Consider the following 236,717-nt stretch of genomic DNA (forward strand, 5'->3'; position numbering starts at 1 on the left):
ATTTTCAAGGATTGTGCTGGGTGTAATGGCAGTGGTTGGAAACCAGAATGTGTGTTTAAATTTCATGACTGCCCAGGAATACCTCTGTCTGACACTGTGAAGTACCTTTGAGCGAGACAGTGTCCAGTCTGCATGTGTATGAGCTGAAACCTTGTTTCCAGCTTTGATTTATAGCTTTAAAACTGGGACACACATTAAAAAGAAGAGTTAAATGACCTTACATGAAAGTAACTTAATTAGCAAACAATTCCTTGGTAATATATACACCCTCCATTTGAATTCAGTCAGTCACACAGACAAACACACGCTGCGCCCAGGTGTACACTCATGTGAGGTAAGCTCCTCTCCTCCACTCTTTATTAATACAGGATTACATTTATTCTCAATCCCAAACTCACACACACGGTCCACGGGCTCCTTAGAAAGGTCTACATCCCTGTCTGCCGAGGAACGTCAGAGGTAGCAAGGCAGTCAGGTAGGTGTGTGCTACCAGCTGGAGTCCCAGGAGTTTCGTCCTTTTTGAATGTCACAAGCCCAGGGAGGCCTGCTGCTCATCTGGCTGCTAACAGAGGCTTCACCAGACAACAGGTGGATTTCTTTCTGACAACAATACACTACTGCTTTGTAACCCCAGTTCCCTGGTGGTAAGACAATAACTAAACTTCTAGTAGCATTTAGAGCAAGAGATTAAAAAGTGATGATTTTGTTCTTAAGAAAACCTGGTTTGTATCATATTATGATGAGTCATGTTTTACTTGAACAGGCTATACTGATAAGCTGTATCTGGCATGAAGGTTATACAGTATATTTGAGGTTTGTGTCAGAGTATGGAGGCTGAAATTATCTAAATATTTACAGTATTATGATTAAATTCCTACATGTCATACCATTTGCATCCAAAATGTAAAGAGTTCCTCTATAGACTGATTGCTGTGGAGACATTAAATGGTGTCCAAATGTTTCTGTGACCCTTTGCTTTGTCTTTATTCTCCAATATATTTCTAAAATACTAAAACCCCGAATATCAAAGTGCTTAAAGTTAGGTACAGTGAATACAAAATCCATGTATAAGGAATTTATGTGACATGACTCCACCAACTCTGTCCTTTCCCAGATGTTTCCTTGGTCTGCTGTTTTATCCCTTGAGCCCAAAGTGCCCGGCCAACGCTCCACTGAGGAGTTGGTGACCAATACTCTGATGTTGGAGTTGGGGGCCATGGTGAAACGCACTGAGCGCATCCATCTGGAGCGGGCGACAGAGGGGCAACGCCGCCGTCGCAGCTCCTCTTCCACAGTTGACTACAGCTGGCTGGCCAACACCCCGCACCCACACCACTATGAGCTGACACCCAGTGATCTGCTGGAGCTGCAGGACCTCTGTGCCAAGATCCCTCCTGCACAGTGTGGCCCTTTGATCGTCAGGTGAGACAGACAGGGAGACAGACATACTGTAGGTACACACTGGCGGGAAGAGAGGGCTATAACTGTTACTGAGACAGAGACTGTGAAATTAAGAGCCAGATTGAAACTGAGGGTGAGATGTAGAGACAAGCAGAAAGACACAGGGAAAAGAGAGAAGAAGAGGCACTCATACATTATAAGAGACTAAAAGAGTGACAGGCAGGGTGATATAGATGAAGGCAGTAAGGGATAAAGAGCTTGAAATACATGCTGGGAGATAATACATAAAGAAGAAACAGAAGAAGAGAGAGCTGCAGGGCTTCAATCAAATTCCCCTAACACCCTTATCAGTGCTGGGGAAGCTACTTTAAAGGCATAGCTTTGCAAATTGCCAATGAATTCACACTGAAAGAAGTTCAACAAAGCTACCCTAGAGAGAAAGCTTTGTTAACTAAAGCTACTAAGAAAAAGTAGTTCAAACTACTTTTCTCAAAGAAAATATAAAAATAACCATGTAAATGTGACACAGAATTATAACAAAACTTAATAAAATGGCACACAATTGAGTTTATTGCCAAAAACATGTCCACTCATTCACTGGTCATACATACATACAACACATAAAATATCTTACTATTCATGGGGATGTGCAGGAATGTTAGTTTTGGTTTTATATACATTGTCCATCAGCAAATATGAATGTAGTACACCACCACCAAGGTACTGCAGAATGTTGTTAAATCTATTTGTTTACTCCCCATCACTGACCCCTAACTATAGCTTAGTACATAAGCTGCTAATCTCAGATTCCTATTCCTGTTCTAAGAGACAACATACAGGACATCTTAAAAATCCACGTCCATGATAGCCTAGCTAGAAATCTGAAACTGTGCTCCAACACCTGTTCTCTCCTTCTTGCAACTTGTTTCACCATTTTTGAATGACAAAGACCTGCAGCTGAAAGAATTGGTTGGTGAATCAATCAGTTCACTGTTTCACCTTCCAGCACCAGTGTAATCAGGGTTCATATCCTACCAGGGGTGTAGCCAGGTATTCTGCACTGTGGTGGCAGAGGCACCTCCCCCCTTATGGCTACATCTGCCTCCATTTTGTATGTCGGACCTTTCTTCTGTTTTGTCTTGATTGTAAAGTATTCTGCATGTATTTTGTACATTCTGTTCCTGATAATATGCTCCCCCTGCAGGTTCAGGAAGCTGGTGTCGCAGATGGAGCCTGAGGTTCATGAGGTTCCCCGGCTGTTTCGCTCAGTGCTGCGCGACTGCATGGACGAGATGAACGGACACGAAGACCTGCATACGCACGACCCCGTCTTTGAGAAGCAGCAGCGCAGCAAGAGTCTCTCTTTTGTTACTTTCCGCACCAAGTTCTGCACGGGTCACCTCTTCAAGGGCAGCGGCATGAAAGGCTCGAGGGGGAATCTGCAGCAGCAGGTGGATTGGTCGGACGAGGAGGATATAGAAGGGGAGGAGGAGGCCATCAAGGCCAGGGCGAGGAAGGGAAGGAGCAGGAGCATGCCGGAGATCGGCCCTATGGAGCAGAGCGCTCATGGGTGAGCGGAGGGAGGGAGAGTATGGTGGAGGGGAGAAGATGAGCACCTGTAGGGGAGAAAATTGAGGAGTAAGAGGAGGGAAAGTAAAGAGATGGATCAGCATACTGTAAATATGGGGAGGAGAGGAAAAATGGGGAATATTGAGGGAGGAGGGTGCATTCAGTGGAACAGAGTGGATTTGGGGAAAAAAGCCCACAAGTTTTCTTGTTCCTAGGGGGGAGGTAAAAAGTCTAATTGTTAATTAACTTTAAGTCTTTGGTTCATCATCTTTTGTTGTTTTGGTTTTACGATTCTGAAATGTGTGATTAGCATTTAGTCATGCTGTGAGTTACAAACTTGTCAAAACAAGAGTAAGTAGCAGCTCTGTGAGACTGTACTTAAAGACAGTGGTGATTTGAGACAAATGCTAACATGCTGATGTTTAGCTGGTATAATAATAATGGTATCATGTTCACCATCTTAAGTTTTGCACATGCCAACATTTGCGGATTAGCTAGCTGATTAGCTAAGGCTGATGGTAATGTCATTAGTTTTGCAGGGGCCATATTCACAAACATTCTGAGAACACTCTCAGAGAACTCCTAGCATAGCCTGCAAACTTTTAGTAAGGAGTCATAGCTTAGGAGGGATTAAGGAAAGTTCTCAGGTCAACTCTGAGCAAGGAAGGGATAGAAATGTTTACCTTAGTGAGGAGGTGTGGGCGACCCTGTTGCTAGGTGTGATGAATTCTACTAACAGATGTGATTGGTTGTCAGAGACACACCCTTTTATGAGTCTGCAAGGTGTGGGCACCCAGTGGAAATGAAATGAACTGCTGTCTGTGAAAGTGTTTTCACTGTTAGTGTGATCACTCTGCTGATGGAAGGTTGAGACGGACCAAAGTCATCACTGCTGCACTGTTGCATTTTTCCAGTTTTTCAGATATCTTAGTGTTGTGATCATTTTATTTCTGGTGTTAATAGCGTTAGGTGGGAAGTGTGTACCTATCCCTAATGAGATCCCTGCACGAATTTATCTGTAGCAGTTCATTAACTCATTGTCATCCAGTGTTTGGAGAATATTTCTCCGACCTCCTTCTGTTTCCGCCATTTTCTCCTCTGATTAAGAAACTCTAAAGCCTCTTACAAGTCCTCCTCCCTGCTCCTAACAGTTTTCACCTTAGGAGCTCTTTAAGGTCTAAGATGCTCTGTGAATAACTCTTATCTTTACCAGGACCTACTCTTAACTTGAGGAGAAATTCTGAGAAAATGTCACAGTTCTCTCTTTCTTACAATTTCGTCACCAGGAGCAACTCTTAGTGCTCGGAAGCTTTGTTAATATGGCCCCAGGTATTTGATCATAAACCAAGGTATAGGACAAATTAAATGTTTTACCTGATGAAGGCACAAGATGAAAAGAAAAATGGAAGGGATAGCAATTAATCCTGAGGGGAACATTAAATTTTATGAAAAGCGATACGATATTTATCAAGTCAACTGGCGGCACTGTAGAGCATGTGAAGGTATGTAATGTCATGTGGGATTGGGGTGCCATCTTGTGAGGTACGTGCTTTGTTACCGAAGTGTATGCACCAAAAGTGAGTTTACAATGTCTGGGTATGTGAGCGGAGGAAGTGCATTGAGGTCTGTAATCCAGCCATGTCATATGGATCTATGTTTTTTTATTCTGTTCTGTTGCTTGCCCACACAAGTAACAGCGCGATCCTCACAAGATGGCATTCCAGTCCAAAAAATTCAACACAGCGTGACGTCAACTTCACGGATCACTAACCTCAAAAGGATACAGTGTCTGGGGATCAGAAATGTCTGTACAAAATGTCCTGGAAATCCATTCAGTAGGTGTTGAGATATAGATTGACATAAAGCCACGTCACTAGCATGACTAAAAACTAAAATGTGTGTCATGGGGTTTCATCTGAGTAAAACTTTTTATGCTGCTAACCTTCACATGCTTCGGGGTATCTTAAAAACAATCAGTTGCTGCAAGTGCTCTCTGAGCAACACCTCCTGATGAATCATACACGTGTCGTGAACTCTCCCTTTAAAAACATGTTACGCAATAGACAGTACAGCTGTTTTCTGCAGTAGATTGCAGGGAGGTTCAGCAGAGGTCACTCATCTGTATATTCAGCAGTCACAGCAGTCACAGTTTGGCTCCAGATTGGTTAGCGGGTGCTCTCACAGTGTGTCATCAAGCAATTTCTTGTAACCAGAAATAACTAGTATCATCTGTAATCTTTTTTATTGTAAATATATGTATTTGGAGAAATAAATATGCAATGTTGTCATTACTTCTATGCTGCTAAAATAGTTTTTTTCATAAAGATGTTTGTGTTTGGTTTAAATATAGAAACAGCTGTGTAACATTTAAGACAAAATGTGACTACATGTGGATTTTTGCCCGTTTATATCTGTAAACTGTATATTTTTTAAGTCTAGTAGCCTTGATGCCTCTCTACAAATGAAAGATGCATGGACCTTTATCACTTGAGGCTGAAAAGGCTAAATATTTGTATGTAAATATGTCTGGGACCTGTAAATACACATTCACAATGTCAGTGTGATGTAAATATGTTGAATATGTCACACAAAGCTGCATGTGCTCAGCACTTCTGTTAGCTAGTCTTAGCCTCACAGCGTGGCTAATTATATCACTGCTGACTAATCCTCTTATGCCAATAAATTCTCAGCCACGAATGCCAGCACCCCATTATCATTTTATTAATATGCACTTTCTTATATCATTATCACTATTTGCACTTTTTACACTGAAGTCAAGGCATTTGGCTAAAAAAGAACAGACAGGGAAAAAAATATAAGAATGACTGTTTCCTTTCTTCTTAAAAAGCGTCCAATAGGTTAGATAGGTTAAGAGGGGAAGAAACTACAATAGTGACATGTAACCAGACACTTCCGGGGAATCTGGCTGATTGAGTCACTGCATCAGTGGAGCCTTCACAGCCAGTCTGACCCCTTCATCAGCACTGATATCACACCTGGATCCTGTTCAGATTCTCGATTCACATACTGAAGTCTCTCTGCACCACTGAATGTGCGAGTATACACTTTTTCAACCATTCAACCTGCCTAACGGCTGGCAACCAAACAGTTTCATTTTAAACAGAGTTGTTGCATCACTTCTCAACATTTCGTCACAGCTCGAGTCTGAATTCCACCAGCAAAAGTCTCTTCAACTGTCTGTAACTGTAACTCCTTATTCTCGCAGGACACGAAATGCTGGACCGCAGCGAGTGTCTTCTTATAGTGTCACAGTTCTGTATGAGTACCCATTTGGCAAATAAACTTTGAAAGCATAACAGAATATAGCAGAATAAAAAAATATATCGAGTGAAGAATTGTTGATAAACAGGGGACACAGTCATGCTCTTCAATGAAAAGTAAACTAAGAAGCAAAATTATCCGAGGATAAACTCTAGTTCTGCAGTTTGGCTTTGAAATAACGATAATAATAATAATGTATGACGTGGGGTAAACAAGAAAATTAAAAAAAAAAAAAAAAACAGTTTGCAGAATCAAACCATTAAATTATAGCCATTTTGATTAAATGTTTATGTATAATTGGTCAAAGAACAATACTGAGCAGTTTTTTGCTCGCTCTCTATACAAAGTCGGGATTTTAGATAATTTATTCTTTCATTTGGACAGAGTTTGACGTCTTCATTCTTCACTGGATCGTAGAATTAAGATCAAGAGTCTGTGGCTTGGGAAAAACCGGAAAGTCTGTATTAATGGTAAAGTCTTTATTAATCTGAGCGGCTCCCAAGCCTCCATCAAAGTGTCCCTTTGACAGAGAAATCCGTCCTTCAAATACGTCGTCTGGACATGTCGTCTCAGTCCAGCTCAAGCTTACTTTACTCCCCCTCATTCCATGTGCTTCTGCCCTCCTCGTCTCTTTAAGCGAAGAAGACTACGAAGATGATGAAGAAGACGATGAGGACGAGAAAGATCTTGATCATCAGCCAGCGGTTGGAGGAGACCGACTGGAAGTATTTGAGGATCTCTGTGTGGGCGGCCTCCACGTTGAGCTGAGTGTCCTCCACGTTAGCATCGATCCTGTGAGAGAAGCACAAGCTCAGTAATACAAGACTGATGCTATGTTGCCTATAATCAATCTTCTTACAAAACAGTCAGTTCAAAAGATTTACATGTGATTTTGTAGCCTCTGTACACTGCCTCGTCAACACAGGAATTCCACGCCGTTATGCCACCTCACTGTTCTATATATAAAGGTACAATAACAGAAAGGGGTGGGGGGGCAGAGTTGTCTTGCCTTTAAGCCGGCAGTGGAGATGGTAATAGCACCAAAATGGCGTCTGTGTAAAAGGGACAGCTGGCAGGACGGGACCACGGACAGCACAGGTGCAACGTTTTGACAATGTGTTATGTGTGCTACAGACCATGGGAGATTTATAAAGTAGCTGTTAGCAGTTAGCAGCTAACACAAAGAATAGAGCCGTAAATGTCTACATATTGGTAAAACAATGAGGATTGGGATCTCCTTACCCTCCAAGCAGAGGACGAGATCAGCCACCATGTAACAGGGACGGTAAATGATTGGTTATTGCCATGTTATGTCATTGTGATTGTTTAGAAAGCGCTGCCGACGCATATGTTTTATGTCATGCTACAGGTTGACACTGTTTTACATGCTATGCCTCTTTTGCTTCCGCGATGCCAGCATACTATCTAAAAATCACACACTGGAGCAGCATGATGCCATGATGGTTCTGTGAAAACATGAAACAGGAATGCAAAGAAGGGACTTGGTAGCAACTCTGTAAAAGGGCTAGTGTTTCCATACAAGATAGTCATGACTCAGATCCTAGCAGCAGTTTTTTTGCTCTGCATCTCTCTTCCTCACTTATTTCTTGTTGCTTGTTTATTAAGAATAGTTTGACATTTTGGGAAATATGCTAGTTTGCTTGCTTGCCAGGTCAATGCCACTGTCATGTTTGTATGGTAGATATGACGGTACAGCTGATGTATTTATCATACTAAACAATATGCAGTATGTCAATTAATGAGCTTTAAAAATGTTGAGAAGCATATTTCTTTTAGCCTCGAAACTACCCTGGCTGCAGCTTCATTTTTACCATACAGACTTTAAAGGGTGGTATTTGTATTCACATCCAACTCTCAGCAAACTAGCATATTCCCCCTAAATGTTCCTAATTAACATCTCATCTTTTCCTCTGCACTCCCTTAATTTCCTGCTCCATCTTACCTCTGGATGGTCTCCTCTTGCTCCTTGACCATGTGCGCCAGCTGCTGGAATATAGAGCCCAGTTCCACGATGGTGCTCTCAATGTTCTGCATGGTGTCTGCACGGCTCTGGATGTATGAGTCCTGTAACGACACAGATAGCAAGATTTCAAAATGTTAGAGCACATAAATAGATAGATTTTTCACTGGAGATTTCAATCCAATATTTTTACGACGTTTACGGAGGACACGTTTCTTACTTATAGTAGCAAAGAACTAACAACACTGTGCATCAACTAATTTAAAAATGAGCAATAACTGATTTTATCCACAATTTTTGATCTAACAAATAGGACACCCAAATTCCTCTCCACCTGCCTGACTTTAAAAAATATACACCAGCAGTCTACCTGCTCATCAATAAGCTGGAGTTGCAAAGGATTGGTCTGAGAGTCCATATCAATGGCTACATCCCCCATACTCCTGGACTCATCCTGCATCAGGACCGAGCTCTCTGAGGGGACACAACAAGCAAAACAAACACACATGTTCAGCGAACTCACACAGAGATGCTCAATGGTAGAGAACAGAAAGAACAGCGGGCACATACAGTAGCTAGTTATACCCGCTGGGAGAGTCAAACGTTCCAGGGAAATACCTTTTAAATTTGAGGTTGTATTGCCCTGGTAACCATTGCGCGGCTCGCGAGCTGCATGCGGCTCCTGGGCCCCTTTTTTTCGGCTCCCTAAAATATTTTTTAATTTTTGCATTATAGATGACCAAATACAGTAATAATCATTCACAAGGACTTCGAGCAGTTCGCTATCACAACAGCTGTTCGAGAAGTACACTGCCAGTCAAAATGTTTCTGTACATCTGCGACATCAGTGGCTAAATTTCAACCAATTTGCTCATTGTAAATAACCTAAAAATCAGGAATTTTAAACAGGTGTAACAACTTTTAAAACAACAGAACTGTTTCTGTTATCATTGTAAAACAAAATGGACCATATGATCTCAGCTTTTATTTTGTCATGAGCAAATTTAGCTCCAGGAGTGTTCCAAAGATGTAAAACTTTATATGTAATTACCTGTTTCTGGCAAGCGAGTAATACATTCTTAAAGGCAGATGCAATCGACAGGTCAACCACTTGATAGTCATACTCTACGTTGTTGTTTACAGGGGCCAAATTATAGTGATAATAACTGATTTTCAATTAGATATAGGTTGTTTCCAATTACATTTTCATTCACACATCAATTTGTTACCTATATTTTATTGTAGGATATCAACAGTGAGCACAATGTTTGAGGTTTTACCAAACAGGCTGAAATAATGTTGTTCATAAACATTTTACTGGCAGTGTAAATGCTCCCATAGGAAGCATCTGAGCTCTGTATCAATTAGAGGAAAACTTTCAGCCATTTGTTTAGCAATATGATAAACTGAGCAGGAGCCACACATGTCAATTATTGACTCAAAGCCAAAACAATTACACAATAAAAGGTGTGTTCACTCTAATACACTTTGTGAAACTGCCCGCACAATTTTATGTTGGATGAAAAAATGAAGAGCAGGAAATGTTTTAGGTGACAACTGAAACGTTGGAATTTTTAGAGGAACGCAAAAGACCAGGATACAATCTGTGCCACGTGATAAGGTTACACCAGTTAGTATGAAACCAAAATGTTGCATTAGGAAATTTACAGTCAACCTTTAACCCATGTCTTTGCTTTGACAACAGATTCTTTTTAGGTTGTGATTTGAATTTAAATACTGCTGCTTGTCAGTACTGACAAAGTCCAAACTGCGTGAAATGTTTAATCAGCACAAAATGTAGCTGAGGCAAAACTTTTCCCACAAACAATAACCAGTATAGAGTGAACACGCCCTCATGAAGCTACAACAGCATGCTGTGTTTACCTGTTGGTGCCATTACTTTAATGCGAGACCCTTGTAAAAAAATCACAGTGAGAGTGAAGCCAAGATGAGGATAAACTTACTGAAGTTGTTGGCCATCAAAGGAGAAGATGAGACAGGGGGCTGGGAGAACTGCTCTCTCCTGCTGCGCTGCTGCTTCAGGTTCTGTGGGGAAAGGGACAAATCAAGGACAGTGATGAACATGACTGAGAAGCAACCCCCTTCAAAACAATTTAGTATTTCCTGCATTTGAACGGTAAAATTAAACACCTCTCACCTCTGTTCTAACTTCTAGGACTGATTTGAAGTCATTGGACATTGAAGCCAGTTTGGACTGTGGACGACAAAAGATACAGCAGAGTTAAACAAAATTAATTCAGCTGCACACATTTCTCACAGCACTCTAATGTGTGAACAAAAATTCTGCAAACATTTTCTGATGCCCTTATGTATGAGATACAAATCTATTTCATAGGGGTAGGGGAAAAATTATTCTTTGATGCACTTGGATTCTCTCTTGAAAAATTCTTGATGCAGAAATTTCGATAATTAGAAATTTAAACTTTATGATTGCCTGGAACAATTTAAATTTACCAGGATATAAATGGTCCCATGCACTTGGACGTAATGCACATATATGATACAGTATGAATTAGACATTGTGGAATATACCTGTAGTGACACCACTATAGTGTTTGAGTGGGTTTGGATGTGTCGGCCACCCGGAGCTCCACGGGACCTCACCAAGTCCTGCAGCTGTGCTATCTGTTTGTTTAGACTGTTGATGTCCTGAAAATATAAACACAGCAGGGGTAGAAAACAGGGTTATCATTTTACAAGATAGTACAGAATCATAGATAGCTGCTCTTTTCATAAATAATGTACAGTATGTTTGCAAAACAACATTTTGTGGGATGTTAACAATTCAACTCACTTGTTTAATGATGTATGTTAGCTCTTCAATCTCCACCGCCTTGTCGTCAAATAAAGATTTTCTTTTTGCCACTATAATATAAAAACCAGTGTGCAAAATCAGCACTTTCAATGATATGACATATAAGCACAAGATTTTTAATTATGCTAAAATAACATTAAAAGGGCCACTTACAAATAGTGAGCTTTTCCAGTTTAGCGAATGTATTGCTCAAGTCTTTTCCAATTCTCCTGCAAGAAAGCAAACAAACAAAAATGTATCTTTCTTTGTCATGAACAATATGTACCCCAATATATTTCAAAATACAGTTGTTTCAATTGTTACCAGGAGTTAAGATTACATCTATTTATCTCTGTGCTCTGTGTCTCCCTGCTTACAGTCTTTGCACTGTGCTAAGCTAATCATGCCCTGGACTAATGTCTCCACTAAAAAAATCACACCAATATTTTCAGTTAACTTAAGTTAAAAGAATAAACAGGACTCCTATTTATAAGTATGCTACAGAGGAGTGTTTTACATGCAGTAAGGATGAGGAGGATAATAATGTGAAAACAAATAATGCAACACCTAAAATCAATATAAAAGATCAAGTACAGTCAGCAAATATTTAAGATCTCTTTAAACACATAAGAAAGCAGACTATGAGGAACTTACTTGGCCATAACTGTAAAGTCGCTGCGCTGCCTGAGGGCGTTGAGCGTTGGTTTACTGGGTTGGACCCCATTCTGCCACGAGAGGAAGAAAGTGAAAGGTATGAGATGGACAGATACATAAAAATAAGAGACAGAGGGGTGAAACTGTGAAAATGTGACTACAAAACTCCTTAAAATTGATTTAGAAGTAATCAGTTGGTCAAGAGCATGAAATGGTGGTGCATGTCAATGAATAGTTTTAGTGACTGTTCTCTGTGTATCTGCTCAGGGACTGCAAATGGAAATTAGCATGCTTGCACAAATCATTGCTTCTCATTTGAGATGAATGTTTGTTGTGTATGGTCCTGGTTTAATAAAGACTAATAATAATAATAATAATAATAATAATGATTTATTAGGCTTTTGTTTACCCACTATAATTGCAGTTAATTATTAAGTAAATAAACCAAATATCAGTTACTGGTTACATGCTTCCTTTCATTATTTTATTATTGGTTCAAAAATTATTACCACAGGCTCTGAGTCAAACTAAGTTAACATTTTTATAGCAACACTACGAGCACTGGTAACTTCTGATCATAGTCCATCTGATACACCTTTATTGATGCTGACACCAATAGTGATGTCTGAGGGTTTAAAAAAAAACAACAAACTGACCAATTTTGCCATTTTAAAACATAAAATAAACAAGCATTTTTGATATAAATCCCTTAAAATAGTCTTTTAAAGAACTATGACCACAACATGTACTGATCAGGACATTTTACAGTTGAAAACAAGGTTGTCGGTGTTCTCTGGTATATTAAACTTAATCTAAATTACCTTCAACATATCGCATTTCTGCCGGGCACTTGGTTTTATATCAGCCAACATATACACTGATATCAATATCTCAGTGAGAACTAATGTCAGCCATAGTGCCGAGGTATCTACAGCTATCAGATACTTAAATTATGATATTTTTATTCAAATATATGTGATTCTGCACAGAGTTAGGTGTTATATAGGAATATGTTTAGCTTGTGAGAATAGAGTGAGCTAGGTTAATCTACATTTTGCCAACAGGTAAGTGCAAATATGAAGTAAAATATCAGGTTTAGAGGTATGTTTGAAGAGCTATAACATCAGAAATGTGGACTTTGCCGCAGAACAGCTTAACTCACTTTGACACTAAGAAATTTAAAGATGGGATATGAAATTAGATAAAAATGTTTGTGGTAAGTAAGACCTCATAAATTCAAATTTAAGACTATGTAATGACTTTTAAGAGCAATACTTATTAAACTGAATTAAGGCATTTCCAGACGTTTTAAGGACCTGCTGACACCATGATTGCTGATTACCATTTTTGTTGCTGAGTGAAGACAACAAGGACACTAATTTGTGCTAACCTTGACCCAAACTGTACAAATAAGACAACTTAATCCAACCAGACAACTTCATTCCTCTGTGGAACCAAAACTAGACGCAGAAAGAAGCAAACAAGGAACCAAAACCAAAAGTATAAAACAAAATTCATCTGCGTAACAGAATAAAATGAAGTGAAAACACAGCAGTGTATTTTTACTGAACACGTCATGCACTTTTGGCAAATGAATAATTTTAAATACAGTGATTCCGTTATGATTGTACTGTGATGTGTCAACATACCTGTCTGCCCTGGAGAGATTTACAGGCTGACTGGAACTCGAGTGTCCGGTCACGGCACGTCATCCTGCCGCCGGTAAAGGGTCGCAAGCCCGCTGTAGACCACAAACCACCTGGGACTATCGGGTCCTGATCCTCAGGTCTGTGTGATCGGTAAATAGAGAGACCTCCCGGTGCGCGGACAAACTCACAGCCAAGGTGGGGTATCCGTCGTGGACATATGGACACACATGCCTACGGTAACGGGAAATAGACGTGTCAATACAAACCAACAGAAAACAGCTTTATATTTAACTGATTAACAAACACAACTGGTGGTTAGGTAACATTAACGTTAGTAAGCAGCCAGCCGGTACCGTTAGCTAACAGCCCGGCTCTCTGGCGCTAACAACACGACAAAAACGACAACAGCCACATGGTAAATAACAAACACCTGCCATAACTCACAAATAAACCCACGGGTGAGCTAAATAAATTGTTATCTGGACCAGCTCTATGTGTGCAGCTGAAGGCCGCCCATCACGACACACAGCTGATCACGGCCTGACCGGCTAACCACAGGCTAACGTTAGCTTCAGAAAGCTAACCGGGCTTTCTAAACGGTCTCTGTTGCGTTACCTCGGTATAATTCGACCTAAACTAATCATGTGAGCTTTAATCTGATTTAAAAGACACAAATCGATCGGTTCCAACTTACTTGAATCGATATTACAGCATATTTCGAAAGCCCTCGATGTTTCTGGCAGAAACTAATCAACCCAGGAGTTAAAGTTCCGATCCGGGTCGTTTCCGGCACTGACGTCACTGCCACGTCTACTTTACCGAGGCGGAAAATCCCTGGAGATACAACACGTGACCGCCAGGGGACGCCACACCTCCTGTTTATATCTTATCAGTACAGCAGGCTATATTATAGTGGTTATATCTACAGTACCCTAATATTTATACATTATTTATTTATTTGTATACATTATGAGGAGGACAGTACATAACAAACAACTACAAAATGTCACAATTTCTTCCATCGTGGATCTTGATGTAAAGAACACAGCAGTTCAGGTGACTATACCAACAAACCAATGAAATAAATGCTTTTATTTTGATTAATAAAATAATTCACTTCAAGTAAAACAGCCAAGGCATAGTTGTGTTGATGGCCTTTTTTTTATAGTGCAAACGTATCTTATTCTAAATCCTAGAATCCATCCCCAGATTAACCTGCGAGGGGTTCCCAGTATAAAATAATTAGCTAGGCATTTAGTAACCCTCATTATTCTCCTCTTTGTACATTAGAGAGAGGGTTCATATGCTGGGAAATTATATAATCTCAGGTGTGTGGTGATTTGATTACAACAAGATAATACATACCTCATGTGAGCGCAGTATACACTGAAATGATTAGACACAGGGTCTCAAGATCAGGTTATAACCCACCTGATGGCTGTTATCATGCCAGTTAAGTGTGCTTTGGATGGTGGTGGTGGTAGGGGTGAAATATCTTTCACATGATGAAGAATCAGAGCTTTATTTGCCACATATGATTCAGCATAGAATTTGACTCAGGTTTTCAGGTGTTCTCAGCATATTTATACACCTAGTTCACATAGTAACACACGCAGATTTACACTTTATTTTAGTATCCACATAAAAAATGACCACATCATTATGGTTGGGTCTCAAAAAATAGAAACACATAGATAAATAGTTATAAAAGGCTACATGAAAGTTATAAACTGCATTATTACTATCTAAAAATAAAGGCATGCATTACTCCCCAATGAAACTGATAATGTCTTTACTGATTGCAACAAGCTGAAAAGCATGCATTGCATAATTTTGGTCAATTGAGATTTACTTTAATTAAGTAAATAGGGGGTGCTGTAATGGATCCTCTACGTAGGAATGTCCCTACGTAATGAGATACTTTATGTAAAAATCCTTTATTATTACATCATCATGGTACAAAGGGCTTTTATACCCCAATGAATACTGTTCAAGTCGAAACATGTTTAAGGCTCTTATGCCCGAAAGTGTTTGTAGGGTATAAATGGCTTTTACTGTGTACCCTGATGAAAGCTGTTTAAGTCGAAATGGAGGAACAACTACGCAGGTTGATTTTAGCGCTGCTCATCGTGGACTATATTGCTGTCATTGTTCATTTTAGTCAAACCATACAGTTTGAAAACGAGGCGCGGCTCCAACTAGAAAACAATGTTTTGATGCATTGGATGTGCTGAATGTGCATATTAAGGCAGTACGGGAGGAGGTGCACATTAATAATCCTCCAGGACTGTAACATGCTCATGTTTAACCCAAACAATGTGTCATGTGACTGCAGTTGGTTCAGATCGAGGTCGGAACATGTTCTCATCACAAACGAACCGCACCAGAGTTCGTTTGTAACCGGACCAAGACTACCTCTTCAAGAAGGTCTTGGTCCGGTTGTTTTGGTGCGGACCTGAATGCGATGGCAGTGTTCACACCTGTCCAAAAGAACCACACTTTACAAATGACATAGTCCGCTCCTTCACTAAGAGAATGACCGCTTATGCTGTTGGAGCACCAATATACACATCTTTCACAGAGAGAGGGAAATTTGGGTTCCAAAAAAGAAAAGGAAGAGAAAAATGAAAGGGAAAGAAGCAAACTGACATTGTCAATAAAAATTCAAAAAGTGGGTGAGAGAGACGTGGATCAAGAGAGGAGTGGCACGGGGCCCACAGAGACTGCTTATGCATAAGGCCCAGAATTTGGTGCTATGCTGCTGTTTATACTTGAGAGTATAAACGTCTTTTGTAGGGTATAAAAGGCTTTAATTCCCCATCGAGGACTGTTTAAGTCAAATGTGTTTAAGGCTTTTGTCCCCAAGAGTATAAAAGGCTTTTATACCATGATAAAGACTGTTTAAGTTGAAAAGTGTTTAGCCCTTCGACCTGAGGGTATAAAAGGCTTATATAGGGTACAAACAGGATGAATACTGTTTAAGTCGAAACATGTTGGTCATAAAAAAAGGAGTTTTACCTACAATCAAAGTCACTGGGATGGATTTCAGACTGTAAACCAACAGCATGGACTTCTACGTTAAGGAAGCTGGACAGTCACTGTTTTTCACTCTTACAGGGTCTACTTTACTCCTATTTGAGCATCCTCCACTACAAGTGAAGTAGGAGCATGTTGGAGGCTGGAACACACATCAGAGTCACAGAGGAGAGAGGAACAGTGCGCAGGAATACTGCATGCTTTTAAACCTAAATTATTAACAGAGGAACACAGAAGTGCACTTTAGAATCATAAAAGGAACAAAAAGATCAATTGGTGAACCTGGACTGACGCCTGCTGCAAGCAAAACGAGATGTGTCATTAGTGATGTTACGCCCATGTAGGAGAAGTGAACCTTCGAGTTACTGGGAGCAGAGGAGGAATGAGTAGACAGGCAGAGGACGTGATTGGCTGCTGCCTCAGGTGATTCGACCCGCTGGTATGGTATGGACTGAGCGATAACATCCAGTAGGCTCTCTGATCTCCTCTCACTCCTACTGGTACCTGCATCCTCCGGCTGACAGGAACCAGCATGCCTAGACCACAAGTATGCCCCCATCTATTTACTTGCTAGACCCTCAACCACAAAAAAGCCCTCCACACTCCCCCTATGCCCTGCACCACCCCTCATCCACCTCATCTGTGCTCCCATTCTCCTTTTATACCTCACTATAATCCACTGAACTTATCTCTGCCTCTGAAACACTTCCCTTTATGCTTTCACACATTATTTTATGTCCATCTGTTTTGCTGAACATCAGTACAGAAGATAGATTCTCCCTCAAAATCATCCTTTTCTTCTTGATTTAATCTCCTCTCTTCTACACATTACATTCAGTTGTTCAACCACATCTCATGTTGTCATATATATTCTTATAATGTTTGTATTTTAAGTCAGGCTGGCAGCATGGGTTTGTGAATGACAGTGACAGTGTTGATGGTTGGACGGTCCACCACATGGATTACCGTGAATTTTGTTCAGACATTCATGTTCCCTACAGGATGAATCATACTTATTTTTGTGATCCCCTGACCTTTTCTCTCGCATCACCATGAGGTTGACATTTGCATTGTTGAGTGCTATGTCTCAACAACTCTTGGATGGCCTGCCATGAAATCTGGTACACACCAGAGACAGAGTAGGAGGGGTAGCTTCTGGGGCTCCGGCCATAAATGTTTCTGTTGGCCTATCATATTGTAGCATCCCTTCACAGTGAAGCTAAGAGGCATGAACTCGTTTCGTTGCTCTTTATTCTCAAACTCAATACAGGCTACTGTGGGCCGTAGCCAACGCCAAAAAAAACAAACCTGTCTGCTCGCAGTGTGCTCTTAACATTAGCGGCTCACTTCAACATCTCCCGCTCGTCCCCAACCAAACTACACACACCCTCCCAACTAGCAGAAACAACAACAACCCTCCCTCTTAGAGCCTCTGCCAATCACAAGTGGCTATCTCTCACAAATCACTGTCATAGGTAGCTGACATGACTGACAGGCTTCACAGCCTCTAAACACACACAACTTCACTGGCAATGACACGTGCAGTAACATCATGGAAAACTCAGTAACTGCAATCGCAGACCTTTTTAACTAGATGAACATAACATGTCTTACGGTGACAGCATAACGTAACATAACAGTTAACACCACGTCACCCAGTCCGTTACACTACCCCCCCTTCTCAAAGTCCCTCGTCCCCGAGGGGCAAATAAAGTCTCTCAGGTGAGCAGGGGGTCTGACATTCCTCCGGGGCCGTGCCCGTTCTGGGGGGGGGGGAGTGCTGGGGCGTGGCACGGGGCAGGGGCAGGGGCAAGGGCAGGGGCTGGGCAAAGGGAAAAAAGTTCAGTTTGTGAGGGGCAGGATGAGATATACAGGTCATTGGAGGGGGTCTGTTGGGGGCTCAGGGCCCTGTCTGGGGTCCCTTGTGTCCCACTCCTTGGTTCCAGTGGAGTGGCAGTGCCCCGGTAGGGGGCCAGCCTATCTCGATGTAGGACGACTTTCCGTCCTCTTGGTGGTAGCTGGACCCTGTACACAACCTCGCCCAGTCTCTCCAGGACCCCACAAGGCCCCACCCACTCACTGTCCAACTTAGGGCACCTGCCCTTCTTCCTCTGGGGGTTATGCACCCACACCAACTCTCCGACTTCGAAATGACGCCCTCTGGCACGCACATCATAGTTCCTCTTCTGTCTCGCTCCTGCGCCCAGCAGTTGACCTCTGGCGAACTCGTGGGCGGACTCGAGGCGGTCCTGGAGTTTCCTGGCATAGTCTGGTCCTGGAGGGTCCACAGGGGTGTCAGGGGGCTTGCCTACCATCATCTCTGCTGGGGTCCGGATCTCCCTGCCTAACATGAGGAGGGCAGGGGAGCAGGAAGTGGAGTCCTGAGCAGCAGAGCGGTACGCCATTAACACAAGGGGGACATGTGTGTCCCAGTCACGTTGGTGTTTAGCCGTCACTATGGCTAGTTGCTGTGCCAGTGTGCGGTTAAATCTCTCAACCAGGCCGTCACTCTGGGGGTGGAGGGGTGTGGTGCGGGTCTTGTGGGAGCCCAGTTTCTCACACATTGCTGCAAACACACGGGACTCAAAGTTTCTGCCCTGGTCAGTGTGAATGACTTCAGGCACCCCGAACCTGCTGAACATTCCCGCCACCAGCGCGTCCACAATAGTCTCCGCCTCCTGGTCTGGTAGGCTGTATGCCTCAGGCCACTTAGTGAAATAGTCCATGGCAGTGAGGATGTAGCGGTTACCTCTGTGTGAGGAAACGGACCAAGGACATCAATCCCCACCCTCTCCATGGGGCACCCTGCTGGAAACTGCTGGAGCTGGGCATGGGATCTGTCTGTGGGCCCTTTGCGTGCAATGCAGCTGTCGCAGTGGCGGCAATAGTCTTCCACATCCCGCCTATGCTGGCCCCAGTAGAACCCCTGTCGGAGGCGGCGGAGGGTCTTGGTGACCCCAAAGTGGCCAGATCCTGGCGCTCCGTGCACCGCCTGGAGCACCGTCTCCCGCAGGGCCTTTGGCACCACCACCTGCCACCATGTCTCTCCCGTAGCTGGCTCCTTCCACCCCCTCTGTAGCACCCCATCACGCAGGTGCAGGACTTCAAACATCGACCAAAGTCCCTTAGTGGCTCGAGAAAACATGGCGACATCTTTCCATGGGGGTCTGTGCTGTGTCGCCACCCATGCAAGCACTGGTCTGATGTCCACATCCTCCTCCTGTTTGAGCCCCCACTCCGCTGCATCCACAGCTGCTGGTCTATGGCTGGTTGTCGGCCCCTCTGCACCCATCGCTGCACATTTCACATCAGGTTGCAGCTGTGCTCCCTCCAGTGTCTCCTTTTTCTCACAGTAACTGCAGGCGTCGGCACTGCAGGGGCGGCGGGACAGTGCATCAGCGTTTCCATGTTGTGCCCCTGGTCTGTGGACCACAGTGAAGTCATACGCCTGCAACTCTTCGATCCAGCGCGCCAGCTGGCCTTCTGGCTCTCTGAAAGACATGAGCCACTGTAAAGCAGAGTGGTCAGTCCTGACTGTGAAGTGGAGGCCCCCGAGGTAGTATTTAAAATGCCGGATGGCGCTGACCATGGCGAGCAGCTCCCGTCTGGTGACACAGTAACGACGTTCTGCCTTGTTGAATGTTCTGCTGTGGTATGCCACCACTCTCTCCCCGTCAGGTGTCACCTGAGCCAGCACAGCACCTGAGCCAACATTGCTGGCGTCTGTGTCAAGAATGAAAGGCAGGGAGGGGTCCGGTGGGGACAGAACTGGGGCCTCCACAAGGGCTCTCTGCAGTGAGGTGAAGGCCGCATGACACTCCTCTGTCCACAAAAATGTCTCCCCCTTCTGCAGGAGACGGAATAGGGGTGCAGCTATGCAGGAGAACCCCCTCACAAACCTTCTGTAATAGGAGGCCAGGCCCAGGAAGCTCTTGAGGCCCTGCACAGAGTCGGGGGTGGGCCAATCCTTCACAGCTTGCACCTTCTCATCCATGGTGCCAACACCCCCCCCCTCCAAGCTTGTGGCCCAAGAAGGTGACCTCACGCCTCAGAAAGCAGCATTTCTGGGGGTGCAGTTTCAGTCCTGCTGCTGCCAATCTCTCCAGCACATGTCTGAGGGCCCTGAGAGCTGACTCAAAAGACTCACCATGGACAAGAATGTCGTCCAGGTACACAACACACTCTTGGCAGGAAACGTCATAAAGTACCTTGTCCATCAGTCTCTCAAACGTGGCAGGGGCATTGCAGAGACCGAATGGGAGGACTTTGAACTGCCACAAGCCCCCGCTTGTGATGAAGGCAGTTTTGGGTCTGGCCTCAGGGGTGAGGGGGACCTGCCAGTATCCACTGCGCAGGTCCAGAGAAGAAAACCAGGAAGACCCCGCCACTGTGTCGAGGGCCTCATCAATGCGCGGGAGGGGGTAGGGGTCCTTTTTGGTCACTTTGTTAAGGGGTCTGAAATCCACACAGAACCGCCAGTCATCTTTCAGCTTTTTAGGGACCATGACGACTGGGGAGGCCCAGGAGCTGGTGGAGGTCTCGATGAGTCCAGCCTGCTGCATCTCTCGGAGGGCTTTGTCTGCCGCCACCTGCTTGGCCAGAGGGAGGCGTCGCGGTCTTATCCTGATAGGCTGTGCATCTCCGGTGTCGATGTCGTGCTGGATGAGCTCCGTCCGGCCCACATCTTCCTCCGACAGTGAAAAACAGTCCTTGAACTCCAGCAGGAGCTGCCACAGTAGATCCTGTTCACTGGAATTCAGACCATCACAGTTTTTCCACCAAACCTCCCTCACAGCCAGGACTCTCTCTCTCCCGTCAGGTGGTGAGGGGGAAACTGGATGTGGAAGTGGGCCAGTGGCACCCACGTTTGTTGTCTCAGCCGCTAACACTGCAACAGTGTGAGTCACGGGGCAGCCTGGCTGGGATGTCTGCTTAGACATCTGGATAACATGTCCATCTGGGAAGGTGAGAGTTCCTCTCTTTGTGTTAATAACACAGTCTAATGCCCCAAGAACATCCAGCCCCAGGATACAGTCCTCCAAGGTCGCGACCCACACTGGGCAGCGAACCAACTGTTTCCCCAACCCCAGAGTCACTAATGCCTCCCCCACCATGGGGGCTCGTTATCCGGTGACTGTCTGAAGTTTCACTATGGTGGGAAAAATTGTTATTCCACCACCCACCACATCAGGTTTTACCAGGGTGGCTGAAGTGTCCACCTGCGTAGAGCAGTGTGTTCCTCCAACGGTCACTGGCACGTACCAGCAGTCTCCTATCCAGGTTCGGCCCAGTACCACGAGCCGTTCCAGTTGACCATCTATCTTGCCTGGTGGTTGCCATGCCCCTGCTTGGTTGGAGCGCTGTGCTGCTTCCCCGCTTGGAAGAGGTCGGGACTCAGCACCAGGGGTCCGCATCGTCCCGATTATGCGGTCCCCGTTCCGTTTCCCTGATTTGGAGATGTGCGAGGGCACTGTCGGACCAGGTGGCCAGGCTGTCCACATCCCCAGCAGAGTCTTGGACGTGGCTTTGGTCGCTGGTCCTCTCTTAGTGTGGCAGCCCGCACTAGTTGAGTCAACTCGCCCACCCAGGCTGGTTCTGTCGCATTCAAATCAGTCCCACTTGCAGCTCTAACCTGAGGCAAATCGTCATGTGTGCCTGCCAGAGAATCAGTACACAGTATTTCCCTCTCTGTAGCCATCTCCAAAGCCTGCTGGAGGGACCTGGGATGAGCCAGTAGTGTCTGGATACGCAGGTCGGGCGGCAGCAGGGCCTGGAGGAAATGGTCCCGGGCTAATTCACTCTGGATGGCGGGGGGCATGTGAGCATAGGTGCGGTGAACCAGTCCTTCAACATCATTGGCGAGATCTCTCAGCGGCTCTCCTGGTCGACACTGACGGCTGCACAGTTCAGAGCGTAGCAGGCTAGCCGCTGAGCATAGGCCAAACCGCCTCTTTAAAGCTCCCACTAATGCATCATAGTCACTCCTATCCTCAGGGCTCAGTAGTAGCAGGCTTGACAAAGCATCACCAGTAAGGCACATTGCTAGCTGGAGGGCTTTCTCTTCCATGGACCACCTGCCGGCTTGGGCTAACAGTTCAAACTGTGCGTGAAAAGCTTCCCAGTTAGCCTTGCCATCATACCTGGGGGTTTTCATAGTTGATGGAAGTAGACCCCCATGTGGCTCTACCTGTCTCTGCCTGTGCATGTCCGTACACTTGGCCGCCGCTGTTTTCCCGCGGTTGGCATTTCCCTCGCTGAAGCAGCGAGATGAGCCCAAGCCAGCCTCTGCAGCCATCCCTCTCACCCGCTCTCTGTGTCCTGCAGCACCCAAAGCCGTGTCCGTGCCATAACCCCTCTGCTCGTCGGATTCCTCCTCCCGCTTGATCTTGTAAGGGTCCAGCGGCAACATGTCTCGCCCGTAACACACTTGTAGTAGCCGGAGTCTGTTGTCAATGAGCTAGCGAGCGGTGCAGGAACCACGTCGGCAAAGTCCGTTCACTTCTGACACCAATTGTAGCATCCCTTCACAGTGAAGCTAAGAGGCATGAACTCTTTTCGTTGCTCTTTATTCTCAAACTCAATACAGGCTACTGTGGGCCGTAGCCAACGCCAAAAAAAACAAACCTGTCTGTTCGCAGTGTGCTCTTAACATTAGCGGCTCACTTCAACATCTCCCGCTCGTCCCCAACCAAACTACACACACCCTCCCAACTAGCAGAAACAACAACAACCCTCCCTCTTAGAGCCTCTGCCAATCACAAGTGGCTATCTCTCACAAATCACTGTCATAGGTAGTTGACATGACTGACAGGCTTCACAGCCTCTAAACACACACAACTTCACTGGCAATGACACGTGCAGTAACATCATGGAAAACTCAGTAACTGCAATCGCAGACCTTTTTAACTAGATGAACATAACATGTCTTACGGTGACAGCATAACGTAACATAACAGTTAACACCACGTCACCCAGTCCGTTACAATATTAATCCAGAGTACTGAAGACCACACTTACTTGGTTCTGCTGGGGATCCTTGACTTTTTCTTGATCCATCCATCCATCCATCCATCCATCCATCCATCCATCCATTTTCATCCACTTATCCGGGGTGCAGGTGGCAGCAGGCCAAGTAAAGCACCCCAGACATCCTTCTCCCAAGCAACACTTTCCAGGTTTTTCTGGGGGACCCCAAGACCTTCCCAGGCCAGATAAGATATGTAATCCATCCAGCGTGTTCTGGGTCTGCTCTGGGGCCTCCTACCAGTGGGACGTGCCAGAAACACCTCTAGCAGGAGGTGCCCAGGAGGTATCCTGATCAGATGCCCGAACCACCTCAAATGACCCCTTTTGACGCGAAGCAGCAGCGGCTCTACTCCGAGCTCCCTCTGGATGTCCGAGCTCCTCACCCTATCTCTAAGGCTGATCCCAGCCACCCCACGGAAGAAACTCATTTTGGCCACGTGTATCCGTGATCTCATTGTTGTGGTCAACACCCAGAGCTCATGACCATAGGTGACCATAGATGGACCAGTAAATCGAAAGCTTAACCTTCTGGCTCAGCTCGCTCTTCACCAGGACAGTCTGGTGCATTGCCCACATCATCGCGGACGCCGCACCAAACTGCCGATCGATCTCATGCTCCATTTAACCCTCACTTGTGAACAAGACCCCGAGATGCTTGAGCTCCCTTGAGGCAGCAACTCTCTCCCAACCTGGAGGGGGCATCCACTGGTGATGTTGTTGATGTTCATGACTATATAAGCTACCTGCAAAACTAAAAACATTCCCATCAGTCCCAGCTGTACCTTGTGTTTAGTGCCAATGAATTTAATACCAAATGTTAGCATGCTAACATGCTAATCTACTTGTATGTTTGTGAACATGGTGAACATTTTACCTGCTAAATTTCTGCGTTATGGCACTGTCATTACCCCCTTTCCCACTGCACAAAACCTACCAACACCCACTAAAATTAGTTTTTTTTTATGCAATGGAAAGGTTTTAATTGGCCTTCACACCTGGGTCAAATGACTGTGCAGCATTACAGGGTATTTATTGCCTCTGGCTCCCAATGGCATTGATGGGAACAGAACACCGAGGTGAATGCTCTTATTTTAGCTCCTTTACTGGCGAGATGCAATGATGAGTCACAACAAAATACCGTCCATCTCTTTTCAAGCAGCGCTAAAACATTGATCCAAATTAGTCAATAAAGTTTTCACAGGCCGCCATGCTCCTCTCTACTGTTTACCTGTTCTCCAGCCTGTCCGCGTTGTTGAATGTGATACAATGACAAAACCCTCGAGCTAGAGAGTGAATGAAGAGGGGAAGCAAGAGGGGAGTTAAAGATAACAAAGCAGTGATTCAAAGAATAAAATGTTATTTTCTGATTGTTTTACAGCAGTTATGTTCTAAATCAGTGGTTCCCAACCGGTCCAGCCACAGGGTCCAGATTTCTCCTCAGTCATTAGTTTAAGGTCCACACAGTTTAATGCATTCAGTGTCATTGCGTTTGGCCATGTCGTTGAGCTAGTTTGCTGTCTCTGTCAAGTGGCTCACTCTACAGCAAGAGACAGCACTTCAAAATAAATACTCTGTGCCAGAAGTTCACTGTACTCTAAAATAAAGTGTGTTATTTGCAAACTTGACACATTTGAGAGTCACCTGTAGTCCATTTAGAATGAACCCTAGACCCACTTTTGGACCATGGCCCACCAGTTGAGAACCATCGTTCTAAAGCAAAAATAAACACACCAACACCTCTGCACAGCCCTTCAGGAGGTGCTGCATCGTTCGATTTTGTGGAGATTCAACTGAAGCACACGCTTCATCCTGTCCGCTTAGCTCCTCTGCTCTGTGTGTGTTTGTGGTTTAACCTTGTTGTCGATCAAACAGACACACAGACCTGCAGCTCACATCCACAGAGCAGAGGAGAGAGAGACGGAAACAGCGGTGTAACCTGGTCACTATGTTTTGATAGCATCCTGACCTCACGCTGCTATACACCACTACCTGAAGGTTGACATCCAGAAACATCTTGAAAACCAAAGCAAAAAGAAAATAAGAAAATACAGGCAGAGGGATTTTTAGGAAAATCCTCCACCGTGTGCCTTTAATGATTAGCTTTAAACAATGTAGTATAGTGTGTGTTTGTGTATCCATGTAAAAGGATTTGTTATCTCAATTTTCACAGTCTGAATTATTACATTTATATTGTGAACACTGTAAAACAAGCTAAACTTTGGTCATGCCAATAGAGCAAAACATTTAAATTTGGATAGTTATTTAATTTAGTTATTTATTTTACAAATGAGGGACATTAAACGTCCTCATGAAGGCAGCTGTGTTCACACTAAATTCTCAACCCATTGACTTTACAGATATTGTTTCCCATGTAGTAACAAGAACAGTAAATCTTTTATCAAGGTTGATGTCCTTCAGTGGACTGAGACAGACGAGGCCTGTGGATCCATGTTTCTGGTACAGATAACACTGTTTGTTTGCTCTGTGAAATAAAATAAAAAGTTCTTTGTATTCACAAGAGATGTTAAAAAACACTCACTTTCCTGTGAGTTTAACAGAAACCAGCACAACACATGATTCTTCTGTATGCTGCACATATTGAGCTCAATCTCTCCCAGTCTTTTATCTCTGTCGCTCTCTCTCTCAAACACACACACATACACACACACATACACACATACAGGAGTGCTGATACCATCAAACAAAATACACTTGCAGGCCAGATAGCGTCCAGTACCTGCTTCAACACAGCTGCTGCTACAAAAGCAGGGAGGACACCGTGGCTGGAGTTATTAGAAAAACACGACTCTGAACGCAGAGAGAGCAAGGTGGAAAAATACAGGAAGTCCTGATACAAGTGCAAAGACTGAGAGGTGCAGAGGGAGATGATGGAGTGAGGGGGTGCAGAGGGACCGAGGGAGGCAGACGTGTGAGCTACTGGTTGAACATAGGGAGTCAAATTAATTTACAAAATGTACAGGAGCATACAGAGAAATAATCAATGAGCCACATGAATGCCTGAACAGTGTTTCTGCCTCTCCATTGATATTCACCAGTACGATGACATGTTTCTGGGGTTTCTGACGTGCACAGAGCTGTAAAAAGCAGATTTTGGAGTAAAGGCATCTTTTCTGTATTGTGATGGATGACTCACTGTGTCCTTTTCTCTTTCTCTCCCGCTCTGTCTCCCTAATCTTGCAGCTATATTTAGTACTGGCATAATGCCCTTCCAGACAGATAGGTTGGCAGCAGCATTTAGCTCATCTTTCCTCTCCTCTTCTCTTTCATTTTCTCCTCTCTTCTTCACGCTCTGCAAGGAGTAATGAGGGCCAAATTAAACTGCTGCTAATACACACGCCATCAGTCTTTATAATACCATAATACTGTCATGCAAGCTTATCAATTTATAACCCTTATCTGTGACACAAATGGGCGTAAGTCATTAACTAATCACTCCTCCTTTGGTCTAAAGTCTGTCCCGTAGTGTGTGAGATGGTAATTAGGGAACATGAGGGCTGAGCATCACGTTACCAGCAACCTTCGTCATCATCATCGTCATATTCATCATAATCCATACCAAATGGATAAAAGGCACAGTGTTCAGCAATACACAGACACTATCTTCCTTTCCATACTCCTGTCACTCAAAAACACAGACTACACTGTCACTTTTGTTAAGAAGCAGCTGCAATTGACAATTTGGGGTAACTGCTGAAAAGTGCAACAGTAGCACGAGATGAGACTGAATGACCTCACAGTAAGTGTGCATTTAAAGTTTGGTAACAGTACTGCCATGGGCTTGTCACACCAGCCTGAACAGGCTGCAGCAGCAAAACCTCTGAGAGTAATGAACGGAGCAAGGGTGCGTTTCGTGTCTGATGAGTCGACTCTTCATTTGTAAAAGAAAAAATTGGTTATTTTGTCCTTTTTAAATGAAGATATTCTCGCTTTAAGTAAAAGAAGTAACACCATCCATCCATCCATCCATTCATCCATCCATTTTCTAACCGCTTATCCTCTTGGGGGTCGCGGGGGGGTTGGAGCCTATCCCAGCTGACATTGGGTGAGAGGCAGGGTACACCCTGGACAGGTCGCCAGACTATTACCAGGCTGACACATAGAGACAGACAACCATTCACACTCACATTCACACCTACAGGCGATTTAGAGTCACCAGTTAACCTGCATGTCTTTGTACTGTGGGAGGAAGCCGGAGTACCCTGAGAAAACCCACGCTGACACAGGGAGAACATGCAAACTCCACACAGAAGGGCCCCAGCCAGCTGGCATGTTTGAACCCTGAACCCTCTTGCTGTGAGGTGACAGTGTTAAGACATTATTTACTATATAACTGTATTATCACTGTGACTGGTGCATTCATTTTCTATTTAATGTTGCAGCTGGTTGAGGTTGAATCTACAGAAAGGCATTATTGCCAACCCAGAAAATGTTGCGATGGCTGGCAATGTTTTCAGCCTGTGAGTCTGTGTGTGTGTGTGTCATTATGGCAAAACATGGTCCAGGTGTCACAAATTGTAGTAGCCGCTACCAAAAGAAGCAGTTTTGAGTATTTTGCCAGGTGTTTTTATGTCTGTCCATCTATGGAAAGATTCTGTCAATGTGATAGCATCACAATCATCAAGCAAGATACAGTCACAAAACCTTACAGCTGTGTACAATCAACGCTCTGTGTGCCTGTAAAATTATCACTTTGATCAGGTCCAGTACACACTTGTGTCAGTTACAGGCTTGGAGCAGGACCTTGGCACTGCCATCCCTGAACACAAAAAACAGTTACGGTATTTTGCTCCCATCAACCGCACGGCAAATGTCGACCTTCTTGTGACATCTGTGACACTCACCGGCCTGTAGATGTAATCAATGTCTACAGTGACACACAGATAAAGCTACTAATCAAACAGGATGACGACCTTGGTGTGACCTCATACGATGATATCTTTTGAGATGAGATAAATTAAAGAGATGAATTAAAAACAAAACATCTACAAGCCAAATTTAAATTTGTTACAAAGAGCAAAGATTAATGCAGTATAATGTGTAGTTAAGATCAAAATGAAGGTCAAGTTCAAATATGGGTGTGATCCAATCAGGGGCTGGAGGTGAGGGAGTCGGAAGTAGGGAAGGAGCCACCCCCCCCAACACACACACACACACACACACACACACACACACACACACACACACACACATTTTATGCCCCTGGCCCACATTTATTTTAAGTTGCAGATCGCTGTATTTCGTCTGGAGTGACGCCATCGAGAGATGGTCTCCAGTATTTTATTTATGAGTGATGATGGCTGGATGTTTTATCCATTGTTTTATACGATGTATTTTTGATGTGAGCTGGGTTTTAGCATTTGTTTTACAGAGATTTATTATATCTTTTTTATGTATTTTCTTTTAAGTATTGTATGTTCAAGCCTGTGTGTGCCTTCATTTCACCTGGCTGCAGGATAAATTTAAAGTTAAAGCTGATTTAGACACATGTTTTGTATGTAAAATCTCAGTTTGCAAAGTAAAAATGTAGCTGTTAAATTAATAAAAAGTACAATATTTGTCTCTGAATTTTTTTTGAGTAGAAGAATAACGTAACATAATCACTCACGTATCATAAACACATCATCACTGTACTTGCGTAAATGAGCTTAGTAATTTTCCTCCACACGTGTGGGGCTGCACACTTTTGTACCAGACCAGCTTCTGACTCAGCAGTACCAACGAGAGGAGGAGAGGGAACAATATTATGTCTCATAACAGCACTTCACATCACATCACATCACACACACACCTTCTCTGTACCCAACTCCCATGGTGTCACTGTAATCAAAAGTGTCTGTTTACCTTTCATTACCATCAAATGACACATTAAAACAAAGAGATGGGGGGCGTGGGGGGCGGGGGGGGGGGGGGGATGAGGTCATAGCAAAGGGACGTTACAGTGGATAAACAGCGACAGGAAGAAGACGAGAGGTCTATATGAAAAATAAGACATTTCCTTTAATAACATCTGTAACATCACGATAGTATCCTGGTATCATTTTCAATATATTTGACGATGCAGTATACACTTTTATGTGGACATTGAATCGATTAATTGGCATTTATATACTAATACAACATAAAACTGCATTGTTTTCTACAAAGACATCATAATAGGGCACAAATGGTGTAGCAGCAAAAAAAGAGTGTTTTCTTTATACATAGGCTACAGTAGTACAATGTATTTGCAGAGAAGAGATTCATTGCAAAGTATAGATAAAATGAAGTTACATACATCTCTAAAGTATGCACTACATCATACACAAGGTCATGGCATATTAGAGATTATAAAATGTTATATAGTTTAGTAAGGGGTCTCTACAGGCTAAGACACTGGAGGCTAGAGCAGGGCTACCTTTACAGTACAATGTGGACTGTGCAGATACAAAGCACACTGATGTTGATACTGACACATGATCAGAGTATTTGAGTAGGATATTAATATGTCATAGCTGTATATCACGAAGAGTTGTGATTTTAAAATGATGGAAGGCAACAGCAGATTCTAATGCTATCTGACGGAGTTCACTATTGGTGATTTTGTTGCTCAGAATTTGTACTTAGAAAATAAGATTTGGTCACAAGAAGTACAAACTGAAGGCCTTTATAAGCTGATGTCAGTTCTCAATCTAAATCTGTGTGCTCCATCAGTTGTTGTTTTTTTTTTTGCCCCCCGGGGGACTACTGTACAGTATGTGCTTTGCAATCTCCAACACAAGTGCAATCTGTACTCAGGTTCAGGGACTTTTAGGTTTCCCAAAACATTTGTCCACAAAAAGCAACATTATCAAGAAAGGAAGGCGGAAAAATTGGAAAAAATAAATAAATAAAATGAGCAGAAAAAAGCCAAAAGTGAGTGAGAAATATTTAAAGGAACAGTTAAAATTTTAGGGAATATGCGGAGAAGATGGAAACCACTCTCTGTGCAGTACACATATGGTTAGACCAGCAGTCAATAACTGAGCTTAGCATGTAGACTGGAGACATGGGGAAACATCTCACCTGGTTCCATCCAAAACTAACAAAATATGCCTACAAGCACCTCTAATGATCACTAATATGTTATATTTGTTGTTAAATCCCTATAAAATTTTTAAAAACTACAATTTGCTTTTTCACAGCTTGACTATACTTTGCCGGGAGTTGTGATTTGCTGGAGTCTCTGCTGGTTTCAAAAGTTCAAAGCCGTCAAACAGTTTGGCTCATAACTCCTCTTAAAACCATTATTTGTATCTGTAGGTGACAGGACAAGATTTTGGTATCAGAAGCAGTCTGGTTTCCATTTGTAGTCTGAGTAGTGTTAACCAATCATGATTCAACAGCTGGTAAACAGTCTGCGTGGACAGATGGAGACCATTGGCTAAAATGCAATCATGGAACCCATTGCCTATCATATAACAACAAGTTAGCTTTATATTAGCTCTTTTGAAATTTATCTGCATTCATATACAGATATCTGGTAATATAGATTAACTGAAATGACTGGCACAAAGAAGAATAAGCCCTTGGCTTGGATATCAGCTGGCTGCAACAAATCAACCGGAAATATTGGCTCTCGCCCCCTGAGGCTTACAGCAGTCAGACCAATAGCTGATGGGTTCAGAGGTTGGTAAAACCATAAGTTTTGGTTTTTATACAGGTTAAACAAAAGAGATTAGCGTGTTAACTGGTCAGTTTTAGAGCTGCTGTGACATGGACAAAGCTAGGCCAGCTGTTTTCCTCTGTTTCCAGTTTTTATGCTACGCTAAGCTAACTGACCACTGGCTCCATCTTTATATTTACTATACAGACACTACAGTGGTATCGATCTTCTCATCTAATGCTGTGTCTCAAATTTGTGTTCTTGCGTACTTAAACATGCTATTTTGAGTGCATTCACCCTAACACGTGTGGCAAAATGCAGTGCACTATGGGTACCTGGAAGGTGTGTTCATAACCAGGGTCTGACATTAGCACCTGCCACCCACTAAATGTGAGTCAATTGTTGGCAGTGGGAGTACCTGGCAAACATGAAAAATTCACAATATAAGACACTTTTAGTAAGGTTAGCGTACGATTGGATAAAACTATACACCCATCCGTTACTGTATTAACTTCACTAACTCATGCATCAATTTCATCTGAGGGAGTAGCTCAGCACAGTGTGTGGCAGTCGAGCAAGAAAGAGTGACGTTGGAAGCACTCAGAGCAGACAGGTGCTTCCCAACCACGACGAGTGATTAAAACATTACAGTGGTGGAAGTTTCTGTTTCCCAGCTGAATATTCTCTGTATGAATTGAAATGTAGTATACTTTTGCACATAGGTGGGCACATGCACGTAGACAGTACATTCCCACTCTCCATTTGCCAAAAACAAGGCTCCTCCGAAAGCCACGGTGTAATTTAAACACTGGAATGTGATGTTTTTTGTGTAAATATATATTGACCATTTAACAAGCTCATTCTTTACATTAAATTATGCGCTAAAAGATATCAAATTCTTTCATTCTTTTAGCGCATAAATTGCAAAAGTAGCAGATAAAAAATTTTGAGAGGCAGACATAAAAAATACCACAGTGACAGGCAGTGAAAAATGTTAATGTCAGACCCTGCTCATAATGGTCAAAAGGGTGGAATGCTGGACACTTTTCACCCCAATGGTCGCCATCTTGGCCACATAGTGGAAGGGGAGGAACCACTGCAGAAGAAGATGAAGCAGAAGAAGAAGAAGAAGAAGCAGAAGAAGAAGAAGAAGAAGAAGGAGAAGGAGAAGAAGAAGAAGCAGCAGCAGAAGAAGAAGAAGAAGAAGAAAATGTCAGATGCTGATATTTCCGGTAAGCACATAACAGGCGTGTTTGATTTGACACAATACTACACTGTTAAAATTCACGCACTCCACAAGTAAGTACAGTGATCACAGTAGACTACATTGAAGTTTACTGATGGAAGTATCCAAATTGAGACACAGCATAACCCACAGAAAAAAGGGAAGTTAGTGTATTTCCAAAATGTCAAATTATTCCTTTAAAGCCAAAGATCACAAATAGTTTGGGGCTACAAACGCTTTGGGAAACCATGTCCTGTTCCACTTTATCACACAGTGTCTGGTCTGTACTCAGAGGACCAGTTCAGTTCTCCTCATTTGAAAAACGCCTCCCCTCAGAGACCCTCACAAAAAAAAACTTCTTAAGGTTCCTCTAAACCAGTGATAATCACTAAAGGATCCGCTGCAGCTCCACATCTCTACACTGCTTATTGCTAAATGTAAATAAAAATATTACCATAGGAGGTCTGAAATAACACAGAGAAAGTAACAACAACGCTCTAATACTTGGTCATTAATATTTTGCGATATAGAGGTAGTGATTGAAGCATTGATTGACAATAATAGCAAACACTGAACAATGGACTCGAGCATGGAAAAAAATAATCTCATCTCAGGAGAGTATAAATACAGAGCTTATCACACAAGCCACTGAAACAAAGTTCTTGAGCTCAAGGCTGAGACACAAATAATTCAGACTCTGGACTGTTTCATTCAGCAGGATCATATGAATCCTGGGGAGAGTACGGACATGAATCATGGAGTTTCAAAGCTACTGTTTGTCATCTAGACGGGACGTCACTGGCAAAATGTTCTCAGTAAAATTTAGCGCAGGAGAGAAACTCTGAATGAGTGTCAAAAATAGGTTTAAACTCCATGACCCGCCATTATGGGTCCTCTGAGCTCTGGCTTTCGCCCGTCATGCTGACTGACAAGCTGCTCAAGACCTCGTCCTTTCTGAAACAGTCACAGTTCAAATCTCTGTTCCCACCCAGCGGCCAGGCAGTCATGAACTAACATGGAGCTAAACCGTGAGATTCGGTCAGAATATAAACAAGTTATGTTCCAAATGAATAATACGCTTTCCATCACAGCTCCAACATGCAACAAAAACAGCCATGTTTTCCTTTCACTGCACTGGGAACAGCTATTTGCTTGGTTTCTGTGTGCTGCGGACAACACTGCCCTGCTGATTGTTTGAATAACACATTATAATGTATATAGTCTCCCATTTGTGGCCAGTGTGAGCTGCGTCTGTTTAAATTCAATACATTTGCGTATCGGTTTAGATGCTCAGTGTATACACAGCCGGCCACCCAGCGTGACTCTTTATGCAGACGGATTAAAGATGAACAAACAAAACAAAGACACATTCTGCAATATAGAATATCTTTTCAATCAATGTGACAGAATTATAATAAAATATAAAACAGAGGCATATAATACAATATTAAATGAAGACTTTGCAGTAAATTGCAAATATAAACAACTGTCATATATCTGCACACTTGGTGTGGCACAAACAAATGCTTCTGGCTACCTGCATTCATTTCACATTGCGTGTAAATGTGTGTGTGTGTGTGTGTGTGTGTGTGTGTATAAATATGAATGTGTGCCTGCTATAGCACAGAGTGAGTGAGACTGTGTGTGTCTGCATTTGCAGTGTTGTCTGTGTTCCTGGTATTATAAGTGTGAATGTTCGTGTGTGAAGCAGTGGAGAGCCGCCAGGCCTCATTATTGTCATTCTCCTCACTGCCTAAAAGAGAGGCAAAGAGAGGCAAAGCGGCTGCTTTCAATCGAGGAGCCGAGGAAAGATGGAGACAAAAGGCCCAAATTAAACAAATGCCGGAAAACGGCTTGGAGAGCCAGCCCGTGGTCATGCGCTTTGAATGAGAGGGAACGGCTGCAGGGATATCCCATCTGGGGCTTTCAGTTGGGAGACCACACAGATACTCTCCATCCCAGCATTCAGCTCAACTATAGGTCCACGCACACTGGGGTGCCAGTTTATGTGCATGTCCTATGTCCTTCTGGTATGTCTAAGTGTGGACGTGTCCATCTATAATCTGTCGCTGTTGTTTTTCAAATCCTCTGCACAAAAACTGGCCTTGGCTTCAGCCTGGAATCTGTCTCCATGTGCAGTTTTCCTGCGAACAACAAATCACAACTTCCACTGAAGCGTCAACACATAGGACACCTGTGTAAGAACAGTCCACTTCATATTTATAATGTTCTTGTGTTCATGTGTTCGCACTATTCTCTTGTTTTTATAACATCAACTGCAGATTTAAAGCACCGCTAAACCACAGCAGAGCAGGAGCATGTGTGACTGTGTCCACCATGGAATGTTTTGTCTAAAATCCACCACTCTCTCAAAGTCGCCTTAAGCTGCCACGTCATCCCTCCACTCATGGGATGTGTTTTGTGACTCTACATGTCTGTACATGTGGACTGACAGAGGACTTGCCACAGAAGCAGAGGAGAGCAGATGTACACACGCACACACGTAGATCTATATTCAGGCTGTAATGCTGCACTTGTTGCTTAACTAAGAGCCCCACTACAGGATCTTTTGTATGCTTCGGCTAGTATTTCCTTCAGTCAGAGGGATGTCCAAGCGCCTGTATGCTCCATGGCACTGATGCTGAGAGTGGTAGATGAATCGACAAGGGTTGGTTGAAACAAGGAGGTGAAAAGGAAGTGAGGAGACACATCAAGTCCTCATGGCCTCACACCTGGAACATTAAACAACAAAGAGAGAAAGGAAATCAATTATGGATTCTACAATTGTGCACAATGTGAGTCTGGTGATAAAGTGAGCGTGTACGTTTACTTTGTCTTTACGTTCTTGTTCAAAACGACTTACATTTAAATCCAGCAAATGTGCCTACTCTGGAAGCAATTTGGGGTCCAGTGTCTTGTTCAAGGACACTTCGACATGTGGAATCGACCCTGTAACTAATAAGTCAACCTACTCTACCACTTGAGTTACAGTCCCTGCCAAAAAAGCTTTCTCATGCATCCAAAACTCAAGCAACTGAGTAACTGTCCAACTTGCAGAACCTCTGAAGAGATATACTTAAATCTGTATAGGAGATAGCTTGTGGATCGGCTCTAACAAGAAGCAATATGGAGATGCTCTAGAGTGAGACAACATACAGTTTAATTTTGTACTAGAAACACTCTGATGCAGCTCAAGCTTCTTCACTGATGCATTTTGCTATTCATTTTTGATAGGTTACTTTTTGGAACTCTGTTTTCAATACTCTAGACCACAATCTATGTGTTATTGTTTTTTAGTTATATATTGCTCGAAAATAAATAAACTGATTTGTGTTTTGGTTGCGTGTGGACTGACTTGCAGCGGCGAGGGTTGAGCCTCCGATCTTTCCGGCTGCACTTCTCAGGTTTAATGGTGCAGTGGCACTGACAAGACGTCACATCCAGTACCCACTTCCTCCCTCTGCAGGGGCGGCAACGTGGCCTCAGAGATGGCGACGGAGAGGGAGAGGGAGAGAGGCTGGTGGGTGGAGGTGTTGGAGGAGGTGATGGAGGAGGAGGAGGAGAGGATGGGGGAGGAAGAGATGGGGGTGCATGGGTCCTGGATGGAAGAGGGGAGCAAGAACAGCATTCAGAATTTATTAATTCATTGATTATGAGTCACAACAATGATTTGAGCTAAATGCAAATGTCAACATGCTAACATGCTCGCAATGACAATTGCCAACATGTTTAGCAGGTGTAATGTTTCACATGGTCACCATCTTAGTTTAGCATGCTAACATTTGCTGATTAGCTTAGATGTCAGTAGTTTACCAAATAGAGATAGATGAAAAGTTAAGGGGTAGGTTAAGGGTTTTTAATTCATCCTGAGGGAATCATGAATGTCTGCACCAGGTCCACAGGAAGTGTGCAGGGCTTTGAAGCCAATTTTCGTAGTAGCCAAACAGTGTAATTACAGCTTTGGAGCCAGTTATATGATGCCATTGGGCCCAAGAAGACTTTTCTCATAGACTTATATTTATATTGTAAAAGAGACATCTGTAAATCAGTGGATACATTTTTTGAGCATCACAGCCCCTGTAAAATGACTCATTTCACTATCAGGATTTGATCCATTTGGCATGGTAATATTTGGAAAGTCTGGAAGAGCTGCAAAATTAAATCAATTCATTCCCATTCAAGCTAGTGGAGCACCAAACCGGAAGCAGCCAGCTTGACTGGCAGAAGTCTCCAGTGTGCCTGCTCTGTCTGGCCACAGAGCAACTTCCATAGGAATGAACAGGGTCCTCCACCAACACTGTATCAAGTCTCTTTATACATCAATGATCTGAACCAAATTTCATGAAACTCCATCCAGTAATTATTGAAACAGTTGTTACGACTGCGGTCAACTTTCGTATCGCTGTTGTGTCTTTGAGGGAATGTGAATGTGTATTAGGTGTCTGAGTATGTAAGCCAAAAAAGTTTGACTTCCCAAGTATAAAATTACACAGATCTTCCACATCCATGAGCCCATAGAACGAGTGCACCAGGCTTTCCTTTATCCCTGCCTCTCAGGCTTGTTCACATGAATGACAGAATGAAAAGAACTCCAGATTTTAATGAATCTCACAGCTTCAAGACATGATGATTTGATTAAGGACTGTTTGAGTGTTTGTACTAGGAAGTTGATATACCTCAAAAATTATCTGCTGATTTACAGATGTCTCTTTCACAAAGTAAGTCTATGAGGAAGTCTTTTTGGGCCCTTTACCATCATGTGACAGACCTGGAAGGTGTGATTACATGGTTTGGCCACCATGTCAAATTAGCTTTAAAACCTTGCTTCATTCCTGAGGTCTTGCGAGGAGAAAGCACATCTTCCTCATCTTCCAACCAGCCATAATAGCATTCACACAAGTTGAATGTAGCATCTGCCATACTGATAGTTTTGTTCTGCTGGAGGTAGAAGGGGTGAACCATCTATTATGTAAACCTTATTTTCTCTTGTGTACTTAATTTAGGGAGGTTAGTGATTGTATTTTGGTTTCTTTGGGTTAGATTGATTGCTTCTTTATTTAAGAGGTATTTAAGTTTGTTTGACTTCTCAAGTCTGTGTGGCTGCTTGGGACTTTAGGAAGATGGGGGCTTGTTTCATGTTGTGTCTCCTTCTCCTCTAGATGAGGCATAACACACATATTTTAAAAACTACAAGGAGGCAGGAATGGGATCATCTAAGTCTGTAGGCTTCTTCCGAAGGGGATTACAAATGTCTGTAAAACACTTCATGATAATCCATCCAATAGTTGTTGAGATGTTTGGGGTCTGAATCAAAGCCGAAGCTAGAGCCACACTATGGGACCAATACACGGTCTACTTTTCTACTGATCCCACATCACGTTGCTGTCACGACTAAAAATGATATGCAAGGCTTGTTAAAATCAATCCCAGTCTGACACAAACCCACACAATACAGTGTGTGGGGGAGATGTGTGACTAATGTGGGATACTGTTTTCTTAGCTGCTGACAAACTTTCTGCTCTTCCTGCTGGTCTGTGTTTCTGTCCGTTACCATGGCTATAGTCACTTAGTTGCCTCTGAGACTTTCAGTTTCTCCTCTAGACGCTCAGTACTTTCTGTGAGTCTGAGAAATTTGCCTGCGTCAGTTGGTCCATTAACTGGAGCTGGTTCTGCCTCCGTCTTCCCAGGAGGCTGGCGGCTTTAATGAAGTTACTTAATGAGGCAGAGAGGGGCCATCTTTGTTCAGACCCTGATAACCACGCCTGCCGCTGGCATGGATAGAGGGGGTGGCATTTGGGAGCAAATTACACAGATTTCACCCCTGCCAGAGTCTGAATAAAGCCTGTTCTGAGTGATGAATGGGTGCTGAGGCACATCACACCCAAACCAAGTCACCTCTGCCCACCCCCAGAGCCCGGAAATGACTGACAGCAAAGGGAAGGGGAAGCAGATGGGGAAAAAAGAGTTAACTCTTATCCTTCACTGCTCGGGACTGAATCATGGGAATCATGTGGCAGAAAAACACACACATACACACACCTGTCCCTCTCAGATCACAGTGTAACAGGTTAATAATTTCAAAATGTCGTTATTGTCCTTGGATGTTTCTAACTGACCTTTGGAACAGCCTGAGTGTGGAATACATAACATGCCACATACCTCATCACAGTTAATATTAAATATGAATGAACAGTTGTAATATACAGTGTTGGTGTTGTTACGCTTGCTAGTCTTATGTGTTTAGTGCACAGAGGTCAGTCCCAGGCCTGTGTGTGTCTGTGTCTGTGTGTGTGTGTGTGTGTGTGTGTGTGTGTGTGCGCGCGTGTGTGTGTGAGACCTTGACTGCCATGGCTGTAAAACAAATTGTCCTTCAGTAATAATGTAGACCAGATAACCTACTTTTTGTTCTAATCCAAACATTCATACTGAGGCCGACAGTATCTGCAGAGCACAGACTAACAGAAGTGAAAACATCAACTTAAGGCTTGTAAGATAAGCAAAAAAAAGGAAAAAATTCAGTGTGTGTGCTGAATATCCAACGTACGCAGCTCTTATGGCTCCAATTGTTTTCTGTCTGGACTTTCCTCTCTCCTTTTTCTTGTCTGTTGTTGGCGGCTTCAGATAGGGCCTGAGAATATCAGACAAACACAATGTTTCACACATTAAACAGTCAGGGGTTGTATGTTTAACTTCTGTCATTATGTAAGCAACAACAAGATGACATTAGTCTCCCTGCACCTGCCAGATGAATATATTAAATATAATAGATAAATAAATTGTACTGCATGTCCCAGTTAAAGGGACAGTTCACCCCCAAATCAAAACTTGTTCCATTATATCTCTACAGCTGATAATCTCCAACACTCGGCAACTCAAACTAAAACAATCTAGACTGGTAAATAACCCGGGTAATATAATATTTTGATTTTGGGTAAACTGTCCTTTTACGTTGTTAATTAACATTTGAGAAGTTTGGGTTCTTTTTGTCCGACAACAAAACAACAAGTTTATATTTCTCGGTATCAAACAATGGTATTATTCTATTACTGTTACCAAAAGTCAGGTTCCTTATCTGCACTAAGTTATCAGGAAATGTCAAATAACATCCAGCCCCCATATATTTCATCTCCAAATGTTATTTTCACAAAATGGATAGCTTCTAAGTTATACCCTAATATAAATATTTAGGCCTTAAAAAAACACAATAAATCTCCTTTTCAAAACAGGAAGCTCACAGTAGAGACTTTCAAATGAGGTTCACATACTGTACATTCTCTTGTGTATAATTTATATCACCAATATATTTATTGAAATATTCCTAAAATATCGTTTGTTATCTGTATATTATTCTCTGTCCAACTTTGTATTACTTTTCATTTGTCATATCATACAGTAACAAAGGTCCTGCTGCAGCTACTCAACAGTGAGTTTTTAATATTTTTCTCATGTATACTTATTGAAATTACTTACAATCAGGGCGTAAAATTAGCACCCGCCAAGCGCCAATGGCGGGTAAAAAATGAGTTTGGCATGTAAAATAAAAACACACACCCGCTAGTGGCCGATGAAAAATTTTGAATTGCATGTGGGTTTTTTATGTGCTTCGACCATTATTGCCAGCTGTGTCAGACTATTTTGACTCTCGCGGCTTATTGTACGTGTGCCAGGAACGCATGACGTCAGCTACTGGAACCCCAGGCATTCTATGGTAACTTCTGAGCAAGATGTGGCAACACATTCCTGCCGTGAAGCCACCGCCAGAAAAGAGGAAAAACAAAGATGAACATGTTGGACTCGGACAAGAAGAACAGACAGTTCAATGGAGTACGAATGTTGCACGGCGTTTTATTGAAAAACGGAAACTAGACGAGGCTGGCCAGCCGCAATCATGGCTGACCTACGACCCCCACACCAACACGATGAGCTCCAGCCTTTGCCACAAGCACGCCAAAGAAACACAGAGTACAGGGTTGGATTTTCCTTAAGTTGGATTTTCATACTAAAAACGTAAGGGAATTATTTTTAGTCAAACAAGGCATGATTTTTTTATTTGACTGGTGAAAAATATGTTTGGCCGGTAAATTTTTGGAGATCACTAGACAATGGCAGATGAGGTAAAAAGTTAATTTTACGCCCTGCTTACAATAATTTAAAAGTGCATTATGCAGGGGTTTCTTAGATTCATACAAAAATAATCCCTCTCAATCATCACTATGACTCACTAAAAGTGTGTGGCTGTGTATTTATCTGCAAAGACTCTGCAAAAGTGAGGTCAACCATGAGCTGCACGCATCTAAGAGGAAGCTACGAAAACAGCTGACACAGAGCCAGAAGAAATGCAGATATAGTAAATGAGAGTAAATCTGGTGTCGGCTTTCACTTTCACTTTAACTGGTGATTCTGTTAACAAGCAGTAACAGACAATTACTGCATAGTATACCTTTATATAGGCTACATATATCCTTTAATTAACCAGGTAAAAGCCTCATTGAGGTTAAAAATCTCTTTTTCAAGAGTGGCCTGGCCAAGAGGGCAGCATAAAACATTGTTACACATAACAGCATAATTTTTAAAATTATTCAGGAACAGTCACATTGACTCAAAGAGCTAATTTCTCGATCCTTTAATATCGACTTGAAATTCCCCCACAGTGATCAACTCTGCCAGTTTCAGATCCTTCTGTAGATTATTCCAGGATGAAGGAGGAGCATACTTAAAAGCTTTTTTTGCCAAGTTCTGTTCTCATCCTTGGAACCAGCATTTGTAGAATATTTTAAGAGCTAAGGCATTATTGATTTTGGTTTCTACACATGTATGTAGACAGATAAGAGGGAGCCAGGCCAGGAATAGATTTATATATAAAAACCAACCGATGAGAGAGCCTGCGGACATACAAAGATGGCCATTTAGCAGTGTCATATAGAGGACAGTGGCGTATGCGATTTCCACAACCAGTAATAAGTACATTTAAAGGATCAAAGATGGAGACGAATTTTTTTTAAAAAAAGGATAACTGAATGCTTCTCAAAGCAGTAAGTATATTTTAAAGGTTTTAGGAAAAGTGGTAGAAAGTACATTTACTCAAGTACAGACTTTAGTACCATTCTAAGGTACTGATTATGTTCGTTTCATGCTGCTTTACTTCAACTCCACAACATTTAAGAGGGAAATATTGCACTTTTCACTTCACTACATCTATTTGTCAGCTTGAGTTGCAAGTAATTTTGCAGGAAAAGGTTTTCAAAGCCTGCAATGAACACGTAAAATGCCACTTCTTTTTCAAAATCAAGTCAAATCAAACCACCTAGCACTTTCTAAAATAGCTAGAAACAGCTCCACTCTGACCAACGAGAAACATTACAATGCTGCTTTCATGTTAATGAACCAGCACAAATTATCCAGTGGTATAATACATAATATATGACAATATAAGTCAAACAGGAGCCATCCTGCTGCAAAATGGCAATTAATTTTTTACTTTAAAGGGCTTTATGTACCTTCAAAAGGAGCCCAAAGCGTTGGTATTTGACAACCTGTGAAATGAGAGTCAACCATTTGTTATACAGTCTATGGACTCAACAATCCCAATATCTTTTTCAGAGTTACATGCAGCACATTAAAGTATATTTTGTTGATATTGCTTGTACTTTTATTTAAGCATAGTTTTGAAAGCCGACCTTTTACTTGTATTAGTATTTTCACAGACTGGCATTGCTACTTTTATTCATGTACAAGATGTGAATACTCGATACAGAGCACTGACCAGGAGGCTTCAATAAACCTTTTACTATTACTATGTTATCACATTCCGTGACATTAACATAAATCATTGACGAAGACAAAACAATGACGTAAACGTAGGTTGTCAGGAGGAGAGGAGAGACACTCCCCAACAGACATGGAGAAAATGTTTTGAAGACTTAAAATCATTACTGTATCTTTGTATTTTTGGGCCATGTCCTCATTGCCTGTAGTTCATCTCCCTATCCTCCTTTTATTTTGAGTGTCCAGCCTTTATTGAGCACAATCTGTTTTACTTTTATGTGTGCTGGTGCCCTAAATAGCAAACTGCATCTGCTCACAACTTTGGTTTTTGGCTTTTTGGTTTAACTTCCCTGCCTCAGCTGTAAATTATATTAAACATTATTTATGGGGACAGTGTTTTTTAGCTCTGGCAGTATTGACTGATTCTGCTGCTGCTGCTGCTGCTGTTGTCTTTGGAGCTCTAAATTACTATCATAGATGCGTGACTGCTTCGTCAGTCTGTGAGAGAGCACATGGCAAGGGAGATAAAATCATCGCTATGGTGACAACAGGATGCGGGCTGTCCCAGGGGATGCTGGGAGAGAGTCACACAGATGCTAACTCACCGTGGGGCACACACAAACACACAGAAACACAGAGAAACACACAGAAACAAATATTATCACACACTCACACACGGAAACTTTCACATACATTTAGACTAACCTATACAGAACATACACTTGTGCCAATGTATTCAGCAAACAGTCACATAGACACATGAAACCTAAACAGGGTAACAAAAATCATATACACACATATACATTGGAATCCTTTATTTATGTCCACATCCTAACAGGAAGCAGGAGCACATAAACATTAAAGATGCAATCATATGATTGTGTGGTTGGACCTGCCAGTGCGAGGTGCACAAACAAACATCAGGGATGCAACAGAAATGTTCCTTTCACTGTGTACAGCTGTCAGCCCCATCTGAACCTGAACAGTGTGTACCCCCTGAATAGAAGGGTTTCTTTACTTTCAGTATTATATCAGCCTAAAGCTATCAAACTTTAATGAACCATGTCAGTTTTCTATCATGTTTTAGTCCACTGACAACAATTCTGAAGCTCTAAATTCAACCTGCAGAAATACATATCTGCTTGCCTTCAGATACGTGAACCATCAGTCAACAGTTTGTCACCTTGAATCTCTTTGACAAAGTCTCATTATGATGAGTTATCCAAGTAGTCCAGCTCTTTAAAGCCCATATTACGTAAATAAATGTGCCTGGATCAATTTTATCTTCACATTATCTCTTCATGTTGCCTGCCATTTTCTTGCCACCATGTTATAAAGGCAAAAAAGTTCACAGAAGTTCAAAAGTTTGTTGTGGATGACAAGTGACTGTTTAGAAACTCTGTTCATGCTTCATTAAAGTGGAGACAGATTACTTTTCAAGTTTTCACCCCTTCAGCATTTCCAAGTGGTATCATTGTTGGCACCGCTGTCGCAAATAAAAGCGGACTGCTTTCCGTTTTCCCCAGAGCCTATCAACTACCACATTTTCCACAGTTACTTTGGCTGCTCCACTGTCTGCCTTTTCCTCTACTGGGCATAGTAACAGCAAAGAACTACATTGATTCATTTTAATAATTGGGTATAGCTACTCATAGCTACTGGGAAAAACAAAGATTGAGACTTCATTTTCCTGGGTGATCATACCCGCAGACAGACACTGATGATGTTAATTTGGTTATGTCTTACTTTTGTGAGGTGAGATATCACCCTGAGATACTGTAGAAACAATGTTGTGGACTCCGTGGAAGAGGACCCGCTCCCTGTATAGATATAAATGGCTCATTCTAAAGTAACGGAAACATAATGATTCTTATTTTCAGGTGTTTATACACTAATGACAACATAATTATATTATATCTCTGCTAATAAATGCCCCTTAATCCTACACAGTAGACCTTTAAGCCCCTTATGGCTACCAGTGCTTTATCAGAACAGTTTTTGACTGACACACTGGCTGCCTCCTCCTCATTATTAACATCAGCAGCAGCACTATCAGAGCATCATTAGTGGACATGTCAGGGTTTTATTAAGTCATCAGAGATGATAGAACATGACATTTAATAACAACAGCTCAGTCACATACAATTAAACAGGAAAGACAGAAGAAGGATAAAAAACTATAAAGAACAAAGAGTGTTACCTTATTGTAGGTGTTGGCTGGAATTGTTCTTTTAATCTGCACACAGATAAAACAGACAACATCAGTATAAAGGTGCAGTGAGGTCGAACAACAATGCACCTCTGAGCACACTGTGGTTTCTTACCTGCACTCGCACTGGCTGTGCTCGACAAATGGTAGCTCAATGAGCTCGTGTTTCATGAAGGAGGTTCTCATCAGCTGCACACAGATCAGAAAATATTCAAACCTCATCTCACTGTTTCCAACATTAATCATTTACACCGAGGGGTTTTAGTGTGTGTCTGTGTGTTTACCTCCATGGTGAGTGTGTGCGTGAGCGAGGGAACACACTCCAGGGCCTCATCAGCACAGCAGCCACCACATCGCCTCACTGACACGCAGGATGGGACGAAGAGATGGTGCGTCTCCCCTGGCAACTCCCGCCAAACCTCCACCAGAGTGTCCCGAGGCTCACAGCCGCTCCGGGAATAAACCTCCAACCACCTCCGCACTGGTGGAAATAAACCATCAATGTCACGATTTTATTTCTCTCTATCAGCTCCATGAATAAGTGCAGGATTCTAGTAGAAATAGGGAGCATACCTTCTCGACCTTCCCTTGATTTTGGGGAGTCTGCTGGCCGCCAGTGAGCAAGCTGGAGGGAGAAATAAAATTAATGAGCTCATGTGAAAAGCACTGTTACAATAGGTTTAGGGTTTCCTGGTCAGGTTGACCTGTTAGATAGCATTCAGCATTGCACTTTGGAGTCATGACAAGTGCTTTGAGTTTAGTCCAGAAAAAAAGATGTATAGTAGTCAGTCAAAAGTCATCGTCAAAGAAAAACAACATTTTTCTATACTTAACATACATGGAATACATATAATACATTAAATATAATATATCTGCTGCTACTGATAATCTGACTTTGTATTTATGAACTAACCATGATATATGGTTAATCTAACAACTGAGCTATTGCCTGCAACTTCCTGTTTTTGTTGTAGAAAGGCTGCTGATGCATATCAACCGATCAAAGTATTTCCTGTTAATGAACACCACAGTATTTCACACCTGGCATCTGAATATGACAGTCTCAATAATGCAGGGAGAAAGTGAAAACTCTGAACTTTGAAACACAAAAATAGGAGAGTAAGTGCAGGCTGACAGTAGTACGACAACTCAAACATGCCTCATTTTGGACTCCGTCATCAAATATTTCCTACAAGGATGGAGTCCACTGGTGCACTTGAGCACGTAACTGAAAATGTCTACACGCAAGATTAAAATCCAGCCATATTTCTAACAATATAAATGTCTGAGCCAGGGAGCTGGTGGATTTAGTTTTGAACGAACTGTACCTGCTACCTTTGCCCTGCTCAAGTCTATCACCTGATAATGGTGTTTGAAACACTTTCAGTAGCCCTGCAGTGGTAGATAGTGAGAGTTCCTGCCACTGGATTTCTCAGAAATGAACTGTTACAGTTGGTGTGTAGGGAGTTGACAAGCAAGACGCCTAATGCTATCTTATAAAATGAGCCAAAGGGAGACAACCTACTGCAGCTTGTATAGAACAGATGATTTGTTCTGACAGTAATATCAATACTAATATATACTTCTATTGACCATATTGTACTTTCATATTGCCAACATGTAGTTCACTCACATACAGTTTCCTCTAGTCACTTCTTGGAGGCAACATAACCATTCTTATTCTTCTACTCCACTACATTTCTGTGGCAAATGTTGTACTTTTTACTGCACAATGTTTACTTTACAGCTACTCATTACTTAGCAGATTAAGATTTTACATTCAAAAACAAATAATAACCTTAAAAAACCTGGTGTAATGAATCATTAAACCAGTGGTTCCCAACTTATTTGGCTTGTGTCCCTTTACAAAAACAAAAGCAGTTGGTAGGGCTGAGTATCATTTTAAAAAATGATGATACCAGCACCAACATTTGTACCCTTCAAACGGTAACCATACCAGTAGAGTACCTCATTTGATATCCATAATGTGAATGGAGTGGTGTGTAGTATAGCCATACTTTCAAACATTTTGTTGGCATCTCTGCATGCTGAGCTGCCAACTCTGTCACATACACTGTGCTTGACTTCACCACGTCACACAATGTGTGGGTTGTAGCTGCATCTACTGGATTGTGAGCTTCAGGCCGGGAACAGATGTGAGAGTCACTCAGCAGCACACACACAGTGAGTGACAGGGCTAACTGTTAGCATCACAGCTAACGCTACCTAACTCTTAACAGGTTGAACAACAGAGTCAAGCCATTCTGGTGTAAGTTCGAGTTTGTTGAGACTGTTAAATGGCTCGGTGTTGGATGTTAGCCGCTGCTGCTGTGTTAGCATGTGCTAACCGGGCAGACGTTGAACTGACTGTTCATTGGGAAGAGAGCAGCCCTGGGGATGACAGCAACAGAAAGTTTGCTATTCCAGGGGGAGTTGGGATGGTCCAGGATCAGACTCCTAGCGCAAAAAGGACTGAATGCAGGTATCGTTTGACTGGAGACATTTTAATACTTCCTTGTACTAGGTTATTAGCGGTACCGATATCCAGCCCTTGTAGTTGGGGCCTCTTGTCATGTTTCAGCTGTCTATGAGTTGTTAGCAGCTCCACTAAATAGGGATTTGGGATCTAAACTTCTCAGATGGTTTCTTTAAATAACTTTGAGGCCCAAATTCACAAATAACAACAATTTGAGAAAAATCCAAAAATGAAAACAGATTATTGTAGCAGAATGTATTTTTCCTTCTGTCCTCTTCCAACAATCATCTCATGACTCCTCAGATTATCTTGTGATTCCTTGTAGTGCTTTTCCATTGGTACTTTTGGCTGCGCCCAGCCAAACCATGCCTTATTGATTTCCGTTTCCATTACCAGTGTAAGTCGCACCCGAGAAATACCATCTCAGGAGTCATTTCAAAGCATGCCGGACCACCTCTGAGCAGGATGTGGTGAATTCAAATGGGCTTCGTCATCATTCAGGGAAGATTCTTGCAGTGTTGTCATCAAGACCTACTACATCAAGACCAAGTAATTACCAAGGCCAAGTCAGGGCGGGACAGAGTCAAGATCAGACCAGTGCGAGTCCACCATTGCATGACACACTTACAATGAAATGTGGAACATGCAAACCATAGACATTCCTCAAGTTGATCTGAAAGATTCAAATTCTCATAAAAACACCCACAGAAAACAAATGCAGATTCCTTGTCATTCACATGTTTTTAAATGCCATATACTGTATGTGTGAATGAATAAGTGTATCATGAAAATTGTCTTGAAAAAAATTATCAAAAGGCACTCAAAGGTGAATGCTATATGTTGGAAGTTTACTTTGTTATCTATGAGCAAACAAATTCAAACACTAAGGATCTGAAATCAACTTCATTCAGCACTTCGTTATTGCATAGGTAATTTAGTGATATCCCCACAGTGATGATCTCACCCAGTCTTGAAAAAAATACAAAGTCCTCTTTGTCCAGGACCAAGACAAGACAGAGTAAAAATGTGGTCGAGTCTGAGATGAGACCTTCAAAAAGTGGTCTTGAGACCAATCTAGAGACCAAGCCATAGTACTACAATACTGGAATGTTCATTTTCCAGATCCATTTCATCATCCTGTCTCTGATTGTCAAGCAATAAATGGCGAATGCCGAGCAAAACTGTGACAAAAGCCTGAAAATCCATGATGCTAGGTAGCTGGCTACCAACAACCATTGCAAAGTGCAATAGTAAACAACACTGAAGAGGGCACGGCTTTTAAACGTCATGACTTATGACAAGTGTGTCATCAGTTAAAGAGACACCTTCAAGAGGGTAACCCTTGGTGATGTAATCTCTGCCACACTGAAATGATGCACTAGGTAAAGCCAAGTCAAGCTGAGTCAAGCCAAGCCAGCAAAAGTGTATTGAAAAGGGCTATTGCATTGGCCCAACTCCTAGCTAAGGAACGACTGAACTACATAACTTTGTATAAAGTTCTTAAATTAAGCTCCATCTCGACCTACAATGACAGTTAAATGCTGCTTAAACATTGATCAGTATGAACAGTCTAACAATGTAATACAGTAATTAATAATATACCAGACAGAGTTGACATTTAACTGCAGAACAACTACTTTTATTTTGAAATTTTGGGTACTGATAGTACTTATGTACTTTTACGTGGGATTATAATACAGGGCATTGTTAAATTGTTAATTTTAGCTAACTAAATGATCTGAATCCTTCTTACACTACTGAAAAAACATAAAAAGAGAATTTGAATTTTACAGCTCTCTAAAACACAAACATAGCCAATAGTGGACCGATGTGTGTGTTAAGACCAAGGCCACTTCTAAGGGAATGTAGACTTTGTCCAGTTGCCCCTCTTTAACTGCTCCACCCCCTTCTACCCACCCACTTGCACGCACACACACACACACACACACACACACACACACACACACACACACACACACTTGTTTGGCCCACATTGATCCTGTGTTAAGCTGGGACTGAGGCCATTTTGTGACTGGTAGGATGTGAGCTTAAGTAAGTGTGTCTTTTCTGTATCAGTCTTTGAGACGGGGATAAGATTACCTCCTTTTGGCAGCCAAACATACACACACACACTCCCAAGTGCCAGCCCCGTGCCATCTGCACTGGTATTGTTGCCTGTCTATTGTCTAACAGGTCCAACTCCCAGCCACTCCCATAACAGTGTCCTACAGCTGTACACCATCTCCCCCACACTGAGCTTCATCACCACAGGAGGAAAATAATATGTCAGAAAAGCAGACAGCATGACAGTACAGAATCTCAGCTGAGAGACAGCGGCTGTGAGCAGGTGAAGAGTCATGCTGCTGTGTGTCATGTAGCGTCTAGGATGATGCATCGTTAAAACATACAGCAGCACATAGTCAGGGCTGGATCCCACACTGCTGCAGAGCACTGTCTGTTCCTGATACAAGTCCTCCAGACATAAATAAAGAAACAGCACATGCAGGTCTCCCCATGTGTGTGCACGCTGCTGTGCGAGCAAAATGTCAGCATTAACAGTTATTATCAGTGATAACTATCAGTAATAATAATAACTTTTTTTAAAATTGCACAAAGCTAATTTTCGACTCCATGAAGAACTATCTGTACCACTGTCTGATGAGGCACCCATTATATTTATAAGAGTTGATTCATGGCTTTAGAGCTAAAATAATTAGTTGATTAAGCAATCAGTCAACTGCCAGAACATAAATTGCCAACAAATTTGATTTTGGAATAATCACCAAAGTAATTTATCAAGCAAAAATATCAATCACTCTCTGGTTCCAGCTTTTCTAATGTGAAGATTTGCTTTTCTCTGTTTTATTTCACTGCTAACTGAATATCTTTGGATTTAAGACTCTTGGTCGGATACAAGTGCAATCTAAAGACTTCCTACTACTTTCCAGTTGTGGAAGAACTACTCAGATCTTTTACAAAGCAAAGGTAGCAATACTACGGTGTAAAAATACTCTATCACAAGTAAAAATCCTGTATTCAAAATCTTACTTAAGTACAAAAGTATCCGCATCCAAATGTACATTTTTGTACCTAAAGTTAAAGTACTTACTATGCAGAATAATCTATATTATTTTATGGAATTATGATTGTTGATCCATTAATGTTGCTTCACTTTAATGTTGCAGCTGGTAAACATAGGGGTAATTTTCATTATTTACCCATAATAATATATCATAACTTCTTGGTTTGTTTATATTTCATAGGCCTATTAATAATCTAAGTCTGCAAAGTAAGTATTGGTAAGTATTGGAGTAAAAAGTAAAATATTTCCCTCTGAAATGTAGTGGAATAATAGTATAAAGTGTCATAAAATAGCTTTAAGTACCTCAAAATTTTACTTAAGCACAGTACTTGAGTAAAGGTACTTTCCACCACCATTTTCGGATATTTTCCAGATGAATAAACAAATCTATTCATTGAAAGAATAATCCACAAATGAATCAATAATGAAAATAATGGTTAGTTAGAGCCCTAAATAGCTCTATTAGTGTACGTTATAGGTTCACAGTTACTTTGTCTTTTTAGCTAACAAACGGTAGCTCTTTATTTCACCAGGAGACCTATCAAATATACTGGTCATCAGTGTTAATAACTCATAATAATAGTTGACCTATTGATAAATACACTTTTTGGCTTTCTTACCCAGAGTTAGATGAAAACATCGACACCTCTCTCTTGATGCCAGTTCAGTGAATATGACGCATTAGCTAGCAGCTAGTTAGCTTAGCTTATCTTAGCACAAAGACTAGAAACTACTAGCCTTCCTCCGTCCCGCTGCTAAAAAGTCTAACTACAAACGCCGCTACAGACCACTTATTAACATATTATATTATATTTATTAATACATACCAAAAAAACGTTGTGTTAACAAAAATTCGCCGTTTTATGAACATCATTTTACCTGCCAGACAATTTCCTGTCCTGAACAGTTGCTAGGAAACCACCATAGATTCCAGGAAGTTACAGGTCCCAAGCAAACAAAAACCGTTTTACCACTGCCTATTTCTTGTACATATTTAAACAAGATAAAATATGTTAATAAGTGAGTTTAAGGGGAGCTGCTAGGCAGAGTTTGTTACTTTAGGACGGAGCAGGCTAGCTGTTTCCTCATGTTTCCAGTCTGGAGGCTAAACTATGCTAACCAGAGTGGTAGGCTATCCGCTCATTAAACTCCCGGCAAGAATGGCAATACACAGATTATATATCTATTAATTTATTTCTATTTCATTTCCATTCATTAACAGCATTATGTAAATTAACAGATTTAAGTCCAGGCCCTGCCTTCCTGATGCATTAAGATAGCTAAAAATGACAAAGTGCCATACTGGAGTGCGATTTTCCGCAATCTGATAACTCAGAAGTTGTTCTTAACTGATCTACAAGGCTTCATTAAATTTTTTTATTGCAGTGTATAAATCCTCTGTATAAAGTTGCTGCACTAGAAGGTGGTACTGAATTTATGATAGTGAGACAATAAATACCACAGTGTCACTAAATAAATCACAGCGTCCCACAGTAACACTACAGTGAATTTTCCTGTCATTGGGCCGGAGGTGACAGGTGTCATTGACCTGGGGGATAACTTCCACAAGGCTAAAAATTCCACATGCTCTCCACCAAACCAAATTACAAACAGGGTCTTACTTTTATACCGATCAAGTGATGATCAATAAATAACCTGGGAATAAGCCGCACAAGCTGACCACATCATCACACATGCACTAAGGGTCAAATATATACATACCTTGGCATGGGAAGTCGGTATTCTGGTGAGCAGCAGGAATTGAAACATTCCTAGAATAACTTGAAGCATAATCCCCATTGTGTAGGAGTCCAAGGGGCACGCAAAAAATATTTTGGACCGATCCAAAAAAAGGTGGCTTGTCCTCTGTCCTCTGTGTCCGATTAGAGACGCAGAAATATGTCTTTCATTCTCCAGTCTCCCTTCCCTGAAAGGACACCCAGGGTGGCATCCTCATTGCTGGAGGAATATTTTCAGCCTCGTCTGAAGTATAGCAGGAGTCAGTTCCCAACCTACACTCTGACAGTGACAGTTCGTAGGCTACTATTACTTTAATTAGTCAGACACTGGAGTAGGCTGATGTCTAAAATAACCATCCCACCACTAATTTTAACAGGCACTCTCAAGTAATTATTCAATATCTGATTGTGGCACCACTAACTTAAAATCCAGATTTATTCCAATGAGGCTTGTTTAAAGTTTCACAGATGCCTGCCTATATTTATTTTAGGTCAGGTCCTGAGCTCATTAAACCGGTGTGGGGGTCCGGTGTGACGTGACTGGAGGATCATCCAGATTCCCGCTGAAACGTGGTGCGATCATAAAATCCTCAATGTGGCTGTAAACAAATACCCATCACGTTTATCCACGTTTATCCGGTAAAGATCCGACGATTCAGCCCGACGTGCAGAGCTGGACAGTGCCGCATATTCCGCTCCCTGGCTCGGTCACAGTCTCTCCACAGTGTCGCTCCCTCTGAAAATGTGACGTTTCCCCCTCTAGGCGCATCTTCCCATTTTTTATCCTCTTGTGAATATGACTAGAATAACACCATCCACTGACACGGCAGCACAGCTAGAACAGAACCGGTGGAGAAGCAGGGTAGTCCGTGGACAGACACAGAGAGAGGAGAGGCAGGAGTCTTCATTAGTTTCCTCATTTCCTTTGCCCTTGAGACGCACGCAGCGTAACCATTGCGCTGCCAACTTTTTCCAAACGGGACAGGCGCACTGGATACAGGTGCAGCGTCTCAACTGGTCTCAGAGTGGGCGGTCAGGGGGCCTCCAGGGGCCCCCTGCAAGTGGGGAGCAGGGCTGTAGCTGAGGACGCTGAGGTCATGTCCTCTGGAGTAAATCTGGAAATTCTGGGGGTGTTACTTGAGCTATCTCTGAGGACTTACGTTCTATTATTCTGTAAACCTGAGATGCCTAGTTGATTAATCAATAAGTGCATTCACAGAAAATTTTGACTTGATCTGATTTGTAATCTTTAAAAAAAACAGGTTCTTGCTGCTCAAATGTAAATATTCACCATCCATCCATCCATTTCTATTATCTGCTTATCTGGAGCTGGGTCGCGGGGAGGCAGCAGGCCAAGCAAAGCACCCCAGACGTCCCTCTCCCAAGCAACACTTTCCAGCTCCTCCTGAGGGACTCCAAGGTGTTCCAAATCCAGATGAGAAATGTAATCCCTCCATTCACTGTTTTTGTTATTCATCTATGACAGTAATCCATTAAATTTGGACATAATAATCAACCTGAAGATGTCACCTTGAAAACCGTGGTGGGGATTTTCCCCTATATGGACATTTTATACACCAAGACGATTAATCTGGAAAATGTTTAGCAGGTTAATCAATAATGAAAAGAACTGCCCTGACACACCGTGGCAACACTTGGCTGTCGGTCAATGTCCGGCTGTCAGTGAGCGTCTGTCCCCCTAGTTTTTGCCGTGTGTCCCACATTGTTGGCACTGGTCAGCCCTTGTAGGCTTTTTTTTAGCTGATTCAACATGTTGAATTGGCGTCAGAGACGGCGGAGCCTGTTGAAGAATGACATCACAGTGATTGGCAGTTTAGCTCAGTCGCAAGAAGAGAAACGAAGTGAGGAAAGTAAACATATGGCTTCAGACAAGGGAGCGCAAGATCTAAGAAAAAAAACTTCTTGTATTGGGTAAATTAATCTTTTAACCATTGATCTCCTCAACAGAAATGGTTTGTAACTGTCAAATATTAATCCTTTCAACATTGTGTTGCGTTCTTAATGTGCTAACAGGCTAACAAGGGTCTTGAATCCTGTCATTCTTCTAGTTTCCCTTTTTGAATGACAATTACCGACTATTAATTATTTAATCTTCCGCTCCATATCACTGTCTATTATTCTCCAAATAATACATCAGAGGGAATGTCAGATACACAGCATTATTTCAGAGCATGATCTGACACACTTTTCCTCTGCAGCTTATTAAACTGAAGATAAGCTGCATTCAAAGCTGGTTTTCTTTTGTGTGTGTGTGTGTGTGTGTGTGAGTGTGTGGAGGCATGCCAACACCAGAATCTCAGTCATTATAGTGTGTTTGGGTTATGACAGGGCACTCACACGCCACATGAGGGTGAGGGTGTCTGTAAGCTATGCAGGGAAACCTTATCTCCAGTTGAAGTCTCCACACAGGGGCCACTGGTGACAAGAACACAAGAGAACGTAAAGAGCAATATCGCTTCTCTTCAGTTCACACAGTAGTTTTGGGATTTCATAAGTTCAGTAGTGCAAATATTCTTTAAGAAACAACCAGAAACAAAGCCTCTTTTCCATGATGTCACAAGTAAACAGATGTTGCATACCCAGGATGTGCAGATGAACTGTTTTATAACCAAAATGAAATAGAGCATTCATGTGAGTATAAATATGCAAATAAACATGCCGTGTACTGTATCTGTACAGTCAATTCTCAGTTAATCACATTACATCTACAGCTCTGAATGTGAGGTTAGAGGGTTAGGAGAGCAGTTAAAATTCACTTTCATTGAGATAATGGAAAATGAACTTCTGCCAGGGCAGATCAATAATTATCTAATTATCCAACAGTGCTGACTCTTCTGTGTGGTTGCTCATTAAAAGGCATCTGGACGTCTCAGCCAATGAGTAGAATTAAATTTAACTTTTGAAAGATTTCTCTGATGTGGTTCAATAACTTTTACTACACCGCCTGTGGCTCAGGAGGTAGTGCAGGTCATCCTGTGATCGGTAGATCGGCAACTCGATCCCCGGCTCCTCCACCCTGCATGTTGTTGAGCAAAATGCTGAATTGCAAATTGCACCCAATGGCTAAGTGTGAATGTTCAACTGAGCAGCAGGTGACACGTTGTATGGTAGCCTCGGCCACCAGTGTGTGAATGGATGAATGTGATATGTAGTGTTAAAGTGCTTTGAGTGTTCGCAAGTCTAGAGGGTGCTATACAAGTGCAAGTCCATCTACCATTGTCCAAAGTAATCTTAAATTCATTGGTTGGAAATAAGAAAAATCATGCAGTGTCTGTAGTCTGTTCTGTATTACAAATCCAGGACCAACACATACATGAATGAGAGACAAACAAAAAGGAAAAGTAATGATTGATGAGAAAACGTTGATCTTTTAATCATTTCCCTCTGACATCCCCTCAGGGAATAGGTAAGGCAGTCAAAAACAGAATGACATCAAAAATCTCTAAAATCTAAAAACTGAGAGGCAAAGTGGTAAATGTTGAAATAACCAGTGAACTTCTTTCCATTCATTCAATGTGAACATTTTCATAGTCTCATAGTTTAAATAAATTAGTGTCACTTTTTTCAAGCCATAATATTGATCTTCTTCTTCTCTGACTCTATTTATAACAAATGGAGGTCCATTTATTATGCATGGTGTTGCATTTTTACAGTAACACAGAAGGTCGACAGAGGGAACAATGAGGAGTTTGACAGTGATGTCCCAAGATCCATACCTGTGATTACTGAAGAGGCATAGTCGCATTTTTCAATCACTTTGTTTCGACCACTTATTGCCGAAACTTTCGACTTTGCACGGTCATACTTCACCCTCCTCAATCATCCCCCAACAGTCTCATCAAACCTAAGAGAACATTAGTGTTCAGCCCAAGATATGATTTTAATCAATCAGTTAGTCAGTCCTGTCTTGACCTGACTCAACTCATCTGGCATTGATTTGCTTTTATTTGTGAGCCCTGTATGCTGTGTACCACTAACAGCAATGAGTCAGGGGACAATAAATAACAGGTTCCTGTGAGTTCATCTGGATCAGGGCTGGGTATCGGTACCCTGGAACAAACCGTTACCAAGTAGTATCAAAACTTCTCTGATCAAACACTACCTGAATTTGATCCTTTATGTACATAGATCTAAAAAAAAGTGACTACTCGTATGGATTTCCTTGCAGCCAAACACCTCAAGCGTTGCTCATTTTAAGTACAGTTCAGTATGAAGTCGAGTGTGGTGTGTTTTACAGAGTTGGCAGTTCAGTGTGCTAAGGTGCCACCACAACATTCAAAAGTAGGGCTATACTACATGTCTGTCGCCTGATATCGGACAGAATTGTCAACTTGTAACAGTCTGTTTCCATCTTTAGTGTGACATTGCCACCTCTCTAATTAATTTCTGTGAGGGAGGAGAATTCAATTTTCCCTAACCAATCACTAGAGAGCAATGTGGCTGCCTGAATCTAACGTCACTTTAAGTCCACACACTGTTTTGCCGGGCTTTTAAGAGTGGAGCTAAGCAAAGTAACACAAACTACGACACTGGACAATGTTGAGAAGTTATGACGACTAAAAGCATCCTCAATAGCAGCATCTATCTTGTCTATAGCACTCACCATTGTTATTATTACTCCTCTTTGGTTCTGGCACATCGCTTGATAACACTTGACAATGGCGTTCGTACCACCCGTGGCGCTGACTGGCTAATTGATTCCCTCTGTGATACTCACTAGTAGGTTTTCATTTTAACAGAGAAGCTACTCTTTCATGTCGCAATGCCAGATGACCAGTCTGGACCCAGGCACACACACCTATGGCATCTGGTGACAGTTTTTTAAATAATACCCAGCCCTAATTAGAAGCAGCTCATACAGTTTTCTTTGTGGCTCAGAGAGGTTTGAGCTGAAGCTGGATCCTTTTGACCATCACATCACTTCAAATAATCCACACTAAGTATAAATGGTTTAACAGATCAGTCCAGTCTGATGTGCAGTTTAGCATGGTCATGAAGACACACATGTATGACCAGATGAAACCCAACATCACACCCACGTTCTGTGTCTTCAAGTCCTCAGGATCACAGCTGAGAACAAACACGGGTGCATCAATCTGTTTCGTTTAAATAAAAAAAAACTTTAAAATCCTAAAACGGGTACCACAATCAGTCTTGCGTCCACCTTCAACCTGCTGGCAGCTCAAACTCCATCATTACTGAGCACAGTTGGAGACTCTCCTACTTGTCCTCTCCATCGTTGCGGATTTTGAACTTCTCTACAAACTCAGCATGTTTCTGCCGCAGGATTTCTGTCTGCTTCTTAAAACCGTTGACCCTGAAAAACAGCAGAGAAGAAAATTTCGCACTCAGCTCTTTATTCAAGCATCACAGAACCCAAACAAAATAACTGCTACCACTCAAATGTGTCATCAAAAAGAAGTTTGTGCACTCACCTGGCTCTCTCTTTGGATTCATTGTAAATTTCTGTGATGATTCGATCTTTCTCATCCATGAAGTTATTGTGAACTTGTTCAAGTTTCCTAAAAGAGTCGAGAAACACTCGAGTTAAGCCGTTTGCAGAAAAACTTTGCTTAACCTAGAAAATGTGTCACTCAGCGGGCTCTCTGTATGCTCAGTTGCCTTTATGAGTTTGTACAGCTGTTATACAGCTCTACAGACCACAGAGAGGTGAATCTCCACAGACAGAAGTGACACACAATCAGTTTGTGAAAACAAATCCTGCAACAAGGTTGTGTCGACACACATGGCACGGTTGTGTCCACAAACAGTCCCATTCATCTGGATGTGAGTGGGCAGCAAAGAAAACTCAGCGCAGTGAGGGAAGTTATTTCTACTTTTGTAATATTCAACTTTTCAAAGTGTCTTCATCGTGTGCCTGTTTTGTACCTAAAGAAGACTAAGTGGGCTCCAATGCTGAGCACCATCGTGACGACGCAGTAGCAAACCAGGCGGAAGTTCCTCTTCTGTCTCTTCTGCCACTCCTCTGCCGGCATCTCCTGTGCTTGACGAAACTGCTCCCAATAACGAAAGTTGTTCTGGGCCTCCGTACTGGTGGTAAAGAAGTTGAAGAAGAAATACGACTGGTGACTTAAAAAACAGGAGATTGGACATCTGGTACAAATGATACAGTCTTAACTAAAGCGTTAATGGGGCGAGTCTAAGGGACTATTAAGTAGTACATTTTCAATCAATTTGTGAAGGACAAGACAGTAAACTCAGTGACTGTCTGTCTTTTCTTGGACTGTACCAAATAGTTTAAAAAGATTTAAAGCTTTATTCATAACATTGACATTTGCATTCTAAATCAATATTCGAATGCTGAGCTTTTTTGTATGTCTATTCATTCTGTTTAAACCTGATATTTCTGCACAGTTGCAGACAGAGCGAGACTTACTCGCAAGGACTCCATAATGTGAGCCAATAGCAGAAAGAAGACAGCCCTAGTCTTTTCTCAAAAAATAGGACAACACAATTTGCTGAAGACTGGCCTCTGGCCGAAACAATGTCAAAAGAACAGTTTCTAGACTTGTGCAAAACTTGAACAAACCTTGGAATATCAAACTATGCAGCACCTCCATCAAATAAATGAACATTTCTGATAAATAAGTGCAGGGTTAGTGTTCCTTCTATGGCAAAGTACAGAGCAACTGAGCTTTTAGTTGTTTAGTCTTTACAAGAACAGCATGACTAATGAGAGTGCTATAGCAAAACACTAACCCACAAGTCCATTGTTAAAGCTACATATCTTCTTGCCGCAGAAGAACATCAGCCAATGTCTGCCTATCCCACATTAGCAGTGTTAAAGAATGAGGAGGAAGGTCAAGTTATGTAACACTTAAACAAGTACAAACTTGACAGATTGTCTGTATCTTCACCTGGCTCTGTAGGTGGTGTGACTGGAGGTAGATCTGAAGGACTGGCCCCTGCTGTATGGAGGTCGGATTTTGAAGTCGTATTCCTTCCTGCTCAGCTCTTTGCTCAGCACTCGGTAGGCCTCGTTCAGCTCCACAAATTGGCTGTGCAGCGCTGGGTTGGATGGGTCACTGTCTGGGTGTAACTGCAGGATGAGTGAGTCAGTTTCAGTAATGAGGTCTACTGACCAAAACCAGCCTATGAATCAAAACATATTCTGGTGCAGGCATGTGCTAATCTGAGCATGTATACTAATGTGTGAACATGTGTGCTAATATAAACATGCATTACCACACAAAAATGTTCTTACTTTCTCTGTTTAACAAATGCACGAAAATGTGCGGTTTGCACTTGTGACTGTGCTTTTTCCTCTAAAAGGGGGGAGTTTTCTCATCCCTCAGTTATGCCAAAACCATAAGGTAAATACACATGCACATCCTTATTTATACTAGGAGTCACAACATGAAAACAAACAGTCAGGACGCTCACTGTGGGAACAGTTGAAAAGTGGAAACCATGCTGTGAAGGGCTGCCCTCCTGTGGCCGGATATTTTGTCTAAATGCACAACAATTAGGACTCTACCTTCTTAGATTTGTTGAAAAATGCATTTTTAATTTCGTCCAAGGATGCATCAGATTTGACTCCAAGGAGGTCGTAGTAGTTCACAGCTTTTCTGTGGTGAGAAAGCAAAGAAGTCAAAACTAAACACACATTAAGACCTGTATAAAGTATAAAGCATAATACCGAAACACAATCACTAAGTTGTTTTTAATCATTCTAAAACACACACACACACACACACACACACATATATATGCAGAGTCTACCTGTGTGCATAGCTCTGTGAGAGCAGACGCAGACCGCTCTTGCAGCACCAAAGACAACTCTGACATAAACGTAGCTGAGCCTCCAGTTGCATGATGGAAAGTTTTTGAGGTTCCACACAGACGACCTGTGCGAATAAAGCAGATGGTAACATTAACAGTGAGACAAAGAGTCTTACTGGGGAAGCAGGGAGATATTTAAAACCAAAATATAAACTACTAAGTAAACAGACCCCAGTCTGACAGCATTTTAAATATATTTATGTTGCACTTTGCATAAATGCATCTTATTAATGTTCTGTAGGAGGGACATAATCTGGTGTTTTATAACGCTGAAGTTTACATTCATACAAAGGAGTTGGAAGCAGTGTGCTTTAAACATGGCAGATGATTTTTTTTTTTTTAATTTTCTGTACTTGTTTAATTACATTGTACTGATAGGAGATTGGCAACAACTTATAAGGAATATTAGTTGATTGTTCTTTTGTTACATTATGGAAGGCTCATATCACATCATGAATGTCTGTTGTAACAATTTTGGCAGCTACAAACAAAATCATAACTTGAACAACTATGGAACATGATGTCCCCAACCATGGACAACTGGATTTCAGTTGTCAGTGATTTATTTTCCTACTTTCATAGACTATCTGACTTTAAATTTTAGGATAACCATTTGAGCAATGTGTGACATACTTGAAAGAAATTACCCTGACATGTAATGTACTGCATTAGTCATTGAAAGATCATAGTCCTGAGTAAGTGTTGTATTCTATGTCAATGCAAGCATTAAGCTTGAAAACATATTGATTAAATAGAGTGTAAAATAAAGATATTAAAATACTCTGTTGGTAGAAATAGTTATTAACTTGCTGTTAGACAGTTTTCCTGTCTTTACCTTTCAGTGTGTTTCCATTGAAAATAATGCTGACAGCAACTTTTCTCTTGTCTGTTTACACGTGATCTGACTAAGAACAACAACATGAGACAAGGTGAGGGATTTATCTTTAATTTAGGACTTTACCACTAAACAAACAACAGTTGCAGCTGTCTTATTATCAGCTGAAACAATAAACACAACGTGTCATTTACTTTGTCACCGTGCAGCTTTGTGCTTGGGGGTGTGTTGATCCAATAATGTTACAATAGAAGTTAGTTTTATTCTTTGAATTACAAATACCGACTTTGATTACTTTCATCAGCTGCAGACAGCAGCTGTGTGCACGTTTATCATTGTGAAATGAACTGTCAAATAACTAACATACAGTAACAATTAGTTTCCAGGGGGTACACTTTGTTCTGCTACCTGAACAACAGAGCTAACGCTAGCCGGGAGTAAGCTTCAAGTGCCTGGCAGCTATTCTGTGCTACTGTTAGCATGCTAATGATGAGCTAACTTAGCTAGCTGTGTTGTGTAATAAAAGAAGCACAAAAGTTAAACAGTGTTACAAACCTGGAGCGAGTGGAAAGGCAGACTTTAAACAAAGAAAAGTGACATACCAGCGGGACTCCGTTTCATAACAGTACCAGTACTGTGGGCCCGTTGCATAAACTCAACTGCATCATGCTAGCTACAATAAAACCGGAAGACTGGAGATTGGCCCTTCAAAATAAAGGCCCAGTTTTCTCTTTCTTTTCTTTTTTTGTTTGTTTTTTGTTGTTTTTTTCTTACCACTTCAAAGGGTTTTGGGCGACCATGTGTCATATAAAGAGTAAGGACATATTGTACTGTTTTTTTTTTTTTTTTTGTTAAATATAATATTCATTAGACCAGACAACAAAACAAATAATGAATGTTATTCTTCTACTTAATATTACTACAACAACGACTACCACTACTACTGCTACTACTAATAATAAATAATAATAATTTATTGATTTATTTATTGCTATGGCCTATAGAGTGTGCCAGGGCTGACGTCAAAACCCGGAAGTTTAGCATAGCGCTGGTTCCCGGAAGAGAAAGTGAATGTGATTTTTGCATTGCGTTTTGGATTATGTCAGAAAATAAGCTCCGTGGCTAACACAAGTTTATGATACTTACAGGTTTTGTTCAGCGAGATAATCTTCACATATGAACACCTTTCATACCGCATTTGAAGCTTAACTGCGATCGCCAGAAGTAAAAAGCTAACGTTAGGCTTTAACGGACTACATGACTACTCCACGGTCGCATGACTCTTGACGTCACCGCCACTAAGCTTTCAACTGATTTCGGCCGCTTTATTATAAAAACATTGTATAATGGGGAAATCAGACTGTTTAAGCTAAATAAGAAGCTGTAATGGCGGACTGCCAGCACTCTCGCCTGTTCGGGGGTGATGACGTTTACTGTCCCCGACAGGGTTTGTAGTCGTATTGAGCAACTTGTTAGCAACCGCCTTTTTTACGACACGTAAAAGCTTCAAAATTCACAAGTAGGGTATTTACTGACGTGTTTTATGTCGTAGAACAAAACCTGATACTCGCTTTTGTTAACCACAGACCTTATTTGAGGCATTTTACCAAAATCCCATTCAAAAAACGTATTGACTTTTAGACGAGAGAACCGGAAGTGCTAAAAGATTAACATAAATTCTATTCTAGTATTTATCTATGCGCATAAACAATAGCTGCACTTGTACTTTATTTGTATTACAGTCACCGTTGGGAAGGTTGCTTTTGAGAGGTAATGCATTACAGATTACTAGTTACCCTGTTACAATGTAATACGTTGTACTATTGTAATTACTTCATCAAAGTGTGTAACCTATGACATTTGATTACTTTTCGATTACTTCTCTGATAGATGTTTTAAACTGGGCAGTGAAACTAAAAATGTCAGATTTAGGCTATGCCAAAAGAACAGTGAAAAAGATGCAAAGCAAAAGAAGGAATGTCATATTCTACATATAACATTTTAAAACAAAGAATATATTTAGATATAACCCCTTTGTACACACCAACATTCTGATTATTAACTGTAATTCAATTAACTTTTTTCAGTAACTGTATCTGATGACTTTTACATTTATTTTGCAATTTAATTACTGTAACTAGTTACTACCCAACACTGATTACTGTTTGTAACTTGTAACAAAGTGCTCAGTATTTAAAGTTTGATTATGACCGGAAGTTACTGTTGATTCCCGGGATCTTGACACAACACAACCCCGCCCCCTGCACATGTTTGTTTTGCCGTGTTCACCTGCAGAGGTGAAATAAAGGATTTATCTATATTATCTATACATTTTGAATGCTACACAACGTATAATATCACATGTTTTAAATTAAAAAAACAACTACCAGCAGTCAGTAAAATATTTCTGATGATGTCACACATACATGTAGTTCCAACGCTTGGCCACTGGGTGGTGATAATGAACCCATTTCGCCGTCTGTTCAAAAACGAGGAAGAACCTACATTCTCCTCCTCTACATAAGCTTCCACCTCGGAAGGTAAGACTAATCAACTACAATGTTTTACTCAGTTTTAACACATGTTCAGGCCTCTGCACTAACCTTTACACGGTACTAAATACTGGCGGCGTTATGGTTTAACATGTGAGACTGACTGGCACTCAGTCTGTGGTCTCTCTGTGTGCTCTCAGCTGCAGGATGAAATGAAAGTAAGTTAGTTCATCTCTGAAGTCAGGTTTCAGTCGGAACATTTCACAACATCGAGTAAATCCAACGAAGAATAACATTAATGTAGCCACATATGTGATCCATAACAAACTGTACAATGCTGTGCAGACGGAAAAATATGATTTTTGTCTAATTTTTGGCTCCTTTCATAGCTCCAGCTCGCAGTTATCAGCTGTTTATCAATGCCTGGGCTAGTGTCCTGACACCTACACAGACACAGTTACTTTTAAAGGTATTTCCAATCACTCAGTTATTTCAGGAGTTATCCTGGGAGTTACATGCATATACAGATCACACTGATAAAGGTGTGAGTTGATGCATCATTGCAGATGATATGGTGACCTGCACAGATGATGACTTTATGATGATGATTTCATACCTAATATTTATTTATGATCTATGGATAGGCCTACATTGCTGCTTTTTTTTACTGTGGCTTGTAAAGTGTCCTTGAGTGCTTTGAAAGGCGTTATTAACATTATTATTTATTATTATAACAAGCAGGAGAGTGGAGGAGATGTCAGTAAAGTACAGCTAGTTCTGACGAGTCTAACAGATGACGTGGAAACACTTGTGTGGGTGGACTGTGAGTTTGTGGGGGAGTACTTTGTTATACACAAGAAGGCTCAAAATGTGACTGCACTTTAGCTTCTTCATATTTGCTTTTCTTAATCACTTGAGAAGAAAATATATTTATTCAACAAATGTTACACTATTAAACATTTCAGGAGTTATTTGATTTCACTGATAAAACTTACACCTGTAATTAAATTCAACGTTTAAATAACTGCAGGCTTGTTAGACATGAACCAAATGATCTGTGCTGCCCCTGACTGTGTGTTCATGGCGTGTTTGTTTGTGTATGAGGAGTGGACATACTTCCTGACCAGGACACAGTTATTTACTGCATTTAGATGGGTTGCCAGATTCAGCTCTTTACAATATGTTTACAGCCTCTTTTTTCTTTCATTTTGTTTCCTCAGTAGAAATATTAACAGTTAAAAACCCTCACAGAGCTGCAGCCGTGTGAGTGAAGAGACGTCAATGAGAATCCATAGTGAGAGATGATGGACTCTGAGGTGTCTCTGCTGCTGCACTGTGCAGCCTGGAGGGGGCTGCTGGAGTCTCAAGTACAAGTGGAGCTCTCTGAAAGGTAGGATCATTAATCAGGCCTCTGGAATGTGTAAATATCACATAAGACCTTTCTACTTTTCTACTAAACAATGGCACAAAACTTACATAGATATTGGGCTTTATTTTTAAAAACCCCTCAAGTGAAAATCAAGTTATTACCTTGTTAGCATGTCCATGTGGTGTTATATACGCTACACGTAGGGCTGGGCAATATATCCATATCATATCAATACCGTGATATGTCTTAGATTTTGGCATCTGAGTGTTGTCTTTTCCTGTTTTAAAGGCTGCATTACAGTAAAGTGATATTATTTTCTAAACTTACTTTGTGCAACGACAGTGACATGTATGCCTACCTCCACCACATGGCCCATACAGACACAACAGTTATTCAATATTACAATTACAGTCGAAGCCCTAAATACAGAGTACAATACATTTTGCTATAACAACTGAATGAGAGCGGCCAGCAGGTGATTGCTGGTATTTTTCTTTCCTCTGTGGCATTGGTATCTCATCAAAGATTAGTGCCACAATAAACTTTGATCGCTCTAATGTATTCCAAAGTCTGCTCCCACCAGCAAACTTTTCCCCTACATTTAAGGGATATGCTCCTCCCTCGCAGCTCAGCATCACTTTTTGCCAGTTTGTGCAAAAGGAAAAGGAGCACACCCACTGATTCAGATTATGATCACTTGTGAGGTCACAAACCTAACGAACCAATCCCATCAGCTTGTGGAGTATCACATGAGAAGGAGGTGTGGCTACGTGTCAGCATTTTGCAGGTTGACTAACTTTCACTTCAGCTTGTCAGAGCTGGCGATCAGGGTTAAGGTTCATTTAACATTAACAACACACAATCAGCTGTTTGATCACGTTGGCAACCTGAAGGCTCATGTACAAGCAGATGTTTGTGTGTTTAATAAGCAGAGGTAAAGGTGAGCAGGTAGATGCACGCATACAAAATGGGACAAAGGTGTAGAGTTAGATCTCAGCCATGTTAAGGCATGACGGGAACAGAGATGAGTTTTTAGGGGTGAATGCCCACAGAGGAACTTTAAAGAATGACATGACATGGTAGGAAGAGATTTTTATGAGATTTGATGTTAAGAAAATATAGAATAACACCAGCCTTATCCTTTAATGCAGTAGTTTGACACTGTGCAAACTGAAACCGTAGTAATCTGAAGAGTTTGTTTGCTTCCTGTCCCTCCTCAGATTCAACAGGCAGACAGATCCGGCTCTAGAGCGTCTGATAGATGAGGTGTGGACAGAGCGGGTGTCCAAGGAGCCGTGGCTTTTCAATGGGTCCAAATTCAGACTGCACTCTTTCTGCTTGGCCTCGTCACCCTCTGTTTCTCCTAAACACCCTTCATGCTCTCAGCCAACCCTCATCTCCTTCTCAGACTGTGCAGAGGAGCAGGAGGGAGAGTTACAACACAGCAGACAAACAGTGAAGGAGAATCTGTGTATCACTGATGGTCTGCATGATGCTGCTCAGAGCAGTTTGGACAGAAACGGACCTGTGAAGACAGAAAGTGTAGACCGTGTCAGCGAGAGCATCACAGCTGAACCCTCTTCCAAAAACACAGATGATCAAGACACCACTCCGCTCCTCACTCTGAGACTAGGCCTCACATGCTATAAGGACTACCTGGGAACAAACTGGTCATGTCAAGTGGCAGAGCTTCGTCAGCGAGGGGAGGAGGAGTTCAGTGATCCCCTGGTGCTGCTGGCTCAGCCTCTGGGTGTAGGTGGCATCCTGTGTACGGACAACGGTCAGGTGGTGTTCATCAGGAGGAGCCAGAGGGTGGCGGAGGCAGGGGGGCTCCTGGACATCCCCGGAGGTCACCCAGAACCAAAGGTGAGGTCAATAAAGAAAATGAAGTGTCATTCAAATATGCGTCATGTTTTATTGAACTGTCGCTGCACCTCCTCAGGTGGTGTGTGAGCGTCTGGGCCATGCAGTGTGTGAGGAGCAGATCAGTGTGGACATGATGCAGCAGAGGCTCGTCGTCTCAGAGCTATTCTCATCTGTGTGCGCCGAGATCAGAGACGAGGTGAGAAAAGTGTCCACTGTAGACTTGTTATTTCATGTTGAGGTGACGTTCAATTACACAGTTACGTCATAGGTATGATTTAAGATTACTTACACTTGTGCCCAGAGGATCTATTTAGTATGAGGACTCACTGCCTTGTATGTGCAGTGGCTGGTTGTATGCAGCTGTTTCCAGGCACTCCTCAGGGCCTGCAGTATACGAGTCTGGGACAGGTCGACCAGGTTCATCCTGCTGATGATCCTGTGGTCATGTCCCTTGTCCTCTACAAACTCAGCGGGTCATAACGAGAGTAAAGATGGATTGAGATCTGGAGCTCCTGTCATTTACTCCTGATGCCGCTGCGGCTCTGCTTGTTGCCCAGCTTCAACCAATCCTGAATGTCACTGTGACATCACACCTTCTTCCCTCTGTTGGTCTGCAGGTGAATATTCCTCTGAGCTCCCTCGGAGAGCCGGTCCTGATGGGTGTCGCTCTGAATCACACCAGCGCCGGGAGACCAAGTGCTGAGTTCTACGTCAGGTACTCATTCAGTTTTGGTTTGATATGAAGGGAGTTTGTCTTGAATCACTTTTTATAAAGATATAATGTAGAGTAGAGCTGCAACAATTAGTCAGTTAATTAATTGGCACCTATTTTGATGATTTTTTTTTGCAATTAATAGTTTAATTTAACAATCAAAATGAAGTGGAGCAGAAGTAAAGAGTAGCATAAATGGAAATACTCAAGTAATACTCAGTTATACACTACTATAGTTCCCCCACTGGGAATGGGGAAAAAAAGGTTGTATAAGACTTAAATAAAATCTAAAATAACAGTGTACAGACTGTATACATGGTGAGATACACACTTCAATCATACATAAGCCAAAATGTAAACATAAGTACACACACACGCAATCATACAAATATATTTATACATCAGTCACAGCTGTCTACAGCCAGCCTACATTGTCATTTGCTCTAAGGAAGAATCAATTTTGAAACATCTTACAGTTTAGTGTTTTCATATCTGTCAGAAATGATTGCCATGTCCTGTAAAATGTACGTGTAGAGCCACCCAGCATGCACCCTTTTTTCTCCAAGTGTAGAAAACTCATAAGATCACCAGCCCACTGGACATGTGTGGGAGACACCTTCTGCTTCCACTTAGTAAGTATAAGGCATCGAGCAATTAAGGAGGCAAAGGCAACAGCATTTATGTAGCGTCTAGGAAGAGGTATGTTCTCTGCAACTACTCTGAAATTGCAATTAGTGGGGAAGGGGTAAATTTGACTCCAAAAACCACAGAAAATGAGAATGAATGAGGGATCATGTTACTGTTCTACACCTGTTGCATAAGGAATGTGACCCTGGATAAATCTTGGCTAACTTTTCTTTGGATAGATGAGGGCGGTGCAAGACCTTGAACTGTAGGAGGCCGTGTCTGGCACAAATTGAGGAGTGAATTCTTTGAAGAACAGGCTGCCAATTGAGATCTGTGATTTTAGGAGCCACATCATCCTCCCACTGGAATCTAATAGTGGAGAGAGAGGCAGAGTGTAGAGTTTATAATGTAGTATATATCACGTTTTAGTATTTTTTTTTAAGCAAAAAAGCCAAAACTTAACTGGTTTCATGCTTCTTAAATGTGAGAATTTGGTGCTTTTCTGTGTCACACATAAACGTTTCCCAAACTTCTCCTGGAGTATTTCTTGTCCTACATCAAATGATCAACTTGTTATGCACTCCTGAAGCTGCTTGATAATTAGCTGATAATTTAAATCATCTCTTTTGGAGCAGGGAGAGATCTAAGACATGCTGGACAAGAGTTACTCCAGGAGAGGTTTGAGAAACGCTGCTACACATGATAATAAACCAAATACCTTTGGATTTCTGGACTGTTGGTCGGAGGAAATGTACCATTTGAAGATGTAACCTTGAGCTCTCAGAAACTACACAGGGCATTTTTCACTATGTTGTGAAATCTAATTGAAAAATGATTTGGGAAAATAGTGGACCGCCCTAATGAAGAGTCTGTTTTCGGTGTGTCCTCAGTTGCTCGTTGACGTCTGATGAGGTCAGAAAGTTGTACTGGAAAGGAGGAGCAGAGGCCCATGAGTCCACAGATATCGTGTTCCTCAGCAGAACAGTGAGTAATCTAAAGTTACAGAAGGGCTGCACCAATATGGAGAAAATAAAAGATATTTTTGACCAAATACTTTGATATTGGTGCTTTTACTAAATATGTACATAATGAGATTTTAATTAATAATTATCAGTAATGTGGATATACTGACTAAATGGGTAAAGGGAATTAATACAAAATTTACAACAGTCTGTTAAGTTCAGAAATTTACATCACCTGTAATGCAGCCTTTAAAACCAGGAAAAAACAACACTTACAGTATCAATTTATTGCCCAGCCCTAAGCTACATATTGTCTGAATAGCAACTCATGAATGAGCTTCCTTGTTTTGGCAGTTGCATTAGAAAGAAAGCACAGTGATCATAACATGATGTTGATACACAAGTCTGCATTTTGTTGTCCATGACATTTGTAGGAGGTGTTGCAGCTGGACAGAAGCAGCCCTCTGTGGTCGGAGCTGTGTCCTTCAGCTAAAGGAGCCGTGCTGCTGTATCAGACAGTGAAGCCTGACGGAGAGCGAGGACACGACACTCAGCTAGTAGCATCAGGAAATGTGTCCAGATGATCAAAAATACACAAAGAAACCTTTTCATTTACTGTAATCACTACCTGACCAATACTGGTGTTAACACTGTGCAAAACACTGTATTGTATATTTGTACACTGTGCAGTAAAAACATGTTTAAAATTTAAAAATATTTTTTAGAATAAAAACCCTCAAAGTGACTTGGTTAAAATTATTAAATACTACAACTCTGATTTTCTTTGATTTGTCAAAGCAGCAAGTGCAACACATCCTGTGGTCTGTAATTCTCTGTCTCTAGTAGGGCTGGATGATTACGGCAAAAATGATTGATATTGAAATCACGATTAATAAACACGATTATAAGTTGGTGGTGTTGCCTTGGGGGGCAGACGCCACAGCATGACAAACATTGCCAACAATTTCTTTTTCCACGACGTCCGTCAACTTGAAGCCAAAATGTTTCCAGATGACTGAAGTTGTCCTACCTTTCTTCTCAATCAAAGGCTGCCTTTCTGCCATGTTCTCAATCGCTCGCTCCACATAGTATTGATCCACACACGTCACACGCTTACTGCTGCTGCACGTAACACAGGCGCATTCACGATGCTTTTCCAGCACAGGAACTTACATACACGCCGTGGGCGCATTAATCGTTTTTCTTCGATTATGTTTTTATGATCATGAGAAGCCAAAATTGAAATCATGATTAAAATTCGATTAATCGTCCAGCCCTAGTCTCTAGTCTATAATATCACTTGCTGATGTAATTATCTTTTTTTTAAGACATCATTAGAATGATTGTCCTTGTAAACAAACACAGTGCAGCGGCATCTCTTTCTTCTTCCTCCATGTTTCTTCAGCAGTAACCTTCGTATCCGCTGTAACCGACGTCTCTGTAGTAGTAGCCCTGGTCCTGATAAGGCACACTCCACTGAAATGTAAATGACACAAAAGGACGATGAGGTTTGGTTTACTCTGGAAGCTTAATGTGGCTGTAGCTGTGTTAATTATGATCTGTGAGCGGTTTAAAAAGCAGACAAGTGCTGAATGTGGATGTGACTGCTCTGTCGAAACAAGCTCAGGTTCATCCCAAACACAGTTGGTGTATAACGAAGAGGAAATGGTAATTAAGATTATTAGTGTGTTAGATTGAGACAGCAGTGAGAATTGGTCTGACAATACATCTATAATTTATTTTTCTTCTGACCTAATTATAGCCTCAGATGAGCGAGCAGTTTCTCTGCCAACATCATAAACTGATCTCATGTCCTCCCCACTGGTACATTGATTAAACCAGTGGTTCTCAAATGGTGCGCTGCAGCACACTGGTGTGCTGTGATGCCAATTCAGGTGTGCCGTGGGATTTTGTGACAATAAGCACACATTATTATTGCAGTATTCAACTGGGCCTGATAAAGAGGCAAACTAGCTAAAAAAAATGTAATTTTAATTAATTAACATTTACGGGGAACCTATTTGGCACCATTCAAGCATGGGAATTGTGTGTGACACATCAAAAGCCCTGACTGGCATACTTGTTCACTGTCACTCTCACTGGAGCACCTGAATAGAACAGTCATCATTAGCATTATTAGTAACACCTGTGCCTTCTCTGTGAGAGGCCTGTATGAGACTGAATGTGCTGTAATTGTTAGTGCAATCACTCTGCTGATGGAAGGTTGAGACAGACTCAAGTCATCACTGCTGCACTGTTGCATTTTTTCTAGTTACCAAATATCTTAGTGTTGTGATCGCTGTCATTTCCTGTGTCACAGTGTTAGTGTGATTGCATCTCTAATAAGATCGACCACAAACATCATCCCTGCACCATCGAATCTGAAGCATTTTATTTACTCACTGTCATCCAGCGTTTGGAGAATACTTGTCTTACCACCATTATTTCTCTGCTTAAGAACCTCTTCAGCCTCTTGAGAGTCCTCCTTCCCACTCCTAACAGTTTTTCACCTTGAGAGCTCTCTTCAGGGCTGAGATGCTTTGTGAGTAACTTATATCAACTTTACCAGGATCTAGTCTTAAAGGGATAGTCTGGATTTTTTGAAATGGGGCTGCAGGGTGTCTACAGGCGTCAAATACCTAAATTCCATGCTTTTTAAGACCTTTTCATAGTCTTTTTTAAAAATCAAATTTAAGACTGATTTTTGGACAAATCATCTTTTTCTTTTTCAAGCATTGAAGGTAAGTATAAAAATAAGAAAATATATTTGGTCCGGTGCAGAGGTAGCTTTAAGGTATATGGTTATTAGATGAGAGTTGTTAACAGGTAAATGCAAGTATAAAGTGCAAGTTTTTATACCATCAGTGATGTGTACTTTCAGAGAGGAGCTTGACTCATTTTGACCAAAAAATAAAAAAAAATAAAATAATATAAAAATATAATATAAAAATCCTTGAAATTAGATATTTTTTAGATATTTTTTGTGGCAATTAAGACCTAACAAATTCAAATTTAAGACTATTTAATGACATTTAAGATTTATAAAATTGAATTTAAGACATTTTAAGACCTTTTAGGGACCTGCAGACACCCTGGGTTGTACAGCGTACTCATCCACAGTCAGTCTTTTACTACAGTAGATGTCAGTCAACACAGCCCAGTTCGGAGAAGCAGGCTGAAGTACGACATGAGAGCTAGTCAATTTATTGCTGTGGAGGGGTCAGCAACAAAACATATTTTAGCCTCCTAAAAATACCTACCAGAGTTATAATTTTAGGAACTTTATAGAGAGTTGTCATTAAGAACAACTCTTCATACTAGGAGGCTTTATGAATACAGCCCCAGGCGATTTTGTTTAACACAAACCTTTTAACCTTAAAGTGCATTTAAGATAAGGACAAAGCTAAAGCCCTGATGATGTCACAATGAGGTTTGTTGTGTGAGATTTCACAGCCGCATAACACTCACATATCTTGGCTGCTGCCTCCATGGCTGCACGTTGAATCTTGTGTCGCTCCATCCTACAAAGACCAAAAAGAAATCAATTAACATCTTAAAACATCACGTCTTCCGACAGGCTGCCCATCAGTTCTCTTTCTGACCGTTATGTCCACTCCACTGGATCCTATGTGAGGGTGGAGGGCCGTAAGGGTAGGGTCTTTTCTTGTGTAGTCTGGGTTTCTTCTTCTCCTGTTTGGGGACCGGGGGCAGCAGTCTGCGAGCCTCATCTTTAAACTCCTGTAGGAGCATCTGTGCCTGTTCCTGAGGCAGCTCAACATACTGCAGCTCCTCCAGCACGTCGCTCTGCTGCTCTGGAAGAGTATAGCTCACTGGAGACAAGAAGGGAAGTTTAAGTTGTAGAAACATGAGGGAAATCAAATGCAAATGCCTCTGGGGCAATGAGGTATTAATCACCACATGTTATACTTCCTGTGAAATGTGTCAGACCTTGGAGCTTGAGTAGGGCAGTCTCAGGGATCTGCTCCCCATCACTGGTTTGGTGCTGGGACAGTCGTCTTTTCCACACGTCCGCTGAGGGGAAGACCACCACCACCTGGCGCCTGAAGCCTGTGAACAGCTTCAGCTTGTAACGCCGTGCAGAGAAGAGGATGTTGCACTGGAAACAGAGAAATGACAAAGAGGACATGGCAGAGAGGAGGTGGAATAAAACATCCAAGTGCTGTAACACCCCGGCATGTTTCAGCCTAAAGCCTAAAGCCTTTTAAGATGACACGCTATGATTCAAGCCTCTAGCTAACGTTAGCTACATAAACATAAACTTGAAGTAAGCTGTGAGCCTTAGGCTTTGCTAAACAGAAGGCTAAAATATTAGCTAAAAATTGATGTGTTACCTGGTCGAGGATATAATTGCCAGGACTCTGAGCAGCAATCTTAATCAAATCAGTGAGACACTGAGAGGCCTGCTGCACCCTGCTGTCCCTCTGTCCACCACTCTGCGCACACACACACAGGTTGAACATTTTGGATCAGTTGGTCAGAAAACTGAACATCATCTTTGAATGTGAAAATAAAACGTGAGAGTGGAGACTGGAGGTTTGACTGACAATCATACATGCGAGCAGCTCCTCTGTGCCCAGCAGCCTGTACTGTTTCTCAGGATGCTTCTTCATCTGAGTCCTGGCCCAGTGACTCTTCCCAGAACCAGGAAGACCAACCATCAACAACACCTGGAGGGAAAAACATACAGATTAAAATGTAACAGCTACTTTTATATTCAGTCTGAAAATAACCAAATTAGCATATTACCATTACCAGGCAAATTCAGCTTTTCCATCACACACATTCAAATACTCTGGAAGGAAACCCAGCTGCTGACTCTCACCTCACACTGTGCTCTGGAGGTAGGAGGCGATGTTGTGCGCACCCTCTGCCCCGCAGGAAGAGCTGTCAGCGGTGTAAACCCTGGAGGGCCGGGGTACCAGGGAGAATTGTGAGCTGTGGGGTCCAGGAGGATTCTGACTGAGCAGCTCTTACAGAGGACGTGAGGGAACAAAGCACAACCGGAGGAGCTCAGTGAAAAAGCTTCACCCATGAAACGACCATTCTTATAGAAAGAGAGCTGAACAGCACCGTCTGTGGAGAAAGACTGTAGATGTGCAAACACAAGCACACAGTTGGGATTATAAAAAGAAATGAAAAAGTTAAGATTCAACAGTTTCAATGACTGTGATAAGAGGAAGAATTGAAGATAACATATCACTCACAGCATAACAGCCGACGATATCCCCCTCTGAGAACGGTTCTCCAAACTCTTCCTCCTTCCCACCTGAGACTTTTTTACCGCGTCCATCATATGCAAAAGAAAATTCATCTTCACCTGGTATGAGACAGACAGAGAGCCAGAGGGAGAAAGACGACAATGAACGTAACAGGACTGAACACATCTCCAGAGAAGGTGCTTCTGTTCTGATCACTTCTCCTAAAATGAATCTAATCCTCACCCAGCAGCAGAGAGGCGTCGGCCACAGACCAGCCGACTCTCAGACCATGATGATCGTCTTGTCCCTCCAGCTGTGTAGTCAACAACGTCCTCTCCAGCCTCACTTCAAAGCCCACCCTGCCCTGCAGCACCCCGTGGGTGAGCCTGCAGCCTGACCACAGCAAGGGGAACCGAGCCCAGAACCGCGGCTGGCCACATGCACCATCAGGACCCACCTCAAAGTGGAGGTGACTGTCATCTGTGCAACAACAAGGAACGACAGGGATAAAAAAATGCTTCTGCACTGCTCTCATGACTTGTGACAGAATTAACCAATCATAGTTTAAAACACTGTAACTACATGAGGTTTGTTTCTACAGAGAGGTGATGCGTGTTGTCCAAAGACTTACATGGATTGAGTCTGACTTTATCTTCATCTTCCTGTTCTGCCTCCACTCTGTCCACTGGAGGTTCTGGTGATTTGGCTCTGGTTCAGAAGAGATAGAGACGCATGCTGCTTAATAAAACCCTCTCCATTAAAGAGCTTCCTCTTGTAGTCTCAGTCACCTGTTTTTCTTTTGTTCTAGACTATGTAAATTCTGTGATTATGTGATTTATGAACTTGACAAAAGGTCTGAGAACTGATATGAACATTTACCATAACAATATTTAGGGTCTCTTGATTTTTCATAATTTAATTCTTCACAGTCAGACATATTGGTTTTTATCTCTCTTTTAGCAAGCACTTCACTTCTATTGAAGTTTCCCGAGGCTTCATCTATTTTCCTGCGGCTTAGAGATGTTACAGCTTTTGTGAAGTTAGAAATGATAAGACTATGCTTAAAGGATTCTTATTTTTCTCTCTTTAACTTTTTACACTTTCAATTTTCATACACGTTACAATAACAACTAGTACAAATGATATTTTCTATACAGAGACAATGTTTTGTTGTACTTGTCTGGTGGGTAAGGTCCCCTGTAAGGCCATCTCAACATAAAAATGAGAGACTTATAATTTTATACTTATGCTTTTATTTAGTATTAATTTATTTAGTATTTCCAATAAAAACATTTATAAAATAGTACAGTACAAGTACCGCAACATTAGGGCTGCAGTTGGGGATTATTTTCATTGTTGAATAATCTGTATATTATTTTCTCGATAAATCAATACATTTTTTGGTCTATCAAATGTCAGAAAATGGTGAAAAACTTCAATCTGTGCTTATGCCAAAGTCTCAGATGACGTCCTAAAATGACTTGTTTTGACCATATCCAAAGATAATCAATTTAGTTGCATAGAGGAGTCGAGAAACCGGAAAATATGCACATTTAAGAAGCTGGCATCAAAGAATTTTGACTACCTATTGATCAATTATCAATTTAGTTGGTGATTAATTTAATGGTTGAAAACTAATCAATTAATCATTGCAGCTCTACTCCAAATTGTACTTTCTACTTCTGCCCCACATAAAACTGATGAAAACACTTGACTAACAGTCTACCACCTGTTATAAATGTTTATTTCTAACATATAGGCCTACTTTAAGTGTATTAGTACTCTTGAAGTGTACTTTAAAGGGGAACACCACTTAAAGTTAGAATTCCAATATGTTATCCAAATGGTCTAGGAAAGTTCAATCATATTTATGAACATGAGCGAACCTCTGTCTCAAAGCCAGAAACCAGAGAATTAAGTCTCAAATTTGTGATGTCATTGGGCACTGTACCTGAGAGCCAGGGCCAGCTCCTTCTCACATCATAAGTTTTTTTTAAATAAAGTCATAAAAATGAGACAAACAACTGTTTCAACTTTCAGTGAAATGTTTTCAACTCTCTACTGTTCTTCAGTTCAAGTTGGGGCCCATGCTGTTGAGTTTACACGTCTTTGCTGTGGCCATTTTTTCTCGCTGGCAGGAAATGTGCGCTGTAAGGTAACTGTTTGTGGTTTGCTTGTTAACCATCTGTTTATGATAACACATTAGTTCCCCCTGTGTAGTTCCTACTAAGCGAAATAATGTCTACAAAGTTTGTAGACATTATTTCACTTAGTAGGACCTCTGCAGGAGGAACTAAGTGGCAGCATTATCATACAGTCTGTAGTGCAAACTGTATGATAATGCTGCCACTGTAAGGTGAACAGAAATAAATTAAAAGTGATCTTGATTGACTGACCAATAGTGCATGGCAGGCCACATAAACATAGTATATTTTGAAATTATTATTATTATTTTTGGCATTTAAAATGAAAATGCACAGGCCACAATTGGCCCTCGAGCCAGACTTTGACATGCCTGTCGTAGGGTATAAAGTCTGTCATAGGGTATAAAGTCTTTAATTTAATTTAATCCAATTAATGGGAGACTGACTTTGTTTGTTTTCATTTTATACATAAATGAGCTTTACTATATTACACTTATCATACTGTTACACTTAAGAAAATCTCTATGGATGCTATCAGTAATTTATAACATCTTTTTCAATTAACTGTCCCTGGAGCAGCTCCAGAGTTTATTGTTTACTACACTTTTTGACTGTCTTAGACCACAGGAATAACATGTATGAGTTTTGAAAATGGGCGTTATTCCTCCTTTAAGTGTGAATGAATCTGAAGCTAAATGTCTCTTTGCAACACCACTAACTAAACTACTACCTCTTGTATCGTATCTCCTCTTTGAACTCGTAGAAAGCTCTTCCTCTGCCCATCTCCTCTGATGACACAGCCCTCCTGTCCTCTCCAGGATCCTCTGCACCTCCCTGCTGCACTATACCCTCTCCCTCCTCCTCTTGGTACACTGGTACAGTCTCTGAAACACACTCAGAAACCTGTTGTAGTGTTGAAACAAACTCAGAGCTGTGTTGTAGTGTTGTCAGACCGGGGTCAGTTTGTGTGGAGGTGTCTGTGTACTCTCGGGTACAGTCCGGTTTACATTGCTCAGTAACACCGTCTCGTGTTGGAGGTGAAGAGGGTGGAGCACAGACCTCCACTGTCTCCGTCGCTATTGAAGGTGTCAGTGAGCTGTCACTTTGTAGTTTCACCTCTTCATCATCACCGTCTTTCCCGTTTTGCTCAGCCTCTAACGCGGACCACAGCCTGCCCAGCAGCTCAGCCTTCAGACCCTTACTGTCCAACCCCAGTTCTTTCAGTCTGGACCGCAGCTCCGCTACTTTGAGCTTTTTAATGTCCGTTAGCTTCATTGTTACCGTGTGAGGACAGATTTAAGTGTCTTATTACTCGAGTTGTGACAAAAAGCAAACTTAAAGTAAACTGTGGAAGAAGAGCAGCGGTTGGGATCAAAACATCGGTTCAATATGGAGCCCTGTTTCTGATTGGCTGTTTTCTTCTTCGTCCTTCCAATATTCGGCAGATGCGACACTCAAATTTACTCTCTGCTGCCGCCACATGCTTAGAAACGGTACTACACTTGGTGGTCTAACATGGGTGATCCACATTGTTTATGCTTTATCCATCTTTTCTCTGCTATCCACAACAACCAATTACACTGTTCAACAGTGGTGGAAATATTTAGATCCCTTACTTAAGTAAAATTACTAATACCACTCCACTACAAGTAAAACACCACTTCAAAACCCTACTTAAGTAAGTACTGCTGTAGATGCTTTTATGTTGTTCTAATGTTGACTCCTTTATATACTGTTGGGTAATTTAATCTATAGCAATGCATCATATTCTTTTATATCATCGTATGTTTGTAGCATCACTGTCCTGTGAGAACCATGTATCTCTGAAACGTCAACTTTTCATCAAGTTGCCCTGTTTTCTGCTTCATGATGATGCATTTTCTAGCTAATTAGGAGAATGTTCTCAACACATAAGGGGACACTTCATCCTTCAGTGAATCACAAAGACTGAAAATCAACACATCTGGAGATAGATGGCTCTCACTGGACAGGAAAACTTTCACTCTGAAGAGTAACTAAAGATGTCAGACAAATGTGGTGCAGTAGACAATAGTTACCTCTGAGATGTAGTTGAGTAGAAGTATAAAGTTGCATAAAATGGAAATACTCAAGTAAAGTATAAGTACCCTGACTCTGTACTTAAGTACAGAACTTGAGTAATGTACTCATTTACACCCCACCATTGCTGTTCATCTTGCAGTGTTAAAGCCACTGTAATATGCTGTGAATAGATCAAGACTGATCATATAATAAAGCAATTGTTTTTGTCAGTCAGTGACAGCAGTGGGAGGAATACTTTAAGTCCTTTACTAAGTAACCATACAACATTTACAAAAGTACCCTTCCTGCAGAAAAACTGCACCATGTCTACCTGTGTAGTAAGAAAATTAAACTTCTGTGTTTCTATGAGGAGGTGGAGGTCTTATTAATGAAGTGTTAAGAAATTCCGTGAGCATTAACAAAGTAAACCTGCTCTTATTATGTATGAACTTTCATATCCCCCTGGTTGACCAAATCTGCTCCATTTATTTGATCCCTTTTGTATGTTCTAGTCATGTTCCTTTTTTTAAAAAAAGATGAGAGAAATAAAGTATGACACAGCCCGCCTTTAGTGGGATGAAATTCTCAACTTCAAAACAAACAAACGCATCAGTCAGTACTGGTGTACATATGGATGTACCTTGTTAGGATTTATCAGTTGACACAACAGTCTTTCAGAATGGGAAACTTTTTATTTGACAAACAAGACAAATGCAAAAAACATGAATGCAAATGAGCACAAACAGATATAAGAGGTAAAAAGGAAGAACATTGTCAATTATAGTACAAAAACATTTCATATGTTACAATTCAAGTGACATCACTGACTCATCTCTCTTTACTTCAGATTTCCTGCTCCGCTGTCTGTGTGTCATTACAACCACTTGGGTCTGTGATAACAGGAGAGAAGTTTAGTTCAACTTTGAATCATTTGTTTTAGAAACTCAGCAAAGTGAATAACTTCTTTCCTTTTCACTGACCCCTCTGGGCTCTGCACAAAATCTCTCTCAACATGAAAACTGTCACAGATCCTGTGTCTCTTCATTACTCTCTAAAGACTCTGTAAGTATCACTTGAGGAGATCTGACTGCTTCATTAACGCCCCGAAAGCGGCTGCGTCCAGACAGACAGCATCATGATAAAAATCGTCACAAGAAGAGAGACAGCCAGCGGTGATTTTTTTTCTCCGTTACACAACAGAGCATTTGGGTCATGCTCACACAGTGAGCCTGTTACTCAGTGGCTCGGTCACACTCTCACCACATGCTTCACAATAAAAGCGCCTCAGTGCTACATCTGAATATCTGAATATTATACTCAGAACAGTCCACAAAGTGTATTCTCCCTGACGAGGACACGACTGTGCAAAATGTCAGACTCCAGCAGAAATGTAAACAACCATGCATATTAAATATATACTCAAACAGACTGTAAGAAAAACACCATCAGTGATGAGCATAAATTATAATGCATTAATTCACAAAGTCACAGTCAAATGAGGAGGATCATTATTAGCTTCTAAATGACACAGTGGTCATTAGATCACTGAACACATCTGTTTTCAACTATTCTGATGAGTGTGTCTTTTTATTCTGTAAGATCCCTTTTTGTCCCAAGACAGTGGAGGTTAGTCCCAGTTTGTAGCTCTCGTGTATCACCATTACACTGAAGCTAAAAATCAACTAATTCCAGCACAGCTTTAAAAAACGCAGAAGCTAACAACACTTTGTGCTGTCGGAGGCATTTCCAGAATAATTTAACCATATAGATGAAAACATATTCAGTCTGCTGCTTGATAAAAAGAAGATGTTAAAAGTTAAAAAGACGACTGTTTGATTTGTTCTGTACATCTATAAAAAGTGTCATATGTGTAACTGTATGTTGAACCTGTGTGCAGCCGCCTGAGGATGCAAAATAAATTCCAGTGTAAGTTGTATCGTATCTTTAAGTATTTGGAGCAGCTTGTTAACAAGTAAGATACAAACACACTGTTGTCTGAAGTGAGCAGTTTTATCAATTTGGTTATGCATCATTGTGCTTTAAACGATAAGATCTTTTTTATCGTGCAGTGGACTGAATATGTTTTCACCCACATGGTTAGAAAAGACTTTGGGGATTTTAAATCAACTGGTATTTATCATCTAGAAAAACAGATGCCTAGTTCTGTGGCTCAAATGTAATTAATACATAAGAGGCAACAAACTGGAGCTAAGTTCTGGTGTCAGGGCAGACTGAACTGCCAGCGTCCTGTAATGTAAGTGATGCTATCCCTGCTCAAACATCATATCATTATGTAATACAGCCTGACTGATACTGGAAAGTATAAATAAACTTGTCAGTGCTCTCTGGAGGACAAACTCTATAATAGAAACACTGTTTCTTAATGAACTGAAACAAATCTGTCATTTCTATATGTATCAGCTGACACGTACGCCCATATGATTCATCATTCAGTCTCTATTCTAAAGATGATGAATTATGAATTATATTTAAATACAAACGTACACTTTCATGCCCATATTCTACATGCAGTAGCAAGAACTAAAGTGGACATTACCATTAGAGATAAGGAGAAAAAAAGATGAAGTGTATTATCTTTCGTCACTACCTCATACACTCTCAGTTAGACAAAGATGGTGGGTGTTGCTGGAGGATGTGGAGGTGTGGGCGAGCCGCTGTCAGACGGACTGTAACCCAGCAGCAGCTCCTTCTCTCGGGGACGACACGGCCCGCTGATGTGCTGGCTGTGAGAGTGGTAGAGCCGCAGGAAAGCCAGGATGGACTGGGCCAGCCACAGAGCCGTCACACCCCACAGAGACGCCTGAGGACACGGGGTGTGATTCATTAAGCTCACGGCCACACTTATATAATGAAAGCATCAAGGCTGTGGATGCTGGTGTGTTAGCTGTGTTTCTGTGTGGTTTGGAAAAACTACAGAGCTGAGCATTGCTTTGTAAAAGGGAGTAAAATAGGCATATTATCTTTGTTGCAATATTCAAGGTTCAAGAAAATCCACTATTATAGAGATAAGTTTTTTAGTAAAATAATTGCATGATGTTACCACTGAGTAATCATACTGAACAACAGCCATAGCAGCACCAGGTTATATGTTAAAACAAGAGCCGTTCATAACAGGAGATTTTTGTTCGACAAACAAGACAAATGCAAAATCAGTGACATAAATAAGCATACATTCTGTTGATAGTTGCTGTGCTGAATCATATTCACTATTTGCTGTATTTTACAGTTATTGAAAGCTTTCACAGTTTCACAAAAGCTTCCAGTAAAAACTTCAAAGGTCACTGCTGTCTTCAGCCTTTACTGGAAATGTGTTTAGTATAAATAGCATCTGCTGTTTCACACACAGTGAAGGCAGAACATCTGTTGAATGCTAACAAAATAACAGTCGACTCCTGTGCGGCTCAGAATATTCCAGAAACATGTCTCAGCAGTTTGAATCTAAATATAAAAGAAATCCTCTGTGGAAAAATACAAAGAGGCTATGCTGAAAACTGGGCTTGACTTTAGCTATCTATTGTACACTCTGTGTGTGTGTGTGTGTGTGTGTGTGTGTGTGTGAGTGTGTGTGTGTGTGTCCTACCTGTGCCAGACTGAGCTCTGTGTAGAAGGAAGAAGTGTTCACATCCAGGTACAGAGGAACAGACTGGGACTCTGCACAGCTAAACACAAACATGAAGGGATGAGAAATGATCCTCAACAACATTCACAGTCCACAACTATCAGCCCCCCACTGCTGACGTAGTTACATAAAAGACTACCACTCTGCTGTAATATTTTATCAACACTGCATTAAAGTTGTGATCACATACACACACGTGTCACATATTTAATGTTCCACCACCAGACAGCGTACCTGTACGGCCGTTTGTTGTGATCAGTCACAGTGTCACACCAGGAGGAGAATCCCAGAGACAGGATAACACTGGCCCCTCCGGACAGGAAGAGAACGCACACACTCAGCAGTACCGTCAGGAAGGACGAGAACAGGGTGCTGAACAGAAACACACATACACACAACCATCAGACATTTGGTACTATTGATATAGATTAAAGTGAATTAACATGGATATATAGGCAGACACATCCACTAGAGCTGAAATGATTAGTCAGGTAATCGATTAATAACTCGCCATGAAATCAACTGAATTTAATAATAATATATGCAAATTTTCTCTGGTTTCTGTTTCTCAGATGTGAGGATGTGTTGCTTTTCTTCACATATCTGACAGCTCGGTTGTTGGTTTTAGACTATTGGTCAGATAAAACAAGGAAGCTAAAGACAGTGAGTTTTGAGAAATAATGACATGCACTTTATCACAATTTATTCTCATTTCATAGAAAAACAATTAATCACACCCACTAAAGGTGTGATGAAGAAATGGCTAATGCGTATTGTCACCTTCTTTGCTTGCATGTCTACATACCGTTTTAAACTACTTTACATACTTAAGACTACTTTAGGCATGTCCACAAACATAATAATGGAAATGTTGCATATATAAATACATAGATAGATAGATAAAGATATGTACATGCTTACAAGTATTGTTATGACAGTAAAGAGAGAGAAGTTATTTCCTGTCTGCAAATATATATTTAAAATAGCACTTTATACCTAAACAATTATACTACTACTACTGCACTACTGCAAAGATACTCCTACTGTATTACCGGTGGTGGAAGAAGTACTCAGATTGACCTCTTACAGAGGTAACAGTTGCAATAATACAGTGTAAATACAAGCAACAGTCTTACATTCAAAATCCTACTCAAGTAACCGTACATGAGTATTAGCATTTAAATACTTAGAGTACCAAAAGTAAAAGTACTGATTATTGCAGAATCGTCCATTCCATCGTAATATATATTACTGGATTATAATTATTGATGCAGCGGGTGGGAGTGGTGCTGTCTTATTTATACTGCTGGGTAGATTAACCTATATTAATATAACATTAATGCATCAATCGATTAATATCTTGTGTTAATAATTTAAATGTGCAAAGTAACTAAGCTGTAAAATAAATATAATTGGAGTAAAAAAGTACAATATCTACTTCCAACATGTGGTGAAGAAATATAAGATTGTACTTGAGTAACTGTACTTAGTTACATTCCACCACTGTGCACTCCTATAAGTATTACTGCTGCAGTAGTGTAACCAGGTCAGCCCTGCGATTATCTGTCAGACTCACTCATCATGTCGTCCGTGCAGATAGAAGAGGCACCTCCAGCCCTGCGCTGCACCGTACAGCACCGTGAAGATACCCACAAATGTGGCGCACTGGCAGGCAGCCGGTGGGCCCCACTGCTGCACCACCAGGTGGGAGACGTCTCCGGGCTGCCCCGTCAGCTCCTCCCGGTCCTCTGTCCTCCAGTAGCCGGTGGAGAAGAGTGCGCAGCGGCCTTTGAACGCGGAGCCGTTGAGAGCCATGGGGACGACCACCAGCAGACCCGCCACGATGGACAGGGCGTGAGCCGTGCAGTGAGCCAGCAGCAGCCGCCGGTCCAGCTCCATGGTACCGCTCAGACAAAGACTAGACGTTGAAGGTGTTCACGTTGTTAAAGTATATCTCGATTAAAGTCAGCACATCCCTGGTTATTTCCCATGTAACGGTGCACCGTGGTGGAGGGTATTTAAAGAAACCAGGGCGGGGACCGACTCGTCCCGGAGCAGCACAGCCGTTACACAACGCCCCTCACAGAGAGGAGGAGGACACACAGAGGTCTCACTCCGTCACGACTTCCTGAAACCAGAGGAAAAACATCCATCGTTATAATCACTGACAAAATAGTAACAACTAATAGTTATAGCATACCTTATAAAATTTAGTACCACCAGGGATTTTGGAGAGTTTTGAATTGACAACTCCCCTTTTTTGTAGACTGAGGTCGCCTAAATATTGAGTGGAGTGATACATCTTTAACACTAACGATCTTCGATGCTTAAAATGCCTCCAGCTGTGACGTAGTTGAGGCGGTTTGACGTATGTTTTGACCAACTGGCCCCTTTTTACGAGCTCTAGCAAAAAAAGATTTAATCACTCTGCAGACAGACTTATTGATCATACACCAATAATCTTAGTGATGAAGGGCCTGATCAATTAATCAATGACACTAATCAGCTGACATCTCATGCTCTGTTCAGTGAGGGCTGGGGACTTGTTATTTTTCTCCTGATTATGAACTAAGTTATGAACTAATCATTTAGATTTATCTTTCCTTTAGCTCATGTCAATGTTATGTTTTATAATCCATATTACAAATAGATGATCAGCTGTTATAAGAGCGGTGTTTCCCCACAGAGTCATGGTGCTTTCATTACAAAAACCGGGGCCATTATATGAGTCAAATGTCCTGCAGTTAAAGCTGTTATAGAAAAGCACATTAAGAGGACCAGGGCTGATAACTAAGGCACTAGGGTGAATTTGGGACCACACTGCAGTTTAGATATGTGTTTTCAGTTGAATTCAGAGGGGTCTAAAGTGGATGGCACAGTTTGGTAGAGAGGAATGTGGGTGGAGTTGGGGTTAAATTCTTCTCTGTGTGACAGACAAAGGCATCCAGACTACTATCCCCCACCCTGCTGATAAACTATCATCCATCAGTGAAGCTGTGACACGTGTTTTCCTTAAATCAGGTTGAAATGTGCACTTACAAAAAACAGATATCACATGAAATGTGTCAACACCCATATGTGTACAATAAAGGTGGTGGACTAAAGGGTTTGCCAAACTAATAAATCCCAATGTACCACAACATTTGTATTGGGCAGGGATGATTCAAATAAGTGCAACATTATAAACAGGTTACAAATAAACAGCAACCAGAATTAACTGGTAAGAGGCCTGTTATCGGCTCTAATACAGAGCCTTGTTAACTTAATCACATTTAGTGTGAAAGTTATTGAACTCATGACCATGTCAGTAATGAAATGTGCAAAACAAGGATAAATCAACGTGCCATCGATTCAAAGGTCACCTTCAGGTTAATGAGCATTTAATTAAAATCATGACCATATCAATCATGAAATGTGCAAAAAGAGAACAAATCCATGAACCATCAATTCAAAGGACACCTTCAGGTTGATGAGCATTCAATGAAACACTTGCCGAAAGGCTCAATTTTCCAAATTGAATTACCACAGAATTGAATGAACATGATGCCTGTGACAAAAGTGGACCATTATGAGTCTCATCAGGTTGTTATATAGGTCAGGTCAGGCTGCCGTTCTAGAAACAAGGTCAATACACACACAGGTCAGCTGTATGAAAATCAGGAAATTGACTAAATTGATTTCATTACTTAATAATGGTTAATATTACATTATTTGTATAACAATAGCATTTATGTTTATAATTCATTTTTCATATTAGCATGAATATGTAAACACAAGTGGTATGCAACTGTAGCTTTGTTCAGCATATTTACTATTCTTAACTCGCATACAGTGACAAACAGTATGTGGTGTTACATAGCATTTTCATTATTCTGACCTGTGGGCTATATAATTCTGTATTTTATTCTCTAACGTTCTAACTCAATCTTTTATCTTTATTGTTTCACAGTGCCGTATCACCAAGTCAAACTCTTGTCTATGCGGTATATTTGACGGATAAAGAGATTTTGATGATATAACACAATAATGAGATGTGCTGTTTGTATGACGTCAAGAGGAGCACCAGCTTAAACTAGAGACTGGCACGCGCATGCATATGGTGTGTTCTTGCCCTGAGCTTAGACAGTGGTGGCTTGAAATTGAGAATATCCTTGGAAATGTATTGTTACCGGATATTTCTTTTACACCTGAGATCACAATGGGGGTCATCTTTGTCATAAATGTATAACTGCATAATTCTGAATAAGGAGATTTTTTTTTTTTCAAAACAAAAAAGGGGAGCATCAGCTGAATTATTCCCCATCACTCTTTTTTTTAACATTACAAGCTTCTTCTTGCTCCTATTATCACAATTTCTTAGATAGGATTGATAAAACCCTTAATGTAGTGGTAGCCTACAGGTTGCAGTCATGTTGCAGTACTGTTAATACTGAAGCCAGGATGTAATACAGGGATCAGAAGTCAAAGCAAGCCCTATTTCTGCTAGAGAATGTTTATTTTAATGTTTAATTAATTAAGCTGTCCAATTATGTCTTTGTAGTATTTATATTTTAAAAGACCTATATGTCTAAGAGTATGAAAATGGTGTGTTTATTCGCTTATATAGGCCTATTTTTTCATTTTTTATTGGCCCACCTGACTGTTGAGCCAATCAGAGGGAGAGTATGGCAGAATAGGGCGGGTCATGCCTTCCGATGAATTCGCTATCCATCCGGACAGAGCTACTTTGGAACAACGTGACCAACGCTCCAACCAACGTCCCTACTACTGATCTTGTTAGGATGGATCTTCACTAGGGAATGCCGAAATATATCTTCATAGCAAAATGCCGAAACCCGGGATCGAACCAGGGACCTTTAGATCTTCAGTCTAACGCTCTCCCAACTGAGCTATTTCGGCGGTAAGTACTGCTTATGGAACATGTCCAATTTACACGCAAACAAAAGGACATATACTGTCTTTTACATAACACAAACAAAGAAATACACATAAAGAAAACGTATACACATCTCAGCCGATTGTTAGGTTAACTTTGTGTCCCTACGGCTCTGGATTCATAGAACGTTCCACGCGGTGACGTCATTTAGACGCCCACATTAAGCGCAGAGGCTGCTGGGAGGAAAGGTCAAGAATCGACGACTGTGGACGCCACGGATTTACGTTACCATTGCAAGAAAGATTATCGCTTCGTTAAACTACTTAATGATACTGGAAAAACTATTTAACTGTTTGAAATGAGACACGTGAGCTCCGCTGCCTGTAAGACAGGAAACATTAAAAAAAGCTATTGTCCGTTTTTTTAAAGACTCCTTCGGGCTAGCTGCCGTTAGCAAGCTAGCAGCTGCATTGTTATTGTTTTCGCCTCATTAGGCGGCCATAAAAACACTGTTCCCCGAGGTACCCCAGCCGAGGCAGGGGTCCGGACTGCCTGAGTGATGTGTTTCTGTCCGTCCCGGGAAGATGGATGAGAAGTCCAGCAGCAGCAGCAGCCATCACCGGCTCCTGATCGTCCTGCTCATGGTGTTGCTCTTTGGCGTCATTATGGTCCAGTACGTGTGCCCGAGCAGGTCCGAGTGCCAGATGCTACACCAGCTGGGGTCCTGGTTTAAGGACGGCGGTGCAACTGGTTCCCGGAGCGGTGGCAACGAAATCCAAGACGGGCTGCAGAAAGATCCGTACATCGCAGAAGACGGCGCTCTTGTCCGCTTTGTCCCTCGCTTTAATTTCACCAAAGCAGATTTAAATCGTGTTGTAGACTTCAACATCAAAGGAGATGATGTTATAGTGTTTCTGCACATTCAGAAAACTGGTGGCACGACGTTTGGGCGCCACCTGGTGCGGAATATTCAGCTGGAGAGGCCCTGCGAGTGTCACGCAGGTCAGAAGAAATGTACCTGTTACCGGCCAGGTAAAAAGGAAACCTGGCTGTTCTCCCGGTTCTCCACCGGCTGGAGCTGCGGGCTTCATGCCGACTGGACTGAGCTGACCAGCTGCGTCCCGTCACGGATGGATTCTCGGGAGGCTCCTGATAATCTGCCCAGGTAGGTGTAAGAGGATGCTGGGGATGGGGATGTTAGGGTGTTACAAAACGTTTCGGCTGGACATAACTATGTACATACTGACAGGTGTTATTACAGTAAAGAAAATCAAGCTATCTCCTGTCTGTAAAATATACTTAAAACAGTACTTTATACTTTTACAGTTGGACTACTACTATTGCAGCAACTGCTTTGATACTACTACTATATTACCAGTGGTGGAAGAAGTACTCAGTTTGACCTTTTACTCAAGTAACAGTTGCAATAACGCAATGTAAAAGCAAAAGTCTTGTGTTCAAAGTCTTACTCAAGTGTGTATATGAGCATTAAAATGATTGACAGATTTACAGTTGATAAGGAATAAGACACATTATTTGCAGCACTAATTCAAATAGATAAATGCAGTGCCATGTTGAATCTATTTCTGTTGGACCTAATGTTTCTTTTTCCTCTCCAGTAGGAACTATTATTATATAACCATCCTAAGAGACCCCGTATCACGCTACCTGAGCGAGTGGCGTCACGTGCAACGTGGTGCTACATGGAGGGCCTCCTTACATGTGTGTGATGGACGTTCACCAACGCTGTCTGAGCTGCCAAGCTGTTACTCAGGAGATGACTGGTCAGGTTGCACCCTGCAGGAGTTCATGGACTGCCCCTACAACCTGGCGAACAACCGGCAGACCCGTATGCTTGCTGATCTCAGTCTGGTGGGTTGCTACAATGTCTCCACCATGAGTGAGGAAGAGCGCTGGGCAGTCCTTCTGGAGAGCGCAAAGCGCAACCTACGCGGCATGGCCTTCTTTGGGCTGACCGAGTACCAGCGCAAGACCCAGTATCTGTTTGAGCGTACCTTCAACCTGGAGTTCATCGCACCCTTCACACAGCTCAACGGCACACGCGCCTCCAGTGTTGAGGTCCCTCCTGAGACACAATACAGAATCCTGCAGCTGAACCGATGGGACGTAGAGCTGTACGAGTATGCCCGCGACCTTTTCCTGCAGCGTTTCCAGGTGGCGAGGCAGCAGGAGCGCAGGCAGGCCAGGGCAAGGCGGCAGCAGGAGAGGAGGCGGCTCCGTGGAAGGCTCACAACAAAGCAAGGGAGGCAGCTGAAGCCCACAGAAGCACCCCGTCAGCCTGTGAGCCACTCTGTAGTAACTGAGGAGCAGCTGAAGGGTAAAGCTGGTGGAGACAGTGTGGAGTCAGAGATGCTGCTCCCAGACTGGTGGGATATGGATGAGAACAGCACCATGGAGGATTACATGGACAATGTGGAGCAGTGGTAGTGACGGGAACGAGCAGTAGGGTGTCTTAATACTAAGTGTGCCAAGTTCTGCCTTGTCTGTTGTTACTCAAAGTTATTTTTAGTATATGCCTTCCACTAATTTTTTTCTCTCACCATGAACAAATGACACCATTTATTTATTTATTGATACTGATTGTATTTCTTTGTCACAGCTGACATTCATAATAAATAGATTTCCTTGATAGAAAAAAAAAGGCTAGTCTAGGTACCTGCAATCCTTTTACCTTCAGTGATCACACAAGCCTTCAAGACAGTTATCTTGGCTTTTAAACACATCTGAACTCCTGTGAAGTAACTTGGAATGAGGGGGTGTTTGTTTTTCCTTGTTAAAAAGAACAATGTAATAATTTGTTTCTATAAATAATATGCTACTGTTTGTGATTTACAATCTGTATGTTTGCCAAATTGTTGTCTTGTCTGAAATGTGTACATTTTAAAATGTACCTGTTTTTAAGTGTCTTTTAAGTAACAGAAAAGGACAGTTTTCATAGATACCTCATTGTGTAGCATTAACTGCTAATATTGTAAAATTACTGAATGTGTCCCATGTCTCGATTTTTATATAAAAATGATTTTACATTCACTGAACTACTGTTTTATTCTTGCCATACTTTGATATCTCCTTTACGTCTTTGTCTGACCATGTGCACAAAAGACTGCAAGCTTTTGTGTTGCACTTGCAAACCTCTGTTACACCAGCAGGGGGCGCTGAAATTACTTTAATGAAATCAGAGCTTCCTGGGTGGAGATATGAGGTGGTGGTTGACATCACGGCTTATTCTTAAATTTAGTAGGATAGGATTTTAAACCTTTTTTCAGTGTGATCCTCACAGGATTTAATAGAGGGATCAGCTGTGACAGCTGTTCGTAAATTTTGAAGAATTATTCAGCAGTTTACTGAAAATGGTTAAGACTATATGGAGGTCATAGGATTGTTAAAAAAGGGGGGGGGGGGGGATTTGTTTTTTTATCAGTACAGAGATAGCTGGGGGTAAGAACAATGTTATGCTGTTGATTGTTTATGAACAACACCTAAATATATAAACTCAGTGTTGGGGAGTAATTGACTACATGTAGTTCAATTACTGTTTTAACTACAATTTGCAGTAGTTGGGTCGCAGCTTTGCTACATTGAAATCTCAGTAGCTTTTTTTCTGTAGTTAACTACATTTTAGTTTATTTAGTTAATTACAAACTACATGTTTACTGTATTCTCATGAAGATTTATGCCATACAATATGGCACAATGCTACAGCTCACTGGCCACGGTTGTTATTAAATGACAGTCACCTGCTATTTGACTAAAATCACCTGTGGTTTCCATCCAAGATGTCTGTGTTTGAACATTACGAATTAGAAGTTTAGCATTTTCCTGAACACATCCTCAGACTGCTTAAGTGAGGATTGACCTGCTCTAGTCCCTATAAATCAGACACAGGTACACTTTATTCAGTGTCACTGCAGTACAGCATGAGATTTCAGCTTCAAATTGTGACCATTTCCTGTGATGTATTTTGGATGTAGCTGAACTACTTTTTTGACAAGCTAAAAATTCTGTGATTCGTTAAGATGTAAGTCAATTACTTTTCATTGTGAAGTAGCAAGTAGTTTGGTAAACTTGCGTGGATATTTAAATTTGGTTTAGACTATGAAATATCTGGATCCTGTCTTCAGTTTTTTGGCTCTGTCAGATTTAAAAGCTCATGCCAAAAAACTGAAAGCCAAAAAAATTACAGACAGACATATAAAACCATTATTACACTCAAGTATGTTATAATATAATGTTGCTCAGCTATCATAACTCAAAGGGGCACGCCACCTTAATAAAGAATTGCATTATGTTATTCTAATGAGGTAGTCTCTCTCAAAGCAAGAGAAGTAAGTCTCAAATTTGTATTGTCATTGAGTATAAAATCTGAGCTGCTCTATAGACCAGGCGTGTCAAACATACGGCCTGGGAGCCAGAAGCAGCCCACCAAAGGCTCCAATCTGGCCCACTAGATGACTTTGCTCATCTCATATTTCGCACCTGTGAAGACTAAGCAGTGTCAGGTTTAAACAGTGAGTAGATACTTGATGTAAAATGCTGCCTCAGAGACTTTTCACCCTGACCAAAATATAGCTCTCTGATGTAACAATGACTACTTCCTGTGGTCACATTTAAAGATATTGAACATTGTACATAATATGCATATATCAGCCAGCAGCTTCACTACAAAAGAATCTGTATCAGACTTCTATCTTAAAACAATATGAGTGGAACCCTGTTGATAAGGCACTGACAAAACTTCAGATTGTAAATGGTTTATAAGGCAGGAGATGACTTTACCTGCTTCCTCAATGGCCTCTACTTTAGGGGAAAATTATGAAAAAAAATGCACATGTAGTAAAAGTGAGTAGCAGATTGGCTCATAAAAAACAACAACCACACTTCCCTTCATTAACGATAATACAGTGGTATTAAAATAGACACAGAATAAAATAAGTTTAAGCAGATGCATAAATAGAAATGTAAAATTTAATTAAAATTGCCCATTCCACAGTCCAATCCAGTTGTGGCTAAGGTGATATATGTGTGTGTGTGTGTGTGTGTGTGTGTGTGTGTGTGTGTGTCGGTGGATGTTCTGGGTTTTATTGTGAAAACCACCGAATTTTGGGTATCACCTAAATGTACAAGCCAAACACATAATGTAACGTTTGTAATGTTATACGCAATAAATTAACACATAGAGTTAAATGTTAATTGTAAAATCTTAAATGAGTATGATACCCCTGGTCCAGGTTTTATTGTGAAAACCATTAGGCACATGCTGTTGCTAGCATTGTTGCTAGCATCAGGTCCAAGAAAACGGCTCTGCTAGCTTACTTACATATTTTGGCATATCACCTAAATGTACAAGGTAAACAATATAATGTAACTTTACTAATGTTATACGCAATAAATTAACACTTTAAGAATTAAATGTAATTAATATTTTACTGCTTTTAATTGTTTTAAAATGGCCGTTTATAATTTTCGACCGTTATGTTTAAATTTTGACCGTTGATGTTGCTATATTAGCCCAACTGCTAATTATATGCTAATACAGTTAGCCTTTAAATGATGCCAATAAAATAACGCTGTCGGGCTATATGGGTGTGTTTTTTTGGCTAATTAATTTGCCCAGGTTTACAGGGCCACATACCTTTGTAACTGTCATGTGTCATGTCGTTACCAGGGAAGTCTTTCCCCCGCCTTTTATGAGTGTAATCTTAAAACACACACATACCTGTCGAATTAGCCATTCCCACCTGCGCAGTGTTTATGGCAGCCTACCTTGATAAACTGCTTTCGTCGTGACTTTGATTCTCTCCCATGCTAATTACGTTATCTTATAAACGAAAGCACACACTCCCAACTCCTCCCTCTCCATTTCTGCCCTCCCTCTGATTTTTTTTTTTCAAATGTGTTATTCTGCTGTGTGTTCAGTCACTGTTGCAGCCGAGCAAATTTAGTTGCAGCAAACATTTCAGCTGCCAGCAGCCACCGCTTCTTTCTTTCCCTCACTCCGCGGCCGTAACACGTTTTTTTCTACTTGCTTCGGTTTTATTATTCCCAGCTAGCGACAACGCGCTTTTATTTCTTCCTCTGCTTTCACTTACAGCCTGTACTGATTGTATATCAGCGTCTGTGTGGAAAAATAACCATCAGATAAACATTTTAACCGACGTTAATTCAGGAGGAGAGGACATCTGAATCCGTCTGGACTACACACAGGTAAGAAGCTGAGCACGTCTGGCGCAGTAATAATATAATGCTGTTTAGTTTTATGTTTAATCCATGCTGCAGTCATTAAAAACGCCTCTGTCACTCTGCCTGTTGCGTGGAAGCTCAGAGCCCTTTGTCATTGTTAATTACGGGCGTAATTGCGGTGTTACACATAGGCACTACAGTAATAACATCTCCATTTGACATGCTTGTTGTAGGTCTGCTGAGGGCTATCCTCTGTGTAGATTATAACAATGCCTGTCATGTTTGAGTGCAGGATCTGCACATGAGGGTTTGGTTGAATGCAGCATGCAGGGATTTTATTGGGTGTATTAACAGTCACAGTGTTTCAAGTGCAAGTTGTCATGCCAGAGTGAAAGGCAAAAAAATCAATGTGAAATTACTTTCTGAGTCTCTGTTCACTGTATTATTATATTTAATTCAATTACAGTTGGCAGGAGTGAAGAGCACCTGCATTTCCTGGTTATCTATCTAGCTGTGTGTCTGCAGGATTCTGCATCCAGCCTCCATGCATGCACGCAGCACAGGGAGGTTGACTCCCTGTCCTTGTTTACCCTTAGGGGTCAGACATTCAAGCCACCGTAGCATACTGTGTTGTCACTACTTGCCTACAGTACATATAATACTGTACGCACTTCCAATAGGCGTATCGCCATCATCTTGGCTCATTATACAATACAGCCAGTCAAGACAAGTTCACGCTCCCTCCAGGCTGTGGACTCTGCACCAGTCTAGCTAGTTTTTCTTTACTTAATATAAACACTGATAAACTGACAGATACACATGGGCATGCAGCCACATTTCCCACATAACCTATTTTCATTTCCCCTGTCACAGAGACACATTAACTGCCTGGGAAGCTCCATCTTTTATGGTGCAAATAAAACCATTCACCAACCAATAACAAATCAAAGATGTTATGCTGACGATAGCTATAACATCTACAGTTTTTCCACACAGTTAACTTTCATGATCTCACTACAGGGATGTGAAACTCCCAGCCCCAAAACCAGCAGGGTAACATGAAAGCTCCAGGGCTTACACTTTATTCTCTATCGAGTTTTCTAGTTTAAAACTTTTTAAAAGTGCAACAGGCAAGTTAAGCTGCAAGTAGTTCGTGTTTTGTGCAGGCTATGTTGTCCTGTATGATGGGATAGGCTTGTCATATGTTTGCCTGAATGGGAACTGTGGTGCTTTAACAAGCTGAAAGGATTACTGATACTTAACCTAATTACTTTGCACCCTCCCTCCAGGCTGCTAGCTTTCACTCTCATTGTGATTTATGGATCTTCCACTTGCTTTTTAATCAATCACCTTGTCACTGATGAGATCCTGTTTTGCACTTGTCCTTGTCGTTGCTCTCAAAAGAGTTGATTGTCAAGTGAACTGTAACAATCATACTGGGGGATCAGAGTTTGTTTGTTGCACAACTACCTGTGCCTCTAAAAAAAAGAATTTACCAAACCTTTGGGAATGGGGAAGCTCCCGATTATTAAAAAAAACAAACAAAAAATCTCCCACAGGAAATTCACAGATTCTCGTGTGAAACTAAACTGACACACAGATATGGGCCAAATTTTTTTCCCCAGCATGTGTATACTAAAAATACTTACTGCACTAAACTATGTGATGTTTTTATTTCTCTGTCAACTTGCTGTATCAGCCTTAAAATGCTTTTGTTCCCATTTTACATGTTTAGCCAATGCCCTTTTTTTCCTTTAAAAAATTCAGCATATTCAAGGTTTTGGTCTAATTCTTTTGTCTCTGTCAACCTGCTGTTTGCTTCAACTGCATTCAGCCCTTTAGTTCTAACTTTCACTCCATTTAGTGTCTCAGCCATTTCAAATTTAGCTAAAGACACATTACATTCTTATTTTTCACATTTATCAAATGCTTTTAATCGAGCAATTCACAGTGAATCAGCAATCCTAAATTTCTACATGACTGTTGAACTCCTCTCAAGTTTATTTGAATCGTAAACTCTTCTCAGCACTTTCACTTCATCTGATAGCTCAACCAGCGCTCACACTTAAAGGGAAACTTCAGTATGTTTGAACCTGATTGTTATTTCCCAATATCTTTTTGTTCAAGTGACTCATGGCGACAATTTTTGAAATTTGTCTAAAATTAAGAGAGAACGCTGCAGCCAGCAGCAGCGAAACAGGCTGCAGTGTAATCCCTACGGCAACTGTGTGCCGTCAATTTACGTCCATTAGAAGCGCTTGTTTTTGCTACTGACAGGCTCAGATTGTTATTATAAATCTCTAAGAACATTATGGAAAGGATCTCTACAATAAAAAGCGTAACCTCTAGGGCTGAAAACTGAAGTAACACTGAAGTGTTACTGTGTGTAACCAAGTCTCACTCTTGTTCTGAAATCTCATAGAGTTAGTTAAATACTCAGCCATGACACTGATTTTTTTTTTTAGCTAACACTAAGCTATGCTTTCTGTACTCCAACACAACAAACTCTTCCCAGCACTCTTGTCTCTTGTCTCAACTCTCAGTAACATTTTCACTGTTGTTTTCCCCGCAATAAGTCACGTCTCGCTTGAGTGAGACTTTGTCACAATAACACACAGACCAGCAAAAGGTAAGGAACAAAGTTTCATTTCTCTGTAGGGTTTTTCCTGTAATGTTGTCAGACACTAAAATAACAATCTGAGCCTGTAAGTGGCAAAAACAAGCACTTCATGGATGCAGACTGACGGAGCAGATTTGACCGTAGTGATTACATTGCAGCTCTTTTTGCTGCTGCGGCTGCAGCACTCTCTCTTAATACTGGACCGCTTTCAAAAATTGTTCACCATTAGTCACGTAGACTCAAAAACATGGGAAAATAGGGTCCAGGTTGAAAGACACAGATGTTTCACTTTAAATGTACACTTGAACTACATTAAGTGTTTAACTTTTATCAAAAATTTCAACCTCATTCTTCTCTAGTTTTGAGTTGTGTCAACTTCTTTACAAGCAGTTATTGTATTTTGACAGTTTTATGATTATTTTGTTCTCTCAGTCAGCCTACTGTATTAATTCAATTTAATTTTATTTATGAAGCCCAATATCACAAATTACAATTTGCCTCAGAGGACTTTACATCCCTTTGTCCATGGACCCTCACAGTGGAGAAGGAAAAATCCCCCCAAAAATACCCTTTAATGGGGGGAAAAAAGTTAAAACCTTAGGAATTTAAGGAACACATAATACATTTATCACATTTACCCGATACTCTTAATTTAGAGGAAACAGTGGAGCAATGTTAAAATTTCTCCTGGCAAGCAATTAAAGTGACAGACACTTAAAATATCCTCCTGCCTGTACCATGATTGTGCAAAAGAAAAGAGCAAAGCAAAGAAATTAAGAGGAGAAATAAAAGGTGTTAATAAGTGTTAATATGTCACCCTATCTCTCACTGAATGTATGCCTAACACTTTACAGTGTTATTGATATAAGGCTATCTATTAGCGTGAGCAGATAAGGTGCAGCGCTGTCTGTCTGAGGTGGCACCCAGCCTACACACCAGCCATAATGCAGGCGTCAGAGCTCCAGTGAAGGTTACACTGCCGGTAGCCCTTTGGTGCACTGTGTTTGATGATGGACGCAGTGCGCCGGAGTCAACAGCAGCCACCCCCATCTGCCCTCCTTATACTTTCCCCCATCGCTTCCCACCTACATGCTGACCCCCACCTACTGACTGCTGGAGCCCCTTGTCTCACTGCAGACACCTGGAGGACCGGCAGCAGCATAATGACTGTTATAACTGGGGCGCTCTATATTTATTCTCCATGCCGCATCCCTGCAAACGACTGTTTATGCTGCATTGTAAAGGTCGAACAAGTTCAGTAGGCCAAGAGTGATTCGGTACAAAATGTACACTCTTTATCACAGTTGTCTTACAACAAAATTAATAGTTTTAATTTAATTATGTTTAAATGTTTAGTTCATGTGTTTATCAGAGCTGAAACTACCAGTCTATTTATAGATTAGTTGATTGACAGAAAATTAATCTGCAGCTATTTTGAGAACAGTTTCAGCTTCTCAAATGTGAGGTTTGCTGCATTTCTTTTTCGTCTATGATATAAAATATATTTAAAGATGTTTCCATCGGCACTGAAAAAATGTTATGTTATTTTTTTTACTATTTCTTGACACGGATAATCAAGAAAATAAAATGCATTTAAGTAGATAAAAAAACAATCATTAGTTGCACTCGAGAATAAATGGCACATTTTAGTCTATTTACATATAGATAAAGGCTATTGTCATGCTGTTTGTTTTTATTTAAGAGCTTTAACCCATTCATCAGTGTTGTAGGGACAACACTGAGACAGTTATGGTGTGTGGGCTGAAACTGCACGATAATTCAGCCTCCAGCATGCAGCATCAATCCTCTCTTTAACTGAGCTCTTTATCAGTGTTTAGCTATAAGATTACTTCTCACCTGTATCTTTTCGCTTCAGCTGCCTCTTAACTATTTGCTCCTTGGTCGTTTGTTGTTCTCCTATATTTTTTGGCCTCCTCATGATTTATCTCTGCCGTGGTAGGAACAGTACTGTGTTGTGCAATATTGCATCTTGGCAGTCAGTGTGTTTCTTTCCAAACTGAAGGATCTGTATTTCTAAGAGTGTTATCTCTCAAAAAAGACTGCTGATTAACTTATACATCTTTGTAAAGACAGCCAGCCCAGTCGCCAGAATAAATGTTCTGTACTGTATTTTTCTGGAAACCATGGATATGTTATCTTATATGTTTCATATATATCATATCAACGTAGTTCAGATTACATGTTTATGAGCTGAGTTTCTCATCGGGGGCAGATGGTGTGAGACCTATGCAAGTCGGCTGCCAAGAAGTAGACCACTGTTTGAGACCAACAAACAACACAAGTGGGTATTTTTAACAAGACGTCGGGACATTTCCAGCCGTGTCTGTGGCAGAAAAAAGACAGTGTTTTTAATGATACATCGGTACATTTCCAGCCAGGATCAGTCTGGGAACAAAATTTGGCCTTGGCAATTTCCCTCTGGCCCGGCAAGTGCAAGCCTGTTTCCAGCTGTGTTTGTGGCGACAAAAGCGGGCATTCTTAACAATGCATTGGAAAGTGAGACAGGTGCCAAACAAGCTGACAAGTAGTAGGCTATCGTTCAAGACCAACAAACAATGTGGGTAAGTGGGTATTTTTACAAGATGTAGGGACATTCCCAGCAGTGTTTGTGGTGACAGAACAGGTTTTTTTTTAACAAGACCTCAGGAAATTTCCAACTGTATTTTTTGGCAATAAAATCATGTACTTTTAACAATACACCAGGACATTAGACAGCTTCCAAGCAGGCTGCCAAGTAGTAGACCACTGTTTGAGACCAACAAATAAAAAAAGCAGATATTATTAATGACATGTTAGGACCTTTTCAGCCATGTTTCTGGCGACAGAAGCAGGCATTTTTAATGACATGCTGGGACATTGCCGGTGGGTTTTTTTTAGACGACACGTCGGGAAATTTCCATTTGTGTTTGTGGGGACAAAAGCAGGCATTTTTAATACCATGTTGGGACATTTCCAGCCATGTTTGTGGTGACAAAATCTGGTATTTTTTAATGATACTTCAGGATGTTTCAAGCTGTGTTTGTGGCAACAAAAGCGGGGATATTTGGTGGTTGTACCAGCCAGCTGTTTTTGGTAAATTATTCATTGACTGATGTGCAGATAAGTACAGTGGAGTCAATCAATCTGTTAGTGGGGTGACTTCTTTTTACCCATGCTAGAGGTGTGTCGTTGCAAAAGGTGGATGTATTGTTCTGTCAGTTCACTTAAGTCTAGACTTAAGTATCTCAACAACTGTTCAATGAATTGCCATTCATTTTTTAACAAACATTAATGGTGAGTCAGAGTGACTTTGACAAACTTTCACTTATCCTGTGACACATCCAGTTGATGGATTGACACACAGTTTTTTTACATTAATGGTTATTAGATATTGAATCCTCACGACTTTGGTGAACACCTGACTTTTCCTGCAGTGCTAACATGAGGTGGACATTTTGGATTTTTAGTCAAATACCTTATATTGGTTAGACTGTCATTAAATTTGATAGACACACCCATATATCCCCAACATTGAACTGTATATCTTTGGTGATACACTGAGATTTCCTCAAGAGTCATCATCATTTGTCCAATACTTTGATTAATGACCAAATACCTGCACAAACCAATGACAGCCCCATCAGCCCCAGCTTTACTTTGTGTTTAGTCGGGATGGCCATTTTAAGTGATAAATTCCTATTCAAGTACTCGCAATAAATTATTACAGAGTACTTGCCAAAAATTAAAAAATAAACATAAGAATAGGAACACCCAAGTGAATGGATGAGGTTAGGGTTAGCATATCTTTCTGTGCTGCACAGACTGAAGAGATTAGCCATGAATTTAACCTAACATAGCTTGCACAAAACATTCATTTTGTTTATTTTGCTGAAATGCTTGCAAACACCCCTCTTATGCTTGGTCACCATTTTGCCTGTAACATTAGATGATGTTTGACTGAAAACACTGAATGTTATTTGCAGCTGTGTAGATCTGTCATTTTTGCTTTATGGATCTGTGCAGATAACAGTTACATCACTGCATCCCATCCAAAGAAATATAAACTTATCTTAATATACAGGGTCAGTTTATGTATACGTATATGTTTAACGAATGTTATTACTCTAAAACTGACGTGCAAATTGAGTACCTGAGTACCCATGCCTATGCCTTGTGTTTAGTGCTAATTATTAAATGCTAGCATGCTAACACTTTAACTAAGATGCTGATCATGGTGAACAACATACCAGCTAATTATCAGCATGTTAGCATGCGGACATTAGTAGTTAGCCTGAAGCCCTAATGCTGCATAAGTACAGCCTCACAGAGCTGCTAGCACAGCTGCAGACGGCGTTTTGTTTGTGTTACACCCACTCCTGAGAAACTAACTCATAAAACATACTCACTATTTTTCTTGAATGTCAGATCTATTATCTTATTAATAGCTCTCGCGGGTCGTTCTGGCTGTTCACAAACATGTTGTTAACAAACACAACCCCCAAGCGAGCATGTCACACTTCACCAACACACACATTATGCATGATTTGGCATGATTTCTCTATTTTTATCTGCCTCTGTTGTCTTCCAGTAGCCATAAAGGCCTTGGTAGAGGCCAAAGGTAAAGCTAACAAGGAAAGGCTTGGTTAAACAGTTGGTGAAATTTTCCTCCTGGAAAGAGACCCACAAGCAGCATATATCAGCAAGTGAAAGGTCATTACTGTGTATATGCAAAGGTACAGGGTGCTGTATAAACTAGTCTGGCACTGGAGGACAGCCAGTGTTGCTGCGTAGCTTTCCAAGAATGGTCGTAATGGCAACTGTGCGCCATTTGGTGTCTGGCGTGGCGAGAGCGAGGCGAGGAAATGAGGAGTGTTGCTGAGGAGCATTTTGACGATGCGGGTTGCATATTGCTGAGCTGCGTTGTCAGGGTGTGCGTAAGCAAGGGCGCTTGACACTGATGTGGACCTGAATGCAGGACAGGCAAAGCTGCAGGAGGAGTGCTTGTTTTGTCCCCCTGAGAAAAGTTTCTATCGATCTGTAGGTAGGCTGGGAGGAGGAGGAGGCGCAGACAAGCATAATGGTTAAGCAAGCAAAGCAGTTGCTGTACCTGCTCATCTCTCATTCCCGTCTGTCTCTTTTTTTGGGCTGGGATGTGTCTTTGTTCTTGTGTTTGAAGGTGGGTGTATCAATTCAGCTCCCACCTCCCCCTTATATCCCTCCTTCTCCCTCTCCACTGCGGTGTTCTCCTTCTGGGCTGTCTATCTGCATGCACACACACACACACACACTCTTCGTTCCCTCACACTCTCCCCCCCGTCGGTTCCTCCGTCTGTGTCTGCCGCCATCAGACGCAGGGACTGATAATATCTGCTCCAGCCCCCCTCTCCTCCTCCTATTTTTTGTACTCCTCCTCTCCTGCATCTCGCCCATTGTTTATTCACTTTGTGCATTAATTTACTCCTGTGTCTCGTACAGGACAGCCTTCCTTTCTCCTCAGTTTTAACCAACTCTAAAATCCAGGTTGGACTTTGCCTCCTCCTGTGGAGCTAAATTGTAGTTTCTCCTCTGAGTGTATCTTTATTGAGCCACCTCACTGATTGTTATCTGTATTCAGTTAGTGTCCAGACACGTCACTCTGCTCCCTGCACAGCAGGCTGCATGCATCCTCCCTCCTTGCATCACATTGCAGTGTAGTCCACTGTCTGAATTAGACATGACCTCCTGAGAAGCTGTGTGGAGTCAGAGTTGTTGTACAGTTTGAATATTAGCATGTGGCTCAGCCATGACTGTGAAAAAATCCTGGGAGGAACAAGGACGGGCTCTGTGAAGGGAGGAGCTGCTGTGGAAACCGCCCTGTCATTGGTAGCCTGTGTGCTCTGCGTGCCTGCAAAAGTCTGTCTGATTGGCTGGAGCCTTGCATTGAGCACAGCAGCTGCAGTTGTGAAGCACTACCCTCCCTCTCTCCCTCTCTTTCTGCCCTGTCTCTCCTTTTTCCTACTTCTTCCCTTCACATTAATAACTGTCTGGGAATCATCAGTGTCGACCACACACGTGCCAGCCGGTGCGACTTCAAGGACACGGCTTTTCACAGTATATTGCAGCATGATTCATGTCAAGTTAGTCAATTACTTTCTGCTCCATGCAGCTCAGGGGAGCTGAAGTGACGTCTCTGTCCTGCCTGCAATCTCCCTCTATCCCCTCTCCCTCTTTCTCTCTCTCTCTCTTGTATCACTTAATCAAGACATAGCTTGCCCTTTCCTGTTCATTGCTGCTTCCCTCCCTCCCTGCTCTGCTCCCCTATTTGTTTGTCCTCGCTTGATTCTCTTTGGCTCTCTCCCTTCCACCCTCCTGCCTCGTGGTCCTCATCGCCCTCCGTTTAAACAAGCTCCGCACGAGGTTGTAGCTCCACATTAACAGCATTTTTCTCCTTCAACAGGCTGCTGTATTTTTGTCAATGCTTTGAATTAACGTTCTGTTTTTTTACGTCCACAGCGAGACAGCAAGCAAGGACATGCAGAAGAGAGGTCAGTGAGGAGGATGACAACAGAAGAATAGACGATGGTGAAGGAGGGATGAGAAAGAGACTGAAATAAGAGGAGGAAGTGGAACTCCAAAGTGCCTACTGCGAGGGGTCGTCTGCTGCTGTTTAGCTGCTGGATGAGAGCAGGACGGGGCTCAATGTGTGTTTGGCCTTGAATGGAGGCTATATTTTATCCTGACAGCCACAGAGTCATCCATCCCACGTTGCTGAGCTGCAGTCCCCACATACTGAGCTGAGCCTCCACCTCATCTCATCACTGCAAGAACGCCATTCCTATAAGGTTTTGAAATCTTCTCTCTCAGGCCGTTCAAACACAACTACAGCGACTGCCCCAGCCTCGGCCATGTTGACGTGAATGTAACCGTGACTTATGGTGGGCGTCAGACGATTCAGGTGAAGGCACAGACTCTCAGTGACACATGCCAGAGTGATGTCCTCAGAGTAGCTTCTGTTTTTTTCTTCTTTTTTTTTCTCTACGAGACAGAGCTGGCCTCTGCTCACAGTCTACTCCCTCTATCTCAAACTTCAGCTGCCACTTTTCCCAGGAAGAACTAATAAACAACCCCAAAAATACACCAACCAAAAGGACCTGCTGCCTATTAGGAAAAACTGAAAATATTTTTGCTTCTGTTTCTGTTTCGCTGGGGATTTTTTTTTTTTTTTTGCATCACTATTAGTCACCCTTGCTCTCACCGGACAGTTTTCCGTCCATCTGCCCTCGCCGCCGCTTAGTGCTTGTGAGCGACTCTGATGGCTGTCAGCATGACCATGGGACGGGACACCAAATGGCTGACCCTGGAAGTGTGTCGTGAGTTTCAGAGAGGCACCTGCTCGCGGTCTGATGCCGAGTGCAAGTTTGCTCACCCCTCCCGGAGCTGCCATGTGGAGAATGGCCGAGTCATCGCCTGCTTTGACTCGCTCAAGGTAACAGCGCAACTGACATTATACGTCTTGTTTGTTTAGACACACGCATTGTGATCCGTGTCAGGTTAGCTGATGCTTTTGGCCATGTTGACACACAACACACACAGATACACACAGACCAGGGTTTCCTGTTGTGGTTTATAGCAGTGTTTCAGGAGAAGTGGCCCATCTCTGCTATAAATATATTTAATGAGTGTGACTATCATTAAGGGTGTCATCTACAAACTCAATTGTCTGAGAGAGAAGATGCGTCAGGATGCGGGTGGCTCACCACCTCAGCTAAACAATTTCCTGGAAACATTGCAAACTATGTCAGTTGGTCAACTGATCCACCCTTTTAACCCACACTTAGATTTTCCCTTATTTTATCAATAATTCTGTGGTTTTTGATATTGTGAAATATGATGAACAAGTTTGTTGCCTTTATTAACAATTTAGAAAGTCACTCAGCAAATGATATTTTAATGAACTTGACTGTCATCATGTAGTCTTAAGTGATTTTAACTCAGGATATGGATATGGATTAAGTCTTATTTTGTGATAGCAGTATATTATGATACAGAACATTTAAGACTAATGCTGAAATATCTACATGTGACTTGTTTTGGTACTTTTTTTCCTCCAAAAGTGCAGTAAAGGATTATAATCCAATGCACTTTGTTAAAATCTGGGAATATCTACTCATAGTCCACTAGCTGTCCATTTATACACAGCCCTGGCTCTGCAAAGCTCCTTTCCCACTGGACAAAAACCCGCAGACACCCATGGAAAAGAAAATGATTACCATTCATTCCAGGTACAAATGACTCTGCAGTAGTCACAGGTATTTATCGGCTCCAGCTCTGATCGGCCCAGATCGGCAGTGATGGAAATGCATTCATTTTGGCCCATTTGACGACACTACGCAGTGCAACCCTACACACTGCCACAAAATATCGTCCATCTCTGTCCAGGCAGCCTCAAGCATTGTTCAGAATTAGTTGGCACGGAGTTTAAGAGAGACTGAATAAGCAAGAAAAATGAAAAAGATGTAACCACCGTAACATTTTCACTGGCGTCCATTTCATCTGGTAACTAACCTGTCCGTGACGTTGAATGTGACACACCAGAAAAAAAAAAAATAGAAGGCATACTTGTCTATCTACTGGCAATGGGAAAGCAGCCTATCGCCTACTTTTATGGGTTTTCTTGCATTTAAAACCTGAATACACGCAATAATTTTGGTGTTGAAAGAATATAAATGTGGAAAAAAAGAAAGTGGCTGGAACTGAGCTACACAAAGCTAATCCAGCCGGTCAGCAACAGAGGGCGTTGATGCACACAACAGGGTAAAGGCCATGGATATGGCTGTATAAAAAGAATGCCAGTGGGAGCGAGAGGGGCCGTTAAATGCTGTAAATGACTGGAGGGGTGTATTTGTTTAGGTGTTGAGTTCAAATATCAACAGTCTTTCTCCAAAATGGCCGACTCCACCTTTAAAGGTTATTTTTGCCTTTAGTAGACAGCGTATTTTTGAGAGACAGACAGAGAAGGGGGAGAGAAAAGGGGAGGAGAGGGGGAGTGCAGCCTTTAAGCAGTTTTACTCATTGATTTGCGACATTGTCTGCAATGATGTAATACATTCAGATATATTAAAGGAATAGTTACCACAGTATAAATGGTATTGAAAGGTCTCTGGTGGTGGACAAATTTTATCTCATGGTATATGTAAGGGATAACACCCGACAAGTTACATGTTCCATGACTGTCATGAATGTAGAATAGCTAATGTTATTTCAGAAGTTCTCACTTTCCTCCTAATGTGGACCTTCAGACCTTGCTTCTAATAAAAATCCTGCGTCACAGATGTCCAGTTATCATGTCAGGTCATTAAAAGTTAATTCACACCTTCAAGCCAATCAGAATTCAAGATTTTATTGTCATATTGCCCAACCCTAATTTTAAATAGGCAAGTTCTCTAAAAATAAACACATATACATACGTATAACACTGTCAGAGTCTGTCTTCTGGTTATCAAGATATTTATTGTTTCCATTTTGCCCGGGCGTGATGGAAATTTTCCGTAAAGCCACATTGCCGACAGTCTGTCCGTCCATCAGTGATGCGGGCTCGTCGATGGTGCTGCTTCAACATCACTTAAGCTGCTCTCCTGACTCTCGTCTCCTCCACAGAACCACAACACTAGCTCCACTCATACACAGTGGGAAAAAAAACTAATAGTCTGAGAAGTGACGATGCTTCACTGTATTTCAAAAGAGCTCCGTCTATTGATGGCCGATTGCGCTAAAATCGAGAATAGGCTGCTGCTGTTGTCGACGGCGTGTGTGTTTTTGCTCGACCAGCTTTCATGCAGAGAAAAAAGTGAGACCCAGACAAGGAGCTTTCTGTCTGAGTGCAGCTGCTGTCTCCTCGTTTATTGAGTTAGAATTTATTATTCAGCCATTTTTCTGTGTTATGTCCTCTAGAGCAGGAGGGAGATGGAGAGGGAGAGAGAGGGAGAGAATCAGAGAGGGGGGCCTAGCAACAGCACAGGAGTGCGTACCCATTGGATAGTTTGATCTTCCTGAGTGGCACGGCTGTTTTTAGCACAGAGCAACAGCCTGGCTCTGTACTGGTTGCATTGATGGGAGAAAGGGACGAGCAGCTTTGTACCAAAGGCAGTGAACAAGCATTAAAGGCCATGTTCGGTTGTTTGAAGCCCTGGGGTCATGTCGTTAGAGAAAGAACTGAAGTTGATGACAGTTGAAGGTCAAAGCGGCTTTCTTTATCAGGAGCTGCAGTGGGGCTTTAATACCAGTGCAGTATGTCAACAACCACCTCTTTACAGCAGCGTTTCTGTCCCCATTGTTGTTCAGGATTATTCTCAGCTGACAGCCGTTGTTTTTGGTCGACTGACTGGAAAAAACAAAGAAGCACCACGTTCGAGCCGCTCTAGAGCATCACTCCTTCCTCCCGCTCTCCGCCCACCCCTCCCTTCTTTGTTAATTTTATGGATTTATCTGCTAATGGCCTCCCTCCTCACCGTCCCTCCCATATCTGGCATCTCTGGCCTGGTCCGAGCAGCGATTGCTGTTGCTCGCTGTTAGCTCCGTCTAAACCTGCTCCAGGGGAGGGAGGGGAGGAGGTGGGGGGGGTTGGGGGGGGGGGGGGGGTGATGATCACCGCCTAGTTCTTTTTACCTTGTTAACTGGAGTGCTATTGTCATTTCAAATGATTAGTGTGGACATCACATCTGCCCCACGTACAGCAGATTCAACAGCAGTGTCACTTTTGGATGACATCATGGTAGAGCTGCAACTAACACTTATTTCATCGTTGATTAATCTGTAAAATACTTTGTCGATTAATAGATTAACACAGAAAATAGAGAAAAATGCGCAACACAAGTACTTATAGACAAAGACAATGACTTTAAAAAGCTGCTTTTGTCAAACAACAGACCCAAAGATGCTCAGATTACTATCACATGAAGGCTCAAAAACACCAAACTGACATCAAAGAAGTAGTGGCGATGAAGGCCGACTGTTGCATCATCTGTGTCTCGGCCAAAAAGTTGCACCCAACAAGACTACAGCTAACGGCCAGCTAGCACATATGTTGTGCACCTGCATGAGTGGAAATAACTCTCCACTCCAGCAGACAGTGGTAGTCTGTATTTATCGTTCAAAAAGGGAAACCAGTAGACCGACAGCATGAATTCATGACACTAGTTAGCCACTTAGCACATTAGCAACACAACCAGATGTTGAAAGAACAAATTATATTTACTGTGCGCTACCGAACAATAACAGAAATAGTTGCAAACAGTTTCTGCTGAAGAACTCAGTAGCTAAAAAAAATAATCTTGCCAGGGATGCTGAGTAACTCACCTGTTTCGCCATTTGTTTGCTTTCCTCATTGACGGGCTCTGCCAGGCCCAAAAAAGGCAGACAAGGGCCTAGTGGCACCAACGGTGTGGGACATACCGCAAATACTAAGGCGATAGATGCTCACGTACGGCATGACAGTGGCTGACGGCCAACCGTCGGCTTGCTGTTGGGCCCTAAGACAAAGAAAAACAGGAAATTTTTGCATTAAACCACAATATTTGTTTTGTTTTTTTTACACGAACAAGACCTAATGGCCGCCCACACCAAGAATAAAAAAATCATTCTGTCTCAAGTGGATGGCAGAGTTCACACTGACACTGGCAGATGATATCATTGGGATCACTTGAGTGATTTAATTAATGACAGAAACACTGACAGCCAATTAAAATCCATCTTAATTTACCAAGCATTGCGTTTAACAGGGAAGAGACTCGTCATTGGGTTTCAGTCGTTCATCAGTGTGAATCCTCACATTGTCATTGTTATAGTAATCGTTCTTGGTGTGAACAGCCCGTAAGAGTTGCTAGAATCTCTGTGAGGCTCTTCAAAAGGTCAGGGGATCACCAAAGTGATTATGAGTCATCGGCTGAGTACGGTAGATGATTGTACCAAATTTAATGGCAGCTCATCAAATTTTTATTGAGACATTTCACTAAAACCCTAACATGTCAGCTTTGTGGTGAAGCTAGATAAAAACTCACCAAAATCAGGAGGATTCATCTTCTGAAGACAACGAATGTTGGAACGAAAATACATCTAAATCCATCCAGTAGTAGTGACGAGATTAGGACATTCAGGACTGCTGCTTTTTAGAAGTCATCACCTACTCCTAAAAGTAGAGCGGAGCTGGAGAGACTGTTTGACTACGGTAGCAACACAACTGCTTTCTTGCCACTGCATTGTTACTGCACCATGCTAAAACCAGATGAACAATTTTTTGGATTGTTTTATTGTTTGGATATTTCAGATTGAAAGTGTTTGACAGATTGATGTTGCCATCTCTAAAATCAAACATTAATATCATAGCATTGCTTTCTGTTTTCTTCAGAGCGCACAAGCTACCAAATACAATGGACACCTTCTTTTTTTTATACTGTTACTTCGGTTGAACCACCATTATTTCATCTACTGAGGACAGTAACTGCAGAGAACTTTCACTGATACTTTTTGGTAACCGGGGCTAGCTACCAATAGCTGACGGAAAAAGCACAAACGCTCCCCTCTTCCTGTTTTGGCTGTGCAATGGTTAACTCACCTCCTTTGTACTGTTAATCAAGCCTTCATTTTCCCGGGAGATCTTATCCAGTGGCGGAAGGAATTGCATAGTGAAAACGAGGCTTATGGGAGCCAATCTAAACAATGATGGGGTCATTATGGTACAGCCATTACACTGTGCAATTAACATTTACTTCATAATAAGTTAAAGTAAAAATCTCTGTTTCTGCCTTAAGTTGTGAACTCTGCAGATTTGTTTGTTTATTGTTTGATTGATTAATATCTCCTCTATCTTTCTCTCTTCTGTCTGAATGCATCAACAACACACTACTGTACTAACAGGGACTTTCTCTGTGTTGCGTAGTGTGTTGCTATGGCAACCAAAGGGAGATTCCTGACCCACTACTCTCCTCAATGCCACGTTTTATTTGCCTCCTTCTCCACCACAGATTTCATAGCTTTTGAAAAGCTTTTGTGTCCGTGTCCATGTTTTCAGAGCACACAATGCATAAAGTGCACCATTGGACTCATTAATAGGTACTTCTGATTCCCTGTGAGTTTGAGCAGGCCTTGCTGGGCTCATGGGACTCGCTCCTCATTACAGACTCATCCCTAAACACACAGCCCGCTGACGCAAAGCTTGCTCACATCTCCAGTGTAGGCGAGAGTGTTTGTGTAAGCCTTGTGTGCCGTCCTGACCGTTTTTCAGGCTGCTGCATGTTTTGCTTGTACGCTTTTTGTTTGGTGTGTGAGGTCCTGTGAATCTCTGCTGGATGCTGGTATAGGAGACACTGCAGTTTGTCCTATATAGCTCTCCTGCTGCTTTTTTGTTGCGCCCTCATCTCAGCGCGACATCATCCATCACCGTCAGAGTCTCTGCACCATGACGTCAGTTTGTCTTTGGAGTTTTTTAGCCGTGCGGCACTCTCGCGATCACCTAATGAGAGCTGGTTTTGTGTGGGTGTGGTTTGATGATAGAGCATGAGGCTGACGCTCAGCGGAGGTAGTTTAGCGGGTTAACAGCTCATCTGCAGGGCCAGACAGCTGCTGTCGGCCCAGGGGTTTAATGGAGACTGCAGTTTTTTCCTCAGAGTGTGTGTGTTGACCTGCAGTGTAGCACCATCTTCACCTTCCCCACTGACTCCGGCAGGGAGGAAGGACACGACTTTAACGACGTTCTGGGGCAAAATGAATTGCTTTTAGATAAGTGCCTCAAAATCTGATTTAGGGTTTGACAAGAAGCCAAAAGTGACAAGTAGAAAAATGAGCATAAAGAATTGCTTCTGATCAAAAATGGTGTCTGCTGAATCGAGATGAGCCTCCACTGATGAAAATACAGAATTATAGCAACTTAAGTTAGTCGATCTTGTTTTTTATTCGTAGTTTCAAAACACATTCCATTGATCACAAGATTGATCTCTGATACTGACAATTTTTAGGGAGTTATGCCCTCATCAGAGGCACTACACCTGCAGCCACATGGTTTAACTTTTATCTAATATCCAGTTTAATTCATAATTCATAATTCTACTGAGCAATGTGACCTCTGGTAATATTGTTTTTATAACCATGTCTTGCTGTGTCATTCACTTTTATTATAAAGGGAATCTATTTTGCGCGACACTCTGGTTCCAGTCACACAAACTGTCTGCCGTCATTGTTGAAGCCTGCATGTAATGAATGAAGCTTTGCATACAAGACAAATAGAAATGCTTTGACTATGCACATAAGCCCAACAGCAGACGATGGCTGCTCCGCCAACATACCGCATTTGTTGATGAATAGTCATGAATAGTTCTCTGTGTTCATCAGATCAGCATGTTTAATTTTTTTAATTATTCATTGTTTTTAATGGGATACATTGTTACAGTAGAAAAGTACACTTGATAACAAGTACCTTCACTTGAGTTTAAACCTCGTGTTTAACCCGACCCTGTCCTGACCTTCTGAAGGTGAGGAGTAAAGATCATGAAGTAACCAATGATTAGAGATTAGCTCCTCAACTATACTTGATAAAATGGATTTACATATATAACGTCCAGTAGTGGAAGTACATATACTCAAATACTGTGGTACTTAATATTTTTGCTAGCTGCAGTGATAAACCACATTTATGGATCAAAAACTTGGGACAGAATCATTCCAATACAAATGCTGTATAAATAATTTGCTCATAGTAATCAAGTGCTTACAGTGTTAATATTAAGTCTTTTTATACATGACAACACATGGAAAAACATTTTAAAACTACAGCAATTCTTTTTTTAACTTAATTCTCCTGATACTTTGGCTGGTAGGACAGTAAAACATAATCTAATTGAGGCTTATGACAAACTGCCTAAAAGGACCAACGAGATGCAACAGTGAAACTTCCTCAGACTACCTCATGTGATGTACTGAAACAATGAGAAACGGTCACGGCTACTGATGGAGACATTAAATGAACGAGGAAGGGAAAAGCACCTACGGTTGAAGCTGTCCTCATCATGTGGATTGATAATGCCGGGTCACTTAATGCCTCCATGTGATGCCCCCCATAACTGTATATTCATGTAATAAATATATAAATGTCAGTTAGATGGTAATCTGCATGAGGATTAAAGAAAAAGAAAGCAAATGTAGTTATAATAATCATCTGCTTATAGTGGTCAACTGGACTTGGACAGATGTGATCAGTATAAAAGGTTTCTCCTCAGAGTTGCAAATTGTAAGCACTTCCCTTATTCCATGGTTACATTAACGATCAATTAATTAAAGCTCACAGCAAAATACTGCATATTCACTGATAGAATTTCATAGCCTATGAAACATAAAAAGTATGTACAGCCCTAGAAATATACAACACATTGAATATAACTTAATAATGCCTTGATGTGTCTGCTTTATTTTCCATTGTCACCGCAGCACTCTTCTTCCAGACCCCAAGATGGCCGCCTTGTCATAAAATAGTTACATTGCGGCCATTTTTTTGCTAATGCTAGTCATTGAAATGTACTTTCTAAACACACCATTCTTCTGATATAATAGGAGACTACACATTGTTTATAGTAAAAATCAGACCTCTATTTGAATGATTAAATTTCATCATGTTCAATCAAATCGTTAACAAACGATCAATTGATTGTCGCTTAATCGTTATCATCCCTGATTCCACTGTATTAGATATTTTACTTTATTATTATTTTACATATAAAACATAGGATGAGCTCATCTAATAATATAATATATAATTGTGTAAAAATGACAGGGACTATTTTTCTGCATCAAGTAATTTTACTTTTAATAAAGGGTCAGTTCACCCTAAAATTACTTGTAGTGCTATTTATCAGTCTAGATTGTTCTGGTGTGAGTTGCTGAGTGTTGGAGATATCAGCCGTAGAGATGTCTGCCTTCTCTTGAATATAATGGAACTAGATGGCACTCAGCTTGTGATGCTCAAAACGCCAAAAAGTACATTTAAAAAACTCAGTGTCTCTTTCCAGAAATCATGACCTGGTTACTCAAAGTAATCCACAGACCTTGTTGTGAGCAGATTTTGTAGAAACTATTTTCTTTCCACTTAACTACACCAACCGTCCCTGCTACCACTACCCCTAATAGTCAGACCTTTGAAAATGCTGCTGATTCCATTTTAGTTTGAACACTGCAGGGTTGCATTTTGGTCTGGACGGGTAGAAACGTACCCTTTTAAAAATGATGACACAGACATCCTCGTTTGATTCCTGATTCAGTCAGTCACAGCTTGTCAAGTCAAAACATTATTGCCAGGCCTACATACCTTTTGTGATATCATCCTCCTTGTGAGGGTACTCAAGTAATATTGCCTCAGCTTCCTCTGGTAATGGATAATGTGTCCTGCCAGCACCCCTCTAATAAGTCACTATATCTACTTTAGTTTCACTTCTTCCTCAGTCCAGCAGAGAGCTCTCTGGTCTTACTTTTCCCCATCTCTGTAGTATTTTCTATAATTAAGCAACAAAACCACAGAGTAGACAATCTGCTTTATGTTTACACCTCTGCATTCTAGGGTTGGGTACCGAAACTCGGTACTTTTTGTACTTGGTACCGATTTGTACTACTGAGTACCGATTCACTTAAAATTAATCGGTGCCAAATTTCGGTACCTGAGGTGGAGGCGGAGCAAGAGTGCATGACTCGCACCTCGGACTCAGCAACAATGGCGACAAAAAAAATGTGCAGACAAAAGTTAACGTGCAGCAGTGTTCGTAAATGTTCTCAATAAAATGTTGAAACTGAGAAGTTTACACTATGGGCCAGAACGACGCATAGTGCGTCCAAATTCACACGCGTTCTTCTCTGTGGATTTTCTCCAGGACCGTGCGTCATAGCGAGAAGCCACGCATATCAGCGGAAACAGCAGAACTGTAGCTTTCCACCAAGGCCAAGCACTTGTCCGTAATCTGAAAAAAATTGATAAAGTTACAATAAAATGATGTTTAACAGAGCTTTCATACAGCTCTGCACACACATTACTGTTGGATGGATTACTCACGAATGCAGGGTCGCACAGAAATGCCACGCATATCTCATGAAAGCACAGGACCACACACATCATTGTGCTGTCATCCCATCACGCTATAAATACAGATCAATTGTCTACCAAATAAAAACCTGACAAATTTCTTTACAATCCATGATACAGATCTTGTTATCAGTCACTTCATATAGTGAGGAATATTGTATCTTACCACGTCTCAGGCTTGCGTGTGTTTCTCCCTGTCTATCCACATTTGTAGTCCGGCTTTCAAGATGCAAATATCTCCATATTGTCCAGTTGACACTCCATCAAACTTTGTATGACAAGACCAGTGCACTTCACCTTTGCGCACACAGACAACTGAGGCCTAATTATGCATGCTGACAGGGCCGTAGTCACCATATACATTGAGGAGGACACGTGCCCCCCCACCAATACCCAAAATGTTTCCCCAATATAAAACTGAAACTGAAAAACAAATATTATCTTGGAGGACATCATTGCACTTGGTTGACTATTTTTCTGTTATCTTAGATGTAAATATTGCATGTTTCTTTCAGATAAAACACATTTTTGACTTGTGAATGAGTCAATGGAATTTCTTGCAATAATGAAAAAATACTGGCAATTATGTCCGCCTGGCACAAACCACATGTTTTGGACAGCTGGGAAGTGACAGAATGTCCCAGCATCATGGTTCTTATATTGCCAGATTCCAGAGAGTCTCCCCTCTTCATATATGGCAGAATATGTCATTTTCCAACTTGCTATGGTGAGATACATGCAAAAATGTGAGAATTTAGGCACACAGATTTGTTTTTTTCATTGATATAAAAATTAATGTAAAATACAGGCACATAGAAGGACATGGAATGATGGCAAATCTGGTTAGCCCAGATTGTCCTGAAAAAAACAAGATATAGCATGTGTATGTAGCCTTTATAATGACTGTGATATGAGCTTAAAAGTAAAGGCAGTAAAAATACCCCAAAAAGGCCTAGGGCCCATAGGGTTAAAAAGTACCGAAATAAGGTACCGTTTGGTACCGGTACCGAATTCCAGATACCGGTACCGTATCGGTTCAATTATGAACGGTACCCAACCCTAGTGCATGCCCAGTGTACGTAAATGGTCATGTGATATATGTTTTGAGACGTGTTAGTATGGATGGAGATTATTCTGAAACAATGCTAAAATGCTCATGTGTAGGGGATTGTATAAGGGTGGATGTGGCCTGAGCTAGCTAATGTTCCAGCTCAGCTAAGAGGAACACCATTTATGTCTACAGCTCACACTGTCATTAGCACTAGAGAGAAAATAGTTCCTACATGAAACTGCTCACAACAAGGTCTGTGGATTAGCTCTAGTAACCAGGTCATGATTTCTGGAAAGAAACATTACTGTTGAGTTTCTCAAATGAAGATTTTTGCTGCTCTGAGTACCACAAGCCAAGTGCCATCTAGTTCCATTATATTGGAGAGAAGGCAGACATCTCTAGGGCTGATATCTCCAACACTCTGCAACTCACACCAAATCAACCTAGACTGATTAAATGCACAACAGGTAAGAGGAAAAATATGTTTTATTGATTTGGGGTTGAACTGTCCCTTTAAGTACATTTTGCTGATAATTCTTGCGTACCTTTGCTTGTTACTTACAGTAAGTAAAGGATCTGAATACTTCCACCATCACTAACAGTATTTTGCACATTTTAAAATGAATGCAAGTAAAAAAAAAAGGTCTCTGTTCTCCATCTAATCCTATTTTAGCTCTCCCCTGAACAAAACAAATGCCTATGCTGCAGTCACAGTCACATACTTATTATATTACTTATTGTATATATGTGCATAAATATATATACACATATATTAGGGATGTTTTTTCTCTCTCTGTAAAGTATCTTATTTGTTGACTGATAACGACCAGGTGGGGATTCAGACGGATTGGAACAGGACGGTGAGAGTCGAGCATGTGTTTTCACTCTGCAGCTTTATCTCTTGTAATGTCAGCAAGGTTTATCTGACGTCTGCTGTGCCTCTGTGGAAAAATCCAAAGCTGGCTCAAACACTCCACCTGTCAGTTCACATTGCTGTAAAAAAAATGACTCGTTAATGCTATGAAATGAAAAATAAAGTCTCATTAATGACTCAAAGCAATTAGCTTGTAGAAAGGAGAAACACCTTTGAATGACGGCCAGTTAAATTTCTATATTTCTGTTTTGCTCGTGGATTCCAGTGTAACATGCTTTAATGATGAACATTTTTAGAAAGTGGTTGCACATCTCTCATGAATTATCCAGTACGCTGTCTTCCGGGACTTCATTAGTGCTTTAGTTCACCAGACTTTACCGTACATAGCTCTGCTCCGTAAACAAGCTTGATTCTTGATGTTTAGTTTTACAAATTGTACTTGATTATCTGGATGAGTGCAATGCAGCTTAGTTGTTGCAATAAGGTGAGCTTTCTACGTCAAGGCACACCCCTGATTGATGTATCGTTACATTGTTTTCAGAGTTGCCCCGTCTGTCTGCTCTCACACTCACCTTCCCTTCCTCCTCTCTCCTCCTCAGGGGCGCTGCACCCGTGAGAACTGTAAATACCTGCATCCACCGCCGCACCTGAAAACCCAGCTGGAGATTAACGGGAGGAACAACCTGATCCAGCAGAAGGCCGCCGCGGCCATGTTGGCTCAACAGATGCAGTTCATGCTGCCCGGAGCACAGTTGCAGCCCATAGTGAGCAGCCTACACTAAAACTACGACTCTTTAATCAATACATTGTGTTTGAAAATGTTAAAACACTAACTGCACTCTGTATACTGTGAGTGATGTTTTAACCTGCAGCAGAGTGGCAGTTATTTTATGATAATAGAATAATATTTGACTCTCTGTTGGAGCTGGCATCAAGTTGCAGTTAAATTTCTTCTATCTTCTGTCCTCTGAGTAGAGCTTGTCGATATGGAGAAAGTCAAATATCAATATTTAGTTATATATAGTTTCATATCACAGTGTCAGATTCAGATTCAGACAATTTTATCAATCCCACCAGGGGCAATTTGTTTCAACAGCTTGCCTTGCACTCATGCTATAGCATATGGTAAAATGTAGACACATAAATAGATGAGCAATAAATGAAAATAAAAAATATGCCAAGGAGTTCAGTGGAATAAAGAAATCTTTAATTAATTTAAAATCATTAATAGACTGATTATCAATAAAAGAGATTAAAAACAATTTTAAAAAATACAGAGAATTGTTGACCAGTCCTACCTTTAATAAAGATCAAAAGGGAAATAAAGAAGTCTATTTAAATATATTTAAACTCTCCCTGCCCATTTACGGTCAGAACTATGTGCAGAAATTACTGCCAAATATAACAAATTGGGTGAAGAATCACACTTTGGAGAATGAGGTAGTGGTGTGCTCGAGGACTGTCTTACCAAATGAGACCCAAGAAAAAACGGAGGTGCTCTTGAAGAAAAGGGTCAGTACATGGAGAGAAAAAATGAACTTCATGCACTCATGCGTGGAGCAGAAACAAATGCATTGGAATTCAGTTAAAAAATCCTTTATTCGGGGCGACATTGGCTTAGTGGATAGAGCAGGCGCCCCATGTACTGTACAAAGCTGTTGCCGCAGCAGCCCGGGTTCAACTCCAGCCTGTGGCCCTTTACTGCATGTCATCCCCTCTCTCTCCCCCCCCTTTCACACTTGTCTGTCCTATTGATTAAAGGCTAAAATGCCCCAAAAAATATCTTAAAAAAAAAACAAACAAAAAAAACCTTTATTCAAAAAATATGGCTGCTTGCATTAAAACAGATTGGTTTCGATCCTAAGGTCTTAATCAGGGTGCAAGACATTTCGTCCCGTAACTTATCAGGTGCTTTTAAATGATGTTAAATATTTCAGATGAATTTTTATTAAATGACACATTAGTGTCACGTTAGTTTTGATATATTATAATTTGTTTTGTCTTAAGTCAATGCATCCTCATACAAGGGTTTGTTTGATATCTTACATAAATGCACATGCAACAGTTTGTATGATATCTAATGAATTAGCAACCCACAAAATGACGTTACATACTTAACGTAAAGTTACGTAGGTTAGGTTCAGGAAAAGAAACATGTTGACAGTTTACTCTAAAATAACTTTAAGTTCAATTGGTTTCACACAGGGCACAGGCACCAGTCTTCTTGGGGACATTCCTGTGTTGTTTAATCCATCCACCGCCCCAGCCTGTGTCCTGAGGCAGACTTTCGCTTTTTATATTACTGCCTTCTTCACTCCTGTCAGCACATTGGTCATGTGATCGCAACCTTTCCAATGATGTGGCAAATATACTAACTACTGACTCATGATTACTTTTCATAGGTATACATACGAACAGTGCAAGAGAACAGCCTGCTTTGGTTAAAACTTTTACTTAAAATAGATTATGAAGCAGAGAAGTTTTGCAGTGAATAAAGATTTGTCTTATTCAACTTAATAAAAGGGAATGTGAAATTTGCTGAATCATAAGTGACAAAGTCCAAAATCTTACATATATTATTCATACAGAGGTTTTTTAATGTTGAAAGCAGTAGTGGCATAGCAGTGAAACCCACAGTACTGGTTATGTTACCTCCAAATCCGTTTCCTGATGCCAGAGAAAGCTCTGCCATAACTTGTTTTGCCTCTCTCGTCTCTGCCCTTCTCTCCCTGCCTCAGACAACATTCCCAGTGACGCCCTCCCTGGCAACGAGTCCCAGTATGGCGTTCAGTCCATATCTAAGCCACATGGGCCCAGGCATGGGCTTGATGCCTGAGCTGCTGCCCAGTACTCCCCTGCTGGTCCCTGGGAGTCCCACCGGCCTAGCAGCCATGGGCAACGGCACCTCCGCACAAAAACATGTGCGCACAGACAAGCTGGAGGTATGCAGCCTGCGCGCAGTTGTTGTGTTTCTATGTTTGGCCCAAGTATGATGAAAGGTAAATGTTGACCTGTGCCCCCGCTGGCCCTCCCAGGTCTGTCGAGAATTCCAGCGCGGTAACTGCACGCGGGGCGAGAGCGACTGCCGCTATGCTCACCCTCTGGAGGCCGGCATGGTGGACTGCAGCGAAAACTCCGTCATTGTGTGCATGGACTACATTAAGGGCCGCTGCAGCCGAGACAAGTGCAAGTACTTCCATCCCCCGGCTCACCTGCAGGCCAGGATCAAGGCTGCACAGCACCAAGCCAGTCACAACACAGCGTCCGCAGGCCTGGTGAGTCCAAACACTGAGAACTCTTTGTTCTTTTCACCAAAAATAAACACAGGATGCTTCTCTATGATACACACACAGGTGTAAGCCAATACTCCCCTCCTTAAAGTTATAAATCAACATTCACCATATCACCTCAACGCGGCAGAAAAACAGTAGAAGATTTTTTTGTTCTTTACTTGGATGTTGTTTACTGGTGCAATGAAGGATCAGGGTATCACAGTATCCCTCAGCCAGCTTGAAATTTGATAATGTAGTCTAGGGATTATGTTTTTTCATGAATGTCTGCTACTGTACATGTGTCTGAGTCTGTACTCTCAGCTACAGGGGCTAAAGTTAGCATTGAGAGCAGCTGTAACATAATCAGGTCAATCTGCAGTGCTGATGCAGAAAAACAAGAAAGGCAGTATCAGAAAAAGATGCAAAAATAGTATAATTAGAAACACAAGTATCCAAGTTTATACATCCTGGCATTCATTTAGTTTTTTTTTTTTGCTGTTTCTATTCATATATTTAATCTTAAATTAATCAGGAAAATTAAAAACATTCACTTTTGAAATGACAGCTTGGCACCACGTCCTAAAATGTTATATATAAGTGTGTTTTCATGTTATAATTGAATCTCCCTACTGTGAGTCAAAAGTTCTCGTGGTTATCATCCACTGCAGTTTGATGTTTTAGCACTGGCCCCATTAGTGAATGAAATCATACCAATCCCATTTTGCTCTTGGCCTGACCTCTGGGCTGTCCTACATCACTTCAGCTAATCTGAGATACTGCAGTGTCCTCTTGTGGCGGTAAACAGAAATATCCACGGCGACTGGATGTTGACTCTAAGGCTGAATCCAAATGTCCAGATTTCAATGCACTGGTAGACTCGCAGACTTTGCGGGCGTGTTCCCGTCAAGTCTGGGAGTACCACAATTCATCCAGTCCACAAGGGGCCTCAAGCAGACAATCTGCAGACTTCGAGGGTTAGAGTTCACGGTGCAATATTATGACAATGTTATGCATAGTACATCCTTTGTAAGGGCAGCTACAGTACGTACCAATAGCAAAAATAAAAAGTATGCGATTCAGAATACAGGGTTATACTGAGTTAATGCCAGATAGTAGATAACTTCTCTTCTCCTGGCCAGGCTCTGGGTCCTGGTGCCATGCAGCAGCTACCAAAGAGGCCAATCTTAGAGAAGAGCAACGGAGCAGCTGCCGCCGTCTTTAACCCCAGCATGTTCCACTACCAGCAAGCCCTGGCTAACATGCAGCTCCAGCAGCCAGCCTTCATCCCCACTGGTGAGTCTCCACACACACTGAATACACACAGGTATCACACATGTACACTGGAATCATGGCACTTGGTTCTGGGCAGACAGTGCACGGGTTATGACTTGAGGTGATGAGGTAATATTGCAGGATACAGAGAGTTACAGGTGTAGTTGCAACGGAATGCATGCTGTGTTACTGCTTGCTATTATTCCTTCGATCATGCTGCCTGTTGTGTTGCTTGCATTTGCTTCACTCTGGCTCGACGTGTGATGAGTTGTTGGAGCCATAACCAAAGTTACATTACAGTACGCAGTCCAAACAAACAAGTAATACACATGTCAGAGTCGAGCCATGTGGGACTGTTTGTCAGTGCTGTAATGTTAGTAAGAACATTTACTCAAGGACTATACTTGATACTATACTATACTGTACTTACGCATTTTCTGATGCCCACTACCGCAGACACAGAAAGTAAAGAGGTGTATCGAGAGAGACCTGCCCCTCTCTGTCTCACTCTTGCAAACGTAGACCAAACTCCAAACTGTAAAAGAAATATGAAGATTCAGTTACAGAGTTGCTTTTTGCTGCAAAGTGAGCACTTTTGACATTCACACTACTCTCGGGTACCAACAGCTGCGGACGTGACGTAGCAGCACAGAGGAGGAGGAGAAACTTTGCCCCGTAAGGCTCTAATATAACATAACCTTCTCTCTTCTTCTTGGACGTGGTGAATTTACAGCTTTCTTAATACAGCACTGTCTCTGGCTTTTGTTTGATATCTAGTGATGGCAAAAAATGTTGTTGCACATTTCTGGTCCGTCATTAGTGCCCTTAGCTTGTTTACTATAATACAAGAATGGATGTAGCAGACATCCCATGTGCAGGGGCAGTGCCCTTGTGGGTTCAGCTCTGTGTGTTGTCCTTTCTCTCTCATCCCATTTCCCTCTTAATCTGATCCATTAAATAAAGGCATAAAAGTAAAAAAAAAATCTTTATAGAAATACATATTTTTCTAAAGCCTAACATCACTAATCACAATTTGCCTTTAGAGGACTTAACAGCACACAACATCCCTCTGTCCTTGGACCCTCAAAGGTGATAAGGAAAAACTCCCCTAAAAATCCTTTATGGGGTAAAAAAAAAAAAAAAATGGATATCTGGTGGTTGTTACTGAAAGGGGAACTCTGGTATTTTTTGAAACTGGACCTGATTTTCCCATGTTTTTGTGTCTAAGTGACTCATAGGAAAAACAATGTTTGAAATTGGTCCAGCATTGAGCAAAACGGCTGCAGCAAAACAAACTACAATGGAACCACTTGAAGCATGTGCACCTCTTTAATGTACGTTCTCTTGAAGTGCTTGTTTTTACCACTGACAGGTTCAGGTCCTTATCCTGAGTGTCTAACAACATTATGGAAAGGACTCTACAGAGAACTGAAATATTTTTCTATACCTTTCATTTTTTATGGTCCGCTTTGTGTCTAAGTCTCATAACGAGAGGTCTCATCATGAAATTTCACAAGAGGTGACTTCCAGCAGTAAGAAAATGGTGGAGCCTCCAGTGTGAGTTGAAGAGAGGATTGCTGGTATTAGTTTGTTGTGGCAAAGTACTCTTCTAAGAGATTTTCAAGTCATGGCTGAATGTTAAGCTGATTTCGACAAAGTGAAAATGACTTCTCCTGAAGCGAGACTTGGTCACAAAACAGACCAGAACAAGGAAAAGGTATGGATTAACGTTTCATTTCTCTGTCAGACACTCCTAACAACTATCTCAGCCTGTCGGTGGCAGTAACAAGCACTTTTAGAGGACGTACACTGAAGGTGCACACTTCACCTGAGTGGTTACTTATTAGCCTGTTTCACCGCTGCTGGCTGCAGCGCTCTCGCTCAATACTGGAACAATTTAAAAAATTGTTGTTCCCATGAGTCACTCAGACACAAGATCATAGAAAAATAGGGTCCAGGTTAAAAAATACCGGAGTTTCCCTTTAACCATCAGCAGAGACTCGTCTACACAAACAAACATTACATCATAGTGTAAGACAAATACATGAAACTGATTAGTCATTTGATATAGAATTCATTTCCAACAATTATTAAATTCCCTTAATTATTAAACTTATTTATCGAACAAAAATACCAAATATTTGCTGGCTCTAGCCTCAAAAATGTGAAGATATGCTGCCTTTTCTGTTTTATATACTAATAAGTGTGATTGAAGAAAAGAGATATAAACAGACATGAGAATGCATTTTATTGACGTGTTTGGCACATAGTGATACCAGGGACGTCAGCAGGTATCAGCACTGAAGAGACATTTTTCATGTCATGTTAGCTGTGAAGAAACAGTGAGTCGTGAAATGCTCGAAGGCTGTCAGACATGAATAATTGATATACCACATTCCTAAATTATACAACATAGAGGCCAAAACACCCACATACTGTACTACCTGGTCTGTGCGCACTGAATAATACTTCTGCATTCATTTGTCATACACAGCTTCTATCTTGGATACATCTCTCCTACACCATACTGATACTGATCAAAGCCTCAGTGTCTGCTCATCAGCTGAAAGCAGTTTGCTTTTCACTGATCAGCTTGTTTGTGTGTCTTTGTGTGTTGGTTCACGTCTGTGCACTAACTGCGACACTGTCGACTGCGCTAACCTGAACCTGTCGACTTGGCTCAACCTGCTGTTGATGATTACCCCTTTTTCTTTACCTCAACTCGTTGTCTTTGTCTTTGACTCTTCGTCTGCTCTCATCCATCTCTTGTTTTGTGTCTTCACATAATGTGACAGGCTCTGTTGTGTACACGATGCTGCCCTCAGGAGACATTGGTAGGTCAACTGTATCATAGCTGGAGATCAGTAACTTCACTGTGTGTGGCAGTGGACAGGAGTCTGTAATACATGACTGAATGATTAACTGCAACATGACCGTACTCTTTAGCATGTTGTCAACCAGTGAAAGATATAATATGTGACTTCTCCTCATTAAAATATCAAAAAACGATTGGACCAATGTTTTTTTTTTTTTTTTTTTTTGAGTTGTGTTCTTACATCATCCCAAATGTTTCCAACAATGTTCAAACCCAGAGAAATCTTTCATTTTAAACAAGGATAAGGTCCTTGTTATTTGGTCACCGTCACCTGTCAATGGCGTCATTTTCTCTTTGCACATGAATCAGTGTTGTAGTTGTCTGCTTGGGGCTGTCATAAATGGCCTTTCAATTGAAACAATTTTGTAGATCTTAGTCGTCTTAGGGCTGCAAAGGTATGAGATTTTCACAATAGGATAACCATCATAACCGTCTCAGAAAATGCCATGGTTTCATGGTATCACGTTATTAAAGAATTTCTCTTCTCATCAGTCAGAATGACCCTTAAATGAATGAAAACGTAAGGCTTATTGATGGTTAAACAAACGTTTTATAACTGGGTATAAAGTCTCCCTTAGAAAATAACTGAAATAAAGGGGAGATTCAACGTCCAGTTGGGTTTTTTTTTTCTTTAATATCACAGATAAGTAAATGCACATGGTACAATAACTGTCAACTTATACATTATACCTTGAAATTGGTATATCGCTGCAAACCCTAGTTGTTTTTAACGATATGTTTTAACCAGATGAAGGATTTTAGTCATTTGATTAGTCGTCTGGATCTTAAGTTATCAGAGAAACAAGTTGAACAAACATTGTCAGCAGCTCGGATCCAGCCCTTGCTGTGCCAAACAGGTTCAGAAAAACACTGATTTTTAATGTGAAACTGCTTCATTCAGTGTTTTTACCAGTTTAAATTACCTGGTCCATTTTTTTTTTTTTTTGGAGAGGAGACCTCTGCAAATAACTCAGCTCCCAGTAAGAAACTCCTGAACAATGAACACTGAAGGAATCCTAAACTGACGGCATTGCTCTGTCTGTTGTCATTGTTTTGATTAAGAGACCCCTACAGGCTGTACATTTAAACACAAAGCATGCAGCATGTTTTACAGTGCTGCCAACAACCTCCCAAAGCCATATTAGATTATGATTTCAAAGCACTTTTTTAAATTCATACCTGTACAGTATAAATAACTTAAAGACGTTCTCTGTGGTAGGTAATGCAATTCAGTTATTCTTTAGTTTCCCTGTTTTGTTAAACAACAGTTGATTTTTTTTTTAGTATTTGTTTGAAATTCTAATCTTTTGTGAGAAAGTAGACAGAAAATATGCCTGGCCAAAGGTAAACAGGGGATGTTGCAATTACATGGACAGTGCCTTAAACTCCTTGATCACCAGGGCCCTGAAAAGAACAGATAATGTTTTAAAAACTCTCTTTTTTAGAACAGTAACGTCACTGTGATGGAGAGTAAAGGGGACTAAATGTTATTGTGATGGAGCTCTACTCTCCAACAAGCTCCAAGTTCCTATAGTTGGATTTTGACGTCATCCTGTACTGGACAGTAATCGGTAGAAGTTCAGCAGTAACGTTCAGTAAATTAAAATTGCAGTTAATGAGCTCAAACTGTGATGATCCCTCAAGGTTGTTATTATAGAGGCACGTACCGCACATTATTGTGTCAGCTACTGAAGACCATATGATAGGTCTCAGCCTGTCGTCTTTGTCATTGCATCATGTCTGTGTGTCATCATGTCTGCCTGTCTGCCTGTCTGCAGTCACATTAACGTCCTGTTTGAGTCATGCTTTGTGTAAGCAGTCATCCATCATTTTTTCTGTGCGAGCATGCCTGGTGTGTGTTCATGTCTGCATGCATGTGTGTATGCTGTATGAAAACCCTCAGTGCCTGAACCCAACCTGCACCAGCCCCCTTAAACCTCCCAGAAATTGAACTCTTATTTGAGCCAAGTATAGAGAAGTGTTTCCCAGTTTTATGGTGGCTGTGCAATGAAATTTTTCAGAAAACTGATACTGAAAATATCAGAATAAATTGTAGGTTAATCATAGAAAACAGAATGATCGTCACTGCAGCTACGTTTTTAACAATTTACTTAGGTTACATCTTTATTTCAGTTTATTCAGTACATGTAATACTGTATGTGTGGACTTGAACAGAATCCAGACCAGTGAGCTAGGCATCTCACCTGTGACAATCCAGTGCTGAGGTGTTAACAAGGATTACAAAAAAATACTATATCTTGCTGAAATATTAAAGATCCATCAGAATCACAACACACACACACACACACACACATACACACACAAAAGGGAGATGCACTATCATTTGTGGCGATGCTGATCTTAATCTCAGTCACGAATCTGGTAGATAGCATCATAAAAGGTTTCCCTAAAGACATGTTGTTGTGTGTGTGTGTGTGTGTGTGTGTGTGTGTGTGTATTTGTGTTCTCCATTCATATCCCATTACCACTGATGCTGTTTTAAAATCACGATGAAATTAAGTTTCCAGGATGTGTTGCTGTGCTGCAGTTGTAGTCCAGCTCTCTGATTTTTGTTCTATTTGATCCAGTTGGAAACTCTACAGAAGTTCTCTGGTTAGCATTGTACACTGAACACAAATTCAAACATAACACATTTGTTTTTGCTCCCATTATCCCCAGGGTTAAGTTAAAGATCTGAGGCTGTTTTAATGCACTCAGTAGATACATGTCTCTCACATTTTGGTCACCAATTAGCTAAAATCCTGAGTAAGCACTTCTCCTTTTCACAGCATCATTACTGCACAGGCGTGCCTTGGGATGGTCACAATAAAAGCTTATGTATAGCACAACACAATGCCACAGATGTCGCAATTTTTCAGGGGGTGTGCCACTGGCAAGCTGACTGCAGGAATGTCCACCAGAGCTGTTGCCTGTGAACTGAATGTTCATTCCACAACCATGAACTGTCTCCAATGTGGTTTCCCTAAATTTGGCAGTAAATCCAGCTGAGGTTGATTAAAATAAAGCTAGAAATACTGCCCCGTTGTTGTGTGCATCTGCAACTCTAATGAATAACATTGAATGTTCTTCAGCCCCGACAAACAATACCATCAGCAGTGTGAGTGAGATTTCTATCAAACACATTAGTACTCACCCACATATTCCTGACTGAGAACAGATTTAAATATGCAACATAAAAGAAAACACCTCTGTGGGTGCACAGGGGCTTTAAAAATATATGGGCTGTATCTGAAACCACCTACTACATACTACCAATAAATGCAGTATGTGCATTAGTAGTATGCAGTATGAAACTGTTAAATGGATTTGTTTCGCAGTACGCTCGGCCAGGCTTTGCCAATTTCCAGTTTTGGAAAGTAGAAGTTAACAATAGCACGGATAATAGCAACCCACCACTACTGTATAGTGGCAGTGGATATAGGCCTCTATGTTCTGCTCTGTCCCTAACAACAAAAATTATAACTGACCGTTAGATTTAAGGTCTGCATGTTGTGTTTTGTGTTTTTATTAACAGCTTGCTAAGGTTAATGTTTCTGTCTTTGGGATATCGAGTGTTAGCTTAGCAGGCTTAACTTAAATGTTACAGATATGTTTAGAATACAGTAGTTGGACAAATTTAGTTATACGTTTGTTACAGATGTAGCTTTGTTATAATTGCAAATGGTTCTCCTCACATGAGATTAAATGTTAGTTGTTAGTTGTTTCAGCCCTTTGCAATGTGGGATACATCAGGAGAGGTCAACTGGTTTAATGTGCAATGAAGATTTTTTGCTGAACCACTTCGACATCCGGGTATTTTGCTTTCTTTTGCATACTGCCTACTATATTTTGGGCTGTAATCAACCACAGAAAGTCTTGGTCAACCAAAACCCTACCTACTCTTCAACCAATCGATTAGTTGATGGGGAAACAATTCTGCACATTATCTCTAGATTAACTAAATCGACTGCAGTGCACTGAGGGTGAACTCAACAAAGCTTTTTTTTGTCTGTCATAGAGCTCAACATCAACACGTGCTTAGGGCAAGTAAATTCTGTGTTCGGGCAATTACAGTGCCTTAAGTGAAAAATAAATGGGATTTTCACTGTAATATTATATGAACATAAACTGAACACTGTATTATTGGAAGCGCCCAGCTGCATGCCCCCCTCGTGGCCCAATTGTTGAAAAACGCGCACTAAAGTGCCCTCCTGGGAGCCAAAACGCACACTGAAGTGCCCTCTTGGTAGCCAAAACGCGCACTAAAGTGCCCTCCTTGGAGCCAAAACGCGCGCTAAAGTGCCCTCTTGGCAGCCAAAATGCCCTCCTGGGAGCCAAAATGCATGCTAAAGTGCCCTCTTGGCAGCCAAAATGCCCTCCTGGGAGCCAAAATGCATGCTAAAGTGCCCTCTTGGGAGCCAAAATGCGCGCTAAAGTGCCCTCCTGGGAGCCAAACACGCGCTAAAGTGCCCTCTTAGCAGCCAAAATGTCCTCCTGGGAGCCAAAACGCGTGCTAAAGTGCCCTCTTGGCAGCCAAAGTGCCCTCCTGGGAGCCAAAACGCACGCTAAAATGCCCTCCTGGGAGCCAAAACGTGCACTAAAGTGCCCTCTCAGATGGACTGTATTCATAATAGATATGCCACAATAATATAAGTAACCAGCGCCAATTAGTTAGTCAATGAGAATGTGTATGTTTGAGGGGCATAAGCACATACAGCGAGCAGCAGCAGGGACCCACTGTCTGACACTGGCACACTGTTAGGACGGAAACAGAGGGCTTGGCAGGGACAAAGCACCTGCAGCAACAGGCGAACACACTGTCTGGTCATTTTGACTTGACCCGCTGACTTCACTACAAGCTGATTGGCTGTAGATAAAGGTGACGTGTTTTACGCTCTAAAACCAGCCCAGCTGATTTGACCAGCTGGGTTGCAGGTGACACCATCAGCCGGCTTGAGTCGAGCTCAGACGGCCAGTTCACAGCACTACAACTTTTGTCTGCAACGTTCTAAAACAGTTTCATCTCATTGTTAATCTTTGGTCTGAACTGGGTTTAAGCTGACATACCCTCTGCTGAATTCATCATGGGTTATTTTAACAGGCTTAACAAAACACCTCCAGACACAGGACTACTGTAGTTGAACTTCCTTTGACTTGTAATCTTAACTGTGTTTTCCTTTAAGTCAAATTATTTTGTTATCTCTTTTACCGACTTGAAAGAAAGCAGATCAAATGTGTGTGAAATCATTGAAACATCTTAATTTGTAGTTCATGTGTCAGTGCTGTGTTTGTCCAAAGCACCTTCATCACAAGACATCTAGATGTTGAAATTGATCTTGCGAAGACAGTCAGTCACTAAATTACAGATATATTATGATTATCAACTCACAGGACTCTTTCATCAGAAGATATAAACCACTGTCACATTAAAGCTGTGACATTATTGAAGGAGTTTTTTGTCTGTTATGGATCATTTGCTCGCTCCATACACATGCCTCGTCCATTTGAATACAATATATCAGATACTCCAGTCTGATCAGATTGTATGACTGTGTATTGTTTGTTTAACGACCATTTGTTGGTGAAACAGTGCATTTTCTTTTGTTTTGTAACTGGTTGGCTAATTAAATATGTGATTTCCTTTATCTCTTATTTCGTTTGCATGTGTCTTGATTGTTTATTCATCCTGGCAATATCACTTGACTTGTGCCATGACTTTTGATCCGACACATTTTGCCATGGTAACCATATCATTCCTGTCCCTCCCTCCCTCCCTCCTCCTCCTCCTCCTCCTCCTCCCCGCCCACATCCTCGTCCTCTGTGTTTCGTCTGACTCGCCTGAATAAAAGTTCCCATGATGCACGGTGCCACCACCTCCACTGTTTCGTCGGCTTCGACCCCAGTCACCAATGTTCCTTTCGCTGAATCTGCCGCCTCGAATCAGGTTTGCTCTTTCGTTTCAGTTCTTTTATTTTTAGCTGAGTAGGTCCTGAGTCCTGTTCGTAGTCCACTCTCATCAGGTGCCTGTAGTGTCACATGTGTTATGTTCACATTTCATCTGTCCTCACTCTCCAGTCTGTTGTGGTGTGAGCAAATGAAAACAGTTCAGATACCTAACTGTTTTCATCTGAATGTTGTAGTTTGGTGTGTCATGCCTCACTGTCTTGTCTCAGTGTTTTATGTAATCTGTGGACACACAGTATGTGGTCTGGCATCAGTAGCAAAACCGCTGTAATTTAAACGCTTCTGCTTTTCTCTTTCCTTTAACATCCAGTGTTAATTTGCCTTCTGTCGTACAGATGGGACAGATTTCATGGCAAAAATGTCCAAACAGCAAGGGGGGTTTAGTACCTGCCTGTGGCAGAGCAATATAGCAAATATACCTTTTTATATTATATTTTCCAATATACAGTGTGAGATGCTTATGTTATATGTATTTACTTTAAGGAGTTTTCACCACCAATCTTTAGTGCTGCTTTTTAGGGGAATACTTCACACACAGAATTATTTGTATATCTGTTTTTCACCCTGTGGTACGTTGAATTTGTTAAGAGAACTTTGTTTTTCGTGCCTCCATGGTGAACGAAGAATCCAAAAACTGAGAAAATTCTTGACGAATTGAAGTAAAGTGTTTAACAACAGCAAAACTCTATCAAAACGTGTTTACAGACTCTCAAACAACTTGTGCAGTATAATCCAAGTCTCATTCATCCAGTCTTGTGCTCAGTACTCCCCAAACACATGCATTTTCACTTAAACCTAACTATTTTAAACCTGCCATCTCATGTATGGACAAGTAGTGCACCAGGGAACGCATGTGTTTGACCTCTGCTCAAAGAAATGCAGGAGCTGAGTTCAAATGCACATTTGTGCACTTGGATTTTGCTGCATGAGTTGTCTGTGGTTAAACGTGGCCCCCTTTTACTCCAATTCATCAAAAATATTCTCTGTGTAACACGGGGTGAGTAACTGATGCACACAAGATCATGTTGTGGGTCAAGTATTCCAATTCTCCAATCCAACTTCTCCTTCATGGCCTGAATGTGCTCATGTATCTGAAATGAAGAACAAAATGTAGAAGGAAAAATATTAATACACACAGTTCAGCAGATTTTTAAACTATAATATGATGGCTGGTAGGCAGTTTCCTTTCCAACAATGATAGTAACAGTTATTCAGAAATACATGCTTTCATTGCACCTTGACCACTTGCTGTTAAAAACCAAATCCTGTCATGTTCTGGCTAAAGTCCTGGCTCTACATTATTAGTATAAACTTACTGAATCATGGCAGGCTGCTGTTTTTAACTGTGATTTCACTGCTCCTCCTCACACCCCTGCCTTTCTCTCTTCCAGTAGACCCGTCTGAGCTCCTGACCCCTGATCCAGTGGAGCTCCAGTGCGTTCCCATGGAAACCCATTTCTGTCCCGTCCCCAAACTGCTGGTGGCAGCTCCAGTGGCGCTAAACTCAGTAAGCCTTTCCCGAAACCCCAGTTAAAGTCCCTGACACCTGCGCACTACCAGGGTGGTCATCTTTTCTGAATGCAGCAAACATGTGCCTCGCCTACAGTGCACACTGACTGAGTGTGAAACCTCTTTTACGAGATATTACGAACGTTAACGAAGCTGCGATGACGCAATACAAGCCTGGACGTATTACTGTTGCTTTAAAGCAGCCATCCTGATGCATTCTGACTTGATCAGGCTGAGCAATAGAGCTCCCTCGTTCTTACAGCCATACATGCCCACACCTTAAAAGTGCAGCAGACATGTGCACACACACACACACACACACACACACACAAACACACATTTTAGACTACACGCCCTTTATGGGTTGGAGCCATCACATGAGGCGACCCAACACTTTTGACTGTTCCAAAGTCAGAAATTCTGGAAATTGAGACCATTTGAGTGGCGAACGGACCTGCTGCTGGTCTACAACCAGTACGTGTTGTCAAAACGAAAGAGTGTTTCATATCATGTCATGTTTACGTTTCAAAGATGGCTACAAATGTAACATTTGTGTTGTACCATGTGTACCATTAAGTTTGTTCTCATGGTCTCATCTTGCCTGATGAAACGCCAACGAGTCGTTGTTAATTTGTTTGTGCCTTTGATTTATCTGCTCAGCTGCAGAGGAGACTTAGTTTCCCGACGTAATTCAAAACACTTGACAGCATACACTGAGAGATGTTGTTATTTTTGCAATTAAAGGCAATACCTTTTGTCACATACATACTGTGTGTCAACCTGTCGAAGAAAATCTAGGATTAACAGTGATCGCCACTTAAAATTTATATCGTTTCATGAATGTTTAGTTAGATTTGAATCAGTTTTTTAGCCCCTGGTTTCACAGTCAGTATCTGGTACTTAAATAAAAGCAGCAAATGAGACTTTACTTTTTGTTTAGCGCAGCAACCTTAAAGAACTACAAATTGACAGTGTCATAAAATTAGGATACAATCAGTTCTATACTAAAGAGGCTGAGTTGAGAGATTTCTAAGAATGTGGCTCTTGATTTAAGAAACAAACTGCCTTAAAGCAGGTGAGATCGTGTCATTAAAACGGTTGAATATGAGTGATGCAGTATCTTTATCAGTGGTTGTTTCTTGGCTGTGATGGGTAAGGTTTGTTTGTCCTGTTTCCTCCATGATTTGATATCCAAATATGGTGTAAAAGAAAGACAATCTACAGGCGACGAGTCAGATGTCCCGTGTGAAATCGTAGTAAAGACAAAGCAATGATTCTGGGAGTCAGATCTAAGCTAACAGACTTATAATTGGCACCTCTTAAACTTCTACATCTGATGTCAGAGTTATTGCACAAGATGGGAGCTGGATTTGTTTCCTGATGTTGTGCCTAAAGTCTGTGTGTGCCAAGCAGTCGTTGGTATATGCAAGGAGTCCCCCCCCCCATTCGATGCAATACCTGAATAATTCCTCTAACGCAGAGTTGTCTTTTAAAAAGGCAGTTTGTGTAATTGTCTCCTTTTATGCGGCTTTTGGATTGAATACGTGGCACAAGATTTTTATGTTTTTTTTGGCTCTTCAGGGAGAAAGCTTAGAACTTGAAAATGTCCTGTCTGACTTTATAATGTGTCGTCTTTTCTACTGATGTGTCCTTTTTGTCAAAAGCAGTCAGACTCTGAATATTGCAGCCACAGCTGTTATAATCAGAATTGAGTTATGGCAAAGTCGGGAGATGGAGGAATAAATTACTCGTTTGATGTCTGATGGTTAAAAAAAAACGGCAAACCAATTGGGTTTTTGGTTTTCAAATGTCTGTAAAGAATTGCTTTGTAGGGGCGAAAAATTGAACGTAACGGCTCTGGAAAGCGAGCTGAAATCACTTTTATCCAAATTCAAATGTGCCTCTTTCAAGTCTCCTCAAACCACCACTGTCAATACACTGTAAGAACAGACCAGTGCTCAAAGATAGGTGTGTTATTTGGTACGTTATTATAACAGTAAATCACATCTGTACTAGTTTCTTCTCTGAGACAGCTGTGCTGTCTTATCGTTTATGTAAAGAAATAAATTAGTGACTTGTGTGCATACTTAAGTGTGTTGAAAAAGACAATGAATCACATATTTGGTTAGTTGTAAATGCTGCAGATATTACGGCATTTCCCACTGAACATTATTCATTTTAAATAATGTTATTGTGTCGTGAATGTATCTAATGCAAAAACTCTACACATGCCCTTCTAAAAGACCGGCATGTTGAAATGTAATGATTCACTATATATAGACTATTTCTGAGGTCACATAGGTACCATGCTGATACTGTGTTAAGACATATTAAAGTATGTGTATTGTTATATAGATTTATATTTAATGTCAATGGATGGTGTGACTACTTTTAGAAATATCTTTCACTCTCGGAAAAGGTAGAGCAGAATTGTACTCTTTGAAGTACAAATGTACACCGTACAGGTACATTGAAGTACCATTTCTTGCCAGTCAGTTGTTGTACCCCTCCCTTCAAAAGTACCCAAAGTGCCCAAAATGCACCTATAAACATGGTATAATCGCTGGGCAAAAGAAAATTAGCATTCAGACCTTTTTTTGGCATTTTATTTGAATAATGTGGATTGGTCAGTACTCCTTGTACTACAGTTCCTGGTTGTGTAGGTTCCCACTGGGGAGGCTGTACACAGAAGTAACAGTGTAGACAGGCCATCCAGTGGGAGTTGCTAGCGCTGTGACAGGAACGTAATCCCTCACTGGCTTCCCACCCATTAACACTGTCAACTGTGTTTAATGGAAACAGCTTGGGAGCACTGCTTCCTGGGACTGATCCTGGGTTTGGGTGGGTGAATGCTTTCCCCCCTTTACCACCTAAGCAACCTCATTAGTGACTGTTCATGTTGAATTGGTATAAATGTGTCCCTTAAAGGAACAGAGTGCTTTCTTTCCATGTTAAATGAGAGGATTATAACCACTCTCATGTTTGTGTGTTAAATATGAAGCTAGAACCTGCTGCCACTTAGTCTAGCATAAAGGCTGGAAACAGGGGAAAGTCGTGAACATACCATGGACAATATAGTGAATGATTTACACACTACACAGTCAATAGGAAGTGATTCGATCAATGAATGCATTTACATGAATAAGGAGGAATGAATAACCCATCCAATTCAACATCGTATTACATTAGGAGAAACCTGAACATGCTAGCTGCAGTACTCCAAAAGAAACTGGGATGAATTCAGGGAATATGAATAACTGGATTTCTCTGTGCTCATGTAAACATCATATCCCAAATGTGATCATAATCAAGATAACCCTGATTAACAGGTTATTCATGTTCATGTAATTGCGCTCAATGTCAGTGACATTCTAGAATATTCCCACTGCCACTACTTTAGCTAGGCTACTGTCTGCTGTCCCAACAAAAACAGAAAAGCAATTTTTTTGGGAACAGATGGATGGCGGACACTGTATGTTGCTGGTGAGTGTAGTGCTTTTATCACCACTGGCTTTGTTAGCTTGTTGTTGACTGTGTAGTCAACCCTCTGTTGATGTAGTGTTTTGTCAGCTACCTAGCTGTTGTTAGTGTCAAGATATTGTTGTCATAGAAACATACCCATGGGGAGCACATCATTTTAAAAAAGCGCTTTTATGAAGCGCTCCCTGGTGCCCTGCCACCGCTTTTCTGCTGAAGAAAAATGCTTTGTGGACACAGGCCCTTAGGAGTTTAAAACATTAGTTATTAGCAGACTAGTTTAATAGCAGAGAGGCTATTAATTTTTTCAGCATAAAATCTAACCATAAAAAGTCTTGATATGGATGGTTGTTGGTTTTTAAATTGACTATTCCAAGTCCCGCCCACTTAGTTACTGTTGCTAGGTCGGACAAGCTTGACAAAAGGAGACATGGCGATGCTGGTGCAGCTTAGCTAGGTGCAGCAGTGTGTATAGCAGGCAATTTAGTTTACAGAAACTAACAGCAAGTGCTACAGTATGCGATGGGACGATTTATTTATGATGATGTTGTGTCTATACAAAATAATAACCACAAAAGTTACTTAAGGGAGGAACATAGCCCCACAGAGATAATATTAACAAAGGAGCATTAGCCTTTATATTTTCTGGCTAACGACAATTCATGTCATTCTTAAAAATACGTCACCAGCCTTTTTCAAATCCTTAATATTACCACAGAAATCATGAGGAAGCAAACAAGGCTGATACTGGTGATCTGACATCAGGCTAAATCCTTTTAGCAATATGTTAGCTAGCTAGCTTGTGTTTTGCTAACATTAGCTAACTTAAGATGTGACTATATATATAATGTAATGTGTCTGTAAAGATTGTGACAGTCCCCAGCCACATCTTTTAACCATCTTCAGAACTTGGTTGTCTTTTCAACATTTATAATCTTAGCATGTAGCATAGCTAGCTAAGTATAGCAGAACAGAGGAAAGTCGACCGAGGTTCGGCCAAAGCTTGCTCAACTGTTATTGGAGCACAGAATGAAAAGGGGCGGGACTTAAGGCCCGAACATACTCGGGCCTTTACTCCGCGAGTAATGTCCGCAGTCATTCGGGCTTTCATAGTCGAGCGCACTTCCGCGTTGTAGTTTCCTGTAAAAATGTCCGTGAAAAATCCCCGCGATGTGAAAAATACATGCTGAGCAGTCACTGGTGCGCGAAGCGAAGTCCACGCGGTTGTAAAATCTGAGCTTTGCGTGCACAGGGCTTGCGGACGTCCGCTTTGAGTCCGCGCGGACCTCCGCAGAGTCCGTTCCGCGTACGTGCCGCCCAAGTATGTTCGGGCCTTTAGAAAGTACTGATGTGACATACCTTATCTTCTCAGTGCTATCTGGTGAACAAACTATGTACTATTGACACTATTTCAAAATTACCCCAAGCTTAATTTGGCATTTTGACTGCAGTTTCTAATACAACATATCTACAATAAGCTAATATTGGTTGATTTATTGGTCTCACTCTACTTTCTACAGCGCTAGGCTAACGTGTTCCCCCTGTTTCCAGTCTTTATGCTAAGCTAAGTTAACTGTCTCCTGGTTCAAGCTTCATATTTACGGCACAGATGTGAGTGTGATATCAATCTTCTGATCTAACCCCTTTAAAGAAAACAAATAGGCTAAACTAATTTCCCAAAATGCTGAAGTATATATTCAACCTATCATACATTTTTATCTACATGGTGGATCAAACATCTCCTAGCCTGCTATATACCAGTTATCGAACATCTTTTAAAGAAATGTACTTTGTGGTACAGAAACGTACTTTTCCTTTACCCCTGTTTTTGAGTGTGTTGAGCAGCTATGTTCTCTCGAGTCCTTGAAATATTTCTCTCCTATTTGATGAAATTGATGATTCGAATGTCAAGACAATTAAGTTTGTCTAAATCTTACAGCTTTTAAAGACTAGCTTTGTCCAGCCAAGAAAACCCCTCCCTCTAGCCTTCGTCTCCTCCTCCTTCACATCATTATGCCTTCACTAACTGCTGTCCAGCTGGAAAAAAAAACAGAATACTTGATTAATAAATTGTGCCTCTTGAGGGCATTTGAATTTTGAAGTACATATATTGACGTATGTATGCACAAGAGCGTGGTCTGGGAACTGCAGAGTGGCATGAGAAAAATTAGTTTTTACCTCTTTCCCTTTCTCATTCTCTTGTACTTGATTTCCTTTAGGCCTCACTGTATTTCTCCCATACAGTCATGAATCATTACTCTGGAATATGCAAAATGCTCTGATCATTGCGTCCAGTGACCAGATCCTTTAGCATGCGGACAGTCAACTCGGTCCTGAGCATACTTGTGTTGCCCGGGGCACAAACAAAGGGCCTTATTTCTTGATCACTGTATAAAGATGTGATAGCTGTGTATGAAAGTGACATGTATTAATGGTAAGTTAAGCTTTTTTTTTTAAACTGACATAAAAAACACAGCATGGAAATAAAAACTCATTTATACATAGTTAATAGTTTGTGTAGACCAAGAAAAAAATATATAATATGAAAATCATTTGTACACAATGATGGAGTCATTGTTAATGGTAATAGTTGCTGTTGCTGTGGCAACAAAATGACAACATGGCTACCTTTCTATTACCCTAATTGTGATTTTTTTCACATTAATTGAAATAACATACATCACCAACTTATTCAAAAAGGGAATGTCTAATTAGTTTGTCTTGTTATTGCGACGTGATTAAATATTTTGTATGGAAAACTTAAATCCTTGTAATATCCAAAGGTCCTTAGGGGAGATCAGGTGTTTATTTTGTTTTGTTTATTTGACCTTAATTGTTTTTTTTTTGTTCTTGTACATGGTGTTTTTGAGAAATAAGAATGGACTTTGGCTTTTAAAGCAAACACCTGTCTGTCAGGAAGGTTAAAGAGGCTTTTGGACTAATGGAAAGATCTTCATCCTTTTCTGTAAAATCAAACACTCCTCACTGTTCACTTCCTGCAGACTGACTGGCCCTCGCTCAGTTTCCTCTGCACGGAGCTTCATTAGTGGGTTCTGTTTTTAGTTTTTTGGCCAAGAAGGTGGTCCAGAAGTCTCTTTGTGCCCAGCTGTGCTGGGTGATGTCGATCCTTGCTGAGGTGTATACGAATGTGTGATGTTCACCTTGTTTGCACTTATGTACATAACTATGTCAAAATACTCAAAATTTATTTTGAATAAATATAGATAAAAGAGTTGATTAAAAATCAAATCAATGTATTGTTAATGATATGAGTATGTCTATCATTTTATTACAGTATCAAAAGATTGCTCTGAGGGATCTGTCCTTTTCTTTGTTTGTTTGTTTGCTAGAGCCCTGTTCTTTGCCAAGCATGACATTGCCTAGCTGTAAACCACAAATGGTTTGCTTTATAAAAGCTTTTTTTTGTTCATTTACAGGGATATTTTTGTTTCTATCATATCTGACCCTGACATCAAACACAAATGGTGGATTAGAAGATTATAGACAGTCTGAAATATATTTAATAAACCAGTACTAACCTCGTCCTTTAAAGGGGGACTACACCCATTTTCAAAATTCATACATGTTATTCCTGTGGTCTAAGACAGTCCAGAAATATAACAAGAACAACTCTCTCCCAAATCCCAAAATTAAAGTGCACAAACTCAAATTTGCGATGTCGTCAAGTATAAAGTCTGGAGCTGCTCTATAGGCAATGAACTGTGAAAGATGTCCAGATCAGTGGTTCCCAACCTGGGGCCAGGAGCATCACGGGGGGTCACAGGGTCCTCTTGGTTTTAAGGGGTGTAAAAAACATTATTCTTACAAATACACAGGCCTATATGTCAGCATTTAAATTATGTCTATTAAAAAAAAACTAAATAAAATTGTTAGTTGTATAATTTAGATTATTAAAGGTATAAACTTGTAATCTCCCAGGATCATGGCACGGTGAACACCTCAACGAAAGCTTCATTCATTTAGTCTTCACTCTCTGATAGAAAGCAACGCTCAGCAGTTAAAACAACCAAAGAGCTAAAAGAACAATTGCATAACACAGACAGAACTGTGTTAAAAGTTCATGAAATATCAGGAAAACTAAAATAAAATGGGTCACTTAGTCAGGGGTCGCCAGTTTACTCAATGATAGAAAAGTGGTTCCCTGAAGGGAAAAGGTTTGGAACCACTGGGGAATGATCTGACTATATGGGAACGTTTATGTTTCACTGCTAAGAAGACTACAACAGAATAAAGCTCATTTGGGTATAAAAAAAAAAACAAACAGTGTGGGTCCACAAAATAAGTCTCCTATTCATTGTCTTTAGAGCAGACTTTATACCTGATGACATCACAAGTTTGAGACTTACTTCTCTGGTTTGAGAGAGAGTAGCTCATGTTCACAAGTATTGATTGAACTTTCTCAGGCCATGGGATGAACATATTGGACATCTTCATTTAGGTGGTGTTCCCCTTTAAACGCAGGTGCATTCCTCTCTCAGTAATGCACCAAAATAAAGCACAGAGCAGCTCCACCTGCAGGCTGAAAAGCAGTCAGGAATAAAAGAGGAGCAGATACAAGAATCAGACTGTGGAGGGACGTGGATGTGAGATGTCTTCACAGGGTTTTAAACTCACTTTACTTTTGTCATTTTGTGAAATGGGTTCTTCTTTGCTCCCTTGGTGTCATTATCCAAAACAACAATAAATCTGAATTCTCCTCAGGATTTTAGTCAAAAATTGCAAACAACCTGGTTTTCCAATGTTATCCTTGCAGCAGCAGCAACATCCTTAGCAACTGTGTTCCTGCAGATTTGGACATGTGATGCTCCTCAATTGCTATTAAAGCCAACGATTTTGTTGCCATGGCACTTGTCCTAGCAGTGGATTGACTGAGTCATCCTGGTGAATCGGTTCACAGCCCTCTGACTCCACACATGGAGTGGACTTAACATACTGTGGGTTTCCAGTCACCAACAAGTGAATAAGACTGTGATTTTGTTTTGAAATTGATTTGTTGTTGTCATTATTTTAAAACAATTTAGTTGTAATCGTGCCTTTATCATGCAGGATGTAGTTGTCCTCTTTTACTTTCTACATTTAAATTGACTTAAAACAGCACATGTACCGAGTGTGTGTAAAATACATCCCTTTATTTAAACTCCTTCGTTGGTGAGTCGTTATTAAATTGGGTACAGTTGCAGACTGAATGGCAACCCGTGGAAGATGATGAGGGCCAAAGACTGTTCAGGACTAAGCCATATGAAAAACTCTCTCTGACACTCTAGGACAGACTTGAAAGTGACTGCTGTTTCTTAGTCATCTATCGTTTCACTCTGTTTTCTGCTTGTGGTGCTTGTATGTGCTGCTGTGCTACATGCCAATTTATTTTGCAGTGTAAAGCTATTAAGAGTAAGTTACTGTGCCTATGATGAGTTCTGCGATTTCTGTTTGACCTTTAATAAAACACATAATTGTGATCCTCTTGTGGTGTGTTTTGTTGATTGTCATCTTTTTGTGTCACCTTTAAAGGGACTGTTTATCTCATGGATTGTGAGGTTTTGTCCTGTGTATGACATGATGATATTTATATGAATAAAGGTTACATTTTCAGTTAAAGTCATGGATATCTCATGAACTTAGTCTTACAGTATATTGAAATATTAAAACTGCAATTCCACTGGGTTAAAGCTAGTATTTGATCAATACTTGGGGGAAAAAAGATGTAGGCCATTACCTCTGCCTTCAATGATCTTCCAGGCGACAATGTTTACTTAAGCTTAAGCGCTTTGCAAATGTACATATTAGACCATACTAAACAACTTGTTTTTTGACAAAATAATTGTAGTTTTGGAGGAACTTTTCCAAGAATCATGCAAAAAATAATTAAAAAAACCCATGAATAATACCAACTGTAGAATTTATATTTCATACATTTTGTGGAGTAACTTAATAACTGGTTGAAAATCAGTATTTCACTGGCCTCTCTGGTTCAAAGTTTTATGTCTGTTGCATCTGTAACCACATGGCACAATGATGTCACAGTGTACTCACACACCCTGGAGTACATTTAAACATCATCATAGCAAGGTGAGAGAAGGTGATCCATTGGAGGACAAAATTTACTCACTTCCTTTGACACATCTGCTGACTTAATTTACACCATTTAAGCTTTCATAAATGAAATATGGGTTGATTCATAATTATTGTTTTGCAACAGTAATACATTTGACATTTATCTTTCAGTTATATAATACTTTTTTTTAATTATCGCTGTGTCTTTATTTTTTAGTGATTGTAGAGGTACAGTAAGGAAACAGGGAGAGAAAAAGATGATTAATATTGCCATGGAAGAATTACTGAACAGACCCACTGGATGCAGGCTTAGGGGTCCAAAGTGTAAGGGTGGTCTCCCTCTCTGTCACCTGCAAAATGTCACTCAAATTAACACATAGTGACCCAGAAGAGATTAAAATGACCAGAGAGATGCAAAGGAACTGCAAAGAGACACAAAATACCTAAAAAATGTGCAAAAGAACCAGGAAGAGACACAAAATGACCAAAAAGGAGACATAATTACCCAAAGACACATAAAACAACACAAAAAGAGGTTCAACAACTATAAACCATGTGTGTTGTCCTCTTATGTAGGAGAGGTGGGGAGGCCTTTTGCATATCTGTGCCCAGGGGCCCATTGTTTGATAATCCGTCCATGGGTATGGCATACAGCAAACTTTCCTCAGCCAAAATCAAACCAGGGACACTGCAGTTACATAGAATGTGTTTTAACCACTAACCACATAAGATGCTGCTTACAGTTTCTGGCATTCTGAAGTAACTGATTAACTTTTGCAATGGGGTCAAATGGTTATTAGGATTCAATTGGAACTATGCCCATTCTGTGGGTCCACAAAATCAGTATCCCATTTACCATCTATGGAGCAGCTCCAGACTTTACACTTGACATCACAAGTTTGAGACTTACTTCTCTGGTATCTGGCTTTGAACGACAGTTTGTCAAATTATAGGCCGTTGAAATAATACATTTGAATTCTTAATTTAGGTGGTGGTCGCCTTTTATGTTTGCAGCAACTGTAAAGCTTTTTTCATTCCTGTAGAGGCTTTTATTGTGAAAACAGTCACACCGGACGTCTTGTCGTCGCTAACGGAAACCAGACTGTTAGCTTCAGGAAATCAGTTGGTGGAAAAAGCTTTCCTTTCTGTAATCAAACCTCTTCAGCGCAGAGTCAAACATACACTGGAGCAGCTACAAATTGTAGCCAATGGACCCTCGGATTACAATACTGAATCTGCAGTGTGTCCGTCGATAGCACGCCCGGGTGCCAAGGCGCCGGGCCGGGCCGGAACCAGAACCAGGCCCGGACGGACGGACATCTCCAGTGCTGCGTTTTGCGACACCGGCGGGCTGCTGTGTGTGTGTGCAGGAATTGGCATGCTGTGTTTAGGGGAAGTGTAGTGTGTATCAGCGTGACTTGCTGTCAGTAGCTAGACAGCAAGTTCGTGAATGAGTCCTCGGTACTTGTGATTTATCAGATCGGATGTGAAGGCTTGAGGCTCGAGCATGGGACAGCGTGAATTTAGCCAGAAGCGAGCTAGCTTAAATGCTAGCTAACACCAGAGTTAACGTTAACGGACGTCAACTTTTACTCGTTAATTAGCGAGGCAGCGCAAGAAAAACAACGAGCATGAGCGCTACACTCGGGTTTATGTGATCGAAGAAGAGTTATTATACATCGCCTAACATTTGTCAGTACGCTTGTTAGCTTTTTAAAAGCCCTGATAAATGTTTCTGGAGCGAGTATAGCAGTGTAGCTAAGTCGTTAGCTGCTAAGTTAGCCTGCCTCGACCGCCCCAATGAAAGAATACAAAGTGGTCGTGCTGGGCAGCGGCGGCGTCGGCAAGTCCGCGCTGACCGTCCAGTTTGTCACCGGCACCTTCATCGAGAAATACGACCCCACCATCGAGGACTTTTACCGAAAGGAGATCGAGGTGGACTCGTCTCCCTCCGTGCTGGAGATCCTCGACACGGCGGGGACGGAGCAGTTCGCCTCCATGAGAGATCTGTACATAAAGAACGGACAGGGGTTCATCCTGGTCTACAGCCTGGTCAACCAGCAGTCATTCCAGGTACCTGGTGTCACCTCACATACCTGAAACCACACACCTTAAACCCTGCATAGCAATGTAGTTAATCACAGCGTTTATGTGCTATATTTGGGTGTGATTCACACTTCTATTTCCATAGCTCTGCACTATCTACTTTATTATTAGAAAATGGAAATAAATTTGAAGCAAAAATTGAATCCAGTGCTTAAATGCAACCATTTTTAGCCAGTGGTGCTCTAGTCATGGTGAATTTGCATCATTAAATGGGCTATATAGATCTGTGGGTGTATTGCAAAACGATCATTGACTATGTGGCACAATGTATTTGTAATTGTGGAGCAAAATTGTAAAATAATCCCCAAAATCAGGAACTTATGCTACATTTATTCACTGCACAATTGTTCAGCTTTAAGCTATTATGTAGAAACACACGAGACCCTGGGTAAATAAGTGCATTGACACTTTTTAACAAAAAATGGAAGTGTGTCGTCATTCAAGTGTAAACTGAGTGTCAGCTTGAGTTACCAAGCGTGCAAAACAGGTTCATATTAAAATATATGCAGGAAAAGGAGGGTGCTTTTTCATGTCAGAGTAAAGAAAACCTTTGAATTAGGTCAAACTGTGTTTAACAGAAACAGCAAAGTAGTGAATGTCCACAAAAAGCTAAAAATAACCACACAAACATAACTTACAGGTTTAAAAAGGACTGTAGTACTTGTGTAATAATGAAGCTATACAGGGAATGTATTATGATTTACGCCGTGTCCCAGTTTCTGTACTTGTGCTAATTACAATCTGTAATATATTCTTCTTCTCATTGTATACTGTTTCACAGTTGGTGTGCAAAAAACTAGTGCACTGAAGTCTTTTATACAAACAGGAAATGATGCAATACCAACACTCAAATTGCAACTTTGGGAACCTGTTGCCAACTTTACAAAGAGAAAGGAAGATGTTTGATATTATTCTCTATTTGTTGTCTAAAATCTTTATGTAGCTGTTTCACCACCATGCTCAGTTATTGGCAGCTGTGTGTGTGTGTGTTTACATCAACAGGACACTCTAAAGTCAACAGTTTGAAGTATGTACACAGACATTTTAAAGTATGCCTTATTTTCTCTCTTTTCCATTGTGACCTGCATTTTGGAAATCTGATAAGAATACGTTTGTAGTTTGGAATTGGAAAACAACTTCACTGACATACTGATTATTTGTTCCAATGCTACACACAGTTTTCCAGAGAAACCACACACTCATGTCCTCTCCCTCTTCATCTTTCAGGATATCAGACCAATGCGAGACCAAATAGTGCGAGTGAAGCGCTTCGAGAAGGTGCCGTTGATCCTGGTCGGTAACAAAGTCGACCTGGAGTCTGAGCGCGAGGTGGCCGGGTCAGACGGACGAGCTCTGGCTCAAGAGTGGGGCTGCCCTTTTATCGAAACTTCTGCCAAGAGCAAGACCATGGTGGATGAGCTGTTCGCAGAGATCGTCCGACAGATGAATTATTCCACGCTGCCGGAGAAGCAGGAACAGTGCTGCACAGCCTGTGTGGTACAGTGAGGAAAAGGTATAAGCACCACCATTCCTGTCTTCCCTTGCATGGTTGCATTCATATTCGGGCTACCCCAAAGAGCTCATGAGCACAGCACAGTTGGCCACTCACTAATTTTACAAAACGTGATAAAATGTCCCTGCAGTGCCCGGTGTAAAATGGTTCACAAGCTGTCGGGAAATGTGACAAATGGATGACTGTGTGGCGTTTCAGTGCAGTGTGAGGGAGAGGAGAGGTTCGGCTGGAAGTGAGAAAGACGAGTGGGTGGTGCTGCTCTGTGCAAACCGTTGGTTTAGCTTGTTATCATAAGATTGCAGAAAGTATGTGGCATGAAGAACACAACTGTATGAGCAGCTCAGGGCCGTAATGAAGCAGACAGTCCTGTGAGCCGAGCCGGAGAAAGAGGAAAATGTGACATCCTGAAAAAGAAATTATGTTCCAAAACAGGAAGTTCACTTTAGATTCTGTGACAGATGTTGCCTGTTGTAACCACACAGATGCACAATGAGAATGCCAGTTTTAGCCCTTTAAACTTGTATTCATGAGCTGTTTTTTCCTCCTTTTATAGATGCATCATTTGTCTCGATCACCGCAAGGATTTTGATGAACCATGAACCCGGGGACAAACTGACAAAACCTTACCACAGCTGGTAAAGTTTCTGCTCAATGTGGTTTCTGACTGTCTCTCACAGAGCATCTGACAGGAAAGACGTCGGTCCTATTTTTGATATCATAACTGTTAGAAGACGTTTCTGCTGCAACCTTAATGGCCTTTGCGATGATGACCCAGGATAGAGTCAGACAGACGAACTTGTAATGAGTGAGAACGGCCATCTGTGAATTTCATTCTTTTTTTCTCTCTCTCTCTCTCTCCTTTTAGTCGGCAGTATCCCTGAAATAATAAGCAGGAGTGTTTGTGAGGTTGCAGCTTCTTTTTAAAGCTGCTTTAATCACTATTATATACTTTATTATTACTTGTATTATGTCTCAAGTTTGGAATTTGACAAAGTATTTCATAATATTGAAGCATTTTGACTTTTAAGCATGCATACTTCGACCAGTTTGCTGCCCAGGTATGCTGCTCGCTTTATTTTGAAAATCTTGTATAAAGTAGTTCTTCTAACTGACACAGACTACAGCGGCGAGTTTTTTAGCTTCAGGAAACGTAGACAGGATGTACGCCTTTGTGGATTAAACCTGTAACATCAAGGATTTACCTTTTTAGTATTGCAGTAGCCCGAAGCAGCTAAACTCATCTGAAAACATGCATGCTCAAAATTGAAAATGTTCTACTAAATCAACTTGAAGTGATAAGGAAGAGCCATTTTACTGTTTTTAGCCTGAATTCTGTCAAAGTCTCTACAAGGCATGAATTGTGTGGACGCAGGTCTTCCATTTTCAGTTTTCTCGTGGAGTCTCTGTGGGAGAATGATTTTGGAACGACCAAAGGAAGCTCACAGTGCATATTTGTGTTTTGACTACATGACGTGTGTTGCTTTAAATCCAGGAGACGCTGATTTCTTGTCATCAAATAACTCCCGCTGCAATGTGGTTTGATAAAAGTTCTGGCACAGTTAATCAGATTTAACTTTGTGTTTTTTTTCTTTTTCTTATAGTAACCTATTTATTAAAAACTAACGACCTGGGTAGCCAGTTTTAAACTTTTAATTTTATACTAGTTCTTGCTTTCTGTGTCTTTTCAGGATACATGGTACATTTTTTTGTTTTCAAAGCTGAGGATTTAACAGAGCCTTAAATAATTTCTGTTGCACCCTGGTCTCATGTTTCTTTTGTTTTTTTCTTCTCAAAGATATAAAAAGCTGTCGTCATTTGGTAATAAACATGCTGGCCTTTCTGCTTTTGTCACTGGGCACAGTTACAGTATCATCTTTGATCCAATACACAGCGATACATCGATAAACAATATTAGACTACGGGGGCTTTCAAATTAGGGACAGGGCCATGATGTGAGTACACTTGACCCTGAAGTCCAGTTTGTTTGATAAGTGTGAACACTGTCCATTTGAAAGGGTGGCTTTGAGTAGTGTTCATGTGTACACAGGTACGGTACGCATCAGGTGTGAACATCAACTGTACCAAAACACGAAAGTGGACTACTATTTAACACAACTATGACGCGTTTTTACCTGGTTATAAAAATGGTCTCAATGTAAAACTGATGTCTCATATCAGACAGCAGTGCAACCTGCAGCAGACAGACCCAGACCTGCCTTTGCTGCCACCTTTGACCTGCAGTCGGAGCTCCTGTGGGAGGCAGAGAGCTCCATGCGCAACAGCAGTGGCTTCTCCTCCGGCTAGGAGCAGAGCTTCACTTCGCTGCTCTGTCAATCTTTGCTGATAACAGTCTTGAGGGCAGCAGTGTCCATCTGTGGCGCCCTTTTTTAAACTGTAGCACAACAAAAATGTCATGTTAATAATGGCGCAAGTGTATTCGAACGTAGTACTTATTTGAAAGCTGAATGGCAGAGGAGAAGAGAGGAGAGACAATCGCACCTAATATGAAAATGCCCTGACATTTTTCACAGAAATACATCCACAAATAAATAGTGTTGCTCCTTAACTAGTAGGTTAAGTGGAAAATGACAACTTTTCAACCCCCCTACCCCACCCAGCCTTTTTCATTTGGTATGGTTGGCACTGCTGTCGCAAAGACAACTGGATTGCTTTCCATTCTCCTCAGACCAGGCAACGACTTTGGTTTTCACAGTTACTACGATGGTTTCACTGTCTGCCATTTCTGCTACTGCTGATAATAACTGCAGAGAACTTACACTGATACTCTTTGGTATCTGGGGTTAGCTACCATCACCTACCGGGTAAACAGAAGCGCTCTCCTCTTCCTGTTTTGGTTGCACAATGGTTGAAGCACTTCCTCTGTGCTGTAAATTAACCTTTCATTTTCCTGAGACATCGTACCAGGTGGCAGGCAGAATTGCATGCTGAAAGTGAGGCTTATAGGGAACCTGTCTGAACAGTGATGTTGTCACTGCTCTACAGCCATTACATTGTGCAGTCACGCTCACACATGTCCTTATGGGGCAAAAAACCCAACTACAGTTAAGTGCAGGAGAAGTGCACCTGTTTCCTCTTATTAACCCAATAGTTACACATGTTTATCAGAAGAGATTTTGATGACTGTGTTTGTTCCTCCTGACCACAAATAGATTAGTTCATAATGCCAGTCCAGTGATGAGTGATGAGTGACAGAAGAGAAAACAAGGAGTTAAAACTTAGTCTGAAGCTGCATCATCTAAAAATACCAACTCACAGAAACAGGCTACACTTTCCACTTCCCGTTGCAGACTGGCAGAGTGCAGCGGAGTTGGTGTGCGCTTTGCAAGTTTTTTTTCTTCTTCGTGCATTGTGTCACACATGGTGCTGCTGTAGTTTTCACATCGCACAGAGCACAAAGCTGGCTCTTCTTCTTCTCGCTCTGCGGTTGTCAGGTGGAGCTGCTGGGTGCTCGCTGAGCCTCTGCATCTCTCACCGAGCTGGCAGCTGCCGTGTGATGTCTCTGAAGCAGCGGGGTCACCACAGCTCCTCCAAGCTCCTTAAGAGGAGAAAAACTCATTTTGAGTGTCTTGTCCTGGTTCCTGCTGGGTTGATCTCTGGCCACACCACAAGGGAGTTGTAGGCAAAGAACGGTGTCGCTGTGTTGTCAGCTGCAACAAAACAAACTCACCTCAAACAGAAACACGACTAAAAATTAATTGTAGCTCAGGAGACTGGAGCCTTAAAGAGAGCAGCTCCAGCTTGTTCCTTCACTCTGTCCATGTTCAGGTTTCCACTACAAGTGTCATGGAAACATTTATAAAGCATGTCATTCATTTATATCTAGTTGGACAATGAAATAGTTACAATTATTACACAGTAATTTTGCCTGTTTATTGGCTGACTCATTGATTCAGTTGTAAAATATTTGATAAATGCCTCTTTTATGGTCTCTATAACTTTTCTATCACATCTATGGTTCTCCATAAGTAAGCAAGCCTTTGGTGAACTGCAGTCATTTAGCCTATTACATTAACAAAAAGGAAAACTGGCTGAGAGTAATCGCTTGGTGTCACACTGTAGGGACTCAGCTAATAGATGGGAAGATTAAGATGCCTAATTGATGGGTCCCTAGTGCTAAATTGATCCTGCAAACCAAGTGCACTGTTTCAAAGTCTCTCAAGATGTATCCCCAAGACTGGTCGCTCAAGTCATCTACAGTTCTGGTAGCCATCCATTCTTAAAGAATTGTCCTCTTTCTATCCTCCTTACGAACATGCCGACCATCAGGGTCCTCTGTTCAGTACGTGGCAATGTAAGAGAAGCTTCAGAACAGCCACACAGGCCAATTAATGATTAAATTCAAATTGAATATCAGAAATTTTATGCTACCAAGAGACGATGTCTGACCAAAAAGAGACGATCTTAGGACGAAACCATAACATATGACCTTGAGCATTTAAATGTACTTAAAGTATGGACAGTAAGAGCAGCAGAGTTAAACAACTACCCATAGTGTCGTATTATTACTGGTAATTGATGATTAGTGATTGTTATTATTGGTTTTATATTATTAGTGATAATTTGGAAGCAGAATTTCATGCAGCTGGTTGAGTTGGAGCTAATTGTGACTTATATACTTGGTCAGGTTGACAGACAGCAGCACATTTTATATTAAAGCTTTATCTGACAAGTAATAGGAAACTGCAGCTCCGTTCAGGTCTTTATTGTCCTACAAGAGGACAATGGCAGCAAGATGGTGTAAATCATAAACACAATAAGAACAATAAGACAGCTGCAACATTAAAAGTGCTGGTCTGGTACAATACATGCAGCACAGTGTAAAAAGTTAATGGGATAAAGACAAAGAGAACTGTGACAGTGACGAAAAAGTGTTAAGAAGCCATGGTTTATAAGTAAGGCTGTTTATTGCACGAGATAAATAATAACATGAACCTGTTTAAGAAAAGAGGATGGTCCAGATTTGCTGTGATGTGTGTGATGTTCTCACTGAAATCTCTGACAAAGAAGGATGTTCCTCACTGATTTTACAGCTTTTAAGTACACTTCATGGACTGTAAAGAAGTAAAATATCTCCCTTTGAAATCCAGAGGAATGTTGAGTACCAGAAAAGAGTATTTCTCAAGAAAAATGTATGTTTCTCAGAATAGTGCTGCTTCACATCAAAATTTAGATATTCAGATTCAGACAACTTAACTGATCCTACCAGGGGCCTACCAGAGCTTGCTTTGCACACATGATGTAAAATACAGCAACATGTAGACACATAAACAGATGAGTAATAAACAAAATGTATAAAATGAATAAATTAAAAACAAATGAAAACATGTTAAGGAATCCTGTGGAATAAAGAACAGAACAAAAATAAAATCAATTAAAAAAACATTTACAGGAAATTTAAAAGACAAATCACAGAGGGAATGAAGGATTATAGAGATGCAAGCAGGTAAAACATAACGATGCCCTGATGGCAGCAAAGAAAATTCATCTTTAAGAACATGTCCAGAGGAACTTAAGATTCTTGTCACTTTCTGGAGGATTTGTTGGTCGCAAAAACATGTCAAGTCCCTTTGTGTCACTCCTGTGATCTTAGAGCGGATTTAAACAGCGCTGTTTAGACTGTTTGTGACTTTCAGTGTGAGGCTGTGAAACCAGCAGATGAATGAAAAACACAGGTGGCTACACATAAGGTCCCCTAAACATGTAAAGAAAACTCACATGTAAACACATTTAGCCCAGTTGAACTCTAGTGACCTCTGTTGACCTACAGGTTCCCACGGGGACCATATGAGACAGCTCGTAACTCAGGTCATATGAAGTGAGCCTATCAGCCACAGTGATAATGCACGCAGCTGTCGGTGTCATGTACAAACATAAATGCCCTGATTCCTCTGTGCCGAGCTCCATCAGCAGGTTTGCTGGTGTACACCTGCATGTTCCACATACAGGAAGTCTGAAGTTTTCACATCATACACTGCCCAGATTTATATGCTCTGTTTTACAGGTGTGCTTACATGTCATAAACTGAAAGGACAGCAACTCTTTGAAGACTTGGACATGATATGAGACATCTGCAGCGAAATAAATATTTATATATTAATAAATATTTTTAGCTGTCACTGCTTTTGCTTTTTGCAGTTAAAGTTTCCCTTCTCCAACCTGAATCTCTTTCATATCAGGTGAATGATTCTCCTTAACTTCTGTATAATGTGGATGACCTTCAGTATGGTCCTGGACTTACCTTCTTATGTCGTTCAGCTTCTTGTCGGCTCTGTGTTGGGTGGTTTGTGGCTGTTTGATTAAAATACACGAGTGCAATATCACCTGGAATACACAAGTGTAGAATATAACACATGCTTTTGGAAGACTGCAGAACCCCTTTCATTTCTTACCATAGTTAAGAGGTCACAACTCTTGCAGCACTTGTACAGTTCAGGCCACAAGCCAAAATGTGTTGGTCTTTCTATAGAGATGTTCTATATACCACAAGTGTTTTGACCTCTTTAGACTTCTTTCCCTTCTTCATGCACCTTGGCAGTCGGTGAAGTTGTGCCAGAAACCTCCACTGTGTCTTATCTTACTGTTAAAAACCAGCCCTAAGTCTTACAGTAGGTATAACTCATAGTGTCATTGCAATGCTGCAGAAAGGCAGTACTTTGCTTACAAGTGTGGTGCAAACTGGGGACGAAACCACAAGAGGAGTTCTGCTGGTGTTTGTGGCCAACTGCTTCTATAATTTTATGCAGTGACATACTGTAATGTTCCCATAACATGGTGCAAAGTGTATTTGAAAATTTGACATTAACCAGTATGATCTCAGTTCTGTTGCATTCTGACCATGAATAAAAAAGTTTTTTGCAAAGATCTTAAAGGATTTATTTTAGTTTAGTTTATGTTTTTGCATTTTGATCCTTAAATGGTTTAACCACATTGCGTTCTTTTTTTTTGTACCTTGTGGCTCTATTGTTATGAGCACTAATGAGACAGTGGGCCTTTCCCTGGCTGATAATCCAACCTTACCTTCAGCTGAATGTCTCATGTATAAGTCACACTGTCATTATTATGCTGCAGATAGTCAGTACATTTTATACAAGTGTGGTGCGAACTGGGGGCGACACCACAAGAGGAGCTCTGCAGGTGTGTGTAACCAACTGTTACTATAACCTTCCTGCAGCGACATACTGATATGTTCCCATAACACAAAGTGTAATTAAAGATTTGACATTTTACAGTATGACCTGAGTTCTGTTTAATTTTTGACCATGACTAAAATAAATTCAGCTTATAAGGCCAGAACACAGTGGCAGAGAATCCATTAATCCATCAATCCAGGTGAATTAGGCTCATAAATTGTAGGATGTATGCATTTTTAACCTTACATTAAATCATATTGGGTTCTTTCTAATTCTTTGTACTGACAACCAATGCAGAAATCAAATCTCTTGAAACAAATGTGTGACATTTCATTTTTTCTATTATTATTTATTTACTTTACTGTCATATTTCATGTATGACTGTGCAGAAAATAAACCCAGAGGCGTTAAAACTGGGCTTTAAACTGGTATTTTTCCATAGTGCAGCCTGCCTGATTGAAGCAGTTACAGCTCCAGGCCTCGAGGTGGCAGCATCACAAGTGTTCTAGGGCTCTGACGTCACTGCGTAAGGCGGAAGTAGCTGTGAGCTGTGTAGCTGCAGGATAAAGATGAGCAGTAAGAGGAGTCTGAAAAGTGTTTAAAATACTGAGAAACCTTGAAAACTAACAGTTTTAGTTGAGCAGCCATGAAGACGGTGTTTGTGACTGTCGGCACCACGAGCTTTGACGAGCTCATTGAAACCGTCACGTGTCCAGAGGCCGTGCAGGTGAGTAACGATGGTTATTATTAAGCTAACAGAGGTGTAACGTCACTGCTACACTGCTACTCAGTGATCCAAGAAGTATTAAAATAACTTACGTAAGTAAAAGTACGCACTATGAAATACTTACTTACAAGTAACAGTCCTTCATTAAATATTTTACGTAAGTTAAAGTACTGAATCTTTAGCAACAAAATGTACACATTGTAGATTAAATATTATATTCAAACAAAAGATGATTAGCAAATATAAAAGTGAAGTATGAACACCAGAGTGTACATGACATGTGTTTTGGATTTTTGGGTAGACAACAGGCCTATAAGATGTGTATATACTTAGTTTTTTATAGGCTACTTTTCTTAATTGCTCTGTATGATTTAAAGGAAACTGATAAAAAAATGATCAGTGTTAAAAGGGTAGGTGTAATAAGCTAAGGCGTCAACCTACATCTTTTCAATCTTGTTTTTGTCTTTTTGTTTGTCTCTTGTTTTTAATACTAAAAAAAGCATTAACTCAGTGTTTTTTATTGTCTGTCTACCAGAGTATTTGAGTTTTAAAAGTTGGAAAATGACCAAAATAAACTAAACTAAACTAGGGCTGCAACTAACGATTATTTTCATTGTCGCATAATCTGTCGATTATTTCTTCAATTAGTCGACTAATCATTTTATCGAAAAATGTGTTAAAATGTTGAAGAATGTCGGTCTTTCTCTCCCAAACCAAAATTCTGTCATCTAATGTCTTGTGACGTACTCACACCAAAGGGTTTTAGTTCACCGTCCTGGGAGAGTGTGTAAAGCTGCCAATATTTGAATGGAAGAAGCTGATATAAGAGTATTTTGGGGTACTTTTATAGAACTTTTCTATGAAAAATGACTCAAACCGCTTAGTTGATTACTAAAATAGTCACCAATTATTTTAATAGTCGATTAGTCATCGATTAGTCGACTAATTGTGGCAGCCCTAAACTAAACTAAAGTTGTGTAAAGGTATACAGTAGCACAAGCATGGCCATACTGAAGTATCTAAAATTTGCACTTAAGCACAGCAATTGAGCAAATTTACTAAGTCAAAGGTGCCCAACTGGTCCAACCACGGGGTCCTGATTTCTCCTTCGTCACTGGTTCAAGGTCCACACAGTTTAATGTATTCAGCGTCATACTTGCATTAGCCATGCCCTTGAGCTAGTTTGCTGTCTCTGTTACGTAGCTGTCTGTTATTCACTAACTCTACAGCAGGAAATCGCACTTTAAAATAAAAGATCTGTGCCAGAAATTCACTCTACTTCAAAATAAAGGGTGGTTGTTGTTGTTGTTTTTTATAAACTTGACACATTTGTGAGTCACTTGAGGTCCATTCAGAATGGGACCGCGACCCACCAGTTGGGAACCACTGTACTAAGTTACTTTCCACCAATGTGTAAACTATGAACTTTATTTTGAGTACAGTCAGTGTAGGAAATGAGCACCAGCCACCAGCCAGATGCTGTAAAATGGCTGCTAGATTTGCCTCACTCACCACTCAGAAACAGTGGTAACCTAATTTCCATCCCTGGTGCAGTATGTAGGAAATTCATAACTATCAAATTAGAAGTACCCTTTTCACAGCAGATCTTATGTCATAGCACTTCCAACATCATAGGTGTAGATTTCAGCGGGGACGCAGGGGATGCATCTCCCCCTAATTAAACATGAAAGTAGCAGAGGACTTTTATTTTGATAAATTAAAGACATTAACATAGAAGAGACACAGACTGATGCATAAATACTCATCAGAATGCAGGAAATAAATGTTTGATGCTCAAAAATGTGTGGCAGAACACTCCCAAACCCCCTTGTTTCATAGATATCCATCCCATTGTTGAAATGAAATCTACGCCCTTGTGTCACATTAATAGTAGTTTGGCTTAGTTCTGGAACTGCAGCGCCTGAATGTAGCTTGGCCAGTTGTAATGTTATTAATAACAACAGCCACAAAATAAGAAACATGAAACCAAAATTGTGATGCTGCCATGCCATTGGGTCAGGTGCACCACTCCCTTCCCCTGGCTTATCACCCTTCAGGTGGGCAACAGAAGGTTTTGTTTATCTAGGTATTTTTGTAACTCCTCTGCTGCAAAGGATGTTTAAAGCAAATTTTCAGCCTCTTTTTAAACGCATCCACGATGACCTAGAGAGGTGGTCTTCCTTACCACTCTCGATGCTGAGAAGAATCTCTTTGATTAAGATGAATATTTTACCTCGACTGCTCTACAAATTTCAAATGATCCCAGTCCTACTAAATAATAATACTATCAAGACGGTGAATGGTTGGTTTAGGTCATTTATATGGAACTGCAAAAGACCACGACTTAAATTAGCCAAATTGCAATGGCCATTAGGTCAGGGAGGATTGGCAATTCCCAACATTAGACTGTATCAAGTGGCTTCTCAATTTCGATATATAGTAGATTGGGTACGGAATGATCCAGACTCTGTTTGGCTTGATATTGAAGCATACAACTTAGGTAAACCGTTACAATTAGCTAGTCTCCCATTTATCCTGAATCAGAATAAACTAGAGATTGCAGATGGTAATTTTATTGTGAAATCCACACTAAAGGCTTGGGACATGATTAAGAAATGGGAAAAAAGAACTGATGTTTTATCTCCAATTACTCCAATACAAAGAAATGCAGATTTTCTCCCAGGGATGACAGATAATGGGTTTGCACTGTGGGAAAGTGCTGGTATCACAACTTTGAAAGACTTATTTGAGGGGGACAGAATGATGTCATTTGACCAATTAAGACTGAAATACAAACTATCACACACATTTTTTTTAGATTCCTACAAGTCAGGAGCTTTATACAGAATCCAATTCAGCATAAATTTACTCTGGAAATGTCACCAACTGAACAACTACTGTACAAAATACATAGCAATAAGGCTATAGTAAGACGATGCTATGAGGCCTTTTATAAGTCCAATAAGGCTAACATTACAATTATGCAAACATGGGCTCAGGACCTTGGGGTGATAATAGACGAAGCTATGGAGGCGGACATATGGGAGCATGCTAACAACATATCCATATGTAATAGAGCAAAGGAATCACAATTTAAATTACTGCATTGCCTTCGGATATCACCTGAACTCAGACATAAGATGGACCCAAAGAAATCAGCTCTGTGTATGAAGTGTAATAAGGAAGTTGGTAGCTTTATGCATACTGTGTGGACCTGTGTGCATATCCAGGATTTCTGGGTAGAAGTGGCTTTGAAATTAGATTTGGTTTTTAATAAGGAGGTGGACCTGGACCCAGTATATTTGTTGTTGGGATTACCACACCCACGAATAAAAGGATCTCATTGTCAGAAACTGTGGAACGTTTTAACATATGCTGCACGTAAAACTATATTGCTGAAATGGATTTCAGATAAGCCACCTACAGTTTTAGATTGGCATAAGATAATATTTGACCTTTTACCCATGGAATATCTGACATACTGGTCCAGAGGGAAAATTGGTTTATTTTACCATATATGGACCCCATTTCTCGATTATGTAGGACCTAGAATATCTAACATATTTTGGAAGGTGCTTCCCAGACCAGGGAATAGCAGTTGAATGTTAAAGGAGAGGTGTTGCTGTCTGTTTTACTATTTTTATTTGTTAGTTTATTTTCTATATCATTTTTTAATTATTGTAATGTATACTTATTTCTCCATTTTATATTATTAATTTTTGTCGTTACTATTGCCATATGATATTCTACCATGCTTGTGACTGACTGACTGCTGTGCTGAATGTTCAACTTTGGAGGGGGGGGCGGGGGGGGGGGGTTTTCTCGAAGGGGCGGATAAATGTAAAAAAAAAAAATGTGTTTGTGTATATGAATAAGATGTGACACATAATTAATAATAAAGATATTCTTTAAAAAAAAAATGCGATGCTGCCAGGTGTCAGGTTTTGAAGCTCATTCTTAGGAAATTGAGAATCAATTCAGACCTGCTCTTTCTCATGGTTAGTGGGGGAACTTCAGAAAAGAAATCACCTGTTCAAGACTTAACAATGGATCCAAAATGTGAAATACATTTTCTAGTAACAGCAGAAACATACATTTGTGAATTTGTCAACTTGTGACCAGTGTTATAGTAACTTTTTTTTTTTCTCTTCACAGGCTTTAAAGGCTCGTGGCTATGAGCGTTTTGTTCTTCAGGTTGGAAGAGGATCTCTTCTTCCAGATGCCGACAGCTGTCCACACGTCAGACTGGAGGCTTATCGATTCAAAGACTCTATAGCTGAAGACATGAAGCAGGCTGACCTTGTCATCAGCCATGCAGGTGAGTTAAATATCGAAAACCTCCTGCTGCCTGACCACTCGCTCCCTCCGTTAATCCTGGTCACATTTTAAATCAACATTCTTCTTATTCCAACAAATCCTCCTAAAGCTGTTTCATAAACCAAACTACTGTTTGTTTTTTGTTGTTTTTTAAAAGCACATTTAAAGTTATTAAATGTAAATGTCAGCCAGATCAGATAGTTTTCATTTCCTGTGCAGAGGACATCAATGACTCTGCGGAATTCAAAGCAAAAACAAATATAGGTATGACCGCACTGTGCAAACATTGAACAGAAAACTGATGGTTGATACTGCAGAGTGTCGGCAGCGGACATATACGACATGAGGACATCGAGCAAACTACTTGAAACAGGATGATGCTGAGCAAATATTGAATATTGGATAAGATTGTGGTCGGAGCCTGTTTGCATTTGGGCAACTGTGCTGCTTCGCTCCTTTTTTTCTCAATTCCCAACAACTGTATTTGTTTGTTTATTAGGTAAGATCTTACCCAAAGAGAAGACTAGTGTGTACTAAAGGATCATAATTTTGTTTTTGCAATTTGATCCAGTTTATCACTAATTTGTTCACCACACATTATCGCTGCCAACCATTTTCAAAAGCATATTAAAGTTTTCACAACATGCTTGTGTCACACTGTCCCTGTTCATGTGTGCTATCGCTTGTCATTGTGATGTTGAGCGATAATATTACTACCAGTCTGTGATGGCTGGGAGAGAGTTGCTGCCCCAAGCAAAGGAGTTCAAGTATCTCAGGGTCTTGATCAGATGGATAGGTGGTTTGGTGTTGTATCAGGAGTGATGTGGGTGTTGCACAGGAAAGTCGTGGTGAAGAATGGGCTGAGCTGAAAGGCAGAGCTCTTGGTTTACTGGTCCATCTACTTTCTGACCCTCACCTATGATCATGAGCTGTGGGTAGTGACCGAAAGAATGAGACGGTGGAAACAAGCAGCTGAAATTAGTTTCCTCCGTGGGGTGGCTGGGCTCAGCCTTGGAGGTAGGGTAAGGAGCTCAGACATCTGGAGGGAGCTCGGAGTAGAACCGCTGCTCCTTCATGTTGAAAGGGGCCAGTTGAGGAGGGTGGGTATCTGATTAGTATGCCTCCAGTGAGAGGTGGTCAGGGCATGTCCAACTGTTTGGAAGCCTCGGGGCAGACCCAGAACACACTGGAGGGATTACATATCCCATCTGGCCTGGGAATGCCTTGGGATCCTTCAGGAGGAGCTGGAAAACATTCCTGGGGAGAGGGATGTCTGGAGTGCATTGCTCAGCCTGCTGCCCCTACGACCTGGCCTTGGATAAGCGGATGAAGATGGATGGATGGATGGATGGATGGATAGATGGATAAACTATTACTAACAAAAAAATGATGGTAATACTAATAAAAATGTTTTGTTTTGTCTCCACCATGTTCAGTACTTCTATATACAGACACTTCCGGTTCCCAAGCGAAGTCTCCTATGGACTGAGCTACTGCTGTAAATGAACCAACAGTTGGACAAACACAGACTGACTCTGAACATCAGTAATGAACTTGATCTTGTTTTTGTCCTCAGGAGCAGGAAGTTGTTTGGAGGCGCTCGGAGCAGGAAAGCCTCTGCTGGTCGTTGTCAATGACAAGCTGATGAACAACCACCAACTGGAGATGGCCAAACAGCTGCACATGGACTCCCACCTGTTGTACTGCACATGCAGGTATGACTTTCTCACATGCACAGTTTGTATATATGACGTTATGTAGCAAATCTAAAGTAACAAGCCCTTTTGTTTTTTAACTAAATCTTTCAGCACCCTGACAGAAACACTGAGGACGATGGACCTCTCTGTCCTTCAGCCCTTCTTACCCGGACAGCCAAAGATGTTTGCAAACTTTTTAGACAAAGCTCTGGGTGTTAAGTAAAATATTGCTATTTATCTGTTTGATGACTTTAAGAATATCATGCTGTAGTTTATCACACTCAGTGTTTTCTATTTTTGTATGCCATAATATAATAATATATGAGTGATTCCAAATCCTAATGTGTGCTGTGAGTTATTTGTGTTTATTCAAAGATTTTATGAAAGTGAAAGTAAAACAAAACATTACCAGGTGTTTCCGTCAAATAATAGATATCCACTGCGGTTTGAGATGGAACAAAGGCTGCATCGCCTCAGTGCTCATCCTGATCAGACAGCAGTGTAAACAGCTGTGCTGTTGATGAGTTTTATAAGTTATCTCACTTGTAACTCATTAATTTTCATGTAATCAAGTTGAAGTGATGACCTCAACAGACAATTCGATTGTACTTGCTGATTTGGAAATCTAGAGAGACAGTATGGAAAAGCTTATGCTTCATGCTAACTCCTAGTTTTAGACAAAACAATATATGGCATCCATTTTATGAAGATGTGACGTTTAGTCCTCATGGCATCAGTGGGAAGCAGCAACAATCACAGAGAGTAGCCCTTAAATATTTTGTTAAAAGAAATTTTAATAATTCCATTACAGGGTGTCTGCAGGTCAATTTTATAAATATTAGGCCTTAAAAGTCATTAAATGATCATTTTATTTACCATATATCTGTCGTTTACAGGGTTGGAAGTTAGCACCAGCCGCCTAACTGCTTGATTTGCTTCACTTACCAGCCAAAAAAACAATAGTAATCTATCAGGTGGCAGGTGGACATAAAAATTAATTTCAAACCCTGATTGTTTAATGTCTTTTTGCCAAAAAATGTCAAGCTCTTCTGCGTCAAAGTCAACAGTTCTGATGTTACAAATCTTTAAACAAGAGATTAAACTCACTCTAATAACCATATTCCAACATAAAATCTACCTCTTAATGGGTCTACAACTTTGCTTCATACTTACATGCAGTGCTTGAACAAGAAGATGATTTGTCCAAAATATTGTCTGAAATTCAGTTTAAAATTGTCTTAAAAAGCGTTACATTTAAGTTTCTTAGTAGTTTGTCCAGACAGTATACTTCACTTCTCATTGGTGTTTTTGTTTTGTTGTCTTTGTTTTTTAAATGTGTATTTTTTTTGGCTTGTACGTGGCCTGTTTGACTTATCTACAGTCTGCTATGTTTTTATATGTCTGGAGAAGACTCGTCAGTGATTCCTCTCAAGACAGACATCTGGACTCAGACCAAACTCTGCCTTTAGGTCTGTTTGTGATTCTGCGTTGCTCAAACTCTTTTGTTTCCCTCTATGTTTGTGTAATCTCAGCACTACAGTCGGGTCTTTATTTATAGACCAAGAGGCTGTAGCCAAGCAGATGCTGGAGGAAACAAACAAAACATAAAAATGTAAATTGTATACTGAATATTCACTCATGGGGTCTTTCATCAAATAAATATTTCGCATCACTTCCTTCTAATTTCCACTTGTATTAAAAGGCAGAGAAAAGCCAGTTTTCTGCTTCACAAAGACACTGAGGATATTTGCTGCATTACAGAGAAACAAGTTGTACCAGTTCTTGCCACAAGGGTGAGATGATGTTTAAAAACTGTGACCTTGCGGGTTGATTATCATTTGTCCTCCCAGCACGTACACTCCAACTTCTCCTGCTCCAAACTGGCAGGAACAGATGCAGACATTAAACTCTGAGTCATTTCTGTGGCAACGTTTGTGATGTAGTGTCAGGTCATGTTGGTTATGATGTTAATGCAGAGTTCCTCTTAATATGCTATGACTGTGCAACTATGTGGACTCAGGGCATTTCTGTAGAGGGGCTCAATGCTCAGTCAAATTTCCCTGGATAAACAATGGTTTGAATAAATGACCACCTTGATCTGTAACTGCTTCATTGATCAGTGTGTGAGAAGCTGTCTGCATACTGTGTGCACACCAACAGCCTGGAAACTGACATTTAAATACAACTCTGGGCTTTTTCTGTTATGACTTTTAAGAGACAGGTCATTTGTTCAGCCGGTGCGGAGTCACCACTTTTGTGCAATTAAGAGACTTACAGTACAATTTCAGGAAACGTGTTGATGTTGGTCAAATGCAGCTGATTCATCATTTGTCCGGGGTATAGTTTCTTCACCAGGAAAGACTTTGTTGAACAGGAAATGATGGGTGAGAGGCAGCACGTAGGCTTGTTTGGCTGCTCAACCTCTCAACAGTGTTTAGAGTCGAAGCAGGAAACATTTTTGTCCACTTTTCGGCTACAGAGGCAGAACATTTCTGCAGCAATGTTTATTAAATTCACCAACCACATGTGTTTACCTCATAAAAACCAACTGAACAGGTTAACAGCCTGGTTTACCAGAATTTAGCTCTGATACTCTAGGTGTTAATTTCCTAAATCCCCTGAGGTGTAGCTGGCATTTCAGGGAGCTTTAAAGAAAACATTGTCTTACTGTACATCAGTGTGGTGCAGGAGGAATACACAAGAACAGTGGCACACTTCCTTGTTAGGAAAGTCCCTCCTGTAGGAGAAGTTCTGTGGAAACTGTGCAATAACTGAGGCATAGCAGCTCTCTGATGCTGTGGTTACACCAGACAGCTGTTCTATCACATCAAGCTGATAAAGGAAATGGTAACTTTAAACAGCAGAAAAAAAGAGAGTAGGGGGCCAAACCACACAACACAGCTTGGTTTTAATAGATGCAGGGCACTTAAGAAATACCCTACTGACGTCATTAAGTGCTGCTTCTGAAAGGTTGGCATTATAATTAGTTTGGCAGACTTATAACAACTATATTGATCCAGCCACTTCACTAGGGACGCAAGTTACACTGAGTTTATCTGTACTTTCTGACATTCACAGCCAGTTTTTCAGACAAATATTAAGCCTGGTCTTAGACTGGGTGTTTTTGGTCAATATCTCAACTTAATATTGTAGATCTGCAACTATTTTGATTAACTGTTTAATTCCTAAAATGGCAAACACTGTTCCTTCAGCTCCAAAAAGATTTTTTAAACCTTTATTTGTACAGGAAAGGAATTAAAAGTAACATTGTGTGTTACAGTTAAAACTAGCCTGACTTCAGCAGGTTCCTTTATTACAATACAAAATAAAATACAAAGGAAAAACAGAAACAATCAGCTAGTAGGGGACTTAAATGGAGTGAGCAAAATGAGATATAATATTTAAATCAGTGGTTGCAGGTATGTCCTTCCATCAGATAGTGGTTATATGCGTGTTTGAAATGTGTAATAAAAGTTATTGCTCTAATGTAGTGTGGGATCTCATCCCAGATTTTAGCACAAGTGTGGCAAAATGATCACTGACCATGACTTTTTGTAAGGCAGTACAGGAATAAGTGCATGTGAGATTGATCTAGTGATGTGTTTGTCTTGTGTTGTGACTTGGAAGTAGAGCAGTAAGCGTAGGATTGGAGTTGCTGTTTAGGATCTGAAAGTAAAATATAATGGCTGGATTGTTTGTGTGTGATTTTGAAAAGTCAGGGCTTTTGAGTGTGAGATTGCGGTGCAGTGATGAGTCCAAAGGGGGAAGTTACCATGGATTTCAGTAACATGGAATATCTTTTGGTTTTGGACTGTGGGTTGGTTAAAAGACGAGCTTTGAAGATGTCACCTTGACTTTCAGGGTGCTTTTGATAAAAAAAAACACAGTCATCAGTCATTAGAATCCAAAAACAGAAAACTCTTGATGAATTTAATTTAAGAGAGGTACAAACTCTCACACAACTGGTGTATTATCATCAAAGTCTCATTTATCCAGTCATATGCTCAGTTCTTCTCAAACAGACAGCCCTTTTGATGGGGAACTGAACTGAAAGTGAATCTTATCTATGCTCTTTTCAAAGCCAGGCTCCTTTGACAAATACAGTATTTTACCTGAACATGGGAGTTACTGTTCCATCACTGCCTTGCTCAATTAGTTTGTGTGACTTTGGTGTTTTAAAGAGTTAGTTCAAACTCACCATGTCACACAATAACACAACCAAACTAACTGACTGAGGCAGTTTTAGGCCAGCAGCTCCCGTGTTCAACAAGGTAAAATAAATTACTGGTTTTGTTAATTGAGTCTGGCTTTGAAGAGAGCATCGATGAGTATCACTTTCACTTTAGTTCCCCAAAGGACCTAAACTGAAAGTTCAGTACTTCCCCATTTTTAGGAAGTGCTGATCATCCAACTGGATAAATGAGACTTGGATAATAGTGCAGGAGCTGTGTGAGCGTTTGTTAACAGATGTTTTCATAGTTTTGCCTTTGTTGATCGCAGGCCCCAGTGACTTCAATTAGTCAAGAATTTTCTGTGTTTTTTTATTCTTTGTTTACCAGTGGCATCATGAAAAACACTCCAAAAATTCAGTGTAACACAGGGTGAATAATTGATATACAAATGGTCATTTGGTGGGGTAGAGGTATGCCTTTGATCTTTATCTGAGAAACTCCCTTATTGCAGATATTCAAAACGAGGTCACAACCTTTTTGGTATTTTTCCCCTTGAATCCATTAAAACTGTGGCTAACTGGTTTGGACTGGTTCTGCCTGCCACTTCAGTATGATTCACATGATGTTTGTGCAAACTGCATGTTAATCTAATAGAGATGGGCAGTGGAGTTTAGTGTGACTTGTTTTCCCAACCAGAGCTTCTCTGTCAGCTTTATTTTACTCAAACTTGTACTGTTTAACATGTTAGGATAGTTGCTAATGCACAAGGCCTCAGCACTCATGGATCATTTTAGACATTAGATCTGGTTTAATAATAATTTTATCAGTGTGAGACTGATCAAAATTTTAATCTGAATTTTAACCACATTTGTTTCATTTTAACTTTCACAAAACAGAGGTTACCACAGAACGAACAAAACCTCAAAAAGGGAAAAAGTTCCATGAAGCAATGCTAATTTCTGAGAATGAATAGCTGGTAACACTGGAAGTGGTATTTATGTATGATGTTGCAAAGATATTTTATGTCATGCTCAACATGTGATCTGATTATTTGAAGCAACAAGTTCGCGAGACGGTACAAAAACACAGAAACTAACTGATCTGAAAGTCATGATTCTCAGACAGAAAAACAACCTGATTTGAATCAATTCAATTCCAAGGTGTCTTATAAAGAACAAACGTCCTATTCATTTAGAGAGGACTGAATAAGTCCATACAAGAGTAACAAATGGGTCACAGCAGAGGGTCAATCAAACAGGCCTGAATGCAGTGGTCAGTTGTGGACATCTCATGTAATCAGTGTTCAGTTTACACCAGGATAAAAGCATGAACGATGCCTGTTGTCTTTGCCTTTGAGATGTTTAAAAGACCCAGAGGTATTGCATGGGGTTGAGGTAAGATCATCTGTGCAAACCAAACATAGAAAACCATATCTTTATGGCTTTGCATACAGAGGCACTGTCATGTTGAAACAGGAAAGGGCCTTCCCCAAACTTCTGACTGATCATTGTGCGCTCTAGCATTAAATGAGAACTAACCTGAAGGTCAGATTACTTCTCACTTTACCACTCAGCCCATGAAAGGGAAATGTTTGTTATGTATTGCTGAAGGAGCTTTAGCAAGTCTCTGAAAAAATCTCAGCATTGCATCATGGGGAGTGAAGGATCCAGTGTTTCTACTCTGAATCCTCTGCTGTATCAATTTTGTGAACAAGTGCTCTTAAAGATTTCACTTAAAGGTCCCATATTGTAAAAAGTCAAATTTCCGTGTCTTTTTTTAATATAAAACACTGTGAAGGTAACAAAAATGTTCAGTCCACAGAGAACTGCACACAGTCTGAAGAAGAAGAAGAAGATTTACTTATCGAACTTCAAGGGGAAATTGCATTTTTTTTCACCCTGTTATCATATACACGAAAGCCCAAAGTACACACACATGCACAAACAGGACCTATACATGCATTATATGGAGAGATATCAGAGTGAGGGGGCTCCCTTGGACAGGCCTCCTGAACAGTTGGGGATTCAGTGCCCAGGAGGTAAACTGGCACCTCTCCAGCTACCAGTCCACGCTCAGTACTCGGTCCAAACAGGGACTTGGGCTGGTGACCCTCCGGTTCTTAAGCTAAGTCCCTACAGACTGAGCTACTGCCGCCCCTGTATTTAGAAACTGTGACAACAACAATGGCATTAACGTCTCAATAACAATCATTTACTGTCCCTGTTACATGGCAGCTGATCTTGTCCTCTGCCCAGAGAGTAAGGAGCTCCTGAATCTCATTGTTTTCCCAATTTGCAGACATTTACAGCTGCTGTTCTTCTTCTTCGTTGAGTTAGCTGCTAACTGCTAACAGCTACTCTTTAAATCTCCCATGCATAACACTTCGTCAAAACGTCAAACCCATGCCGCTCATGATCTCGTAGGTTGTCCAGTTTATACAGACATGGCTATGACTATGGCCTGTGGTGGCTAAAAGGTGAGACCACTCTGTCCCCCACTCCACAATCGTACCTTATATAGGCTACAGAACAGCGAGGCAGCATAACAATGTGATAATCACGTTCTGAACAGGCAGTATAAAAGGGGCAACTGAGATTGCAGATGTGTAAGACCCAGATATGAGAGCAGACTTGGCTTTTTTTAGGGGGTGGGCTCAAAGAGACAGGCACTAAAATGGAGTGTTTCAGACAGACGGGTATATTCAGACAGACTGTGTGAGAAAACAAATGCGTTATTCTGAACATTAAGTCATGTAAACGTGTTCTAGTAGAGACCAAAACTACAAGTATGAAACTAGAAAATAGTCTAATATGGGACCTTTAATTGGAAATATGGGGCATCACCCACCCACACCCTGGAAAACAGTCCAAGAAAAAACATACACAACTTTGACCAAGTCACTTATCATTATATCTCTGCACCTACAAACCTGTGTTTGTCCCCCAGATTATTTTTAGTCCAGTTTGCAGATTTCAAGAACTGCTTTGTGACATTGTGTTAAGGTTGTCTGACACATTTACTTTATTCCAGTGTACATTGTTCCTAAAACAGCCCAGCTATCATTATACAGGCTGTACACAACATCATAATGCTGCCTCTTGACAACAGTCCCATCCCATGAATTGATATAAAGTTGTTAGTCTGACCCTGTGAGTGTCTTCTGGTCTGTTTTCTCCTCTCTGCGCTGTTGTTTGCAGATGTTCATTAGCATTTAGATATTACCCTCTGTGAGCCAGCCCCGCCTCCTGCGCTTTGATTGGGCACACTGTTACTGGAGCTGTCAGCTCGGCTCCGGGAAGGTTTCCTCTGCTCTCCCAGCAGCACAGTCTTCAGCCACAGACCCACCGACCGACTGCAGCTAGCGGCAGGCTCGTCTTGCCTTTTGTTAGCTAGCTTGTGGAGCGCACCAAGAAAAAGACAGAGCCGCATCCATGCAGTAGCACACTTTTTTTGTAAAATGATCATCTGTACGAGTAAAATGGAGTACCCCCTGAGAACCCAGTGTCAGCGAGTCCACAAACAGGTAGGTTAAAGCTGACGAGAGACGAAGCTGTTGAAAAGAAGTTAAGTTAGTTTTGACACAATTTAAGCTAACGGCTAACTGGGTAGCCCGAGTAACGTTCATTCATTTGCTGAATGGATTATGTTGTATCAAAGAAAAAAATATATATCTAAACTACCTCTATTAGTGCTGTCTTTTGTAGCTTTAAACGACACATATTGGCAGCTAAGTTCGAGAAAATAAAGATTAATTTCATAGTTTATAATATCTGTAAACTTTAAAACTTCGAGTAACGTTACAGTGGCTGTGAGTTAGCTAGCGAAAATAGCAGTACCAAACTTCTCATCTAACGTTTGCTAGCTAGCTAACGGTATATCGAGTAGAAATGCTGGAATTAAATCACAACTTGAAAAGCAAATAAAATAAGTTTTATATTATTTTATGATTCAGTCCCGGGTTATGAACTGCCACCTTTCATGATAACCGAAAAACATTTTGTAGTTCCCACCTCCAGCCGTTAAAATGTCACGTTAAAGATCGCAATCTCGTCAACGGTTAAAAAGCTAACGTTAAATGTACGTTTAATGTAATGTGAATTAGCCGTTTGCTGTCATATCTGCGTTTGTACAGTCACTGTGATGTTAAGCCTTACAGACAATGTACCGAAGACTCTTCCTTTGTTCCAGTGATGATTAAGTACTTTATTTTATATATGTGGTTATTAACTTTCACACTGGTTTAGTTAGATACTAAGGTTTAAATGCAGTAACTGTTGGGAGCGTTGCAGCATGAGGAGAAATCTGTAGGTGACGATGACATCATCTGAGGATTTGGGAGAAAAGTGTCTGTCAGTTAGGTGGCTGTGAAGTAATGCGGTGCCATTTATTCACCATAAATATAATATAAGGGTTACTCGAAAGGACACAGCGGGGTGAATGCTTTGAATGCATGAGGACAGATGAGGATCGTTAAGTCTTTTCTCGCTCGCAGTCGCCTCTAAATGTTGGCGACTTGTATTGTGCTGTTTTTTGCTGGCTGAACTGGACTGCCAATCAAAGTTGTTTTTCTCCTCTGTCGCTGTTTTTCCATTGTGCAACAGAAGGGGGGCGCTGTCTCAAGTGCAGTCCAGAAAGACATGTTTGCTGCAGATTAGAGTCCAGAAATGGAGCAAAACAGGGAGGAATGTGAGCAACGAGGGATTCAAAGCCCTTTACTCTGGTTTCAAGTTCAAATTTGGGTTACATTTCGGGATCTCTTTCACTGTTTTGCTGCTCATGTTCATTATCATTCAGCTGGCATATTTTTTTTGCATATGCCATTTGACTACCTAATTGAATATGGGGACACACAATCAGTATTTGCATTAAGACATTTTGCAAAGCAGAATAACCCTGTGAGTTTTAAAGCACTTGCACCTCAAAGCAGCCTGTTAAAAAAAACAAGTATTTGGCAGGCATCTGAGCACCTTCCTTTGATATGATAACCTGCTGCCCTAGCTTGTTTGTGAATGAGACTAGTAATGAATTACCTTGTTATCAGTAGAAGTCTTTTGTAAATGCGTCTCCCTATTGCTCTACCTGCCTGCTGTGTTTTCTGACAGGTCCAATCACTCATCTGCTTTATGTGGGCTCGGCTCTCTTTTTTTTTTCATCCTGCATGCAGCACCGTGTTTTGTTTGTCTTGGTCGTGTTGTATGTGGTGTCCTATCCAGCAGCTCCTTTCCCTCCCCTCTTCTCCTCCCCTCTCCAAACATCTTTGGGCTGCAGCTGGTTTGTTTTGCGCTACTCCCTGAGTTCAGGTTGCAGAGCCAAAATCGGCCCCGGCTGCTTGTGTTTCCGGTGATTTTTTTTTTTTGGGGGGGGGGGGGGTTATTGCCATCAGGACGCCGGCACATGATAAGGATGGACCCCCTCCAGGCTCAATTGGAATGCAGATTGAATGTCCTTCTCCTGTATCTGCAGCAGCCCCCCTCCTGCAGCCCTCCAACACCACACACACACATACAGACACTACATGCACACATGCACGTCTCATCTCAAGCTGACACATTTACCCTTGACAGACTGCTGGCATCATTTTCCCACTTCTTTGTGTGTCATGTTAGTCCTTCATATTCCTGCCCGTACAGTGCTGCTGTTTTGTTTGTCAGCCTGCTATCAAAGCCTGTCTTTGTCTCCATTTACCTTTCCTCCCCTCAGTGACGTCACCCCTGTTTTTCATTTCATCCCTGCCTCTTGCTCCTCTCTGATCAATAAACAAATGACCTCTCCTGTGTTGGGAAGGGAAGTTTTTGTTTTCTGTGAATGCCAAACGATCTGCTCCTGTGAATATTTGCCCACAACACGCCCTCTTTGAGTTGTTTATGACTTCTATCTTTTTCAGCCAGGCCACAAGTTTAAATTCATCTTGTGATTTGAATACAGCAGTGCTCTAATATCAACATTGCCATCTCGCTTCTGTCAACCCCCAAGCTAGTTTTTGAACAGGGAAAAAAATGGCTTTGTTTCAAAAACAGTAGCTGCTGGGTGTACTGTAAGCAGAATTAATAGGTTTGTGTGCACAGAGCCCTAATGTGCTTTTCTATCAGACTGTTTGCATCTATGTGAAACCAAAATACGCTTTGTAATACCATACACAGTCTCCCAAATGATGATGTGTGTCTTTTTGCTTTATATATCCACCCACACACGCTTGTTAACAGCTTTTTCTCCCTTTTTATGCGGGTGTGTTTTTCATGTGGGTGGACAATAAGGAGCGTATCGCCGTATCAAAAGTACTGCTGTGTGCAGCATTTGTGGCTTGTTTTCAGGCAATAAAGATGAAGCAGTGTGGACGGGTGTCTGGACACAGCTTTGACAAAGATGTCTGTCTAAACCTTCCCCTAGTGTATATTAATCACACAAGTATTGATTAGAAAGTGTTTGTTTTAATGATGTGGGATGGATCACTTATGAAGGGAAATACTGAAATATTAATTACTTGTTCAGTCTGGCAAGGAAAAAGATGTCAATCAAGATGGACTTGACCTTTTTTTTATGTAGTTTCATAATCCGGATTTTTTGTAAAGTTTACACTAAACACCATCATAAATTTACTGTATGTTGTCTTGAGCTACAGAGTTAGCTGAGTTTTAATTTTGCTTTGATGTTAAGGTGTCAGCAGACTCCGTTAAAGCTGTAGGCTGTGTTATTTCCTGATGTGCGTCTGCTCACGTCAACTGTAGTTCCTGTTTCAATTTGACTCTTTCAGTCGTATTTGTCCAGACATGTTTATGAAATTTCACAGAATGGCAATTTCCTTTTTGATTGTGTGATACCAGTGAGGACAGATCCCATCTCCTCGGTCTGTGCAAGAGTAAGTGTTGTCACTTATTTTACTGTTATTTTGACAGTGGGCTAAGAGTAAACAGATGACAGAACCAGCCAGTTAAATGGTCCTTGTCATGTAGAGATTTGAGGTATGTTCTGCTTCCTCTCTTGTCATTCCTTCTGGTTTCTACCGTTTTTTTCCCCCCGTTAAAGGTTTTTTTTGAGGGAGTTTTTCCTCATCTGCTGTGAAGGTCCTAAGGACAGAGGGATGTCATATGCTGTAAAGCCCTGTGAGGCAAATTGTGATTTGTGATATTGGGCTTTATAAATAAAATTGATTGATTGATTGTACTGGTTGTATTTTGGTGAGATTGGGTTCATTACCCGGCTGTGCTGCCTAGTAAAGCCTAATTTGGAGTCAGGGATTGTGTCCTGTGTGGGCGCAGGGTTCCCTGTATGATACAGAAGTCTGTCATTTCAGCTTTAACTGTTCTAACAACAACAGTAACCTTTTCCTGAATCAACCCTCTCATAAAAATTTCGTTTTCCTTCACACTCTGACCAAGGATGTAAAGCACAGCCCCCGCTGGAGCAAGTAAAAGCCAAACGCCTATGTTGTGCCCACACTCATTGCGTCAACTGGTCGCTCATGATGTCCCACTTTGATAAGGTTTTGTTATATCAGTGGGATCTTGGAGGGTGTTTTTCATAACCAACTGGCATGTGTCCAATTTGGATTGTTTCCATACAGTGTTGGCATTTGGGAAGTCTGGTACAGTGAATTTGAATTTGTTGTTTTGGATTCAGACTGCTTCTGTGTGGTTACATCTTGATTCTGTAAAACACAGAAAAGGCATGCTAATAGTAGAACCATACATCAGCTATACCATGTAAGTAGTTTTCCCTAAAGACCACATTTTAAAACTGTAAAAATAGTATGTGCTTTAGGGCTAGGAAATACGTTGATGTTATATAATACATAATATTGTAAGTGTTGTCATTTCCTGGTTTTAAAGGCTGTAATACAGTAAAGTGATGTAACTTTATGAAGTTACCAGACTGTCTTAGCTGTTCTGTTATTTGTCTTTGCCCACTTAGTCATCATATTCCCTTGTGATTTATTTATTTTTATTTTTATTTTTTAAATCTTACTGTGTAAATATTTTGTGAAAGGAACAATAATCAACCTTACAATGTGGTCACCATATTGATATGGAGGTATTTGATCAAACAATATTTAGATTTTCTCCCTATCACCCAGCCCCAATTTGCATTGTGTACATCTTGGTCACTATTCTTCAGTAACTAAATTTGCATTACTGTTAACTTTAAATTTTAACAGTATTAGTAAAATAAAAACTCTCAGGTACAGATACTGGTTTCAAAAACAAGTATCAGTCGGGCTGTAGGAAGTACACATTGACCACAATTTCTTACTCATCTTATTCCAGGAAAGTTGCAAGATAATATTGCATTTGTAGCTTATTCTATGGTAACAGAATGGAGTGAATAAACTAAGTAGTCTTCTTACACAAGTCCTTGAAAGGTCAAACTCAAGGCATGTTTTCTGCACGGTGTAGACCTTGGAGATACCTTTTCCTTTCAATAACCAAGCCAGTGAGTGCTTGATGGAGCAGTAACGTAGATTCTGTCCCTCGGCATACTGATCAGTAGCTCTTGCGTTTGCAGAGAGATACTTGTGTGAATGTGTTCTTGTCAAGAGGTCTTTCATTGGCATGCACCTGTGCGCTCTACGGACCCTCCGGCCTATTTCCCATGATCGTTGACAGACAGGAGTGGGTCAGGGTCTGTGTCCGAGCTTGTTTCATTTAGTGCCAGTCTGCCTTGTTCACTTACACTGTCCTCCCATTCCTTTTAGATCTTTGTATGTATTGCTTTATATAAACTATGAGATTAGGGAAGTACATTATAATGAGATTGATTTGATTAATGTATAGTATGTCAGCAGTATGCAGTGTGTCTTTTAAGGTCTGAGCGCATGTAGGTCAAGAGGTGGAGCCTCTTGCAGGATCACAAGGAAACTCTCGTCCACCACAGGGAGAAGTGAAATATCACATGGAGCTACCAGCCAGATAAACATGGTGATGAATGCCAAAGAGCGGTACTGGGTTATGTAACAAGGCCCGCTAGTCGACATTTGCTCCGACTATCTGTGACATAAGTTGAGGTGTCCATGATAGAAATAATCCTAGAGAGCAGTTTGTGCTGTGAAAAGGAGAACTCTTTGCCAACATTCATACAGTTCAAACTGCAGTAAAGCATTTGGCTTTGATCAGAGCTGTGCACTCAGGTTTCACATACAGGGGAACTGAGTCCTCGCCTGAGGCTGAGCTCCCAAACACCTTTTCCTAGAGGCCATTGTATGATGGTGAGAGAGGTAATAAATGGCTGTGCCTGTGAGGGCAGGCCAGCTTCCCTCTCCGCATGGGTCTGTTTCTCTTGGCTTCGGTTTCTCAGGCTCCTCAGCCCAGTCGCACCGATGTTTGTGTGTTTGGTCTCATCCACTTCTTTGCTGCTGCACAGCTTCCCTCTTTAAGGCCTCCTAAGCCCAACTTTCACATTAGTTTCTTCATCTGTGGTTTCTCTGCGTATAAATCCCCCTTTCAAAGGACAACTTGGGTGTTTTTTTTTCCTGGTTTCATTGTTGTACCAGGCTGTTTATTGTTTTCGATCACAGCATCCACTTTCAATTCACAGAAGTGGAAACCTGTAAATTCACCGTGCTTCATCTACATTTAATAATATCATGGTGGAACGTCAGACCCTGCTGCAGCCAACACCAGCTGGCGTTTGTGTGCCTGTCGAGTCCCCAGCTGAGCGCTGTTGTTTGCTTGTTTTATTTGCAGAAAGAATAATGTAAGGAATGCACTCACTTGCCACTGGCGCCTGTATCACAGCATCGCGACTGCCATTCTTCCAAGACTGCCTCTCTTCAGATGATTTAAGGTGTGGAACATGACTCCAGTCCAAAGCACAGTCCGAGCCCATCGTCACATGGTCTGGACGCTGAAGTCCAACCTCATCTTGAGCCAACCTGCTTTGGCTACAAGATGAGTTCTAATAATTCACCCAAAGGACAGTCACCCCTACGTTGCAGGTTTTTATATGATGTTATTTAAGGAGCATCTGTGTATGCACAGTATTTTTAGGGACACTTTTCACACGGAGTACATGTTCGTAATCATTATACACGATCTATTAAATCACTGAAGACATTTATCACTGTCACTGTGGGACCTTTGACGATATCAATGGCTGCTGGGGCTGGAGCTACCTTTTTTTTGGTCGATACTTTCGTGATGAACTGATAAAAATTTTTGTCTATAAAATGTCACAGCGCACATTACTTCTTGTTTTGTCTAACCAACAGTGCAAAACCCAAAGTTAGTCAATCTTCAGTGATATAATACCAAGGAAAGCAGCTGGAACCTGCATATTTTGGGTATTTATGCTTATGGAAACGATTAATAGATTATCAAAAGTTATGCCAGTTGATTTCCTGTTGCTCGAAATGAGTTGTCTTTTCAGCTCCAACGACTTAAACCAACCTTCTCCCTCCCCTCTGTCCTTGTTTTTGTAGGTGATGGTAAACGGTGAGAAGGAGCGGGTGTCACTGTTGTTCATGAAGGCTCTGGTCAGCAGGGGGAGTGTGGATGCCGTGTCCCAGCAGATGGCCTCTCACCCTCAGTACTTGGAGAGCTTCCTGCGCACACAGCACTACATCCTGCACATGGACGGCCCCTTGCCTCTGCCGTACCGCCATTACATTGCCATCATGGTCAGTAACCAGGCTGTTCTCCTTCATGCGTTCCCAGGAACTACTGTGCATGTAGCTAAACAAACACAGAGTAGTCCAAGAAGCTGTTTATTTTTTTTTTCCAGGGATCATGCTGGTATTATACAAAATTAAAGAATAACAAGCTGTAATATTAAAATCAGTTCCCTGTATCTGTGTGCTCAGCTTCCTTTTCCTATGACTTTCAGGCTGCGGCAAGGCATCACTGTAACTACCTGGTGTACCTGCACTCAGCGCAGTTCCTGAGGGTGGGTGGGGACCCTCTGTGGTTGCAGGGTTTGGAGGCAGCGCCCCATCGCCTTCGTCTCCTTGACCATATCAACAAGGTGCTGGCCCACCAACCGTGGCTCACTGCCTGCTCACACATCCAGGTACAGCAAAGCAAAACACAGTCAAACAAATCAATGTGTTCATAAACCGCCACAAGATAGTATTAAATTATTATCACTTAAAGAAATACAGTATATCTTTAGAGTCCCCAGGATTCAGATTATCGAGTATGATTAAAGCCTTAAAATGATGACTGACCCTGAGCTCTTGTCTCCGTTCCCTCCAGACGCTGCTGAAGTCGGGCGAGCAGTGTTGGTCTCTGGCTGAGCTGGTGCAGGCTGTGGTGATCCTGGCCCACTGCCACTCCCTCTGCAGCTTTGTGTTTGGATGCGACACAGACTCAGACTTTGTCCCTCTCTCCAAATCTCCTAACGGTACCCCACCAACCTTCTGCCCCTTTGATGCTGCCAACGGCAACACCAACGTGCCTCAGTCACTTGCCACTCCCTCCGAACACATAACACGAAGACGGGTAACGAATCAGACTTGTATTTTCTTTAACTAAAAGTCACAGAGAATTGTAGAGCAAACTACAGTCTGTTTTAAAAAATATTCCTGCTTGAGAAGACAACACACAATCTCTTACGTAAGATTAAATTTAACCATAATTCATAGTGTGAAATAGTTGGTTCAGTCGGTCAAAGCACGTGTTTCGCAGCATTAAATTCTCACTGATAAAGCACCACTTTGAATTAAAAGAGCTCTTTGTGTAAATATGAGATTAAAGTGGGAGAGGGCATTTTCTGATAATAAATGTACGATTGGATTATGTCTTATCACGGTAGCCGTAGGTTAAATCTGTCCATGTAAGACACTTAAAGGTTAATTTAACTTCCTTTTTTTCTGGCATTTGTGTTGTCGACAGTCTCTGGACTCCAGTTGCGACATGGTGTGTCTAAAGGAAAGGATCCAGAAGTCCCAGGAGGAGCGAGAGAAAAGAGAAGAGCGTCTGCTACACACACAAACACTCCAGCAAACAGGTAACTGACATCTGCAGACAAACCCAGAAACACATAAACAAGCTAACGCTGTCAGATGTTTCCACTCACACCTGATGGTTATCTTGAGTGTTAACATTTTAGGTCGCATGGGGTGAAACTTGAGCAATCGTCACTCATCATCAGCCGCTTATTGACGCGCTCTCTCCGCCTCCCCTCCATCTCCTTGTCTTTCATCATCTCTTTTTTTAGATATGGAAGAAGAGGAGGAGATGATTTGCTTTGCAGACCCAACGCGTTTTATCACGGACCCCGACTTATGCTATCAGGAGTTCGCTCGTAGGGAGGAGGACCACTTCCAAGTATTTAGGGTTCAGGTGAGGACGCAACATTTGTGAATGTGTCTTACTGCCACAGTGAATACTTGTGTCTGATTGGCTGGCAGGTTACTGTGTAAGAGGACGCATCGAACATCCAGTGGCTTAACAGTTTTAAATCAGTGCACTTGATGTCTGCAACATTTAACCAAACCAGTGCTTTATAATACATGGTGTGCTTTATGATGTAACTTTAATAGCAGTTTATCTACCAACACTTATCAGGTTTGGTATTTGAATGGCCCATTTTCAATTGTATCACAGTCATAGAGAAAGGTTGAATCAACTTCCAGGTGGTCAATGACAAAATCAAGATTTAAATTTGGTGACAGATCAGGTGTATCTATACCAGATTTGACATTTTAACACATTAGTTTGTCGAGAGAAAATTACAAATAATAGTGAGAGCTGAAGTTTCCCTATTCCCTCATGTATTTGCAAATGTGTGTGTGTGTGTTTAGCAGTGTTTGGAGTAGTGCGTTATTGTAATTCCAATACTTTTGGCAGCAACTGGAAATCAAATTAACTTTTCAAATTAAATAACGCAATTAAAATCACTAGAATTTACATGGCCTCATTACTTTTGTCTTGATCACAGCAGACAAATGCCACCCACCTCCTGTTTTTTCCTGGTTTATGCTTTAACGTCACCCGACCTTACAGTGGCACAATGAATTATGTGAACCAATAATCAGTGTTCGATTGTAGCTGCACAATATGACCAACAGTTCAGGCACTTTAGCGTGCTGTCATGGAAATATAGACATTATTTTTCCCTCCTTGAGATCAAGGACAAAAATATAGCGGTGAGTTGTCATCTGTGCAGGTTTGAGATCTTCAGCCACATCAATCAAACAAACAAACAGCAGATGTATGAAGAGGGTTGAAAAGCATTGCTGTACTTAAATATTTGATGATTTAAGCTAATCAAAGCTTTGCTGACTTTGAGAATGTGTTGTGTTTGTGCTGCAGGACTACTCATGGGAGGACCACGGCTTCTCCTTAGTCAACAGACTGTATTCGGACATCGGGCACCTCTTAGACGACAGATTCAGGAGTGTGACCACCCTCCCCTCCATGCACAGCCCCGACCTGAAGAGGGCGATCTGGAATTACATCCACTGTGTGTTAGGAATACGGTGAGACTCCCACTAAAACTTCCATTTTTACTTCTACAAAAAAATTCTTTATGTTTAGTAGATAAGTAACTGTTTGTTTGTGGTTACAGGTATGACGATTATGATTACGGAGAAGTGAACCAGTTGTTGGAGCGAGATTTGAAGCTCTACATCAAGGCCGTGGCCTGTTTTCCTGATGCCACCAAAACTCCAGTTTGTCCACTGAGTTTGGCGCCACTTAAAACTTCAGAACGGGTAAGAAGACCTTCACTTTTTGTTTTCGGTTTCTACTCTAACTTTCCAGCAGTCCACGCTCTTTTTGCACTCTATGCTAATCTTTTTTCACTTTTAATTTTCTTTTCCCTCAGATACACATTAATTTACTAATCATGGAGGCACGGCTGCAAGCTGAGCTGCTATACGCTCTGAGAGCCATCACCCAGTACATGATCGCCTAAGTGCTCGGAGAGGCACGAAGCTAAAACTCTCCGCCGGTACAGAGAGACCCAGAGACACGAGGACGAAAAATTCTTAACAGCAGACGGTGACGTGGGACGAGAGCGGCACTTTTAAGGACACAGAGCTCCATCGTTTCGTAGCTGTGCCTCATGAATGTGCTTTTCTTTCTCTCAGATTTAATGTATTTATACCATAATGTGCCACGCCCCCCTCCTCCTGCAGATTCTCCTGTTGTGAAGTCCTCTTGTCAGACATCTCGGCTCTCAAACGTTATGTGCAATTATTACTAGAGTTGTTTTAATTTTTACCTGTTGTTTTGTGTTCCAGCTCAGTCTGAGAGAAACTGCTTGGTTGTAGCAGTGTGTTACAGTGGCCAACACTCTCCTTAGTTTGACCAGTCTCCTTTTTGTATTAACTATGCTTTCCCCCAAAATATCTTTTTGTACATTTTGAATGTCAGTGGGAGACCAGGGCCTCCGTTATTTTTTTGGACAATCCTTGTCAGTGTTGGAGGATGACATGAAGTGGACCGTGAAGGATGACAGTTTCGCTCTCCTAAACATTTCGTATTAATGCTGGTCAAAAAGAACAAACACAACAGTGACACTGCTGGAAGTTATCACATCACTATAGTTTCTTTTAATAAGCACTTTTTTAAACTTTATATATTTATAATGCAAGGTAGCTCATTAGTAGACATGGGGACGCACAGTGTGTGGGTCTGACGCCTTTCCTCCCCACTGTACGACATGTAACGAAGATTTTAAGACTGTTTGTCCTCGAACTTTCACTTTGCTTTTGTTCTCAACCCCAGATTTTCTGAGTGAAGAATCTTGATTCGAGATATTTCAGAGAATTATCGCTCCTCTCGTTATGTTCAGTTCAGTGCTGATACACAGAAGGATTTTGAAGGTAATGATGTTTTCAGAGCACACAATTTAAACCTGATAGGAACATTTGTAACTAAACTTAAGAAGTCAGTGAGCTGTTTCCTTCAGTGAAGACGAAGCTGAGCCATTCTCTTGATGATTGTTGTGTTTATTTGTGCTTCAGAAGTGATCAAATTAGAGACTGAATTTCAGACCAAAGGTCATTCTTAAAAAGGAACAGTAAAGTGAAAATTGTAGATCTGCACTGGTCATGAGTTAATGTTGAGTTCAGAGTTTTGCTCAAAGCTTTCTTTTTTTTTTGTGAGCTGTATCAAAGCTGATTATCGAGTCAAAATCCGCAGTACAACTCGCAAAGCAGAACAATGTGCAAACTGGTTAAAACACTCGCAGCTTTTTCTCCTGTCTTTTTTTATTTTTATAGTTTTTTTTGTAAACTATAGAGTACTCGTTTGTTTTGTTTTTGGGTGTGACGGTAGGACCTGCTTGTTGTGCTGCAGCCTGGGTAGATGTAGAGGTGTGACAGACTGTTTAGAGTTAGTAGCTGCAGGATGTAGAAAAGAAACAAGTGCATATCGAGCATATAAAGCAAAAGCGCTGTTAACACAGGTGCCTTCAGGCTAAAACTGGAGTGCTGCTGAAATGGAGGGATGTGACTACTGGAGGCTGAATGAGGGCTTTGGTTGCAGCTGGGAAACTCCCCCCGACTGACAAGTTTCAAACTTGTGGCTTTTACCGCACGGATGGGAACTGCTCTTTCTTGGTGTTGGTCAGCAGCGTTTCTGATAAATATTACGGCTGTGAACGTCCGTGTTTTCTATCAGACACCTTCTACGAGCCCCAGCAACTCAGCAAAGAGCCTTTGACACAGATGGATGTTAAAAATGTTCAACTTGAGCAGATTAAAAAAAAAAACACGGACAGTTACCTAAAAAAATAAATAAAATGAAATAAAAAAATAGAACAAGTGAAAAGGCAAAAAATGTTTTTTGAAAATGTGAAGAAATGTTTTCTATAAAGACGCTCTATGAAAATAACTGTTGTCTACTGTTTTACTTTCTTCTGACTTAAACAACCATACAGTGATTTTGCATGTTTGTCCATTTACCAAATCACATAGAGTTTTTAGACTTACTTTGTACCTTCCAGGAAGCCATTTTCTATCATTTGACTACATGAAAATCCACCATTGGATTTGATTGAACCAGCTAATCATCACAGTGCAACACTTAAACTGTTGTCAATTTTGGTGGAATACAGTGACAGAAGTGCTTTTTGATACCTTAAACATTGGTTGACAGTAAAATACATGTGATTTATCATAAAGCCAAAACTAGACAGAAGAATGTATAAGGGGAGACACGGCAGATGAATAGGGGAACTTTATTAACCAACAGATATCACCATGAGACTTCCCCAGATGAATACTTACATAAAGGCAATTTTTTAACAAGTTTTGTGAAATGTTATGTTTAAATGTGCTGATGAAGCATTATCTGATTAAATATGCACACATTTGCATATTCATTTCCAGAGTATAAATCTGGAGATTGGATAAAACCAGGTTCAAAATTCTTGTTTCATGTCAAATGTTTTTATAAAAGGAATTTTGGATATCTCTTTCAATCAATCCATAAATCAGAAACTAATGCCAATATTATCTTGCCATATTTTAAGGAACAAACATTTTATAAATCAGGCTCTGAATGAATAAATTCCTCTGTAAAAGCCTTCAGAATATAGATAAGAATAAATCAGGAAAGTTTGGTGTCTGTAAATGATACTGATGAGATATTTTGGCTCAGAATATCCGAGGGGGAAAAAAAGGCCTTTTAAGATGTGCATTGTAAAATCACATACATTTTTAGTGGAAAATAAGAGATTACAGGTGAACAGAATTAAATCACGGTTGATTACATACATTATACTATTTTTTGTATTCAATAAAGTTCAAAAAGCGAAATCTGAATTAAATAAACACCTAAATGTGTATTTTGGACGACCAAAATAACCCAAACCCTCAAAATGTCTTCGACTGGGGTGCCTCCCATAACTGGTATTGCCCTCGTAACAAATTCAGGAAGGAAAGATAATTTTTTTTCTTTAGTGCAATTCACGTTTCTTTGCTCAAACTACTTTTTCAAGATGCAGACTGAACTTTGCTATTCCACCTTTATATCATTTAATTATTATTATGTATTTTTTTTAACCAGCAGTATATTGTACAGTATATTTATATTCGCCGCCATGTAGTTACAGTATTTGTACAACTGGACAACAGCGCTCCCTGGTGGCAGACCTGCAGAACTGAACACAGTCTGACTTAGTGGAAACGTTACTGGTCCCATTTGCCTGAATACCTTTGTCCATTCAGAAGTTCACACACAGGCCTAAACTCCAAGTCGTAATCCCAGATGTTTACAAAATACTCCAACACTCAGAAATCATTAAAAACATAAAACATATATAACATAAAATATATTATTTCAATCAATCATTACACAATGGGCAACAAAATACACACTTCAGGTATCACTATGAACCAGTTCAACTTTAGATGGTGTTGTGTGCCTTTGCCATTCGTTAATACGTTATAGTATATGGCGAACTCTGTTGCACTCTGCATAAGCATATTTTTAATATATATATATATATATATATATATATATACACACATAATTAAAGAACATTTTCTTCTATCATTTTACATTAATTTATGTACAGCAGGTTCCCATCAAGTAGTTTGCCTGGACAAGTGACATAAGCATGAGTGCTTTAATGTCACTGTGTGGGTGAATACTCGATTCTAATTGGCTGCAGAGTGTCCATTAAAAACTAATGATGTACACTAAGTAGTTCCGGTGAAACTGTTTGTTCACCGTTCTAAATGAATGCGCGGGTAACATAATGGTATTAGGCTGACTCTAATGTGAGTAATGGACGCATTAAAGCCTCTGTTAACAATTAATTTCCAACACTGAGTCGTCTTCAGTGCCTCGTCCTCTGAACACCACAGGAGGGAGCCTGTAACATACACCGCAGGTACCACACTGCTTCTCTGAAACGGCTATCATCTTACACCCCACTTGCCGTTAAACTTGTTACTTCAGGCTGCGGCCGACAGCATCTCCTCACATAGCGTAAAGGTTGTTCGTGAAAATCTTGCCATTGATTTTGGGGCAATGACATGGCGGGATAGCTAGATAGTCTTGTTGTTAAACATACTGTCAACTTAAATTTACTGTTCGTCATCCGTACGCAACGTAATTGACTTTGAATCGTGCTAGCATAACGTTAGCTTTCTGGCTAATAGCAACTCTCAATAGGGGACTAGAAATATCTCCCGTTGCCAGACTGTGTCTAAGGTTCGTCCTATTTACTGGAGTAACGTTAGCGAATAACGTTTCTGTTGCATAAGAATCTTATGGGGCGGTAATGATTGTCCCAGGTATTAGTTCAACCCTGGGGAAACCGAGTTATGACTTGTTAAAAACTTTACATTTTGATTGCTATAAGCACAAAAATAGAAATGATTATTCCTACGTTTTATTTCTTTAGTAAGTGACTGTGGTATAAACGGGATAATGCCTTTCAAGGCATATGTTTCAAGGTGTCGTTGATACTTTTTAATGGCCTTCGCGGAGGTACCAGCATTATGTCTTACTTAACTATGCATGTATCACTTCGCCTCACAGGTGTTCTGAATCGTTAATTACGGGAACTGCTGATTAGCCTCGTCCCAACAAACTACTGAAAAAAGGAGCTTATTTTCACAAGTAAGACTGGAGTTAAATCTAAAATGCTCGACAGAGAAGGACACAGGAAGTAAAAAAAGCCTGGGTACTTAATGCAAATCTGTAGTTATGTACTGTCTGAGCAAATTTAACCCAAAGGCATCACACATATGCCGCCAAAGCAACTGTCAGACTTTTATTTCACAATAAATGGAAACACACAGATAAATGTACCTGATATAAAGTAGCTGACCTGCAGTTAAGTGTAGATCTGCACAATGTAGCCAGCTATTGTGCATGAATGTCAGTTTGTTGCTAGGTAACAGTCAAGTCCCAGTACAGTTGCGAAACCTTTTGTGTTAGTGGAGCCAAATAAATCAGAGGGACCCATGTGGTGAAAAGCAGGTGTAGGTGCTATATAAATACTGTGAAAGTATCAAAACATGCAGTTCACACAGAAATGCACACAATTCGTATTCAGAAATATCCCTTTAAACAAACCATCATGATTTCTGTGAATTTGTGATGTCACAAGTATATTATATAGACTGTTTGAAATATAAACATTAAAAATGGGTCCTTTTGCATTTCTTGTTGCAATAGTTTCAGTGTATGTGAAGGACATCAGCTGACAGGAAATAAACATGGACACAAGCTCTTGCCTAGCAATGAAATTCCAGTGAAACAGGCTTTGAAGATGGACAATATGGAGCATTTCAGACAGAGGGTGATTACAGGTATGTTGAGGCAGACAGTGAGAGAAAAATAATGTATTTTTTTTAACATTAGCATGTGAACATATAGAAACCAAGATGCAAGTATGAACCTGAAAATGAGCGTAATGTGGGACCTTTAAATAAACAAACAAATCATAATCTGTCCTCGCATTTTACTGTAACTTATAAATGGCGCATGCAGAACTATTGCATAAGGGCCTGTGACTGAATCACAGCTGTGCCAATATTCAGTACAACAGCACTTCCTCTCGTGTGATATTGCGTAATTATGTGCCTCTTTGATCCATGCTTGCAAATATCAACACAGAGGGAGCATCTTTTATAGATAGATAAGAACTGATGCACAGAAGGAGTTTCCCACAGGTGCATTAGGGACTGTTCTTTGCCCGTCAGAGGAGGAGGGTTGGTGTCATTAATTTTTTTTTGTTTTTTAATTGTCCCTCCCTGAAGCAACAAATATTTTTCCTTGAGCCTCCCTGAGGGACTGGCAGAAAATGCATGACTGTCCCTCCACCATTAATTAGATTTTTAAAACTTACCCTCTGATGTTTGAAAGTTAAAAGTTGACAATGAAATTCTGGAGTTGAATAAAGCCTCAGTTTTCACTGTTGGGGTGCACACTGGTTTATTTTTGGCCAAATGAGGCGTAGAATTAAGTGATTTTGATGAAATATCACTTTTATAAGCTCTGATTAGGTTATGTTTTTTTTTTTTTTCTTTTTTTCCTGACACAAGCGTTTGTCACACATAATGTGTCCAAGGACCATTGGAAGCATGGCAATTTCTATTCTTAATGTTTCTGGCTATGAGAAATGGTGTAAGTTTGGCGATTTTTAAAGAAAACTGAAAAAACAAAGACAAAATACAACCATTTATGTTTGTATGCCCCTCCCCCTAGCCAAAATAATAAACATTGAACATTCCCTTAGAGATTCATAATTACGCAAGTATTTCTAGCTGTGAATAGATGTTTTTATTTTGTTGAACACAGTTAATCCAATAGAGTTTGGGGTCTTTCTGTGAGATGTGTTAAAATAAAGTGTGAAGAGTGTGTGATAGAAACGGAAAAAGTGTCAACACATTTGCAAGAGGAGACTGTTTGTCTGCCGTGCTAAGAAGGTGATGATGAAGATCAAGTAGATCCCAGTTTCAGTAAAGGAGCTATATGTAAGAAATCTAAAGCAAATAGTCATAAAATCCTCCTAATATGTCACAGAGACTAAGGAATAATGTTCATATAACATACTGATCTCACCGACAACAATAGTACAGCCAGAATATTCGCATTTAAAAAACATTTTTGCAGTCCGCAAATCATGTTTATGTTTTGAATTTGTGTTTTGGCCTGTTGCGCCACTCACCGTCGTCTACCAGTCACGCAGTCAGAGTAGAGTCTCAGCATCAGTTACAGTTACGACTGAGCTACAGCAGCACGGCAAGCAGCATTAGCTGTGTCCCGGTACATAACATTAGCAGCCGGCTCCTCATGAGCTGTATCCCGGCAGCAGCGTTAGCAGCAGAGAAGCCGGACTTGCTCGAACGGTCCGCTGGAAAACCGAAGATCAAGGACGCGGCGACGCAGCCCTGCCACGGCAGCCGCCCGTGGGCAAACAAATCAGTCTCCAGCGTGCCGCTGTCCAGCAACCTCGAATCTGTAGGGGAGGGGGGGCGGACACAACTCGCGGCAGTATTTTGAATTTGAGTGCAGTAACCGTTTTGGCCACATTCTTACATACAGCGCCTTTAAGCATGTATTGTCAGTAGCTCGGTAACTTTGAACCAAAGACTCAGACAAAATGGGTTAAACAGTTTATTGAATTTATTTCTGCTGTTTGGAACTGTCATCTCAGGCTCACTTTACAATGTGTAAAGAAAGAAAAAGACTGAGGTGGTGGTGGGGGGAGAAAAACTATCAACATTAATCAAAAATCATTAACATAATTGGCTTATGCACAACTCATCATTCCCTGTCCACCCCCTTCCTCCCCTCCCCTATGGAAGAAAAACCCTTGCCAAATGCTAAAATACTGTATCAAATGGGGCGATTTTTAAAATGTCAAAACAAACATACAGGGACTAGCTGCTACTTAAAGAAAACAGAAAAAATATGTAGATAATTATTACATAAAGGGGGAGATACAAGGGAAGTAATAACACCACACCTGCCCTTTTTTTAAGGAGGCAACAGTAAACTAGAGACATCAAGCTGACCACCGCTCCTTTTACATGCTGCAGTCCGTCCTTTCAACTGTTATTAACATTTCCAACACCTGGACATTATTAGTTTAGAAAAAAACTGGGGGAGTTGTTTCATATTATACAACTTTCTAAAATAATTATGTTATGATTTAAAATAACAAGAAAATCATGCAGTTTGAACAAGCTGGTCTTCGGTTTACAGATCTATTTAATGACCAATTAAGGGGGGGTTATCATTTAAATATATATATATATATATATATATATATATATATATATATACATATATATATATATAACAAGAGAAAAACAAAGAGGGACTGTTGATCGTGTGCTAACTTCTACTGTAACACCAAATCAAGATCCTTGTGCTGTATACAGAAAATCCAAAAGGCCCTGATATGCACCCTTTGCATCATGGCGTACTGCAGGATACGTCACATATGACGTCTAGCACCATTCAAAAAGTAAAAAAACAAAACAAAACAAAAAAGCATTTGTGGAACAAAAAAGAGAGTGCTTTATACAAATCAGAGGCTAACATATTCACATAGCTACAGTGAAATGATGGATATTAAGAGTTTAAACTGCAGGGATGTTATTTCTGATCACAAAAGCATTATCAACAATTAAATACAAACACAAAACACAAAATTTTAAGGGGGAAGATGACGAAATCAATCTCGCTACAGAGTAAAGTCATGCTATAGTGTTTTAAATATTGGCAGTCAAAATAAAATAAAAAACCCCAAGGGACAGGTTAGTACTGATATACATGGCTGGAGAGCTAGAATACATTTCTCTCTAAAAATAAAAAAGGGAAGTCAAATTTGAGGTCAGCTCTTTTTAAGTCAGAAACTCCTCCAGGAAAACAAAACAAAGACGTGGTGTGTTGGTTTCCAGTCTGTTGTAACAGAGACAATCTGTAGAATAAATATACGTTTGTTTGCCATTGTCATGTTATCAGATGACGTCTGTGCAGAGTTGTTTTCCTGTTGTTTTTCTTCAGAGCGACCCTGAGAGGTAACGGTTGTATTAGTCTCATTTTGAGATGAGAATTCGGCAGCGTGTTGAAAAGCAGGATGATAAATGTTTTTCTTTGCCTCGCACCACATTTCAGCGCAGATTTTTTTCTTTTTACTTGGATACACAATTAATGCAGAAAAAAACATGAGACAGGTTATTGGGAATTTTAGTTAAAGTGTGTAGGATTTAGTGGCAAGCATGTAGGAGGACTATCGTGGCCAACATGAAAATGCGATTGACCCTATCTAGAGCTGGTGGTTGATTTGTCCGTTCTGGGCTACTGTTAAACAAGTATGTAGATCAAGTCCCCAGGAACAGCGCGGGCTTTGAAGCCAAGTTTACATAGTGGCCAAAAGTGGAACTACAACTACAGGGTCAGTCAAGTGATTCCACTGGGCCCAAAGACTTACCCATAGACTTGCATTGGGAACAAGAGGTTTTAAATCAGTGGATATATTTTTTTGAGTGCCACAACCCCTGTGAAACGACTTGTTTAACTATCACTTCACTACATTTCAAAGGTCTAAAAGAGCTACAAGATAACATTTTATCCCCATTAGAGTTAGAAGAGCGCTAAGCGCGAAGTCAGCCGCTCAGTCATGCTCGGATACCCTATGTCTCTAGTGCATTTACTCGATGGGCCCGGCAATACAGAAGATTCAGGTAAGTTCATACCGCCAAAATCAGAGCTTTTTTGGCTTCATGTGCCAATGAGCAACTTTAATAAGAATTAACGGGGTCCCGTCTGCAATGCTGTATCCAGGTCTCCTAATACATCCATGATGAAGATATAAATGGCTCATTCTAAGGTACCAAACAACCATTCTTAGTTTCAGGTGATTATTAACTCACAGGGACACACCACCTACATTAAAGAGTCCAATATGTTAATCCCATGGTCTTGGAAAATTCAATCAATACTTGTGAACATGAGCTACCCCCTCTCTAAGCCAGGAGTAAGAGAAGGAAGTCTCAAACTTGTAATGTCATCAAGTATTAAGTCTGGAGCTGCTCTATAGACAGTGAATGGGAGACTAATTTTTTGGACCCACACAATGTTTTAACTTTTTTTTTATACCCAATTGAGCATTATTATGTTGTAATGTTCTCAGTTCTGAAACAGAAAATGTACCCATGTACTCAGAACAACTCTCTGGGTGCTCTTGGTGTTGTCTATAACATCTTTCTCAATTCATTGTCTATGGAGCAACTTCAGACTTTACAACCTATGACATCACAAATTTGAGTTATAGCACTCCAGTTTTTTGGATTTGGGAAAGAGTTGTTAATTTTCACTAAGACCACAGAAATGACATGAATGGATTTTTAAAATGGGTGTAGTTGCCCTTTAAAGTCTGTGTCCACATTGTGTTTTTCTTTGGCAGAAAAGCCGTGGCAGAGCGCAGGAGAACAGTGGGTTTTGTTTCTATGAAAACAATATCATGACATTAATGGTAGCTAGCACTCAGAGCGGCAACACAAAAAAGCCGGAGTGCTGTAAAAAGGAAAAAAGACACGAGGCATGGAACAACTGAAATGGATGCCAGTGCTGAGAAAAAACAATATGTGGACACAGGCCTTAATGAAAGCATAGTTCTGAATATTATATACAAATTCCACCATTAGATGCCCTTAAATCCTACACGCTGGACTTTTAAAATGGTCAAGTATTGATGCATTTTGCCTCACTCGACTCTCAAAGTCAGATTTCATGTTACAGGCATGTTTTGCAAAGCTTATGTACACCGAGATACTGTGTCAGGCCCAAGCGCTCCCTAAATGCCATGCAAATGCAAATATTAGTGTTCCTTTGGTTATGTAAAAAAACAAATCTACATGCATCTCATCCTTTACAAAAATAAAAGTATAGAAAATTACCGTTAAAAATGATCTGAGAATGCTTCCTCCAATGTAAAAAAAACCTTGTCATTAGTAATATATTCATATGTATTAATATTTCATTTATTACCTCCATCTAAATTGTATATTAAAACTATAATCAAATATATTCTTTTTTTGTACTTCTCACACTGAGAATTAATTTCTTGAATTAAAATGTGAGAGATTTTTCTCTCATTTTTCTGACATGAAGCACCCCCCTCAACACCCCCGAAACAAAATATCAGGAAAATGTTAAATAACAAAACCCTTCAAGAAGTGATTATTCAAATTTCCTTCAAGATTTCATTTAGTTCTCCTGATAAATCTGCATAGTGTGTCATCGTGTACATGTGCAGTGTACATGTGCAACGTGTAGTTTACATGTTTTTTTTTTGTTTTTTTTTGTTTTTTTGAAAGGATTTAAACTCTTTTTGATGAAATGGTATAACCTAATGTATCTCCTAGTTTGGGGTCCCTGTGTTGCTGGAACCTAAGTGCTTTGAAAATGCACAGACTCGATGAAAACAGAGAGAAAGAAGAAATAATCAGGTAGACCATGTGACAGTGGAGGCATACTGCTGTCTAAAACAATATAATACTTGGCCAACCAATCACATGTTGGCAAATAAATTTACCCTTGAATGCCCCGTGTATAAATTCACAAATCACATTTCTTCATTTTGTTAGTTCAACTGCACATCAGGGATTTAAAACAACAACAACAAAAAAACACCCTCTAACAGACATCTACCATAACACACTGGATTGAAGTCAAAATGCCAAACTGCAAATACAGACCCTCTTAACTGTTCAATCACCAAATTTCACTGGAGGAAAAAAAAGCATCTACTTTTCTCTAAAGTGAGAAGTTTAAATCGTACAAATAATCTTAGTCCACAAATGGGCGAGGTGTGTAGCCAAACATTTTATACCTCCAGTCGTCCAGTCTTGTATCTTCCATCTGTTCACAACACAATCCGAGTCCTGTGATGAAACCTTTACACGGTGCAGCAGCGTGACTGCACTTCAAACAGCATTTGGTCTGGCAGTTCATGCAAGTGTCAATGGAAAACTGGCCATTTCTCCAAAAAAACGCACAGTCCATTGAATCTTCAATACCAATGCCATCGTGTACCGTATCCACCCTAAAGCTATTATGGTGTAACATAACTGAAATACAGACTCCCAGCTGAGGGGAGTTAATGATTTGTCTTTTCACTCCTAAAAACATCATGTCACACGTCTTTTAAAAATCATCAGTTCGGATTAGAAGAAAAAAAAAACGGCTAGCAGCCAAGTGTTATTTTTTAAAAAAAAGGGAGAAATATTGTGCATAGTAGCCTGAATCTCCTCTCTGTCCCCGCATGTCTTCTTGGCACATGACATGGCTGAGGTCTGGTCTTTTAAGTCCGAGAGAAGTGTTGTGTTTGAAAATACTATCTTCAGCCAGCAGGGAGGAGGAATGCACCGGTCATTTTGTTGTTTTGTGAGGTTATCCTGATTGGAAATCAGTTCCTGCAAGACAAGACCATAAAACGGTCACTTGTGTAATAATAAATGATAAATGTAATAATTAGGAAATACAAATTATGTGAAGAGATGTACTAAAAGTCATCTACTGACTGAATCACTGTAAATCAAATCTTAAAAATGAGTTGATCAGCAGAAAACTAATTTGCAACAGTTTTGATTATCTGCATACAGATTTACACCTCATTTTCACATAGCTCTTTGTGCTTATGCGAGTCAACCAGAACTCTGTTCATTCCTATGAGAACCTCTTTTAAAATGGTCAAGTATTGATGCAGTTTGCCTAACTTGACTCTCAGTCCGATTTCATGTTACAGGCGTCTTTTGCAAAGCTTATGTCGCTTTATGTCAGGCCCAAGCGCTCTCTAAATGCCATGCAAATGCAAATATTAGTTTTCCTTTGGTTATGTAGAAAAACAAATCTACGTGCATCTCATCCTTTTCAAAAATAAAAGTATAAAAAATAGTGTTTGTTAAAATTCCGCCTTCCGTTTATTTTGCTCTGTAATTTGCCTCGAATATGTCGAGAAAAAAAAAAACCTTTTTCAGCAGATTTCTGACAGACTGTATGCACTGTTTTCCAGGAAATTGGCATGAAAACAAATTAGCTAACAGATTGGTGAATGTAAAACAGCTCTATAAGTTAAAAGTTTGACAGCATTGTTAGCTGTGTAACTAATAGAGTGCATGCATGGTGGATCATTTGTGTTTTAACAAAATATTACACAAAACTGGCCACACAACCGCAGGCCAACCTTTCCACTTATTTGTTGCCATGGTATCACTGGTCCTGTTTTTGTCTCTGTACTGCGCGATGCCTATATTCCACAAGACTGGATGACAAATAACACTCAAAATTAACTTTTCTGTAATATCTGCGGTGGCATCTCCATCTATCCATAAAGAGATGCATTTCCCTGCATTCAACACTGGGGGCGCACTACGTGAACGACACGGAAATACGGAAACAAAACTGTGGAAATGAGGTGTAAGTGCTGCAACTACAAATAATTATTTTCAGCATCAACTGTTTCTTGGTCTAGAAAATGTCAGAAAACTGAAATGCTCAACATTTCTTTTCAAATGTCTTGTTTTGTCTGACAAATAGTCCAAATTGAAAATATATTTAGTTTACAATGCTATAAGACGGAGAAAACTAGCAAATCCTCATTTGAGATTAAACAGCTCCATCAACTGTCAAAGTAACTATTAGTTGCACCCTGATGGTCTGAAAGAGGAGAGATCAGTGTACCTGGCTAACTCCATGTGGTCAGCTAAGAGATTAGCTGGGCACCCAGCTGTGAGCGGAGCCCTGTGTAGTGGCCGGTCCGGCGTAGCCTTGGCCTCCAGGCAGTATGGGGTCAAAGTTGAAGTCGATGCCATCTCCGTCCATGAGGTCACTGTTGATGATGTAGTCCACATCACAATCCAGGTTTTCGGTGAACATGTCAATGTCCAAGTCTGTGGGCAGTCGGTCTTGACCGGGCGGGAAACAGGACGCTGCTCCGAAGTGACTCATCCCCTGCAAGCTCACACCAGGACTGGCTGAGGTGACAGGCCCTCCATGATGAGAGCCCACCGCTGACACCGTGGCATGCTGGGCTTTGAGGGCAGACAGCTGTGACGGGTCCTGAGACATACCTGAGAGGATCATCCCCAGCCCCATCTGAGAGTGATGCTGGTGTTGTTGCTGTGGTTGTTGTTGATGCTGCTGCTGGTGCGGCGGCTGCTGCTGCTGCTGGTGGTGAAGGTGACGCTGCTGCATCTGAGCCTGCAGCGCCATGGGGGCCGCTGTGTTCGGTTCCAGCCCTTTACCCAACAGCAGCTGGTTGGGTTTGGACCTCACACCTACTACTGCTGTGCCAAGGCCCATCAGGCCCACTCCTCCAGGACTGGGCATGAGGGGATCCACCTGGGTCATCAGGACATCACTGGGCGGAGGGGAGTCAGAGGTGAGCAGTGCCTCCAGGCTGGAAGGCACGTGGGTGCTGTAATGGCCGCCCCCACGAGAGCTGGAGGCAGGTATGGGGTTGAAAAGGGAGTTGCTGAAGGTTGTTGGCTCTTTGCTGCTCGGTCCACACTGAGAGACGGAGGCCTGGGTCCCGGTGTGGGTGGGGGCCTGTGGGAGGCTGGATGGCTGCAGCTGATGGGGGAAGGAGGAGAAGCTGGAACCACGAGGCAGCAGGGTGGAGGCGGAGGGCAGTGGAGTGGGAGGTGCTGGTGGGGCTGTGCTGGGACTGGCCCCTCCCTGCTGCCCAGTCATCAATGTGAGGCCGTCGATCAGATCCAGCTCCTCCATGAGGGTCTCTGTGAGGGTGGGGGTCAAGCTGCTGGCAGTGTATCTTCCCAACAGTCCGTCCTCAGGCAGGTTATCGTCGTCCTCCTGTCCAGGAGCAATGGGGGACAGACGTCCACTCAGGGTGCTGGCGTTAGAGCCTGTGCGTGAGCGGAAGGTGGTCCACATGTCAGCGTCATCCAGGCTGCCGCGAGATGAGGGGCTGCTGCTGTTGACACCCCACTTGGGAAACTGCTGGGACGAATTAGGGCTGTCTGCGCCCGCTGAACCTGTGCTGCCGTCGCCCTGCACCCCTCCAGCACCACCCAGGCCAGCTGCTCCCGCCTGCTTCTTGGTCTGCTTGGCCCTCATGCGGCTCTTCAGCAGTTTGCTGCTGTTGTCCATGGAGGCGGCCCGGCGGCGAGGAGCCTTCCCAGTCTTACCTCCCTCAGGGTTAAGCATCCACCAGGAACTCTTACCTGTCGATTCATTGTGTACCCTCAAGAACTTGTTGTGGAGTGATAAATTGTGGCGAATTGAATTCTGAAACAGGAGAAAAAGAAACAGGGAAATTATATGAGATGGGAGGTTTTTCAAATTAAGAGTCGGCTTCTTTCATTTAACACTGTTTAATTTGCAATTATAACTATTGGTGTATATACTTAAGCCCTGCCAATGTTTAAATTATCCTATTATTAAATTATCTTATTCACTATCCAACTCAATTCAGTTTAAATAAACTGTCTTGCCTTGTTTCATTATTTCATCGAGAATTACCGGCTTGCAGCTGTACGCCTCCGCGAACCACTCAAGTTGCAGTTACAGTTTACTTTTATGTCTGTCCAGACTCACAAGTAGCCATGACAGTCGACAATGCTTCAAATATGGATGTTGCTGCAAAGATGCTACATATCCTTAAATGTGGAGGCTTCACACACATCTTCCCTCTGGCAGCACAGAAGATCTGTACAGTCAGCACAGCTTCAAGGTGGACACCCAAGATTATAGTCTCCAATTCAGTATCTGACCAAACGTCTCCCCCTTTGTTCCTGAGATATGACATTGAGTAATGGCCAGAAAAGTGTCACAGTGAAGTTGACCTTAGACCTTATGGATATAGAAAGTTATCACTTCATCATTTTATTCTATTAGACATTGTGTAAAATGTTATGTCATAAATAGCATATGAATTCTTAAATAAATGCCAAAAACATGTTTTTTGAGGTCACAGTGACCACCAAAATCTAATCACTTCATCACTGAGCCTAAGTTGAAGTTTGTGCAAAATTGCAGAAATTCCCTCAAGGCATTATTGAGGTATTGTGTTAACGAGAACAGGCCAAACAGGCAGACATGGACAGATGGACAACCCGAAAACATAATGCCTCCTACCACCGCTACTGTTGGCATAAACTAAAATTACTGCCCTGCAATTGTATGCCTCCATGCACCAATCAAGTTTCTCTTACAGTTTACACCCACGTCTGTAAAAACAAGGATGCTTCACACACATCGTCCCTCCAGCAGCACAGGAGATCTGTACAATCGGCACAGTTACAAGGTGGACACCCAAGATTAGTGTCACCAATTCAGTATCAGACCAAATGTTTCTCCTTCTGTTCCTGAGATATGACATTGGATAACGGCCAGAAAAGTGTTTAATGCAGATCGTTATGATGTCACAGTGAAGTTGACCTTTGACCTTTTGGATATAAAATGTCATCTCTTAATTGTTATATCCTATTAGACATTTGTCGGAAAAAGCCATAATTAACGTATGAATTCTTAAATTATACAAAAAAAAAATTGTGAGTTCACACTGACCTTAACCCTTGACCTTCAACTCCCAAATTTTAATCAGTTTAATCTTCAGTCCAAATGGACGTTTATGTCAAATTTGAAGAAAGTACTCTTGAGATATATTCACAAGAATTAAACGAATGCAAGGTCACACTGATTTTGACTTTTGACCACCAAAATCAGTTCATTGTTGTGTCCAAGTGAATGTTTGTGCCAAATTTGAAGAAATTCCCTTAAGGCGTTCGTGAGATATCGCGCTCACAAGAATGAGACAGATGTAAGGCCACACTGAACTTGACCTTTGACCTATGACCACCAAAATCTTATGAGTTCATCGTTGAGCCTAAGTGAACATGTAAAATTTGAAAAAATTCCCTCAAGGTGTTGAGATATCGGGTTTACAAGAATGGGATGGACGTGTGTTATAGTAGTTATTTCTTTGTTTCGAAGGGTTACAAGCCAAAACGGGTTGGGAACCACTGGTCTGAACTACAACAGTACTTATGAAGTCAGTTATCTCAGGTCGGTATACTTAAAAACTTTTTTGTTCCACAAAAGGAAATTATGTTTGCAGTAAGGCGGAAAAAAGACATGAAGATTTAAATACATAAACACACACACACACACAAAATACAATAAGCCAATTGAAAACAGATTAAGAATGATAACGATGAATCGACGACTGATTAATTAATTTAAAAGTTAATCGATCAAATAAAGATCTCATTCAGTTATAAAAACAATGTGTAGTCCCCTATTGTGTTAGCTACGTTTATTTTGAAAGCATGTTTTAATGACTAGCAGTAGCAAACAAAGGGCGCATTATCACTATTTTATGATAAGGTGGCCATCATGGGGTCTGGAAGAAGAGCGCAGCGGTGACACATGTTTCATAGAGTATGCAATGCTGTCAGAGAATATGCAGTATGTTGCTGGGAGTTTTGACTGAGGAAAGAAAAAACACATTTGGTATTGTTTAGTACGAGCAAAGTTAAATCAATTAATTGATTAAGTGATAGTTAATGTTACCTGTGATCGATTAAGTGCTCACAATTTTCAACCCTAAGACAGATAAATACTGCTAGTAGAGTACATAAATTAATATAAATATACGATGTAAAGGAACAGTAAGACATGTCTCCATCATCTAGTCAAATATGAAAAACATCAATTAAGGGAGGCCATCTGCAAACCAGTACTTGTGTGTGATGTAACATTAATTGCAAAGTTATAAATCTATGGCTTAAAGTAAAACATTGGAATCCACCTTGTAAAATGATGCAGTGAAGATGTGCGCCACCCTCATACTCACCTTCCAGCCAGCTGAGCTGTTGCTGTCTCCTTTGTCTCTGAAGTAAGGCACTGTTTTCACCATCCACTCATAGATCTGAGCCAGGGTCAGCCTCTTCTCAGGTGAATTCTCGATGGCCTGACTAATCAGATCAGCGTAGCTCTGGTTCCCCCACGCGTTGCGCCGGGATGATCCTTTGCGGGGCGTCGCGCCGGCTCCGCCCACGCCGGCCACGGCCCCTCCCTCGGCCGCTGCTGCCGCCTTCTCCGGCTCGGACGTGATTTGCTGTGGCTCGGGTTTGTCCTCGTCGGCGGGCGGGGTCCCAGCGGCGGACTCGGAGCCATCCGCCCCCTCCGGTTTGACAACCGAGATGTCGGGTCTTGGCAGCGGCCACGTGCAGGAGCGGGGTCTGCTCTGTGGCTCGAAATCTGGGTCAATCGGGGGCACCGACGACTCCTCCATGGCGGTCCTCTGAACTTCCTCTCAACCAAAAAGATGGGACCACTTAAAGCATCTACCTTTAAAAATTGAAGTTTCAGAGGATGATGCGTTAAAAAACTTCCTGACACAAAAACAATATGCCTCAGCCCCTGCGGGGGTGTAAACAGAGGGGCCTGCAGAGGAGACGTAATAATCTGGACACACCAATAGCCTCGGTTAATCCTCAGATTGGAGATTAGGGAACCCAAATAATCTCCTTAATAGTAACTATCATAAACCTTCCGATTTATAAAGAATGAAGAAGGGCTGGGATGAGAGTCCCTTTGTTTGAATGAAATAAAAACAAAAGTGGCAGAGCGGCAATGAGCACCAAAACATCTGGATCTACAGAGGTTTGGGCTCACCTGAAAATGAACACCAAAATATTAAAGGTATATGGATACAAGATAATGCCATTCCTGTTAATAAACAATTTAAATATGTGTCAATTGATAATGTTGTAAAAAGAATACTTTATACTTTGTCAAACTAATATTTTAAGAGTAGATCAAAATGAATTATTTCGTGCCAAATTTGTAAAATGATGCATATATTTTCTCATTCAAACCTAGGATTATTACTGCAAAGCTATGAAGAGTACAAACAGGGATTAGCTGGCTACTGTTACAAAGGATCCTCTCAGGAGAGCCCCTGTCTGTCTCCACTTGTAAACAACGTGATGTCTGGATTCTCCACAAGCCAAATACAAACTCAACACAAACTTTAAAAAAATATGCAAAGTCACAAATCGGTCCGGTACATCAAAGTCAAGTGAAAAAACACAGACCGGCCGATTATCCCAGCAATGGTTGTGTTAGCCAACTGCCAAAAAGTGTAAAAACCAGTAAAGAGACTGGCCGCCGTCTCTTTGGCCTGTATGTTAAAGCCGCTGTAATTTAACAACCAAAGAAATGTCGACTGAGGGAAGAGGAAATGGGAGAGCAGATTTTGATGGCGGTTTAGTAGTGTTTTTGAAAGATAGTAAAAATGGGAAAATGAGAGAAATGTCCGTAGGAAAAGTCCGTGCTTCAGGTCTGCATGATCCACCACATTGCGGCCAGGCGCATGTCACCATCTGCCATGTTTCTCCATACTCCTGCCGCGGCACACGATGCTCGAAGAAGCGGTTATAAAACCCTCTCGACCGAGGCCCGGAGCTCCGCCGATCTTCGCCCCGCGGTCTCGGTGAACGAACTACAAAGCGAATTCCCGGCTATTGGGTGAAGTTGGGTCGCCTCGGAAGTCTGTCGGCTCCCACTCGCCTCACTTTGAAAACAGCACGATAGCCACCGTAACGTTAGCTGGTTAAGCTCCTGCTACTCCAGAGTTTACAATCCGTGAAAAACTCCGCGAAAAGCCCCCGATAACTTCCACCAAGTGACCGCTTTTAATCAGCGATGAGTTTTGTAACACTTCCAGTCGCTGTGGCTGTCCAAATATTCACTCCTTCTGTATCTTTTTGACTTGTTTTGTTTTGTTTTGTTTTGACTCGAGGCGAAGACTCCCTTCTGACGTCTGTTTACCACTGTCAGGCAACGCGATCTGCGCCTGCGCGAAGTGGATTTCTGGGAAACTGAGTCATTCATGTGACAGCACAAGCGTAAACAGCCGCTAAGGGAGGCAACATGTACCTGGCCTTGATAGTGCGTTATGTAACAGTTTCTCAAAGTGTGCTAAGTCTCAGGTACACTTAATGCAGTTGAGCTATTACAGGTAATTAGAGTACTGATGCTACTAATTGACTAATACAACTGAAACTACAAAACAACATATTAAATAATAATGAAATATAAATCAAATATATAATAATGAGAATAATGTGTGGCTGGATTAATGTGGTAATGTCAACGACAGCTGTTGGCCTCCTATCGAACCCCCCTTCTAGTGTTGTCATGATACCAAAATCTTTGTTTCGGTACCCATACCAATATGAATTTCGATACTTTTCCTAAGGAAAAGTCCTTTTGGCTACAAACCTTTAGAACAATAAATAGTAGGGGTCTAATGGTACCAAAAAATCATGGTTCTGTAAGTACCTCGGTACAGATGTCACGGTTTGGTTGCTCAAATGTTTCACCAAGTTGGTATTGTCTCGTGTTGTCTCCCTTTGCGAGGCAGACTTTCTCTTGTCTTTTTTCACGTGCGCCAGCTGCAAATGTTGATACAGGTGTTGTCATACACACCACTTGTGCAATCTGTGCTCCAATAGGAACAAGAAAGGTGTTTGTGTGCATAAATGAGTAAAATAAATTAACTAAATTAATGAATTGAATCAATTTCAAAGTACTGGTATTTTCCAAATGCAGTATAGTACCATTTGGAATAATCTAGTACCACGGTACTATTTTAGTACCGGTATACCGTGCAACACTACCCCCTTCCGTCACAAAAAATAACCTTGTGCATTGTGTAAGTACCCTCTCCTCTATGCACTGTCCACACTTCAGACAATAAAATAGTCTAGAGACCCCAGCTTCAGAAACCAACCCCATATTCCTATGTCTATATGACCTGGTTTTCATTTAGCCTTTAGTAATTTAATTAGCCCATTAGCATGGCTGTATTTAGGAACATGCACCATGTGAGCTGTATAATAACTAAAATAATAACCACTACTACTACTTTTGACACAGGGCTCTAAAAGACAGACAAAAGATTGGTAAATAATGCAGTGGATGTACCTTAGTGCTACAGATTCTTAAAAAAATACAATTAATTAAATTATGTGCGGTCAGAATGTGTGGACAGTTAAAATATTCCACACCCAGAAAACACAGATTACCAGAACCATCCAGAAACATTGATAAAGCGGCAGCCAACAATGAAAGAAGATGCAAAAAGGACTGCAGTGCACAAGTTAAAAGAACTGATGGTATCACATTTTACTGGAGTTGTTCCTTGTATAATTCTATGCGACGAATAAATCATTGAATTGAATTTAACTGAATTTGTGTACTGTATTTTAGCCCTTTTTTGCATCTTCTGGTTCTGGTTATCCATAGTTTCTGGTTGTTGAATGATTTACCTGACCACACATCCCAACCTCAACAAGACGGCAGCATGGTCGCTCCTTCTGAACACGCCCAGCAACTCTGAACGATGTATAGCAGTAATCCACCGCAGTAACTGGACAGCACCTCACATTCCCACTGTCACACCAGTCCTTATTCACTGTAAAGCACACTCCTCCCCTCCTTCTCTCGCCAGCATCCTTATGTTCCATCAGATTGGCAAAATAGAAAAAGACCCTTCTGGTTGAATGGCGCTGTCCAGGATTTAGCCAAGTTGCGGTGAATCAAAGGATATTACAGCTCCTGATATCCTGTTGGAAACTGATGCAGCACAGAGGTCATCCAGTTTATTTCCAATGCCTGTACAGTGGCTAGCAGGATGCTTGTTCAGCTGGTGGCCATTGTTCTCCATCTTTTCCTTGATGCTTACTAATGTTCACATTTGAAAACCCCGACCTTGCTAGCTAGCAGAAGTCAGCAGAAGGAGAGTTCACTGACTGATGAGTTGATTTTCTCAACAGGATGAGTGACTCTCAGCCACATGCCACCACCGTCCAAGCCAACCACAAAAAGTACCACAAACACTTGCGAAATAGACATAAGAGCCTAAATTAGGCCCAAGTTGGGCACAAATTTAGCAGAGCTGACAGAGAGGCAACCCCAAGCATACATGCCTACGTTACTACTATTATACTATTACAAATGTAGCCATTATCACAAATAAACTTAGCAATTTACCATTATTAATATTACTATCAGTTCTAGTGTAATGGTGTGCTGCAGTTCTACGTGTGCTTTGTCCAAGTGGTGTTGCTGTGCCCCAGCAGAACACAGTCTACAGTGTAGATGCTGCAGGCATATGTCTTAACTACCAGGCGTCGAGATACTCTGTGGTGAATGACTTTTGTCTTATCTCTATTTTAAATCCAAATGGGAGATATATCTTGGTTTTACAGTCAGTCATGTGTGTTAAACATTTGCATGGTTTCTTTTTTAGCGTGACTGTAAGTCTGCTGCCTAAATGAGAGGTTCTCAACTTCTTTTTCAGCCAAGGAACACTTATAAGATAAACTTTTGGAATAATTTGACAGCCTATTTTTTTTTAACATATCTTTAATCTTAGTTATAGTGTCTGAGTCACTGGCCTCGTTTAAGTCTCTTCTAAAAACATATTTCTATCGTAAAGCATATCCTGACTTTATCTTAGCTGTCTGTCTATTTTATTGCGATCTTACTGACTTAAATGACCTTTCATTATCTTGATTTTAACTTTGGCCTTATTTTATCTTTTACTAGATGACATTTTATGACATGTTATTTGTTTTACTCTTCTTGTGTTTTAATTGTTTAGTTTTATTGTACAGCACTTTGTAACTGTTTTGAAAGATGCTATATAAATAAAGTTTATTATTATTATTATTATTATTATTATTATTTGGAAGAAAAACCCAAGAAAAAGTATTAGAAAGACATTAGACATGTTTTAAAAAATATTTTCACTGCCTCAACTCAGAATACTCAAAAATTCAATTAGCTGCAAAATATTCAAGGCATATCAAGAAAAAAGGGCATATTTGAATTGCATTTCTGAAGACACATCAAGAAAAATTGTTAAATAATAACAATGTTAAATAAAACCTGCTTATGGTTATCATATTATTAAAATATGATAAAATATAATAATTTAAAGGACCCCCTGATAGAGTTCCACAGAGCCCACTTTGAGAATCATTGGTCTAAATGTCACATCATCCTGTGGTTTGAACTGGTTTGTCATAATCCACCACTAAGTAATTATATTCAGTAATGAGTATATGTTAGCTTTGGCTGTACAGTTACACCAGCAGGCTGTGTGTTCCCACTCTGTGCATTACTTTAGAAATGATCTTACTTGAATTATTTAACTTCTTGGAGTAAATAAGCTTCAAACACTTGGTTCCACCGTTGACTTTTTGTGTCTACTCTCTTTTTTCACAGCCTTTCACCTCTGTCAGTTGGGGTCCTGCAATAAATAAAAAAAATAGATAACAAAAATGCTCTGTAAGACATAAAGTAAACTGATGGTCTTCATTACAACTCAGCAAACTCGATCTGCCGATGAAAATTGTATGAAGTGGTTCTGGACAAAAGCTAGTAAATGTTTTTGAATGAAGATTTATGATCAGTCCTGGGACTAATTATTATGGGCAGATTTTTGCATCACCACCTCTCCTACACACACAGACTGTTCGTTGTGAGTCTCTGTACAGCTATTTTGCATCTTTTGTGTGTGTGTGTGTGTGTGTGTGTGTGTGTGTTTTCTTTGTGGTCATTTTATTGGTCATAGTCTCTTCCTGGTTGGTATGTGAGGGACACTTTGCAGGTGAAGGCCAGATAGGCCCCAGACATTTTGGGCCCGTGGGCCTGTGCGCATAGACCCATTCAGTAACCCATTTGTGCTAATTAGGTCTGTTACAATGATGTTGTTGATAAAGGAAATTATATTTTCTTGAAAGACACACTTTGAATTTCTTCTTCTTACCTGATGACACGACATGATTTTGGGCAGTTGTATTGAAATGTACCCGTACTATCTTTATAAACCGTCCACATACATGATGAATATATCAAATTGGTAAACATGTTTCTTAATGCAGTAGCCTACACCAAGCAGCAGAAAGGGGTCTAGAACTGCGATAATGTCTTCGCGCTGGACTTCAACTCCCAGAAGCGTTTGCGGTCGTTCTCTGTGTTTACAACCAGCTGACATCCGGCGTCTTCCCGTCCATTAGCCACCGATACCACAGTCAACGATATCCATCTACACTCGATATTTTCCTCCTGAAAAGCGCTCCCCGCTGATTCGTCAACCCAACTGAATGCAAAATTCCATCAAAGTCATCAGATGCAGGTGAGCTAGACGAGACAAAACTTGCTGTTGCACATTTAGCCAGCCAGCTAACCCGCAGCTAGCCAGCGATAGCAGGACAGGTATCATAAGCTAACAGGAGCTAGTGCTAATGTTAGCAGAAGCCTTGATATTTGCAGTGATCAGTTCCGACATCTGTCTGGACGAAACTCGGTGCTAGTTGTTGTCCTCGGGCGACATGCATTTTCTAGCTGATTAACAGAATCAGCTGTTTTATTACTACAAGGCAGCAAATTAGCAACGATGGTGGAATCCAGCTAATATGAGAAACATTAGCCCGCTAGCTCAACTAGCTTAACGCTAACTGTTGGATAGATTGCTAAACTCGTCGCTGCCGTAGCCTGACAAGCTAAGTCTCTTGTTTTAATTAGCTAAAATATAGTGAAGTGAGTCTGATTTGTTTATTACGTATACGATTGAAGGTAACTTAATCAATCATGCAATATTGACGTTTGATTGGCAGTGTTGTGATGTTAGCTGTGACATTAGCGACATGTTAGCTCGGTGGATAATGGATTATGTGCAGTGCAGTTATGGTGCCAGGCTGTGGGAACCAGCTTCACAGTGTTTGTGTTGTTTGTGTCAGGGCTCAGGCCCCGTCTCCAGCAGCTGAAGCACACCAGCCCTTGCCTCTCTGATCCACGTCCACGGCCTTCCTCCACACTGAGCCATGACCACCCAGAGGGATCTTGATATGGTGAGTGAGTTAGGGTCTGCCACCTTTCTCCTGTGAGTTTCTTACAGCAACACAGAGCCAAGGTGATAATCTGTGTTTGCTGATACCTTGTGCTCTCTGCACTGTAGTCTGTCACACCTACTGCTGCTGCATGATATACAGACATAGTATATTTGATTATTATGGTGCTAACATTACAAAAACGTGTCCCCAAGTCAAAGTAATTCAGAATTTGGGGGGTGGAGTTGGAGGGGGGGGGGGGGTCACGGATTAGCCAGCGTCCACAAACACTTAGCTGGGACAGTGACTGCTGTTACTGTGAACACCATCTGTCTAATCTCGGTTAAAACGTTGCCCTACTTTCCTTTCAAGGTTTAGACTAATTGATTGTACCCTCTTACTAAATCCTGGCCACAGCCCCCCACTATAGGAATGGGCAGCACTCATTTAGAGACAGATCAGAAATGATAGTAGAAGTTAATACAATTTTTTTTGTTAATTATGACACCTTGCTTTCTCACCTGCAAGTATTCACTTCATAGTAATATTTCAGAAAGAAAAGCATTCAAGTTTTTGTGTTTGTGGAGCTGTAATCAGCTGAATTTTGTGTCTTTGCTTTTCATGTCTTAACACATTTAATTGATTATCAAAGTCGAAAGTTATAATTTTATGATGATCAGTCGGTCGATTAGACAATCAGTTGCTCTCGGGCTTATGTGAGTAATAGAGAAGCATTTAGTGCTGGAACAGTTAGTCGATTAGTCACACTTAATCCAGTGACAGAAGATTAATCTTCAACAATTTTGATTTTTGATTGATAATTTATTAAGAAAATAAATAAAATCCAAATTTTCTGGTTATGGCTTCCTATTGTAAAGATTTGCTTTGGGCCGTTAGGCAGACAAAACCACACATCTGAAGATGTCACCTCGGGCTGGTGGAAATTGTAATGGGAGTTTTATTTATTTTATGTCAGAACGTTTTTAAAAGGTTTTTTTTTTTTTTTTTGGAAATCTCAGATCCTAAAAATGTTTTATTGTCAAAGAACTTTTCACTTACAAGGAATTTTATGTTGTGATGATTTTGGGAGAGAAAAAAAATATTTTATGTAGGACACCTACATCAGGTAAAAACCCACAGTGAGCAGAGTAGGATTTAATGGATCATCTCTCTTGGCAGCAGCTTTGGATGATTTTGTTTTTAGGACACCTGACCAACATCAAGAATGGATAAGCCTTTGGCAGCTCTGTTAACCCTCAGAAAAAGTAATTCATAACAGTGTTGGAAGGATTTAATGTCCTTCTTTGGATTGGAGAACCTCGAGAACATTTGTGATGCGCGGTGTTGCCATGGGTAACCAGGCAGATTTGACTTTGTTTTTACTTTGCTGCGGATGAAAGGGATAGGAACGGGGACAGGGACAAAGCTTGTTAATGATGACATGGGTATGTAACCCCATATTGAGGTTATTCGGTTCAAAGGGGGGAGGGGAGGGCAGAGGACCACCGAGTGAGGATTGTATTTGTAAACAGATCAGAGAGTGGGGTTGTCCCTCCCTGACGTCACACCTCGTGGTTAAGTCTCTTTGTTCTCGCCTCTGTGATTTGTGAACCCAAAGAAAGTTCATGTCCCACCTTTTGAAGAAGGGCAAACGTCAGGGAAAATGAATCCCCTGTCGATTCTGACACTTGAGTAGAGACGTCTCAGTCGAAGGACTCAACTGATGGGATGCTTTTTTTCCCCCAAGTAATTTTTTGGAGTAGCAGCATGATTGATTGGAGATGATGGATTAATGGATTAATAAGGAGCAGTACTTGCTACAGCATAAATTAGATGACTGATGTTCAGAGTGGATCAATAATTCAGGTCAGAGTGATGTTTCAATCCTGACCATGAGCTGATTGCTTAAACAGTATAAAAAGAGTGGGCAAATTGATATAAACGTAAAATCATGACTGCAAATCCTTTGCTATTATTGATGAGTGACTGACCCTATGAGAAGGAGCTGGAAGGACTCCAAATCCCAATCTATTCAAATGGACAACATCTATTACTATTTCAAAAAGATCTCATATATATATCCAAAACAGTTGTATGAAAGGAAACGTCAAAATATTGTGCATGATTATAAACAAAACATAATTAACCAGAAAAACTCTTTGTTATCATACACTAACAATCATGATGTTTATCATCTTGGGCAGGTTCGATTGTTCATCACAGCAGCCATCACAGAACCAATCAGCTTGTTGGTACAATATATATATATTTGAGTGTGATGTCCATTTGTAGACACTTTGCCTTGAAAACAATCCCATGTTGTCTATTTAAATACATTCATGGTTTGGAGTTCGTGTGCAGGTGTTAGTGTTTTCATCAGTGCCTGAAGTCAGTGACCCATAGACATCCACTTTGTGTCTTTCCTGATGATGCTCCACCATCTTCAGTTGAAGCTATTCTCACTTCTTGCACGTTTCAGGCCAGTCCTTAGCTCGATTGGACTAAGATCAGGTGATTGATCGGGTCGGGTAAGAGTGTTGGGTGGTCCAACAAATCCTTGGTTGTTTTCCTTAATGTTTACGATCATTGTCCTAAAATTGTGACTAAAATCTTTGTGCAAAATCTTGCATACTGTTCACCAAACACAGATGTGACCACCCTCACTTCAACCTATTCATTCTTTCATTTTAACACAAAGAAACAAGTTGTTGTCATGTAAGTAATCATTAATGGTTACACATGTATGATTGTTGATTGTACTACAATACAGGGCTGCAACGCTTAATCAATTAATCGTTTAGTTGTGGACTAATAAATTTAAAGGCAAAATTATTTGATATTCACTTTGAGTATTTTTTAAAGTAAAAAGTCTGTTTCCAATTTTTAAATGTGAACATTTTCTGATGTCTTTACTCGCCTATGTTAGTAAATAGAATGTCTTTGGGTTGTGGACGAAACAAGACATTTGAGGACGTCATCTTGGGCTTGGAAAATACTGATCAACAATTTCAAACACTTTTCTGGCATTTCATAGACCAAACAACCAATGGATTAATCAAGAAAATAACTGACAAGAGTTATTGACTGTAAATACTCACTAGTTGAAGTCTTACTGTAAGATAGAGCTGTGACTAATGTTAATTTTGAGTATCAGTTAATCTGCTGATAATTTTCTCTAAATATTTCAGCTATAATATATCAGAAAATGCCCATCACAATGTCCTGAAGCCAATTTCATATTTTTTTCATATTTTTTTTTGTCCACATAACACAGTTCATTTAAGACAAAGAAAAGCAGCTTAACATCACAATTAAGAGGGTGGACCTCGAAAAATTAATGATTAATGAGTTGAATATCAAAACAGTTGCATTTTATGTTTTAATCAATTAATCATGTCAGCTTTACTACAGTGTGTATATTGTTTTTGTGCCTTGCATTGCAGAATCAGTGTGATGATTTAAATCTTGTAGTAGAATAACTGTGGATTTCCTGATGTTAGTGTAATATTTAGGCCTTCAAGGCATGTTAGACAAGCAGCTCCTTTTTATATTTAGTTTTTTTTTATTTAACCAATTGGTTTGTGTAGTTGGCCCGAGGATAAAATTTGAAGGAAGCCCCGCTGTTAAAGACCCTCCCACACATATGCACAGTCCCCCTCGGGGCTACGCACTGGCCATGTAAATTTAATAACATGGCCCAGAGCTGTCTGGGACACCTGGGGTTATCGCATTAGGCCGACAGCCCGGAGAGGAGCTCGCAGCACCCTGGAACTAAAGGGCCAGTGTTCCCCCATCAGCCCCACCCTTATCTGTTGTCGTCTCTGGCAACAGGGGCTCACTTCAGTGTAAGCCCTCAGTGAATAAAGTCGCCCAGTCAAAGGGTGGAGATCTGGTGTGGATAAATCTAATTAGACTGGAATGCCCGTCTCTTCACAGCCTTCTGGAGGTCATCTCATGTCTAAAGAGGTTAGAGGAAGTGGAGGGATTCCACCACAACTAATTAAGAAGAACGTTAACGGAAGTTGGTGTTTTGTTTTGGCTGATTCGACGTTTCTGCGGACTGAGATTAAGCTGTTTTTGTTTTTTTTTTGGTTTAGGTGCACCTCCGCCTTATCCTGGTCAGTGGGAAGACGCAAGACTTCACTTTCTCCCCAAATGACTCGGCTACAGACATCGCCAAGCATGTATTTGAGAACTGGCCTGCAGGTACGTTTTTATAGGATTCAGATTGCAGTATTTTTCTCTGTGTATCTCAGTTTCTGTATTTCACAAATTTGATTACTTTGTACTGAGCAGTTCTTCTGATTCAGTCACAGTCTTAATTGTCAGATTCTGCAAGCAATTGATAATAATAATATTAGTAATAACATTATATATAATATTTTGAAATAATATTTAACTGGTTTGGGCTAATTGTTCCAATTCCTTTGCTGTGGCATATTTCTTGCCATTGTGGCTTACCACTAATAAATGCCTGAAATTAAAACCTTGTTAGCAAAATAAACACCTTATCACACATTTAAAAAGTCAAAACTGATCAGATAATACCAGTAATAGGGTGGAGAATACTGAGAGTAAAAAGTAGAGCTAGACAGATAAATAAACCAGGCCAGAATATTGGCCGATTTTAGCCTCTTGTTGATATATTGTTGTTGATATACATGTTGGCTGATAGGTTACAGCAGCACAAGGATGCCAAACTGTGTTTTAGACAATTTGAAAACAGTGTCACAAGTCACAAGCTAATTTTTACTTTGAAATATTTGCTCAGTATATACCTTTGTCACCATTTTGAAAACAAACAAATCTAAGTGATCTGTATCAAGGTTATTATTTATTTATGTGTTTATGTAAAAGAAAAACACTATGGGCTCTTAAATTGTTACCATCTTTTATAAACATCCATAAATCAGTATCAGTATCATTTGGGCCGTAGTAATAGATGCACTTGTTTCTCTTCTCGACAGGATGGGAGGAGGAGAGGGTGAGCAGTCCCAGTATACTGCGCCTCATTTTCCAGGGACGCTTCCTTCATGGCAACGTTACCCTGGGGGGTAAGACCATCTCTGCACAAAGACACCATCATTACAATAATTCTGACCACAGGGAAAGCCACTGTTATCTGTATAGCTTACTAAAATCAGTCCTGGAAATTGACAACAAAACGACTCATAAAGTTGTAGCTGAGGCTTCACAAAGCCCTCCTGAGACCCACAGGCAAATGGTCGTTCTGAGTGTATTTATTTCCTGTGTACTATGATCATGCTCAGCAATAGAGATGAAAAGCGTCGGGTACAACTGCAGGATTTTGTAAAATGATATAATCAATAAAAAACAAAGTTAATTTTGCATTTGATGAATACATGCACTGGAGCACTAACGTCAAACAGCAGTACTGGCTGATTCAGTATCACAGATGCAGGATGTGACTAAATCAACACATCTGTTGTCATTGTGACAGATGCTAGTGGAGTCTAATTATTTATTTTCACCTCACCTTCTTCTAAGATTGCCAGACTTGATTTGGCTGAAGTATTTTCCTTTAAATAACACCACGATTGTTTGTCTGAAAACTTTACCGTACACATGAATCTTTCATTGTATAAGTACAATGTTCACAATGTATGCCACTGTACGATCATACTGTAAAATGTAGCTAAAAAATAATGAGGTTTATGTTTTGTTAAAAGCTCTGAAGCTGCCACCAGGCCGAACAACCGTCATGCACTTGGTTGCCAGAGAGACTCTTCCAGAGCCCAACTCTCATGGTAAGGAGCTTTTCTTTGACTCTGTTTTTTTTTTAGATAGAATTGCAGACAGAATTATCAGTGTAATATTGTCATCATCACACAGGACTAAATATCAAGTGGGATTTTGGTAGCGGAAAACTGCAGTGGGATGAAAAAGGTGACAGTTGTTGGAATAGGGCCGAACTTCGCTGGGCTTTAAGCAGTTAAGCTCACTAATGTTACTGAAGTTCATTTAAACAGAAACCTTTAAAGCTACAGCAACTAAATATAGTTTCACTGCAAAGGTGCAGCAGGGTCCTGACTGTAGCCCCACTCAAACCTCATTTCCACTGCATGCTAGTGGCAGAGACAAAGCCGCAACAAACAGCAGAGCTAAGGCAGTGTACTGTACAGCTCCTACAGTCAACAGTCTGTCACTCCTCTGTAGCAATATTTAGGTATTTGTAACTGAATTTGAAGGTATAATACTAGAGATCGGCCACTAGAGGAATTTTAAAGGCCGATATTATGGCGATAGTTTGGAACAGCAAAAAAACAGATAGCTGATTATTCATCAGAAGTCATCATTTATTTTTGGAGCTTTAAATTGTCCTCAAAGTCAACCTGAGATTCTTTGGTACACCATGACATTACCTTGACTTTGTGTATGAAGCCTCCGTGCAAAACAGTGATCAGAGATGGGCAGTTTTTCTGTTACTTATATTTGAAAAAATGTTATTTCAATTATTTCAAGTATTTTGTGATTGGTCTTTCACAGGGCTGAAAAAAACTCAGATGTAATTTGAAAGAAGATACTTTAGACTGGATGAATTTTGTGTTTTCAAAGTACTTAAAATATTTTCTTCATGATTCATAAAACATAAACCTCATATATGGCTGGACTGTGTATGAAACACTTCGGGGCTTTTAACTTGAAATAGGAAGTGGCAACATTCATCCAGTGCTAATAGTGTTGTAGTGTTCATCTAAATACATGTTAAGATGAAGAACAATGTAATTAGACACAGTCACACAGTAGGAGGGACCTGCTTTCTTTGCAGCTGTACCAGCTGATCATTTAACACAAACCCTCCCCTCTTAAGCTCTGGTCGGTGATGTACACCCCCATGTGACTGGTGGAGGCTGCACAGCCATCAGCCACTATCGGAGCCAAGTTCCACTGATAAAAATAGTTTGTAAAACGTCCTATCGCTGCCGATTAATTAGCCAAACCAATAAATCAGTCAACCTCTAGTAGTTGCCATTGAAGTGTAATATGTCTGCCCAAGTGAAGCACAGACACAAATCACTATGCTGTTGTATTTTTCTTCAAAATGGTGATGAGTTTGCAGCTACGTAGCTAATTAACTAATGCTTACATTCTGTATCTGTGGTCTTTATTTATGTTTGTTTGATTAGTCAGAGTAAAATGAACTTGTGAATATTAATGCATAAGTTGCTTTTTCAGGGTCCACTTTGTTTGACCTTTCACATACAACATGCAGTGGGCTTTTTGTTGCTACTGCAGGCAACGTCAGCCCACGCAGAAAGTCTGTAGAGCAATTTGTACGTACTTCCAGTTTCAGCTGGTTGTTTTGTTCTCACCTCATGTCTCTGCTGTCCTGTCTTTGTAGGTCAAAGGAACAGAGAAAAAACCACAGAGAGCAACTGCTGTCTCCTCTTGTAAAGCAACAGAAACAACCCCCTACCCCACCACACAGAACCACACACACATACTCACACACACACACACACACACACACACACACACACACATACACATATAAACATACATACACCCTGTTCTCTCCTGCCTGTCATCCTGTCAGCTGTGGATTTGGAATAAATCACAGGAAGTCTGGTTGGGGTTGTTGCCCGCTTTGGTTGAACGCTTGTCCAATCTGAGGCTTTTTTTTTTGTGCCAATATATTCACTTTTTGCCCCCCCAACCTTTTACTGTGTCGGCAGAATTTGCTGTTGTTATTCCTTTTTATTTGAAGATCATGACATGAACGATACCCCACGCTCCCTCACGGACCCATTCGCTGCTGGACACGTTTTAAAGAGCTGTCATATGTAGTGGAAAAAGACCCGGGAAGTCTTCGCTCTTCATGGACACTCAGTTGCTATAAGGATGTGTGGTCTGTTACCCCTCCCTATTAGTCACATGGATGTTTCCCCAGGTCTTACTGAATGGTGTTAATCCTCTCATTGCACTTAACCAGTTTGTTAATTCAGAAATGTTTATCGTGTTTTATCATCTTTTCCCACAATGGCTTTTTTTTTATTGGTCAGAGGAACAGACCTTAATTCCCCATGTGGTAGAAAATGTGCCATCTTCCTCATGAGACTGTTTCTCACTAACTGAACCGGTCGGTCTGTATCAGCACCAGTGGCATCTGTGCCATTACCTTACACCTGCTTGTTCCTGGAAATGGACCAACGGAGAAAAGACTTATTATTTGGAAGAGTAATCACCTGAGGGGACATACAGGTCCACGAGAAACGGGATCAGACTCAAGGCTTGTGAAAGATGGAGTCTGACGATTTGGCGGGTTGCTTGTGTGCCATCAGGTGTCGTGTTCGCACCTCTGGCTTTGACTTTATTGACTAGGCTGTCAATGCTCCCTTGCAGTGGGAGCCATCACGGCGGGCCAGTTAAACGCAGACAGAAGAAGCAGTTGAAGATGGGAGGGAGGAGTGTCGTCGGTGCAAGCCCCACCTCTACTGGACACTGAGAACGAGGCACGGGAAGAGTTTCTCCCGCTTGGATAAAGAGAGTTAAAAGGAAATTTTTTGGCGGTGCTTCACCTCCTTTTCATTTGGATGCTGTCTTTACTTCTTGTTTGCCTTTTATCGTGGAATTCAGTAATATCATTAATATTGAAATTTAAATATATCGATTTTTATCTTGTGTATAGGTATTTGTTCAATTTTAGTGTGGGTGAGTTTGTGTATGAGTGTGTCTGAGGGTGTGTGATGCACATGGCATACTGTATGAGGACTAGTGAGGGCATGTGGTCTTAAAAAAAAGGGTGGTGCACTGGGAGTGTTGATGGGCTGCAGTTTCTTCAGAAACAGTCGGAAACCTTTTGATTCCTTCCATTCAGTGTCCTTTGGTTTGTGTTTTTGTCAATCAATGTCACTGCTATGAAGTTTAGCTCAGTATGAATAAATGTAAAAACTAAAATGCAATGTGGTCTACATAAAAGCTTGTATTATAAATTAATAAATCTTTAAATAAGGCAACTTGTCTTGATTTGTTTTTCAATATTTCTTGAATGGCAACTAAAAGAAAAAGGCTGGTGGCTACGGTTATTTTTATTGTCAATTAGTCCATTGAGGTGTCGTAGTATACTGGTATTGATGATAAACATGATATTTCACAAAAGAAATACTGATATTGTATTAATTATACACAGGGTTGGGAAGGTTACTTTTAAAATGTAATAGGTTACAGGTTACTTCTTACCATGTTAAAAATGTAATTAATAATGTAGCTTTTTTGATTATTTCATCAAAGCAATGCAACTCATTACATTTGATTACTTTTTTAACAAATCTGTCACACTGGGCAATAAAGCTGAAAAAAATGTCCAGAAATAGGCCAAAAGAGGACATTCCTGCACAGCAACAGGATGCAAAGCAACAGAATGAATGTTTTATGCAATATATAAACTTTTTACTAAAAAGATTATATACAGATGTAACCCCTATGTGATTTAATTATATTTTTTTCTCAGTAACTGATAACAATTACATTTATTTTTGCAATTTTCTTATGTTTAACTAGTTACTACCCAACACTGATGAAACACATGGTTATATCGTGGAAAATTTCCTGTGCCTCTAAATAATATTTATTTATTTATTCTCACTTTGTCTTTCTCTCTAGCTACAATTGGATTTTGAATGTAATTCATAAACCCAAAAAAAAACCCCGAATGCTGGTGCTTTTTAAAACAAATGTGTGGAAAACTGTGATGGACATTTTGCAGTATTTCCAGAGTCAAAGGTAACATCAAATATCTTGTTTGCCTGATTAAGAGCTGCAACAATTGGTCAATTAACCTATTAGACAATCAGCAGAAAATTAATGGGCATGGAATAATCATTTGTCATTTATGTAAAAAAAACAACAACAACAATCATTTACTGGTTTAATGTTCCTTAAATTGAGAATTTGATGATTTTCTTTGTCATTCATGATAATTAAGTGAGTAGCTTTGGATTTTTGTATTGACGGTCAAATAAAACCTACGTTATTTGGATAGTCCGCCTACAGATAGTTCATAGAGTATTTGTAACATAACAGGTTATTAGTTCAGATTTAACAATCCGACTGATTTGTCTGATTTTGTAGATGTTAAACACATCATCTATAGACTATATGTGACAGCTCAAGAACATACCTACATATTCTCGCAATAATTTAGTTTTACTGTATAGTTCAAGTTCATCTAAATTATTTTGAGAATATGAAGGTATGTTCTTGAATTCTCACATATACTTCATATATAAACATCTGCAAACAAAGCTAATCAGTCAAAGTGTTGAATCTAATCAACAAATAAGTTGTTGAAATGCACCATAAATACTACTTACAAATATTCTATTAACTATCTGTAGGTGAGCTATCCAAGTAAAGTGCTGTCAAACATACTGTTGGAAGATGTCACCGTGGATTAATCAAGAAAACAAGTGGCAGAGAAATCGATAATGAAAATAATTGTTAGTTGCAGCCCTAGTTTGATCAACATATTTATTATCTTTGAGTTATGGGCTGTCATAGAGGATTAGGAAAACCAGCAAATCACAACTAAGAGACCAACACTGGAATTTCAATCACCTGACAGCAGGTGGTCATATAGTGGGGAGGGGGATCATAACACTTGTCACTAGTCAAGGATCCTTGAATGGATTACTGAACTGTCAGGGGCCTCCCTGGACTTTACCTGGAAAATGTCACTCCAGTTGACATGTACCATCCAGGGAGACTCAAAAAAGACCACAAAGAGATGCAAAGGAACTACAAAGAGACACAAATATACCCCAAAGAGACATAAATATACACCAAAGAGACACTAATATACCCCAGAGACACAAAACTACTACAGGGAGACACAATTATACCCCAAAGAGACACAAAATGACTACAAAGAGATACAAATATACCGCAAAGAGACATAAAACTACTACAAGGAGACACACATATACTCCAAAGAGACACAAAATGACTACAAAGAGACATAAATATACTACACAGACACACATATACCCCAAAGAGACACAAAATGACTACAAAGAGACACAAATATACCCCAAAGACACAAAAATACCACACAGAGACACACATATACGCCCAAAGAGACACAAAATGACTACAAAGAGACACAAATATACCCCAAAGACACAAATATACCACACAGAGACACACAAATACCCCAAAGAGACACAAAATGACTACAAAGAGACACAAATATACCCTAAAGACACAAAAATACCACACAGACACAAATATACCACAAAGACACCCAAATATACCACAAAGAGACACACAACAAAAAAGTGGAAAACTACCACAAAGTCTGTGTGTCTTGCTCCTATGAAGGAAAGGTGGTGGGGCCTTTTGTATATCTGCTCCCAGGGGCCTATTTTCTGGTAATCCACCCACGGAAGGATCAGTAAGAAATCAGTAGCAATGATACCCCTGTGCTGAGAACTTTTTTGTTTTATCAGTCTCCTTCTTTAATGATCAAACAACATGCAGTTTTAGTTACTTACCTCTAGGTGGTGATAGCTCTCTGTGGGCCTAATGAGTGGGGGTCATAATGGGCTGATGGATGGAAGTATATACCTTTTTTATTTTGCACATACCGACTGCACTGATATAAGTTTAAGTAGCAGAATAAGGCAATCATTTGTGAGCTACTGTTTATAAATGGGTCACTAAGTGTTTATGAAGCACCTGACAAAAACTTAACACTCTGTACAAGCTTAGAGGAATTAAAACTATATCTGTGGACAGCTTCCTGATACATGACGAGGTACCAGTGGATTTCTGTTGTTCTAATTGGGTCATAACTTTATGTTGAGATGACTTTTCAGCACTTTCTTCCTGTCTGCCTCAGGAATCTGCTCCTGACGTGTAGCTGCAAGACGTCCAGGTTTCCAGTTGACACTGGCAGTGTACCTTAGGAAAAGTGCAGTCAACCCACATCTTTCTCAACATACTGCACTCCCAAAACCTGCTATTGTGTTGAAATGACTTGTCATTCTACGTCTCTTCAGTTTTTCCACTTGCTCTTATCTAAGCCGCCTTTGACACCACGGCTTAGTGGAAAGTGTAAACAGGAGTGTCCAGCAGACCACAGAGGTGATCAGCAGTGTTTAAATGAGAGTCCGTGGAGGCAGTCTGTTGAGGTCTTTGCTACTTAAGTCCACCACATTGAGAGCTGCTGCAGGATGAATTGCTTACTGCGGTCGACATGAGTCAAAGCATGCGTGCAGCCAGTTTCTTGGGTGTGCTGTGGTGGGCTGTGGTCCAACCAATACTCACTGTCTGTCCCCGGAGGGCTGTCTGCACTCTCAGCTGCCTCCCTGTAGTCCTGATATGGAGGGCTTAACTCCCACTTTGGCAGCAGTACCTCCTCCAGTTTGGAGTGAGGAATCCTGCTCAAGTAGAAGTACATCTAAATTAGTTAAACAGTGCTTAAGTAAGATTGTTTGTGTTGAGAACAGCTCAAGTACAGCACAAAAGTGCTCTTATGTGGACTAATGCGATGAGGGGTCCTGTCTTTACTGAGGTAAAAGTAAAAAGTACACATTACAAACCATTACAAGTAAAATTCCTTTATTTAACAGTTCACTTTAGTAAAAGTATTACCTGCAAAATACTCTTGATTATCAAAAGTAAACACTGATTATTAGAACAACCCCTTTAGTGTTGTAAATTATTGACATACTGACTTATGAGCACAATTTTAACGTTGAAGATGCTCAAGATTCAAGATTCAAGATTAACTTTATTGTCTCACAACACAATACCAAATATGCAATAGATATGCGCATTCCATATCATACAAGGTGCCAAAAAGTGCAAGAAACATGGTGAATTAAGAAATGAATAAATAAAAGAATGAATAAATAACACCTAATAGGGCTAATAAAATGCTAAAATTATAATAAGTAAAAAATACTAACCTGTGCAAAACAAACAAATGCAAGTCATCTGAGCTCTGGTCTTATCTGACCTTGTTTACCAGCTTTATTGACACAGGAACAAACGAGTTTTTAAATCTGTTCAGTCTGCAGTGAGGTACTCTAAACCTTCTACCAGATGGTAGCAGCTCATACTCGCCATGCATGATGTGTGATGGATCGCAGATAATTTTATTTGCTTGTTGCAGAGTGGCCTGTTCATAAATACTCTGAATGGAGAAGTGCTCTTTAACACCAATAATTTTTCCAGCAGCATGAGTTAGCCAAAACAGTTTGTTCTTTAGCTGCACAGAGAGATTGCCAAACCAAGCTGTGATACTATACCTGATCAGACTTTTTAAGAATGCCTTATAAAAAATCAACATAAATCTTTGATCAACACCATGAATTCTCAGACGACGTAGAAAATGCAACCATTGCTGTAGTCTGCAACAGAGGCTGTCGACGTGTGTGGTCCAGGTGAGTGCGTTGTCAGTAAAGACACCCAGATATTTGTATGACTGCACCTGGGCAATGGCTTGGTTGTGGATGACCACGGGCCTGTGGTCATCCACTCCTCGAGGGTCGAACACCATTTCTTCAGTCTTATTCACATTCAGAATAAGGTGGTTATCGTCGCACCACTCAACAAACCTCTGAATTTCCAAAAAGTAGTGTGCTGCATGAAACTGCTTTACTACTGCACTACAGACTATAATTAAACATTTACTAATACATCATATAATGTTCATCATGTATCTGAACCTAAAAAAGACTAGTTACAATAGTTTTTAAATAAATGTAGTTAACTAAAAAACAAAATCCCTCTTAAATGTGATGATTTAAAAGCATGAAATTGAGTAAAATGAAAAAACTGTGTTACAAGTGACTAAATCTAGTACATGTAGGCTGCTTAGTTACATATCAGGTCTACTGTTTGATCACATTTTATTTCTCTGCCCTTTTAATCCATTTTGACACAATAACTTTATTGATTTAAGCTTTATTATTGACTCTGAAAACAGCAGCTGATAAACAATTTCTTCTGGAGGTCCATTTTTGATGATGAAGTCCATGTGGATATGATCAAAAGCTCCAGGACAGCTACTAAACAGACATTTAAATAAGGGTTTTTTGATTATTCACTGCTGTTTTCAAGGTCGAGAGTGAACTATATAGCTCAATGTTAAAGGAGCAGTTTGTCATTTTAGTGAATACGTTTGTGGAGCGTTAGATGAGAAGATTTATATCACTCTCCTACTTTTGTGCGTGCTGTAGTCTAAGTTTCGCTGTTCTTAGTAGAGTGCCCCAGGAATGAGTCTTAAAACCCAGAAATGACTAAGTGTTTTACCACTACCGGTTCCCTCGTCTCGAAGTCATTGAGGTTTTGAATGGGGTTTTGGTTAGATGCCTGAAATAAGGTCTGTGGTTAAGCTTAAGAGGCTTCCATGTTTCGTTCTATGACATAGAATACCTCAGTAAATACACCACTCGTGAACTTTAATGCTTCCATGTGTCTTAAAAAAGACAGTGCTAACAAGTGGCTAAACGAGACTACAGAACGTCATCACACAGAACATGGTTCTACAGCCTTGTTCTGGTGGCGATGTTAAGTCATGCAGCCGTAGTTTTTTTTATAGCCCAACGTTAGCTTTTTACTCCTGGCGATTTCATTTAGGCCTTAATAATCATAAAAGTGGTGTTCATCTGTGAAGATTATTTTGCTACAGAAGGTGTATCATAAACGTTTGTTTATGATTTGTCCATAATCAAGTGGAAAAATCCCACAGCAATGCAACCAGTGTGATGCTAACTTCCACATTGGCCTTCAGACAAACATCATCTCTGGGGCACTCTGTGGTAGACAGTCTTGCTGTGCGTGCATGTGAGTCATCGCGTTTGTAGCTGGCTAGTTAATCGCTGCTGCTCTGCGCTGCACTCATGCGACGGTTACAGGTGATAACTGCTGATAATGGTGATGGCTTCATTGCGAAAGCGTAGTGCTCACGGGAACTGCCCATTGGTTCGACAGCCCATTGGTTCGACATCCCATTGGTCTGACCATATTAAACTCATTGTTCCAAAGTCCGTTCCGAAATCATCATGATGCCCTGTGGTTAAGGTCTGGTTAGGTTTAGGCACAAAAAACACTTGGTTAGGGTCAGGAAAAGATCATGGTATGGGTTAAAATGAAAAAGAAAGTGACAAACACATAAGCCGTGAGCCTGCTCCACCTCAAGCCGGTCGCGGCGCACCATATGCCCGCCGCGAGCCGTTCAGCACCGCGGACAGTCGGACTAATGGGATGTCGAACCAATGACATGGACCCGTGCTCACCCTCTGGTTCCTCCCCAGATTAACACCATTAACTTTGTCAGTACTGTTTGCGCTGTAGCACCCTCAGCTGTTAGCTCTAGGCTCAGCCACCCCCATGTTGAGAACCGTGTGCAGACAATCCCGCCCCAGACTAGATTAAGATTAATATTACTCTCATGTCTGTATGATAAACATGCATCTAGAGTCAGCAGCTGGTTAGCTTAGCTTAGCATAAACACTGGGAACAGGGGGAGACAGTTAGAATGGCTTTGCTCACTAATTAGCAAGTTTTATCTCATTGGTTTGTACCAGACTAGCTGTTTCCAAGTGCATTCAGTTGTCATGCTAAAATAAGCTAATAGCATGACTCAGAAGGCCATTACTCCACCATATCTTTACATACTCCACCATACCTGTTTGTATGTCGATCTTAATGTTATGAATGCTGTATACAGAACCTAATGAGCAAAGCCTTGGTATCATATTTTAAAGTCTTCATAGCTCCCCTGCTCTCTGTTTAACTTCAGGCTTAAGGATAGATTGATTATAGAAAGTAAGTGAATGCCTGAGTCAAGAGGGGGTTGTGATATATGGGTTATTTTCTATTATGGCTTTTAGCTCCAAATCTCTTTTTCCCCTTTCGCTGCTTCTGACTATTTTCATATCTGCCAGTTACTCCTATATTAAATCCAGCTGTGAGCACACACATAAAGCCCAGCACGTACAGTAGACGGAGGAGGCACTACTGATACCACTGACTCCTGACTTGACATTTTGAATTACAGGAATTTCACATCAGAGCCAAACTAAAAACAGAGCAGTTATTACAAAAGGAGCATCTTCACTTAGCAATAGAGTGTTCATGTGCGGTCATGACTCTGCATGTGTATTATCATGTGTGCATTCCTTTGAGTCTATTTATCCACACCAGAGGTCCTCTGATGGCACGAAATGAAAGAGTTCAGTAGGCCAGTGTGAAAACATACACACTCATGCAGGGGTTGAATTAACCCAGCAGGCTGTTAGCAAATGAGCAGCTTTCATGCTGACTCCAGAAGCTGCCGCTGTCTCTCTTCATCTCAGGACCTCGTCTCTGCTCCTAATTGGGAGAGTGACACTTGTTTATGTGGCTCTTTGTTTCCAGACGAAAGGGATCGTAACCAGGACGTGGACTTTTGACCAGGTGTGTGTCGAGGAGGAGGAGGAGGAGGAGGAGGAGGTGTTATAGCTTTATTGTTTCCATAACAAGCTGTAACAGAGGGACTGAGGGCGCGGCCAGTTAACCTCCTTTTATTTGATCGTTTATGTTACCAGATGGGCCCTCGGTTCCTTTCAATGTGCCACTGTAAAGAGCCACAGCTTTGACAACAATATCAGCTTTGTGTTCAAGAGAGGGAGAAACGGAAAGAAACGTCCAGAGCTCATACAAAAATATTTCTCAGCATTATTGTGCAGCAGGGATGGAAATTTAAGGTCAACAAAATTTACTGCTATCAGAGTTGCAGTCTGTGAACAAGAAATGACCAGACCTTATGGCTCATGAAGAATTATTTATTTGTATTACCTCACAATCGCAGTAATAGTCCGTTCCAGCTTCCAGCAGTGTATCTGTCACCACATGTCTGACACAGATGGCCCTTTTCCATCAAATTAGCCCCAGTTCTTGAATTGGTTCCGTTCAGAACAACATATTCTCACTCCGACCTCGTCACATATTCAGATACGACGTGAAAGGTACCCTGGGTGAGTTGGTTGTTGACGTTCTGGGATGCTGTGTCAAGTTCTGTCTCTTGTATGCATTGTCTTACTTCAAAATACACTTTCAAATTAAACGCACTACTTCAGTACAACAACACAAATTGATATTTTGTTTTCCTCCAACAACTAACATGGTTAGGTTTAGGAAAAAAGAACAGGGTTTGGCTTTATAGTCTTACGGGATGCGAAAACCACTCTCCCAGGTAAAAGTCTGTGTTTGTTGGACCCATCAACCACACCTCCTGCCCAACCTAGTTGGACTTTCGCCGCATTAACTTTCAATCTTATCCCGCCAGGTTTCCCCCTGACACCGTCCAGCGCCGTCAAACTACACAGCGACTGGCCACGTATCATGCTGATGTTAAAGTATGGCTTTTTTTGTCAGTGTCTGATGCTGCAAATCACTGCCCAAGCGCCGGATTACGACAATTTTGGGGATCGGGTTGTTAAGAATTCTTGGATCCTTAATGCTATCTACTGAATCAGCCCATGTGTCAGTTAGTTTTGTGCATTTTTTTTGTAACCTTTTTTTTACACACTCTAAGCACAACCTTTGGAGAACATCGTATTAGATTTTACTACTCACACCTTTAAATCCTTAAATATTATCTTTCAGACCCTTGCAAAAGAGTTTCAAATGTCCAAAACAAAAGAACATCATCTTGGGTTTGTTACTAAGGTGCAGTTAAAAAAACTTTTTTTTCCCAAAGAAATCATTCCAAAGTCATTGAACAAAGTTTTTCCAGAAAGAACAACGTGAATTTTTTCTCACATCCCAAGTTTGCATTCTTGATCATAAAACATCAAACAAATAAAAGAAGTAGTATACATTAGTTTCATTTTATCAATATGACAAATCGACCCACTCCAATGTGCAAAATTTAAGAAAAGCACTTTTTTGTGTGTCTGCATTCACAACTCATACTTATCTTTAAAGTGCATTATCTTGAGTGCCATTTTTGGCATTGGTCCTGACTTGGCTTTGCATAGGGCAAAACTAAACGTGTTGGCTTTCACCTCCCTGTTAGCCCGACGAGCTATCTTACCTAGATGGAAGGATCCAGCCTTAATTTAGTCAGTTTATTTATTTAATTTATCTATTTTCCCTTCCTAATACTACCATTTTATGCAGATTTCTCTACTGTATTGACAATTTTTTTATTCCATGCCTGAGAATAGACTTTGTCAGTTATGGTGAGTTGTGGTTGGCTGTATGTCTGATGTTGCATGAGAAGATGAATGTGTTGGGATTTGGGTGAATGTTGTTTGGGGAAAAAGGGAAAAAATTCTTTCCATGTACACTTACTGTTTTGTCCATTATTGAAAAGTTAAAAAAAGACCATTGAAAGAAAAATAGAGTGCATTATTATCACTTTATATGAGCAATAGCAGTGCCTTAATGCACTGTAGACACTGGAGAGGAAAACAGGAGGAGTCAGCATTTGGGACTTTTGTTTGCAGCCAAAAATGACCTTTAGTTTTATAAAACTGCAAAGAATAAACTCTTAGTTGTAGCCTGTTTTCTGTTGCAAAAAAAATAGCATTCAAGGTTTCACACATTTTCCATAAGAGTTTTCTTAGCTTTTATCTGTTGTCCCTTTCTGTCTCACTTAAATCAGGAATTTTAAAATAAGATGACACTTTAGAAAATAGCCCATAAATGACATATTATACTATACATGCAAATCAAATTAAAAGGTCCTTGTGAAATACTCAGTGGTATCCAGTAAGTACAAGGGTAAAATACAGGTAAGACTTTTTGTATGAACTTTTGAAATGACCCAATACATTTTAAATCAGATAGGCAATGTCCCTTTGCCATAGTAAGGTTATGAAAAGCTAATATGTTGTAGATTTAAATTGTCATTTAAGTAATATAAATTGCTCTTAACACAAAGTTGTAGTCTCCTTATTGCCTAATCTCTTGTCTTCCCCTGTGTCTACACATTTTGTCCCAGCGTGAACCCAGTAAGTTTTTAATGGAATTGATTACACAGAAATTTGCAGGCTGTAAACTAAAGTGTTACTGAAAATAATTATCCAAGTCAAAGCTTCACATGAGCAGAAATGTTTGAGGTGTCAGATGACCACATTGTGAAGCGCATATAGATCCATATGTTATAGTAAAACAAAAACGATTAGGCTATTAGAGTATTCTCAGTTTATGCACATAGCTCACAGATGATGCATAAACATTCACATATCGTTTCTTTTACCTCAACATTTCTCTGTGATTTCTTGGCTCAGAAAAACTGTGTCCTCATTGTTTTGGTTGGGACGAGCGCTGACTTGAGGGCACTGGCTTCTGACCAAACCTTCTTCCTCCAGTTTCACTTAAAATGAAACACAAAATAAACTATGAAGGAAAACATACTAAAGTAATTACACACAGAACTGAGGCCAGAGTGTGGAACAAATGCGATCCAGAAAGTCAGACTCACTCATCACAAACAAGTGATCACAGACCTGTTTTGTTTGTGTACCTGTGATGATGTAACAACTTGGATCTTAAACCTGATTTGTGCTTATTTACAGTCATCACTATATTTTATGTAATTAGTGTTTTTCTGCTGCTCGGCCCTGGGTTGTTTCCCCTCGTATGTTGATTAATGTAACTCTGCCATCATTTACATTTTGGCAGTCATGACGATTGATCATTCACCGACTCCATTTGCTTCATCTTTTTACAACGTGTGATCTCTCCTTCTCTTTTCATCCCTGTTTACATTTAGGATGAACGTTTGCGTTTATGTTCAGGTGTCTCTGATTTGTTCTGATTTTACGCTCCAACGCCCGCTCTGATCACTCTCCAGACATCATTAAAATGAATAAATTTCCTGATCTCCGGATATAGTCGTTGAATTACTTCACATGTTCACATTGTGTGTGATTATTGCTCAGTGACACCAGATGCTGACCCTGGGCTATGTGATGTACTCATGGGCGGATAACGAGACAAACGGCCCCTGGGCACAAACACACAAAGGGCCCCACCACCTCTTCTGTATAGGATCATGACAAACAGTCTATGTGCTGGTTTTGTGTCTTTTTGTAGTTGTCAGCATATTTTTGTGGTTTTCTGTCTCTTTGTGGTATTTTTGAATGTCCTTGTTGTTGCTTTGTGTTTCTTTATAATTAATTTGTGTCTCTTTGAGGCCATTTTGTGTCTATCAGGGGTATATTTGGGCCCTTTTTGTTGTTTTGTGTCTCCTTTTGGTATATTTGTGACTTTTTGGTAATTTTGTGTCTCTCTGTATAGTAACTTTGCATGTCTTTGTTATCATTTTGTGTCTCTTTAAAGGTCCGTGTCTGTCTGTTTTTGGTATATTTGTGGGGGGTTTTGGTCATTTTTGTCTTTTTGTAGTAGTTTTATGTTTCTTTGTAGTCATTTTGTGTCTCTTTGTAGTTACTTTGCATATATTTACTTTCATTTTGTGTCTCTTTGTGGTAATTTTGCATGCCCTTGTGGTTGCTTTGTGTTTCTTTGTAATTATTTTGTGTGCCTTAGGGGTATTTTTTTGTGTCTTTGTTGTAATTTTGTGCCTTTTTGGTCACTTTGTGTCTCCTTGTAGTTCCTTTGCATGTCTTTGTTGTAGTTTTGTATCTCTTTAAAGGTCAATTCATGTATTTTTGGGTATATTTGTGTCTTTTTTGGTCATTTTGTCTCTCTTTGTAGCTGTTCTGAGTTTCTTTGTAGTTGTTATGTGTCTCTGAAGTCATTTTGTGTCTTTTTAAAGAGATTGCATATTTGTGTTCCTTTTGGTCGTTTTGCATCTCTTTGTCATTGTTTTGTGTCTCTCTGAAATCATTTGTGTCTCTTTGAGGTATATTTATGTCTTTTTTCAGTTGTTTTCCTGTTCTGTGTAGTTCCTTTGCATCTCTTTGTAGCACATGTTGTGTCACATGCCCCTGTTGTTGCTTTGTGTTTCTTTGTAATTATTTTATGTTCCTTAGGAATATATTTATGTCTTTGTTGTTGTATTGTGTCTCTTTAAAGTCATTTTGTGTCTCCTTGAGGGATATTTGTGCCTTTTTGTTCTCCCTTTGTCTCCTTGTAGTTCCTTTGTATGTCTTGGTTTTCATTTTGTGTCTCTTTAAAGACGTTTATGGGGTTTTTGTTCATTTTGTGTCTTTTGGTATTAGTTTTATGTCATTTTGTATCTCTTTGTAGTTCCTTTGCATATCTTTGTAGCCATTTTGTTTGTCTTTGTAGTTCTTTTTCATGTCTTTGATGTTGTTTTGTGTTTCTGTAGTCATTTTTTGTCTTTAAGAGGTAATTTTGGGTAATCTTTTAGTCACTTTGGGTCTCTTTGGAGTCATTTGTGTCTCTGTGTAGTTCCTTTGCATGCCCTTGTTGTTGTTTTATGTTTATTAAAGATTAGTTTTTGTTTCTTTTGGGTATAGTTTTGTATTTTTGGTTTTGTGTCTCTTTGTAGACGTTTTGTGTCTCTTTGTGGTAACTTTGAGTCTCTTCCTGGTTGGTACATCTTAATTTGAGTGTTAATTTTCTTGGGCCCCTCGGCCCTTGCCCTTTAGGCCCCTTCAGTAATCCATCCACAGCTGTACTGTCCATCTGAGAAAAATATGGTGTTCTCTCTTCAGATTCCTCTGTATCAATGTGTAGTTTTTCTCTCTTAGAAACACATGTAGACAAACAGAGCTACTATTTCTGCCATGTTATAACATCATGGCCTCATGCTGCATCATTCCAAACAATTATCTTGTTTTTGAAGTGTTAAAGTCCGTCCTCTACCCTCCCACTCTGCAAGCCTTCAAGTGTTTGAAGTGGTTTCTACGGCATCTGCAAATAGTGCTGCTCCTTTCAAATTTATAGGTGCCCTTTATTAGACTGTGTGTATGTTGTTCATTAAGACATCCAAATGCTTTACAGTTCATTGCTCTTTTACACTGCCTGCTGGAGCCGGAGCTGTAATTCCAGTTAGTGAGGGATCAGATGGAGGTCAGTGCTGGCCTGTGGGGGTTGCAGCGCACCACAAGTCCACCAGTCCTCTCCGGACTACATTACAGCTTTTATCCTCACTAATGGGATCTCTTGGTGGGGAATCCCAAGGGTGATGGGGATTAAGATACCTGGCCTCACTTCCACGCGCCATTTAGCATGTGGGGCGCAGCAAATATGTTGCACATGCTGCTGCAGCAACCCCTACATCTCTAGCTTTGCAAAGAAACCAGCGTTTGGAGGTTGATTAATGTGTACTCACACCCAGACTGCCAGGGATCTGTCTTTATGTTCACCCTCTCCGTACACAGTTGCGTCTCCTCGCCTTGACCCAGTTGAATCTGACACCGTTTGCAACCCAACGAGAGAGTATCAGATGATGGAGAGCTGGGAGCTGCTCAGGCCGCAGAGACAACCCTGAATGTTAACTCTCTACCCTGCTCCACTTGAATGACATTGTTGGATATGTTTTGGAGTTTCCCGGTGTTACAGCCAAAGTTAAAAGAAAGAGAATGGAGGGGGAAAAACCTTGGAGGGTGAATAAAGCAATGAGGGTGGAATAAGTCGCAAGTCTCTTTGTGAGGAGAAGCTGTGAAGGAGGGGGCTGGCTGCAAAAATCCGTCTTTCTGTCAAGATTTTATAACAGATAAGATGGTGCAGGATCTTAAATTTGTTCTTCCTAGCTTGTCTTTGTACTTTTGTCTTTATTTCATGCTTGGTCACGACAGTGCTAAAGCAAGTGTCCGTGAGTCACTTCATCTGTGTGTCACATGGCGTCTGGGCGACTCTTTAAAAGAAACACGGCTCAGTAACCACATGAAATCAACTCCACCGCCAACACCACCTCCTCTGCTGCTCTCACACGCCTCCAAAGTGTTTGTGTGTTGTTTATTTCCATGTTCTTCATCAAGCTTTTTGATCCTCTCTGTGATAATGACAGATTAAAACAACCAAATGTGATAAATCATGCCCTGACACATACTCAGAATTGATTGCTATTTGTTTTGCCTTTCGTTTTGTGTTGAAACAGCGGTGCTCTTTTCTGCCACCCTGCTGGGGACTCACACGACCTGGCAGCAGAAACAGCGGCGGCAGCCATGGTGCTGAGAGCAGCAACAAGGAAAGGTCAGGTGGAGTCCATTGTTATAGAGCTGTCAGGTGCCTGATTTATGGGCAGCAGGTTCACTTTGTTTGTGGTGCTTTAACTCGCTCACTGTTTCCATATTTTTGTTTCATACGCAGGAAGAGAAAGATATGATTTAGATGGGAAAGAGCTCACAGACAGAGTCCTGAACAATCTGCACCACTTTTGCTTTTGTTCCTGGTGCGAATGTAAGCTGACACTGCGTTCTACAAGTAGAGCAAAAAATATGTTGGAAAATAGTGAAAAATAATCTTTATAATGTCTTAAAGTCACTAACAATCCAAAACTAAAAATATTCAGTTTACAATAAAATAAAACAGAGAAAAACTGCAAATCATCACAGCAGAAAAGTTGCAGCCAGAAATGCATGAAAAGTTGCCCACTCATCAAAATAGTTGATAATTTTCTGTTGAACAAGTAATCGATTAATCACCTCATTATTACTTCTTTGTATCACTTGATAGACATGACATGACTTTGAGCAAGGCACTTATCCCTCAGACTGTTCCTGTGAAGCTCGGGAGCTGCAGTGGGCAGCTGTCAACTGCGAGTACTGTGAAACACGGAGCTGGAAAAGAACACACATTCTTAGGTTTTTACGAGGTGCTTTCATGCAAAGTTCGATAATGTTTTTTGGGTGCAAAGTAAAAATAATGTAAATATTAGGGGGACCTAATGCACATGACAGCTGGTGTTAAACCCTCTGATGTTTTCATGTGTCCTCAGGGTGTTTGTTGTGGGTGACTAGAGGGCATCTGGGACTTGGCAGCAGGGCGGAGTTCCTTTGGTTCCGTGGTGGAGTTGGTGAACCAGCGATCTTTAAGCTGACAGTCATTCAACACCCTGCCAAGTCACAGGCTCGTAATTCAACAGCACCTTCTGGATACATGGCCCCTGCATGAGAGGGGAGAGTGACAGCAACACACACTGTATGCGGGGAAGAAGCATGTAGAAAGACATTAAATTGGCCTTGACATGATGGGTAATATAAAAAGAAAACAGACTACATTAAAGGTTCCCTGGATGGTTTTCTTAGCCTGGCAACACCAGACCATTTCGCAAATGGCATCTGTCAGAGCAAATAAAGCCTGAGCCTGCAGATTTGTGGTTCCCAGGGTATAGTTTTCTGTCTGATGCACCTGTAACCACACCCAACAGTGATGTCACCAGTCGCCAGAATAAAATGTCGACATTATTCATTTCTGCAAACCGTGGATACGTTGAAACTTAATGTTTTAACAACACTGTGGTTAATGTGTGGTAAAGTTTAGGCACAAAAACCACTTGGTCATGGTTAGAAAAAGATCATGTTTGGCTTAAGACACCCAGTTTGAGGGGCACATTTCTGGCGGGAAAAAGTAGTGTTGTCACGTAAAAGACAACCACTTTTCTGCCGCTGGAAACACATCAATAACTCGCTACATCACACAACCAGTTTTGTTATTTGTTGGTTCTCAAACATGGATAGATATCACGCCATCCATCATACCCTCCACCTCCAGATGACAAAGTCAGCTTATTACAAGTGTTTATATAAGACATGAAACATGGTTTGCAGAAATCAAGCGGCAAGCCCCAGAGCTGAAAAATGATGCCAAGGCAGAAGTGTGAAAAACCCAGACACCCATGTTAAAATGCCCAACTCAACAGCAGAAGTAAATATGTTTACAGCCTCGTACAAAAAACAAAACAAAGAAAAAAAACAAAAACATTTTGGTTTCTCAACTAATTTCAACATTTATGACAACTGTACCGGGCTCAATTTCTTAACTCACCCCTTGACTTTTTATCAGCCCCTTTTACACTGAGATCAGTGTGTGATTATAGACTGCATGCCTGCATCATGGAATCAAAAGATGGTCGTGACATTTAATACAACAGCGTCAGCCTCTAGTATGACATAAAACATACAAGTCGGCAGTGCTATATAAATGATAACAATCATTTACCATCCCTGTTATGTGGCCGCTGATCTCGTCCTCTGCTCGGAGGTCAAAAAGCTCCAGATTGTCATTGTTTTCCCAATTTGTGAACATTTACAGCCGCTGTTCTTTTTTGAGTTAGCTGCTAACTGCAAACAGTTACTTTTTAAATCTCCTATGGTGAGTCACAAGCATAACATGTCATCAAAACGTCACACCCACCTATGGTCCTGTCCTGCAGACTGTCCTGTTTATACAGACACTATTTCTGCGCTGTTACTACCTCCCATGGTAACTTAAAGGTGTGACCACTCAATTTTCCCATTCCACAATCATACCTTATACACAGCACAGCAAGGCAGCATAACAGAGTGATATTCCTGCCTTGAACAGGCAAGGGGCCAGTAAGGCTTACAGGTCCGCATATTTAAGGGTGAGGCTGCTTGAGTGACAGGTTGTCTGCAAGGCATCTCTAGTCTTTGAATCAGACCCACCCCTCATTCCTCCACAGCTCCAGTATTCGAACAAATATGGTCACTTTGGCTCCAAAAAACGAAGATGAAAATGGCCGAAATGTCAAACTCACGGCTTCAAACTAGTTGTCCAGAAACCAGTGGGTGCCATCATGGTAGCTTCGTCCATTACTTTATACAGCCTGTGGCACAAACGTAGGTCAACAAAGACAAGATTTTCATCTGGTTTTTATTTTTTATGGGCAAACTGAATGAGTTTCCCTCCTCATAAAACATTTGCAAAACCTGCGGTTCACTGTTCTTAAACCAGCTTTGTTTACGCTAGTTTTAGGGTGCGGTTACATTCAATACTATGATGAAAGTTTTATAGATTTTTTTTGATATAAATACTTACCAAATTTCAAGTCAAACTGATTTTGACAACAACTCAACGTGACACCAAGTCCACTTCTCTTTTCTGATGCTTTCAGCTGTATTTTATTGAAAGAAAATGAGATGCGTTTAAGATTATTTGAATTAATAAAACTGATGTACATTGCAGTGATGTATTACATTGTAATGAATAACATAAAACAAAACTCTTTACACATTTAAACAACTAATCAGGGTACTTTTTAGTTACAATTTAACTGAAATCATTTCATTCATCAAATCTATTGACACTGCGAAGGGGTGTAAGTTCAGTGAATGCAGCTGTTTATGAATAGTGAATAGATACAAAGATAGAGGTAATGGATGTATCGATAAGGAGCTCGACCCTGAGTGTATATCCCAGTGTAGTAATGTCCGAGTGTCAGTGGGAGCAGGTCTTGGCTGAGTGATGGTGTTACTAATCTGGATCTAGATGGGAGTTGAGCTTGAGGACACACAGCTGCAGCCCAGCCTTGTCTGTACTGAGATCAGGCTTTGGCCACCACAGCCGCCTCTCTCTCCCTCTCATAACAGGCTGTTGTCACTGGTCCCAGTGCCTGCGCCGAGCCACCAGACGTTAACGCTGCCTTGCATGCTTCTGGGAAAAATGGAAACAATTGGTGCAATTGGATCAGTGTGTCTGTGGGAGGAATAGCTCCAGTATTATAACAGGTTGTAATTTTTTTTATCAGGGTTACATAATCATTATTTTCATAAACAAGTTTATGAGTGAGATAGAAGAGAAGAGTGGAGGCAGAATTGGTTTGAAAAACATATTTTTATTCAATATTTAGGGAGTGAAGAGAAGTATGGCAGGTGGAGGGAGACATTTATGAACTGTTTTTACTGGTTTTGCTGGAGCAGGACGTCTCTTTCAAAGTCTCCTCCAACTGGATCCCTGTTGTCAGACACAGTTGAGGTTTTTCTCCAAGTTTTCCTTGGCTTTGCATGGGGTGTTTTGGATTCTGCCGCTTATTATAAACAGACATGCATTCGCAAAGCTTTTGTGATCATCCCAGATTCTCAGGCACTCACGTCCTCTGGGCTTTTTGTTCATCTGGCTGCGGATAACCTTTAGATAAGTTTACAATTAAACAGTTGTCGCTGGAACGTTTTGTCACAGCCCTGAAGCTGTAAATCCCTGCGCCATCTCCTGTCTATTGAATTTATGGACCCCAATCAGCCGCGGATTAAATGCTGGTCAAAAACAATAAGCTCCAGCTGAGCACAGAGCAGAGATGTGCCATGCTGGAATCCAATTATGAGCGTCATTGCTTCATCAATCTGTCCACAGCTGAAAAGAGAACCAGTCAGGGGGACAAAACCCTGAGCCGAGCTTGTGGCCGATCTGCATAGAGAGCATTATTCTCAGGAAAATGAGCTCCACGGCTTCCAGGGGTCTGTTTCGGACACTGGGAGTGGGGGCTCGCTTTGTTTCTGTGTGATATGCGGTGTTTAAAGGATTAAACCATGGGTGTGGAGCTGCCCTCAGCGCTTGGACAGCTCTGAAACACAGTCTGCGGCTCCTCTGTTCAAAGCGCACAGGGACAAGAAAGGGACGGCCTTGTTACTCCCAGGCGTATAGGAAAGAGGCTCCAGTAAAAAGTGCATGGCCAAACCTCAGTGAATTCCTGATGAAGGAAAGAATGCAGCGAGAAGCCACGTTCTCTTCCTTCTTAGGTTTTTTTTCTCATAACCATGAAAACCTCCCAGTGTAGTCTTTTGGCTTGCTCAGCTCCTCATTCACTTGCAAAGCTCTGGCACAATTAGAATCATAAAAACAGCCCCGTAGTAGATATCTGGGGGAAAGAGGTGAGCAGTGGAAAAATGGGGGAAAGCAATAATGGCTCAACACACACTCTCACACACACACTGATAATTAGCCCTTATTAGGAACTTTAAATTGTTGTTGGAGACAGTGGCAGGGTGTGTCCGCGTAAAAAAGAAGGCCTTGTTTGTCTTTATTCACTGACAAGCTGTTTTAATGTATTGCCTAGGATGTGTCTGCTTAAGCGAGCCTGACAGTGATTATGTATACTGCTGTTGTGTAATGTTGGAGAATGGTGTCACCAAATTGTTATTGCATGTAAGTGCAGGGATTAGCAGCTGCAGATAACAGCGCAGTGAAGAGATCTGGCAGCCTCACCACCCTGTTTGTTACAGAGCTGCATCTGGATCGTCTTCTGTTGCTTCATACAAGATGAAAACCACAAGTGCCACAAATTATGCGGTTAATTAAGAAATGAAATGACAGAGTAAAATAAGAAACACACCTAAATTTAACTCATCATCATCTTAAAGACTGTTTTCAAGGCTGGTTGTTACTCTGAAGCATGACAGGCTCGAATGCTCAAAGGTGCTTTCTGTTGTGTTCGGGGGCTGGGGTTAATGTACACACACACTGCCTGGATCCCACTCCTCAGTGAACAGACCGCACTGTAGCCGATATCAGGGCTTCTTCGTTACCTGGCAACTCGTTGTTCCTGTGGGCGGATCCTTTGTGAGCTCTCCGGAGCAAAGAACTGTGGCGATAACATTCCAGAACATTCCACTCAGGACTCAGGTGCCCCCTCCGCCTGGATTTAGTGGACTGTAGAGTTGTTTACTCTGATACTAAAAAGGATTACCAAGGTAGCCCGGCTTACATTTTTATAATATTTTCAGGAAAAATGTAGTTTGCTGTAGGGGGGGTGTATTTAAACCTGTTATCGGAAGTAAAATTTGAGCACAAAAAATAGTCATCGATGAGTAAACTTACCATAACTAAGTGCTTAATAAAAAAAAAAACAAAACAAAATACATAAACTAGATCTCTTAAAGCACTCATCTTTGCTTCTATATTAACAAGCTGTATCAGCCAAAGTGCTCCAGACAAACAGTCAGTGACTTGGTGGTAAACAGTATACAGCAGCTACATAGCCACAGAGACAGGAGCTGGTTGAGATCTAAAAGAGAGTTAAAGGTCCAGTGTGTAGGATTTCGGGGGCACGTAGCTGTGACAGGGGTAGGATCAAGTCACTGTTTTGTCATAAGTAAGACTCAAGTCTTTGCACTCAAATCCTAAGTCAAGTCCTGAGACAAGACTGACAAGTCCCATGTCCTAAACTTTGAGTTAAGAGTCCTAAACAAGTCATAATTTGTCTTTACCAAATGCAGTGCCATTTTAACGACTAAAATTTTATATTAAATCTACAAAAATCATGAATGCTTTTTTTAAAAAAAAAAAAATTTACTTGTTAAAACACATTTGCTGGAAGTTGTGTATCCTTCTCTAATTTTCAACCTGGACATTTTACATACTGCAATTTGTTTTTTGTTGACCACAAAGTTTTTGTACGCTAACAAGATTATCTTTGTAATAATTTTTCCCCACTAGTGCTTAGTAACCTAACGTTAGCTATTTAAGGTTCTATCCTTGAACTTGACTGGATGCTGTTAGATTGGTTCAAACAAACTGGAACCTGGCAAATTAAATGTTGATTTGCGGTGAATAAATAGCGTTATTGATAGTTTGGATCAGGAACTGGAGGGATATGAATTGATTCCTGACACACTTTTTAGATTTAAAATTAAAACTCTCTTTGGGCTTAGAAGATAAGGTATTTTTAATTCCAAAGGCTCAAGCCCCAGCGAAGTCACGAGTCACTGATGTAAAAGTCCAGGTTGAATGATAAGTCTGTTTTGATTTCGTCAGTCGCGTCTAAAGTCATCAGATTTGTGACTTGAGGGGTGACCTCTAGCTCATCTGGTAAGTTATCCGCCTCATATAAACTGAGTCCTTTGCAGCGGCCCGGGCTCAATTATGTAAAAACACAAAAATGCAAATGTCCCTGTCTTGGGCCAGTGTTTGATTTGTCTGTTCTGGGCAGCTGTAGAGTAACATGGTGGTCTCCTTGGAAGACCCGCTCTGTATGTAGATATAAACAGCTCATTCTAAGGTAACGAAAATACTATAACAATGTGTTTGTTCAAGTGATGATAAACAAATGAAAACATAGTTATGAATATTATATACCATTCCTGCAAATGGATGCCCCTAAATCCTACACATCCTGGACCTTTAAAAGGAGAGTGAATATTGAATTACATTCCTGAGTTGGCCAGAAACACAACTACAAATGGATGCTAATGTGGCTCAGTTGTCAGCAATGTGACCTCTGGAACAGAACCAGCCGGTACTGTTCAGAGGCCAAAAACTAAAAGGGGACAGAGTGTTTGCAGTCGGGGCCCCAAGGCTCTGGAACAATCTGCCTGAGGAAATCAAGTCAGTAATCTTTTTTTAAAGTCCCTTCTAACAGCATGCTTTTATCAGGATTTTATTTGACTTTTAATTTCCTTTTAACTGTCTTTTATTTCCTCGGTTTCGATGCAACAAATTGTTTATTTTAATGTGTTTTCTCTTAAAAACCTGTTGTTTCTGTGACGTGTCTGTGTTATTTTCCTGCTTTGCAAAGCACTTTGTAATGCTGTTTAAAATATGTGTCTGTGGCTTGTTGTGTTTCCCCGAAGAGGTCAAAGAAATCATTAAATACAACTTTAAATAACGCGATTTTAAACTAGTACACGTTTCGTTGAGGAGTATCCAGGAGTACCATTGAAAGTCTGCTTATTCTGTTCAGGAAACCAACTTAATAAACGCAGAATTGGTCAGTGATGGAGTACAGGTACGGTTTAATATTATGAATATTTAAAAAGAATTAGGCCATTTCCCCCAAGATCGATCACATGATTGGAGAAACTTGTTAAAAATACCTTTATACCTGAAACTTACCAAACAGGGTTGGAATACTTTTGATTTTTATAGAAATGTTTAACCAAAGTTCGTAAAAGAATAAGTAAAATAGGCTATGTTTGGAGTTTCCTGAGTGAAAGAAAAGTTCAAACCAACATTTCAGTGCAGGTAGACTGGAGCCTCAGAGGGTCGTACTCACAGGGGTCAAACAGGGATATGCAGATGGGAGGTAAAAATATCTTTTCAGAAACAAACTCATCAACTGTCTCTGTGCATGAAGCAGAGACTCATGCAGAAGACTGTCAGCGGGAATGTTCGCTCTGAGGCTGTAAATATTTGGGTCTGTTTACAGAGCCCTTTACAGCAGATTTGTTCCCCCACTCAAATGACCTGAATGCTTTTTGTCTCCGTCTCCTCCATGGAAACGACTTCAGGAAGTTCCGTCTCATGTGGTCAGATGGTTTGCAGTCACCCGTGTTGTGTTGCTATCAAAGCCTTGTTTGATGATTTCACAATATTCAAACCATATTGGTGCGATGAAGGCTTCTCTCTGACTCGGCCTGTCGCTCTGCTCGTGGCTCACACGTTTGCATTTTCCACAATGTATAACAGCTGCGTGGACGTCTCCACTCCAGACTCTTTTACTTCGGTTGTCACTGTTGATCACAGATTGAACCACAGACACTTCTGCATTATATCTGTTCTCACCAAGCAACTCGCATATCACAAGATTTCCAACATTCCCTTAGTAATTTCTCCCCTCTGGTATCAGTTAAAATTACCCAAATACTCAACCCACACTTGAGTTCCTATCAAATATTCTGGCGCTGAGCTTCTCATCATACTGAGAGGTTTTGTGCTTTTTTCATGAGGAATTGAAGCATAAAAAATATTTTCTTTTGTTAATTTCCCTGTTGGGCAGCATTGTTTTCAGGGTCAGGGTTTGTTCAGGGTCATGATACACATAACAAGAATAATATTAGTGATAAAGAATGAAACATGACACTTTTAGAGTCAAAGATCGAAGGGTTTGGTTCTCAGTTGTGTCAGGTTCAAATAATCACATATTACACACCACTTTACATCCATTTTTGTACTGTTTTTCCTCAGTATCACTTGACTGAAAAACAATATTTGCAAGTGCAGTTGTTATCTTAATAGCACAACATATCTGCAGCCAACATTCTTCTACAGAGAGCTGGCATTAATTTGACAACAATCTGCAAAGTGACTCAATAGCGATACGTGGATTTATTTTGCCTTTTGGGACCATAATTCCTGTTGTAACCATTATACCGCTTGATTACGCCAACAGATGCCCTTCTCCTTTCCATGTATCCAGACCAGAGAAATGTTTTAAGGTTGTTATGGGAGACCAGAGGTTGCAGTGACTAAATACCTTTTGGGATGACTTCCAGTCTCAGCGGCAGACTCTCTCCTGTACACTTTGCCCAGACTGGTTAACGATATGAGGAGACACACTCTCCACCTCTCCTGATGGATTTCATCGCAGTTTGCATTCCTTAGTTCTGTTTTTGCTAACTGTGTTTTTCCTTTTTTTTCTTTTCCTCTTACAGCTCATGCAGCCAAACTGAAATGACATCATGCCGAGGGGAAGTTGGGCTGAATACGTACCCACAAGGCCCTGCAGGAGAACCAGGCACTGACGGCAGGAGGGGTTTCTGCTCAACAGGAGGATGAGATATTTATCAGGGAGGAAAATATGATGTCTGAAAAGGTAATTCCTGGCACAGATGAAGGTATTTGTTAAGTGCTGTGAAAACACGTGGACTGGAAATGTGGAAAATGTCCTCTGTGTTTTGACCTGATGATGAGGAGAGATAGAGGATGGACAGATGGGATGGAAGGGCTTTGATGAAAAGGAACGGGGTGAAGAAGCAATAAATATATCCGGATGGAAAAAAAGAGGACATAAAACACTGTGGCTGGAGAGGAGAAAGGGGACATTCTTTGTGTTCACAGTTCCCCTCTTTAAAGAACCGCTCTGGCTCCAGTCCCTGCGGTTCCTTAGTGACAAGAGGGTCTGGCCGAGTCAAGAGCTGCAGGATTGTTATAAAAGGTTCACTCTACTGTTTTAAGGCTCAGATGGCTTTTTTGAATCTAAAGCCAATTATCAGCTTAAAGACCCCAGAGAAAACCCTGTGATCCAGTTAATAAATCCCCATTTGCTTACAGAAACTGTCGCGGGGCCCTCACAGCATGTCAGCTTAACGGTCACACATGTCTTGATCCCCTGGCCCACCGTGGCATTCATCTTTGATCACCACCTTAAAGGTCCAGTGTGTATGATTTAGGGGGATATATTGGCAGAAATGGAATATCATATAATAAGTATGTTTTCTTTAGTGTATAATCACCTGAAAATAAGAACTGTTGTGTTTTTGTTACCTTAGAATGAACCATTTATATCTACATAGGGAGCAGGTCCACAGAGTCCACCGTGTTGCACCGCCATGTTCCTACAACAGCCCAGAACGAAGAAACCAAATACTAGCTCTAGATAGGGCCATTCTTATTTTCGTGCTGGCAGCCTTGGAGAAACACAGTTTTTTTTAACGTGAGACTGCTTTATTCAGTGTTTTTGCCAGTTCAAATCACCGGCCTCTTTTGTTTTGGAAAGGAAGAGACCTCTGTGGATAATTCAGCCCCCGATAAAAACCTCATGGAGTTCAGCTTTGACACATGGGAGAAGTTTCTGCTGGTTGCAATCTGCAATTGCTAGATGCTGGATGCTGCCAAATCCTACACACTGCTCCTTTAAAACAGTGGGTGCTGGGCTAGCGGCCCGTCTGTGATGTGTCGAACAGCTTCAGAGAAACGTTGCTTTGTAACGTAAACTGCTTTTACCGGTTTTAATCTATGGGTCTGATTGTTTTTGTGGATAATTAGGCTCCTGGTGAAAACCTCCTGAACAATGAACACTGAGGGAACTCTAACCCTGAGAAGTTTCAGCTGGTTACAATCTGCAGTCTTCACTGCTAGATGCCACCAAATCCCCCTAAATCTTACAAACTGGACTAATAATGTAGAATTGTATTTACCTCAGTCTAATTTGTGCTTGAGGAAACATATATAAGGGATGAACTCTGCACAACATGGAGCTATTACAGGCTTTGACTTGTGCTCAGCGCCACAGCACCATTTCCATGGAAATTTAAGGTATGCCTACTCTACACAAACTCAGTGTGAACTCACTCATCTGGAATTCTCCACGCCGCTCTCCTCCAGGTTGAACAAGCTCAGCCCCCGACAGCTAATGACACATATTAGGGAATCCTGCACAAACACTGAATAATTAGAAAGAAAGTCAAACAGAAGTGACAAAGACAACCCAGTGGCTTTCTTTTTCAGTTTCCCTCATTTGTTTTCCACTCTCCACCTTCACACAGTGACAGACTAATAACGCACTTCCCTGAAAAGTGGTCAGATGTTAATGAACATGACAGTCATTTCTCTTGAGGGGGAAAAAGTGGGTCTCTGAGGCATATTTTCTTTGTTTTCTTAAATGAATCATCTTGGAAAGTGTGAGAGTGTGGGTCAGACAAAATGACTGAGTGATGAAGATTTGGGGGTCGGGGGTTTAGGAGAAAGGTCGCAGACCTTCAGGACCTCAGTGTGAAAGTGACAGAAAATACACCTCTAACTCTGTTAAATAGCTTCTGTGTTGCTTTGTGAAAGGGAAATTCTTTTTTTATTTATGACCCTCATTAGAAACAGTAGTGAGGTGCAGTAGTACAATGGAAATATGTGAACAAACGATCATGCCATTTATATGAGGCCAGTACATACAGTAAGTCTTAGTAAAAGATTCAGGCCCCGTTTACACAACAACGATTTCAACTGAAAACGGTAAACTTTAGTTGCGTTTTGGCCGATCGTTTACACGACAGCTGTGTTTTGGGTGCCCGAAAACGATTCGAAAACGGGTTCCAGAGAACCAGAAACGGCAGCGTCTCTGTTGTCATGTAAACTTGCAATATGCAGTTCCTCTGAAAACGGAGAGTTTTCACATGTACGCATTACGTTCCAGTCACTACGCATGCCGACCGTCACAACAATAATGCCGAGCTCTGTTTGTGCTGTGGTGTTGCTTTGCAAATTTACACTGCCACCCGTTGGCCTGGCGTGCATACTACAGCGTTTCCAGTAGATTTTGCGGCTCCGTGTGAACGGGGATCGTTTAAATAACGTCGTAATATAAACGCAGAAGTTTTTTAAAACGCAAAGGACAGACTTTTCCGTTTTTAGAGAAACCGTTGTCGTCTAAACAGGGCCTTAGACCCACAGGGCACCTGTGCTGTAGTGGTTCTCAGACTTTTTGGCTTGTGACACTTTAAAATAAAGTAAGACTTACTTGTGACACCACAGTGAATGACATCAGTGTGAACAGGAAGTAAGATTTCCTTCTCAGATTAATTTGAAGGGTTTTAAGAGACCAGTATTTCACAAGAAAAGGTATGGATATATACATATCACAGGATGAGTTAAACCACAAACACAAGAATCATAATGGTTCAGATGTGGCCTGGGTCAACAAGGTCCGCATCAGCTGTTGAGGAACCGAGCAACCTGATGTAAAATGGTCAACTGGAACAAGACGAAGATGAACTAGAGCAGTTTCGAGAGAGGGTTTCTTTTCAATTATCTTGTGAGTTCTCAGATTTACAGTGGATTGGGCAACCTCTACTTTGGGAAACACTGCGATGCCGTAGCCTGGTAGCTTACAGGCTGAATGTAGTAGCATATTAATGCTGAACCAATAGGATGACTAAGAGACATAGTGAACTACTTGGGGTGTCGGTGGCTTAGTAGATAGAGCAGGGGCCCTATGTAGAAAGGCATCGCCATCGCCCTCCACCGCCCTGCCCACCAAAGGCACAAAAAGCCCAAAGAAATAATCTTTGAGTTAGCATTTTAGCACTCTTGGTTCTCCCTTCTTGATGTCACTGGGTTTTTTGAATGGGTTTTTAGTTAGATGCCTAAAATAAGGTCTTTTAACTTTTGTTTAGAGAACCAGGGTGATGCTAACTTCTGGGTTGTCCTACAAAAACAACGTCATCCCTACAGCACTCTCTAGCAGCATGGCTCCAGGGATGGCGATGTTGGTCCTTGACAATAACATTGAGCATTAACAGCCTCACAAAGCTGCAAGCATGGCGGTAGACTGCAAGTCTTGTTGTTTCTCACATATGCCCGTCATGTAGACTGTAAAAGTTTATTCTTACATCGTTCAAGGAAAGCAGAGTTTTTAAAAGAAGTAGCCATTTAATCCCAGTAATATATAAAAATGAAAGTTCTCATGCAGTAAAATCAGTTTTTGGCAGCATGTATTTTCTATAAATCACTTGTGCAGAATACTCTCATGTTGGTCTGCTCCCTGACCAGAGGGCCTGTTCAGTCACAATTAGTGACTGATCTGATGCTGCATAGCCAAAGGGTGACCATTAACATGGCCGTCCCACCTGGCGTCCATGTCTAAATGAGCAGAATGTGTGACGTGGAGCTCATGGTCCGCAGTGCAGCGGGGAAAGAATGACACCATTAAACAGAGGCGGCTGTGTGTCAGTGACACAGGGTCGGATCTCAGTCCAGGAATTTTCTTTCATCTGGAGTCGACAAGTTCTCCCTGCTTTTAAATGCCAGATATGCAAGTCAGGCGAATTTATAGTCTAAAATGTGACCTGTGACTGTCTGTATTAGACCCGTCCACAGTGTTTATTTACACTTTTCCACCACCCAAAGCATGCTGGGAGCCTCAAGGCTGCAGCTTCTTGTGACTCCTGACAGTAATAAGCAGGTAAAGCCTGAACAATTGAATGAACATGTCAAACAAAGCAAATGGATTCAGAAATGAAAGATATATGACCAACAGCCATTTTTAACTGTTTGAAGGCGGGTTTTTCCTTTACTGCAGGTCCTCGTCTGAAAACTGAACCATGAATGAACCTAAAAACACGTGTTAGACAGGGAACTGCTAATCTACCGTACAACAGACAGCAGACAGGTGGGACACTTGACCCTGAAAGTTTTACTTTGTTTAATCTTCAGCAGACTTCTTAGCACACACATTAATCTACACAGGTTGACGTATGAAGAAATATGTACTGGAGACTTAATCATGTGGAAAAAGCTTTGATACAGTTTTCCAAAATAAAGGCTTAAAATGAATAGTTTCACTTTTTGGAAAATATGCTTATTTGCTCTCTTGGTGAGACTTAGACTTTATATATGCTCTAATACTTTAAAGAGAAACAGACAAAGAGGAGAGGAAAAAAGAAAGTGGAACTGCCAAAAATTACAGTTATATATTTAATCCATATGTTTCCTTTCTATTTTTGTTTTACTGAAAATTAATAACATAGATTTTCTAAATGAAGGGAATAGTTTAACCTTCTGCGAAACTGTTATACTTGCTTGCTTGCTGAGAGTTAGATGATTAGATTAAAGCCATTCTCATGTCTGTATACTGAATATGAAATTACTGCCAGCAGCTGGTTAGCTTAGCTTAGCATAAAGACTGGAAACCGGTGGAAACAGCTAGCCTGCATACCAGCCCCTCCAAAGCTCACACATATTTATCTAGTTTGTTTAATTTGTACAGCAGTGGAAGTGTAAAGACAAACAATTCATGGTTTTGCAGGAAGTTATGTGCGGGACTATTTCTCAACCAGGTGCCATCCCCCAATAAACACCTGAGCAACCAAGCAAGTGGAGCAAATGCATCCCCATTATTTAAGAATAAACTTACCATCATACGATCAGCATAACCAACCTCTTTTCATCCCCACGTTGTAAAATACTGACACTTTGTCACAACCCTTGGCATGTGATGTCGACACCAAAGGCTTCATTTGGTATCTTCATGAGACGCACTGGGTTTTCAACTAACTCCAATGTAAATATATCATGGCAATACTTGACACCGAGAGCAAGTGATGTGGCATAAAGAGCAAGACAGTCTGTGTAGGGTGGGAGGGAGGGAGAGAGGGAGGACATGATGGGTCAAACACTTTCACTCAGGAGACCACAGTTTGTGTCCAATGTGAAACCAAAAGTCAATGTTGTTTAAACACAATGTTATGTAATTTACATACAGTGTTTGTGCACTGATATCATTCATGTTATGTATTTATATCACGGTACATTGTTGTAATTTAACACATAGGGGTGTCGCAATATTCCGGTAATCATTCAGTCATTACTCCATAAAAAGTAATTACTCTTTCTGCATGATTTTATACAGTTATGGTTACAGTCTCTCTCCACCTTCATACTCTTGTATTTATGGTGTAATTCATTTGCCAAAAAAGAGAGAAAACTAACAATAAACAAAGTTAAAGATGAATGTGACTGATTTTTTGCCGATTTTTCTGTAGGTATTGCATTAATATTGTTATCGTTATTTACTCTTTTTGCCACAATAACCTTGTATTTAAAATCTGATATTGTGCCAGCCCCAGTAAGCCTAAACATGACTTTTTTTCTTAATCAGTCCTGTTACCTAAAATGTAACCACAACCATTTCACAACATTAACCATGTGTTACAATGTGTTTCAACTGTGCGTCAAATACAGACCCTAAAGGATGGCCTGTGCATTGCAGAGAGGCCTGACAAAGTGTCAGTGTGTGACGACCTGGGAATGAGAA

The 236,717-nt window shown here is 40.9% G+C and overlaps 14 protein-coding genes and 1 non-coding gene across 29 annotated transcripts; 8 read left to right on the forward strand and 7 right to left on the reverse strand.

The window, feature by feature from the left end:
• The first annotated feature begins 1,114 nt into the window (after positions 1-1,114).
• LOC117251949 (protein RD3) lies at positions 1,115-3,009 on the forward strand. The gene is made up of 2 exons (XM_033618575.2): positions 1,115-1,422; positions 2,606-3,009. Exons 1-2 carry the CDS (start codon positions 1,115-1,117, stop codon positions 2,973-2,975), a joined length of 678 nt encoding a protein of 225 aa, XP_033474466.1. The 3' UTR covers positions 2,976-3,009.
• A 2,658-nt stretch (positions 3,010-5,667) lies between these two features.
• Positions 5,668-14,174, reverse strand: stx5a (syntaxin 5A). Of its 2 annotated transcripts, XM_033631614.1 has the most exons (12): positions 14,046-14,174; positions 13,352-13,582; positions 11,703-11,773; positions 11,223-11,278; positions 11,049-11,119; positions 10,787-10,903; positions 10,392-10,448; positions 10,198-10,279; positions 8,852-8,938; positions 8,604-8,707; positions 8,216-8,337; positions 5,668-7,044 (listed from the first exon to the last, which is right to left on the reverse strand). In XM_033631614.1, the coding sequence occupies exons 2-12, from the start codon at positions 13,412-13,414 to the stop codon at positions 6,885-6,887; spliced, it is 990 nt and encodes a 329-aa protein (XP_033487505.1). In that variant the 5' UTR covers positions 13,415-13,582; positions 14,046-14,174; the 3' UTR covers positions 5,668-6,884. The 2 variants fall into 2 exon arrangements, with proteins under 2 accessions (XP_033487505.1, XP_033487513.1); XM_033631622.1 differs by lacking the exon at positions 8,852-8,938.
• A 19,996-nt stretch (positions 14,175-34,170) lies between these two features.
• Positions 34,171-52,439, reverse strand: vegfba (vascular endothelial growth factor Ba). Its single transcript, XM_033631752.2, has 8 exons — positions 51,535-52,439; positions 44,828-44,879; positions 44,539-44,735; positions 44,370-44,443; positions 44,246-44,281; positions 38,825-38,908; positions 35,636-35,878; positions 34,171-35,012 (listed from the first exon to the last, which is right to left on the reverse strand). The coding sequence occupies exons 1-8, from the start codon at positions 51,610-51,612 to the stop codon at positions 34,991-34,993; spliced, it is 786 nt and encodes a 261-aa protein (XP_033487643.1). The 5' UTR covers positions 51,613-52,439; the 3' UTR covers positions 34,171-34,990.
• A 2,481-nt stretch (positions 52,440-54,920) lies between these two features.
• dnajc4 (DnaJ (Hsp40) homolog, subfamily C, member 4) lies at positions 54,921-60,898 on the reverse strand. Of its 2 annotated transcripts, none has more exons than XM_033621391.2 (7): positions 60,813-60,898; positions 59,316-59,440; positions 59,071-59,161; positions 58,451-58,632; positions 57,462-57,623; positions 57,008-57,094; positions 54,921-56,889 (listed from the first exon to the last, which is right to left on the reverse strand). In XM_033621391.2, the coding sequence occupies exons 2-7, from the start codon at positions 59,405-59,407 to the stop codon at positions 56,793-56,795; spliced, it is 711 nt and encodes a 236-aa protein (XP_033477282.1). In that variant the 5' UTR covers positions 59,408-59,440; positions 60,813-60,898; the 3' UTR covers positions 54,921-56,792. The 2 variants fall into 2 exon arrangements, with proteins under 2 accessions (XP_033477282.1, XP_033477272.1); XM_033621381.2 differs by having other exon boundaries at positions 60,766-60,898.
• A 1,731-nt stretch (positions 60,899-62,629) lies between these two features.
• nudt22 (nudix (nucleoside diphosphate linked moiety X)-type motif 22) lies at positions 62,630-68,980 on the forward strand. 7 transcript variants are annotated; one of them, XR_004501418.2, is made up of 8 exons: positions 62,630-62,750; positions 63,923-64,092; positions 65,292-65,937; positions 66,014-66,133; positions 66,555-66,652; positions 67,221-67,281; positions 68,167-68,260; positions 68,673-68,980. XR_004501418.2 is itself a non-coding variant. In XM_033621330.2 (7 exons), exons 2-7 carry the CDS (start codon positions 64,004-64,006, stop codon positions 68,820-68,822), a joined length of 1,197 nt encoding a protein of 398 aa, XP_033477221.2. In that variant the 5' UTR covers positions 62,630-62,750; positions 63,923-64,003; the 3' UTR covers positions 68,823-68,980. The 7 variants fall into 7 exon arrangements, 6 of the variants coding, with proteins under 6 accessions (XP_033477221.2, XP_078025517.1, XP_033477251.2 ...); XM_033621330.2 differs by lacking the exon at positions 67,221-67,281; XM_033621360.2 differs by lacking the exon at positions 67,221-67,281 and having other exon boundaries at positions 62,643-62,750; positions 63,954-64,092.
• On the reverse strand, positions 68,511-77,282 carry LOC117253701 (heterogeneous nuclear ribonucleoprotein U-like protein 2). Its single transcript, XM_033621318.2, has 11 exons — positions 76,332-77,282; positions 74,089-74,165; positions 73,701-73,937; positions 73,464-73,576; positions 73,082-73,345; positions 72,804-72,926; positions 72,591-72,692; positions 72,187-72,355; positions 71,841-72,068; positions 71,707-71,759; positions 68,511-69,714 (listed from the first exon to the last, which is right to left on the reverse strand). The coding sequence occupies exons 1-11, from the start codon at positions 76,874-76,876 to the stop codon at positions 69,640-69,642; spliced, it is 1,986 nt and encodes a 661-aa protein (XP_033477209.2). The 5' UTR covers positions 76,877-77,282; the 3' UTR covers positions 68,511-69,639.
• Positions 77,283-78,313: 1,031 nt separating this feature from the next.
• On the reverse strand, positions 78,314-83,366 carry LOC117248485 (transmembrane protein 179). 2 transcript variants are annotated; one of them, XM_078169396.1, is made up of 5 exons: positions 82,858-83,364; positions 81,516-81,653; positions 81,243-81,321; positions 80,265-80,462; positions 80,088-80,227 (listed from the first exon to the last, which is right to left on the reverse strand). In XM_078169396.1, exons 1-4 carry the CDS (start codon positions 83,178-83,180, stop codon positions 80,265-80,267), a joined length of 738 nt encoding a protein of 245 aa, XP_078025522.1. In that variant the 5' UTR covers positions 83,181-83,364; the 3' UTR covers positions 80,088-80,227. The 2 variants fall into 2 exon arrangements, with proteins under 2 accessions (XP_033469545.1, XP_078025522.1); XM_033613654.2 differs by having other exon boundaries at positions 78,314-80,462; positions 82,858-83,366.
• A 2,741-nt stretch (positions 83,367-86,107) lies between these two features.
• Positions 86,108-86,180, reverse strand: trnaf-gaa (transfer RNA phenylalanine (anticodon GAA)). The gene has a single exon. It is a non-coding gene; the product is annotated as a tRNA-Phe (tRNA).
• Positions 86,181-86,379: 199 nt separating this feature from the next.
• Positions 86,380-89,208, forward strand: hs6st2 (heparan sulfate 6-O-sulfotransferase 2). Of its 2 annotated transcripts, none has more exons than XM_033612967.2 (2): positions 86,380-87,322; positions 87,777-89,208. In XM_033612967.2, the coding sequence occupies exons 1-2, from the start codon at positions 86,742-86,744 to the stop codon at positions 88,603-88,605; spliced, it is 1,410 nt and encodes a 469-aa protein (XP_033468858.1). In that variant the 5' UTR covers positions 86,380-86,741; the 3' UTR covers positions 88,606-89,208. The 2 variants fall into 2 exon arrangements, with proteins under 2 accessions (XP_033468858.1, XP_033468941.1); XM_033613050.2 differs by having other exon boundaries at positions 86,405-87,322; positions 87,780-89,208.
• Positions 89,209-92,052: 2,844 nt separating this feature from the next.
• mbnl3 (muscleblind-like splicing regulator 3) lies at positions 92,053-129,680 on the forward strand. 3 transcript variants are annotated; one of them, XM_033613527.2, is made up of 8 exons: positions 92,053-92,382; positions 101,471-102,443; positions 114,595-114,759; positions 116,734-116,937; positions 117,031-117,270; positions 118,407-118,560; positions 127,264-127,358; positions 128,770-129,680. In XM_033613527.2, the coding sequence occupies exons 2-8, from the start codon at positions 102,270-102,272 to the stop codon at positions 128,770-128,772; spliced, it is 1,035 nt and encodes a 344-aa protein (XP_033469418.1). In that variant the 5' UTR covers positions 92,053-92,382; positions 101,471-102,269; the 3' UTR covers positions 128,773-129,680. The 3 variants fall into 3 exon arrangements, with proteins under 3 accessions (XP_033469418.1, XP_033469083.1, XP_033469336.1); XM_033613192.2 differs by lacking the exon at positions 127,264-127,358 and having other exon boundaries at positions 92,056-92,382; XM_033613445.2 differs by lacking the exon at positions 127,264-127,358 and having other exon boundaries at positions 92,056-92,382; positions 128,773-129,680.
• Positions 129,681-139,534: 9,854 nt separating this feature from the next.
• Positions 139,535-143,906, forward strand: rap2c (RAP2C, member of RAS oncogene family). The gene is made up of 3 exons (XM_033623448.2): positions 139,535-140,509; positions 141,770-142,055; positions 142,609-143,906. Exons 1-2 carry the CDS (start codon positions 140,237-140,239, stop codon positions 142,046-142,048), a joined length of 552 nt encoding a protein of 183 aa, XP_033479339.1. The 5' UTR covers positions 139,535-140,236; the 3' UTR covers positions 142,049-142,055; positions 142,609-143,906.
• A 5,816-nt stretch (positions 143,907-149,722) lies between these two features.
• On the forward strand, positions 149,723-156,283 carry LOC117251680 (UDP-N-acetylglucosamine transferase subunit ALG13). Its single transcript, XM_033618181.2, has 4 exons — positions 149,723-149,933; positions 154,089-154,251; positions 155,827-155,965; positions 156,059-156,283. The coding sequence occupies exons 1-4, from the start codon at positions 149,853-149,855 to the stop codon at positions 156,168-156,170; spliced, it is 495 nt and encodes a 164-aa protein (XP_033474072.1). The 5' UTR covers positions 149,723-149,852; the 3' UTR covers positions 156,171-156,283.
• Positions 156,284-163,426: 7,143 nt separating this feature from the next.
• sesn4 (sestrin 4) lies at positions 163,427-175,892 on the forward strand. Of its 3 annotated transcripts, XM_078169392.1 has the most exons (10): positions 163,435-163,642; positions 169,797-169,896; positions 170,531-170,728; positions 170,935-171,117; positions 171,303-171,548; positions 171,942-172,056; positions 172,267-172,391; positions 173,364-173,530; positions 173,620-173,764; positions 173,878-175,892. In XM_078169392.1, exons 3-10 carry the CDS (start codon positions 170,534-170,536, stop codon positions 173,965-173,967), a joined length of 1,266 nt encoding a protein of 421 aa, XP_078025518.1. In that variant the 5' UTR covers positions 163,435-163,642; positions 169,797-169,896; positions 170,531-170,533; the 3' UTR covers positions 173,968-175,892. The 3 variants fall into 3 exon arrangements, with proteins under 3 accessions (XP_033483160.1, XP_078025518.1, XP_078025519.1); XM_033627269.2 differs by lacking the exon at positions 169,797-169,896 and having other exon boundaries at positions 163,427-163,642; XM_078169393.1 differs by lacking the exons at positions 163,435-163,642; positions 169,797-169,896 and adding an exon at positions 166,860-166,975.
• An 8,889-nt stretch (positions 175,893-184,781) lies between these two features.
• Positions 184,782-193,332, reverse strand: foxo4 (forkhead box O4). The gene is made up of 3 exons (XM_033620643.2): positions 191,350-193,332; positions 187,215-188,780; positions 184,782-185,947 (listed from the first exon to the last, which is right to left on the reverse strand). The coding sequence occupies exons 1-2, from the start codon at positions 191,788-191,790 to the stop codon at positions 187,245-187,247; spliced, it is 1,977 nt and encodes a 658-aa protein (XP_033476534.1). The 5' UTR covers positions 191,791-193,332; the 3' UTR covers positions 184,782-185,947; positions 187,215-187,244.
• A 4,237-nt stretch (positions 193,333-197,569) lies between these two features.
• Positions 197,570-207,377, forward strand: ubl3b (ubiquitin-like 3b). The gene is made up of 6 exons (XM_033632425.2): positions 197,570-197,709; positions 198,314-198,424; positions 202,501-202,609; positions 203,371-203,457; positions 204,094-204,171; positions 205,767-207,377. The coding sequence occupies exons 2-6, from the start codon at positions 198,398-198,400 to the stop codon at positions 205,817-205,819; spliced, it is 354 nt and encodes a 117-aa protein (XP_033488316.1). The 5' UTR covers positions 197,570-197,709; positions 198,314-198,397; the 3' UTR covers positions 205,820-207,377.
• The last annotated feature ends 29,340 nt before the right edge of the window (positions 207,378-236,717 follow it).

The sequence above is a fragment of the Epinephelus lanceolatus genome, chromosome 7 (genome assembly GCF_041903045.1).
Source record: "Epinephelus lanceolatus isolate andai-2023 chromosome 7, ASM4190304v1, whole genome shotgun sequence".
NCBI lineage: Eukaryota > Metazoa > Chordata > Actinopteri > Perciformes > Serranidae > Epinephelus > Epinephelus lanceolatus.

What these genes read in the sequence shown, in the direction of transcription:
- LOC117251949 (XM_033618575.2), top strand. Translation starts at nt 1,115, where the DNA reads ATGTTTCCTTGGTCTGCTGTTTTATCCCTTGAGCCCAAAGTGCCCGGC. An exon ending in TGTGGCCCTTTGATCGTCAG is followed by an intron (nt 1,423 to 2,605) that starts GTGAGACAGACA and finishes CTCCCCCTGCAG; the next exon opens with GTTCAGGAAGCTGGTGTCGC.
- stx5a (XM_033631614.1), bottom strand. Translation starts at nt 13,414, where the DNA reads ATGACGTGCCGTGACCGGACACTCGAGTTCCAGTCAGCCTGTAAATCT. An exon ending in CTATAGTGGTGTCACTACAG is followed by an intron (nt 10,449 to 10,786) that starts GTATATTCCACA and finishes TGTCGTCCACAG; the next exon opens with TCCAAACTGGCTTCAATGTC. An exon ending in TCCAGCTTATTGATGAGCAG is followed by an intron (nt 8,338 to 8,603) that starts GTAGACTGCTGG and finishes GTGTCGTTACAG; the next exon opens with GACTCATACATCCAGAGCCG.
- vegfba (XM_033631752.2), bottom strand. Translation starts at nt 51,612, where the DNA reads ATGGGGATTATGCTTCAAGTTATTCTAGGAATGTTTCAATTCCTGCTG. An exon ending in CAGCCAACACCTACAATAAG is followed by an intron (nt 38,909 to 44,245) that starts GTAACACTCTTT and finishes TGATATTCTCAG; the next exon opens with GCCCTATCTGAAGCCGCCAA. An exon ending in ATTGGAGCCATAAGAGCTGC is followed by an intron (nt 35,879 to 38,824) that starts GTACGTTGGATA and finishes TCTTCCATCCAG; the next exon opens with GACCCATGCACCCCCATCTC.
- dnajc4 (XM_033621391.2), bottom strand. Translation starts at nt 59,407, where the DNA reads ATGCAACTGGAGGCTCAGCTACGTTTATGTCAGAGTTGTCTTTGGTGC. An exon ending in TCACAGAGCTATGCACACAG is followed by an intron (nt 59,162 to 59,315) that starts GTAGACTCTGCA and finishes TTCTCACCACAG; the next exon opens with AAAAGCTGTGAACTACTACG. An exon ending in GCCCACTTAGTCTTCTTTAG is followed by an intron (nt 57,095 to 57,461) that starts GTACAAAACAGG and finishes CGACTCTTTTAG; the next exon opens with GAAACTTGAACAAGTTCACA.
- nudt22 (XM_033621330.2), top strand. Translation starts at nt 64,004, where the DNA reads ATGATGGACTCTGAGGTGTCTCTGCTGCTGCACTGTGCAGCCTGGAGG. An exon ending in CAAGTGGAGCTCTCTGAAAG is followed by an intron (nt 64,093 to 65,291) that starts GTAGGATCATTA and finishes GTCCCTCCTCAG; the next exon opens with ATTCAACAGGCAGACAGATC. An exon ending in GAGGTCACCCAGAACCAAAG is followed by an intron (nt 65,938 to 66,013) that starts GTGAGGTCAATA and finishes GCACCTCCTCAG; the next exon opens with GTGGTGTGTGAGCGTCTGGG.
- LOC117253701 (XM_033621318.2), bottom strand. Translation starts at nt 76,876, where the DNA reads ATGAAGCTAACGGACATTAAAAAGCTCAAAGTAGCGGAGCTGCGGTCC. An exon ending in CGACGCCTCTCTGCTGCTGG is followed by an intron (nt 73,577 to 73,700) that starts GTGAGGATTAGA and finishes GTCTCATACCAG; the next exon opens with GTGAAGATGAATTTTCTTTT. An exon ending in CCAGTGGAGTGGACATAACG is followed by an intron (nt 71,760 to 71,840) that starts GTCAGAAAGAGA and finishes TGGTCTTTGTAG; the next exon opens with GATGGAGCGACACAAGATTC.
- LOC117248485 (XM_033613654.2), bottom strand. Translation starts at nt 83,180, where the DNA reads ATGGAGCTGGACCGGCGGCTGCTGCTGGCTCACTGCACGGCTCACGCC. An exon ending in CTGCACGGACGACATGATGA is followed by an intron (nt 81,654 to 82,857) that starts GTGAGTCTGACA and finishes GTTTCTGTTCAG; the next exon opens with CACCCTGTTCTCGTCCTTCC. An exon ending in CACAACAAACGGCCGTACAG is followed by an intron (nt 81,322 to 81,515) that starts GTACGCTGTCTG and finishes GTTTGTGTTTAG; the next exon opens with CTGTGCAGAGTCCCAGTCTG.
- hs6st2 (XM_033612967.2), top strand. Translation starts at nt 86,742, where the DNA reads ATGGATGAGAAGTCCAGCAGCAGCAGCAGCCATCACCGGCTCCTGATC. An exon ending in GCTCCTGATAATCTGCCCAG is followed by an intron (nt 87,323 to 87,776) that starts GTAGGTGTAAGA and finishes TTTCCTCTCCAG; the next exon opens with TAGGAACTATTATTATATAA.
- mbnl3 (XM_033613192.2), top strand. Translation starts at nt 102,270, where the DNA reads ATGGCTGTCAGCATGACCATGGGACGGGACACCAAATGGCTGACCCTG. An exon ending in GAGCACAGTTGCAGCCCATA is followed by an intron (nt 114,760 to 116,733) that starts GTGAGCAGCCTA and finishes TCCCTGCCTCAG; the next exon opens with ACAACATTCCCAGTGACGCC. An exon ending in GCCAGCCTTCATCCCCACTG is followed by an intron (nt 118,561 to 128,769) that starts GTGAGTCTCCAC and finishes TCTCTCTTCCAG; the next exon opens with TAGACCCGTCTGAGCTCCTG.
- rap2c (XM_033623448.2), top strand. Translation starts at nt 140,237, where the DNA reads ATGAAAGAATACAAAGTGGTCGTGCTGGGCAGCGGCGGCGTCGGCAAG. An exon ending in TCAACCAGCAGTCATTCCAG is followed by an intron (nt 140,510 to 141,769) that starts GTACCTGGTGTC and finishes TTCATCTTTCAG; the next exon opens with GATATCAGACCAATGCGAGA.
- LOC117251680 (XM_033618181.2), top strand. Translation starts at nt 149,853, where the DNA reads ATGAAGACGGTGTTTGTGACTGTCGGCACCACGAGCTTTGACGAGCTC. An exon ending in CGTGTCCAGAGGCCGTGCAG is followed by an intron (nt 149,934 to 154,088) that starts GTGAGTAACGAT and finishes TTCTCTTCACAG; the next exon opens with GCTTTAAAGGCTCGTGGCTA. An exon ending in CCTTGTCATCAGCCATGCAG is followed by an intron (nt 154,252 to 155,826) that starts GTGAGTTAAATA and finishes TTTTGTCCTCAG; the next exon opens with GAGCAGGAAGTTGTTTGGAG.
- sesn4 (XM_033627269.2), top strand. Translation starts at nt 163,577, where the DNA reads ATGATCATCTGTACGAGTAAAATGGAGTACCCCCTGAGAACCCAGTGT. An exon ending in GTCAGCGAGTCCACAAACAG is followed by an intron (nt 163,643 to 170,530) that starts GTAGGTTAAAGC and finishes TTGTTTTTGTAG; the next exon opens with GTGATGGTAAACGGTGAGAA. An exon ending in TCCAAGTATTTAGGGTTCAG is followed by an intron (nt 172,392 to 173,363) that starts GTGAGGACGCAA and finishes TTTGTGCTGCAG; the next exon opens with GACTACTCATGGGAGGACCA.
- foxo4 (XM_033620643.2), bottom strand. Translation starts at nt 191,790, where the DNA reads ATGGAGGAGTCGTCGGTGCCCCCGATTGACCCAGATTTCGAGCCACAG. An exon ending in ACAGCTCAGCTGGCTGGAAG is followed by an intron (nt 188,781 to 191,349) that starts GTGAGTATGAGG and finishes CTCCTGTTTCAG; the next exon opens with AATTCAATTCGCCACAATTT.
- ubl3b (XM_033632425.2), top strand. Translation starts at nt 198,398, where the DNA reads ATGACCACCCAGAGGGATCTTGATATG. An exon ending in CCCAGAGGGATCTTGATATG is followed by an intron (nt 198,425 to 202,500) that starts GTGAGTGAGTTA and finishes TTTTTGGTTTAG; the next exon opens with GTGCACCTCCGCCTTATCCT. An exon ending in TGGCAACGTTACCCTGGGGG is followed by an intron (nt 203,458 to 204,093) that starts GTAAGACCATCT and finishes TTTTGTTAAAAG; the next exon opens with CTCTGAAGCTGCCACCAGGC.